Source organism: Trichomycterus rosablanca, chromosome 19 (assembly GCF_030014385.1).
Source record: "Trichomycterus rosablanca isolate fTriRos1 chromosome 19, fTriRos1.hap1, whole genome shotgun sequence".
NCBI lineage: Eukaryota > Metazoa > Chordata > Actinopteri > Siluriformes > Trichomycteridae > Trichomycterus > Trichomycterus rosablanca.
The window spans coordinates 15,859,175-16,127,238 of NC_086006.1; the positions used below are offsets into that span (position 1 = coordinate 15,859,175).

At 41.5% G+C, this 268,064-nt stretch overlaps 3 long non-coding RNA genes across 3 annotated transcripts in view; 2 read left to right on the top strand and 1 right to left on the bottom strand.

Annotated features, from left to right (window-relative positions):
• LOC134333093 (uncharacterized) overlaps positions 1–5,955 on the bottom strand; it is a 10,337-nt gene extending 4,382 nt beyond the window's left edge. The window contains exon 1 of the long non-coding RNA XR_010015337.1: positions 5,903–5,955. This is a non-coding gene — a long non-coding RNA (uncharacterized LOC134333093). The remainder of the gene's footprint in view (positions 1–5,902) is intronic.
• Positions 5,956–17,374: 11,419 nt separating this feature from the next.
• On the top strand, positions 17,375–17,949 carry LOC134333762 (uncharacterized). The gene is made up of 2 exons (XR_010015411.1): positions 17,375–17,506; positions 17,677–17,949. It is a non-coding gene; the product is annotated as an uncharacterized LOC134333762 (long non-coding RNA).
• An 89,135-nt stretch (positions 17,950–107,084) lies between these two features.
• On the top strand, positions 107,085–238,859 carry LOC134333102 (uncharacterized). The gene is made up of 4 exons (XR_010015339.1): positions 107,085–107,171; positions 148,773–148,838; positions 181,716–181,776; positions 238,791–238,859. It is a non-coding gene; the product is annotated as an uncharacterized LOC134333102 (long non-coding RNA).
• The last annotated feature ends 29,205 nt before the right edge of the window (positions 238,860–268,064 follow it).

Sequence of the window (268,064 nt, forward strand, 5' to 3'; positions counted from 1 at the left end):
GTAATGGTTTAGAAGATTTTAAGCTGCATAGGAACTGCTAAAAGATAATTTAAAGTACTATACACAAAAATGCAAGATACACTGGGGAGGATAGTGTTTCCAGCTAACAAGGATTACAATTTTAAAATCATTTTTTGTTACTTCTCTACCTTATGTCTAGGGCTCTACTAGGGTGGCCACATTCATAGTCGCAAAAAGGAGGACACTGCACCTCCAAAAGGAGGACGCCATACCAGGAACAGGGGGACATGAAACTGCAACACACAGAATGAACCCATAACCCATATAACAGAGTTTTTGACCAATTTAAGCAAGAATTCTATAACAAATTACTGTTTTACTCAACAAATGTTGTCTACTTTTGATATATTTGGCATTTTCACAGCGTTCCTGAGCATGAGAGCTGACTAATTGACTCAAGTAGAGGTGTATGCAGAACAGAGCGAGCGGGCGAAATTCAACCACCCAATCACAGACTAGCATTTAAAGGGCGGACCTTCTAAATGCTAGTCTGTGATTGGGTGGTTGAATTTCACCTGCTCACGATAGGTAGCACTATAAGCAGTCAAATGAGACTGTTAAACCAATGAAATACAAAGCATTTGTTTTGACATGTACCTGAGCCAATGACCGATAATATTGATCAAAAATTTAACCAGTTCACTCCAAAAGGAGGATTTTTAAGTGTCTGTCCTAGCATTGCATGGGCGGAGGACTGGCAGCTGAAAAACCGGACTGTCGGACCTAAAGCCGGACGGCTGGCCAGCCTAGGCTCTACCTAATTCATGGCTGTAAAAATTGCATCACAGACTGTTAAATGAGCCGTGTAATTTGTGACTTGTAGTGAAACTCAAAATTTGAGGTTTGTGTTTTAGTAATTTAACGATTTTCATTCAAGTAGCATATGAAATATGAGGCGCAATACGAGGCAGTCTTCTGTGGTGTAGTGTGCAGACAATGTTTGATGTATGTATTTACGTATTGAGTGCATTTTGTCCCTTTGGGGATTATGTAATCAAAAAAAGTGTGCTTCTCTACACGTATGATCATCTCTCTGTAGTCTGTGCTGTGCCTCAAAAGAACAAGCAAGTAAAGTATTATGCTCCCCACCAATTTCAATTCCATCATGGGTCACAGACAGTGCTCCCACAGCTGGAGACGTAATCAGGCAGGGCCTTTCTGTGACGGCAATCTAGCCGCTTGCTACAATATGATAACAATTATTAATGATCTCGGAAGATTTTTGGCCCCATCCACCAACCCCGACAGCTGCTACTTTGATTTTCGTACAGTATTATGTTGAACATGATAAAGCTCTGATAATTTGATGACAAAAAAGTCACTTCACTGCCAGTTAAGTTCCACACAAGGCACAGAAATAGTGAAGAGACTCTGTAGGTGTTCCTGCTACAGTCGGGCAGTTTTGAACTATTTATACACTGATGAGCCAGGACATTCAGACCAGCCTCCACAAATGTGCATGGCAAAGGCAGATTATAAAAGGTCTGTAAAGGCTAAGCCAGTCTCGTTTAAAATGAATCCCGTGATATAGCAAGTTACTACGACGGCGTATTAGGGCCACTGTAAAAATATTAAAAATTTTTGATTTTGAGAATAAAGTCATATAAGTTTCGATTTCGAGATTAAAGTCAAAATATTATGAGAATAAAGTCAGCCGTCCTAGGCTTGTCAGTTCAGAGAAGCACGGGTCTCAGTACCTGGATCAGCATGCACGCAACGAGTAATGAGTGTTATTGTGGTTATCCAGTAACCCGTCATTATTTCTGGGTGGCTGTTTGTATTGTACACTTCCATCCACATGACATAACGACTAAACCTATCAATGCAATTATTTATTAGTTATTTATTTAGTTTATCGTACGAGTCCATAAGGCTCAGTGGAAGTACTGGCAACGACGCAGATACCGAGCGCACCGGTGGCGCACGTTCTTCTAAGTAAACCCAGTTTATTGCAAAGCCATTTCACCGATACTAATAACACACTGGTGCTGATGTGCAGGAGATTGGGGATTTCGATGCCATACGGCTTTAGTTTATCGTACGACTAACTTCTACGACTTTGGCCCTAATACTCCGTCGTAAGTTACAAATGTAGTATGTGCAAAAAAAGTACTATAAAGCAATATGTACTATTACAATTACACAAAGTCAAAACCTCTATACCGCTATACACAGGTTTTATCATACACTCCAACTTGTGAACCACCATCTAGACCTGTTTAGTTTCTTAATGTTTATTTTAATGACAGACACCCAGCCCTTTTATTTTCTGCTTATTCTCTTGTACATTTCATCAGTCTTGTCCATCACAGTGTTAATTTGCTTCTCACTCCAGCGCAAAGAATTTAATTTATATTCATAACACCGGGCTTCCGCAAAAATACCTGCAATACAATGCTTCTGGAAAAATATTAATAAAAAGAGCAAGGACCTAATCCAATTTTGAAAGGACAGAACCCAGAAGGGGCTGTAGTGTAAACAGTGATGTGATGGTGTTTATAGGTTATTTTCCAGGGTAGGTAAAGGTTATGCACTGCTATTTTTTATCTGCATTGAGAGCTTGGCATTTCTTCCCAGTCCATACCACCTGTCTACTAATTGCAGTGACATTTTGGACATGGCCAGCCGACTGAGGGAATCACTGACCCTTCTGGCGAATGAAAACATGTTTATTGATTGTTATAATGTCTGTCTCTTTATGTAGACACGGCCAGACAATCCCTGGCCGAATAGATTGATGGGCGTTATTGATCATCCATATTGAATAAGCAAGGTTTCTCATCCTAACTATGTTTGTGTACTGAAACTAGCAAAGGTTACAGTATGTCTTAAGCTAAACAAAACAATTCTATATACAGTTTCAGCTTTTATTTTGTCTCATTATTCCTGCAAACACGTCTTAAGATGTGCAACAGTATGGGGTCATCGTTGTCATATTTTTCATTTCAAAATTCTTCACACATTCTCTATTGGGGACAGGTCAGGACTGCAGGCAGGCTAGTCCAGTACCCGTACCCATTTCTTTTGCAGCCATGCCTTTGTAATGTGTGCAGCATGTGGTTTTGCATTGTCTTGTTGAAAAATGCATGGACGTCCCTGGAAAACATGACATTTTGAAGGCAGCATATGTTGCTCTAAGATCTCAATGTACTTTCCTGCATTAATGCTGCCATCACAGAAGTGTAAATGACCCAAAGGCACTGACACAGACCCATACCATGACAGATCTGGCTTGCTGATAACAGTCTGGATGGTCCTTTTCATCTTTGGTTCAGAGCACACAGCGTCCATTTTTTCCAAAAAAAGACCTGGAATGCTGATTCATCTGACCACAATACACGTTTCCACTGTGTGATGGTCCATCCTAGATACCTCCGAGCCCAGAGAAGTCAACGCTGCTTCTGGACATCTATCTATCTATCTATCTATCTATCTATCTATCTATCTATCTATCTATCTATCTATCTATCTATCTATCTAAATTTGTGTACTTTAATAGTTTGTACTTTAATACTTGTGTACTAATCTACAGTGGCGGCTCCTGCCAAATCTCTCAGGGGGGGCAATTGTTGCGATGATGGCCAAGGTGACCCGTTCAATGGGTAAATTAAAGCTTAAATAATTAACATCCTAAGTCATCTGTCAGTTTGCCCTCACACACAACTTTGAACATGGAGAGAGACCAGCTTTACCATTAATCATAAAATTAAGTAAAGCCTTCACACTAACAATTCATCAGATAGCATTTTATTTTAGGTGCAGCAGATCCAGAATAAAGATTGGTATCGGGACTGATGTGCAATGAATAAAGAAGTACAATTGGGGAGATACAATAAGTGCAATCACAATTTAAAAATGACATTACGTACTTGTCATTTACTTAACTTATATGATTTTCCCCCCTTTGTAGATGCTTGATGTTTAAATTTGGTCTGGGTGGCCCTAATTCTTTAGTTGCTTATTTATCCTGATTACTACGACGACTGAATGGCATTTCCCTTAATGACCTGATGGAGTTGCTCCGAACTGAGGTAATGGTAGTCATGGTGATGAGATCGCGACACCAGGTTACGTGTGACGCAAGCATGTAAGTGCGAGCCCTCCTGGAACTCATTCAGAATGTTTTGCAGTGCCTACAGTTTGAAAAAAAGTGCCTTAACATGAGTCTATGAGAGCAATCAGGGGCGATTTGGTCTCTCTCCATGTCCAAAAGGGGCGGTATTGTACGGAACACAACTCGATGCTGATTGGACTACGATATTCAAGGCAAGACAGACTGTAAAGAACAGTCATAGCTGTGATAGAAACATTTCTATCTGTCTGTCTGTCCGTCCGTCCGCCCGCCCGTCCATCCATCCATCCATCCATCCATCTATCTATCTATATATCTATCTAATCTACTTACTTACTTTAATCCTGTCGTACTAAATTTCACTAAGCAACTCAATGCTGTTTTCCTATAAGCATGTCTATAACTACAATGTCTATAAATGTCTTTCTCCTCCCGTTCATTTGGTGTTGATTCTATTCCCTTGGGTCAGACTGTGTGTTCATGTGGTATATTCTCGTATTTCATACTTAAGTAGGATATTAATTCTCACACACAGCCATAATTTCAGTTTATCGCTGTGATTAGTCCAGGCATGACAGGAGGAATGTGTGTGAAACCGCCAAGTGCAATTGACAAATGGGGTTGGGCACAGATGAATAAAGTTAAATGGAGATGAATGGAGCTGGTTATGACTTCGGTCTCATGAGACTCTGGTTTTAAGGAAATGTTAATGCGTGGAGCTCTGGGTAACTGGGGTTCTGTGGTTACGGATGCTTCGAGATCTAATTAGGAATGCAGAAAGGACATTTTTTATCGGGTTTGCAGTTTATACTTTACAATGAAGCTTTTCATGCACTGTGCACGCAGAAGACGTTCTGTCTGTACGGTTACAATTACACACCCTCTTTCTTATGTCACCATTTGAATCAGTGGAATTAGTTCTGGATGTTTTTTAGTCTTATTTAATCTGTCATTATATGTTTACTCCCTTATTTGCTTTTAGATATTATATAACACTGTTTAAAGCATTAACAAAAAAGGCTGTAGGTCAAATGTCATTTATTTAATACGGTATTCCAAGATCAAGCATCTCCACAATTAAGAAGCATAAGAAAACAATAAAGAAGTAATGGTAAAGTGCAGGTTTTATTTAACTGTTTTCAATTGTATTTCAGTGTTTTTTAGATTATATTTGTGTTATTTTCAAGGTATAAGTTAAAAAACAACCCCATTATTTTACATTAGCCTAAAATATATGCAGTTCTGCGGGACCATAGAACACATTAACAGATTTCCCATACATCCTTATGGGGAAAAATACCTTGAAACTCAACGCCGCTCCCAGAACCAATTGACTGAGTTTCAAGATACCTCGCATTATATTTTTAAATCGTTTATATTATGCACATGCAGCAATAATGCTATCATTTAAAAGTAAGGATGTAACGATGCACCCAGAGGCGATTCAACCTGCCTGTGGGCCCAGGGGCTATGGCTGCTTGTGTGCCCCCACATATAGTTTTCATAATCAGTACACAACACAAGACAACAGAGTTCAGTGCCGTAACTAGGAGCTCATGGGCCCCAGTGCAAAAAAAAAAAATTATATATATATATAGAGGTCTAGTAATGTTAAGCAAGTTACAAAGATTCCCAAAATCCCTTGCTGTGCACTCACTGTGTATTGTGATTACATGTATTTTGATATTTCATTGTCTTTTAGTTATTTTTATATTTTACTTTACAAAAATATTGTCGTGTTTTTACTTTCACTATCGCAGCACTTTACCGCTAGCATTAGCCAGATGCTACTGTAGAGGGTCGGCTCACCTAGCCGCTGTCCGGCGGGGATGCTACAGGTCTTTTGCTGTGCGGTGGTGGAGGTGTGGGAATAAAGGCACACGACAGGGTAGAGTCACTTTAACTGTTTAGTCAGGACTTCAATGAGCGTTACAACACTTTATACCGCCTAGTTCCAGAACCCGAACTTCATGCCGGGACCAAGGCGAGTCTAACTAAACTAACTGCAGGACGTCCGAACGTACATATCAGAGCGGTAGAGAGAACAGAGTGGCGACACTCCCATAGGGAACCGTTGGAAAGGGGGCGGGACATATTTTCTGTGCAGATTCCGGGTTGTGGAGCTCTGTATAGTTCCAAACAACCCATAGAGCCCCATTCATTTTCACTACTTATCAAGCATTTTTAGCTGTATGTTGCTTTGTTTTTAAAAAATAATGAATTTGATGTCATTAATATACTTAATACTGTTATTGTTTAGCATTTGCTCAGCACTAAATGTTACATGTTTATCTTAATTAATAGGTATAACTGAATTTAGCTTCGTCAGCTAAGCTAAATTATTGACACTAGAGTCTTTTCACCTAAAATTGATTAATTAAAAGTTGATTAATCAAGAGTCTTGTTACAGAAATGATAATAAAACATCAGAGCCATAATAAATCATGCTACTTTTACTTTCATTCTTAAGTACATTTGAAGGTAAATTTAGTTTAGTACTTTAGTGGAGGTAAAGAGTATTTTACTTTTATTACTACTTTTACTGGAGTAATATTTCACCTTGGATATTTCTACTTTAACTCAGCTACATGGTTTGTGTACCTTGTCCACCACTTACATTAGACAAAATGAACTAGTGCATATTAATTATGAATTAATTCATGTATTACATGTAGGAATAAATTATTACTTACTCATGAAATAAGACATGAATTAATGCTACTTCATGTACCTGCACTATAATGTTAAAGGTACGGTAGTGTGTTTATGAATCTGTTCATTCAGTGCAGGTAAACCTTATGAATCCAGCCACATGGCTTAGTGTTTAACCAAAATGATTATTATTATAAATCCTCGGGAAAGTGAAGGGAGATTAGTTTATGTAAAAAACAAAACATAAAAAACTGTCTAATCTCTGTACTGTATATTGTCTCTACTACTTAATGATATCACATTATGTAATGTATGCTAATATAATGTACTGTGTGTTAACAAGAACGACCTATTAAGTCATTATAAACATCAATCTTCCACTTCATATACCAAATTGATATTAAAGCAGATGCAGTAAATGTAAAGGCAGTTGAAAATACCCAGAAATTGTACAAATGTTTATTATTTGCCGTTTAATATTTCACTCACTGCTGCCTGTCCCATATGAGAACATGACAGCGCCGGGTTTGTTTGGAACTATTGGAGGGTTACATGAACCACGTGACCGCGTGGCGGCGAGATCAAGGAGTGTCGCAACTCTCTCTCTACGGCTCTGGTACATACAACCCCTGGCAAAAATTATGGAATCACCACTCTTGGAAGATGTTCTTTCAATTGTTTAATTTTGTAGAAAAAAAAGAAATCACAGACATGCCACAAAACTATCATTTCTCAAACTGTCAACCCTCTGGCATTAAGAAACAATAAAAAAAGAAACAAATATAATAGTTGTGGTCAGTCACAATTGCTTTTTTTTTAGATCGAGTAGAGGAAAAAAATATGGAATCACTCAAATTATAATGGTTTAAACTCTATGAGGCATGGAGTTAACTAATGAGAAACAGTATTCTTCATCAATCTGCCTTCAACTGTCTCTTGCTGTTGCCAGATCAGCTTTGCAGGTTGGAACCTTGTCATTGACCATTTTCTTCAATTTCCACCAGAGATTTTCAAATGGATTGAGATCCGGACTATTTGCAGGCCATGCCATTGACATTATATGTTTTCTTGAAGGAAAGTTTTCACGTCCTTTGCCCTATGGCAAGATGCATTATCATCTTGAAGAATGAAGTCATCATCACCAAACATCCTTTCAACTGATGGAATAAGAAAAGCGTCCAAAATTTCAATGTGGACTTTGGCATTTATTGAAGACCATCTCCCCTGTGCCTTTACCCGACATGCAGGCCCATATCATCAACAACTGTGGAAATTAACATGTTTTCTTTAGGCAGTTATCTTCATAAATTTCATTGGACAGACACCAAACAAAAGTTCCAGCATCATCACCTTGCCCAATGCAGATTCGCGATTCATCACTGAAGATCACTTTTATCCAGTCACCCACAGTCCACGATTGCTTTTCTTTAGCCTACTTTAACCTTGTTCTTTTCTTTTTAGGTGTTAATGGTGGCTTTTGTTTGGCTTTTCTGTATGTAAATCCCATTTCTTTTAGGTGATTTCTTACAGTTCAGTCACAGACATTGACTCCACTTTCCGGCCACTTGCTTCTCATTTGTTTTGTTGTGCATTTCCTGTTTTCAAGACATATTGCTTTGTTTTCTATCTTGATGCTTTGATGTCTTACTTGGTCTACCAGTATGCTTCCCTTTTACAACCTTCCCATTTTGTTTGTACTTGGTCCAGATTTTAAACACAGCTTACTGGGAACAACCAACATCTTTTGCGACATTCCACAATGATTTATCTTCTTGAAGGAGTTTTATAATCCTCTCATTTGTTTCAACTGACATATCTTGTGTTGGAACCATGATTCATGACAATCTGCTTTGTGCAACAGCTCTCCGAGGTGTGAGCACTCTTTTTAAACTGAAGAATAATTAGCAAATCTAATCTGCTGCAGATGTTTTGTTTTTAAACTGCAAATTACAGAGTGATTCCATAATTTTTTCCTCAGATTTGAGTGATTCCATATTTTTTTCCTCTACTTGATCTAAAAAAAGCAATTGTGACTGACCACAACTATTATATTTGTTTCTTTTTTTTATTGTTTCTTAATGCCAGAAGGTTGACATTTTGAAAAATGATAGTTTTGTGGCATGTCTGTGATTTTTTTTTTTTCTACAAAATTTAACAATTGACAGAACATCTTCCAAGAGTGGTGATTCCATAATTTTTGCCAGGGGTTGTATATAAACCTGGTGCTGCATTCTGATTGGCTGAGCGGAATGTCACTCACATACTAGCTCTAACGTTCACGTCGCTTGACTGAAACCACCAATCAAGATTCCCCATTCTTATTAACCAAAATAACAAAATAAATAAAAAATAAAACAGCCAATCGGGGCCCTCAATTATTCGGGGCCCCTGGGCTGAAGCCCAGGTAAGCCCGTGCGTTAAATCGCCTCTGGATGCACCACAAGACAGTAAAAATCGATGCACATGTGCCACGATTCGAATCGGTTATTCATTTAAGATGAATCGATATTCACTTTAAACAGCAGAGGGCACTGGCACTATTCACCCTGCCTGGTTGACGATACTTCACAAAGTTGCCAGGTAGGGGAGTTGTCAGCCAAATTTATTTATGTGAGGATACTTTCTTTATTTGTATTATTCATTTATTTATATTATGTTGGATTTGTTTTAAAAAATGGCATCGTGGGTAGAGTGCATCGTTACATCCCTATTTAAAAGTCATCTGAAATAAAGTATGTCTTTGCCCCCATATACTCCCCATCATTTGGCTCGTCTCAACATGAAGACCTGACTCTTTCAGCTTCAAAATGCCTCTTTGTTCAGGACCACTGACCATTTGTTTGTTTACAAATTGCTTAACTGATTGCATTTCAACCAAAGATATTTGCAAGTTATTTACAGTGTACTGAGCAACCTCAGGCAATGCATGTGTATAAAAAAAGCCGTCTTTTTAGTGCGAGTCACCTTCCAATGCCCCCATAAAAAACAGCTTAAAGCACCAACTTATTCACAAATAAAATTTAGCATAATTCAGTGTGGAAAAATCTGTCAGTTAGTGAAGTAGCTTCTTATACTAAAAAGGATTCTCTCTCTTCTTGCTCTATCTCTGTATAAAATAATTAAAGCAATGCAAACATACTGCAGCGCTTGTTCAATTCTCTACATTTAAATACACACAGAAGCTCAACTGAATTAATGGAATTTCCAAGACGCAGCCAAAAAGCTAACAAAAGTGATACATTCAAATACATTTCACTTTGATTTATGCTCAATAAACCCCAAATCAGAAAAAGTTGGAACAGTATGGAAATGCAAATAATATAAAAATATTACATTTACTTTGACTTTTATTTGATTTTAGTTTTTTTTTGTTGCTCAACTTCATTTCATTTATTAATAAACATCCATTCCTGCATTTAAGTAGGGACAGTAAAGCATTTACCACTTTGTAATGTTTCTATTCCTTTTCACCACACTTATAAGATGTTTTGGCACCGAGGAGACCAAGTGATTTAGTGTTTCAGCTTTTATCTTGTCTCATTCTTCCTGCAAACACGTCTTAAGATGTGCAACAGTACGTGGTCGTCGTTGTCGCATTTTTCATTTCAAAATTGAATGCTGATTCTTCTGAACACACTACATATTTTCACTGTGTGATGGTCCATCCTAGATACCTCTGAGCCCAGAGAAGTCGACACCGCTTCTGGACATGGTTAACATAAGGATTTTTTTTTTTTTGCACAGTAAATTTTTAAGTGCCATTTGTGCTTGTAACTCTGTATTGTAATGCTTGACAAATGTTTGCCAAAGTAATTCCTCACCCATGTGGTTATATCAGCTATTGTTGAGTGACGGTTCTTGATGCAGTGCCGCCTGAGGGATCGAAGATCACAGGCGTTCAGCTTAAGCTTGTGCCCTTGGCCTTTAGACATTGAGATTCCTCCTGATTCCTTGAATTTTTAATGATATTATGCATAGTAGAGGGAGAAATATGCAAATCCCTTCCAATCGTTCTTTGAGGTACATTGTTTTTGAACATTTCAATCATTTTCTCACACATTTGTTGACAACCTGGAGATCCTCTGATCATCTTTGCTCATCAAAGACTCAGCCTTTCTTGGATGCTGCTTTTGTACCAAACCATGATTACAATCACCTGTTTGGAATCACATCATTATTTTGTTTTTTCACTTCATTACCAGCATTAGTAGGAGGAGAGGAGAGGAGATAGAACTTTATTAATCCAGAGGGAAATTGTTTCATTACAGCAGCAAAACACAGAACTCTACACATGTGTCACAACCATACTATATAAAAAAAGATAGGGATATACAGGAGGGATATACAGGGGCACCGCTAGACACAAATATGGAGTAAAAGACAGTATACTGTATTAATAAATATTAATATACACATTTATTTTTACCATTATAATTACCACTACCATTATCACCACTATTATCAACATTACCATTACTTATCACTAGATTATTAATAACAGTAATAATAATAATATAACAACAATAATAATGCAATAACAAAAGCACTATATTGGAACGACCATGCTGTTTTATTGGATCTTTTATTGGTTTTTGAAAGACTTGGTATTTCTTTGTTTTATCTGCTTGGATATTTTGTGTGTAATGTGGTGAATGCAATTTTTAAACTGGGCAAAGCATTTTTTTTAATAGCAATTTGTACAATTACTTTGGTCCATGAAAAAGAATGTAAGAATTAACTAACCTTCATGATCTATTAAGATAATTCTTATTCTTCATTTTAATGCATTTTTTAATAAAAAGGACAGAACCCAGATGGGCTTTTGTGGCACTCTTCAACGTTTAATTTAGCATTTAATTTCCTCCCTCAGTTTTATCTCACTTTCACTATCTGCCTCTCTTGCTCCATTCTCAGACCCTTTTCAGCAATCTGTTCGTGTCCGCGCTGTATTGTGTTTCGTCGAGTCTTGTTAAAACACTCATAACCCTGCCTGCACATTTCCCCTTTTAGCTCCTCTGATAATACGATGATTAGCATCTCCACCAGTAACAAAAGAGGCTTTTAAGCAAGCCGGTCACATCCACACGCACACTCGCTGGCCAACAGGGAGAGAATTAGATAAGTGTATGCGAAACGAAAGCCTTTGACCTGCAGCCCCTGCATTTTATTAAGATTAAGCAGAGGAGTTAAAAAGAGTCCTACGTAAATGAAATAATTATAGGAATAGAAGCAAGGACAAAGCAAGGCTGATAAATTCAAGAGCACGGTCTGGCCTTCGTTGCTGGATATTAACTTTTACTTAATAACAGTTATTTATAAAGTTGGAAAAAATTATATTCAGCTTATACAGTTCTATACAGTAAATAGCCCTATTCATACTGTTCTAATACAAACTATGGCAAAAACCAGTCAACTAACTTACTTTAAGACATGAAGGTCAGTCAGTCTGGACATTTCAAGAACTTTGAATGTATCCTCAAGTGCAGTCACGAAAACCATTAAATGCTATGATCGAACTGGCTCTCATGAGGATTGCCCCAGGAAAGGAAGATCAAGAGTTACCTGTGCTGCAGAGGATACGTTTATTAAGGCTACCATTCAAAAGCACCTCAAATTAGAGCCCACAGAAATGCTTCACATCTTAACATTAACTGTTCAGAGGAGACTGCATGAATCAGGCCTTTATGACTGACCTCTAGAAGAACAAAAAAAACACGAGTCGAAATGAGAGATTTCTGGTTCAACATGCCATGTCTTTGTGAGTCACAGAAAAGGTAAATGGATAGTTTCAACGTGTGTGGTTCCCACCATCTGGTTTGTGCTTAGTGGGACCATCATATTTTTTCAAACAGGACAATGACCCCAAACACACCTCCAGTATTACCAATAAGTATTATGGTAATATACACCGATTAGCCATAACATTAAAACCACCTCCTTGTTTCTACTTTTACTGTCCATTTTTATCAGCTCCACTTACCATATAGAAGCCCTTTGTAGTTCTACAATTACTGACTGTAGTCCATCTATTTCTCTGCATATTTTTTTAGCCCATTTTCATCCTGTTCTTCAATGGTCAGGATTCCCCCCAGGTCCACCACAGAGCAGGTATTATTTAGGTGCTGGATCATTCTCAGCACTGCAGTGACACTGACATGGTAGTGGGGTGTTAGTGTGTGCTGTGCTGGTATGAGTGGATCAGACACAGCAGAGCTGCTGGAGGTTTTAGACTCACTGTCTACTCTATTAGACACTCCTACCTAGTTGGTCCACCTTGTAGATGTAAAGTCAGAGATGATCGCTCATCTATTGCTGCTGTTCGAGTTGGTAATTTTCTAGACCTTTATCAGTGGTCACAGGACGCTGCCCATGGAGCGCTGTTGGCTGGATATTTGTGGTTGGTGGACTATTCTCAGTCCAGCAGTGACAGTGAGGTGTTTAAAAACTCCATCAGCGCTGCTGTGTCTTATCCACTCATACCAGCACAACACACACTAACACACCACTACCATGTCATTGTCACTGCAGTGCTGAGAATGATCCACCACCCAAATAATACCTACTCTGTAGTGGTCCTGTAGGGGTGCTGACCATTGAAGAACAGCATGAAAGGGGGCTAACAAAGCATGCAGAGAAACAGATGGACTACAGTCAGTAATTGTAAAACTACAAAGTGCTTCTATATGGTAAGTGGAGCTGATAAAATGGACAGTGTGTGTAGAAACAAGGAGGTGGTTTTAATGTTATGGCTTAAAGTAAGCATTTAGTGCATGTACCCGGTTGGTATACCTAATATATTTAAGTGTACAAATATCCAAAAGCAAGAAAAACAAAACATCTAAAATTCATGGGGGGTCCTAATACGTTTACAATGCACATTAATCCTAAAAGTGCTCACATTGTGGGCCTAATCGGATTTGGATATTCTTATTCAGCTGTGAAAAGTGAATAAAAACATGAAAGTATGAGAGGATATTAATGGTTAAGGATTAGAGGACAGAGAAAATAATCGACTCAGCTGTATAGACAGGCCACGGAGGAATAGCAAAATTGCAAATTACTTTAAATACTTACGTAGTAATAATGGACTGGCATTTTTCTTTACTTAGTTGAGGGGTTTTTGCCATAGTATGTATTACAACCCCAAATCAGAAAAAGTTGGGACAGTATGGATAATGCAAATAAAATAAAAATGCAGTGTTCCTTACATTTACTTTGACTTTTATTTGATAGCAGACAGTTTAATATATTTTATGTTTTATCTGGTCAACTTCATTTCATTTGTTAATACCCCTCCATTCCTGCATTTCAGGCCGACAACACATTCCAAAAGTTGACGGGGCAACTTAGGGCTAGTAATGAGGTGAAAAAACAAAATAATTAAGTGATTTCTAACAATATGATGATGTCAACAGGTGATTGTAATCATGGACTGGTACAAAAGAACCGCCACTCAACAGCAGCTGATATAACCACATGGGTGAGGGATTACTTTGGCAAACATTTACATGCACAAATGCTACTTAAAACTTTACCGTGCAAAAAGAAGCCTTATGTTAACCATGTCCAGAAGCGGCATCGACTTCTCTGGGCTTGGAGGCATCTCATCACACAGGAAATGTGTATTGTGGTCAGATGAATAAGCATTCCAGGTATTTTTTGGAAGAAATGGACGCCGTGTACGCCGGACCAAAGACATAAAGGACCATCCAGACAATGCACATCTTAAGACGTTTTTGCAGGAAGAATGGGACAAAATAAAACCTGAAACACTAAATCACTTGGTATCCTCGGTGCCAAAACATCTTTAAAGTGTGGTGAAAAGGAATGGCATTATTACAAAGTGGTAAATGCTTTACTGTCCCAACCTTTTTTGGAATGCAGGAATGGTTGTTTATTAATAAATGAAATGAAGATGAGCAGATAAAACATGAAATATCTCGGGTTCAAACTGTCTGCAATCAAATAAAAGTGAAAGTAAATGTAAGAAACTCTGTGTTTTTTTTTAAATATTATTTGCATTTTCCATGCTGTCCCAACTTTTTTCTGATTTGGAGTTGTAGAACAAATTGACATGGTAGTATAATGGATAGTATTCCTCTTATAGTATTCATAAACCTCACCATGCGCCAGACAAGCCGCTGATCCATATGGCCAGACAGTTCCAGTTTTGCTTTGTGACTGTTCATATTCACTCTGGCGTATTCCAGTTGACCCGTTCTATGCTTTTTGGTTAAGAGTCCAGACATAAACTCATTGGTTGTTAAGTGATCATCTTATGGTTGCTACTGACACATTTACCATTCATCAGGGCATCCTAAGTCTTTTGCATTAACGTTGTTTTTATGGTCCTGATGAGATTACTAAGGCCTCTGGACAAAATGTTTGGCTCGCTCCCACGGCCAGGCAGATCTGTAAGTGTCGTAAGATTGGAATTTCCGGACGGTACTCCCAATGGTGTCTTCAGGAATGTTTAAGGTCTTGGAAATCTTCTTGTACCCATTTCCATTCGGTGCATTGACATGATCCTCTCTCTGGGTGGTGTTTATTTAAGACATCACAGCTGAAGCAAATAGGGTTTGAACCTTTAATTGGAAGCCAATGTTTATGTTATTATGTTGTAACCCAACTTTAGGTCAGACAGTCTATTAGTACATTGTAAGGTCAGTAATATTGTGTAGGGGTTGAATGATTGTGACAGATGCACCCTGGTACTCTACTACATAAATACTACATCATTTTTTTTCTATTTTATTTATGCATTTTTCTCCCAATTTGTCTTCCACTGCTGGGGGATCCCTGATTGCAGTCGAGGTGGGTATATTGCTGCTCACGCCTCCTCCGACCCAAGTGCATCCCTTAGAGGAACCCTTTTTCACATATGCATTCTGCACATACAGGGTCCTTACACAGCGTTTGAAGACCCCACCCACATAGTCCTATGAGAGGCCGTGTAGGCCATAATTCTAAGTTGAATTCTCTCACACACACCATCATACTCTCACACACACACCATCATACTCTCTCACACACACCATCATACTCTCACACACACACCATCATACTCTCTCACACACACCATCATACTCTCACACACACACCATCATACTCTCTCACACACACCATCATACTCTCACACACACACCATCATACTCTCACACACACACCATCATACTCTCTCACACACACCATCATACTCTCACACACACACACCATCATACTCTCATACATGGTTTACTATACTCTTTCACATATACTACTATACCCTCTTACAACTATAATCACACTTTCTTTTATTTACTATTATACTCTCATACACACAGCACTATTCTCTCTTGCACATATAACTATAGCTACTTAAACATGCATTATGTGCTTTCATGATAATCTGTGTAAAAGAGAATATTAGTATATGTATGTAAGTTTGGTAGTCTGTGTAAGGGACGTTAACACTGTATGTAAAACAAAGATCTACTGTATGTGTAAGAGAATATTATTATATGTAAGCGTAATAAATAGTGTATGTGAATGCAAATAATCATGTTTATGGAACAGAATGATAGTGAATGTAAGACAGAATGATAGTGCATGTGAATAAGAATAGTTGTATGTGTGAGAGAGTTTGATGGTGTGTGTGTGAGAGTATGATAGTGTGTGTGAGAGAGTTTGATTGATACGGAAACGAGTTTGATTGAAACGGAAGTAATATTAAATTCTCAGTACCTGATTGGTGGAAGACGCGGGATTTCACAGACATGTCCCGCCTTCCTCATTATTACTGATAGGAGAGGATAGTGGACCGAGAGAGAATCAATGGAGCATCGGCCTGTTAACATTTTAAACTTTTCCACCGCTGCCACATCCATGTCAGAAATGTGGATTTAAACCCGACAGCCCGACAGGAGTCTAAACGCGGCCGCGGAGGAAGAGATGCGGTGAAGCTTTATATCCGAACCATCAGCCGAGTGCTGCGAGCTCCATATCAGCCTCAACCACAGAGAACAGAGGCTCCAGAGTCAGGGAACAGGTGAGTTCACTACATCATTCACCTCTTCATTTAGCTTCTGATAGAGTCGGGTTTAGATTGGGATATTTAATAAATATTCGTCTTTGTAAGGGACCGTCTGCAAATTACACGTTTTAAACGTTTTAGTAATGCCAAACTAAGTAAGTGAGTTCTCATAAAGCAAATTTATAAGAAACTTTGTTTTGGAAGCTTTCTTAAAGAACAATAAATAAAATTACTTTATCGTTTTAATGGCTATAGTTGCTCCACATTAATGTGTCACTACATTCGAGTCGAATTACATGGAACTTTTGGACTCTTCCCTATGTAGGTCTTAATAAGTAAAATAAAATATAGATTCATTTTGTATACACAATCATAAACAAGCTGCTGCACATGGAAAGCTACAGACTTACAGTCTAACATTTCAAAATCTGTCTCAGTGCTCATTCTAACTTAGTCACTTGTACTATTAAAGTTTGTTATCTTTCTTTTATTACAGAAAATGTAATTCATTATAGATTGAGACCAAGCTCTCTTGAGTAACTGTTCTCTAAATATTTGATTGGGTGAATTGCTATAGACTGGTTTTGAAACTAAATTAAATTTTTGTGATTTCAGTATTGAACTTTTGATGGCATGAGGAAACAAACTGGTTTCACCAAAGTTGCACGAGGGCCAGAAACTAAATGGCTTCATGATTGACAATACATTTACATCAAAGGCAGTGTACATTAGACAATGACACATTTACGGTAAGTTATTTAAAAATAATGTAAGCAGTATGTTTATATTGCATATTATTAATAATAATAAGTAATTTGTAGCATTTAGATTTCATGGTTTGGCAATAGGCTAACCCCCAACATTTTCTAAATGCATTGTGTGTGTGTGTTTGTTTTGTTTGTTTTGTTTGTCACCACAGATTTAGAGGACAGTGGTGTGGAGGTTGACACGACAACAGCATCTAGTGACCACAGAAGTACCACACCAGTCATTGTATGACTACAAGGACTAAGGATACCTTAATCCACCTGAGTGACAGATTATTTGCTGTTGAGACTGTTCTGAAATATTTGGTTTCTGCATGCAACAATAAATAAGAAACATTTGTTTGCTTGGGACAAGATCTTTGTTAACCAGTATAATAGTGATTTCCTTACCTGTCCATAACTTGATAATAAATATCTAAATATTATATGGGGTGTCCTCGTTTTTTTTTTTTTTTTTTTTTTTTTTTTTTTTTTTTTTTTTTTTTTTTTTTTTTTTTTTTTACATTACTGCATTGTTTCATTTATCAGAAATACATTATGACGTTTTAATTACTACCACAAATAACTCTAATAACCATAGCTAATTTGGAATTTGAACATTGTAAATTCTTTGGCCAGTTGCACACCCGTGATGGAAGGCATGTCCATTTGGGTCCAGCACCTGCAGCGCATGCCAGCGCTGTTTTCTGATGTTGCAAGACTGTTGTCCTCCTAGCACGTACCTTTCATCTGCATTTGGGGTGATTTGAAGAATCTTATTAACAATGTCAGCCAAAGTCGCAGACATTGCTGTATGCTCTCTCTCTCACACACACACACACGTCAGTTAACCAATTTGAAGTTGCTATTTGTGCCTGTATAATTTCCTCCTGATGATTCCAAAGCATACAGCTATTCTTTAGCAACGAATTTCAAGAGACAAACCGAAGGTAATTTGTTTATGTAGGATGACCAGTTCTGATTGTTGGAGGTACTCTTGGAGAAAATATATCCCTATGTCTAATTTCTACTGATCTTGAGTTTTCCTATAAATTTTTTAGGGAACAAAAACATGCATAATGTGCCTCCAGTGCACCCAAACTTCATTGACTGTCACCTCCTTCTAACTGCGGGCTAATTAAAAGAAAGTAAAAAGTTGTCAGTGTTTATCCATTAAGCTCACAAAATAATATTTCCAGAATCATGCTGGTATGTCCCATGCTGTCAGTTTTCCTTTCAATGTTCTAAATGCATCTCATTGTGATGGACAAAAATAGTAAAACATGTCCTCCTCATTACCATGTATTTCCACAAACCAAAGTGACCTTGTAAAAAATTTAGAAAGTAGAAATATCATGGCTAGTTCAACAAAGCTCAACAAAAGTGTAGTCATTGTTAAAAGGTCTGCTGCCAGATTTAAATGTTTTTTGTAGATCAATTTATGTGCAGGCTCTGTTCTTACAGCTGTAAGCCAATCTGACTTCCTGTCCTCCTTCCTGGCCTCCTTTTAACACCTTGATGGTGTGTGAGAGAGTATGATGGTGTGTGTGAGAGAGTATGATGGTGTGTGTGAGAGAGTATGATGGTGTGTGTGAGAGAGTATGATAGTGTGTGTGTGAGAGAGTATGATAGTGTGTGTGAGAGATTATGATGGTGTGTGTGAGAGAGTATGATGGTGTGTGTGAGAGAGTATGATGGTGTGTGTGAGAGAGTATGATGGTGTGTGTGAGAGAGTATGATAGTGTGTGTGAGAGAGTATGATGGTGTGTGTGAGAGAGTATGATAGTGTGTGTGAGAGAGTATGATGGTGTGTGTGAGAGAGTATGATAGTGTGTGTGAGAGAGTATGATGGTGTGTGAGAGAGTATGATGGTGTGTGTGAGAGAGTATGATGGTGTGTGTGAGAGAGTATGATAGTGTGTGTGAGAGAGTATGATAGTGTGTGTGAGAGATTTCATCTCAGAATTATGGCCTACACGGCCTCTCATATAGTCCGGTCATCCTGCCCTAGCAGAGACGTGTCTGCTGCAGGCACTGCCAATTATGCCCGCTAGATGTCGAGCTGCCGACCAGTGGCAATGCCGAGTTTTACTGCTGGGGGATCCCTGATTGCAGTTGAGGTGGGTATATTGCTGCTCACGCCTCCTCCGACCCACGTGCATCCCTTAGCAGGAACAGTTTTTCACCTATGCATTCTGCACAGGCGTCTATCTATCTGCCACTCGGGGTCCTTACACAGCGTTTGAAGACCCCACCCACGTAGTCTGGACATCCCGCCCTAGCAGAGAAGTGACTGCTGCAGGTACTGCCAATTATGCCCGCTAGACGGGTGGCAACGCCGAGTTTCGAGCCGAGGTGTTCAAAATCTCGGTGCTGGTGTGACAGCGGAATATTCCGCTGTGCCACCTGGGTGCCCTAGCTGCTTTAAATTAAAAGTTTAGGTTATACATCCTTATTTTCATTGAGTGGTTGGATATTTGCAGTTGTAAGTGTAGTGATGAGTATTTTACTTATGCAATGGTATAGGTTTGTACTAAACTGTGCATTATTAATTTTAATCTATGAATTTAATAGAAAAAATTATGGCATGGCTCTTGTCATTCTGGTTTGTCTTGTACTTCCTAGTGGTAGACTTTGATGCCACCTGCTTTTGTGCTGCTATAAAACAATAATACATTAATGCTGTTGTACTTAGCATCTGTAAAGACCTTTCTTAACTTAATAATGTTTATTGTTCAGCTTGGTTAATTAACTTATTAGAAAATGCTTCATAAACACATTTTAATTCATGAGACTTTGGTGTGGTTTCTATTCATGGGGGTCCTAATACCCTCACAATACACATTAATCCAACTAAAAGTGCTCACATTGTGGGCCTAATTGGATTTGGATATTCTCATTCAGCTGTGAAAAGTGAATAGAAAACATGACAGTAGGAGGGAATTAGAGGACAGAGAAAAGAATCGACTCAGCTGTATAGCCAGGCCACGGAGGAATTCTGGAAAAAGTGCTGGAAATAAGTTTCCACTTTGTCATTATGGTTAAATAAGTTTTGTATACTGGCTTAAAATGTCATTTATATACATCGATCAGGCATAACATTATGACCACCTTCCTAATATTGTGTTGCTCCCTCTTTTGCTTTCAAAACATCCCTGACCCATCGAGGCATGGACCAACATCTGGCACCAAGATGTTACCAGCAGATCCTTTTACTCCTGTAAGTTGTGAGGTGGGGCCTCCATGGATCGGACTTGTTTGTCCAGCACATCCCACAGATGCTCGAATGGATTGAGATCTGGGGAATTTAGAGGCCAAGTCAACACCTCAAACTCATTGTTGTGCTCCTCAAACCATTCCTGAACCATTTTTGTTTTGTGGCATGGCGCATTATCCTGCTGAAAGAGGCCACAGCCATCAGGGAATACCGCTTCCATGAAAGGGTGTACATGGTCTGCAACAATGCTTAGGTAGGTTGTACGTGTCAAAGTAACATCCACATGGATGGCAGGACCCAAGGTTTCCCAGCAGAACATTGCCCAAAGCATTACACTGCCTCTGCCGGCTTGTCTTCTTCCCATAGTACACCCTGGTGACATGTGTTCTCCAGGTAAGCGACGCACACGCACCCGGCCATCCATGTGTTGTAAAAGAAAACGTGATTCATTAGACCAGGCCACCTTCTTCCATTGCTCCGTGATCCAGTTCCAATGCTCACGTTCCAACTGTTGGCGCTTTCGAAGGTGGACAAGGGTCAGCATGGGCACCCTGACTTGTCTGCGGCTATGCAGCTCCACACCCTTTTGGGGCTGCAGGTAGCAATTTGAGCTACAGTAGCTCGTCTGTTGGATCGGACCACACGGGCCAGGCTTTGTTCCCCACGTGCATCAACGAGCCTTGGCCGCCCATGACCCTGTCGCAGGTTTACCCCTGTTCCATCCTTGGACCACTTTTGATAGATACTGACCACTGCAGACCAAGAACACCCCACAAGAGCTGCAGTTTTGGAGATGCTCTGACCCAGTCGTCTAGCCTTCCCAATTTGGCCCTTGTCAAACTCGCTCAAATCCTCACGCTTGTCCATTTTTCCTGCTTCTAACACATCAACTTTGAGGATAAAATGTTCTCTTGCTGCTTAATATATCTCACCCACTAACTAGTGCCGTGATGAAGAGATAATCAGTGTTACAGTGGGGCCAAAAAGTATTTAGTTAGCCACTGATTGTGCAAGTTCTCCTACTTAGAAAGATGAGAGAGGTCTGTAATTTTCATCATAGGTACACTTCAACTATGAGAGACAAAATGAGAAAAGAAATCCAGGAAATCACACTGTAGGATTTTTAACGAATTTATTTGTAAATTATGGTGGAAAATAAGTATTTGGTCACCCACAAACAAGCAAGATTTCTGGCTCTCACAGACCTGTAACTTCTTCTTTAAGAAGCTCTTCTGTCCTCTACTCATTACCTGTATTAATGGCACCTGTTTGACCTCGTTATCTGTATAAAAGACACCTGTCCACAGCCTCAGTCAGTCAGACTCCAAACTCAACCATGGCCAAGACCAAAGAGCTGTCGAAGGACACCAGGAAGAAAATTATAGACCTGCACCAGGCTGGGAAGAGTGAATCTACAATAGGCAAGCAGGTTGGTGTGAATAAATCAACTGTGGGAGCAATTGTAAGAAAATGGAAGACATACAAGACTATTGATAATCTCCCTCGATCTGGGGCCCCACGCAAGATCTCATCCCGTGGGGTCAAAATGATCATGAGAACGGTGAGCAAAAATCCCAGAACTACACGGAGGGACCTGATGAATGACCTGCAAAGAGCTGGGACCAAAGTAACAAAGGCTACCATCAGTAACACACTACGCCGAGAGGGACTCAAATCCTGCAGTGCCAGGCGTGTCCCCCTGCTTAAGCCAGTACATGTCCAGGCCCATCTGAAGTTTGCCAGAGAGCATATGGATGATCCAGAAGAGGATTGGGAGAATATCATGTGGTCAGATGAAACCAAAATGGAACTTTTTGGTAAAAACTCAACTCGTCGTGTTTGGAGGAAAAAGAATGCTGAGTTGCATCCCAAGAACACCAAACCTACTGTGAAGCATGGGGTTGGAAGCATCATGCTTTGGGGCTGTTTTTCTGCAAAGGGGACAGGACGACTGATCCGTGTTAAAGGAAAAATTTACGGGACCATGTATCGTGAGATTTTAAGCCAAAACCTCCTTCCATCAGTGAGAGCATTGAAGATGGAACGTGGCTGGGTCTTCCAGCATGACAATGATCCCAAACCCACCGCTCTGGCAACGAAGGAGTGGCTCCGTAAAAAGCATTTCAAAGTCCTGGAGTGGCCTAGCCAGTCTCCAGACCTCAACCCCATAGAAAATTTGTAGAGGGAGTTGAAAGTCCGTGTTGCCCAGCGACAGCCCCAAAGCATCACTGCTCTAGAGGAGATCTGCATGGAGGAATGGGCCAAAATACCAGCCACAGTGTGTGCAAACCTGGTGAAGACTTACAGGAAACGTTTTACCTCTGTCATTGCCAACAAAGGTTATGTTACAAAGTATTGAGTTGAAATTTTGTTATTGACCAAATACTTATTTTCCACCATAATTTACAAATAAATTCTTTAAAAATCCTACAATGTGATTTCCTGGTTTTTTCTTTCTTTCTCATTTTGTCTCTCATAGTGGAAGTGTACCTATGATGAAAATTACAGACCTCTCTCATCTTTCTAAGTAGGAGAACTTGCACAATCAGTGGCTGACTAAATACTTTTTGGCCCCACTGTATTTACTTCACCTGTCAGTGGTCATAATGTTATGTCTGGTCGGTGTACATTTAAAGTCAAACCACGACACAATGTCAAAGGGTCTGAATATTTTCTAAACCCACCAGTAGTGTGAATATGGTGTCTCATTTTTGTAGTGAGGTTTCTATCTATAAAGTCAAGTGTACGGTATAATTAAACTTTTTTAATATTACAGATCTATATTTACTGACTACATTATTAAAAACAATATACTAATACCAGTGAGAAGCCTCCTACTCTCTTTCTTACTCTTACATTAGCCTAATTTCTTTCTGGCATGGACTCCACAAGATATTAAAAACGTTCCTTTGAGGTTTTGCATAATTGCGTCACATGATTGCAGATTTGTCGGCTGTCAGCAGCAAATCCATTGCCTGTTTTTCCATATTCTAAAAGTGCTCTACTAAATTCAGATTTGTTCACTAGGTAGGTCACTGGGTAACAGTGAGTCTATTGTCATATTTTAAATGACGTTTGTTCTATCATTAAATGATTCAAGGAATCTGGAGGAATTTCACTGTGTAAAGGGCAAGAGTGCAAGCCAAAGCTGAATACCCATGATCTCCAATCCCTCGGACGATATTGCATCAAGAACCGCCATTCATCAATAGCCGACTTAAACCACAAGGGCAAGGGATTACTGTAGCAAACCTTTGTCAAGCATGATACAATACTATATGAAGTTACATTCACATATACCACAGAAAATGTAGTGTGCAAAAAAGAGCCTTATGTTAACCATGTCCAGAAGCAGCGTTGACTTCTCTGGGCTTAGAGGTGAATCAGATGGACCATCACAAAGTGGAAACGTGTATTGTGGTCAGATGAATCAGCATTCCAGGTCTCTTTTGGAAGAAATGGACCAAATATGAAAAAGGACAATCCAGACTGTTATCAGCAACAAGTCCAAAAGCCAGGGTCTGTCATGGTATGTGTTTGTGTCAGTGTCCTTGACAAAGATAATTTACACTTTTGTGATGGCAGCATTAATGCAGAAAAGTACATTGAGATCTTAGAGCAACATATGCTGCCTTCAAGACGTCATCTTTTCCAGGGACATCCATGCATTTTTCAACAAGACGATGCAAAACCACATGCTGCACACATTACAAAGGCATGGCTGCAGATGAGTATGGGTACTGGATTGGCCTGGCTGTGTGTGAAGAATTTTAAAACAAAATGTGACAACCAGACCCCAGTCCTGTTGCACACTTTAAAACGTGTTTGTTTCAATTAATTTGAATTGAAAAGTTACTTTTAAACCACCACCATATCATTAATACAGTTTATAATGATCCACCTTGCAATGTACAGAAGTCAAAGACCTGCTAGTAATTTCCTGGTTCTAGATTTCAGATGTCTTGTGGAGTCCTGCCTTAGTAGCTGTTTAGGCAGCATATTAGCTGGTAATGATGTGAGGAATCTATGTTTCATTCTTTATGAAGTGCACCATGCCTCTTCATTGGCTTGTCTTCTTGTTCACTTGTGCCTCACTTATGCTAGTTTGTGTTAGTTTGACAAAATACTATATGCATAGATCACACACGTTAGTAAATGTGGGGAGTTTTATTTAGTTTATTCAATAATATAGAATATAGATTCAGTATATATATTTACAGGCTGGACAGCTTCAAAACATCTACACAAGGTTATTTCTATAGACTTCATACAACAAGGCATTCAAATAACAACCTAAGGTATGCGTACACCTGACCATGAGCTTGTTAATCATTCCATTGCAAAACCATTTTTATACAGTAGATTAACATTAATACAGTATATAGCTATAATACCCTTCTTTTTAGGACAGCTTATCATAAGCTTGGCAAAAGAGCATGTGAGAGGTCAGACACTTATATTGGTTGAAAAGGCCTGACTTAAAATTGATCCAATTTATCCCAAAGGTAAACAGTAGGGGGTTAAGGTCAGGACTTAGTTCAGGCCACCAGAGTTTCTCCAAAGCAAACTACTCAAACTAATCCTTCATGTTTGTAGTATGAGTGTCTCGGGTGTAGCAGTGATGGAATTTTTAAACACCTCAGTGTCAATGCTGAGATAGAAATAGAGATCCAATGGATGATTAATATACACTGTGCAAAAAAATGAAATAGCCATAGTATCTAACTCTATACCTACAACAAGTGCTAATAAATAGGGCAGTAATTGCGTCATGATTCCTCTCCACTAATGCTGATCCCCGCTCTGATTGAGGATTGAGGAAAATGAAGTTAACCCACACCCCCTCTGACTTGTGGGCAGCAACCGTATGCATTTTGTCACTTACACTTTGACGATTGCAATGCGGATCAGCACTATGTACAGAGAGACACACCCTGACAGCACTCTTTTTCCCTTCTCTTGTGCAAGCGCCATCAATCAGCCAGCAGATGTCGTAATTGCATTAGTTATGAGAGAGTCCCTATCCGGCCCCTATCTGAACAACAGGCCAATCATTGTTCATGTGGCTGCTCAGCCCAGCCAGCAGGCAGTAAAATGCATCTCAGGCAGAGCTGAGATTCGATACGATGTATTCGAGATCCCAGCTCTGGTGTTTCACCGCTGCGCCACCTGAGCGGCAAATAGGGCAGTAATTTAAAGTAGTATTTAAAAATCCCAACAACACTCCTGTACCTGATACACATAGCAGAAGGATTTATATAAGTCTGGTGGTCTTAATGTTTTGCCGTAATGATGTATTTGTTACGAGAGTCTGAGTCATTAGGTAAGTAAATGAGTAAAAGACTAGGTAAGATGTTGGGTTGGTGAATACTTTATTTTTATTGAGCAAGTAAGTGAATGTGTAAGTGAATAAAATAATACATGAGTGGGTAAAGGATTAAGTTATAAGGGTATTACTCACTCACTCACTTTCTTAACCATTGATCCAATCAGGGTTATGGTGGTGGGGGTGCTGGAGCCTATCCCAGCTTTTCGATGGGCGCAAGGCACACAGTAACACCCTGGATGGGGTGCCAGTCCATCGCAGGGCAGATACACATACACATACCCATACCTATTCAGTGTCTCCAGTTAACCTGACTGCATGTTTTTGGACTGTGGGAAGAAACCGGAGCTCCCAGAGCAAACCCACGCAGACACAGGGAGAACATGCAAACTCCGCACAGAAAGAAACTTGGCCACCGTGCCACCCTAAGGGTATTAGTAAGTAAGTTAATTAACAAGTGAGGAAATGAGCAGTAGGTTAAGTTAGTAAACTAGAGAGTGAGTAGGTGAATGAGTCAAATAAGTGAATAGGATAATAGAGACAAAGGGTGAGTGTATGAACAACTGAATTAACTATTGTATTTGTGTATGGGTGAATGAATAAGTAAATGAATAAATGAATTACAGTGGGTATGATTCAGTAAGTCATTTGGTTAAGTAAGTGAACTAGCGAGTGAGTCACGGAATGATTACAAAGTAAGGACATGAGTCTTTAAATGGGTGAATCAGTTCATTAATAAGTAGACTACTGAGTCAATTAGTAAATAAACTAAGGAGTGAGTGGGTAAGATACCTGAGTAAGTGTTAAAGGGATAAATCATATTACATGAGTTTACTAGTTAGTGAATTGGTAAATTTAGGAAATTAGTGAATGAGGTAGCATGTGACTCAGTGGGTTAAGTGAGTAAATAATGCCTAGTTCACACTACATGATTTTTGCCCTGATTTTCACTCGCCGACAGGTCGCCGCTAGATGTGACAGCTCGGAAGCAACTCAGCATTTGCTCTGGGCTCGAAAATCGGCTCTCGATCGCTTTGTGCGCACTGTTCAACAACTCGATTCAAGAGATTGCCGATCACTTGCTGATCGCTCGCAGACACAAGAAAAATATCTAGCATGCTAAATATCTGGACCTGTCACCGACTCAAAATCATGTAGTGTGAAAGGTGTTGTGATCAGGCTGTAATTGTTATAAGTGCAACATAAAGAAGGGAAACCCTGGGGGAGGAGTTGTAAATATGTGGAACAGGGACTTAATAAAGTTTATATCAAAATACATCAGCACACACAAGCTTTACAGTACTTGTGGCTTCCACGACAAACCATGATACCAACGTTGCATTGCAAACTTGACTTCCAACTCTCTCTGTAAAACAGAACAACTTAAAAGACTCCCGATTACAAGATATCCAGATGTGTAGTGTGAACTGTACAGCGATCTGAACAACTTGAAAGTCGTATAGTTTGAACTTGACATTAGTAAGCAAGCAAGTGAGGGACTGGCTTAGTTATTAGAGGAGTGATTGTGTAAGTATGTAAGTTGGAATATTAGTGGATGTGTTGGTGATTGGGTGAATTAATTATCCCAAACAAGTGAATAGGTGCTTATGCAAATTAGTAGGCAAGTAAATGAGTGACCCAAAATCGAGTACCCAAGTGGGTGGGTAAGTAAAAGAGAAAATACACTGATCAGCCATAACATTAAAACCACCTCCTTGTTTCTACACTCACTGTCCATTTTATCAGCTCCACTTAACATATAGAAGCACTTTGTAGTTCTACAATTACTGACTATAATCCATCTTTTTCTCTGCATGCCTTGTTAGCCCCCTTTCATGCTGTTCTTCAATGGTCAGGACCCCCACAGGACCACCACAGAGCAGGTGTTATTTAGGTGGTGGATTATTCTCAGCACTGCAGTGACACTGACATGGTGGTGGTGTGTTAGTGTGTGTTGTGCTGGTATGAGTGGATCAGACACAGCAGCACTGATGGAGTTTTTAAACACCTCACTGACACTGCTGGACTGAGAATAGTCCACCAACCAAAAATATCCAGCCAACAGCATCCTGTGGGCAGCATCCTGTGACCACTGATGAAGGTCTAGAAGATGACCAACTCAAACAGCAGCAATAGATGAGAGATCGTCTCTGAACTAGGTAGGAGTGTCTAATAGAGTGGACAGTGAGTGGACACAATATTTAAAACTCCTGTAGTGTCTGATCCACTCATACCAGCTAGCACACCAGCGCCGAGATTCCGAACTCCTCGGTTTGAAACTCGGCATTGCCTCCATCTAGCGGGCATAATTGGCAGTGCCTGCAGCAGACACGGTTCTGCTAGGGCGGGATGACCGGACTATGTGGGTGGGGTCTTGAAACTCTGTGTAAGGACTTTGATTAGCAGATAGACAGGCGACTGTGCAGACTGCATAGGTGAAAAAGGGTTCCGCGCGAGCAGCGAGCAGCGAGCAGCGAGCAGCGAGCAGCGAGCAGCGAGCAGCAATATACCCACCTCAACTGCAATCAGGTATCCCCCAGCAGTGGAAGACAAATTGACTATGCTAAAATTGGGAGAAAATGCATCAATAAAACAGAATAAAAATAAGATAGTTACAGAGTTATTGATGCATTTGTCAAATATTTGAACCACTACTTTATAAACATTATCATGGTCTGCCAACCCGACCCCCCCAAGAATCAAACCTTCCACCCAGTGCAGGTGTTTATCTGGCCCATGCTGCCATCCTGCCAAGTGTCCTCTTTTTCTGAAGACCAAAATATAGTCACCCTAGCTGAAAGAGAACAATAGAAGTGAGAACAGTACAGTGGAGAAGTTCAGACTCTCAGGTCTGCCCGAGAGGTCTGTCAGGTTGTCTCGGCTTTCATATCTATTTTAATGAAGTGAATAAAGTTTATGTGGAAAGTGTCTCTATATGTGGAATGTGTGAAATTCACAGCATAGAAGAATTTCATACCTAACCACACAGAATCTCTTCCAATCTGCTCAAGCTAATATGTACAACAAAGCTAAACTTTATTTTTAGATCATAGTCTATATTTGTAGAGCCTGTTCACCTTGGTTCATTGTGTGTTTAAACCTACAGTAAACACTAATCAGCCATAACATTAAAACCACCTCCTTGTTTCTACACTCACTGTCCATTTTATCAGCTCCACTTACCATATAGAAGCACTTTGTAGTTCTACAATTACTGACTGAAGTCCATCTGTTTCTCTACATACCTTTTTAGCCTGCTTTCACCCTGTTCTTCAATGGTCAGGACCCCCACAGAGCAGGTATTATTTGGGTGATGGATCATTCTCAGCACTGCAGTGACAATGACATGGTGGTGTGTTAGTGTGTGTTGTGCTGGTATGAGTGGATCAGACACAGCAGCGCTGCTGGAGTTTTTAAATACCGTGTCCACTCACTGTCCACTGTATTAGACACCTCTTCCTAGTTGGTCCACCTTGTAGATGTAAAGTCAAAGACAATCGCTCATCTATTGCTGCTGTTTGAGTTGGTCATCTTCTTGGTCACGGGGCGCTGTTGGCTGGATATTTTTTGTTACCTGTCAGTGGTCATAATGTAATGCCTCGTTGGTGTATACTTTGGATTCTTTGGAAGCTGGGGTCAGAGTGCAGGGTCAGCCATTGTACGGTGCCCCTGGAGCCAAGAGGGTTAAGACCTTGTTTAAGGACCCAACAGTGGCTGCATGGCAGAGCTAACATTAAAACCTACAACCTTCCAGCTGGTAACCCAAAACTCTGCCCACTAGGCCAGTGGTTCTCAACCGTTTATGTGAGAGAAATAAAAGAGTAGAAAAAAAAATCCATCTGCTAGGACAGGAAAATAAATAAGCTATTGGCTTATGGGAGATTTATTTTGATGTCATATAGATCTATTTCAAACTGCCTATAGCTTATGTTGGGTCTTTGAGAATGGACACAAAAGTGCAAAGGTCAGCAAACGTCGATTACAAAAGATTCCGATTCAGTTGTTGATGCAGATCCAAGTAGACAAAGATGAGGAAGCTCCCACCACATGTTTACCAGAAGTAAAGCCACATCATCAACCAAAATCAGAAAATAAAAAGATAATATACCTTCATCGTGGATCCATCAAATTTCCCATGAGCAGGAATACAATACCTTTTGGGAACCGCTGCACTAGGCAACCACTGTCTTATGTATTTGCCATCAATTTTACCAAAATACCGGTTGCTGTCAGTAGTTAATTGTTTAGACCTATATACTTAGATTACACACACTAGTAAATGTGCAGAGATATATTCAATTTATTCAATAATAAAACAATTTAGATTCAGAGCTTCAAAACGTCTACACAAGGTTTTCTATATAGACCTCATAAAACAAAGCATTCAAATAATTGGTAACAATTAAGGTTTTCTACATATTTGTATTTAAAAATACACTTATAGAGCCTAAGCTATGTAAACACCTGACCGTAAGCTTGTTAATTATTCCACTGCAATACCATTTATACAGAATAAACTAATATATAGCTGTAATAGCCTCTTCTTTTTTAAGGTAAGCTTTTCACAAGCTTGGCAAAGGAGCATTTCAGAGGTCAGGCACTGATATTGAATGCAAGGTTCTGACTTAAAATTGATGTTTCATTTATCCCAAAGGTAAACACTGGGGGTTAGGGTCAGGGCTCTGTTCAGGCCACTAGAGTTCCTTTAAACCAAACTACTCAAACTATACCTTCATGTATTTAGTATGAGTGTCCCAGCAGCATGCATTCATGCAATGGATGCAGCAGTGATGTTGGGATTTTTAAACACCTCAGTGTCAATGCTGAGAGAAAATAGAGCTCCAATCACAAGTATAAAGCCAACAGTGTGAAATAAAAGACTAATGTATGATTAACATGGTGTATTCTCTAACTGTATACCTACAGCAAAGGCTAAAATGGCATTTGTTCCTAACCCAACAACACTGCTGTACCTGATGCACTCATACTAGAAGAACACTCACTGTCATGTATTTACCATGTTGGTGTCACTGATGATTTGTTGACTGATATACTGAGTGCAGGGGAGTGACATTGTACAGAAATGTTATTAATTGTATACCCACCAACCTAATTGGTTTGGTAGGTGATGATTATAAAACAGTAAATGAATGTAAGTGCCAAAAGGTGTACCAATTACAAGAAAGTGATGGGTAATTGTATTTAAGTGTAAAGATAATGCTACACAATGATGCTTAGGAGCTTGACAATGACTTCTTAATAGAACAAGCAATCAGCAAACTATTTACACTAGTCTTAGTAATCAAATTAATATTAAGGTGCATATACACTGAATGGCCCAAATACCATTCATTAGAACCATTCATTTATTGTATGAATGACAGCAATGACAGATGCTAGCTTTGTGTTGACTGTCCTTTGGTCTTAAGAATATACACCGACTAGTCATAACATTATGACCATTGACAGGTGAAGTGAATAACACTGATAATCTCTCTGTTAGTGGGTGGGATATATTAGGCAGCAAGTGAACATTTTATCCTCGAAGTTGATGTGTTAGAAGCAGGAAAAATTGGCAAGTGTAAGGATTTGAGCGAGTTTGACAAGGGCCAAATTGTGATGGCTAGACGACTGGGTCAGAGCATCTCCAAAACTGCAGCTCTTGTGGGGTGTTCCCAGTCTGCAGTGGGTAGTATCTATCAAAAGTGGTCCAAGGAAGGAACAGTGGTAAACCTGCGACAGGGTCATGGGCTGCCAAGGCTCATTGATGCACGTGGGGAGCGAAGGCTGGCCCGTGTGGTCCGATCCAACAGACGAGCTACTGTAGCTCAAATTGCTGAAGAAGTTAATGCTGGTTCTGATAGAAAGGTGTCAGAATACACAGTGCATCACAGTTTGTTGTGTATGGGGCTGCATAGCCGCAGATCAGTCAGGGTGCCCATGCGAACCACTGTCCACCGCCAAAAGCGCCAACAATGGGCATTTGAGCATCAGAACTGGACGGGTTTAGTAAAAGAGTGCAGATGGTAGACTGGCCGGCTTCCAGAACAGATTTGTCTCCCATTCTATGCTGTAGTTTATGCTATTTGTGACAGATGTGACAGAGGAGAGAGGACACCTGGCTTACATGAATAAACGTCCAATAAAAGTCATTTATTACATCCATCGTTATGATAATGGTCAAATTGTCATCAATTTAATTAATACATATGTTAGCTTTCCTTTTGAATAAACTTGTTTATATATAATTCCTTATTTTATAAAGTTCCCAAACTCTTTCTTTTGATGTTTCCGTGTACAGAGTTTTCATTAGCATGCTGTTTAAATTGATACCACTTCATTTGCTTGCAGAGCTAATTAACCAACTTCAGCCATGCAGTACTTTTGCATAAAGGATGCATAAGCGTTTTTCAGTGAAAGCTGTGCAAAATTTAATTAGCTGGTTTAAAGGACAGGGCTTGCTGAAGTGTGAATGAGTACACCCTTCATTTCTAATCAATGTTAAACTTACTTGCCAGAGGAGGAACTTCAGTTTCTTCTCTCTTCAGTTTGTGTGCGTACACTGGTGCACAGGGCTGCTTTAGGAGTTGTGCATCAAAAAAGCTTAGTTTCTATGCAGATAAAAGTACTGCTGATGCAACAACAGTAACTTTTGGCACCTATATACATGGATGATTTATAGATATAGATGTAGATAAAAATTGATAGCTAGATAGACAGACAGATAAATAGACAGACAGATAGATGGATAGACAGACAGATAGATATAAAGAGATATAAAGGTAGATAGACAGATAGACAGACAGACAGAGATAGATGTATAGATAGGTATAGATAGACAGGCAGACAGATATAGATAGATAGATAGAGAGATAGACAGACAGACAGAAAGGAATAGGTAGATAAATAGGCAGACAAAGATAGATAGATGTATAGATAGGTAAATAGATAGACAGGCAGACAGATATAGATAGATAGATAGATAGAGAGATAGACAGACAGACAGACAGACAGACAAAAATAGATAGATGTATACATAGGTATAGAGATAGATAGACAGACAGACAGACAGACAGACAGACAGACATACACACAGACATAAACACAGACAGAAATAGATAGATGTATAGATAAGTATAGAGATAGATAGATAGACACAGACAGACAGACAGGGATAGGTAGATAAATAGACAGACAAAGATAGATAGATGTATAGATAGGTAAATAGATAGATAGATAGACAGGCAGACAGATATAGATAGATAGACAGACAGACAGACAGACAGACATACAGAAATAGATAGATAGATAGATGTATATATAGGTATAGAGATAGATAGACAGATAGACAGATAGATAGATAGATAGATAAATAGATAGATAGATAGATAGATAGATAGATAGATAGATAGATAGATAGATAGATAGATAGATAGATAGATAGATAGACACACAGACATACACACAGACATACACACAGACAGAAATATATAGATGTATAGATAAGTATAGAGATAGATAGACAGACAGACAGACAGACAGACAGGGATAGGTAGATAAATAGACAGACAAAGATAGATAGATAGATGTATAGATAGATGTATAGATAGATAGATAGATAGATAGATAGATAGATAGATAGATAGATAGATAGATAGATAGATAGATAGATAGATAGATAGATAGACAGACACACAGACATACACACAGACAGAAATAGATAGATGTATAGATAAGTATAGAGATAGATAGACAGACAGACAGACAGACAGGGATAGGTAGATAAATAGACAGACAAAGATAGATAGATAGATGTATAGATAGGTAGATAGATAGACAGGCAGACAGATATACAGTAGATAGATAGATAGATAGATATATAGATAGATTAGATAGATAGATAGATAGATAGATAGATAGATAGATAGATAGATAGATAGATAGATAGATAGATAGGTATAGATATAGATAGGCAGACAGACAGAAAGGGATAGGTAGATAAATAGACAGACAAAGATAGATGTATAGATAGGTAAATAAATAGATAGATAGATAGACAGGCAGACAGATATAGATAGATAGATAGATAGACAGACAGACAGACAGACAGACAGACAGACAGACAGACAGAAATAGATAGATGTATAGATAAGTATAGAGATAGATAGATAGATAGACACAGACAGACAGACAGGGATAGGTAGATAAATAGACAGATAAAGATAGATAGGTAAATAGACAGACAGACAGACAGACAGACAGAAATAGATAGATGTATATATAGGTATAGAGATAGGTAGATAGACAGACAGAAAGGGATAGGTAGATAAATAGACAGACAAAGATAGATGTATAGATAGGTAAATAGATAGATAGACAGGCAGACAGATATAGATAGATAGATAGACAGACAGACAGACAGACAGACAGACAGACAGACAGACATAGATAGATGTATAGATAAGTATAGAGATAGATAGATAGACACAGACAGACAGACAGGGATAGGTAGATAAATAGACAGATAAAGATAGATAGATGTATAGATAGGTAAATAGACAGACAGACAGACAGACAGAAATAGATAGATGTATATATAGGTATAGAGATAGGTAGATAGACAGACAGAAAGGGATAGGTAGATAAATAGACAGACAAAGATAGATGTATAGATAGACAGACAGACAGAGATGAATAGATAGGTGTAGAGATAGATAGACAGACCAACAGACATAGATAGATGTATGAATAGCTAGATAGATAGATAGATAGATAGACAGACAGACAGACAGACAGACAGACAGACAGACAGACAGACAGAGATAGATGTATACATAGGTATAGATATAGATAGGCAGACAGACAGAAAGGGATAGGTAGATAAATAGACAAAGATAGATGTATAGATAGGTAGATAGATAGATAGATAGATAGATAGATAGATAGATAGATAGATAGATAGATAGATAGATAGATAGATAGATAGATAGACAGACACAGACAGACAGACAGACAGACACAGACAGAAATAGATAGATGTATACATAGGTATAGAGATAGATAGATAGATAGATAGATAGATAGATAGATAGATAGATAGATAGATAGATAGATAGATAGATAGATAGATAGATAGATAGATAGATAGATAGATAGATAGAACAACAAAATACTGTATGGTACTTCTAAACATGAATCTTAAAAGAAAACAACACACAGACAGACGCAAACCATGTGGTCAATAACAGCAGCAAACAGTCAGTAATAACAGCAAAAGATAAGGTGCAGAAATGTGTGAGGGGCTGGGTTGGGGGTGTGCAGAGGGCAGAGGGGGTGATGGAGGTCACAGCTCTGGGGAAGAAGCTGTTCCTGAGACTCATAGTCCAAGTTTTCATTAGCATAATAATAGCAAAGCATATCTATATAATATGCTTTATAAGCTATCTAAGATCAGCACAGGTCAGTTTTGTGGCTCGTGTTTAGTGTTCCAGGTTTGTGAATTCATTCAGATTACAGTTCAGATTACTGGCCACAACATACTGGTACTATTTGACTGACATTTATGTACTAGTTGCATTGTGGTACTTGAGAACACCTTCATTAAAATGGATTATTCCGATGTGATAGAACAGTGAAGCAATATGCATTATGCTCACAGTTAAAGCATAATGGTAAACCGGTTAGAAAAAGAATGGGCAGCTATTTACAGCTTTAAATTACCAGTTTAGCACAGTAGTTTGTAGTACTGCTTTTGAAGCACTGGTAATATATTTATGAAGACAGTCTTTGTTAGTTATGTTTGCCTGACACATATTAAGGTGGTACTATACACTGATCAGCCATGCCATTAAAACCACCTCCCTGTTTCTACACTCACTGTCCATTTTCTCAGCTCCACTTACCATATATGGTAAGCATGCATGCTTTTTTAACCTCCTTTTATTCTGTTCTTCAATGGTCACGACCCCCACAGGACCACCACAGAGCAGGTATTATTTAGGTAGTGGACATGGTGGTGGTGTGATAGTGTGCGTTGTGCTGGTATGAGTGGATCAGACACAGCAGCACTGCTGAGGTTTTTAAATACCGTGTCCACTCACTGTCCACTCTCTAAGACAATCCTACCTAGTTGGTCCACCTTGTAGATGTAAAGTCAGAGACGATCGCTCATCTATTGCTGCTGTTTGAGTTGGTCATCTTCTAGACCTTCATCAGTGGTCACAGGACGCTGCCCACAGGGCGCTGTTGGCTGGATATTTTTGGTTGGTGGATTATTCTCAGTCCAGCAGTGACAGTGAAGTATTTAAAAACTCCAGCAGCGCTGCTGTGTCTTAACCACTCATACCAGCACAACACACACTAACACACCACCACCATGTCAGTGTCACTGCAGTGCTGAGAATGATCCACCACCTAAATAATACCTGCTCTGTAGTGGTCCTGGGAGACTCCTGACCATTGAAGAACAGCATGAAAGGGGGCTAACGATCATGCAGAGAAACAGATGGACTACAGTCAGTAATTGTAGAACTACAAAGTGCTTCTATATGGTAAGTGGAGCTGATAAAATGGACAGTTAGTGTAGAAACAAGGAGGTGGTTTTAATGTTATGGCTGATCGGTGTATATTAGGGTGTCTCATGATTTAAATTTGTGGTTGCATGAAATCAACTGTCTGGGCAGAAAAGCCATCAAATAATAATACAAAAATCAGCAATTTTATGTACATGTGCCCTCATTTCTGGCTGCAACTGTTTTGACTGACAGAATGCAAAAAAAGGAGAAAAATGTAAAATTACAATGAACATTTTTATAATGATGGTTTTATTTAGACGTTTGGCATGGATGATCTCCAGCGGTCTGCCCTGAGTGTTGACCTTAGCCTTATTAGACACCTTTGGGATGAATTTCTGTGCTCACTGCAAGCAAGGCCTAACCTCACAAATGTTTTTTGACTAAATTGGCACAAATTTGGAATGAAATGCTTAACAAGTTCAAGATCAGGTTTCCACATCATTTTGGCCATACGGTATACACTGATCAGCCATAACATTAAAACCACCTCCTTGTTTCTACACTCACTGTCCATTTTATCTGCTCCACTTACCATAAAGAAGCACTTTGTAGTTCTGACTGTAGTCAATCTGTTTCTCTGCATGCTTTGTTAGCCCCCTTTTATGCACATGGTGGTGGTGTGTTAGTGTGTGTTGTGCTGGTATGAGTGTATCAGACACAGCAGTGCTGCTGGAGTTTTAAACACCTCACTGTCACTGCTCGACTGAGAATAGTCCACCAGCCAAATATATTTAGCCAACAGCGCCCCGTGGGCAGCATCCTGTGACCACTGATGAAGGTCTAGAAGATGACCAACTCAAACAGCAGCAATAGATGAGCGATCGTCTCTGACTTTACATTTTCAAGGTGGACCAACTAGGTAGGAGTTTCTAATAGAGTGGACAGTGAGTGGACACACACTAACACACCACCACCATGTCATTGTCACTGCAGTGCTGAGAATGATCCACCACCTAAATAATACCTGCTCTGTAGTTGTCCTCGGAGAGTCCTGACCATTGAAGAACAGGGTAAAAGGTGGATAAAAAGGTATGCAGAGAAACAGATGGACTACAGTCAGTAATTGTAGAACTACAAAGTGCTTCTATATGATAAGTGGAGCTGATAAAATGGACAGTGAGTGTAGCAAAAAAGGAGGTGGTTATAATGTTATAGCTGATCAGTGTATACACTGTGTCAGACAAGCTGGTACACCAGTCTAATACTTGATAGGTCCCCCACTGGAGCGTAGAACTGCAGAAATAAGGGGCATGGACTCCACAAGCTTGTGGAAATATTTTGTAGGCAATGAACACCAAGAACAAGCAAGACTATGACTTGATCTGATGGCATTAAACCAATAAATTAACAAACAATAAACACCATACTTCCTGTAGAACGGTCCAAAATTCTATTGTATGCTGAGGTGTAGGAATTGCATGGCATCCCACCCCACGGAGATGGGAATGGCAAAACCACAAACTCAGATGAGTGTTCCTCTAGCCACAATTTGGCGTCTAGACATGTGGCGACGTGTGGAAGAGGCCAAACCCATCAGAATGAATGTAGGACATGAACGGGTGTAACTCGTCAGAAAGGAGGCACACAACATTTACCTGTCAGATACATTTGTAGACAAACCAAGGGTCACATGGAATGCCAGCTAAATGAACCCCATACCATTATGGAGCCACCAGCAGTGGCTATAGTCCCCTGTTGTACCAGTTTTTCTGGCACTTTAGTGTCAATTTCAGCCAGCAGTATATGGACATTTAATTATTAACCAGTACAGTGGTACCTTGAAAGTCAATGTCAATTGATTCTGGGAGTGGTGTTGAGTACTTGTTTCCATAATGATGTATGGGAAATCTGTTAATGTGTTCCATGGTCCTGTGGAACTGCATATAGTTTAGGCTAATGTAAAATAATAGGATTGTTTTTGACACTTATACACTGAAAACAACACAAATATAATATAAAAACACTGATATACAGTTGAAAACAGTTAAAAAATCTATAAAAATACAATAAAATCTGCATGTTTTCATTACTTCTTTATTGTTTCCTTATGCTTCTTAATCGTAGAGATGCTTGATCTTGGAATACCGTATTCCGTTCAGTAAAGGCGCATTCACATGAGAAGCGGCACAACAGCTTTCACGCTGGCTGTGCTGTTATTTCATATGGAGTGTGCTGGTGACTTATTGTACTAAAACAATGAGTGAGAAATTTCATTAGTGGAGAGAACTTATGAGCAGTAATAATTAAGACAGGTTTAATGTTTGTGTCGTTCTTTTAATACATTAAGTCACATTAAGCTTTTTTTTTTTTTTTTTAAAGATTAGCGTTTTAGACTCCCTTGGAAAAGCTGACTCACAATTTCTCAGCAGCCTGAGCTATAACACAAGTTTAAAAGTGAAACAGAAGAAAAATCCAGCTAAACACAGATACATGTGGGAGCTTTCAGAGTGGATTTGATGGTTATACCACACAAATGCAGATTCGTCTCATATACGCACTTTGATACCGTTTTACCACACCACAGTCGCACACACGTTGAATTAAAGCTAAACGTCAAGTTTAAGGGTATACATTTCTCAACGATGAGCATTGAGTTTCAAAGATTTTGAGTTTACGAGGTACCACTGTACTGTATATTGGTCACACCCTAATTCAATAGAACCCATAAATTTGTCATATATACATATACACATGTACAGTACAACAAAAGTCTTTCTTCACATGTCCCAGCTTGTTTGGAAGCTTCGGTCAGAAAGCAGGGTCAGCTATTGTATGGCGCCCCTCGAGCAGAGAGGGTTAAGGGCCTTGCTCAAGGGCCCAACAGTGGCTGTATAGCAGAGCTGGGAATCGAACTTTCAACCTTTCAGTTGATAGCCCAAAGACCTACCCATTAGGCTACCACTGTCCCAATAGTACCAATTCTTTCTTCCACACACAAACACTTACTGATACAGAAAAGACTGTTTAAGTGTCTGTTTATACTCGTACCAGCACCAGAAAGGTTATTAAGTCAAATGCTTTTCTCATTGTGAAGTTTAGTCAATGGTTTATATGAAAGCTGACCTTTTAGTCTGTAGCTGGACTCACCTGAGGATTCATGCTGATGTGCTGTGCTCTTTATCTCCAGCACTGCTTTATAAGCTGTGAAGGAATGTAAAGCAGATGTTCCACACACACAGGCACACACTCGACTCTTTAATTAAAGTGAATTGTTTCCATGTAACCAGTCTCACCTCCTCCTTAGCCTCCTCACACCCGCCTCTCATTATCGTGTACATGTCCACCGTCTTCCAACAACACTGACCGGAGCTTTAATAAGCCTGCCTGACGTGCTGTGAACTCCACACAGGGCGCTTATTTAATTACCTTATTTATTTAGTAATGCAGGCTTTTATTATTACGGGTATGACACAATAAATTGGGTTTTTTTGCTTAGAAAGCATTTCAAATACTAGACAATCAGCCCATCATGGCTGTGATCCGAGTTAGAATCTCAGCTGTGCTATCGATTGAATGGGCGACCACAAACAGGCATGATTGGCTATGCCTGTATGGAAAGGAAAAGGTCGTTCAACTGTGGCCTTGGATGTCTGATAGATGTTCCTGAACTAGTAATAGATCATCTGGAAAGCTAATGTGTCTCTCTGAACGCAATGTAGCTCTTTGTTGCAGGTGAATGCATGTAATGGTGGGGTTGTGTGAAAGATTTAGCCATCCTAGTGGCATGATTTCAATGGAAGGGATTTGGACATGACTAGATTGGGATACTGGATAAATACACTGATTAGCCATAACATTAAAACCACCTCCTTGTTTCTATCAATTTTGTTACTGTCCATTTTATCAGCTCCACTTACCATATAGAAGCACTTTGTAGATTTACAATTACTGACTGTAGTCCATCTGTTTCTCTGCATGCTTTGTTAGCCCCCTTTCATTCTGTTCTTCAGTGGTCAGGACTCTCCCAGGTCCACTACAGAGCCGGTATTATTTAGGTGGTGGATCATTCTCAGCACTGCAATGACACTGACCTGGTGGTGGTGTGTTAGTGTGTGTTGTGCTGGTATGAGTGGTTAAGACACAGCAGCGCTGCTGCAGTTTTTAAACACCTCATTGTCACTGCTGGACTGAGAATAGTCCACCAACCGAAAATATCCAGCCAATACCGCCAAGTGAGCAGCATCCTGTGACCACTGATGAAGGTCTGGAAGATGACCGACTCAAACAGCAGCAATAGATGAGCGATCGTCACTGACTTTACATCTACAAGGTGGACCAACTAGGTAGGAGTGTCTAATAGTATGGACAGTGAGTGGACAAGGTATTTTAAAAACTCCAGCAGTGCTGCTGTGTCTGATCCACTCATACCAGCACAACACACACTAACACACCACCACCATGTCAGTGTCACTGCAGTGCTGAGAATCATCCACCACCTAAATAATACCTGCTCTGTGGTGGTCCTCTGAGGGTCCTGACCATTAAAGAACAGGGTGAAAGCAGGCTTAAAAGGTAGAAAAAAAGGTAGAAAAATGTAGAAAAATAGATGGACTACAATCAGTAATTGTAGAGCTACAAAGTGCTTCTATATGGTAAGTGGAGCTGATAAAATGGACAGTGAGTGTAGAAACAAGGAGGTGGTTTTAATGTTATGTCTGATCGGTGTATAAAGTCATTTATTTAATTGCATGTTTCTAGACCCTGGAATTGCCAGATGTAAACACATTTTTTAAATATAAATACAAACACACATCCAAAAATATACTCTGGTAAAAGTGTTACGCATAGTTTACTCACGCCACCCCAATGTTTACCAAAATATGGGCGTTATGCTAAGTTCTGCTTTCCTGTTGTGCACTGCAACTGCTCTATAAAGAAAATGTTACAGATTTTTACAGGGAGACCCTACACCAACAAAAAAATATAAAATATACATATTCAATGTTTGGCTGATGGTAGTTACTTGCCCACTCTGTTGAATGCAGCAGATATCCTATGCTCACTTTTGTCTGCCATTGAAAACACCTACAATAAGCAGGCAGGCATCAAAACTGAACATCAGAGCAATAATAGACGGTCAGCTTGTCAGATAAATCCTGTTTTCCTTAAGACCATTTGGACAGCTTGGCATGTTTGTATTGATTTGTGCATCCGAAGCAATGGCACCAGGATGCAGTATAGGATGATTCACTTCGCAATGTACAGAAGTTAAAGGACCTGCTGGTAATGTCCTTTTGGTGGCAACAGGACTATTTTGTGGGTCAGAGCTGTTTAAAGCATATAGGCAGTTAGTCCTAATGTTCTGTGTTTGGTTGACTTGGAAGTGTGCTTACAATCATAGTGTTGCTTAGAATTCCTCCTCCTCAAAATGCCACATTATTACTGACCCACTTCCATGTTTGTCAGTGGGGATAGTATTCTTCTGGTCATTAGCCTTGCCTGTCTTGAACCAGACAAACCACTGATCTATATGACCAAACAGTTCCAGACCTGGGTACTAGAACTCTGCAGGTCCTTCTGGCATATTCCAATTGACCCTTCCTGTGGTTTTTGGTTAGGAGTGACATGCATTGTGCATTCTGGCCATGAAGTCCTTGGTTGTCCTATGGTTGCCACTGACACATTTTTCCCAGCCTTCATCAGGTCATCTTGTAAGTCTTTTGCAGTAACACCTCCAATGAAATTGGCTTCCAATGGCCAGACAGATTTGCTCTTGGACCATAAGTTTGGAACTTATGGATAATATTCCCAATGGTGTCTTTAGGACACCAAGGTCTTAAAATCTTCTTATACTCATTGCCCTTTTGGTGCAATGAAATAATCACCTTTCTCAGCTTTTGTGTCAACACACCTTGAACAGTTGAATAACTGGTTGGTGTTTTATACACCAATAAAACATCACAGCTGAAACAAATTAAGGGTTGTTTTTGAGTTTCTAACGGTTTAATCACATTGTAACCCAACTTTAGGTCATACAGACTAGCAGTAGGTTTTAAGATCAGCAATGTTATGTAGGGGTTGAATAATTGTGACATGTCAGTAGTAACAAAGTATCCTGCTACTATAAAATTCTACATAATTTATTTGCTTGGTCCATTTGCTATATCAATGAATGGACAAAGCCTTCATTTAAAGCAACATTTATAACTTAGTTTTAGAATGTAGTTTTTAGAGAACCTTAATGTACAGAAGAACACACTATACTTTCTTTATTTCTTCACCATTTGTGCTTGAATCAGGCAGTAGGAGTCCTTAAACATGACCATTTGTGACTTCTGAGTACCAGATAAGGTTTGTGGCACTGGAGTCTGCCCAAAAGGAGTGGTCAACCTTATATTAATGCCAACAGTTTTAAAATGGGATGTCCAGTCCAAACACACATTCACACACATTCTCACACATTCATGTCCTGTCACGAATGTAACCAAAGTGTGTTAAAATGTCGTTAAAATCCTAATAAATAAATACTAATAGGCCTGACTGCATGTCTTTGGACTGGAGCACCAGGAGGAGACCCACACGGACAAATAAAGAACATGCAATCTCCACCGAGAAAGGACTCTGGATGCGTAGCTAGGGAATCAAACCTGGGCCCTTCATGCTGTGAGGCAATAGCGCTACATATAATTGTTAAATCATCTCAATAACTGTAACATAATAACAGTAGTCCATGTAGTGCTAATGATTATGTAATAGTTGACATATAATCATTTTTGACTTGAAGTTGGTTTGTGGATCGGACATTAATGTCTATTTTTAGAATGTAGGAAAAGGTTTTGTGGGAAAAACTGTCACTCTTTGTATCTTGTAAAGCTTGGTGGTCTCCCAGTTTTAATAAACACATTCTGTTTTAAGCACAGGAGTTAAAACTAGTGGAACGGCACCCAGCACCCATTCGAATGAAGTGCCTCGACACTCCTTCACTTTCTTTTGTGTCCGTGTGAGTTTTCCAGTGCGTGAAATCACACACTCCAAACCATTATTCCATGCAATGTATGTGATTAACAGAGAGAATAGCAGTCCAATTTCACCCGCCCCTCCCTGCTCAGGTATTTCCTTTTCTCACAAGCCAGCAAAAGCAGAAACTGCAAACTTTTACCAAGCTTACTGGCCCTGCCCTGTCGAATATTCATCTTGTGAATTTGTTATTGCTGTTGTGTACTGACTGTGCCAAAAAAGCAGCCTGTGGGCATGCACGCATTTCCCTGTACACATTTATCCACATGCATGCACATGCTGACACGAACAAAGCAGGTGTATTCATCACAAAGCATGAATATCAATATTAGTTAGCATCAAGGGAGAAAAACATGGGTGTGCCCACATACACACAGATTAATAAGTAAATGATATAAAACGCTGGGAACAAGAAATAGACAATAGATAAAAAAGCAAGAATCTGTACTTTGTCCATTTCCTTGAATCTTTATTTAACTAACAAAAGCACAAACTGATGCCTTTATTGTTTTGGCTGACCGACTTGATTGTATTTTTTGAATATAATTGCTTTTTTATTTAAATTGCAAAGACCCCATTTTTGACCCACAAATTAACAATAATTTAGATGTTTTGCCATCTATCATACATGCCTTCATCCAGTACCTGTGGGTCCTATTCATTGGCAAAAGGTAGGAGACACCCTGTACTGGTCCCTCACAGAGAACATGCAAACTCCACACCAAACTTAGTCCCTTTTTGCTGTTAGGCAACTGCGCTTCCCACTGCGCCACCATCTACCATGCATAATATTATAATAAGATTCTGTGAAATCTCATATTGATAGAGATGTCAATTGGAATTCACTGTTGAATATGCTTGACCTTTAAGTTCCCATTCAGCATTACATGAGAAACTGTCATGCTATGGTGCTTGGGGGGGGGGGGGGGGGGGGGGGGGGTTGCAGTGGTGGTTAGAGCTTTGGGCTATCAGTCAGAAGATTGTTGGTTCAAATCCAGGCTCTGCTATGCAGCCACTGTTTGGCCCATGAGCAAGACTCTTAACCCTGTCTGCTTTTGGGGTGCCGTACAATGGCTGACCCAGTGCTCTGACCCCAGCTTCTAAACAAGCTGGCATATGTATATATGACAAATAAAAGCATTTTTCCTCTAAACATAGCCACTTGGGCTTGGGAGTACTTAGGAAAACTGTTGCCTAACAGTCTACAGTTACATACAGAATGGGTGTTTGAGCCCGGCCCCGTCTGAGACAGTAGGAAAGTGTGTTTTGGTCAGATTTGTCTACAGATTGGATTGTTATGGGGGGAAAATGGTTAACAACTTCTCTGTACCAAAGATATACGGAACCATGCAAAAGGTGCAAAAGCCAACATCTGTCATGGTTAAGGCCCTACCTAATTCATGGCCATGAAAATCACGTCCCGAACCGTAAAATGAGCTGGTTCCCGTGTAATATGCAATTTGCTGTGAAATTCAAAATTTAAGGTTTGTGTTTTGCGATCCTAGCAATCCTACGGCAATTCAGTTAGCTAGTCTAAATGCACCTTAAAACACTACTCGGGTAACTGAGTTTGGAAAACTCCCAACCAATTCTGTGGATGCAGGGAGGGTGTGTCAAAACACAGAAAAGTATTTTTGTATTTGAGACGGAGCCTCACACCGTTGCTGGATTTTCTTGGTTTACATTCAACCATTAAGGTAAATTATGTTGTGTATTGTAGCTTCTATGTATTTATCCTAGCATTAAATTTATGAGTGTAATTTAGTAGGGCCCTAGTCATATTATATGGGGCATCAGTGCATGGATGAATTGCATATGTAAAAGTAATTTTAGCAAGACAATGCCAGGTCTCATTCTGCATGTGTTACAACAGCTTGGCTTTCTATACAAAGAGAGTGCATTCTTGTCTGGCCTGCCTGCAGTCCAGATCTGTCTCCTATTAAAAATGTAGGGTGTATTATGAAGAGGAGACTTAAACAATGACCACAGACTGTTGAGTAGCTGTCTGTTTAAGCAATACGTTTACTTGCAAAAATGCACCAATTAGTATTCATAGTTCCCAAACTATTAAAAAGTATAGTTTGAACCCAAGATATTTCATGTTTTATCTACTCAACTTCAGTTCATTTGTTAATATACTTCCATTCCTGTATTTGAGGCCTGCAACACATTCCAAGAAAAGTTGGGACAGGGGCAATTTAGGGCTAGTAATGAGTAATGAACTAAACAATGATGTGATTTCAAACAGGTGATGTCAACAGGTGATTGTAATCATGGTTTGGTACAAAAGCAGCATCCAGGAAAGGCTGAGATGGATCAGATGCGTGAAAAAATGATTGAAATGTTTAAAAACAATGTACCTCAAAGAAAGATTGGAAGGGATTTGCATATTTCTCCCTCTACAGTGCATAATATCATTAAACTATTCAAGGAATCAGGAGGAATTTCAGTATGTAAAGGCCAAGAGCGCAAGCTTAAGCTGAATGCTTGTGATCTTTGATCCCACAGACGGCACTGCATCAAGAGCCGCCACTCAACAATAGCTGATATAACCACATGGGTGAGGGATTACTTTGGCAAACCTTTGACAAGCACTACAATACATGCGTACATGAGTTAACCATGTCCAGAAGCGGCATCGACTTCTCTGGGCTCGGAAGCATCTAGGATGGACCATCACACAGTGGAAACGTGTATTGTGGTTAGATGAATCACCATTCCAGGTCTAAATCACTTGGTATCCTCAGTGCCAAAACGTCTTTTAAGTGTGGTGAAAAGAAATGGCAACATTACAAGTGGTAAATGCTTTACTGTCCCAACGTGTAGGTAGTAGGACTGAAATGCAGGAATGGATGTTTATTAATAAATGAAATGAAGTTGAGCAGATAAAACATGAAATATCTCAGGTTCATCCTGTCTGCAATTAAATAAAAGTTTTTTTTTTTTTTTTTTTTTTTTTTTTGCATTTTTCATGTTGTCCCAACAGTGCAAGCTTTCTCTTCCGGACAAAAGTAAAGGACTTTATTTAGAAAGACCGTGTTGAGTCACATATGTGATGTGAAAATGCCATAAGAGCACTCTTCACCACTTTAGGGATGAATGTACTAAGCCATTAATACCAGTTAAGGTGCAGCTTAGCCATATTCTGTATAAAAAAGCATGCATTTATTCATGAAATTGAGGGAAGAGCAGCTTAAATACCTGGTTACAGCTTCAATGTGCTTCTTTTCTTTCCTTTAAACCACCTCTTTGTTTCTACACTCACTGTCCATTTTATCAGCTCCACTTACCATATAGAAGCACTCTGTAGTTATACAATTACTGACTGTAGTCCATCTGTTTCTCTGCATGCTTTGTTAGCCTGCTTTCACCCTGTTCTTCAGTGGTCAGGACCCCCCACAGGACCACCACAGAGTAGGTATTATTTAGGTGGTGGATCATTCTCAGCACTGCAGTGACACTGACATGGTGGTGGTGTGTTAGTGTGTGTTGTGCTGGTATTAGTGGATCAGACACAGCAATGCTGATGGAGTTTTTAAATACCTCACTGTCACTGCTGGACTGAGAATAGTCCACCAACCAAAAATATCCAGCCAACAGCGCCCTATGGGCAGCGTCTTGTGAGCACTGATGAAGGTCTAGAAGATGACCAACTCAAACAGCAGCAATAGATGAGCGATCGTCTCTGACTTTACATCTACAAGGTGGACCAACTAGGTAGGAGTGTCTAATAGAGTGGACGGTGAGTGGACACAGTAATTAAAAAACTCCAGCAGCGCTGCTGTGTCTGATCCACTCATACCAGCACAACACACACTAACACACCACCACCATGTCAGTGTCACTGCTGTGCTGAAAGTGATCCACCACCTAAATAATACCTGCTCTGTGGTGGTCCTGTCCATTAAGGAATAGGGTGAAAGCAGGCTAAAAAAGCATGCAGAGAAACCTATGGACTACAGTCAGTAACTACAAAGTGCTTCTATATGGTAAGTGGAGCTGATAAAATTGACAGTGAGTGTAGAAACAAGTACTTTCTCCAGTTTACTGAGGTCTGGGAAACTAGTTGTGTGCTTAATTTTTTCCTCCTCCCAAATAAATGTGTGAATCATCTGCATTTGTGAAGCTGGAAGTGGTTGCCAGGTTTCATTTGATCCTGTGGAACTGGAATACTTTTTAATTACTTTGGCTATGATGATTTTGATGTGGGTGCAGTGCAGTCCCACCTGTGCAGTAGCCGACAGCATCTTTCCATCTGCGCAAGAGTCACGCACTGATCTCCATTATCCCCATCTCTGATGCAAGTGCCATCGATCAGCCAGCAGAGGATGTAATAGCATCAGTTATGAAGAATTCCCTACGGCATTCAACCCTGCGTATGAGCCAATCATTGTTCAAGTAGGTGCCCAGCCTGAAGGTAGACGAGCTGAGTTTCGAACTCATGAGCTTGGGATGTCAGCTCTGGTGTGATAGTGTGTTTTATTGCTTTGGCATCTTATCAGCAGCTTATTACTTCTCTGCTTTTAACTTATAACACAGATGCTACTTGTATCTTGTTAAAAAGCACTGCATTTAGAAAACGTGTATGCTAATTAGTGATTAATAAAACACACTATAGTTGTGTTTTTATTTATTTATTTTGAATGCATTTTGTATCCGCAATTGCATTATGCTTCCTCTCCTCTGATGCTGACCCCCACCCCGATTGAGGAGAGTGACACGTGCGCAGTAGCCGACTTTTCACCTTCACGGAGAGCCACACCCTGATCAGCAGTATTCCTTCAACTCTGTGCAGACGCCATCAGTCAGCCAGCAGAGGTTGTAATTTGCTCAGTTTTGTCCCTATTCGGCTTAAACCCTGATGGACGAGCCAATCACTGACCAGAGCCGAGATTTAAACTCATGAGTTTGGGGTGTCAGCTCTGGTGTGCTAGTGTGTTTTACCGCTTTGGCATCTTATCAGCAGCTTATTACTTCTCTGATTTTAACTTATTTTCCCTTGCATTATGCTTCTTCTCTACTGATGCTGACCCACACCCTTCACCGTCACGTGTGCAGTAGCCAACTGCATCTTTTCACCTGCACGAGGCGAGTTCATATGTGGATCAGCTTTGTGTACGGAGAGCTACACCCTGTGCAGACGCCATCAGTCAGTCAGCAAAGGTCGTAATTCGCTCAGTTATGAGGAGTCCCTATTCGGCTTCCACCCTGAACAACAGTTAATCGTTGTTCATATAGGCGCCAAGCCCAGCCGGATGAGTTTCGGGTTTTTTTTTTAATCAATACTTTCATTATTTCTTTACATAATTATTCTGTAATTATTAGTTAATAAGTTACAGTGATTACACAGCCATAGTCAATGTTATATTCTTTTCTTCTGTTTAATTTTTATGTGATATTTTTACATTTTAATTATGTCTATTTTGCTCAGTAGGAATAGAACAGAACAGGTCGTGTTATTTGCTGTAGATGCTAATGAAATACAGTTAATTCAGGTTCAAGATTCATTGTACAAATTATCTGAAGCAATCAGAGAGCATGCAGGTCTATACCACCATTGCACTAAATATATAAGAAATTTACATTCTTGGGCTATTTTATTTAAAAAATATTAAGCAATGCAATTGGTTTGATATGATCACTTTATTAGTGCTAATTAGCACACACTTTTCTTAAAGCAGTGGTTGTTATTGGGAAACGAGAATTACAAAAACACTTACAGGCTGCTAATAAGATGTGCATGCTTATTAGCTAGACATACAGTTTAAAGTGTTATACTTTATCTTGTTTTTCCAATTACTATTATATAGAATAAGTAGTAAGCAGGGTTATTGTGGACAGAGCATCAATCCTTCTTTGCATACAAATAGCCACTTCACTGCAGCAACAATCAATGATGAGCAAATGTTCCAGGAGCTAAGAAAGTACCCAATGATCACTAAAAAAGCTCCAAATATGCTGTGCAGAAAACTGACGAACTGTTGTACTGACAGCCTATCTATCCATCCATCCATCCACAAACCCACCCATCCATCCATCCATCCATCCATCCATCAACCAAACCATCCATCCAACCACTCACCCATCCATCCATCCATCCATCCATCCATCCACAAACCCACTCACCCATCCATCCATCCACAAACCCACTCATCCATCCATCCACAAACCCACCCATCCATCCATCCATCCACAAACCCACCCATCCATCCATCCATCCATCCACAAACCCACCCATCCATCCATCCATCCATCCACAAACCCACCCATCCATCCATCCATTCATCTCATATCTATTATCTATCTAACATATTGGGCACAGATGTTGGACCATAAGGCCTGCAGTGCCACTTTCAAAAAGTCACAGAGCTTTTTTTAGTACTACCTATTCCAGGTCCTGAGTTTGATTCTTAGGTGGACTGTTCTTGGTCCTTTCTGTGTGGAGTTTGCATGTTCTTCCTGTGTCTGTAAGGGTTTCCTTTGGGAGCTCCAGTTTCATTCCACAGTCCAAAGACATGCAAGTGAGGTGAATTAGAGATTCATAATTGACTGTGATGGTGTTTGACATTGAACTTGAATTGATGAATCATGTGTCATGAGTAACTACCTGTCCTGTCATGAATGTAACAAATGTTTAAAACATCACGTTAAAATCCTAATAGGAACTCATAATGGTTTGAGAGCTGAAGACACTAATTGTTGGAATTTTACAGGTAGAATTTTTCTGCATTCTTGCTTCAGCTGCTCAACAGTCTGTGGATACTACTGTCTGATTCTTCTCTTCATGATGCAACATACATTTTCAATAGGAGACAGATGTGGACTGCAGCCAGGTCAGTCAAGTACACACACTCTGTATGCATACATTGTGAGACATGACATTGTCCTGTTAAAATAACCACACGACGTCTCATAGATAGCAGTATGTCTTTTTAAAATTCGAAATATACACATTTGCATCAGTGGTACCTACACACTTATGCATGTCACCCTGATGTACCCACATACACATGACTCATCAGACCACAGAACTTGTTTCCATTGTCTTTTAATCCATTTGAGATGAGCTTAGACCCAGTGAACTCTGTGTCTCAGTGTTTCTGCATAGAATGAATACAGTTATTCAGTGGTGGACTGTGTTAAGTAACAATGGTTTTCTGAAGTATTTTAGAGTTCATGTGGCTATACACCGACTAGGCATAACATTATGACCACTGACAGGTGAAGTGAATAACACTGATTATCTCTTAATCACGGCACCTGTTAGTGGGTGGGATATATTAGGCAGCAAGTGAACATTTTACCCTTAAAGTTGATGTGTTAGAAGCAGGAAAAATGGGCAAACGTAAGGATTTGAGCGAGTTTGACAAGGGCCAAATTGTGATGGCTAGACGACTGGGTCAGAGCATCTCCAAAACTGCAGCTCTTGTGGGGTGTTCCCGGGCTGCAGTGGTCAGTATCTATCAAAAGTGGTCCAAGGAAGGGACAGTGGTAAACCGATTCCTTCACCTGCTTATTTGTTATTCTATCAATTTTTACTTTTATTTGTCCCAGGCATCAAATACAGGCATCAAATTCTAATCTAACGTCAATGGGCCAGTATAAAAGCCTGTTTTGAAAAACTACAGCTGCACTGTAGTGTACTGGCCAACTAAATAAACCAAAAGTTAATTCTTCTGTAATTTAGCAGAACAAATTGCTATGCTGGGTTGTGATTTCAGCTTTGTGATAGAATCTAGATTTTGAAATAAAACACTTCATTATAAAATCACTGGTGTATACAATAGCCCTGTTACATGTAGTGCTGAGAACAGTCTTGTTTACTGTAGATGACAGTTTCTGGCACTCATTAGGGCAGCCTTTAGCGCTGTCAGAGAACAATGTTTCTAAGGAACAGTAGGCACGTCTCTGAAAATGTCTCACACCAATACTGAAAGCTTTGTGCCTGCTCTAGTTACTTGCTGCACTGTAGTTTTTAATCGTGTCTATAGTCAGAGTGCAGAGCTTTAAATTAGAACCTCATTTTATCAGAAGTAATTGTTAAATATTAAGTTTAACTTGCTGATTTTACAATGTAATATTCATTTAGGCCTTATCTAATTCACTGCCTTGAAAATGAGCCGTTTCTTGTGTAATATGTCATTTGCTGTGAAATTCAAAATTTTAGGTTTGTGTCTAGCGATTTAAAGTTTTTTATTTGCGTAGCGTATAAAATATGAGGCGGTCCTTCAGCAATTAAGGTAGTGTAACAGACTTTTCAGTGGTGTAGTGTGCTGACAATGTTTGATGCATTTTGTCCCTTTGGCGATTCCATAATCAATGGAAAAGTGTGCTTCTCTACACATGTGATCATCTCTCTGTAGTCTGTGCTGGTCAAATTAAACAAAATGCATTGGCAGCACTATAATGATGATACACCACCGAGGCATAACATTGTGACCACTGACAGGTGAAGTGAATAACACTGATTATCTCTTCATCACGGCACCTGTTAGTGGGTGGGATATATTAGGCAGCAAGTGAACATTTTACCCTCAAAGTTGATGTGTTAGAAGCAGGAAAAATGGGCAAGTGTAAGAATTTGAGCGAGTTTGACAAGGGCCAAATTGTGATGGCTTAGACGACTGGGTCAGAGCATCTCCGAAACTGCAGCTCTTGTGGGGTGTTCCCGATCTGCAGTGGTCAGTATCTATCAAAAGTGGTCCAAGGAAGGAACAGTGGTAAACCAGCAACAGGGTCATGGGAGGCTAAGTCTCATTGCTGCATGTGGGGAGCGAAGGCTGGCCTGTGTGGTCCGATCCAACAGACAAGCTACTGTAGCTCAAACTGCTGAAGAAGTTAATGCTGGTATTAGAAAGGTGTCAGAATACACAGTGCATTGCAGTTTGTAAACACCTCACTGTCACTGCTGGACTGAGAATAGTCCACCAACCAAAAATATACATGCCCTGTGGGCAGCATCCTGTGATCACTGATGAAGGTCTAGAAGATGACCAACTCAAACAGCAGCAATTGATGAGCGATCGTCTCTGGCTTTACATCTAAAAGGTGGACCAACTAGGTAGGAGTGTCTAATAGTATGGACAGTCAGTGGACACGGTATTTAAAAACTCCAGCAGTGCTGCTGTGTCTGATCCACTCATACAGGCACAACACACACTAACACACCACCACCATGTCAGTTTCACTGCAGTGCTGAGAATGATCCACCACCCAAATAATACCTGCTCTGTGGTGGTCTGTGGTGGCTAAAAAGTATGTAGAGAAACAGATGGACTACAGTCAGTAATTGTAGAACTACAAAGTGCTTCTATATGGTAAGTGGAGCTGATAAAATGGACAGTGAGTGTAGAAACAAGGAGAGAATTACTGGCATATATAAATGTCTGAATACACATCTGATATGATGTTCTAATTTATTCACTTACAGTAAAAGAGGCTGTTTTTGGACCCCTGGCTGTTAGTGGAAAGAATAGATTTGCAGAACGGTTTTGAGACTTGCTGTCTGGTTGCGGTCGTGTGGCCCGACCTTTTGTTCCGTCTGAACGCTGTGATGGAGCAGATCCTCTCCAGTTCAGCTGTGATGTAACCTCACAACAAAACAAATATGCATTATTTATACCCCTGCTAACATGAATATTTGCGCTTTACCAATTTAGTCATCTGTTTTGCTGTGGCTGTGCATTTTTAGGTAACCGGGTTGAGAGCGATGAACTAAAAACACCTACACAACCACACGAGCACAAACACCGTACGTGAACTCAGGTATTTCAAAACATGAAAGTTCCCCTTTTTCATTTAGAAAGGTTTTAGTAGAAAAGCCTTCAGTATACTTTAAGGTTTCTTGGTTTTCGCACACACCCATACACGATATACATTTCCCCATTAGTGGCTCCAGTGAGTCACGTAGGTGTTGAGGTTAAACTGGTGAACATGCTCAGATGTTCCAGTGTGTGTTATAATGAGAATCTCTGATTTCCCGTAAAAAGCTTGGCTCCAGTAAAAGGGCAGTAACAGGATCTGACTCACACATCAAGTAATTCAGACCAGGCATGTGTGATTACATCTGAAACGGTTTCAGGATGTGTACTAGTTCACAGTCAGATGTTCTAAATGAATGCATTATTAATGGAGCCTACAAACAAACAAAAAAACCCAAGCGTATAAAATACAGCTTTATATGACTGAAGTGGAAAGATTTCAATATGCAAACTGTTCCAAAAGCTCCACTTACCATATAGAAAGCACTTTGTAGTTCTACAATTACTGACTGTAGTCCATATGTTTCTCTGCATCCTGTGTTAGCCCCTTTCATGCTGTTCTTTAATGGTCAGTACCACCACAGAGCAGGTATTATTTAGGTGGTGGATCATTCTCAGCACTGCAGTGACACTGACATGGTGGTGGTGTGTTAGTGTGTGTTGTGCTGGTGTAAGTGGATGCGACACAGCAGTGCTGATGATGGAATGCAACACATTCCAAAAAAGTTGGGTTAGTAAAGCATTTACCACTTTGTAATGTTGCCATTCCTTTTCACCACACTTAAAAGACGTTTTGGCACCGAGGATACCAAGTGATTTAGTGTTTCAGGTTTTATTTTGTCCCATTCTTCCTGAAAACACGTCTTAAGATGTGCAACAGTACGGGGTCGTCGTTGTTGCAGTTTCAAAATTCTCTATTGGGGACAGGTCAGGACTGCAGGCAGGCCAGTCCAGTACCCGTACCCTCTTCTTCCACAGCCATGCCTTTGTAATGTGTGCAGCATGTGGTTTTGCATTGTCTTGTTGAAAAGTGCATGGACGTCCCTGGAAAAGATGACATCTTGAAGGCAGCACATGTTGCTCTAAGATCTCAATGTACTTTTCTGCATTAATGCTGCCATCACAGAAGTGTAAATGACCTTTGCCAAGGGCACTGATACAGCCCCATACCATGACACACCCTGGCTTTTAGACTTGTTGCTGATAAAAGTCTGGATGATCCTTTTCGTTTTTGGTCCAGAGCAGACGGCGTCCATTTTTTCCAAAAAAAAGACCTGGAATGCTGATTCATCTGACCACAATACACGTTTCCACTGTGTGATCCATCCTAGATGCCTCCGAGCCCAGAGAAGTTGACGCTGCTTCTGGACATGGTTAACATAAGGCTTCTTTTTTGCACAGTAAAGTTTTAAGTGGCATTTGTGCATGTAACTCTGTATTGTAGTGCTTGACAAATGTTTGCCAAAGTAATCCCTCACCCATGTGGTTATATCAGCTATTGTTGAGTGGTGGTTCTTGATGCAAGCGATGGAAGATCACAAGTGTTCAGCTTAAGCTTGTGCCTTTGGCCTTTATGCACTGAAATTCATCCCGATTCCTTGAATGGTTTAATGATATTATGCACTGTAGAGGGAGAAATATGCAAATCCCTTCCAATATTTCTTTGAGGTACATTGTTTTTAAACATTTCAATAATGTTCTTATACATTTGTTGAAAGACTGGAGATCCTCTGATCATCTTTGCTTATCAAAGACTCAGCCTTTCCTGGATGCTGCTTTTGTACCAAACCATGATTACAATCACCTCTCAACATCATATAATTATTTAGTTTTTTCACCTCATTACTAGCCCTAAATTGCCCCTGTCCCAACTTTTTTTGGAATTTGTTGCAGACCTGAAATGCAGGAATGGAGGTTTATCAACAAATGAAATGAAGTTGAGCAGATAAAACGTGAAATATCTTGGGTTCAAACTATCTGCAATCAAATAAAAGTAAATGTAAGGAACCAACTTTTTCTTATTTGGGGTTGTATTTTTCTTTTACTTGTAATGCTTTATGATTATCTATAAATATATTTTAGTGGGTGATTCAGCTACCTTCAACATCTTTGTTCAGGTGTCAATAAATATGAAGGTGTCTTGATAGATACAGAAAAAAAAAAGGAAAGGTGGATGCCTAGAAACAGGTATAAATTAAAGCATTAAACAATAAGGCTTTAGGGTTAATGTAGCCTTATAATAGGCTTAATACACTTACACACTACTATATTAGGAACACCAGTACACCTGCTCATTTAGTAATTGACTATAAAATTGGTCAGTCTTGTAGCAGCTGTATAATATATAAAAATTGTACAGACAGCACGGCAACGGTGTCAGATTGTGTTTCCATCAAACATCATAATTGGGAATAGCTGTGATCTGAGTGACTTTGACTGTGGTATGATGGTTGGTGCCAGGCAAGCTGGTCTGCATGTTTTTTTTTCTTTTTCCATGAACACATTTCCCCCAGTGTTTTAAAAATGTTCACATATACAGACTTTCTTTCTTTTTTGTACTGTCTATGCTACTTATGTGCTCTTTGGGAAGTTTTGCAGGGTACACACAGCCAGGGAGAGAAGCAATATCATTACATTTCCTCCATCTGTAGACTAGTTATGTTATTGTACAACCCCAAATCAGAAAAAAAGTTGGGACAGTATGGAAAATGCAAATAAAATAAAAACACAGTGTTCCTTACATTTACCTTGACTTTTATTTGATTACAGACAGGATGAACCTGAGAAATTTCATGTTGTGTCTGGTCAACTTCATTTTATTTATTAATAAACATCCATTCCTGCATTTCAGGCCTGCAACACATTCCAAAAAATGTTGGGACAGGGGAAATTTAGGGCTAGTGATGAGGTGAAAAAAGTAAATAATGATGTGATTTCAAACAGGTGATGTCAACAGATGATTGTAATCATGGTTTGGTACAAAAGCAGCATCCAGGAAAGGCTGAGTCTTTGATGAGCAAAGATGATCAGAGGATCTCCAGTTTGTCAATAAATGAACCTCAAAGAAAGATTGGAAGGGATTTGCATATTTCTCCCTTGACAGTGCATAATATTATTAAAAGATTCAAGAAATTAGGAAGAATTTCAGTGCGTAAAGGCCAAGGATGCAAGCTTAAGCTGAACGCCTGTGATCTTCGATCCCTCAGACGACACTGCATCAAGAACCGCCACTCAGCAATAGCTGATATAACCACATGGGCAACAAGTCCAAAAGCCAGGGTCTGCTATGGTATGGGGCTGTGTCAGTGCCCTTGACAAAGGTCATTTACACTTCTGTGATGGCAGCATTAATGCAGAAAAGTACAGTGAGAGCTTAGAGCAACATGTGCTGCCTTTAAGACGTCATCTTTTCCAGGGACGTCCATGTATTTTTCAACAAGACAATGCAAAACCACATGCTGCACACATTACAAAGGCATGGCTGTGGAGGAAGAGGGTACGGGTACTGGACTGGCCTGCCTGCAGTCCTGACCTGTCCCCAACAGAGAATTTTGAAAGGAAAAATGCGACAACGACCAAAAGGAATGGAATGGCAACATTACAAAGTGGTAAATGCTTTATTGTGCCAACTTTTTTTGGAATGTGTTGCGGGCCTGAAATGCAGGAATGGATGTTTATTAATAAATGAAATGAAGTTGAGCAGATAAAACATGAAATATCTCAGGTTCATCCTGTCTGCAATCAAATAAAAGTCAAAGTAAATGTAAGAAACTTTTTTCATTATTTGCATTTTCCATGTCGTCCAAACTTTTTATGATTTGGGGTTGTAGTTTGATGTTTAGATATTAAGCAGTGCCTTTGTTGTCTTTTTCAGTTTCATAAATGTTTACATTTATATCTAAAAGAATAACCAAATACACAGATAAAATAAAATTTAATTTTAATGGCTTCTTTATTAAAACCCCAAATCAGAAAAAGTTGTGACAGCATGGAAAATGCAAAAAATAAAAAACACAGTTTCTTACATTTACTTTGACTTTTATTTTATTGCAAAAAGGATGAACCTGAGATATTTAATTTATTAATAAACATCCATCCCTGCATTTCAGACCCGCAACACATTCCAAAAAAAGTTGGGACAGTAAAGCATTTACCACTTTGTAATGTTCCCATTCCTTTTCACCACACTTAAGACATTTTGGCACCGAGGATACCAAGTGATTTAGTGTTTCAGGTTTTATTTTGTCCCATTCTTCCTGCAAACACTTCTGAAGATGTGCAACAGTACGGGGTCGTCGTTGTCGCATTTTTCATTTCAAAATTCTCTATTGGGGACAGGTCAGGACTGCAGGTGGGCCAGTCCAGTACCCATACCCTCTTCTTCCGCAGCCATGCCTTTGTAATGTGTGCAGCATGTGGTTTTGCATTGTCTTGTTGAAAAATGCATGGATGTCCCTGGAAAAGATGACGTCTTGAAGGCAGCATATGTTGCTCTAAGCTCTCAATGTACTTTTCTGCATTAATGCTGCCATCACAGAAGTGTAAATGACCTTTGCCAAGGGCACTGATACAGCCCCATACCATGACAGACCCTGGCTTTTGGACTTGTTGCTAATAACAGTCTGGATGGTCCTTTTCGTCTTTGGTCCGGAGCACACGACGTCCATTTTTTCCAAAAAGACCTGGTATGCTGATTCATCTGACCACAATATCCTAGATGCCTCCGAACCCAGAAAAGTCGATGCCACTTCTGGACATGGTTAACATAAGGCTTTTTTTTTTTTTTGCACAGTAAAGTTTTAAGTGGCATTTGTGCATGTAACTCTGTATTGTTGTGCTTGACAAAGGTTTGCCAAAGTCATCCCGCACCCATGTGGTTATATCAGCTATTGTTGAGTGGTGGTTCTTGATGCTGTGCGGTCTGAGGAATTGAAGATCACGGGTGTTCAGCTGCACCTTTGGCCTTTACGTACTGAAATTCCTCCCGATTCCTTGTATAATTTAATGAAATTATGCACTGTAGAGGGAGAGATATGCAAATCCCTTGAGGAAGACCTTTAAACCTCAATTGTTTAGTCAGTGTCACAGTACTGTAAGTCGCTCTGGAAACAAGTGTCCACTAAAATGCCAAAATTGTAAATGTTTTAGATAGATTCACCTGATCAAGTGATTAGTAAGTGTACATGAACAAACTTCTATCCTAAATGTGGTTTGTATTTAAATACCTGTGCTGTAAATATGTAGCAGTGCAAAGAAAACTCTCACAAAAGGAGCAAGCTGCAGTCCAAACCTCACTAAACGGCATGACAGCAAACACCCTCATTAATTAGTCAACGGCTTAGACACTCGACGCACGCACATTCAGCCGGAGAGCGACTCATTAGGACGACTGGGTCCGGGTCGAGTGAATGACCTTGTCGGGGTTGATCTCCATGGAGACAAAGCCACCCAAACTGTCATGCCCTTCTTTTTAGCACGGTGGGAAAGCATGTTTAGCCCACGACCCCCGTCAACCTCGGCGTCTTAGAACTACGATCCCAGAGCGTTCGGCATGGCAGTCAGGTTCACACTAGCCGCCACCAGTCAGGGTGAAAGAGTAGCTGGGCACAAACGTGAATGGAGAGTCCTGGAGATTAATGGGAGTTTCTTTCTTTCACATCTTTCTTTCTTCTCATGAACATTGAGGTTGAATGACAGAAATCTCTCAGCCTCTTTGCTGCCTCCGGCTCCAGTAATGGATTTATCTTTAGTGCAGTACTGTCTTTAGTCGCGTCGGTCTTGACATGGCCTATTTTGCTACAACAAGGCTCTTCCATTAGCATAGTCCGTAAATAAATAAATACCTAACAAAGCTAGTCTTTCAGAGAGGAAACACTTGAGATGTTCTTACCTTGTTTTAAAGTCCCTTGGACTAAAATTAGAAAAAGGAAAAAAGAAGAATAATTTAGGGCGATTTTAGTCACTAGGATGCACTTATTTTACAACCCCAAATCAGAAAAAATGCAGTGTTCCTTACATTTACTTTGACTTTTATTTGATTGCAGACGGGATGTCTGCTTAACTTCATTTCATTTATTAATAAACATCCATTCCTGCATTTCAGGCCTGCAACACATTCCAAAAAGAGTTGGGATGGGGCAATTTAGGGCTAGTAATAAGGTGAAAACACTAAATAATGATGTGATTCCAAACAGGTGATGTCAACAGGTGATTGGTACAAAAGCAGCATCCAGGAAAGTCTTTGATGAGCAAAGATGATCAGAGGATCTCCAGTTTGTCAACAAATGTGTGAGAAAATTATTGAAATGTTTAAAAACAATGAACCCCAAAGAAAGATTGGAAGGGATTTGCATATTTCTCCCTCTACAGTGCATAATATCATTAAACCATTCAAGGAATTGGGAGGAATTTCAGTGCGTAAAGGCCAAAAGTGCAAGCTTACGCTGAACGCTCGTGATCTTCGATCCCTCAGACGACATTGCATCAAGAACCACCACTCAACAATAGCTGATATAACCACATGGGTGAGGGATTACTTTGGCAAACCTTTGTAAAGCACTACAATACAGAGTTACATGCACAAATGCCACTTAAAACTTTACTGTGCAAAAAAGAAGCCTTATGTTAACCATGTCCAGAAGCAGCGTTGACTTTTCTGGGCTTGGAATGCTAATTCATCTGACCACAATACACGTTTCCACTGTGTGATAGTCCATCCTAGATGCCTCCGAGCCCAAAGAATTCAATGCCACTTCTGGACATGGTTAACATAAGGCTTCTTTTTTGCATAGTAAAGTTTTAAGTGGCATTTGTGGAATACCTGTCTTATTCTCAGCTGGTGTTGATACAAGACTGACAGTTGTGGACATTGTCTTCCAGGACTCCTTATTTTCCAAAACCACGTTTACTGTGGTGGTCTCTGGAATCTGCCACTTCTTTTTGGCCTGGCTGGTCTTTCTGTAAATAAAATAAATACATACATTATATGATACACATTTTACTGTGCAGATGCAGAAATGTAAGACGGAAATGACATTTCTGTGAGCACTGTGCATATCTATAGAAACCATAAAATTATGGTATACTGTACTCATGTAGCAAGGACTGTAGAACTACTCCAGTGGTTACTTACCTACGATCCTCTTTAAAGACTTGGATAACTGTGGCTACTGTAAAGTGGCTCAAATTTGGCTTGACTTACTTTAACTTAACTAGCTTCAGTGCATGGTTAGACATTTACATTTTCTTTTTTTAATATATATTTTGTTTATGCATTTTCTCCCCTTTTTCTCCCTTTTAAGTGTGTCCAATTGCCCGATTGCGTCATGCTCCACCAATGTGATCCCTGCTCTGATAGAGGAGAACGAAGCTAACCCACGCCCCCTCCAACACGTGGGCAGCATGCCGTATGCATCTTATCACCTACACTTTGACGAGTGCAGTGCAGCTCAGCGTTGTGTATAGAGAGACACACCCTGACACTCTTTTCTCATCTCTGTGCAGGCGCCATCAATCAGCCAGCAGAGGTCGTAATTGCACCAGTCATGAGAGAGAGACCCCATCCAGCTTAGTCCTGCCCATATCTGAACAACAGGCCAATCGTTGTTCATGTGGCCGCTCAGCCTTAGCCGGCAGGCAGAGCTGACATTCGATATGATGTATTCGAGATCCCAGCTCTGGTTCCAGCGTGTGTTTTTACCGCTGCGCCACCTGGGTGGCCAGACATTTACATTTTCGGCATTTAGCAGATGCTCTTATTCAGAGCGACTTACAGAAGTGCTTTCATAGTGAACATTGCCTTACTCTAGTTTAAGTAGACAACAGTCCAAGAATATAGATCTGCTGAAACCCTGTTAGAACAGGATTTTAACGTCATGTTTTACACTTTGACAGGAACATGACAGGAACGGTAGTTACTCGTTACACAAGGTTCATCAGTTCACAAGGTTATATTGAGAACAGTCATGGACAATTTAGTATTTCCAATTTACCTCACTTGCATGTCTTTGGACTGTGGGAGAAAACAGGAGCACCCACAGTAAACCCACGCAGACACGGGGAGAACATGCAGACTCCACATAGAAAGGACCCGAACCGTCTCACCTGGGGATCGAACCCAGGACCTTCTTGCTGTGAGGCGACAGTGCTACCCACCGTGTGTCAGCTTAAGATGTTGGGATAGGCAAGGGAAGCTCGTTCCACCACTTGGGTGCAAGTACAAAGAAGATCCTTGATGCTTGTCTTCCTTGAGTTCTGGGTGGCTGATCAAGGCAAGAGACTAGTGGCTTGGAGGTTGCGTTGTACAGAGCAGGGTTTTACAGTATTAGTTCTCTAAGATAGCTTGGCGCTGGTCCATTTTTGGCTTTGTAGGGGAGCACCAGTGTTTTAAACTGAATGCGTGCAGCTACAGGAAGCCAGTGAAAAGAACGCAGCAGTGGGGTGATGTGCCAGCGTTTAGGTTGGTTAAAAACCAGGTGAGCAGCTGCATCTTGGATGAGTTGTGAGGGTTTAATAGTGGACATGGGAACACCTGCCAGGAGGGAGTTGCAGTAGTCCAACTGTGAGATTACAAGTGACTGGAGAGAACCACGACTGATTACATGGTCCACCAAAGTTGGACATATATCATTATAAATATTACATTGACATTTTTGGCATTTGGTAGACGCTTTTATCCAAAGTGACTTACAGTACTGTGACAGTATATTGTCTAAGCAATTGAGGATTATGGGCCTTGCTCAAGAGCCCAACAGTGACAACCTGGAAGCAGTGGAGCTTGAACCAGCGACCTTTTAATTACTAGTCCAGTACCTTAACCGCTAGACTACAACTGCCCAATCATAACAATATTGGCTCGCCTTTGCCTTCCTCTTCCTCCCTCTCGTCCACGATGGCCTCAGTGACTGTGTTCCTGCTGCTCCATCTTCTTGCCTAACACCTGTATAAATCACCTGAGGTTTCATTTATACTCCGACAAATAATTGAAGTGTTCTTCCAATTAAGTTTGCAAAGTGCAACGAGTGAGACTAATTGTTAATCAGTGTTGCATTTTGAATGCCGGTGTTTCTAGGTCACCAAAGTGTGTTAAATGATGCAATGTGTGCTGAGATTTGCAAAACTGTGATTTAGAATGATATTTAAGTAAGAACAGATGGAATTGCACTTTGGAGTTTGGAGTCACGCTTTTGATAGATGAGTATCAGGTTTTGAGAATTGTGTGTATAAAATGGGAAAAACTGCAATGACGGGGTAAAATGTAGAGATGCTGCTAGGACAGTTTCAGTAATTACAGTGGTACCTTGAAACTTGACGTCAATTGGTTCTGGTAGTGGCGTAGAGTTTAAAAGGCGTTCAGTTTCAACATATTTTTTCCCCCCATAATGATGTATGGGAAACCTGTTAATACGTTCCATTGCCCTGTAGAACTGCATATATTTTAAGCTAATGTAAACTAATGGGGTTGTTTTAGACACTTACACACTGAAAATAACACAAATATAATATAAAAACACTGAAATACAAATAAAAACAGTTAAAAATCAATAAACAAATACAATAAAACCTGCACTTTACCTTTACTTCTTTATTGTTCCCTTATGCTTCTTAATCGTGAAAATGCTAGATCTTGGAATACTGTATTCCTTAGCGAGTTCTGTAAGTGCGCATTTACATGCGAAGTGACAAAACCGCATTTGCACCGGCGGTGCACAAAACTTAACGTGACTTATTGTACTAAAACAACGAACGAGGAATTTCACTAGTGGAGAGAACTTATGAGCCGTAATAATTAAGAGAGGTTCAGTGTTTCTTTGTCATTCTTTTAATACATTAAATCACATTAAGCTTTTTTAACAACAAGCGTGTTAGACTCTCTCTGGCTCTCAGCACCCCGAGCTATAACACAAATTTAAAAGTGCAACAAGAGGCAAATCCAGCTGAACACAGATATATGCGGATGCTTTCAGAGTGACGGTTATTCAACACAAAAGCAGATTCGGCTCATATTCGCATTTTGATGACGTTTTACCGCACTGCTCAAGCCAAGCGCTGAACAAAGCGGCGGTCGCACACACATCGAGTTTAAAGGTACAAATTTCGAGTTTAAGGGACGTAGAGTTACAAGGAACCACTGTACTTAGCTTTAAAACACTGAATTATTGAGTTTTAAAAGGAAACCGAAGCTCTCTTTGGCATGTAGCCCTGAAAAATGAGCAAATATTGTCTACAAAGTTGATCAAAACCACTCTGCATCGTTTTAAAAGATTTATTTTTACAGTGGACACAGTGATAATAGTTGAGTGAAATGATGTTAATCTTATTCACATTAAGTGCTGACATCAGTTCCTCTGTGCCCTAAGGAATTAGATGCTGAATAGTCTAAGTATTCTTTAGACTCCTGCTGTTATATTTACCTTTCTTTGAGCAGTAACATGTGGGATGTGACTGGGGATATGGGGGTGGAGAAGGCTGACATAACTAGTCAATAGCCCTATACCCTCTTGTTGCTATTTTATTCGCCTTTGAATTTGACGTCCTGTTAACAGTGTTTTATAAATGCGCTTGTGTAACCACTGTGAACAAGCTGGTGCTGGTAGGGTCTGTGAACCCATCCTTCTAAAAAAAAAAAGAAAAAGCTTAGAATTAAAGCAGCTTAAGCTAAAGTAGAAATGTATTGTGTCACCAGCAAGTCATTTTATTAGGAACATCATACTCATACAAGGTTTGAGCAACCAACACATACAACTACAACCCCAAATCAGAAAACGTTGGGACAGTAAAGAAAATGCAAATAATTACATTTACTTTGATTTTTATTTGATTGCAGACAGGATGAACCTGAGATATTTCATGTTTTATCTTTATTTCATTTATTAATAAACATCCATTCCTGCATTTCAGGCCTGCAACACATTCCAAAAAAAGCTGGGACAGTAAAGCATTTACCACTTTGTAATGTTGCCATTCTTTTTCACCACACTTAAAAGACGTTTTGGCACCGAGAATACCAAGTGATTTAGTGTTGCAGGTTTTATTTTGTCCCATTCTTCCTGCAAACACGTCTTAAGATGTGCAACAGTACGGGGTCGTCGTTGTCGCATTTTTCGTTTCAAAATTCTCCAAACATTCTCTATTGGGGACAGATCAGGACTGCAGGCAGGCCACTCCAGTACCCGTACCCTCTTCTTCCACAGCCATGTCTTTGTAATGTTTGCAGCATGTGGTTTTGCATTGTATTGTTGAAAAATACATGGATGTCCCTGGAAAAGACGACGTCTTGAAGGCAGCATATGTTGCTCTAAGATCTCAATGTACTTTTCTGCATTAATGCTGCCATCACAGAAGTGTAAATGACCTTTGCCAAGGGCACTGACACAGCCCCTTACCATGACACACCCTGGCTTTTGGACTTGTTGCTGATAACAGTCTGGATGGTCCTTTTCGTCTTTGGTCCGAAGCACACGGCGTCCATTTTTTCCAAAAAAGACCTGGAATGCTGATTCATCTGACCACAATACACTTTCCACTGTGTGATGGTCCATCCTAGATGCCTCCGAGCCCAGAGAAGTTGATGCCACTTCTGAACATGATTAACGTAAGGCTTCGTTTTTAAGTGGCATTTGTGCATGTAACTCTGTATTGTAGTGCTTGACAAAGGTTTGCCAAAGTAATCCCTCACCGATGTGGTTATATCAGCTATTGTTGAGTGGTGGTTCCTGATGCAGTGCCATCTGAGGGATCGAAGAAGTGACAAAACATGAAATATCTTGGGTTCAAACTGTCTGCAATCAAATAAAAGTAAATGTAAGTAACACTGCATTTTTATTTTATTTGCATTTTCCATACCGTCCCAACTTTTTCTGATTTGGGGTTGTACAACAACATGACCTGAAAATCATAAAAAAGAGTTCTGGTCATGTTTTCTATTTTCCTTCAGTAAACTCATCCTTGCATCTATAAGACAACAGCTTGAGCAGTTAAAATGTGATTTCAGAGACAAAAAAGGGCTCTTTGTCTAGCTGGCTATCTGAATCCCTCTCTATAATCCTCAGTTCTATCATTCACACAAAAAGCTCTTTATGATGTAGGACAGATGGACACTTCAGGATAGCCAACAGTCTGGTGACACCAAGTCTGGGCCAATAAAGCAATTAAAGGATTGTTTGACATTCAAAGTATGTACATCATGTTTAAGAAGCTGATCCTCAGCGTTTCTCAGCACTCTGAGCTGCATAACAACAGTTTAAAAGTAAAACCGTGAGGCGCCCAGGTAGCACACCAGTGCTGAGATTCTAAACACCCTGGTTTGAAGATTGGCTCTGCAACCGGTTGGCTGGGCACCATCTAGAGGGCTCCATTTGCTAGTCTCTGCAGCAGACAAAATTGGCCATAAAGTCTGTTGGTGGGAAAAGACATGACTAATAAAGTGGATGGGGTCTTCAAACGCTGTGCCCTGGTTATGCCTAGTTCACACTACCCGATTTTTGCCCTGATTTTCGCTCACCCATTGTTTGGCACTAGATTTTTCAGCTCGGAGGCAACTCGGCGTTTGCTCGGCGATCGAAACTCGGCTCTCAATCGATGTGTGTGAACTGAAACTGAACCAGTACAAGAACCAGAGTTCCTTTGGTTGAAACACGATATCATTTACAAGAGCATTAGGTAGGAGGGTACTTATTTTGGCCAAAATGGCTCCAGGTTATTGTTTAGATTTATCCCCAAGAGCAGTGCTTATTAGACAATTACCCAATTGCATTACGCTTCCTCTCTACTGATGCTGATCTCCACTTCTGATTGAGGAGAGCGAGACTGACAAACGCCCCCTCCGACACATGTGCAGTAGCCTACTGCATATTTTCACCTACGCAAGTTGAGTTCATATGCGGATCAGCTTTGTGTACAAAGAGACACACCCTGATCAACTCATCATTTCCTGACAGCAGAGGTCGTAATTGCATCAGTTATGAGGTCCCTATTCGGCTCCCCACCCTGTATGAACAACAGCCAATCGTTGTTCATGTAGCCGCCTATCCTGCTGGATGACAGAGTTGAGTTTCGAATTGACAAGTTCGAAATGTCAGCTCTGGTGTGCTAGCGTGTTTTACTGCTGCGTCACCTGAGCGGCATATTGATTTTGAAGTAAACTGCTGTCACAAGGTAGGCTGTAACCTTAGGATTTCTCTTCACCGCACTTTATCAAATATAACAATGTATATTACAGTAGGCAAGATTCTATTGACACCTGCCAAAGCCAGATTAGGTTGCCAGATAGTAAAGCATGATTCATCACTCTGAAGAATTATAGCGTCCAATAGTGATGCGCCAACACTTAGCATTTGAACCTAACAAACACCGCACTTACAGTAAGCTTGGGGAGAAAACATTAACCCTGTAATAACAGTATATACACTGATCAGCCATAGCATTAAAACCACCTCCTTGTTTCTACACTCACTGTCCATTTTATCAGCTCCACTTACCATATAGAAGCACTTTGTAGTTCTACAATTACTGACTGTATTCCATTTATTTATCTACATACTTTTTTAGCCTGCTTTCACCCTGTTCTTCAATGGTCAGGACCCCCACAGTAGCACTACAGAGCAGGTTTTATTTGGGTGGTGGATCATTCTCAGCACTGCAGTGACAATGACATGGTGGTGGTGTTTTAGTGTGTGTTGTGCTGGTATGAGGATCAGACACAGCAGTGATGCTGGAGTTTTTAAACACTGTGTCCACTCACTGTCCACTCTATTAGACACTCCTACCTAGTTGGTCCACCTTGTAGATGTAAAGTCAGAGACGATCGCTCATCTATTGCTGCTGTTTGAGTTGGTCATCCCCTAGACCTTCATCAGTGATCACAGGACGCTGCCCACAGGGTGCTGCTGGCTGGATATTTTTGGTTGGTGGACTATTCTCAGTCCAGCAGTGACAGTGACCACAACACACACTAACACACCACCACCATGTCAGTGTCACTGCAGTGCTGAGAATGATCCACCACCTAAATAATACCTGCTCTGTAGTGGTCCTGGGAGAGTCCTGACCATTGAAGAACAGCATGAAAGGGGGCAAAACAAAGCATGCAGAGAAACTGGACTACAGTCAGTAATTGTAGAACTACAAAGTGCTTTAGTGTTTTAATGTTTCATTAACTATCTTTGTGTAATGTTAGGATCTGTCAATGTTCCCATCAGTTGTTGATATGGCAGGTACATCAGGACCCCCCACCCTCCAATTTATGCCGGTGTTAAGAGGGGTTTGGAATTGGAACCACGATGCGAACACAACCACAGAGACAGGAGCAGGGTTTAAGTGATTTATTAAGAATAATAGTCCAGAAAGAGAACCAGGGAACGAGGGTGAAGGCGAGGGTACGAGTGGCTACGCTTGGGGGTAGGAGGCTGACAGGAACCGCAGGTGGCAGGTGGATGAGAGATCCAGGGACCAGGCAGGGAAGGCAGGAACACAGGAACAGAGAGCCGGTGAGGGATCCAGGAACCAGGCAGAGAAGGCAGGAACACAGGAACTGAGAGTCGGCGAGGGATCCAGGTACCTAGGCAGAGAAGTCAGGAACACAGGAACAGAGAGCCGGCGAGGGATCCAGGTACCAGGCAGAGAAGGCAGGAACACAGGAACAGAGAGCCGGCGAGGGATCCAGGTACCAGGCAGAGAAGGCAGGAACACAGGAACAGAGAGCCGGCGAGGGATCCAGGAACCAGGCAGAGAAGTCAGGAACACAGGAACAGATTGCAGGCGCAAGGGAAACCAGACAGTGTGCATAGCAAACAACAACTGACAATCTGGTCCTGACTGAGAGGAAGGCATGGGCTTATAACCAGGAGGCTGATGAGAAGGTAATTAGGGCCAGGTGAGTCAAATTAGGCAGGGGAGAGATCTATTGGCTGGAATGGGAGGAGAAGTACCTTCAGCCACCGCTAGATGTCACCAAAACCACCAGAGGAGCGGCCACAGAGAACAGCAGCTCAGGAGGAGCTCTTAACAGTACCCTCCCCTTTAACGGCGCCTCTAGGCGACCTACCAGGCTTGTCGGGGTTGTCCCGGTGAAATTCCCGAATAAGGTGAGGGTCCAAAATGGCAGAGCGGGGAATCCAGGAGCGTTCCTCTGGACCATAGCCTTCCCAGTCCACCAGATATTGGAGGCCCCGGCCGCGGCGTCTGGAATCCAGGAGGCGGCGGACTGTGTAGGCCGGGTGCCCATCAATAAGTCGGGCGGGTGGAGGGGGTTTGGACGGAGGGCACAGATTGGACTGTTTGACCGGTTTCAACTGCGAGACGTGGAAAGTAGGATGAATCCGCATATGTTTGGGCAACTTGAGCCGGACAGCAGTGGGGTTAATGATCCTTTGGATGGTATAAGGTCCAATAAAACGAGGCGCCAGCTTCCTGGACTCAGAGTGTAGGGGTATGTTTCTGGAGGACAACCAAACAGACTGGCCCGGGAGATACTGCGGACTGGGTCTTCTGTGGCGGTTGGCCGAACGCTGGGTGACGGTCTGGGACTTAAGCAGGGTAGCTCGTACGGACCTCCAGATCTTCCTGCAGCGCCGTAAGTGGTGCTCAACTGAGGGAACTGCCACCTCTGCCTCTTGTTCAGAGAATAGTGGTGGCTGGTAGCCAAGGGAGGCCTCAAACGGGGATCGGCCGGTGGCAGAGCAGATGAGGGTATTATGGGCATATTCGGCCCAGGCGAGGTGGGTGCTCCAGAGAGAGGGGCTGTTGGCCGACATACAACGCAGGGCGGCTTCCACCTCCTGGTTAGCTCTTTCCGCTTGCCCGTTGGATTGGGGGTGGAAACCGGACGAGAGGCTGACTGTGGCTCCCAGGGCTTTACAAAAAGCACGCCAGACCTGGGACACGAATTGGGGACCCCGGTCGGATACAATGTCCAGGGGAATACCGTGGATCTTGAAGACCTGGTCAAATAAGAGCTGAGCCATTTCAAGGGCTGAAGGGAGCTTGGGTAAGGCTACCAGCCGAACCGCCTTGGAGAAACGGTCCACTACCGTCAAAATGGTCGTCATTCCCTGAGACTCCGGAAGGCCAGTGACGAAATCCAGGGCGATGTGAGACCAGGGACGTCCAGGGACAGAAAGAGGCTGGAGCAGACCCGCAGGGGGTGTGTGGGAGGACTTACTGCGGGCGCAGGTGGCGCAGGCAGCCACAAACTGCCTGGTGTCTGCTTCCAGGGAAGGCCACCAGAAATGGCACTTAAGGAGGGACTCAGTGCGATTAGCTCCAGGATGGCTGGCGAAATTGGAGCAGTGGCCCCATCTGAGGACAGCCGGTCGTACAGCAGTCGGGACAAACAGGCGGTTGGAAGGCCCATCTCCAGGGTCGGGTTCCTGTTCTAGGGCCTCTTTAATAGCTTCCTGGATATCCCAGGTGACACCGGCTAGGACGCAATTGGGAGGCAAGATGGAGTCGTCGGAGGGTGGAGTGTCCTCGGAAATGAACTGGCGCGAGAGCGCGTCAGGTTTGGTGTTGCGGGAGCCTGGGCGGTAAGTCAGGGTAAAGTCGAAACGACTAAAGAATAGAGCCCATCTGGCTTGGCGGGAGTTCAGCCGTTTTGCTGTCTGGACATAAGAAAGATTCTTATGATCCGTGCAGACCACAAAAGGCTGTCTTGCTCCCTCCAGCAAGTGCCTCCACTCTTCCAGGGCGAGTTTGACTGCCAGGAGCTCGCGATTACCCACATCGTAATTGACCTCCGAGGGGGTGAGCCGTTTGGAGAAGAATGCACAGGGATGAAACTTGTTGTCCGGGCTAGAGCGTTGGGAAAGGACCGCTCCAACTCCACAAGAAGATGCGTCAACCTCCACAAGGAATTGCTTCGAGGGATCTGGTTGAGAAAGAACGGGAGCAGAGGTGAACAGAACCTTGAGACGGTCAAAGGCGGCCTGAGCTTCCAGGGGCCAGGAGAAGGGGACTTTGGTGGAGGTCAAGCGAGTTAGGGGGGCCGCTACCCTGCTGTAGTCGCGGATGAACCTCCTATAAAAGTTTGCGAATCCTAGGAAGCGTTGCAAGGCCTTACGGCAGGAAGGAACAGGCCACTCAGTAACGGCACGGATCTTTTCGGGGTCAGCCCTAATTCGTCCTGGCTGGATGACAAAGCCGAGGAAGGCGATGGAATTCGTGTGGAACTCGCATTTCTCAGCCTTGATGAATAACCTGTTCTCCAACAGGCGAGACAGGACCCGCCGGACGTGAATGATGTGCTCCTCAGGGGACCGGGAAAAAATCAATATGTCGTCCAAATAAACAAACACGAACCGGTACAGGAAATCGCGTAGGACGTCATTTACCAGGGCCTGGAAGACCGCGGGGGCGTTGGTCAGTCCAAAGGGCATCACCAAGTATTCGAAATGGCCGAGGGGGGTGTTAAAGGCCGTCTTCCACTCATCACCTTCCCGAATACGCACCAGGTGGTAGGCGTTCCGGAGGTCAAGTTTACTAAAAATGACAGCACCCTGCAGAGATTCGAAAACAGAGGATGAAAGTGGAAGGGGATACTTGTTCCTGACCGTGATCTGGTTCAGCGCCCGATAGTCTATGCAAGGCCTCAATGACTTATCCTTCTTCTCCACAAAGAAGAACCCTGCACCGAGGGGAGAGGAGGAAGGACGGATGAGACCAGTTTCGAGACACTCAGAGATGTAATTCTCCATGGCTTCACGCTCCGGATGAGTGGTGAGACCCTCAGCCAGGGACGGGGCTGGGGAACCAAACTCGGAAACAGGTACGTGTGGCGCGGTGCTGGGGTTCAGGGACGAGATAGGTTGGGCGGAGGTAAGGGCTTCAACCTGCCGGGAGACCTGCCCTAATTGCTGCACAAGCTGGCAGTTGCTCTCAATGAGAGACCTGAGCAATTGGTCGTGCTGAACCAGCTGAGTGGCCTGGTGGCTCAGCAGGGACTCCAGGGTTCCCTGTCCATCTGTGGAAGGGTTCGCGGGTTCCATAGTGATGACCAGATTGTACTGTTAAGAGGGGTTTGGAATTGGAACCACGATGCGAACACAACCACAGAGACAGGAGCAGGGTTTAAGTGATTTATTAAGAATAATAGTCCAGAAAGAGAACCAGGGAACGAGGGTGAAGGCGAGGGTACGAGTGGCTACGCTTGGGGGTAGGAGGCTGACAGGAACCGCAGGTGGCAGGTGGATGAGAGATCCAGGGACCAGGCAGGGAAGGCAGGAACACAGGAACAGAGAGCCGGTGAGGGATCCAGGAACCAGGCAGAGAAGGCAGGAACACAGGAACTGAGAGTCGGCGAGGGATCCAGGTACCTAGGCAGAGAAGTCAGGAACACAGGAACAGAGAGCCGGCGAGGGATCCAGGTACCAGGCAGAGAAGGCAGGAACACAGGAACAGAGAGCCGGCGAGGGATCCAGGTACCAGGCAGAGAAGGCAGGAACACAGGAACAGAGAGCCGGCGAGGGATCCAGGAACCAGGCAGAGAAGTCAGGAACACAGGAACAGATTGCAGGCGCAAGGGAAACCAGACAGTGTGCATAGCAAACAACAACTGACAATCTGGTCCTGACTGAGAGGAAGGCATGGGCTTATAACCAGGAGGCTGATGAGAAGGTAATTAGGGCCAGGTGAGTCAAATTAGGCAGGGGAGAGATCTATTGGCTGGAATGGGAGGAGAAGTACCTTCAGCCACCGCTAGATGTCACCAAAACCACCAGAGGAGCGGCCACAGAGAACAGCAGCTCAGGAGGAGCTCTTAACAGCCGGTAGATTTGGTGTTGTCACTGCATGGACACAACTATTCTGCATGATCCTGCAGTACTTTGATAACAATCTGTTCATAGGAATTAGAGATAACAAGCCTCTACAGCACTTCAGGGCAGATCCTGCTTATTAATTTTCGGTTCAGTTCCCCAGCAGATATTTATTCTGTAGTGCTGTGACTCTACACTGTCTAGTTCTTCCTTTCTGTAATTCATTAAATCACTCATTGCTCATGTATACAATTAAATCCATAATATTATTCAGAGGAAGAATTGAAAGATATTTAATCTTTTAATTGATCTTAGAGAACATAATTAATAATTCTACTTTCGTCATGTCTTTACACAACCGTAATTTGACATAAAACTGGAAACTCTTTGTTTTTCTGAGTAAATGACTAAATGATTCTCTGCAGATGAGTCTTTTGGTCAGAAGAATCAATGATTTTGAGTTATTTGGTTTCAGAAGGCTTGGAAGAGAAGAGGTGAACAATTAAAACCAAACAACACTGTACAGTAGTTTCATAAATAATATAAAGGTATTAGAACTATACTCCGAGGCTGTAGAAGTGGTGCTTTGCAGAAAATATACAAAAAAATGATGCTTATTATTATATTAAAATTATTCAGCACAATCCATCAGCCATGAGGTTTTATTTCTAAAATGAAATAATGACTCAAACATGTCAAAACATTTAAAAAAGGTACACCGATCAGTCATAACATTAAAACCACCTCCTTGTTTCTACTCTCACTGCCCAGCACTTTGAGAGCACTTTGTAGTTCTACAATTACTGACTGTAGTTAATCTGTTTCTCTGCATGCTTTCTTAGCCCTTTTCATGCTGTTCTTTAATGGTCAGGACCCCCACAGGACCACTAGGTATTATTTTGGTGGCAGTGACACTGACATGGTGGTGGTGTGTTAGTGTGTGTTGTGCTGGTATGAGTGGATCAGACACAGCAACACCGCTGGAGTTTGTAAATACCGTGTCCACTCACTGTCCACTCTATTAGACACTCCTACCTAGTTGGTCTACCTTGTAGATGTAAAGTCAGAGACGATCGCTCATCTATTGCTGCTGTTTGAGTTGGTCATCTTCTAGACCTTCATCAGTGGTCACAGGACGCTGCGAAAGGATGTTTTGGTTTGTGGACTATTCTCAGTCCAGCAGTGACAGTGAGGTGCTGTGTCTGATCCACTCACACCAGCACAACACACACTAACACAAACACCATATCAGTGTCACTGCAGTGCTGAGAATGATCCACCACCTAAATAATATCTACTTTGTAGTGGTCCTTTGGGGGTCCTGACCATTGAAGAACAGCATGAAAAAGGCTAACAAAGCATGCAGAGAAACATATGGACTACAGTCAGTAATTGTAGAACTACAAAGTGCTCCTATATGGTAAGTGGAGCTGATGAAATGGACAGTGAGTGTAGAAACAAGGTGGTTTTGATGTTATGGCTGATCAGTGTAATATTAGATAACGATCTAATAACATAGATAAAGATGAGTTGCGTACAGCGTACTGTATTAAACATGCTTTTCCAGCAGAATATCCTTTTGCTAGCTTTTCCACTTTCGAATATAATACCCACAAATTAATAGATTAGTAGTGGAATATTGGTTCTTTAATATAATTTGCATGAAATCCAACTGAAATCCTCTTGTGCATTGTATTTTACTCACATATCATTACATTAAGGGTGAAGGATCTGGTCTACATACAGTGGGCTGTTTCTTTTGTTCAATAAGCATGGATTGGTAATAATAGTGCTGGAGTGTTTTACTATTCCAGTAAAAGGGTTTTAAGAGACACTATAATATTTCTAAGATGAACTTTTGTACCTTCTCTTACACTAAGTACTGTACATTCACAGAATAATCAGATCTCTACAAGAAATTAACTTATGGCAAATATCATACCCTTGATTACCAGGGTCACATGTGCTTCAGTAATCTGATTAAATACAACCTGGGTCTACATGAGTCAGTCTGTAATCCGGTTTCTCAGTGTAATGACCTGTAGTAAGGGTGTTTACTTTGTAGTAATTCACATACTAGCAGTAATGATACACTATATTGCCAAAAGCACGCATACGAACTTGAGTGACGTCCCATTCTTAATCCATAGGGTTTAATATGATGTCGGCCCACCCTTTGCAGCTATAACAGCTTCAACTCCTCTGGGAAGCCTTTCCACAAGGTTTAGGAGTGTGTTTATAGGAATTTTGGACCATTCTTTCAGAAGCGCGTTTGTGAGGTCAGACACTGCTGTTGGACGAGAAGGCCTGACTCACAGTCTCCGCTCTAATTCATCCCAAAAGTGTTCTATCAGGTTGAGGTCAGGACTCTGTGCAGGCCAGTCAAATTCTTCCACACCAAACTTGCTCATCCATGCCTTTATGGACCTTGCTTTGTGCACTGGTGCGCAGTCATGTTGGAACAGGAAGGGGCCATCCCCAACCTGTTCTCACAAAGTTGGGAGCATGAAATTGTCCAAAATCTCTTGGTATGCTGAAGCATTAAGACTTCCTTTCACTGGAACTAAGGGGCCGAGCCCAACTCCTGAAAAATAACCCCACACCATAATCCCCCCTCCACCAAACTTTACACTTGGCACAATGCAGTCAGACAAGTACCGTTCTCCTGAAAACCGCCAAACCCAGACTCATCCATCAGATTGCCAGACGCAGAAGCGTGATTCGTCACTTCAGAGAACACGTCTTTCCTTCTCCAGAGTCCAGTGGCGGCGTGATTTACACCACTGCATCCAACGCTTTGCATTGCGCTTGGTGATGTTACCCATTCCATGAAGCTCTCTATACACTGTTCTTGAGCTAATCTGAAGGCCACATGAAGTTTGGAGGTCTGTAGCGATTGACACTGCAGAAAGTTGACGACCTCTGCGCACTATGCGCCTCAGCATCCGCTGACCCCGCTCTGTCATTTTACGTTGCTTTCATTCCCAATCGCTTCCACTTATATGTTATAATACCACTGACAGTTGACTGTGGAATATTTAGTAAGAAGGAAATTTCACGACTGGACTTGTTGCACAGGTGGCATCCTATCACAGTACCACGCTGGAATTCACTGAGCTCCTGAGAGTGCATTCACAAATGTTTGTAGAAGTAGTCTGCATGCCTGGGTGCTTGGTTTTATACACCTGTGGCCATGGAAGTGATTGGAACACCTGAATTCAATTATTTGGATGGGTGAGTGAATATTTTTGTATAGTGTACAAATAAAGCAAAATTTTAGGGACCATCCAGATTTGTCAGATGAACACGAATGGTCCTTTTTGATATGTTTCGTACAGTAAACTTTCTACTTTAACTGAATATTGACAAATACATTCAAATAGAAAAAGCAGAAAGTCACATTTCAGAAGAAATAGTTTAACTTTTTTGTATTTGGTGGATTAAAGAGCGTAAGGAAGATTTTCTCTTTGTCATAGAGTTTTTCAAGCTTTGAAAATCCTCAAAGCCATTAATAAGCTGAGAAATATATTTCTTGTCCTTTTTAGAAATCCACATTTAAATGAATCAAAGAACGTCATGCCTTTATGGGAGGCTAAAACAAAGAAATGCTAGATGAAAACCTTTATTAAAGGTTCTTAAAAAGGAAGACGTTATTTTGAAGTTTCCTTAACGATAGGCTTTCTGAAAGATTCTTGGCTGAGCTAGAAAATGAAGACAGAACTCATGACACATTCAGTTAATTTAAAACACCTCCCACACTGCAACAGTGTGAACTGGATGCAGTAAAAGTGGCATGTGACCAGAGACAGGCAGATACATTAAATGAGCATAATTGAGCCTTGATTTTGTTTGGTGTTTAGGATATGGGTGGCTACACAGGCTGTGTAGACCCTGTTGTCTATTAGATTACATGATTGTATAGTAATGAAATATAAGAACATTCTGATTGTACAATATTATAGTTAATGCCTTTATAATGTGTGCAGCATGTGGTTGTACATTGTCTTGTTGAAAAATGCATGGATGTCCCTGGAAAAGACGACATCTTGAAGGCAGCACATGTTGCTCTAAGATCTCAATGTATTTTTCTGCATTAATGCTGCCATCACAGAAGTGTAAATTACTTTTACCAAGGGCACTGACACAGCCCCATACCATGACAGACCCTGGCTTTTGGATTTGTTGCTGATAACAGTCTGGATGGTCCATTTTGTCTTTTGGTCCGGAGCACACGGCATCCATTTCTTCCAAAAAAGACCTGGAAGGCTGATTCATCTGACCACAATACACGTTTCCACTGTGTGATGGTCCATCCTAGTTGCCTCCGAGCCCAGAGAAGTCGACGCCGGCTCTGGACATGGTTAACATAAGGCTTCTTTTTTGCACAGTAAAGTTTGAAGTGGCATTTGTGCATGTAACTCTGTATTGTAGTGCTTGACAAAGGTTTGCCAAAGTAATCCCTCACCCATGTGGTTATATCAGTTATTGTTGAGTGGCGGTTCTTGATGCAGTGCCGTCTGAGGGACTGAAGCTTAAGCTTGTGCCCTTGGCCTTTACACACTGAAATTCCTCCTGATTCCTTGAATGGTTTAATGATATTATGCACTGTAGAGGGAGAAATATGTAAATCCCTTCCAATCTTTCTTTGAGGTTCATTTGTTGACAAACTGGAGATCCTCTGATCATCTTTGCTCATCAGAGACTTTGCCTTTCCTGGATGCTGCTTTTGTACCAAACCATGATTACAATCACCTGTTTGGAATCACATCATTATTTAGTTTTTTCACCTCATTACTAGCCCTAAATTGCTCCTGTCCCAACTTTTTTTGAAATGTGTTGCAGGCCTGAATGCAGTAATGGATGTTTATTTACAAATGAAATTAAGTTATGCAGACAAAACATGAAATATCTTGGGTTCAGACTGTCTGCAATCAAGTAAAAGTCAAAGTAAATGTAAAGAACACTGTATTTTTATTTGATTTGCATTTTCCATGCTGTCTTAACTTTTTCCTGATTTGGGGTTGTATATAATTAATCCATGTCTGGTGTGTCTGGAATGTTGTTGAAATGTTGTCTTAAATTTCTTATGCATTGTAAGTTTTTCTTGGTTTTTTTTGGGTTCTCATGAGTAAATAAAAAATCTAATTTCTTGAGGTATTGAACAAATTGCCTGATGTTATTGAAAAACATAGAAAAACATTTGTACAAAGCAATCAATAATTAATTTAATGTTTTAATTACAATTTATGACACTGGCAGCGCTAGAGGATTTTACACTGTGTATGTGTGTGTGTTTAAAAGTAAGTTGGTAGATCACTGATGGAACAGAACGTCTGAGAAATTCAATTGGACTTTTAATAGGCCCTCTTATTCAGTTAGCTGCCTGTCACATGTTGTTTACAGACTTTCATTTGTTCGAGGAAACATTAAAGTGCTTTAAGGCTATTTGGGGAAAATGGGTCAATATTACTTTTGGAATTGACTAGTCGGACAATAAAAAATAATCAATGTGTCGTGAATGTGTGTGTGTATGTGGTGAAAAAGCATTTACTGCAGGAGAATATTTTGTTTAAATGCTTAGCCACAGCTCTACCCATTAATATCAAACACAATTACAGTGTTTGTACAATAATTCATTCAATACTTTAATTTTAAATAATGGTAAAGCACTTTTACATATACACTGATCAGCCATAACATTAAAACCACCTCTACACTCACTGTCTATTTTATCAGCTCCACTTACCATATAGAAGCACTTTGTAGTTCTACAATTACTGACTGTAGTCCATCTGTTTCTCTGCATGCTGTGTTAGCCCCCTTTCGTGCTGTTCTTCAATGGTCAGGACCCCCACAGGACCACTACAGAGCAGGTATTATTTAGGTGCTGGATAAGTATGCAGACAAACAGATGGACTACAGTCAGTAATTGTAGAACTACAAAGTGCTTCTTTATGGTAAGTGGAGCTGATAAAATGGACAGCAAGTGTAGAAACAAGGAGGTGGTTTTAATGTTATGGCTGATCACTATATTTTTTGGCATTTAGCAGAGGCCTTATCTAAAGCGACTTACATTACAGTTACAATATACAGTCTGAGCAATTAAGGGTTAAGGGCCTTGCTCAAGGGCCCAACAGCAGCAACCTGGCAGTAGTGGGGCTTTAACCAGCAACCTTCTGATTACTAGTCCTGTACCTTAACCACTAGGCTATGGCTAGTGAAGATGAATACAAATCTTGTCTTTATCATTTGTGATGGACTGGTGACCTGTCCTGCTTGTTTTTTTACCCTTCGCCCAGTGAATTGTACCCATCACAACCCAGAATCAGTAAAAGTGCTGGTAAAACACTCACTTACCCGCTTATCCAATCAGGGTCACGGGAAGTGGGTGGTGGTGCTGGAGCCTATTTCAGCTTTTCAATGGGCGCAAGGCACACAGTAACACCCTGGACGAGGCTCCAGTCCATCGCAGGGCAAACACACATACACACACATAGTGTTTGTGAACAATCAATCAAGGTGCCTTTGGTGTACCACTGTTGTATGATGCAGTATATGTGATGTTTTAGGGTTGCATTGGTGTCAGGGGTCTTTAAGGGTGAAGTTCACAAGCCAGGGGGACCAAATATTATTCTCTATTGTGTATTCATCTCAGATTTCCTTCTCTGGATTCTCCAGGCTTATTAAGCATTAGGCCACACAGGGTACTAAGTACAAGGGGTGGCATCCACAGTCAGAGAAGAGACAGGTTTAAGCAAGTAGGAGGTCCAGAGATTCACCTTCACAAAACAGGCAACAATAATCTGTCAGATTATTAATGGAGAAATGGGTGATCTCTCCAGACTTTAAAAGAGTTTGTCCTGTCTCCTGTTTGTCCTTTCAAGTCTCCAGCTCTGTCCCACAACCCTCTTTCTTCAAGTTTAGCATTCTACTGTAGAGGAAACGTGTTTAAATAGGCATTCCAGTTACACCAAGGTATACCATTATTAAGCCTTACCTGCTCATTTTTCCGTCCCCTTACCCATCCTTGGTGTTGACGTCATTGGTGGCCACCTCAGGCCAAGAGGCCATCCAGTCTGCAACCAACTCCCCCACAATGGTCTGTGGATTACCTCTATATTACAGGGCTGTAACCCAGGGTACCACCGAGTGATCAACACCTTGGTCTAGTTCATGAAGTGGAGCCACTATAGCAGGGCATTGACTTGGCAGAGTTCCTTTTTAACATTAGCATTCCTTTTTAACATTAGTCAAAATGTATCAATGAGGGAGACAAGGACCCTCATCTAGAACGTTCGACTAATGTACAGCACCAAGTATTCCTCTCATTACTGCAATTTCAGCTCCACAGATGTTAAGTGTGTCATGATTAGTGTTTACTATAGATGATGATGTTGTCCAGATACGCAGAGGCATATGCCACATGCAGGTGCAGGACTTGGCCCATCAACTGCTGAAATGTTGCCTGTGCCCCAAACATTTACATTTAACACCCCCAGTTATTCCGAAGACATCCTGGAAAAAAGGTCCACTATCAGAAACGTGTTTGCACCATAAGGTGCACCCAATCCTGTATGACTGCCTCATATTTGTAAATTGTTGTTCGTCCTTTTACTTGTAACCACTTTCCATTTGCTGCTTTCTGCTTTTTCTTTAAAAATACCACACTTACTCCATTTAAACCATGTTTCTGTTGATGAAGAAATAGTTCCTACTAAAAGAATGCACTTTGGGAAGTTTTGACTTTGTGGAATTAGGAGATATTACAGCACAGCCCCCACACCCACCCAATCCCACCCTCCCTCTGTCCATCCCTCATTCATTAGCATTGTGTAGCGATTATCATTATCTCCCTTCTCCTCTTAACAGTTGCCATGGCCACTTAGTGTCTGTGCATGAGGGTGGTCCGATGGGCGCCGACTTGCTCTTTCAACAACATGACACAAGCACAAAAAGCAATATCCTGAAAGAGGTGCAGAAAAGATGTAAAAAAGATTGATGGAGGGTAATAGATAGGAAAGGGGGCAGGAACGGGTGGGGGTTGTGGGATTCTAATTGGGGTCACTAAATTTCACCGTGCTTTTGTGTACGACAGTTAGTTGAGGGAGAGCTATTTGTCTGTCGGGCCTCTTACTGGGTGTCGGGGACGTTCATGGATGATTTAGGATTCATAACAATGCTATTATTGAACAGCAGGACAGAGAAGTGTGCAAGGAGAGGAAAGATGTTGTGTTGAAGGCCTCCGCTGTGCACAGTTAGTCCTGCAGAGGTACTGAGTTATATTTAGTTGTCATTGTTTATTTTACAACCCCAAATCAAAAAAAGTTGGGACAGCATGGAAAATGCAAATAATGAAAAAAAAGTTTCGTACATTGACTCTTATTTGATTGCAGACAGGATGAACCTGAGATATTTCATGTTTTGTCTCCTCAACTTTATTTCATTTATTAATAAACACCATTCCTGCATTTCAGGTCTGCAACACATTCCAAAATAAGTTGGGACAGTAAAGCATTTACCACTTTGTAATGTTGCCATTCCTTTTCACCACACTTAAAAGACGTTTTGGCACCTTGGCATCTTAAGATGTGCAACAGTACGGGGTTGTCGCATTATTGGGGAAGGGTCAGGACTGCAGGCAGGCCAGTCCAGTACCCGTACCCTCTTCTTCCGCAGCCATGCCTTTGTAATGTGTGCAGCATGTGGTTTTGCATTGTCTTTTTGAAAAATGCATGGACGTCACTGGAAAAGATGACATCTTGTAGGCAACATATGTTGCTCTAGGATCTCAATGCTGCCATCACAGAAGTGTAAATGACCTTTGCCAAGGGCACAGACACAGCCCCATACCATGACACACCCTGGCTTTTGGACTTGTTGCTGATAACAGTCTGGATGGTCCTTTTCCTCTTTTTTGCACAGTAAAGTTTGAAGTGGCATTTGTGCATGTAACTCTGTATTGTAGTGCTTGACAAAGTTTTGCCAAAGTAATTCCTCACCCATGTGGTTATATCAGCTATTGTTGAGTGGAGGTTCTTGATGCAGTGCCGTCTGAGGGATTGAGGGTCACGGGCGTTCAGCTTAAGGTTGCACCCTTGGCCTTTACGCACTGAAATTCCTCTCGATTCCTTGAATGGTTTAATGATATTATGTACGGTAGAGGGAGAAATATGCAAATCCTTTCCAGTCTTTGTTTGAGGTATATTGTTTTTAAACGTTTCCTGGATGCTGCTTTTGTACTAAACCATGATTACAATCACCTGTTATTTAGTTTTAGTTTTTTTCACCTCATTACTAGCCCTAAACTGCCCCCGTCCTAGGGTTGGGCGGTATTGCCGATTTTCATACCGTCATACCGTCTTCAGGAAATACCGCGGTATACGGTATTACCGCGGGGGGGACAAACTGTACAGTGTACACACGAGTGTAATTACAATATTTCAATGTTTTATTATAAAAAGATTTAACAATCGGAACGTCAAACATTGCTTTTCTTATCTGATCTACTGTATAATAAATACGCATACGTATAAATGCATGTGTATCAATCACACTTTAACACAAACATCAACACATAACATTTTGTCATTGTAATCTCTCACTGCCCACACAAAACGGAATAATAGCAGGCTAAACACTTCAATATATTTCAAAAGTTAACTGCTTAGTTTATAGTTACAGCTATTTCTTAAAAGTGTATGAACGTGTACGATTAGTTATGCCTGTAATCCAGAATTAAATTCTATACCGTAACAAAAAATATGAATGTAAATGTTCATGTTGCGATAACTGTGATGTAAAATAATGTTAAAATAATTCAAAGTCCAAACATTTGAGTGGTTAATGAGAACGCTACTTTAAATGTCACACAAGCTCAGTGCAAAACACGAACACGGAAACGGTACAAATCGACCTCTTCCCTACACACTCGCTCCCTACGCCCTACAGTGCACTTAACTTTCTTAAAGGGCCAGACTATATATTTTATAATTCACATTACACGACAGGTGAGACGTTCTTTTTTCTTAATATAGCGCTTTTATTTAGGAAAAAATAGTTCTTACATAGGCAGGAAAATCTATGGCAGACAAGAGTCAGAACAGCGGATTGGGCGTAACGTTATTATTACTGTTTGCTCCTTTTTCTCAACACTTGTGCTCGATTTACACTGAAGATATATTTAGTAAATAAGTACATGTCCGCGCATGCACGCGTTTGTGTTCATTTCCGGTTGAACTGATAAATAATGTTGATTTTGAAAAATTAAAAGACGAGCCGTTATTCAGTTTCTGCTAACGCTAGCCAGCGTGGCTCTTCACTCGTCTCTCTGTGTTATCACCTTACACACCTTACAGCCAATCAGCAAACTCCAACCGCCTACCCCTCCCACCCCTCCCTTACTGTGGATGCGCGCATGTCCTAAAGTCTCAGTTTTCAAGGTAAACCTGAAGCAGAAATTTGGCGCTTCACATTTCAAAAATACCGTCACCATTTTTGAATACCATCATAATTTTTAAATACCGCGGTATACCGTCATACCGCCCAACCCTACCCCGTCCCAACTTTTTTTTGGAATGTGTTGCAGGTCTGAAATGCAGGAATGAAGGTTTATTAATAAATAACATAATTTGTATCCATTATCTATTACTGCTCCATGTTTTATCCTTTGGTCTTAGCTTAGTGGGAAGCCTTTGTACAAAACTAAAAGCTTACTATGACATTACATTTATTCACTGTCTGTTTTACCACCGCTTCATCCTACCCAGGATTGTGGTGGGTCTGCCTCACTGGGCGAAAGGCAGAAAACACCCAAACAGACACACAGGTAGTGCTTTTCCACCAAAAGAACCCTGGTTCTTGAACCGGTTCTGTTCAGGTTTCTTCGAACCTTTTTGTAGTGTTTTGTAGAAAACCGACCCGGGTTTCCACCAGTTTTTGGGAACCAAGCCTGCGTCATCAACGGTGGGCGTTACATAAAGAAAGTCGGTCCGGCTCCTTTCTGTGTGGAGTTTGCATGTTCTCCCCGTGTCCGCGTGGGTTTCCTCCGGGTGCTCCGGTTTCCTCCCACAGTCCAAAGACATGCAAGTGAGGTGAATTGGAGTCACTAAATTGTCCAAGACTGTGATCGATATAACCTTGTGTAATGAGTGACTACCGTTTCTGTCATGAATGTAACCAGAGTGTAAAACATGACGTTAAAATCCTAATAAACAAACAAACAAACATAAAGAAAGTAAAGAGTAGTATCATGATGGCAGAGCGTGTAGATTATGTGCGAGCATTTGTGCTGTTGTTACAGATGTTCGTTTTTCAGTGGAAACAATCAAGTTCGCGAACCGGAACGGAGCCGGATCCGCGTCGGTGACAGCACCTTCTTGCTGTTAGTTGACTCACCGAGTCACCCTGCCTTCCCCTACAATGAACAAAACTACAGTAGTTACATGATTGTTAACTCATTAGAAACATTTGTGCTGTGCAACTTAAAATCCACAGACTTAGTTCTGTGCTTTAAAAAGGATCATTGGTTCGCGTCTGGGAATCGCGGAGGGCTTTGGTCTTCTTTGGGTCTTGGGGTGTGGGTTTAAACTGATGTAGATGGTTACACATTTAAAATTCAAATCTGATTTTCAAGCTCTTTGCTCTTGCCTGAAACTAGGACTGACCTTAAACTGATTGGTTTTGCCTTAAACTGGGTTTTGACCTTCTCTCTTAATTACCATAACCTGAAATAAATCTTAACTTGTACGAGTTCCTGAAAATAATAGGAGCAAAATTACACGAATCTAAGACTTACTGGAAGTGCCTTACAGTGCAATTCAAGTGCATTTACATCTATGAATAATACATCGGGTCAGTCGTGCAGTCAGTGTTTGTTTGGATTACACGGTGAGAACTACATATGTCTGAGAGACGCATCTTTTATTATAGATTAGCAAAACAGTACTCACGGCCGTCATTAGCGCTCAAGAGTAATGTTTCATTAGCAATATTGGGGTGATTTTTACTCCCGTCAGTCATCAACAGAGGAAGCTCAACACCTCAACATCAATTTATTTGTATAGCTTTTTACAACAGACATTGTCTCAAAGCAACTTTACAGAATTCAGGAGGCAAGGAAAAACTCCCCTTAAATTACAGAATGGAACCTTGAAAGGAACCAGACTCAGCAGGGACCCCCCATCCTCCTTGGGTGGCCTGGAGAGCAATTTAAATGAATAGGGAAAGTGTACAAGTTCTGGGGTGGAGGTGAAGTGTTTATCTCTCAGCAACTCAAGTTGAAAGTCCCAAATACTTTTACACCCCTGCACCCCAAGGTGCTTTGGAGAAGGAGCTCAAGGGGTTCTTGTTTCCTGAGTTTAATTTGCCAGTAAAATGAGCAGTGGAGCATGACTTTGTGTATTAGGGGATGCACTTGGACATTGCTGAAACTGGCAGGTTCTTATAGTTCCTTGTCTGTTCTGTTTCTGAGGGTCATATTGCTACATCCAGTTCTTTTCTGCACTATCCCTTTTCTATCCACTCTCTCCATTGCAGGTTGCAGATGTTACTGTGCAGCAGACAGGGTTAAGGGCCTTGCTCATGTACCCAACAGTGGCTGCATAGCAAAGCCTGGATTTGAACTGACAACTGTCCGATTGACAGCTATCTACCCACTAGGCTACCACTGTCTTAAATATCTGCAGATGGGTTCCATTCTGAATCTTGAAGGTGTGTGGGGATCTCGACTCGTCTCTACTTTGGCGAGGCGAGGCGTGTCCAGCTCCGTAACAAAAAGGAGCTGCCCATTATAAGCAACCAGCAGTGTTTGATCAAGAAGGGCGGGCTTCTTGCTTTCCATTTCGAAACAGATATCGCCCATGCGAGCATCTTCTTTTTTTCCACAAACAACAACAAATGGGCATTTGACCCCTTGCTCTCCCTCTCCACTTGTCTGAGTTGCCCCCCTCACCCTCTCACATCTTATATAGGTTTGTTTTTGGCTCCTCAAATTTTTTTAATAAACATCTGTCTTTAATTTTGCACTTAATTTACCGTACCACATCATACTTTAAGGTTCTACTATGCTTAGTTTTACACTGATCAGCCATAACATTAAAACCACTTCCTTGTTTCTACACTCACTGTCCATTTTATCAGCTGACTGTAGTCCATCTGTTTCTCTGCATACTTTTTTAGCCTGCTTTCACCCTGTTCTTCAATGGTCAGGACCCCCACAAGACCACCACAGAGCAGGTATTATTTAGGTGGTGGATCATTCTCAGCACTGCAGTGACAATGACATGGTGGTGGTGTGTTAGTGTGTGTTGTGCTGGTATGAGTGGATCAGACACAGCAGCGCTGCTGGAGTTTTTGAATACCGTGTCCACTCACTGTCCACTCTATTAGACACTCCTACCTAGTTGGTTCACCTTGTAGACGATCGCTCATCTATTGCTGCTGTTTCGGTTGGTTGTCTTCTAGACCTTCATCAGTGGTCACAGGACGCTGCCTACGGGGCGCTGTTGGCTGGATATTTTTGGTTGGTGAACTATTCTCAATCCAGCAGTGACAGTGAGGTGTTTAAAAACTCCATCAGCGCTACTGTGTCTGATCCACTCATACCAGCACAACACACACTAACACACCACCACCATGTCAGTGTCACTGCAGTGCTGAGAATGATCCAACACCCAAATAATAATGCTCTGTAGTGGTCCTGTGGGGTTGCTGACCATCAAAGAACAGCATGAAAGGGGGCTAACAAAGCATGCAGAGAAACAGATGGACTACAGTCAGTAATTGTAGAACTACAGTGCTCCTATATGGTAAGTGGAGCTGATAAAATGGACAGTGAGTGTAGAAACAAAAAGGTGGTTTTAATGTTATGTCTGATCGATGTAGGTTTTTTTGGTATTTGTCCATCTCTAAATATGACATTGACACATAAAAAGGCATACATACTGTACTTGGTCCACAGTATTTATAACATTCCCAGCAGTGTTATTACTAAGTAAAAGAGAATGTATTTGTTGCATTACTAGACATTTGTCTTGCTGAGAGCCAGTACTTAAGAAAGCAACTTTGCTTTGTTTACATGTCATTTAAATTCTTATAAGGTCAAAACTTGCTCAACACTGGTGTGGATAATTGAAAGCACATGTATGGAGATGATTCAGGAACTCGTTGTTAGGAAGTTATACTTTGACAGCATGTAACTGGCAGCTCAGGTATGTGGGAACCAAAAGTTTACAAGTAAGTAAGTATATTAAGATTAATAGAATGAATGTGAATGCCTTTATTTGTCATATACACCGATAAGGCATAACATTATGACCACCTTCCTAATATTGTGTTGGTCCCCCTTTTGCTGCCAAAACAGCTCTGTAACTGTGATACACTGTGTGTTCTGACACCTTTCTATCAGAACCATTAACTTCTTCAGCAATTTGAGCTACAGTAGCTCGTCTGTTGGATCGGACCACACGGGCCAGCCTTCGCTCCCCACGTGCATCAATGAGCCTTGGTCACCCATGACCCTGTTGCTGGTTTACCATTGTTCCTTCCTTTGGACCACTTTTGATAGATACTGACCACTGCAGACCAGGAACACCCCACAAGAGCTGCAGTTTTGGAGATGCTCTGACCCAGTCGTCTAGCCATCACAATTTGGCCCTTGTCAAACTCGCTCAAATCCTTATGCTTGCCCATTTTTCCTACTTCTAACACATCAACTTTGAGGATAAAATGTTCACTTGCTGCCTAATATATCCCACCCACTAACAGGTGCCGTGATGAAGAGATAATATAAAAATGGGGACATTTGTACGGCACACTTGCATATATACTACCTTTGGGGATGTGGCTTTTTGAAGGACCCTCCCTTGGGGACATGTTCAGTACAAAGTGAATACAGAATAGTTATATTTATAATAGTACATATACTGTATATAGTATATATACACTATATATACAGTATATATACAGTATATACAGTATATATATATATATATATATATATATGGTCGGGACTCTCCCAAGACTCAAGAACTCAAGAGCAGGTATTATTTGGGTGGTGGATCATTCTCAGCACTGCAGTGACACTGGCATGGTGGTGGTGTGTTAGTGTGTGTTGTGCTGGTATGAGTGGATCAAACACAGCAGCACTGATGGAGTTTTTTAACACCTCACTGTCACTGCTGGACCGAGAATAGTCCACCAACCAAAAACATCCAGCCAACAGCACCCCATGGGCATCCTATGACCACTGATGAAGGTCTGGAAGATGACCGACTCAAACAGCAGCAATAGATGAGCGATCGTCTCTGACTTTACATCTACAAGGTGGACCAACTAGTTAGGAGTGTCTAATAGAGTGGACAGTGAGTGGACACGGTATTTAAAAACTCCAGCAGCGCTGCTGTGTCTGATCCACTCATACCAGCACAACACACACTAACATGCCTCTACCATGTCAGTGTCACTGCAGTGCTGGGAATGATCCACCACCTAAATTTTTCCTGCTCGTGATGATACTGTGGTGGTTCTGACCATTAAAGGACAGAGTAAAAACAGGTTAAAAAGTATCCAGAGAAACAGATGGACTACTGTCAGTAATTGTAGAACTACAAAGTGCTTCTATGTAGTAATAGTATAGCATTTTTGGTGTTATGCTACTGTTCAGTTTGTTGCTGTTATTCAGTTTTTCACTTATAATTTAACAGCAGTCCATGTTCTGTTTTGAAGGGCATGGGATTCAGCTTGCAGCCACAGACAGACAGACAAGTACTTTGCCAATCCTTAAAAATTTCATGAGGTGCTTTTTGAACGCTTTGCCTCACCTGCATCCCATCTCTCATATCTGCACTGCTGAAGGGTAAACAAAAAGATTTTACAACAGATCCCCATGAAAACAAAGCAGTAAATAATAGAAAGAGTAAATGTGCAGGGCAACTATGCAGTAACAGAAATATACACTGATCATTCATAAAATTATGACCACCTTCCTAATATTGTGTTGGTTCCCCTTTTGCTGTCAAAACAGCCCTGACCCGTCGAGGCATGGATTCCACTAGACCCCTGAAGGTGTGCTGTGGTATCTGGGGTACCAAGATGTTAGCAGCAGATCCTTTAACTCCTGTAAGTTGTGAGGTGGGACCTCCATGGATCGCACTTGTTTGTCCAGCACATCCCACAGATGCTTGATTGGATTGAGATCTGGGGAATTTGGAGGTCGAATCATCACCTCAAACTCATTGTTGTGCTCCTCAAACCATTCCTGAAGCATTTTTGTGCTGTGGCAGGGTGCATTATCCTGCTGAAAGAGGCCACAGCCATCAGGGAATACCGTTTCCATGAAAAGGTGTACATGGTCTGCAGCAATGCTTAGGTAGGTGGTACGTGTCAAAGTAAAGGACCCAAGGTTTCTTAATGAGCCTTGGCCTTGTGCAGACAAGTTGATTTGGTTACCTTTTTTTATTGTTGTTGTTGTTGTTTTAAAGGTGTTAATGATAAGATGATATTGGCATGGCATTCTCAGTATCAGGTGTCTTGCCCAAAACGTCTTTCCTCCTCTTATTGGATGATATGTCAGTTGCTATATTTAGCTTTTCTAATAATTAAACACCACATTAATAACATCCCATCTCTTTCATACATATGATTATAGATATAGTAATGCGTAGATATAATGTGTGTGTGTGTGTATATATATATATATATATATATATATACAGTGTATCACAAAAGTGAGTACACCCCTCACATTTCTGCAAATATTTCATTATATCTTTTCATGGGACAACACTATAGACATGAAACTTGGATATAACTTAGAGTAGTCAGTGTACAGCTTGTATAGCAGTGTAGATTTACTGTCTTCTGAAAATAACTCAACACACAGCCATTAATGTCTAAATGGCTGGCAACATAAGTGAGTACACCCTACAGTGAACATGTCCAAATTGTGCCCAAAGTGTCAATTTTGTGTGACCACCATTATTATCCAGCACTGCCTTAACCCTCCTGGGCATGGAATTCACCAGAGCTGCACAGGTTGCTACTGGAATCCTCTTCCACTCCTCCATGATGACATCACGGAGCTGGTGGATGTTAGACACCTTGAACTCCTCCACCTTCCACTTGAGGATGCGCCACAGGTGCTCAATTGGGTTTAGTCCATCACCTTTACCTTCAGCTTCCTCAGCAAGGCAGTTGTCATCTTGGAGGTTGTGTGTGGGGTCGTTATCCTGTTGGAAAACTGCCATGAGGCCCAGTTTTCGAAGGGAGGGGATCATGCTCTGTTTCAGAATGTCACAGTACATGTTGGAATTCATGTTTCCCTCAATGAACTGCAGCTCCCCAGTGCCAGCAACACTCATGCAGCCCAAGACCATGATGCTACCACCACCATGCTTGACTGTAGGCAAGATACAGTTGTCTTAGTACTTCTCACCAGGGCGCCGCCACACATGCTGGACACCATCTGAGCCAAACAAGTTTATCTTGGTCTCGTCAGACCACAGGGCATTCCAGTAATCCATGTTCTTGGACTGCTTGTCTTCAGCAAACTGTTTGCGGGCTTTCTTGTGCGTCAGCTTCCTTCTTGGATGACGACCATGCAGACCGAGTTGATGCAGTGTGCGGCGTATGGTCTGAGCACTGACAGGCTGACCTCCCACGTCTTCAACCTCTGCAGCAATGCTGGCAGCACTCATGTGTCTATTTTTTAAAGCCAACCTCTGGATATGACGCCAAACACGTGGACTCAACTTCTTTGGTCGACCCTGGCGAAGCCTGTTCCGAGTGGAACCTGTCCTGGAAAACCGCTGTATGACCTTGGCCACCATGCTGTAGCTCAGTTTCAGGGTGTTAGCAATCTTCTTATAGCCCAGGCCATCTTTGTGGAGAGCAACAATTCTATTTCTCACATCCTCAGAGAGTTATTTGCCATGAGGTGCCATGTTGAATATCCAGTGGCCAGTATGAGAGAATTGTACCCAAAACACCAAATTTAACAGCCCTGCTCCCCATTTACACCTGGGACCTTGACACATGACACCAGGGAGGGACAACGACACATTTGGGCACAATTTGGACATGTTCACTGTGGGGTGTACTCACTTATGTTGCCAGCTATTTAGACATTAATGGCTGTGTGTTGAGTTATTTTCAGAAGACAGTAAATCTACACTGCTATACAAGCTGTACACTGACTACTCTAAGTTATATCCAAGTTTCATGTCTATAGGGTTGTCCCATGAAAAGATATAATGAAATATTTGCAGAAATGTGAGGGGTGTACTTACTTTTGTGATACACTGTATATATATATATACAGTGTATCACGAAAGTGAGTACACCCCTCACATTTCTGCAAATATTTCATTATATCTTTTCATGGGACAACACTATAGACATGAAACTTGGATATAACTTAGAGTAGTCAGTGGACAGCTTGTATAGCAGTGTAGATTTACTGTCTTCTGAAAATAACTCAACACACAGCCATTAATGTCTAAATAGCTGGCAACATAAGTGAGTACACCCCACAGTGAACATGTCCAAATTGTGCCCAAATGTGTCGTTGTCCCTCCCTGGTGCCATGTGTCAAGGTCCCAGGTGTAAATGGGGAGCAGGGCTGTTAAATTTGGTGTTTTGGGTACAATTCTCTCATACTGGCCACTGGATATTCAACATGGCACCTCATGGCAAAGAACTCTCTGAGGATGTGAGAAATATAATTGTTGCTCTCCACAAAGATGGCCTGGGCTATAAGAAGATTGCTAACACCCTGAAACTGAGCTACAGCATGGTGGCCAAGGTCATACAGCGGTTTTCCAGGACAGGTTCCACTCGGAACAGGCTTCGCAAGGGTCGACCAAAGAAGTTGAGTCCACGTGTTCGGCGTCATATCCAGAGGTTGGCTTTAAAAAATAGACACATGAGTGCTGCCAGCATTGCTGCAGAGGTTGAAGACGTGGGAGGTCAGCCTGTCAGTGCTCAGACCATACGCCGCACACTGCATCAACTCGGTCTGCATGGTCGTCATCCCAGAAGGAAGCTGACGCACAAGAAAGCCAGCAAACAGTTTGCTGAAGACAAGCAGTCCAAGAACATGGATTACTGGAATGCCCTGTGGTCTGACGAGACCAAGATAAACTTGTTTGGCTCAGATGGTGTCCAGCATGTGGGCGGCGCCCTGGTGAGAAGTACCAAGACAACTGTATCTTGCCTACAGTCAAGCATGGTGGTGGTAGCATCATGGTCTTGGGCTGCATGAGTGTTGCTGGCACTGGGGAGCTGCAGTTCATTGAGGGAAACATGAATTCCAACATGTACTGTGACATTCTGAAACAGAGCATGATCCCCTCCCTTCGAAAACTGGGCCTCATGGCAGTTTTCCAACAGGATAACGACCCCAAACACAACCTCCAAGATGACAACTGCCTTGCTGAGGAAGCTGAAGGTAAAGGTGATGGACTAAACCCAATTGAGCACCTGTGGCGCATCCTCAAGTGGAAGGTGGAGGAGTTTAAGGTGTCTAACATCCACCAGCTCCGTGATGTCATCACGGAGGAGTGGAAGAGGATTCCAGTAGCAACCTGTGCAGCTCTGGTGAATTCCATGCCCAGGAGAGTTAAGGCAGTGATAATAATGGTGGTCACACAAAATATTGACACTTTAGGCACAATTTGGACATGTTCACTGTGGGGTGTACTCACTTATGTTGCCAGCTATTTAGACATTAATGGCTGTGTGTTGAGTTATTTTCAGAAGACAGTAAATCTACACTGCTATACAAGTTGTACACTGACTACTCTTAGTTATATCCAAGTTTCATGTCTATAGTGTTGTCCCATGAAAAGATATAATGAAATATTTGCAGAAATGTGAGGGGTGTACTCACTTTTGTGATACACTGTATATGTATATATACTGTATTAAACCACCTCCTTGTTTTTACACACAATGTCCATTTTATCAGCTCCACTTACCATATAGCAGCACTTTGTAGTTCAACAATTACTGACTGTAGTCCATCTGTTTCTATGCATGCTTTGTTAGCCCCCTTTCATGCTGTTCATCAATGGTCAGGACCCCCCACAGCACCTCTACAGAGCAGGTATTATTTACGTTGTGGATCATTCTCTGCACTGCAGTGACACAGACATGGTGGTGGTGTGCTAGTGTGTGTTGTGCTGGTATGAGTGGATAAGACACACTGTCTCACTGTCACTGCTGGACTGAGAATATGAGAAGATGAGCGATCACCTCTGACTTTACATCTACAAGGTGGACCAACTAGGTAGGAGTGTCTAATTGAGTGGACACGGTATTTAAAAACTCCAGCAGCGCTGCTGTGTCTGATCCACTCATATCAGCACAACACACACTAACACACCGCCACCATCAACACCTAAATAATACCTGCTCTGTGGTGGCCCTGTAGGGTCCTGACCATTGAAGAACAGGGTGAAAGCAGACTAAAAATTTTTGTAGAGAAACAGATGGACTACAGTCAGTAATTGTAGAACTACAAAGTGCTTCTATATGGTAAGTGGAGCTGATAAAATGGACAGTGAGTGTAGAAACAAGGAGGTGGTTTTATTGTTATGGCTGATCAGTGTATATGATTATAGGCACTATATAGAAGTTTTTGTCTCTTTGGAATCTTTATTCATTTTAGCAAGCTGAAGTGTTCCCTTGGCAGCCTTTAATATTCTTTCTGAACACATACAGTATGTAATGCCCTAAGAAATTTGCCAACTGGCCTGCTTTATTTTCTTTCAGATTTAATACTTTAAACATGATGGCAATATATTTTTTCAGTCTTGTTGAGGAAATGGTCTGGGGACACTTGGCGCCACATTACAGTAAAAATATATACAGTAAATGGCATCTCTCCCTTAATGCAGACAATGTCCCTGTACGGGCAAAAAGAAATGGATTGTCGTGTAGAACTCCAATTCTTAGAACTGGATTTAAAAAGACTGGAGAGTAACACTGGTTTTAAAAAGAGCTTTTTTCTTTTAACTATCAAAAGACATATGGCTATACATCTAGATGTACATGTAGCTACATATTTGGTGTCTGGTCTCTTGATGCAGTTGTAATACTGTATTTAATTATAATAATAATAATTTACACTATCATTATGGTACTAATATACTATGTAACCACAAATCACATTTTATTACTGTATTATGTAACCACATAGTGTGAAACCATGAATCATTACCAGTGGTAAAGATAAGAGAGGGGCTAGCAGTCACTCAAATGTTTTTCAAGACAACCCTAAAACCCTTTGTTTCAAGCAAATTACAACAATGGACTGATAAAACTACAGATCAGTAAATTATAGTACACATACTGACCAGGCATAACATTATGACCACTGACAGGTGATGTGAATAACACCGATCATCATCATGGCACCTGTTAGTGTGTGGGATATATTAGGCAGCAAGTGAACATTTTATCATCAAAGTTGATGTGTTAGAAGCAGGAAAAATGGGTGTCAGAGCGCAGGGTCCGCCATTGTATGACCCCCCTGGAGCAGACAGGGTTAAGGGCCTTGCTCAATGGTCCAACAGTGGCTGAATGGCAGAAATAGGATTCCAACTCTCAACCTTTCAATTGATAGTTCAAAGCTCTACCCACTAGGCTACCACTGTCCCTAATATTATTAGACATGAGTAGCTTTCTATTGTATTTATGTGAACTATGACCATTGTTCAGAGTATGTTCCCACCTTGTGAGCTCTCGTTTGATCTGTCAACCTCTCTTGATTGACAGACACCCTTATATACGGTATAACTGCTTCTTACTGTCATCTTTACCTCTTGTGGGGTGTTCCCGGTCTGCAGTGGTCAGTATCTATCAAAAGTGGTCCAAGAAAGGAACAGTGGTAAACCAGCGACAGGGTCATGGGCAGCCAAGGCTCATTGATGCACGTGGGGAGTGAAGGCTGGCCCGTGTGGTCCACACGGGCCAGCCTTCACTCCCCACGTGCATCAATGAGCCTTGGCTGCCCATGACCCTGTCGCTGGTTTACCACTGTTCCAGAGTTGGAATCCAACAGACAAGCTACTGTAGCTCAAATTGCTGAAGAAGTTAATGCTGGTTCTGATAGAAAGGTGTCAGAATACACAGTGCATCACAGTTTGTTGTGTACGAGGCCGCAAAAGGGGGACCAAAACAATATTAAGAAGGTGGTCATAATGTTATGCCTGATCGGTGTATATCTGTGGCTTGGTGCAATTTATCCAAACCTTGAGTCACTACTGTTAGGATCTGGAAGTCAGTCAGTGCGTATATGTGAGCAGACAGTAGAAGCTGTCACATTACTCTTGAACACATCTCTGTTTTCACCCTATGCCTCTTCCTGTCATTATTTCTGTATTTGCATTTCTCACTCTGCCTTCCTCCAACACCCCACATTTCATTTCGTCTCTGTATCTGTTTCTCCTCGCCTTTATCTCTGCATTTGATGTGGTTGTGAAAACCTCCTGTGTGTCAGATTTGAGACGATGATGAGTATAGAAAGCTATTAGTCACCGTTTTTTTTGTTAGACCTCTTTAGCGTTCAGTAGTCTGAAAGGAGGCCGTGCTACAGTTCTGCGGCTTCTTTTTCTTGTTAAAGCAGACGACTGAAGCTTTTCAGTTTCGTACAGCGAGTCGCTTTATTTTCATCCGTTTTACATTAAATTGACGCTTGCTTGCCTTACAGCCTTTTATGCCATTACTGTGACTTTCAGTAACGTTTAGCAATGAGAGCACAGATTTGGTGCATATGATATGAGCAGACTACATATGCTATATGGCCAAAAATATGTGGACACTTGACCTTTAGCTTATTGTACATTCATGTAAAAAAAAATGTCCCATATGATTTGTGAAAATGTATGAGTCCAGGCACTAATGTTGAACAGGAAGCATTGACTCACAGTCATTGTACACCTTTGAGATATACTTGGTCTGTCTGAAAACCTAGTAAGCTGCCTTGCTGCCTGCTGCCTACTGCCTACTTGGGCAGCTGCCTAAGTAGAGAGGATTCTAACTGACATTGAACTTTAAAAGGCATTATCGGACGGCACGGTTGCTCGGTGGGTAGCACTGTTGCCTCGCAGCAAGAAGGTCCCGGGTTTGATTCCCAGGTGGAGTGGTCTGGGTCCTTTCTGTGTGGAGTTGTGTGTGCATGTTCTCCCCGTGTCTGTGTGGGTTTCCTCTCACAGTCCAAAGACATGCAAGTGAGGTGAATTGGAGATACTAAATTGTTCATGACTCTGTTTGACATTAAACTTGAACTGATGAATGTTGTGTAACCAGTAACTACTTGTGCTGTCATGAATGTAACCAAAGTGTGTAAAACATGACTAAGTTGTTCTGCACTGAATGTTGGGATTGCCCTCACAACTAGGAAAGCACACAGAGCTTCCCGGTCATTCAGTAAGAATATCAATCAGAATAAGGCATCTCAGTAGGCAGCTTTTTAAGGCAATGCTTAAAACGCGGTCTTTGTATAGAACTTACTAGGTTTTCAGACAGACCCATTGTAATAAACACTTAAGCTGATTAAAAAGCACTAACATGTTCCCTTTTGCTTACAGTTCACTGATCCTAAGCGCTCTGGTATGCAGTGCACAACTTTTGTGTTTTGCCATTTGGTTCTATTATGTATTTGTCCCATTTCCAGTATTATAATTTCAGGTTTGTGTGCTGTACTGTGTAGCCTAAAGTCTGCACAGAGTGCTTCAGAATTCAAGTAACTATACCACTGATCATTGTCAAGCTTGATGTGCCAAAATACAACCTCACCAAACACTGACCATTAAACACTGGTGTTAACATTAGCCAGCCTGACTATTATTCTTATAGCACAGTAGCCAGATCTTATTTTGTTCATGAGGCATGATGATTTATAAGGTATGATGACTGCATGGCATCCCACAAACTAACCAGTTTGACCAGACAGCTCAAAAGAGCAAGTTTTCTGGTAGTGCTTTTCCACTAAAAGAACTCTGGTTCTTGAACCGGTTCTGTACAGGTTTCTTCAAACCTTGGTGTTTCTTATAGAACTGGCCCATGTTATCATCAGTTTTGAGAGCCAGGCATGCATCATCAACGGTGGGCGTTGCACAACAAAAGTAAAGAGTGCCCAGGTGGCGCAGCGGGATATTCCGCTAGCACACCAGCACAGAGTTTCTGAACTCCTCGGTTTGAAACTTGGTGTTGCCTCCGGTCGGCTGGGTGACATCTAGTGGGCGTGATTGGCAGTGCCTGCAGCAGATACTAATTGGCCACCGTATCTGCAGGGTGGGGGCTGGACTATGTGTGCGTGGGTGGGTCTTCTTACACTGTGTAAGGACCCTGTGCAGAAAGCAGGGGCAAGAAGAGGAGGGCTGTGCACATGTCGGATGCAATCTGGTATCTCAGGTAGCAGCAGAAGACAAAGTGAGCTAAATCGGGAGGAAAATGGGGAGAAAATGCATAAAAAAAAACCAAAACAAAAGTAAAGAGTAGAAACATGATGGCGGAGCGTGTAGATTACCTGTGAGCAGTTGTGCTGTTGTTACAGATGTTCATTTATACGGCGACCCCCTTCTTTTTGTTTTTTTGGCTGTCGTTGCTTTATTAAGTGCATGCAAGTGAGAAGCATTTTGCGCTTCGTTCATCGCTACGAATAGAAACAAGTCGGTGGTTGTAATGTTATGGCTGATCGGTGTATATGTAAAGTGCAGCATGGCAGTGTGGTGTGGGGCATAAACAACAGGAGCCAGGAGTGATTATTTATCCTGCCTGGCTCCTGGTTCTTGTTGTGTACAAGTCCTGGGGGGTGGGCAGGGGTTCATTATTATTTTTTCTGCTGTTTCCACAACTCCTTGAAGTCTGTGTCTGTAGATGTGCACAGGACAGATTCAATGACTGCAGTGTAGAATTGCTTCAACAGCTCCTTTGGCAGACCATGTTTCCTTAGTTGCCGCAGAAAGAACATCCTCTGCTGGGCCCTTTTGAGGATGGAGTTGGTGTTGGACTCCCACATTGGAAATTGTAGTTCCCAAGAACCTGAAGGTCTTCACAGTAGGCACAGTGCTGTTGGATATTGTGATGGGAAGCAGTGTTGAGGTTTGTTAGACTGGTTTTCAATGGAACCTATTCAAATTTTAATTAAATTTCAATACATATGCCTGAAGATCTTAAATCTGCTCATCAGATTCATGCTATAGTCATTAAAGCTCCAATGCAGTGATTAAGTGACAGAAAGCCCTAGAGGTAGATGATGGATATGTCAAAAAGTATTTTTGTTATTTCCCTGTGCTTCTCATTTATAGCTGCTGTCCTGAGAGATACCAAATCAATGAATGGATTATTTCACTAATTAGTAGACTGATGGCAAGAAGATGTGTTGAGCCTGTCAGGAATAATGAGCTAATGTCACACGTCACAATGACAATCACTTTCACACTTTTTGTTCATTCTGTTTATTTCTGATTGTTTTCCACTAGATTGTAAAGCATAGCTGTGGAAATTTACTTATTTTTGTCAGTCTGATACAACCCCAAATCAGAAAAAGTTGGGACAGCATGGAAAATGCAAATAATAAAAAACACACAGTTTCTTACATTTGCTTTGACTTTTATTTCATTGCAGACAGGATGAATTTGAGATATTTCATGTTTTGTCTGGTCAACTTCATTTCACTTGTTAATGAACATCCATTCCTGCATTTCAGGCCTGCAACACATTCCAAAAAAAGTTGGGACAGTAAAGCATTTACCACTTTGTAATGTTGTTATTCCTTTTCACCACCAATATGTTTTGGCACCGAGTGATTGAGTGTTTCAGCTTTTTTTTTGTCCCATTCTTCCTGCAAACACGTCTTAAGATGTGAGGTCGTTGTCGCATTTTTTGTTTCAAAATTCTCCACACATTCTCTATTGGCCAGTCCAGTAGTCGTGCCCTTTTCCCGTAAAAAATTACGTCTTGAAGGCAGCATATGTTGCTTTAAGATCTCAATGTACTTTTTTGCATTAATGCTGCCATAACAAAAGTGTAAATGACATTTTGTCAAGGGCACTGACACACCTCCATACCATGACAGACCCTGGCTTTTGGACTTGTTGCTGATAACAGTCTGGATGGTCTTTTTCGTCTTTGGTCCGGAGCACACGGTGTCCTTTTTTTTCCAAAAAAGACCTGGAATGCTGATTCATCTGACCACAATACACGTTTCCACTGTGTGGAAACTTTTGCACAGTAAAGTTTTAAGTGGCATTTGTGCATGTAACTCTGTATTGTAGTGCTTTACAAAGGTTTGCCAAAGTAATCCCTCACCCATGTGGTTATATCAGCTACAAAACTGTGCAAAAAAGAAGCCTTATGTCCAGAAGTGGCATCGACTTGGCTCTGAGGCATCTAGGATGGACCATCACACAGTGGAAACGTGTGTTGTGGTCAGATGAATCAGCATTCCAGGTCTTTTTTTGAAAAAAAAAAAAGGACACCGTGTGCTCCGGACCAAAGGTGAAAAGGACCATCTAGACTGTTTTCAGCAACAAGTCCAAAAGCCAGGGTGTGTCATGGTACGGGGCTGTTTTAGTGCCCTTGGCAAAGGTCGTTTACACTTCTGTGATGGCAGCATTATGCTGCCTTCAAGACGTCATCTTTTCCAGGGACGTTCATGCATTTTTCAACATGACAATGCAAAACCACTTGCTGCACACATTACAAAGTGGTAAATGCTTTACTGTCCCAACTTTTTGTGGAATGTGTTGCAGGCCTGAAATGCAGGAATGGATGTTTATTAACAAATGAAAACATGAAATATCTCAGGTTCATTCTGTCTGATTTGGGGTTGTAATACAATACACCACAATCGCACAGAACAAAAGAACTCTTATATATTAAGCCATTAACCATCATGTATATTTTTTCCAATTGTTGTTAGCATTCCCTGCAATCTACAATTTCTAATGAAAGCACCACCTCCAGCGATGGTTACGCTTGATCTCACACAGCTCTGTAATTTGTTGAGTGATTTTTTTCAGTGTGATTATAATTCTTCATTATGGATGCAGTGGGTTTGGAGAGAGCGTGCTACCGCCTTGGGCTGCCAGGCCTGAGCCTGTATTATGGCTCGGTACCAGAGCCATTTATTATGATTAGGATGCTGTTAGCGCTGCCCTGGCCCGAAAGGAAAAACAAAATGAGAAAGCGGGGAAAAAAAAACAAGGAGTGTAAAACACAAAGAACTACCTATATTTTAAGGACGTAGCTGTGGTTCATTCAACTAGAACCAGTAGGAGTGGCTTTTACCTCCCTTGTATGGGATTTGGGAAGGGAGGGGCACATATAAAAGGGGTGATTTGCCCAACAAACCTAAGTCAAAGCAGAAAAAAGACAATAGACAATATGGCCAAAAGTATGTGGACATGATCATGAGCTTGTTAAACACCCACAAAACGCTGGAATGTATTTACCCATTAAATTATAATAGAATTTTAGATGAGAAGATCTGGCTCTCAATCAGTGTTACTACTGATCCCAAAGGTATTCAGTAGGGAAAAGGTGCTGCTGGTGGAACAAGTGATTGTGAAAAGTAGGTGTAGGGCACAGAACTTTAAAATCTTGCTTTGCAACTTGGTGTTAATGCATTAGTATGTTCTAAAACAAAAATCATAACAGGTCGAGGCCAAATTAGGCTACAATTGAGGTTTTAAATAGGTCCTTTTGAAGAATTAACCTAACTCTATTGAAAATATACCCCGACCAGGCATAATATTATGACCACTGACAGGTGAAGTGAATAACACTGATTATCTCTTCATCACGGCACCTGTTACTGGATAGGATATATTAGGCAGCAAGAAGTTGATGTGTTAGAGGCAGGAAAAATGGGCAAGCGTAAGGATTTGAGTGAGTCTGACAAAGGTCAAATTGTGATGGCTAGACAACTGGGGCAGAGCATCTCCAAAACTGCAGCTCTTGTGGGGTGTTCCCAGTCTGCAGTGGTCAGTATCTATCAAAAGTGGTCCAAGGAAGGAACAGTGGTAAACCGGCGACAGGGTCATGGGGTCTAAGGCTGGCCCGTGTGGTCCGATCCGACAGACGAGCTACTGTAGCTCAAATTGCTGAAGAAGTTTATGCTGGTTCTAATAGAAAGGTGTCAGAATACACAGTGCTTAGCAGTTTGTTGCAGACCAGTCAGGGTGCCCATGCTGACCCCTGTCCAACATCGAAAGCGCCAACAATGGGCACGTGAGCAATGGGTACTGGACCATGGAGCAATGAGAAAAGGTGGCCTGGTCTGATGAATCACGCTTTCTTTAACATCACATGGATGGCCGGGTGCGTGTGCGTTGCTTACCTGGGGAACACATGGTAGATTGGGTAGATTGTGGCCATATAGACATGGTCAGCAGCAAAACTCAGACACACCATGGCATTTAAAGTAGAAGCCAAACCTGTTAACGCAACACTGGTTTTGTTCATATATTCATGCTGTTTTTGCCAAACCTTACCCTATTTCCACCTGCCGAATTGCTATTTACTGGATCTTTTTCCCCCAAAAAGATTCTGTGTAGACCCTAGAGACTGCTGTGCATGTGAAACACAATACATTAGCAATGTCTACAAACCAGCCCGCTGTCACTCAGTCAGCCAGGTTCCACCATTATTATTCTGTTTGATTTGAAGCTCTTGACCTGACCATGATTTTTAGGCATTTGAGTTTCTTACCATTAGACTGATTGGTTTATTACCTCAATGAACAGCTGTACAGGTGTTACTTATAAAGTGTTGGATGTTGGTCTTATTTTATTTATGCATTTTCTCCCTTGTTCTCCCAATTTAGTGTAGCAAATTAGTTTTCCACTGCTAAAGACCCCGATGCCATCAAAGGAGGGTATAACTGCATGACACACACTCCCTTTGATGCATGTGTAATCCACCAACCCCTTCTTATTTGCCCATACATTCGTGGATTCATGCATGAGGCCAGTCTTGCGCTTGGAGAGTCATGCGCTAATGTCCATGTTCCTCCACTTTCGTACAGGCGCTTCAGACTACTAACAAGTGTTTTAGTTCCTTTTGTAGTTCTCTCTTTTCCCATTCACCGGACTAGTGGCCAGTTTTGCCTGCCAATAGGGGGTGTTCACCTCGAAAAGTTACGCACTGATCTTTGCATTCCTTCACTTCTGGACAGGCACCTCAGTCTACTTACCACAGTCCTTACACAGCATCGAAGACCCATTTTTTAGTCCCGTTTTAAGTCCTGTCTTTGTCTTATTCAACAGACTAGTGGCCAATTTTGTCTGCCAGTAGGGGGTGTCCACCCATTCTGTACAGATGCCTGGGGCTACTAACCAGAGTTCTTACACAGCATTGAAGACCCATTTTTTTAGTCCAGTTTTAAGTCCTGTCTTTTCCCAATCACCAGACTAGTGGCCAGTTTTGTCTGCCAATAGGGGGGGTCCACCCATTCTGTACAGACGCCTTGGGCTTTGAACCAGGGTTCTTACACAGCATCGAAGACCCATTTTTTTGTCCCGTTTTAAGTCCTGTCTTTTCCCATTCAACAGACTAGTGGCCAATTTTGTCTGCCAATAGGGGGCGTCCACCCATTCTGTACAGACGCCTGGGGCTATTAACCAGGGTTCTTACACAGCATTTTTTAGTCCTGTTTTAAGTCCTGTCTTTTCCCATTCACCAGACTAGAGGCCAGTTTTGTCTGCCAATGAGGGATGTCCACCCCTTCTGTACAGACGCTTCGTAAAGTCATGCACTGAATGTAATCTTCTTATCACATACTGCCTGCTGAATTAAGAGAGCACCGCCTTTTACCAGTAAATGGTTTTCGCAGAAGCAAAGTGGTTGCTTTGATTGGCTGAGCAGCTCACAGACAGTGATGGATAAGCGCAACCTTTTGTTGATCTCGAATCTATTCTGTACACTGTTTATTGGCACAAATATGTGGTCACCACTTAATTTATCAAACAGCTGTGTGAGATCCGTCACAAAGATGACCCCAGTAGACAAACATTGACAGAATGAAGAGCTAGCATGTCGAAATTCTTGCCTGCTTAAAAGTCTGTGGGCAATTATAAGAGCATAAGCAACAAGAGCTCAGCTGACAACTAATAGAATACATATAATATAATGCATTTACACTGACCAGGCATAACATTTTGACCACTGACCACTGGTGAAGTGAATAACACTGATTATCTCTTCATCACGGCACCTGTTAGTGTGTGGGATATATTACGCAGCAAGTGAATATTTTATCCTCAAAGTTGATGTGTTAGAAGCAGGAGCAAGTTTAAAACCTCCTTGTTTCCACACTCACTGTCCATTTTATCAGCTCCACCTACCATATAGGAGCACTTTGTAGCTCTACAATTACTGACTGTAGTCCATCTGTTTCTCTGCATGCTTTGTTAGCCCCTTTTCATGCTGTTCTTTAATGGTCAGGACTCTCCCAGGACCGCGAACAGAGCAGGTATTATTTAGGTGGATCATTGACATGGTGGTGATGTGTTAGTGTGTGTTGTGCTGGTATGAGTGGATCAGACACAGCAGCGCTGCTGGAGCTGCTGTTCACTCTATTAGACACTCCTACCTAGTTGGTCCACCTTGTAGATGTAAAGTCAGAGACGATCGCTCATCTATTGCTGCTGTTTGAGTTGGTCATCTTCTAGACCTTCATCAGTGGTCACAGGGCGCTGTTGGCTGGATATTTTAGGTTGGTGGACTATTTTCAGTCCAGCTGTGAAAGTGAGGTGTTTAAAAACTCCAGCAGCATTGCTGTGTCTGATCCACTCATACCAGCACAACACACACTAACACACCACCACCATGTCAGTGTCACTGCAGTGCTGAGAATGATCCACCACCCAAATAATACCTGTTCTGTGGTGGTCCTGTGGGGGTCCTGACCATTGAAGAACAGGGTGAAAGGAGGCTAACAAAGTATGCAGAGAAACAGATGCACTTCAGTCAGTAATTGTAGAACTACGAAGTGCTTCTATGTGGTAAGTGGAACTGATGAAATGGTCAAGGAGGTGTTTTTTATGTTATGGCTGATCAGTGTGTATGATATTTAGATGTATGCATACTCTAGGCCAGTGTTTTGCAATGTGTGTGAATGTGAGGTGAATCAGTTTAATGAGTTTAATTACAGTCATGGACAATTTTGTGTCTCCAATTCACCTCACTTGCATGTCTTTGGACTGTGGGAGGAAACCCACACAGACACAAAGAGAACATGCACACTCCACACAGAAAGGACCCAGACCGATCCACCTGGGAAAGGAGCCAGGACCTTCTTGCTGTGAGGCGACAGTGCTACCCACCGAGCCACTGTGTCGATATTGATTAAAAACAGGAAATAATTTTGGCATCTCACTTTGTTTTCATTGTATAATTTTATATGCGACGGAGTTGCATCTTTAAATTGAGAGTATTCGGAAAAAAAAAAAAATAGAGTTCATTTAGTTTGATTGTGCATCATGCTGACACCGAGCTGTCCTTTGCAATCCTTTTCTCGTTCTCATGTGCTTTACGAGAAAAAGCAAAACGCTTCCCGGACTTTTTTTTCACATTTATCTGCATCGTGCCGTAGCCGTAAGCTGTAGCTATCGCTGTCTCTGCCCTTTTCTTTCCCGCTTCTTCCCTGACAACTGAAATCCTTGATGTTTTATTTCTGGCTTAGTTCTGCTCGAAACATAAACCCTTGCAGGCAGTGGATAACCTTAAGGCTTCTTCACATACAGCATGCATCATGCATTCTCTCTCATGCCCTGGATCTTACTTTTATATTATGTTCTCTCTCCCACACATACTTTTTGGAGTTTCTTACCTTACCTTACTTTTTGCCTACTTTCAATGTTTTTTAAAATAATGGCATACACATGTATACACCGACCAGTCATAACGTTATGACCACTGACAGGTGAAGTGAATAACACTGATTATCTCATCACGGCACCTGTTAGTTGGTGGGATATATTAGGCAGCAAGTCAAATCCTCAAAGTTGATGTGTTAGAAGCAGGAAAAATGGACAAGCCGTTAGGATTTGAGCGAGTTTGACAAGGGCCAAATTGTGATGGCTAGACGACTGGGTCAGAGCATCTCCAAAACTGCAGCTCTTGTGGGGTGTTCCCGGTCTGCAGTGATCAGTATCTATTAAAAGTGGTCTAAGGATGGGCCACTCAGGTGGCGCAGCAGTACAAACACACGCTGCAACCGGAGCTGGATCTCGAGTACGTCATATCGAATCCAGCTCTGCCTTACCGGCCGAGGCTGAGTGGCTATATGAACAACGATTGGCCTGTTGTTCAGATGGGCGGGACTAAGGTCGGAAGTGGGTCTCTCTCTGTCAGAATGGTGCAGTTACGACCTCTTTTGGCTGATTAGAGGCTCCTACACAGAGATGAGGAAGGAGTGCTCTTAGGGTGTCTCTCCGCACGCAATGCTAGGTGGCGCAACACATTCGTCAATGTGTGTGTGGCAAGATGCATATGGCTTGCTGCTCACGTGTCGGAGGGGATGTGGGTTAGCATTGATCTCCTCGGTCAGGGCAGGGATCGGGAGAGACAGAGAGGATGCGTGATGCAAATTGGGCAATTGGATGCGCTAAAGGGGGAGAAAAAGGGGAGAAAATGCATATAGAAAAAAAAAGTGGCCTAAGGAAGGAACCAGCAACAATGTTCTGCTGGGAAACCTTGGGTCCTGCCATCCATGTGTATGTTACTTTGACACGTACCACCTACCTAAGCATTGTTGCAAACCATATACACCCTTTCATGGAAACGGTATTCCCTGATACCTGTGGCCTCTTTCAGCAGGATAATGCATCCTGCCACAAAGCAAAAATGGTTCAGGAATGGTTTGAGGAGCACAACAATGAGTTTGAGGTGTTGACTTGGCCCAGATCTCAATCCAATCAAGCATCTGTGGGATGTGCTGCACAAACAAGTCTGATCTATGGAGGCACCACCTCACAACTTACAGGAGTTAAAGGATCTGCTGGTATATCTTGGTGCTAGATACCACAGCACACCTTCAGGGCTGTTTTGGCAGCAAAAGGGGGACCAACACAATATTAGGAAGGTGGTCATAATGTTATGCCTGATCAGTGTATGTGGGACAAATTACAGGAAAAACCACCTACTTCTTACCTAAGCAGCTACTTAAGTAGAGAGGATTCTAATAAGACATCAGACTCAAAGGGCAGATTATTTAGACGCACTACTTAGACAGAGATTACAGCAGTAGTAATTATTTAGACGCACTACTTAGACAGAGATTACAGCAGTAGTAATTAAGGTACTGGACTAGTAATCAAAAGGTTGCTGGTTCAAGCCCCACTACTGCCAGGTTGTCACTGTTGGGCCCTCGAGCAAGGCCCTTAACCCTCAATTGCTTAGACAATATACTGTCCAAGGTTATTTCAGCAAGACCATGACAAGTCTCATTCAGCATGTGCTACCACAGAGAAGTCGACACCACTTCTGGACATGGTTAACATAAGGCTTCTTTTTTGCACAGTAAAGTTTTAAGTGGCATTTGTGCATGTAACTCTGTATTGTAGTGCTTGACAAAGGTTTGCCAAAGTAATCCCTCACCCATGTGGTTATATCAGCTATTGTTGAGTGGAGGTTCTTGATGCAGTGCCGTCTGAGGGATGGAAGATCACGAGCGTTCAGCTTAAGCTTGCACTCTTGGCCTTTACACACTGATTCCTCCCGATTCCTTGAATAGTTTAATGATATTATGCACTGTAGAGGGAGAAATACGCAAATCTCTTTCAATTTTTTTTTGAGGTACATTGTTTTTAAACATTTCAATCATTTTCTCACACATTTGTTGACAAACTGGAGATCCTCTGATCATCTTTGCTTATCAAAGAGTCAACCTTTCCTGGATGCTGCTTTTGTACCAAACCATGATTACAATCATCTGTTTGGAATCACGTCATTATTTTGTTTTCCTCATTACTAGCCCTAAATTGCCCTCGTCCCAACTTTTTTTTGGAATGTGTTGCAGGCCTGAAATGCATGAATGGAGGTATATTAACAAATGAACTGAAGTTGAGCAGACAAAACATGAAATATCTTGGGTTCAAACTGTCTGCAATCAAATAAAAGTTGAAGTAAATGTCTGTCCCAACTTTTAGGGTTTAGGGTTGTATAATCCTTCTTGTTCTCCAGAGAACTATATGATCCATCAGTGCTGTATTGTCTGTCTTGCCATCTGATTCCTTCAGCCATGGCATAATGCTTGATTTCTGCAAGTTGGCAGAAGTAGGAAGGCTTAGAAACAAAGTCATATAACATACATAATATGTGATCTTACTAAAGTACAAGTAGCTGAATATTTTTTATTGAAATATTAATATATTTCTCAGAATAATAGAGATAAAAGACAGATCTTTGTTGGTTGTGGACTGTGTTCGAGTAACTGTTCCCTCAACCCTGCGACAGTTCAGCTGACAGGCCTAGACGCCACAATGAATAGCCGTTAATATTAAATACAAGAGCCAGGCCACTTCCTCTTTATCTCTTTCTCTCTCTCAAACTTACTGGGTCTGCGTCGTCTCTCGAGGCTGGCTCCGCCTATGCTGCTCTGAGAGCGTGTTTTGTATTGAGATTGGGCACTGGCAGGGAGTACAGCCCCCCTTCGCCGCTCAGCCTCTGCGAGTGTGTAAGAAAGGCAAAAAAGAGAGACATGTTTTAACAGATGGCTCATAGTGTCCCAGTTCAGCCAGCACTTTCACTTTGGCACACTTAAACCGTTCCTGTCTGAGGGAAAGTAAGATAACAGGAATGAGAGACGCCGAGACCGAGAGGGAGGGTGTGCGGTTTAGTTTAGAGAACTGAAAGTGCTCAGCTAAAGAACTTCCTAAAACTTTTTCTCCACCCTCTCTGCCATTCACTTCTCTCCTGACAGGCGTCATTCACAGACTTGAAGTAGAGAGGAGAGAGAGCTGGAGACTGCTCTGTGTTGCACAGATTCGAGGACTCCTCTGCAGGACACGAGGGGGGCGAAAACTCCACCTGCTCCCTCTCCAGCAGTTACAATGGACCTGCAGCTTGGTGCATGAGGTAGGCTCATGTGACATGCCCTAGTTTCTCACGGTCTCTCACGCTCTGTCTGTCTCTCCTGCACCTCTCTGCTGACAAAGCATGTAAGTGAAATATTTAGAGAGTTCAGGTTAACACGGTGTGCTTTGCTGATGTTCATGGGTTCTATCTTTCGGCTCTTAAAGGAGAAGCTTGCATTTGAACGGGGAACGTGTCCGTGTGGGTTTATGTGCATGTGGATATTAGTGTTTTGCCTCAACACGTGGCTGCTGGTGAGGTTACTGGCAGGACCTGTTGCTTTGGGAATAGGAGGGTTCGTGTCATACTCAGGCATATCTGAACAACATACTGGTTCTACTTCTTTGTCGAATGTACTATAATAGAGGAAATTAAATCAGCTTCTGGCAGTGCAACCCCAAACCAAGAGCTATTAATCATTTTAATAGCAAATGATTGAACAGAAATGCATGCTTTAATTAAGCAAAAAACCACCTCCTTGTTTCTACACTCACTGTCCATTTACCATATAGAATCACTTTGTAGTTCTACAATTACTGACTGTAGTCCATCTGTTTCTCTACATAAATGTTTAGCCTGCTTTCACCCTGTTCTTCACTAGTCAGGATCCCCACAGGACCACTACAGAGCAGGTATTATTTAGGTGGTGGGTCATTCTCAGCACTGCAGTGACACTGACATGGTGGTGATGTGTTAGTGTGTGTTGTGCTGGTATGAGAGTTTTTAAATACTGTGTCCACTCACTGTCCACTCCTACCTAGTTGGTCCACCTTGTAGATGTCAAGTCAGAGACGATCGCTCATCTATTGCTGCTGTTTGAGTTGGTCATCTTCTAGACCTTCATCAGTGGTCACAGGACGCTGTCCACGGGGCGCTGTCGGCTGGATATTTTTGGGTGGTGGACTACTCTCAGTCCAGCAGGGACAGTGAGGTGTTTAAAAACTCCAGCAGCGCTGCTGTGTCTTATCCACTCAGGATAAATCACAGAGGGTAAAAGAGGGTATCTGTCTGTCTGTCTGTCTGACAGACAATTTGTTTATTCATTTATCTGTCTATCTATCTGTCTGTCTGTCAATGTGTCTATTAATCTGTCTGTCTATCTATTTGTCTGTCTGTCAATTTGTCTGTCTATTTATCTGCCTGTCTGTCAATTTGTCTATCTGTCTGTCTGTCTGTCTATATGTCTGTCTTTCTATCTATCTGTCAATTTGTCTATCTATCTGTCTGTCTATCTGTCAATTTGTCTGTCTGTGTATTTGTCTGTCTGTCTATCTGTCAATTTATCTATCTATATGTCTGTCTATCTGTCAATTAGTCTGTCTGTCTATCTGTCAAATTATCTATCTATATGTCTGTCTGTCTGTCAATTTGTCTATCTATATGTCTGTCTGTCGGTCTTTCAATTTGTCTATCTTTATGTCTGTCTGTGTCAATTTGTTTATCTATATGTCTGTCTGTTGGTCTATCTATCTATCTATCTATCTGTCTGTCTGTCTGTCTGTCTGTCTGTCTGTCTGTCTGTCTGTCTTTCTTTCTGTTTGTCTGTCTGTCTGTCTGTCTATTTAAGTCATAAATGGTCTCTTGTAGACATTCAAAACACTAAAACTCATCGATGCAGTAAGTGTGTAGGTGTATGCTAGGTGTCTGAGAGGTAGACTGAGATGTAAAGTACTCATCTTTACCTTGGCATTGGCAGTTGGAATGGCATGTTTACTTTAAGATGCTGACAGCAGGTTGCTTGCAATGATTTATCTAGTGTTTAACACAATTCCCATGTCTTTCAATTAGGCATTGAATGAAATTGTTATGAGAAGCTGACCATTTGTCAGAAAAGTACCACAACATGAAACACATAAGTAAATACACACCGCCCACATAGCCACTTCAGCAGGTGGAAAGTTACAGGACTGTGTTTTTTCTATATTTTCCAGTTTTTCAGGGTTTGCTTGGGAGGGACATTAACTATTTAAATGCTGCTTTGTTGAAACACTGCAGAAGTGAAAACTTGGCATGTTAGACATGACAGAAAGAGAGTGTGCTGAGTGATAGGGCATGTTCAGCAGTTCAAACTGGAAAGAAAAAAACTCAACTATTGGGTTGCAACACATTCCAAAAAAAGTTGGGACGAGGGCAATTTAGGGCGAGTAATGAGGTGAAAAAACTAAATAATTATGTGATTCCAAACAGGTGATGCCAACAGGTGATTGTAATCATGGTTTGGTACAAAAGCAGCATCCAGGAAAGACTGACTCTTTGATAAGCAAAGATAATCAGAGGATTTTTAAAATGTTTAAAAACAATATACCTGAAAAAAAGATTGGAAGGGATTTGCATATTTCTCCCTCTACAGTGCATAATATCATTAAACCATTCAAGGAATCAGGAGGAATTTCAGTGCGTAAAGGCCAAGGGTGCAAGCTTAAGCTGAATGCCCACGATCCCTCAGGCGGCACTGCATTAAGAACCGTGGCGTCGACTTCTCTGGGCTCGGAGGCATCTAGGATGGACTATCACACAGTGGAAACATGTATTGTGGTCAGATGAATCAGTATTCCAGGTCTTTTTTGGAATAAAATCCATGCTGTGTGCTCCAGACCAAAGACGAAAAGGACCATCCAGACTGTTATATGTAACAAGTCCAAAAGCCAAGGACTTTTATGGTAAGGGGTTGTGTTAGTGCCTTTGGAAAAGGTCATTTACACTTCTGTGCAGCATTAATGCAGAAAAGTTGAGATCTTCGAGCAACATATGCTGCCTTCAAGACGTCATCTTTTTCAGGGATGTCCATGCATTTTTCAATAAGACAATGCAAAACCACATGCTGCACACATTACAAAGGCACGGCTGCGGAAGAAGAGGGTACAGGTACGGGACTGGCCTGTCTGCAGTCCTGACCTGTCCCCAATGTAGAATGTGTGGAGAATTTTGGAACAAAAAATGCGACAACGACAACCCTGTACTGTTGTACATCTTAAGACGTTTTTTTTTCAGGAAGAATGAGACAAAATAAAAGCTGAATGTTTTTGGAATGTGTTACAGGCCTGAAATGCAGGAATGGAAGTACAGTATATTAATAAATGAAATGAAGTAGACCAGACAAAACTAAATTAAACCCAGTTGTGAACCACTGATCTAAGAGTAGAACTACACAGAGCTCCTTCTAAAATAAAGTGAAGAGTTTACATTGGTATGCATGAGATGGAGATTGCAGACGACTCTAATGATACTCTGAAATTAAGGAAATTGTTTATTGAACTTGAGCTTGGAATCACATTAAGAGTCTGGATCATTTAGAGTCAGGAATGCATACCAAGTTGTTAATTTGCCAGGATGATTCACATGATATGCAAACCGCATTTCCGAAAAAGTTGGGACATTGTGTAAAATGCAGTGAAAATATAACAGTATTTTACAATAATTAGGTAACTTGTAACAGGTGAGAGAGTCATTATTGGGTATAAAAGGAAGATCCACCAAAGGATCGGTGTTTACAAGCAGTGATGGGTCGTGTGCCAAAATTGCCAATATCCATGCAATAAATGCAAATTATTTAGTCTCTCACCATCTACTGTTCATAATATTGTGAAAAGATTCAGTAAATCTGGAGAAATCTCAGTCTGTGTATGGACTTTTGAGCTCTCATATGACATTACATGAGAAACCATCATGCTACTGTGATAAATATAGCCACATGTGCTTTTGAGTACTTTAGAAAACCGTTGTCACTCAATACAGTCCACCACTGCATGAAGAAATGCAACCTTAAACTGTTTTAATAAAGAAAAAGCTGTATGTTTATTCCATGCAGAAATGCCTCTTAGTTCTCTGGTCGAGCATGTCTCAGATGGTCCAAAAGACAGTGGAAAGGTGTGCTGTGGTTCAGCCTGTGTTCAAGAGAAATGGATGTTGAATGCTCTGTGCCAACGATTATGAGGATCATACAGACTGTTTTCAATAAAAGGTGCAAAAACTAACATCTGTCTTAGTATGGGGGGGGTGCATCACTGCTCATAGCATATGTGTCAAGGTACCATTGACACGGAGGCAAAACTGCAGCTATTAGTGTCCTCAGTTCCCAAACCATGAGGTGATGGACTACAGTGTGTTGCAGGCATCAAATTCTAAATATGTTCATATTTACCTACAACACAGTATGGAAAATGCAAATAAAATAAAAATACAGTGTTCCTTACGTTTACTTTGACTTTAATTTGATTGCAGACAGGATGAAACTGAGATATTTCATGTTTTGTCCGCTCAACTTCATTTCATTTGTTAAACATCTATTCCTGCATTTCAAGCCTGCAACACATTCCAAAAAAAAGTTGGGACGGGGCCAGAGGTACACAAATGCGGTACTGCATCAAGAACCACCACTCAACAATAGCTGATATAACCACATGGGTGAGGGATTACTCTGGCAAACCTTTGTCAAGCTCTACAATACAGAGTTACATGCACAAATGCCACTTAAAACTTTACTGTGCAATAAAGAAGCCTTATGTTAACCATGTCCAGAAGCAGCATCAACTTCTCTGGGCTCTGAGGCATCTAGGATGGACCGTCACACAGTGAAAACGTATTGTGAATGGGACAAAATGAAACCTGAAACACTAAATCACGGTGCCAAAACGTCTTTTAAGTGTGGTGAAAAGGAATGGCAACATTACTAAGTGGTAAATGCTTTACTGTCCCAACTTTTGCAGGAATGTGTTGCAGGCCTGAAATGCAGGAATGGAAGTTTATTAATAAATGAAATGAAGTTGAGCAGATAAAACATGAAATATCTCAGGTTCATCCTGTCTGCAATCAAATAAAAGTCAAACTAAATGTAAGAAACTCTGTATTTTTTTTTTATTATTTGCATTTTTCATGTTGTCCCAACTTTTTCTGATTTGGGGTTGTAGTTTAATGAAGCTGATCAATGAAAACACTGGAAATCTTTTACTTTTATTAGTTAAGAGATTCTTTTTTACTGCATTTTACAAAATGTTCCAAATCCTCTGGAAATTTGGTTTGTATATGATAATTGTTATATACAGTAGTTTGCCAACCCTTGGAATTTTCTTGGATTTCTATACATTTATTTCCCATAAGCGTTGTTTGATCTTCAATCTTGTAGTTGCCAGTCATACTGTATTTGCACAAGGGTAAGGAGGATCCTATTCTGGGATTTCTTGCGTGATCAGTCAGTCATACCATACAAATTCAGTTGGGTTTGGGTTCTGAATCCAAAGCACAATTTGTTTGTTCTTTGTTTTCTAATAAATGTGGATTGTCTTGGTGTATTCTGGAACTTCTGTTTAGCTTCAGGGGACAGACGACTATATTGATGTCTCCTAAGAAATGTCTTGGTACAATTTTGAATCCACTGTTTCCTCAGTGACTGCCAGCTGTTTAGGCCCAGAGGCAGCAAAGCGACCCCAAATCATGATGCTTCATCTGGCACAGTAGACAGTCAGGATGAGATTTTGCTGTTGTTGTGCAGTATAATTTTTCCCTGTCCAACAGAAAGTAGAAACAAAATCAACTTTTGTCTATCCAAAGAATTTAGATTTTTTGTTTGTGAAAAATACAATCTACTTCTTCTATTAATGCATTTTCTCCTCTTTTCTCCTGATTTTTAGCGCATCCAATTTTTACCCAATTGTGTTATGCTTCCTCTCTACTGGTGCTCACCCCTGCCCCAATTGAAGCGAGCGAACTGACACGCCCCCTCCGACACGTGTGCAGTAGCCGGCTGCATCTTTTCACCTGCATGAGGCGAGTTCATATGCGGATCAGCTTTGTGCACGGAGAGCCACACCGTGATCTCATGATACCTCAGATACCATCAATCAGCCAGCAGAGGTCGTAATTGCACCAGTTATGAGGTCCCTATCTGACTCTTCCCACCCTTGTATAAACAACAGCATATCGTTGTTCATATAGTCACCCAGCCCAGCCAGATGGCAGAGCTGAGTTTCGAACCGACGAGTTCGAAATGTCAGCTCTGGTGTGCTAGCGTGGTTTACCTCTGCGCCACCTGAGCGGGCACAATCTCCTTCTTTATATATACTTATAGAGCACTTTATTAGGTATACCCATTTGGTACATACCTGTACATTTATATGCTACTTTAAAAGCTACTGCTACCATACAGATGTATTTTGTAGTTATGCCATTACTGACCCATCTGTTGCTCTGTACATTTTGTTCACCCCTTTGTTTACCCTCTTTGTAAGACAATTGCCAATCAGTTCAAAAAGAACATTTCTCAGTATAAGATTTAGTCCTTCACCATCTACTGTTCATAATATTGTGAAAAGATTCTGGAAATATGTAGAGATCTCAGTATGTATAGGGCAAAGCTGTAGACCACTGTTAAATGTGTGAGATGTTTGATCTCTCAGATGACATGATCACTTGAATACAGCCACTTGGGCTCTGAAGTACTTCAGAAAACCATTGTCACTTAATACAGTCCACCGCTGTATGAAGAAATGCAACCTGAAATGCAACTTCTTAGTTGTCTGGGCCCAAGCTCATCTCAGATGGTCTGAAAGACGTTGGAAATGTGTGTTGTGGTCAGATAAGTCCATGGTTCAAAATGGACGTCGAGTTTTCTGTGCCAGATTATGCAAAAGCCAACATTTGCAATGGTATGGGGTGCATCAATACCCATGGCATGGGTGATTTGCAAATGTGAAGTTACTATTAATGCGCAGGCGTATATTGGGATTTTAGAGAGACTTCCACTGCCATCATCCCCATCCCAACCCTGTTATTAAGATGGTGGACCATTCTCAGCACTGCAATGACACTAACATAGTATTACAACACATACATCACACAAAAATCTAAAGCCAACAGCTTTGTTTTTTTAGTCATTATCATTTCCAGTGGAAAATCATCCACTCCTGTTAAGCCATGCAACATTTTTAGTCGTGCTAACTGGTTTTTAGGAATGTGTGTGTCTCTGTGTGTCTGTGTGTGTTCGTGCTGGCATATGAATGGAATAAGTAGGTAATTTCTGTTGTATTCAGACTGGATTAGTGTGTCTTGGTTGCTAAATGAGCCTGAGCGCTGTTGGGTTTTTATTAAATCTGTGTTCCTGAGCTGTGCTTTTGTGAGTTGCGTGCGTTAACCCCACGGTTAAAGGTTGAAGTGTTGAAAAAGGAAATCTCAAACACCTGTGTTCAAACGACCTGTCAAATTTGGCTTTTTTCTCCTCAGTCGATTGGGTTTGGTAGTTGTCAATCAGCTCATGGAACAATCTGGTTGCCAGATTTGGTAGAGTTCAACAAAATGCTCTGATTGTGTGAGACAGAGTATAATACATTTGGTGCATTATTAGTATGTTTAAGCCTGATTTAGCCATTTAACAAACAGTTTTGACACCAGTGCCCTGCTGGAACACCCACTGAGTCCAAGATTCAAGATTTTTTAGGTAAGCTTCCTTCTGTATTATTACATCCACTTTCTTTAATGCACCAGTTCCACAAATCCCAGAGCATGTTAACACCACCACCATTATCGCCCACAGTATCTACTGTGCTGTTGGTTTTAAATGTCAAACCTTTTGGTTATTTAGTGTTTTAGTATTTTTTTTTGGTGGTTTTTGGATTATATCTGACTATCCAGTACTTTGTTCTCATTAATAGTTTGTACAGATTATCAGTGGACTTAAAGTTCTATGAAGTACATGATTTGCAAAACTATACAGAGCTTTATAATGTGTGAGGTTCAGACTAATGTGTGAGTTTACCAGTTATAGTCCATTATAATTACTAACAAAGATTTAGAAGCCCATGCCATGAAGTTAAAGAATTCATTTCATTAATTGCTGGTTGAGGTCCTGGAAGGACGCCAGACAGGACACCAATCCATCATGGGGTCCTTTCTGTGTGGAGTTTGCATGTTCTCCCCGTGTCTGCGTGGGTTTCCTCCGGGTGCTCCAGTTTCCTCCCACAGTCCAAAGACATGCAAGTGAGGTGAATCGGAGATACTAAATTGTCCAAGACTGTGTTTGATATAACCTTGTGAACTGATGAATCTTGTGTATTGAGTAACTACCGTTCCAGTCATGAATGTAACCAAAGTGTAAAACATGACGTTAAAATCCTAATAAACAAACAAACCATCGTGGGGTCTCGGCCATTCCCCCACTCAGACATAGCCAGTAATGTATGTATGTGAATGCCCGACTGGCCTATAGCACTGCTGGTGATTCGTACCTTGAATCCCAGCGGTAGTAGGTTATGTGAAGCGGCGTCGACTTCTCTGGGCTCAGAGGTATCTAGGATGGACCATCACACAGTGAAAAAATGTATTGTGGTCATGAATTGGAAAAATAGACACCGTGTGCTCCGGACCAAAGACGCAAAGGACCATCCAGACTGTTATCAGCAACAAGTCCAAAAGCCAGGGTCTGTCATGGTATGGGGTTGTGTCAGTGCCCTTGGCAAAGGTCATTTACACTTCTGTGATGTACATTAAGATCTTAGAGCAACATATGCTGCCTTCAAGACGTCATCTTTTCCAAGGACGTCCATGCATTTTTCAACAAGACAATGCAAAACTACATGCTGCACACATTACAAAGGCATGGCTGCGGAAGAAGAGGGTACAGGTACGGGACTGGCCTGCCTGCGACAATGACGACACCGTACTGTTGCACATCTTAAGACGTGTTTGCAGGTAGAATGAGACAAAATTAAAGCTGAAACACTAAATCACTTGGTATCCTCGGTGCCAAAACGTCTTTTAAGTGTGTTGAAAAGGAATGGCAACATTACAAAATGGTAAATGCTTTACCGTCCCAACTTTTTTTGGAACGTGTTGCAGGTCTGAAATGCAGGAATTAATGTTTATTAATAAATGAAATGAAGTTGAGCAGATAAAACATGAAATATCTCAGGTTCATCCTGTCTGCAATCAAATAAAAGTCAAAGTAAATGTAAGAGTATTTGTATTTTCCATACTGTTCCAACTTTTTCTGATTTGGGGTTGTATTTTACTCTCTGCTAACAGTCTAACTAGATAGAAAAGCTCAGGCTTGATCTTGCATTTTGATTTCTGCATGAAAGATGGCTTTTTAAATTTTGCAGCAAGCGCCTTTTTAACTTTTGACTGATTTAAACAAAGTCCTGCATGAAGTAAAAAGGCTGGTTTCCTGCACCATTGTAGTAGTTTTGAACAGAACAGCAGGGAGCTTGGTCTTCTGATTCAGCACCACTTTACCCCTCCAATGATGTGTTTGCTAATCAGCAGGAGCTGCTGTCTGAGTGTAGAAGGGTGCGTTTCCTGTGAGTGCTTTTCACTTTGGGGTGGTTTTTTTTGTGGTGTTTCATAAGCTGGTGAACATATTCTCTAAACTTTGGTGACTTTTGATGCTTCTTACAGATAAGTGAAGTGAAACGATCAGCTGCAAATCAGAACATTTAAGGTTTACGCAGACATAATTTAAAGAACTGTTACAAGTGGTGAATAACGCTGTTTTTTCTACAACCCCAAATCAGAAAAAGTTGGGATGGCATGGACAATGCAAATAATAAAAAAAGTTTCTTACATTTACTTTGACTTTTATTTCATTGCAGACAGAATGAACCTGAGATATTTCATGGTTTTTTTACATTTACATTTTCAGCATTTAGCAGACGCTTTTATCCAAAGCGACTTACACAGTGAGCGGAACACAATGAGCAATTGAGGGTTAAGGGCCTTGCTCAGGGACCCCAACAGTGGCAACTTGGTGGTGGCGGGGCTTGAACCGGCAACCTTCTGTTTACTAGTCCAGTGCCTTAACCACTGAGCTATCACTGGCCCCCACATGTTTTGTCTGCTCAACTTCATTTCATTTATTACTAAACACCGAGGATACCAAGTGATTTATTGTTTCAGCTTTTATTTTGTCTCATTCTTCCTGCAAACACGTCTTAAGATGTGCAACAGTTACGGGGTCGTCGTTGTTCCATTTTTCATTTCAAAATTCTTCGCACGTTCTTTATTGGGGACAGGTCAGGACTGCAGGAAGGCCAGTCCAGTACCCGTACCCTCTTCTTCCACAGCCATGCCTTTGTAATGTGTGCAGCATGTGGTTTTGCATTGTCTTGTTGAAAAATACATGGACGTCCCTGGAAAAGATGACGTCTTGAAGGCAGCATATGTTGCTCTAAGATCTCAATGTACTTTTCTGCATTAATGCTGCCATCATAGAAGTGTAAATGACCTTTGCCAAGGGCACTGACACAGCCACATACTATGACACACCCTGGCTTTTGGACTTGTTGCTGATAACAGTCTGGATGGTCCTTTTTGTCTTTGGTCTGAAGCACAAGGCATTCATTTTTTCCAAAAAAGACCTGGAAAGCTGATTCTGAATCTGACCACAATACACGTTTCCACTGTGTGATGGTCCATCCTAGATGCCTCCGAGCCCAGAGAAGTCGACGCCGCTTCTGGACATGGTTAACATAAGGCTTTGTTTTTGCACAGAAAAGTATTAAGTGGCATTTTTGCATGTAACTCTGTATTGTAAGGTTGACAAAGGTTTGCCAAAGTAAACCCTCACCCATGTGTTTATATCAGCTATTGTTGAGTGGCGGTTCTTAATGCACTGCCACATTTGTTGACAAACTGGAGATCCTCTGGCTATCTTTGCTCATTAAAGACTCAGCCTTTCCTGGATGCTGCTTTTGTACCAAACCATGATTACAATCACCTGTTGGAGGTGTATTAACAAATTAAATGATTACCATATTGAGCAGACAAAACATAAAATATATTGGGTTCACTGTCTGCAATCAAATACAAGTTAAAGTAAATGTAAGGAACACTGCATTTTATTTTATTTGCAATTTCCGTACTGTCCCAACTTTTTCTGATTTGGGGTTGTATATAAAAGCATTGTCTTTGGAAAAAAATATGTTTAGACATGCATTGTGTAGAACAACATGCTTCCACACACCTTGCTGCACCCTGACTGATTCTAAATAGATTCAGTGAAGGGTAAATAGTGTGTGCCATGGCTTTGAGCATGCATGAAGTGTGTCATGTGCCATGTTAAATGCCTGGTGTTGCATTGTGTAGTACAGATTACACAAGATTATATAGTAATTTACATTCTTGAAGGTAAACTTTTCAAGGTTTTACCATATTTGTGTTATTTTTAAAATCCTACATTGGCACAACTTGGGTCATGGGTTTGAACAGTCATTGAGAAGCAGTTCTTCAGGTTTTACATCACTGCTTACTGCTTTGCATCTACTGTACCATACACAGTGTAAAGTGACCCGGTTTATGCTGTGATGGTCTACAATGCTTCTCACTGGGCAAAAACTACAACCCCACATCAGAAAAAGTTGGGACAATATAGAAAATGCAAATAAAATAAAAATGCAGTGTTCCTTACATTTACTTCGACTTTTATTTGACTGAAGACAGTTTGAACCCAATATATTTCATGTTTTGTCTGCTTAACTTCATTTCATTTGTTAATAAACATTCATTCCTGCATTTCAGACATTCAAGACATTCCAAAAAAAAGCTGGAATGAGGGCAATTTAGGCCTAGTAATGAGGTGAAAAAACTAAATAATTATGTGATTCCAAATAGGTGATGTCAACAAGTGATTGTAATCATGGTTTGGTACAAAAGCAGCATCCAGGAAAGGCTTTGATACAGTAATCCTCAAAGAAAGATTGAAAGGGATTTGCATATTTCTCCCTCTACAGTGCATAATATCATTAAACCATTCAAGCAATCGGGAGGAAGTTTTGCTTGAAAGTTTAGTGCATAAAGGCCAAGGGTGCAAGCTGAAGCTGAACGCCTGTGATCTTTGATCCCTCAGACGGCACTGCATCAAGAACCACCACTCAACAATAGCTGATATAACCACATGGGTGAGGGATTACTCTGGCAAACTTTTTCAAGCACTACAATACAAAGTTACATGCACTTAAAACTTTACTGTGCAAAAAATAAGCCTTATGTTAACCATGTCCAGAAGCGGCGTCGACTTCTCTGGGCTCGGAGGCATCTAGGATGGACCATCGCACAGTGGAAATGTGTATTGTGGTCAGATGAATCAGCTAACATAATAGACTGCTACACAGGTTTTATTACATCTGTCTTCTACAGCGATTCCAGATGTGTTCCAGAGCACTAATTTGCATGTTCAATCTGAAGAAACTTGTGTAGTTAGTAGGATTGTTAGGGATGATTTTATTAGCAGAACTAGACAGAATCGTATACAGGCTGCATTTTTCCTCTGTACTATAGTGTGCTTGTGTGTTTCCCTTTTTTAAAATAACAGTAAATCAGAGTCAGTTCTAATGGAACACCAGTAGGAAGTTTAAGACTTGCAGATTTGCAATGTTTGAATTTGAACTGTATTTATATGTGTGACAGGAATCCCGCTGTGTGAACCCCTGACTTACAGTTCCTCCCTGTCTGTGAGAGGACAGTGCTGTACTTATAAGTAGTCCAACGTAAACACTTTCAGAATGGTTTATTACCCAGGGCTTGGCCTTTAGCTATCACTCACACAGGCACATTCACTTAGAGCTGCGGGAATGCAAGACCCACACACACACACACACACACACACACACACCCGCAGGGGAAAACTTAGGGTCAGCTGATTTCACTTACAGATGGGTGTGCATGTGTCAGTGATGAGGTACTTTGATCTGTGTGCATGTGTGCAAGCACGTTTCCCACATTTCAACAGTATGGGATAATAGGAAAATGGCACATATTCAATTAAACAAAGTACAACCCTAAGTCGGAAAAAGTTGGGACAGCATGGAAAATGCGAGTTCCTTACATTTACTGCAACACAGATCTGCAAAAAAGTTGGCACAGTAAAGCAACATTGTTGGCACTGAGGATACCAATCGATTTAATGTTTCAGGTTTTATTTTGTCTCATTCTTCCTGCAAACACGTCTTAAGATGTGCACAGTACAAGGTCGTTGTTGTCCTATTTTTCATTTGAAAATTCTCCACACATTCTCTATTGGTTACAGGTCAGGACTGCAGGCAGGCCAGTCCAGTACCCGTACCCTCTTCTTCCACAGCCATGCGTTTGTAATGTGTGCAGCATGTGGTTTTGCATTGTCTTGTTGAAAAATGCATGAATATCCCTGGAAAAGATGAGGTCTTGAAGGCAGCATATGTTGCTTTTAGATCTCAATGTACTTTTATGCATTAATGCTTCCATCACAGAAGTGTAAATTTGCCAAGGGCACTGACACAGCCCCTTACCATGACACACCCTGGTTGTCTTTGGTCCGGAGTTCACGGCGTCCATTTTATTTTTATTTTTTCAAAAAACACCTGGAATGCTGATTCATCTGACCATAATACACGTTTCCAATGTGCGATGGTCCATCCTAGATGCCTCCGAGCCCAGAGAAGTCGACGCCGCTTCTGGACATGGTTAACATAAGGCTTCTTTTTTTGGCATTTGTGCATGTAACTTTGTATTGTAGTGCTTGACAAAGGTTTGCCAAAGTAATTCCTCACCCATGTGGTTATATCAGCTATTGTTGAGTGGCGGTTCTTGATGCAGTGCCGTCTGAGGGATCGAAGATCTCAGGTGTTCAGCTTAAGCTTGCGCTCTTGGCCTTTATGCACTGAAATTCCTCCTGATTCCTTGAATGGTTTAATGATATTATGCACTGTAGAGGGAGAAATATGCAAATCTTTTCTAATCTTTTTTTTGAGGTACATTGTTTTTAAACATTTAAATCATTTTCTCACACATTTGATCATCTTTGCTCATCAAATACTCAGCCTTTCCTGGATGCTGCTTTTGTACCAAATCATGATTACAATCACCTGTTGACATCATCTGTTTGGAATCACATCATTATTTTGTTTTTTTCACCTCATTACAAGCCCTAAATTGCCCCCGTCCCAACTTTTTTTTGGAATGTGTTGCAGGCCTGATGCAAGAATGGAGGTATATTAATAAATGAAATGAAGTTAAGCAGATAAAACATGAAATATCTCAGGTTCATCCTGTCTGCAATCAAATAAAAGTCGAAGTAAATGTAAGGAACTCTGCATTTTAAACAGATAATGACATTCATTAGTCATTAGAAAGCGTAACTTTTTTTTTTCTATGTTTCTCATGCTCCATCTGTGATCCCCCCCTTTTCATAACTCATCCCCTTTTAAACCTGCCGGCAGTTCTCCTTATCCAGCATAAGTCTAGGCTTATGGAGAGAAGCTAGACCGAGTAAGCTAGTAAAGGCCATTTGGTCCACTCACATGTGTATGCAGTGAAGGGGTCATGACACATCATTACTGCTCACTCAGGGTTTTAATCCCAGTTTAGAACTGACATTTTAATCCCAGTAGTGCTTTTCTTTGGATGACATGATCTAAATACACTTAGTAGGAATGACATTTGCTCATAAGGGTTCAGTTTGCTGCTTCATTAGCTCAGCAATTTAGTTGTGATTACATGCACAGCAGGCAAAGGCAAAGTGCTAAAATCTGACAGCTTAGCTTAGCAACTGTAAGCGACAGCTTATAACAGTGGCTGAGTGGATGCTGACCTAAGACCTGTGATAATTGTCCGAAAACACTCCTAATAATGATTATTAAAACAGTGGATGGAATTATTAACGTCAAAGCATTTTAGTAAAGTAGTATAAATGACTTCTATTTACATTTTAGTGGTCGTCTTACTGAGTCTAAAGCTTGTGTAGTGGTTGTGTTTTAACAAAGTGTGAACGATTTGCCGGAAATGTGTCAAACCAGCGATTTCCTTACTTATACAAGGTGCTAACACACACACCACGCACACACACACACACACACACACACACACACACACACACACACACACCACACACACACCACACACACACACACACAAATATATATATATATATTGTATATACACTCACTGTCCATTTTATCAGCTCCACTTACCATATAGAAGCACTTTGTAGTTCTACAATTACTAACTGTAGTCTAGCTGTTTCTCTGCATGCCTTGTTAGCCCCCTTTCATGCTGTTCTTCAATGGTCAGGACCCCCACAGGACCACCACAGAGCAGGTATTATTTGGGTGGTGGATCATTCTCAGCACTGCAGTGACACTGACATGGTGGTGCTGTGTTAGTGTGTGTTGTGCTGGTATGAGTGGATCAGACACAGCAGCATTGCTGGAGTTTTTAAACACCTCACTGTCACTGCTGGACTAAGAATAGTCCACTAACCAAAAATATATCCAGCCAACAGCGTGCCGTGGGCAGCATCCTGTGACCACTGATGAAGGTCTAGAAGAAGACCAACTCAAACAGCAGCAATAGATGAGCGATCGTCTCTGACTTTACATCTACAAGGTGGACCAACTAGGTAGGAGTGTCTAATAGAGTGGACAGTGAGTGGACATGATATTTAAAAACTCATACCAGCACAACACACACTAACACACCACCATTATGTCATTGTCACTGCAGTGCTGAAAATGATCCACCACCTACATAATGCCTGCTCTGTGGTGGTTCTGTGGAGGTCCTGTGGAGGTCCTGACCATTGAAGAACAGGGTGAAAGCAGGCTAAAAAAGTATGTAGAGAAATAGATGGACTACAGTCAATAACTGTAGAACTACAAAGTGCTTCTATATAGTAAGTGGAGCTGATAAAATGGACAGTAAGTGTAGAAACAAAGAGGTGGTCATAATGTTATGCCTAATTTTTATATATATATATATATATATATATATATATATATATATATATATATATATATATATATATATATATATAAAAATATACAGAATATATATATATATATATATATATATATACAGTGTATCACAAAAGTGAGTACACCCCTCACATTTCTGCAGATATTTAAGTATATCTTTTCATTGGACAACACTGACAAAATGACACTTTGACACAATGAAAAGTAGTCTGTGTGCAGCTTATATAACAGTGTAAATTTATTCTTCCCTCAAAATAACTCAATATACAGCCATTAATGTCTAAACCACCGGCAACAAAAGTGAGTACACCCCTAAGAGACTACACCCCTAAATGTCCAAATTGAGCACTGCTTGTCATTTTCCCTCCAAAATGTCATGTGATTTGTTAGTGTTACTAGGTCTCAGGTGTGCATAGGGAGCAGGTGTGTTCAATTTAGTAGTACAGCTCTCACACTCTCTCATACTGGTCACTGAAAGTTCCAACATGGCACCTCATGGCAAAGAACTCTCTGAGGATCTTAAAAGACGAATTGTTGCGCTACATGAAGATAGCCAAGGCTACAAGAAGATTGCCAACACCCTGAAACTGAGCTGCAGCACAGTGGCCAAGATCATCCAGCGTTTTAAAAGAGCAGGGTCCACTCAGAACAGACCTTGCGTTGGTCGTCCAAAGAAGCTGAGTGCACGTGCTCAGCATCACATCCAACTGCTGTCTTTGAAAGATAGGCACAGGAGTGCTGTCAGCATTGCTGCAGAGATTGAAAAGGTGGGGGGTCAGCCTGTCAGTGCTCAGACCATACGCCGCACACTACATCAAATTGGTCTGCATGGCTGTCACCCCAGAAGGAAGCCTCTTCTGAGGTCTCTACACAAGAAAGCCCGCAAACAGTTTGCTGAAGACATGTCAACAAAGGACATGGATTACTGGAACCATGTCCTATGGTCTGATGAGACCAAGATTAATTTGTTTGGTTCAGATGGTCTCAAGCATGTGAGGCGGCAATCAGGTAAGGAGTACAAAGATAAGTGTGTCATGCCTACAGTCAAGCACGGTGGTGGGAATGCCATGGTCTGGGGCTGCATGAGTGCAGCAGGTGTTGGGGAGTTACATTTCATTGAGGGACACATGAACTCCAATATGTACTGTGAAATACTGAAGCAGAGCATGATCCCCTCCCTCCGGAAACTGGGTTGCAGGGCAGTGTTCCAGCATGATAATGACCCCAAACACACCTCTAAGATGACCACTGCTTTATTGAAGAGGCTGAGGGTAAAGGTGATGGACTGGCCAAGCATGTCTCCAGACCTAAACCCAATAGAAGATCTTTGGGGCATCCTCAAGCGGAAGGTGGAGGAGCGCAAAGTCTTGAATATCCGCCAGCTCCGTGATGTCGTCATGGAATAGTGGAAAAGCATTCCAGTGGCAACCTGTGAAGCTCTGGTAAACTCCATGCCCAGGAGAGTTAAGGCAGTTCTGGGAAATAATGGTGGCCACACAAAATATTGACACTTCAGGAACTTTCACTAAGGGGTGTACTCACTTTTGTTGCCGGTGGTTTAGACATTAATGGCTGTATATTGAGTTATTTTGAGGGAAGAATAAATTTACACTGTTATATAAACTGCACACAGACTACTTTTCATTGTGTCAAAGTGTCATTTTGTCAGTGTTGTCCCATGAAAAGATATACTTAAATATCTGCAGAAATGTGAGGGGTGTACTGACTTTTGTGATACACTGTATATATATATATATATACAGTCATATACATATCATCCATAACATTAAAACCACCTCCTTGTTTCTACACTCACTGTTACAATCTACAATTACTGACTGTAGTCCAACGGTTTCCCTGAATGCTTTGTTAGCCTGCTTTCGCCTTGTTCTTCTTGGGTCAGGACCACCACAGAGCAGGTATTATTTAGGTGGTGGATCATTCTCAGCACTGCATTGACACTGACATGGTGATGGTGTGTTAGTGTGTGTTGTGCTGGTATGAGTGGATCAGACACAGCAGCTCTGCTGGAGTTTTTAAATACTGTGTCCACTCACTGTCCACTCTATTAGACTCTCCTACCTAGTAGGTCCACCTTGTAGATGTAAAGTCAGAGACGATCGATCATCTATTGCTGCTGTTTGAATTGGACATCTAGATTTTCATCAGTGGTCACAGGACGCTGCCCACGTGGCGCTGTTGGTTGGATATTTTTGATTGGTGGACTATTCTCAGTCCAGCAGTGACAGTGAGGTGTCCATCCACTTATACCAGCACAACATGCACTAACACGCCACCACCATGTCAGTGTTACTACAGTGCTGAGAATGATCCAACACCTATTCTATGGTATGAATAGCATGAAAGGGGGCAAACAAAGCATGCAGAGAAACAGATGGACTACAGTCAGTAATTGTAGAACTACAAAGTGATTGTATATGATAAGTGGAGCTGATAAAATGAACACTGAGTCGGTTTTAATGTTATGGCTGATAAGTGTATGTGCATCAACCAGTAAAGACTGGGGCAGATTGATTATCACCCGGGAGTGTTTGAGCCAGTCTTACTGCTCTCTGTGGTCACATTATTACTCACATCACATAGTGTGAACAAATACAGACATGGATAAATAATGGAATTGATTTTTGCCCTCGGCGTCGGCCGGCATTTTTCTCAGAACTCTTGATAATTGCAGTTCCTGCAAAGCAAAAACAAGTATCTTTTAGTGTTTATAGTATAATAAAATGAGCAATTCTGTATATGCCATTAACTCCTCTTTTGGTGCAGTAGCTTGAAAGGCATACCTAAGTCTCCGCTCTAATTCATCCCAAAAGTTGAGGTCAGGACTCTGTGCAGGCCGGTCAAGTTCTTCCACACCAAACTCGCTCATCCATGTCTTTATGGACCTTGCTTTGTGCACTGGTGCGCAGTCATGTTGGAACAGGAAGGGGCCATCCCCACACTGTTCCCACAAAGTTAGAAGCATGAAATTGTCCAAAATCTCTTGGTATGCTGAAGCATTAAGAGTTCCTTTCACTGGAACTAAGGGGCCGAGCCCAACCCCTGAAAAACACCCCCACACCATAATCCCCCCTCCACCAAACTTTACACTTGGCACAATGCAGTCAGACAAGTACCGTTCTCCTGGCAACCGCCAAACTCAGACCTCTGCGCACTATGCGCCTTAGCATCTGCTGACCCCGCTCTGTCATTTTATGTGGCCTACCACTTCGTGGCTGAGTTGCTGTCGTTCCCAATCGCTTTCACTTTGTTATAATACCACTGACAGTTGACGGTGGAATATTTAGTAGCGAGGAAATTTCACGACTGGACTTGTTGCACAGGTGGCATCCTATCACGGTACCACGCTGGAATTCACTGAGCTCCTGAGAGTGACCCATTCTTTCATTAATGTTTGTAGAAGCAGTCTGCATGCTTAGGTGCTTGGTTTTATACACCTGTGGCCATGGAAGTGATTGGAACACCTGAATTCAATGATTTGGATGGGTGAGTGAATACTTTTAGCAATATAGTGTAATTGCAAATCAGTTATAGAGAATAAATTAAATACTTTTTACTTTCTGGCAACAGTTTGGGGAAGTACTGTGCCCTGTGTCCTTAATAATTTTTTCCAATTTTTTTACCCAATAGCTTTATGCTTCGTCTTTACTGGTGCTGACCCCCGCCCCTATCTGTGGAGAGCGAACTGACACAAACACCCTCCGACACGTGTGCAGTAGCCGACTGCATTTTTTCACCCGCACGGAGAGTCACACCCTGATCAGCATTATTCCTCCACTCTGTGCAGACGGCATCAATCAGCCAGCAGAGGTCGTAATTGCATCAGTTATGAGGTCCCTATCCGGCTCCCTTACCTGGATAAACAACAGCCAAACATTGTTCAAAAAGCCGCCCAGCCCAGCCGGATGGCAGAGCTGAGATTCGATACGATGTATTCGAAATCCCAGCTCTGGTGGGCTATCATGAGTAAACCTTCAATCAATCTGGTGCCACCTGGAAACAATGGGCACATGTTGGAGATAGTTGGACATTCACTCATATCTGGGGCCAGTTTAGAGCAGCTAATCCACCTTCATCCAAGTTTTTGGGAGGTGGGAGGTACCAAGCACCAAGAGGAAACCCACAAAGACCAGAGAGAACATGGTACAATACTCACAGATTGTGACCAAGATAAGGATCAAACTCAGGTCTCCAAAAACCATGCTGCCAACTGGGGGACCCATTGTGCCATTGCACTACTGTATAGCTTTAATGCACCAATTTTAGAGTTTCATGATTAGCTTAAAACAAATTATGTTTACTCCTTCTGAACCCAATTACGTTTTAGGCTGACCAAAGTCATCATGATTACTGTCACGGGCCATGTTTACGTGCCACGCCCCTCTCTCCAGGAGCACATGTTAAAGGTGATTTGTTTAGGTGGTCAAGTCAGTGCCCCCTTATCATGATTTGATTGGTCCACAGCCAATTATCCACAGCTGCACCTTGTTTTAGTGATAATGCTTATAGGATTTAAGGAAGCAGCTGTGGATCAGTCATTGGAGGCTATTTTGACTGACTTGTCATGATTTTGGTTTGGTTTTGTCATGCTCTTGTTTATGTTTTAGCCTCAGCTTAGGGTCTAGTATAGATTAGTCAGGTTTCTTGTGTGTTTAGATTAGTGTTAGCTGTAAGTGTAGCATAGTTTAGTTTTAGCATTGTTCATGTGATTAGATTAGTGTTCGCATTAGTGTGATGTATTTTGTAAGAATTGACCTTTCTGTCATACCGTAGTTGTGGTAATGCACTGAATGCTGGGATATGTTGCTCGCTTCCTCATCAGTGGTTGTAAACTGTGGAAAACGCTAGTAAACATGCACCTGTTGTGCTAACGGTAAATCTTGGTCTCTCTGATTATTTATTGCTTATCCAGTACTAACATACTTACTGCCGATATAACAATTAGCATTTAGCTTAGGTCGTGTGTTTGTGTCTGGTCTTGTCTTGTGTACCCTTGTCTTGTCTTTTGTGATTATTAAATATCTTAAAATCATCTCTGCATGTGTCCCCGCCACTCTTGTCACGCCTTGGCCCATTTATTTCAAAATAGCCTCCAAAGACTGATCCACAGCTGCTTCCTTAAATCCTATGAGCATTATCCCCAAAACAAGGTGCAGGGGCCCAGGTGGCGCAGCAGGATTTTCCACTCCTCGGTTCGAAAACTCGGTGTTGCCACCGGTCGGCTGGGCGCCATCTGGCGGGCATAATTGGCAGTGCCTGCAGCAGATACTAATTGGCCACCGTATCTGCAGGGTGGGGGCCGGACTATGTGTGGGTGGGTGGGTGGTTCTCCATACGCTGTGTAAGGACCCTGATTGGCGGAAGAGAGGCCTGTGCAGAATACAGGGGCGAAAAGAGGAGGGCTGTACATGTGTCAGAAGAGGCGTGTACAGCGACGTGCTCTCCTTGGATGCAATCTGGTATCTCTCAGCAGCAGAAGAGAGAATTGAGTGCGCTAAATCGGGAGGAAAATGGGTCGAACATGCATAAAAAAATAAATAAACAAGGTGCAGCTGTGGATACTTGTCTGTAACCAATCTTGATAAGGGGGCGTTGATAAGGGGGCACGGAAACATGGCTCCAGGAGCACAGAGGCTTGATTTGTGACAGTTACATATTCCAGATTTTATAATGCAGCAATGTTTACAATTTGTAAACCCTTATAATTAGTGGATTTGACTACTTCAGCCACACCCGTTGTTTACAGATGCATACATCAAGAGTACAAGCACTACATTTCTATTTACAAATGCGAGCAGTAGTCAGACCATGACCTTACCTTTTTTGTGTCTCCATCTTTTTTTTATTCAGTGATGTCAGAATGCATCCCATTAGGTCTCCAAGGTCACCTACAGTCAAAGCTTCCACCAGAGCAATGCGTTTGTGCCTTCAAGACTGTGTCCTATATCAGACCTCATACTTATAATGACGAGGCATAACATTATGACCACTGACAGGTGAAGTGAATAACACTGATTATCTCATCACGGCACCTTTTAGTGGGTGGGATATATTAGACAGCAAGTGAACATTTTATCCTCAATGGGTAAGCATAAGGATTTAAAGTAGTTTGACAAGGGCCAAATTGTGATGGCTAGACGACTGGGTCAGAGCATCTCCAAAACTGCAGCGTTTGTGGGGTGTTCCCGGTCTGCAGTGGTCACTATCTATCAAAAGTGGTCCAAGGAAGGAACTGTGGTAACCCGGCAACAGTGTCATGGGCGGTCAAGGCTCACTGATGCACGTGGGGAGCGAAGGCTGGCCATCCAACAGACGAGCTCAAATTTCTGAACTTAATGCTGGTTCTGATAGAAAGGTGTCAGAATACACAGTGCATCGCAGTTTGTTGTGTATGGGGCGGGGACAGTGTGATGCTTTGGGCAATGTTCTGCTGGGAAACCTTGGGTCCTGCCATCCATGTGGATGTTACTTTGACACGTACCACCTACCTTAGCATTGTTGCAGAGCATGTACACCCTTTCATGGAAGCGGTATTCCCTGATGGCTGTGGCCTCTTTCAGCATCATAATGCGCCCTGCCACAAAGCAAAAATGCTTCAGGAATGGTTTGAGGAGCACAACAATGAGTTTGAGGTGTTGACTTGGCCTCCAAATTCCCCAGATCTCAATCCAATCGAGCATCTGTGGGATGTGCTGGACAAACAAGTCCGATCCATGGAGGCCCCACCTCACAACTTACAGGAGTTAAAGGATCTGCTGCTGACATCTTGGTGCCAGATACCACAGCACACCTTCAGGTGTCTAGTGGAGTCCATGTCTCGACGGGCTGTTTTGGCAGCAAACGGGGGCCAACACAATATTAGGAAGGTGGTCATAATGTTATGTCTGATCAGTGTATGTGAGATGGTTGAAGTAGACGATGCTGACAGTTACTGGGTGTTGAACAGAAAACATTTGAATGACCAGTTGTGTTAGCTAAAGCTTTACTAACCACACTGTGTTTATTTGGTTGTTTGTTAAACTCGTAGTCATTTTCTACTTTGTACAACAATGCTATAACAATGATTTGAATAAATTTAACCCACCTTTCTTTGTAGAACTCCTTTTAATTAGACACACGTGATAGATTTTCTAAAAGAAACTGATTGTTTCAGGTCTCACATCAGCACCTTTAATTGGTTTATTCAGGAAGGTGAGCAAGTTACACCAAAACAAACATTTCTTTTTAGCTATTTAGATGTGAGTTTTCTTTTGTATTTTTGACATCCAACTTAGTTTAGGATAAAATCATCTTGCAACCCTAAATCAGAAAAAGTTGGGACAGTATGGAAAATGCAAATAAAATAAAAACGCAGTGTTCCTTAAATTTACTTTCACTTTTAACCCAAGATATTTCATGTTTTGTCTGCTCAACTTCATTTCATTTGTTAATATACCTCCATTCCTGCATTTCAGGCCTGCAACGCATTCCAAAAAAAGTTGGTACGGGGGGCAATTTAGGGCTAGTAATGAGGTGAAAAACTAAATAATGATGTGATTCTGAACAGTTGATTGTAATCTTGGTTTGGTACAAAAGCAGCATCCAGGAAAGGCTGAGTCTTTAATGAGTAAAGATGATCAGAGGATCTCCAGTTTGTCAACAAATGTGTGAGAAAATGACTGAAATGTTTAAAAACAATGTACCTCAAAGAAAGATTGGAAGGGATTTGCATATTTCTCCCTCTACAGTGCATAATATCATTAAACCATTCAAGGAATCAGGAGGAATTTCAGTGCGTAAAGGCCAAGGGTGCAAAATTAAGCAGAACGCCCATGATCTTTGATCCCTCAGACGGCACTGCATCAAGAACCGCCACTCAACAATAGCTGATATAACCACATGGGTGAGGAATTACTTTGGCAAACCTTTGTCAAGCACTACAATACAGAGTTACATGCACAAATGCCACTTAAAACTTGGCAGTGTATTTTTTTTTTTTTTTTTTTTTTTTTTTTTTTTAATGGACACCGTGTGCTCCGGACCAAAGACAAAAAGGACCATCCAGACCATCCATTCTTATCAGCAACAAGTCCAAAAGCCAGGGTCTGTCATGGTATGGGGCTGTGTCAGTGCAAGGTCATTTACACTTCTGTGATGGCAGCATTAATGCAGAAAAGTACATTGAGATCTTAGAGCAACATATGCTGCCTTCAAGATGTCATCTTTTCCAGGGACGTCCATGCATTTTTTAACAAGACAGTGCAAAACCACATGGCTGCAGAAGAAGAGGGTATGGGTACTGGACTGGCCTGCCTGCCTGCAGTCCTGACCTGTCCCCAATAGAGAATGTGTGGAGAATAAAAGCTGAAACACTAAATCACTTGGTATCCTCGGTGCCAAAACGTCTTTTAAGTGTGGTGAAAAGGAATGGACACATTACAAAGTGGTAAATGCTTTACTGTCCCAACTTTTTTTGGAATGTGTTGCAGGCTTGAAGTGCAGGAATGGATGTTTATTAATAAATGAAATGAAGTTGAGCAGATAAAACATGAAATATCTCAGGTTCATCCTGTCTGCAATCAAATAAAAGTCAAAGTAAATGTAAGAAACTCATGCATTTTCCATGCTGTACTAACTTTTTCAGATTTGGGGTTATAAGTAATACAGTGTATCACAAAAGTGAGTACATCCCTCACATTTCTGCAAATATTTCATTATATCTTTTCATGGGACAACACTAGAAATAAAACTTGGATATAACTTAGAGTAGTCAGTGTACAACTTGTATAGCAGTGTCTTCTGAAAATAACTCAACACACAGCCATTAATGTCTAAATAGCTGGCAACATAAGTGAGTACACCCCACAGTGAACATGTCCAAATTGTGCCCAAAGTGTCAATATTTTGTGTGACCACCATTATTATCCAGCACTGCCTTAACCCTCCTGGGCATGGAATTCACCAGAGCTGCACAGGTTGCTACTGGAATCCTCTTCCACTCCTCCATGATGACATCACGGAGCTGGTGGATGTTAGACACCTTGAACTCCTCCACCTTCCACTTGAGGATGCGCCACAGGTGCTCAATTGGGTTTAGTCCATCACCTTTACCTTCAGCTTCCTCAGCAAGGCAGTTGTCATCTTGGAGGTTGGGTTTGGGGTCGTTATCCTGTTGAAAAACTGCCATGAGGCCCAGTTTTCGAAGGGAGGGGATCATGCTCTGTTTCAGAATGTCACAGTACATGTTGAAATTCATGTTTCCCTCAATGAACTGCAGCTCCCCATTGCCGGCAACACTCATGCAGCCCAAGACCATGATGCTACCACCACCATGCTTGACTGTAGGCAAGATACAGTTGTCTTGGTACTTCTCACCAGGGCGCCGCCACACATGCTGGACACCATCTGAGCCAAACAAGTTTATCTTGGTCTCGTCAGACCACAGGGCATTCCAGTAATCCATGTTCTTGGACTGCTTGTCTTCAGCAAACTGTTTGCTGGCTTTCTTGTGCTTCTGCTTCCTTCTGGGATGACGACCATGCAGACTGAGTTGATGCAGTGTGCGGCATATGGTCTGAGCACTGACAGGCTGACCTTCCACGTCTTCAACCTCTGCAGCAATGCTGGCAGCACTCATGTGTCTATTTTTTAAAGCCAACCTCTGGATATGACGCCGAACACGTGGACTCGACTTCTTTGGTCGACCCTGGCGAAGCCTGTTCCGAGTGGAACCTGTCCTGGAAAACCGCTGTATGACCTTGGCCACCATGCTGTAGCTTAGTTTCAGGGTGTTAGCAATCTTCTTATAGCCCAGGCCATCTTTGTGGAGAGCAACAATTCTATTTCTCACATCCTCAGAGAGTTCTTTGCCATGAGGTGCCATGTTGAATATCCAGTGGCCAGTATGAGAGAATTGTACCCAAAACACCAAATTTAACAGCCCTGCTCCCCATTCACACCTGGGACCTTGACACATGACACCAGGGAGGGACAACGACACATTTGGGCACAATTTGGACATGTTCACTGTGGGGTGTACTCACTTATGTTGCCAGCTATTTAGACATTAATGGCTGTGTGTTGAGTTATTTTCAGAAGACAGTAAATCTACACTGCTATACAAGCTGTGTACACTGACTACTCTAAGTTATATCCAAGTTTCATGTCTATAGTGTTGTCCCATGAAAAGATATAATGAAATATTTGCAGAAATGTGAGGGGTGTACTCACTTTTGTGATACACTGTAGGTAATAGGAATAAAGTTATTTGTTTTAAATGCTGTGTTAGCTCTTTGCCAGTTGTAATAATGCCTTGTTTGACTGTGCATTGAACTTTACTCCAAAAGCTTTTGGATCATCCAGGTCCTTTTTGCAATTAGCAGTAAGTCTTTTTTTTCTTTAGTAGTAGTCTGTGCCAGAGACAGCTGCAATTCTTTACATGTCTTTAAAATCCTTTTACTATGAGTGCAGAGCTAGTCTACAACATGATCAAACCATTAGGGACTCAATAACGACCCTTAATTTGCTTCAGCTGTGATGTGTTATATAAACACCACCCAGAGATTCGATGTGTTGCAACCATTATGAAAACTAAGGAGCCGTCACAAAAGCTGAGAGAGAAGATCATTTAATTTCATTGCAGCAAAAGGGCAAGAGGTACCAGAAGACTTTTAAGACCTTGAAAATTCTTAGACACAACAGTAGTAGGGAGTATTGTCTGGAAGTTGCTGTCTGGTCATGGGAGAACGCCAAAATTTAGTCTAAAGGATTGAGCAATCTTATCAGGGCTAGATAGGGAATATTTACTTATCATGGGTGTTATTCCCAACATGTCTTGTTTAATAAGCTGAAATCAAAGCACCTCCGACCAAACATGTTATATACAATACATTGCCAAAAGTATTCGCTCGTCTGCCTTCACACGCATATGAACTTGAGTGAAGTCCCATTCTTAATCCATAGGGTTTAATATGATGTCGGCCCACACTTTGCAGCTATAACGGCTTCAACTCTTCTGTGAAGGCTTTCCACAAGGTTTAGGAGTGTGTTTATGGGAATTTTGGACCATTCTTCCAGAAGCGCATTTGTGAGGTCAGACACTGATGTTGGACGAGAAGGCCTGGCTCACAGTCTCCACTCTAATTCATCCCAAAGGTGTTCTATCGGGTTGAGGTCAGGACTCGGTTGTGCGGGCCAGTCAAGTTCTTCCACACCAAACTCGCTCATCCATGTCTTTATGGACCTTGCTTTGTGCACTGGTGCACAGTCATGTTGGAACAGGATGGGCCATCCCCAAATTGTTCCCACAAAGTTGGGGCATGAATTTGTCCAAAATCTCTTGGTATGCTGAAGCATGAACTAAGGGGCCGAGCCCAACTTCTGAAAAACAACCCCACACCATAATCCCCCCTCCACCAAACTTTACACTCGGCACAATGCTGTCAGGCAAGTACCGTTCTCCTGGCAACCGCCAAACCCAGAATCCATCAGATTGCCAGACAGAGAAGCGTGATTTGCTAATCTGAAGGCCACATGAAGTTTGGAGGTCTGTAGCGATTGACTCTGCAGAAAGTTGGCGACCTCTGCGCACTATGCGCCTCAGCATCCGCTGACCCCGCTCTGTCATTTTACGTGGCCTACCCCTTCGTGGCTGAGTTGCTGTCGTTCTCAATCGCTTCCACTTTGTTATAATACCACTGACAGTTGACTCTGGAATGTTTAGTAGCGAGGAAATTTCACGACTGGACTTGTTGCACAGGTGGCATCCTATCACTGTTTCACGCTGGAATTCACTGAGCTCCTGAGAGTGACCCATTCTTTCACTAATGTTTGTAGAAGCAGTCTGCATGCCTAGGTGCTTGGTTTTATACACCTGTGGCCATGGGAGTGATTGGAACACCTGAATTCAATGATTTTGATGGGTGAGTGAATATTTTTGGCAATATAGTGTATATATTGTAGGTTGGGGAAAATATTTGTCTTTGCTAGACCTTTACCTGCTTTCTCTCTTTACTGACTTTATTCGATGTCTTTTGTTTATTTAAAAGACGATCTTGGCCGTGGCTCATTTGTTTTCTGACTAAAGCCCTCAGGTAACTGATTAGTCCTTTTCTTCGTCTCATTACCAACTGATTTATGTCCTTGATTTGTGTGTGTGTGTGTGTGGGTTGTGTATTTAAGGAGATATTAATAAGTAAAATTCTCTTTAAATAGGACTAAAGGAAGAACAAAAAGCCTTAAAATAAATATTCGTGACTCTCTAACCCTATAACAGATTCCAAATGGCCCTTTTAAGTTTAGTAAATAAGCTGGCAGTCAGTTGTGTGTGGTGCACCTACATATTATTTGTGTCATAATTTATTCAGCTTCCCAAGTATACCTGCTTGTGCCACCCTTGGCAGTAACAACTGCATTCAAACGTTTGCATTAACTTGTGATGAGTCTTTTATATCATTGTGGAACAATTTTAGCCAGTGGATGCTTTGGCTACATGCTTAGAGTTTTTAAGCTTGAACTTCCCAGTTTACGGTCTCGCCAGAGCATCTCAATGCCGCTCAAGTCGGGACTTTGACTTAGCCACTTCATGAGCTTAATTTTATTCCTTGGAGACATTCAGAGATGAATCAATGTTTCGAATCGTGGTCCTATTGCATAACCCACCTAGGCTTGAGCTTTAGGTCTTGACCTAAAGAGTGGTCGTTCTTCTTTAGGATTTTGGGATAGAGAGCAGATTTCATCCATAACATTAAAACCACCTCCTTGTTTCTACACTGTCCACTTTATCAGCTCCACTTACCATATAGAAGCACTCTGTAGTTCTACAATTACTGACTGTAGTCCATCTGTTTCTCTGCTTGCTTTGTTAGCCCCCTTTCATGCTGTTCTTCAATGGTCCACTACAGAACAGGTATTATTTGGGTGGTGGATCATTCTCAGCACTGCAGTGACACTGACATGGTGATAATGTATTAGTGTGTGTTGTGCTGGTATGAGTGGATCAGACACAGCAGTGCTGCTGGAGTTTTTAAATACCGTGTCCACTCACCGTCCACTCTATTAGACACTCCTACCTAGTTGGGTTACCTTGTAGATGTAAAGTCAGAGACGATCGCTCATCTATTGATATTTATTGATATTGATAGAACTACAAAGTGCTTGTATATTGTAAGTGGAGCAGACAAAATGTAGAAACAAGGAGGTGGTTTTAATGTTATGGCTGATCGGTTTAGATTCAACATGTCTGGAAAGGATCATGCCTGGATTTAGCTAGGGAGGTTAAACCCAACTGTCAATTGAACTTTAAGAAGACTTTAATAAGGTTTTATGTTGGTTATATACTTCAAAATCACAGTGGCATGTCTGCATAAGCTTCGAGATGCATGGGAATACTACTGTGTGAATATCTCTTGTCTCAAGCTTGGTGGTCTTCTGGGTCTTCAGGCTCTGGCTTCACTCAGTGTCGGCTTAAGAAAAGGAAGAAAAAAAACCTAATTGTCTACAATCTTCTCAAGAACCCATTTAACCGTATTGCTGTGAAGATATTGGAATGCCTTTGAGCTTTTCAGCTTGCTTGTAGCCTCTTTGTCACTTGCTAATGCTAATGACCCCACAAAGTAGGTAAAAATGCTCCCGTATGTGTGACTCTTGGCCATTTCTTTATATAAATTTTCCCAGCCTTCTGTTAGACTGTCAAAACTGTATTTCTGAGCTGTGCTCAATGTTTCAATTTTCAATTTTTAAATGTATTTGGGAAGAGAACTGAAATACCCAAGGGAACCTGGGGAAGAACATGTAGCACAATTCATTCACCAGGGATTAAGCCCATGGAACATCACCAAACTGTCCTTTTAAGTGAAAGCAATGAACAAGTGCAGTATTCCTTACATTTACTTTGACTTTTATTTGATTGCAGACAGTTTGAACCCAAGATATTTTATGTTTTATCTGCTCAACTTCATTTTGTTTGTTAATATACCTCCATTCTTGCATTTCAGGCCTGCAACACATTCCAAAAAAGTTGGGACAGGGGCAATTTAGAGCTAGTAATGAGGTGAAAAAACTAAATAATTATGTGATTTCAACAACAGGTGATTGTAATCATGGTTTGGTACAAAAGCAGCATCCAGGAAAGGCTGAGTCTTTGATAAGCAAAGATGACCAGTTTGTCAACAAATGTGTGAGAAAATGATTGAAATGTTTAAAACAATGTACCTCAAAGAAAGATTGGAAGAGATTTGCATATTTCTCCCTCTACAGTGCATAATATCATTAAACCATTCAATAAATCGGGAGTAATTTCAGTGCTTAAAGGCCAAGGGCGCAAGCTTAAGCTGAACGCCTGTATTCTTCGATCCCTAAGACGGCACTGCATCAAGAACCGCCACTCAACAATAGCTGATATAACCACATGGGTGAGGGATTACTTTGGCAAACCTTTGTCAAGCACTACAATACAGAGTTACATGCACAAATGCCACTTAAAACTTGACTGTGCAAAACAGAAGCCCTATGTTAACTATGTCCAGAAGCGGCGTCGACTTCTCTTGGCTCGGAGGCATCTAGGATGGACCATCACACTGTGGAAACGTGTATTGTGGTCAAATGAATCAGCATTCCAGATCTTTTTTGGAAAAAATGGATGCTGTGTGCTCCGGACCAAAGACGAAAAGGACCATACAGACTGTTATCAGCAACAAATCCAAAAGCCAGGGTTTGCCATGGTATGGGCTGGCTGTGTCAGTGCCCTTGGCAAAGGTCATTTACACTTTTGTGATACATTGTACATTGAGATCTCAGAGCAACATATGCTGCCTTCAAGATGTCAACTTTCTCAGGGACGTCCATGTATTTTTCAGCAAGACAATGCAAAACCACATGCTGCACACATTACAAAGGCATGGCTGCGGAGAAACAGGGTACGGGTACTGGACTGGCCTGCCTGCAGTCCTGACCTGTCCCTAATAGAGAATGTGTGGTGAATTTTGGAACGAAAAATGTGACGACGACCCCGTACTGTTGCACATCTTAAGACGTGATGCAGGAAGAATGAGACAAAATAAAACCTGCAACACTAAATCACTTGGCATCCTCGGTGCCAAAACGCCAAAAACTGTGGTGAAAAGGAATTTCAACATTACAAAGTGCTAAATGCTTTACTGTCCCAATTTTTTTTTGGAATGTTTGAAATGCAGGAATAAATTAAATGAAGTTGATCAGACAAACATGAAATATCTCAGGTTCATCCGGTCAAGAACTTACAGTTTACACATACCAAAATAATGACAGACCCTAAATCACCAGAGACGGGAGTGCATATTTGAGTATATTTAGTGAAAGCAAAGACACCACAGGCTGTAAGTTAACTCTACATGTGATTTTAGTGGAATTTAAAGCACGAGGATGTTTGCTGAACTGGGATCTACATACTGTATATTCGGAATTAATTAAGGTGCAAAAATCTCGCAACATTTGGTACAAAACCAGATTTGGTGTAAAATCAAACCATTAGCACTTCCCAGAATACTCTCACACCAGTAAAAACACATGAACTAAATACATTAATCTTAATTTGTATGTCAATAATATGGGCAATATCTTGGGAAAATACATTTTAAAATGCTGATAGGTGGCATATTTCATATGTTCTTGTACACTTTTTAAAATTTGACCAGTAGTGTCCAAGCTTTTGTATAAGAATGCATATTAATACAATGTTTAGTCGTAAAAGCCAAGAGAGCAGGGTTTTTTTTTTTATCTTCTTGGGTAATTTGTGTAGAAATAAACATTGCTATTCACCACAGTTATCAGTCTAAGCACTTATCTGGCACAAATAAATAACTATATATTTTAAATAAATAACTTGTAGCCCAGACACAAAATCTGCTTGTCCTGGGTGCCAGGGCTTGTGATTTGTCCTCTTGAATATAAAATTTAATTGCAGCCACCAGCCTTTTTCAATTCACTTCAGTATGATACATATATAGCTCTTAAACTTCACAGAACAATGGCAGGTCTTAACTTTTTATGGCAGAATATTTTGAGAACCTCCTCCTTGTCTCTACACTCACTGTCCATTTTATCAGCTCCACTTACCATATAGAAGCACTTTGTAGTTCTACAATTACTGACTGTAGTCCATCTGTTTCTCTACTTACTTTTTTAGCCCCCTTTTCACCCTGTTCTTCAATGGTCAGGACCCCCATAGGACCACCACAGAGCAGGTATTTTTTATTTGGTGGATCATTCTCAGCACTGCAGTGACAATGTCATGGTGGTGGTGTGTTAGTGTGTGTTGTGCTGTTATGAGTGGATCAGACACAGCAGCCCTGATGGAGTTTTTAAACACCGTGTCCACTCACTGTCCACTCTATTAGACACTCCTACCTAGTTGGTCCACCTTGTAGATGTAAAGTCAGAGACGATCGCTGATCTATTCCTGCTGTTTGAGTTGGTCATCTTCTAGACCTTTATCAGTGGTCACAGGACGCTGCCCACAGGGTGCTGTTGGCTGGATATTTTTGGTTGGTGGACGATTCTCAGTCCAGCAGTGACAGTGAGGTGTTTAAAAATTCCATCAGCATTGCTGTGTCTGATCCACTCATACCAGCACAACCATGTCATTGTCACTGCAGTGCTGAGAATGACCCACCACCTAAATAATACCTGATCTGTGGTGGTCCTGGGAGAGACCTGACCATTGAAGAACAGCATGAAAGGGGGCTAACAAAGCATGCAGAGAAACAGATGGACTACAGTCAGTAATTGTAGAATTACAAAGTGCTCCTATATGGTAAGTGGAGCTGATAAAATGGACAATGTGTGTAGAAACAAGGAGGTGGTTTTAATGTTATGGCTGATCGGTGTATTTAAAAGGACAAACACTTTATGATATTGCTGTACATTCATAAGTGTTCCCAAATTGTTTAAGTGGTCAAGGTCAAAATGTTTCCACTGCCGCTCAGAAACACTGACTGCAAGGCTGGAACACTACCTGAACAAAAAGCTAATTTAGTGCAGGTCTTACATTTTATTTATTCGTTCACTTACTTTCACACCTAGGGGGAATCAATTGAAACTGTCAATTGGACTTATTCATGCCATCAAAAGGTTGGACCTGGTTTATCTGGAGGCAAACCACAAAGACACAGAGATGTGTAAAACTCCACATTGTGTAAAACAGCTTATATGGAACTATAGGTTTCATATATTTTCATTTTTAATAAGCCATAGTTTGGTCAATGTGTAAATATACAGCAAATGCATCAGCTGACTATTAGAATATGTTTAAATTCATTTATATATAGTCATTTACATTTACAGCATTTAATAGATTATTTTTATCCAAAGCGACTTACAACTGTGACTCCACAGGCAATTGAGGGTTAAGGTCCTTGCTCAAGGTCCCAACAGTAGCAACTTGGCACTGATGGGGGTTGAACCAGTGATCTTCTGATCACTAGTGTGGTACCTGAACCACTAAGCTACCACTTATTCATTACATTCTACAATAAAGTATTCATAAACTACACGTTATGTAAACAAACATCTAGAGCTGTTTTTTTTTTAATTATTATTATTTCTATATTATTTCTACATAAAATATTACTGCTCCTCCGACCTGTGTGCAGCCCTTAGTGGAACCCTTTTTCACCCATGCATTCTGCACAGGCGCAACCGGTGGCAATGCCGAGTTTCAAACCGAGGAGTTTAGAATCTCGGTGCTGGTGTGCTAGCGGAATATCCCACCTTATATTTTATATAAAAGTAGTGATTTATACTGATTCATTAAACTTTTCCCCAAAATATTATATTAAATTAGTATTACATTATACTGCTGATTATCTTTACATTTGAAGGCTGTTTAACAGAAAATGTTAGGAACAAAATAACTAATAAGCTAAAGGTTTACAATGTATCAGTACGGTCTGTACACCAATCAGATGCAGAGAAATTTAACATTTAAGTCTGGGAAAATTTGTCAACAAACAAATTGCTGAAAAATGGCATGTTTAGGTTGTAAAGGTTTCTTGTAATCTTTACATGAAAAAAACAACAAAATTGTGGTATTTGACCAGGGGTCCAAGCTTTTGTACAAGAATGCATATTAAAACAATGTTTAGTAAGAAAAGCCAGTAAAGAGCAGAGTGTTATCTTCCTGGGTAATTGGTGGGATGAATAAGCATTGTTATTCACCATATTTATCAGTCTAGGAACTTATCTGGCATACAAGAATGTGCTAGTGATTTGTTCTTACTGGAATATAACGTTTTATTGGAGCCACCAGACACTGTCATATTACCTCAGTATAATAATTAAGGCTACTTGTTAAGCTTTGCAGAACAGTGGCAAAAATTAAATCTAATTTTGTCAACAAATAAATAGCTTTTAAGCAAAAAAAGACGTTTAGAGAGTAAAGCTCTTTGATAGGATTAAGAATGAGAAAATTGAAAATGGAATTGATCATACAATGTTACATTCTGCAGATCATACAGAGATTAGTTTTTGGATGATGGCGGAGACATGTCAGATTAGCTTCAACAATTTTAATTAGGTACAGGAATTAACGCTTAACAATTTTTGAAAGGTGAAGAAACTAACTATACTCACTTCAATTCAAATTTTATATATATATATATAGTATATATACAGTATATATATATATATATATATATACAGTATATACACTTTGTAGTTCTACAATTACTGACTGTAGTCTCTACATACCTTTTTAGCCTGCTTTCACTCTGTTCCTCAACGGTCAGGACTCTCACAGGACCATTACAGAGCAGGTATTATTTAGGTAGTGAATCATTCTCAGCACTGCAGTGACACTGACCTGGTGGTGGTGTGTTAGTGTGTGTTGTGCTGGTATGAGTGGATCAGACACAGCAGCGCTGCTGGAGTTTTTAAATATCATGTCCACTTACTGTCCACACTATTAGACACTCCTACCTACTTGGTTCACCTTGTAGATGTAAGATCAGAGACAATTGCTCATCTATTGCTGCTGTTTGAGTTGGTCATCTTCTAGACCTTCATCAGTGGCTGTTGGCTGGATGTTTTTGGTTGGTGGACTACTGTCAGTCCAGCAGTGACAGTGAGGTGTTTAAAAACTCCATCAGCATTGCTGTGTCTGATTCACTCATACCAGTGAAACACACACTAACACACCACCACCATGTCAGTGTCACTGCAGTGCTGAGAATGACCCAGCACCCAAGTGATACCTACTCTGTGAGGGTCTTGGGAGAACCCTGACCACTGAAGAATAGAATGAAAGTGGGCTAACAAAGCATGCAGAGCACTTTAAAACCTTGAAGGTTGTAGGCGTTTTTTGGTTAATGCTTTTGTCTTAGCTCAGAATATCAAGCCAATGGTTCTGACGTTTAAGAAATCACTAAGAATAATTTCATAATTTTTACTTTTAATGTTAGCACACATGTGACCTGTCAAGGGTAAACAAATGATTTTCTCAATATGTTTTCTTCACCCCCGCACCTTATTATAGTCCTTGTTTCCCATGTGTATTTTTCTCTTCCTTCTATCCATTTCTCATCTCTTTATTGTGACCCTTCTCTGTTTCGAGTGTCGATAGGGCTCCGTCTGCATGTAAATACGCTCGGCCAGTGGCGCTACGTGATAGGAATACTGAATTTTTCACAAGTCAATTCCAATTCTGTCACACTTGCTATCTCTTGCGTAATCTGACTAGCTTATTTGGCTTCGTCTCATATGCAGCTGTGAGATTGATTAAGGCATTCTCATATATGCCGTGGAATGATTTGTCAGAGCTTCCCAGTGGGAGATTGAAGAAAATAGGGATGAAGGTGGGGAATAAAGTAAGATTATCATTGAGCACGGTGTATACCAGCGTTCATTAAAATCCGGTCCCCTGGAACAGTCCAGCACGGCCTAATTGGGCGTCTGAAAGGGTTCTGGAATGAATTGACAGCTAGAGAAATATAGCAAGAAAGGCCAGAGAGTGTAAGAGATGAAAGAAAGCAAATGGTATAAGAATTTAGGCTGCCTCAAGGTTGCTCCTGGAAGCCATTTCGGCACTTTAAGGCAGAGACAGCATAGCAATCTTCCTTAGTCGGAGTTCCTGAAGCTGTTTACACCCAGGAGGTCTGCACATTCTGCAGTGAGTGCTCTTCTGGAATATCTGCCCCTCGATCCATTTATTTAATGGAAAACAGACCGTATGCCAAGTGTTAAATTTTATGAAAACAGAACACAGCACTCTAGTAATGCAATGACTTGGCTATATCACCTGGTTTATTGGCCAAGGTGATTTCATTTCTTAAAATATGCACTGGACTCGGGTATTCTTGCAAAATCCATGATTGAAGCTTTAGAACACGCTAATGGTTTGCGGTTTCCTTTTATAACCTACCACCAAGACCAGCGGCGCTACGGGGCGGCCAGGAGACATCAGCTCATCTTACCAGGCATCAAAAGCAGCTTAGGTATTCATCTGAGACTCACAAGGTACAGGCAGTCCACAGACAGACGTGTCTACCAGGAAAGAAAAAAATTAGAAAGGGAAAGGGAGAAATCATCTAGTTACTACTGTGATTGAGTTGCATTAACAATATTGATGTGCACTGATCAGCCATAACATTAAAACCACCTTCTTGTTTCTACACTCACTGTCCATTTTATCAGCTCCACTTACCATATAGAAGCACTTTGTATTTCATCTATTTCTCTACATACCTTTTTACCCTGCTTTCACCATGTTCTTCAATAGTCAGGACCCCCACAGAGCAGGTATTATTTAGGTGGTGGAGCATTCTCCACACTGCAGTGACACTGACATGGTAGTGGTGTGTTAGTGTGTGTTGTGTTTTTTAAATACTGTGTCCACTCACTGTCCACTCTATTAGACACTCCTACCTAGTTGGTCCACCTTGTAGATGTAAAGTCAGAGACGATCTCTCATCTACAGTATTGGTGCCGTTTGAGTTGGTCATCTTCCCGACCTTCATCAATGCTCACAGGACGCTTCCTACGAGGCGCTGTTGGCTGGATATTTTTGGTTGGTGAACTATTCTCAGTCCAGCAGTGACAGTGAGGTGTTTAAAAATTCCAGTAGCGCTGCTGTGTCTGATCCACTCATACCAGCACAACACACTCTAACACACCACCACTATGTCAGTGTCACTGCAGTGCTGAGAATGATCCACCACCAAAATAATACCTGCTCTGTGGTGGTCCAGGGAGAGTCCTGACAACTGAAGAACAACATGAAAGCAGGCTAAAAAAGTTTGCAGAGAAACAGATGGACTACAGTCAGTAATTGTAGAAAAGTTATACCATGTATGACCTGTATGTGACAAATAAATACAAATTTAATATGATTTTTTTTTTAACAAACAAGTTATTGTGTCTAAATAATACTCCTGTTAATTTCCAGTTAATTCTATTGGTGTTATCTTAGATAACCGCTTCCATCTATTCTCAACAGCTTTTTAGCCAGTAACATAATATAACAGTAACTTAATATAATGTTTATTAATACCACTGGTAACCAAAGCAGCATGATGATAGTCCCCACTATTAGAGTCTTTTGTTACTTGTTTCTACCTAGCACTAATACCTGCTTGACTGCTTCTTTGCTAGATGCACTATTTGCTACCTACAGAAAATTTAAGTCCTTGTTGTCTTTTAGCATGTTTATGTAGCATGTTCATTTAATATGATGTGTAGGGAGGGGGCAACTGTTTGCCTGTTACTATGTTCTCCATCATCTACCATCTTATGCTAAGACAAAATTGGTCCAGATAGTCAAATGTAATTTAAAAACCACCAAAACACAGATCTGTCATAAATGACAAGCTTTCCATGGCCATAGGCTTAAAGGCTGCTCTGGAGAAAAGAGACATATCTATATTCTTAAGGTTTTTTTTACTTGTTTCTACCTAGCACTAATACCTGCTTGACTGCTTCTTTGCTAAATGTGCTATTTGCTACCTACATGAAATTACAGTGATTGTTGTCTGAGTGGGGCAATGTGGACAAGTTCGTTCATTCATTGTCTGTTTTACTACAGCATTATCCGATTCAGGGTCGTGGTGGGTATGATTCACCGGGCGAAAGGGTAGGAATCACCCTGGACAGGTCACCAGTCCATCAGGGGCAAACACACATGCACACATTCACACCTACGGCAATTTAGTATCTCCAGTTGGCTCTATTGCATGTCTTTGGACTGTGTGAGGAAACCAGAGCTTTTGGTGGAAACCCAAATGGTTACTAGGAGAACATGCAAACTCAACACAGAAAGGACCCAAGGAGGATGGGTCCCCGCTGAGTCTGGTTCTCCTCAGTGCTTCTTCCCTTGGCTTGCTCAACAGGGGTTTTTTGGTCTGTTGGTCCTGGATTTTGTAATGTTGCTGTGTGGTGACAGTTCTACCCACTGAGTAATCCCAAAATTAATTTTTAAATCATTTTAACACTAACTGACTGTGTGAAAAAGCAATCACATTCTTAATTATTCAATTAACCAACTAGACAGATTTTATTGATAGAGGGGATGAGAACCCGACTCACTGTGTCACCACCCCTGATGATCCTACGCTAGACCTGCTCGCTGTCACTGAAGAGGAACAGCCATCTTAGCTCATCGATTTACATTAATCAAGCAGCTCACACCCACATTCTCCTGTGGGTGCCAGGCTTTTAATATTGCATTGTGAGAGAGGTGTCTGCTTTCTGCTTGATGGGATTTAATTTAATCCATGGTGACTTAACTACTTCTGTGAGGAGAAAATTCTAATGAGAGAGGAACGGAGGGTGAATGCCGAATAAAATCAACATCATGGTAAACAAAGTAAGAAAGGGACTGAAAATGATTACAGTGAGAGTGAAAGAGTGAGAGAGTGATGCAGGGGGAGAAAAATGGGGGACTGGAGGCTGAATGCTGGCTGGGGAGAAATGTTTGAGCATGTGTCTCATATCAATGTCACTGCAATGTCTTTTACTGTCGCAGTACATGGAAAGAGAGAAAGAAACGGATAGAAAGAGAAATGACAGGTGTCATTATGTCCATTCACACTTCAATTCCTTCAAAACTTACTTGTCACTTGTGAATTCTTAATGTATTACCTGCTTTGGTGTTGTTCCTGATATGCATCTGACATTTATTTCAGTTTACTGTGTGGTACCATTTATAGATTGGATTAAATAGATAATTACAGAATGGTGCCCACCTGCCATGCCATTATAGCCAGCAGGGAGCATGGAGGCACAGTTGACTGACAGTGGTAATTCCTTAAGTCTGGTAGTCTCTATTTTTTGTGTGATATGATTTATAAATTGGATTAAATTGGTAATTACAGAATCATGCCCACCTGCCATGCCATTATGGCCAGCAGGAAGCATGGAGGCACAGATAATTAACAATGGCAGTTCCTTAAGTCTGGCAGTCTCTATTTTCTGTGATACAATTTATACATTGTATTAAATTGGTAATTACAGAATCATGCCCACTTGCCATGCCATTATGGCCAGCAGGGAGCATGGATGTGCAGTTTGACTGTCAGTGGCAGTTCCTTAAGTCTGACAGTCTCTATTTTCTGTGTGGTACCATTTATAGATTGGATTAAATTGGTAATTACAGAATCATGCCCATCTGCAATGCCATTATGGCTAGCAGGGAGCATAGAGGCGCAGAGAACCGACAAAGGCAGTTCCTTTAGTCTGGCAGTCTCTATTTTCTGTGTGATACCATTTATAGATTAGATTAAATTGAAAATTACAGAATCATGTCTACCTGCTATGCCATTATGGCCAGCAGGGAGCATAGAGCCACAGATGACTGACAGTGGTAGTTCCTTAAGTCTGACAGTCTCTATTTTCTGTGTGGTATCATTTATACATTAAATTAATTTGATAATTACAGAACCATGCCCACTTGCTGGCAGTCTGGCAGTCTCTACACCTTTATGAGCAGCCCCCATAGTTGGATTCACACTAGATTTGGGCTGCTCCGCTCCTTTCATGGCTGGTCTTGGTTTTTACTGCCTTTCTCTGTCTTTACACTTTTTTCCCAAGAAATCAGGTTGTCACACTAAGGTGGACTGAGTAGCTGTTATGTTGGTAACACACTAGATTTGGGCTGTGTCAGTTGACTGAGTTGCTGCTCCACTCCTTTTATGGCCGATTCAAGTTTTTACTGAGCTCCTCTCTCTTTATTTGCTTTTCCAAGAAATCAGGTTGTCACACACTGGTGGACCGAGTAGCTGTTGTGGTGGTAACACACTGGATTTGGGCTGCATCAGCTGATGGAGTGGCCTTTTATGGCTGGTCTTGGTTTTTACTGTGTTCCTCTCTCTATATAAATTTTTTTCTAAGAAATCAGGTTATCACACACTGGTGGACTGAGTAGCTGTTGTGGTTGTAACTCAGTTGTCACCTTTTATCTTTTATCTATCACTTTATACTTTCCTGTGTGGTTGTGCTTCTCGCTGAGGGCTTAAGGCTGATGGCACTATGGGAAACGATCCTGGCCACCTATGCTCGGCCAGCGTGTGCTTATGTAGCTATGGGATGAGTGCATGGGGTGTTATACCCTTAATACACTTGTCTATTTATTCGTTTATTTTATGTTGTTTCTAGTTTCTGTTATTTTTGCCACTGGTTAGATTAGTTAGTATATGTTCTGTTTGGGGTTTGCATGGTCTCCCAGTGTCTGTGTACGTTTCCTTAGGGTGCGCCGGTTTCCCCCCTACAGTCCAAAGACATACATTCAGGTTAATTGGAGATACAACTTAGTTGTGAATGTGTGAGTGTTTGCCATGTGTCGACCTGTCCAGGGTGTTTCTTACCTTTCGCCAGCATGAATTATACCCACCGCAATGCTAAATCAAATGAAGTGGTGGTAAAATAGACAATGAATGAATATTGTCTCCTTCTTCTTTGTGGCTGTTAGTGTCTACCTTCATTCGGGTGCCCCAGCAGCAAATAGATGCAGCTTTTGGCTGTAAAACAACTAGTTTTGGTTCCTGGGGTTAATCAAGGCACATCCTGTGCTAATTCCATTTAGAAGCTTTAACCTGACCTAGCGGTAATGTAATCCACCTCAACCCAAAGAGGCAAATGCATATGTATGAGCTTGCTCATCTTAATCACTATGATTGGCAGCACAACTGTTTTGAGTGATTCCATCTCTCTCTCTCCGGTTCTCTCACAAGTGGTCTTTCCCACACTGTCATTTGCTGCTGTGCAAAGGGACAGAAATTCAAAGCTTAAAATCTCTCTTAGCTCTTTTTTTTTCCATTACTGATCCTTTACTGGTTTTTGCCCTGTGGCTCTCAATGAACTTGTCACTCCCCAGCTGTGTGTACATGTGTACTTGTGTGTACGTCTAAGCGCGAGTGTGTGTTTGTTTGTGGCATGGTTGTCTGGCCCCTGCTAAGCCCCTTGCTCTGCTAATTGGCCCTGTTTTTTTCTCAGCACAGTGGGAACTGGAATGCTTCTGAAAGAAGGGAGATAGAAAACGCGAGCGAGCCGAGGGCCAGAAAGTCATTCTGTGTGCCCAAATAAAGCCTACGAATCCATGACATCAGTATGCCGGTCAGACTTCTGGTTCAGACCTGGGGGATGGGGGAATGGAGGGGGATACGCGAGAGTTCGGGCACGAAAGAGAGAGTGTGAACAGAGGTCTTTTGATTGGGAATTGTAAATGCATCTCCCTCTAGCACTCTCTTTTTCTCATCATGGCTTTGGATGCGAGAGCTGACCGATGCCTGAAATCAATCACTGGCTGTCACAGCCCACAGCTTAAAGCCACACTAAAAGAGCATCACATGAAAGACCTAAACACATCACTTTTCACTTATTCTGACCGCCTATGCTTCGTGGACTAATGTTAAACCGTGTGCTTGTTCCACAGGTCCAGGGACTCATCGGTGCGAAGGAATTCCCATCAGTCTTCAAGGGGCGAGCCGTGGCTTGACAGGTGAGTGAATGAAGGAATTACATGAACAACTGACTAAGGAGGGTTAGATCAAGCTACTTGATCAGCAATTGGCTTCTTTAACAATGAATCAACTGTTCTGCAATGTGAAGTACCACTCATTCATTGGTCAACATGGTAAAGCAGCTGTAAAATTGGTCCATTATGTACAACCCCACATCGGACAAAGTTGGGACAGTATGGAAAAAGCTAATAATAAAAAACACAGTTTCTCACATGACTTTTATTTGATTGCAGACAGGATGAACCTGAGATATTTCATGTTTTATCTGCTCAACTTCATTTCATTTATGAATAAACATCCACACATTGCAGAAAAGTTGGGATAGTAAAGCATTTACCACTTTGTAACATTGCCATTCCTTTTCACCACACTTAAAAGACGTTTTGGCACCCAGGATACCAAGTGATTTAATGTTTCAGGTTTTATTTTGTCCAATTATTTCTGCAAACACGTCTTAAGATGTGCAACAGTACGGGGTCGTCGTTGTCACATTTTTGTTTCAAAATTCTCCACACATCCTCTATTGGGGACAGGTCAGGACTGCAGGCAGGCCAGTCCAGTACCCGTACCCTGTTCTTCCACAGCCATGCCTTTGTTATGTGTGCAGCATGTGGTTTTGCATTGTCTTGTTGAAAAATGGATGGACTTTCTGAAAAACGATACGTCTTGAAGGCAGCATATGTTGCTCTAAGATCTCAATGTACTTTTCTGCATTAATGCTGCCATCACAGAAGTGTAAATGACCTTTGCCAAGGGCACTGACACAGCCCCATACCATGACACACCCTGGCTTTTGGATTTGTTGCTGATAACAGTCTGGATGGTCTTTTTTGTCTTTGGTACAGAGCACACGGTGTCCATTTTTTTCAATAAAGACCTGGAATGCTTATTTGTCTGACCACAATACACGTTTTCACTGTGTGATGGTCCATCCTAGATGCCTCCGAGCCATTGAAGTTGACGCCGCTTCTGGACATGGTTAACATAAGGCTTCTTTTTTGCACAGTAAAGTTTTAAGTGGCATTTGTGCATGTAACTCTGTATTGTAGTGCTTGACAAAGGTTTGCCAGAGTAATCCCTCACCCATGTGGTTATATCAGCTATTGTTGAGTGGAGGTTCTTGATGCAGTGCCGTCTGAGGGATCGAAGATCACGGGCGTTCAGATTAAGCTTGTACCCTTGGCCTTTACACACTGAAATTCCTCCCAATTCCTAGAATGGTTTAATGATATTATGCACTGTAGAGAAAGAAATATGCAAATCCCTTCCAATCTTTCTTTGAGGTACATTGTTTTTAAACATTTCAATAATTTTTTTGTACTAGTTATACTGCTAGTAATTCTAGTCATGTTCCTAGTATCTTTTATTACTAACACATGACAAAAAGAAACCAGAGGACAGAATAACAAAGGAAATAAAAGAAGGCAAATGAAATATGGTGGTGGAGCAATGCGAGTGAGAATCGGTGAACAGAACAAGCAAAAACGGGACATGAGGTCAGGGAGGGGACTCTCTGAGGTGATTTGTCTATGTCTCCCTCTCCCTCCTCGCATAGACACTCAGACCTGACCCTTTTGTATCACGGGTCAAATTCCTGATTATTTCTGCCTCGCGGACACCAACAATCGGAGACGAATGACATCACGGAGACATAATATACACACACACAAACATGGCCTCTACCCTACCTGCACTGTATCTTCCACTAGACTCCCCAGCACTTCCTTTTGAACCACAGGTCGATGATCTCTGACCTGTCGGGATAATCGTTGGCATTCTTTAGACTTGTTTAGTTAAATGCTTGTAGATTTTTGACCTCATTTCTTTATCGTTTTCTCCTTCTGCATAAAACAAGAACCCACCAGATTTATCTGATAAAGATCTTACAATTCCCTCATGCACTTACACACATGGTTTCAATCTCCACAGTTATGCCCTGGCTGCAGTCAAGGGAGGTAAACCTTAAATTGTACAGTGTTAGTGTTAACAGCGTGCATGTGTGTGTGCTAGAAAAGAAGATCTCTCAAAAGATAGAAACTATTGCAAAGTAAACATAAAAGATAGACGGAGGGGAATTGTATAAGGCCCTAGCTCTACATCCCGTACCTCTTTTTCATCATTTACGTGAAGCAGTGTGCTCCAGAAAGCAGGCATTCTGATTTCCCAGAAGGCATTCCTAATGGAACATCAAGTTCAATTTGCCTGTCGCTCTGTTTTGTTTCATTTTTTTCCCTCTGTCTCACTAAGATGGCCTGTTTTATTCTGTTTTTGGGCTTGTCCTATATCATCAGGGACACTGTGATTCATAGTTAACATAATACAAGCCCTATTTCCAGAAAAGTTGAGATGTTTTGTAAAACGCAGTAAGAAGAAGAATCACTCATTTGTTTTATTTGAATAATGAAATTAGAAAGGAAAGATTTCAAGATACTGATAAAGCAGCACGGTGGCTAGGTGGGTAGCACTGTCAGCTTACAGCAAGAAGGTCCTGGGTTCGATTCCTGTGTGGGTTTCCTTTGTGAGCTCCGGTTTCTTCGCACAGTCCAAAAACATGCAGTCAGGTTAATTGGAGACACTGAATCGCACTATAGGCGAATGGGTGTGTGTCTGTTTGTTTGCCTTGTGATGGACTGGTGCCCCGTCCAGGGTGTTACCGTGTGCCTTGCACCTATTGAAAAGCTGGGATAGGCTTCAGAACCCCCCCGCAACCCTAATTGGAAAAGCGGTTAAGAAAGAGTGAGTGAGTATGATTTCACCGGTCTACTTTATTGTATTTTATAAATATAAACATTATGAATTTGATGTCTTTAACACACTCCAAAAAAGTTGGGACAGAGGCGGGTTTACTCTTGTGTTCCATCACCTCTTTGTGAGCTGAGGACACTAATTGTTACAATTTTGTTGGTTGACATTTTGTCCATTCTTGCTTGATACAAGATCAGCTGCTTAACAGTCTGTGGTGTCACAGTCATCTGATTCTCGTCTTCATGCCACACCATGCATTTTCAATAGAAGACACATCTGGACTGCAGACAGGCCAGTCAGTTGAAAGTCATGTTCTGTGACACCCACTTTACCAGCTGCACCACCATGGTCTCTTACCCAGTCACAGCTCTATTCCTGACTCCAGTTTACTGTTGGCAGGTCAGTTTCATGATGACCACCTAGCTAGTGCATGGCGTCTTTTTAATATGCATGACATTGCTTCTTCTGTGGTAACATGCATGCAGTACATTCTGCAACTCTCTGCAACAGCACATGTACCATCATTTATATTAAACAACATACTATCTTACTACACAGTATGCTAAAATAGTAATACATAACAAGTGCATGTATGAGCTTCTGTGTTATGATAGTCAAAGCCCAGGGTTCCAGGAGGTTCCAATCACAGGCTGGGCTCACAAATACAGAAGGCACATGACATAAAGTATATTGTGGGGGTAACATCTCTGCCAAATCATACTGTATATGCAGTTTCTGTGTTACCAACTTTGTTTATTGTACCTTGCCACTGGTCGAGCTTCCTTTTGCTGACAATGTGATTGAAAATGAATAACTCCAGACATGTAGAAACCTTCCTTTTATATTTGCTTTCTGTGCTTACTTGACTACTGGACCTTGCTGCCACTCTGCCAAGTGAGAGTCTCTAGTTTTGTTTGGCTTGTTTGTTGGCTTTGAGATATGAAAGCTAAATTAAAGCTAAGTTTAGCCACTTTTTCTGTTTTAATGTACACACAGGTTTCCTTGAGGCATACTTATAGACTGGCTTCTCTAAAATCCAACTTTACTCCAACTTTCAAAGACCTAGTAAATGGATGTAAGTTTGATGCACTGTAATTGACTGATACCTTATTCAATGTGCTTTTTTGTCTTGTACCCAGTGTCCTTCAGAAGACGCATTTCTGAAACTAAATCTATAAATAAATAACATAAATGAAATCAACATTCTGTATTGATGTTACTGCTTAGTAATGAAGTAAACCAGACTTTTATGAGACAAAGAAATTAGATTCAAGCTGACTGTAAAAGGAAAGTAATACCTGGCTGTTTGCGAAGTAAACTGCAGATATGAATTTCATTATAATCCATTAGCATCAGAAACATTCCAAGCTCAGGGATGTTCTGATCTGAAAGGGGAGAAACAAAAAAATGCATTTATTATTTAGCCTAATGCATTTTCAGACATACTCCAACATTATTTCCACCGTTTTATGAACTTCAGATTAAAGCCTTGTTTTAAAGTTGTGTAAATGTCTCGTATAATAGATGGCTAATAGAGATTGATGGTTTCATCTTCTGGAATATGCCTTTCACTAAAATAGATGTTTTTATCCACGCTCTGTCCTCTGTACCAGATGGTTGATGCACATTTAATAGCCCAGAGACTTTCAAAGTTAACTAAACAATAGCTTTTTAGTTCAGGCCATTAATTCATTCATTTATCAGTTTTATGTCATGGTTGGCTCAAAGCTTATCATGGAAGCAGGCAACACCAGCCAAGAATATAACATAGACCTATTGAAGTCCATTGTAGGTAATCAACCATTTAAATATGGACCACTTCACAAAATGTCCATGACAATGGCTGTTTCATAGCAATTGTGCATATAACAGTCAACCATACAGCCATACAGTATATTAAATGTTGCATTGATGGTTGTTACTCTTAATACACCTATTGAAAGTAGCAGATATGGGCCAGTATAAAGACCAAAGTTGCTTTAATACTCACCAAAATATTATGCCTAGACAACTGGGTTAAAATCTCCGAAACTGCAAGGGTTGCTCACAGGCATTCATAGTGAGTCACGATATGCCAACAGCTGTTTGGTGGACACCCTATAGATCAACATACGATAAACGTTGGCTCAATTTTTAGATGTACAGAAGTTGAAGGACCTGCTGGTAATGCCCTGTTACAAGATACCAAAGCACTACTTTAGATGTCTTGTGGAGTCCATGTCTCAGCAAGTCAGAGCATTACTGCAATATAGCATATTAGGTGGGTGGTCCCAATGTTTTGTCTCATTAGTATATGTCTCTTTGTACTTCAGTCAGCTGCTTTTGATAGCCATCATCAAGCTTTTGGCAAAACTCTGGTTGAATCTTTGACCACCCTACTAAGTTCAACACTAAATATGGCAAGTCTGGCACCAACCTGACTTTTCCTTACAGTCCACAAAACTCATTAAAGCTAGAGGACATGAAGGCTATGGTGTCTGCTTTGGATCAACAACTGTGTCTCAAATTTTAGATGTACAGAAGTTAAAGGACCTGCTGATAATGCCCTGTAACAATACATCTATGCACTCCCATAGATGTCTTGTGAAGTCCATGTCTCAGCAGGTCAGAGCATTACTGATAGCATATCAGGTGGGTGGTCCTTAGCTCTTTGTACCTCAGCCAGCTGCTTTTAATAGCCATTGTCAAGCTTTTGGCACAACTCTGGTTGAATCTTTGACCACCATACTAAGTTCAACACTTAATATGGCAAGTCTGGCACCAACTTTTCTTACAGATTAAATATACTGAATTTAACAATGGAAATACTAAGATCTGTGAATATGCATGAATTTGCTATCATAACACACTATGAAAGCATCTTTCTGCCATCCCATAATATTAAGTGTGATTGCATTTGTCACAGGTAAACAGAGTGAGATTTCAGTAACAGATTCTTAATGTATATGTTAAATTACATTAACACTCTGGGACGGACACATGGTTCTCCAAAGATATCCTTGGCTGCACCGCTGCATAGCCGCAGACCTGTCAGGGTGCCCATGCTGACCCCTGTCCACCGCCGACAGCGCCAACAATGGGCACGTGAGCATTGGAACTGGACCACAGAGCAATGGAAGAAGGTGGCCTGGTCTGATGAATCACGTTTTCTTTTATATCACATGGGTGGCCGGGTGTGTGTGCGTTGCTTACCTGGGGAACACATGGAACCAGGATGCACTATAGGAAGATGGCAAGCCGGCGGAGGCAGTGTAATGCTTTGGGCAATGTTCTGCTGGGAAACCTTGGGTACTGCCATCCATGTGGATGTTACTTTGACACCTACCATCTACCTAAGCATTGTTGCAGACGGTATTCTCTGATGGCTGTGGCCTCTTGTCAGCAGAATTATGCGCCCCGCCACAAAGCAAAAATAGTTCAGGAATGGTTTGAGGAGCACAACAACGAGTTTAAGGTGTTGAAGTTCCCCAGATCCCAATTTAATCAAGCATCTGTGGGATGTGCTGGACAAACAAGTCCGATCCATGGAGGCGCCACCTCGCAACTTACAGGAGTTAAAGGATCTGCTGCTGACATCTTGGTGCCAGATACCGCAGCACACCTTCAGGGGTATGGAGGAGTCCATGCCTTGACGGGTCAGGGCTGTTTTGCCAGAAAAAGGGGGACCAAGACAATATTAGGAAGGTGGTCATAATGTTATGCCTGATCTGTGTACATTGCAAGCAATTGAGGGTTAAGGGTCAATGACAATGACCAGTACTGAAGAATGAATACACCTGTCTGTCTTAGAGCTTATAGAATACTTGAATCAGAGCCATCAGTTAAACAATGATTGGCAGACTAACTTGTGTTCTTTCGATAAAGTCATCTGTGCTTGGTTGCCAGGTGTGTGCATTTGTAGGTTCCGTTGTCAAAGAAAAATGAATGTTCTTCTAATCCCTTTAATCCCTGGATGCAACCATCGCTAATCCATCATTCTAGTGCTAGGGTTATTTTAAGAAGAAACTTTATTAACAGACTTCTAAGAGGAAGCTTGTGTGTGTGAGTAAGAAAGAGAGAGAGAGAGAGAATATGACATAATGTGGCACATATAACAATGGATGCCCAGTAATGTGTAGGAATAGGAAAAGCAAGGAATAGATTTGGATGGAAGAACTGCTTTTATTTGCATGTTAGTTCAATTCCCAGCTGGCATTTGTAACTTTTGAGGGACCATTAAGTTTCTTTCAGTATCTTTATGTTTTGGGTCATGTGGGTGTACAGCCATTTAGAAACACTGAGTGTAAAGGGGGAAATACACTCTTGATAGGATTCAATCAGTTACTCCCTTACTTACTGGCACATTGGGGCATTTAGTACAGCCAATCCAGTCCAAGACAGAGAATCTCTGAAAGACTCTCTTATACACTGATCAGCCATAACAGTAAAACCACCTCCTTGTTTCTACACTTACTGTCCATTTTATCAGCTCCACTTACCATATAGAAGCACTGTGTAGTTCTACAATTACTGACTGTAGTCCATCTGTTTGTCTGCATGCTTTGTTAGCCCCCTTTCATGCTGTTCTTCAATGGTCAGGACTCTCCCAAAACCACTGCAGAGCAGGTATTATTTGGGTGGTGGATCATTCTCAGCACTGCAGTGACACTGACATGGTGGTGGTGTGTTAGTGTGTGTTGTGCTGGTATGAGTGGATAAGAGTTTTTAAATACAGTGTCCACTCATTGTCCACTCTAGTAGACACTCCTACCTAGTTGGTCCACCTTGTAGATGTAAAGTCAGAGACGGTCGCTCATCTATTGCTGCTGTTTGAGTTGGTCATCTTCTAGACCTTCATCAGTGGTCACAGGACGCTGCCTACAGGGCGCTGTTGGCTGGATATTTTTGGTTGTCGGACTATTCTCAGTCCAGCAGTGATAGTGAGGTGTTTAAAAACTCCATCAGCATTGCTGTGTCTGATCCACTCATACCAGCACAACACACACTAACACACCACCACCATGTCAGTGTCACTGCAGTGCAGAGAATGATCCACCACCCAAATATTACCTGCTCTGTAGTGGTTCTGTGGGGGACCTGACCATTGAAGAACAGGGTGAAAGCAGGCTAAAAGGCATGTAGAGAAACAGATGGACTACAGTCAGTAATTGTAGAACTACAAAGTGCTTCTAAATGGTAAGTGGAGCTGATAAAATAAGAATGACAATGAGTTGAGAAACAAGGAGGTGGTTTTAATGTTATGGCTGATCAGTGTATATGTGTGTGTGTGTACGCCTAAGGGATATGTTTTTTGCAGTACATTTATATTGCATGCGTGTGTGTGTATATGAGAAAGGTCTTAACCCTCCACTTCTTTGCTCTTCACAGAGGGGTTCTGTAATAAAAGGGGGGTCGTTACCCAGTCCTGCACTGCAGTTCGCGTGTTGTTGTGCTCTGCTGCCGTAGGGACAAGTGGAGATTTGTTACCGTAGGTGTCATTTGTCATCGTAACGGCATTGCGCATGGACACCGTGGAAGGAAACCAGCCATCCATCACACACACGGCCTGTCGCCTCAGCAACGGCAGTGGCCATGACATGAAGAACGGGAGGGGTTAGAACCGCTTTCATCCACTCGGGCTTTAAGAGTGTAATCCTTCAACTGCTTGTATGCTTGTACGTGTCCGATTTTTTTTTTTTTTTAATCATTTTTTTCAATTGTAATTCACACAAATCCACAATGATTTATGTGAAGCAGAGTAAGATCCAAGCACCTGTCATATACTATTATCTTTGTGTAGATTTTCACTTACTTGTGTATCAAAGTAAGTAATGCTGGCTGCAAAACATAACGCCATTTGTTTTTCTTGTTCTAGAGGGGCCTACCCTTCATATGCAACTGCCAAGCAAAGCTTAGTTTACAGACACATTGAATTAAAAGATATTTAGCACCTGGGCAACAAATCAATGAGAGTAGGAGGAGGCACAATTTCATTTTTAAATGTAAGCAATGCTAACACAAAGCATTCATTTAGATTAGTTTGCCTTAAATGTTGGAGCATGTTAAGCTATAAAGTGTTAAAGTGACACTTTTTCATACACAATAGTAAGAGGTGTGAGCACAAAATATCAAGACAACAACATAAAAAAGGAATATGCACTGATCAGCCATAACATTAAAACCACCTTCTTGTTTCTACACTCACTGTCCATTTGATCAGCTCCACTTACCATATAGAAGCAGACATACTTTTTTAGCCTGCTTTCACCCTGTTCTTCATTGGTCAGGACCCCCACAGGACCACTACAGAGCAGGTATTATTTAGGTGGTGGATCATTCTCAGCACTGCAGTGACACTGACATGGTGGTGGTGTGTTAGTGTGTGTTGTGCTGGTATGAGTGGATCAGACACAGCAGTACTGCTGGAGGTTTTAAATAACGTGTCCACTCACTGTCCACTCTATTAGACACTCCTACCTAGTTGGTCCACCTTGTAGATGTAAAGTCAGAGACTATCGCTCATCTATTGCTGCTGTTTGAGTTGGTCATCTTCTAGACCTTCATCAGTGATCACAGGACGGTGCCCATGGGGCACTGTTGGCTGGATATTTTTGGTTGTTGGACTATTCTCAGTCCAGCAATGACAGTAAGGCATGGCTGTGTCTTGTCTACTAATACCAGCACAACACACACTAACACACCACCATCATCACTGCAGTGCTGAGAATGATCCACCATCTAAATAATACCTGCTCTGTGGTGGTCCTGTGGGGGTCCTGACCATTGAAGAACAGCATGACAGGGGGCTAACAAAGCATGCAGAGAAACAGATGGACTACAGTCAGTAATTGTAGAACTACAAAGTGCTTCTATATGGTAAGTTGAGCTGATAAAATGGACAGTGAGTGTAGCAGCACACCAGCACAACACACACTAACACACCACCACCATGCCATTGTCACTGCAGTGCTGAATATCATCCAAGACCTAAATAACACCTTCTCTGTGGTGGTCCTGACCTTTACAGAACAAAGTGAAAGCAGGCTAAAAAAAAGTGTGTAGAGAAACAGATGTACTACTACTTCTACAGTATATGGTAAGTGGAGCTGATACAGGTGTAGGACAGTGTGTGTAGAAACATGGAGGTGGTTTTAATGTTATGGCTGATCACTGTATGTTACAAATGTGATTCCTCTATAATTGGCAGACAGAAAGTTCTTCCTCAGAACCCAGTTATGTACTCATTTTTCATTTCTGCTCATTTGCTCTGAGATCTTGGAGTCTTTCCACAACAACTGTCACATGCACCATTCTGCTATAAAATAAATGTAGTCATGTGATGCCTGTATGGTGCCACAGCTTGTCACCTTTGAGAAAGAGTTTACAGTTGAGCAATCGTTCACCGTTACTCCTTCAATTTCCCCAAGTTAATTAAAGACTTCCATGACAGTGCTTCTGAGTGAGACAAATATGCATACACAGTGTGCATACACAAGGAAAAAGTTTACTTTTGTGGACATGCTGTCATTGTTTGAGTCAGTAAGTGAAGCACACGGTTCTGCATAATCGTATCCAAGCTGTGAGTGTGAAATTGAAAAAGTTGACAAAGCACAGGCGAGAAATGATCAATGCGAATAAGTGACGTCTGTTTGATGCATGATATTGATCGAAGCAGGAGTGTTTCTTCTTATTCTTTGTTCTTCTGAGGCTCAGGTGCAGATGATCCACGTAGTTTAGAGCTTTTATCGATCTGTGAGTCGCCTCAGGGGCTTCTTTAGTTCTCTCAAATAGTGGAGGACCGTTTGATCCAAGTTTGAGATTTATCGCAAAGCAAGGGTTAGATGTGCCTGGCAAGAGGATTACGCAATGGGTAAAATGTTGATTCTGTGTTTGTATAGCACAGCTGCTACCTTTCATCTTCTCCACATTTTATTACAACCCCAAATCAGAAAAAGTTGGGACAGCATTGAAAATGCAAATATTAAAAAAAACCCATAAAGTTTCTTACATTTACTTGACTTTTATTTGATTGCAGACAGGATGAACCTGAGATATTTCAAGTTTTATCTGCTCAACTTCATTTCATTTATTAATAAACATCCATTCCTGCCTTTCAGGCCTGCAACACATTCCAAAAAAAGTTGGGACATTAAAGCATTTACCACTTTGTAATGTTGCCATTCCTTTTCACCACACTAAAAAGACGTTTTGGCACCGAGGAGACCAGGTGATTTATTGTTTCAGCTTTTATTTTGTCCCATTCTTTATGCAAACACGTCTTAAGATGTGCAACAGTACGGGGTCGTCGTTGTTGCATTTTACACTTCAGAATTCTCTACTGGGGACAGGTCAGGACTGCAGGCAGGCCAGTCCAGTACCCGTATCCTCTTCTTCCACAGCCATGGCTTTGTAATGTGTGCAGCATGTGGACGTCCCTGGAAAAGATAACTTCTTGAAGGCAGCATATGTTGCTCTAAGATCTCAATGTACTTTTTGGCATTAATGCTGCCATCACAGAAGTGTAAATGACCTTTGCCAAGGGCACTGACACAGCCCCATACCATGACAGACCCTGGCTTTTGGACTTGTTGCTGATAACAGTCTGGATGGTCCTTTTTGTCTTTTGTCTGGAGCACACAGTGTCCATTTTTTCCAAAAAAAGACCTGGAATGCTGATTCATCTGACCACAACACACGTTTCCACTGTGTGATGGTCCATCCTAGATGCCTCAGAGCCCAGAGAAGTCGACACCACTTCTGGATATGGTTAACATAAGGCCTTTTTTTTGCACAGTAAAGTTTGAAGTGGCATTTGTGCATCTGTATTGTAGTGCTTGACAAAGGTTTGCCAAAGTAATCCCTCACCCATGTGGTTATATCAGCTATTGTTGAGTGGCGGTTCGGCTTAAGCTTGCGCCCTTGTCCTTTACGCACTGAAATTCCTCTTGATTTCTTGAATATTTTAATGATATTATGCACTGTAGACAGAGAAATATGCTAAATTTAGCCCTAAACTGCCCCTGTTCCAATTTTTTTTGGAATGTGTTGCAGGCCTGAAATGCAGGAATGGATGTTTATTAATAAATGTTGAGCAGATAAAACATGAAATATATTGGGTTCAAAATGTCTGCAATCAAATGAAAGGCAAAGTAAATATAAAGAACTTCTGTGTTGTTTTTTTTTTTTTTTTTTTTTTTTTTTTTTGCGTTTTCCATACTGTCTCAACTTTTTCTGATTTGGGGTTGTACATTATAGACTCATTCTATAATAGATTGAGTTCTTTTTTTGCCAAACATCTACACACAATCTCCAATAATTACGAAGTGAAAACATAGAAAATATTCAATTTTATTTTACTGACAAATGGTTTATTTAGGGGTTACATATCTGTACACATCCTTAGCCTAATACTTGATTGATGCACCTTTGGCAGCAATTACAGCTTCAAGCCATCTTGGTAAGGAAGCTACGAGCTTGGCAAACTTGTTTCTGAACACTTTTGCTCATTCCTCTTGGCATATCCTTGCAAGCTCTGTCAGGTTGGATGGGGAGTGTCAGTACACAGCCATTTTCAGCTCTTTCCACAGATGTTCTTCACCCCAGTCTGAGGTCCAGAGTGCTCTGGAGCAGGTTTTCTTCAAGGATCTCAGTGTACTTAGCTGCATTTATCTTAGTCGCCCCAGTCCCGCTGCTGGGAAACATCCCCACATCATGATGCTACCACCGCTATGCTTCACTGTAGGGATGGCATTAGCCAGGTGATGAGCGGTGCCTGGTTTCCTCCAGATGTGACGCTTGGTATTCAGGCCAAAAAGTTCAATTTTGATTTCATCAGACCAGAGAATCTTGTTTCTCATGGTTTGAGAGTCCTCTAGGTGCCTGCTGGAAAACTCCAAGCGGGCTGTCATGTGCCTTTTACTAAGGAGTGGCTTCTATCTGGCCACTCTACCATAAAGGCATGATTTGTGGAGTGCTGCCTGGATGGTTGATCTTCTGAGAGGTTCTCCCATCTCCACAAGAATACTCTGGAGCTCTGTCAGAGTGGCCCTCAGGTTCCTGCTCACCTTCCTTATTATAGAATGAGTCTGTAAAGTAATAAAACATGGAGAAGGTGAAAGGGGTGTGCAGACTTTCCAGCTTGACTGTATCTTCTTGTAAAAATATACAAACAAAAATAGATGCACACTTAAGGGTGAGTGTATAATTCCCTGCAATGTATTTGGACCTTTTCCAGAATCTATACCTGCTTAAAGGTTTACATTTGCGGCATCTATCAGATGCTTATATCCTAAGCAATTTACAATTCTGACTAAATACAGTTTGAGCAAGTGAGGGGACCCAACAGTGGCATCTTATGCCTAGTTCACACTACACATTTATGACGTAAGCATGGGGAACATCCCTTGCCTTTCTATGACGGTGAAAGGCCGCTCGCCAAAATACAGTGGTACCTTGAAACTCAACATCAATTGGTTCTGAGAGTGGTGTTTAGTTTGAATGGCATTGAGTTTTAAGGTATGTATGGGAAACCTGTTAATGCGTTCCATGGACCTGTGGGACTGCATTTATTTTAGGCTTATGTAAAATAATGGGGTTGTTTTTAAAACTTATACACTGAAAATAACATAAATATAATATAAAAACACTGAAATACAATTAAAAACAGCTAAAAATCAATAAAACATGAACTTTATATTTACTTCTTTATTGTTTCCTTATGCTTTTTAATAATAAAGATGCTTGACGTTGGAATACTGTATTCCATTCAGTAAAGGCGTGTTCACATGAGAAGCTTAATGTGACTTATTTCATTAATAGAGAGAATTTATGAGCAGTAATAATTAAAAAAGGTTTAGTGTTTCTATGTCGTTCTTTTAATACATTAAACTACATTAAGCTTTTAAGGTAACATTAAGGTAAACGTTGAGTTTAGGGGTACAAATTCCTCATTGAAGGGCGTTGAGTTTCAAAGATTTTGAGTTTAGGGGTCATTGAGTTACAAGGTACCACTGTATGTTATTTTACCTGAAGCTTAGCATCATAATGTTTTGTAACCCAATGAATGAAATGACATAACCTGCAATGAAATGTAATAATCTAAAAGGTGTCATGACAGTTTCTGGTAACTTTACACTGTTGTAATACCTGTATTGCCAACGTGTCCATATACGTTACACAATGTCCACTTAATTACTCAATCTTTTTTTTATACTGTGCTGGTCACAAGACTATCAAACCTAAATATGCATTTTTTGCATCATGATTATAAAAACAGTGGATGTCAGCTCATCATCCAAAACTCAATCCCAGCAAGACAGAGCTGTTACTCATTCCTGGAGATCAATCTCCAACCCATGACCTAGTAATCTCTATTGATGAGTCCCACTGACACTTGCCTACAAAGCCTAAAATAAACCAGCCCCAAGCTACCTTCATGGTCTAATCAAACCCCGCTCTGTACCGAGCAACCTCCGAGCCACTAGTCTTGCTCTACTTGATCCTCCACCCAGGACTAGAGGAACACAAGTATCAAGGCTCTTCTCTGTACTGGCACCCAAGTGGTGGAATGAACTTCCTCTGTCCGTCCGAACATCTGAGTCTCTTGCTGTCTTTAAAAAACAGTTAAAAACTCACCTTTTTACTAAGCACTTAAGCTGACTTGTAATTACATACTAACACTTTTTTTTTTCATAAAAAAAAAAACTTGGTTCTAACAGGGTTTCAGCAGATTTGTGTTCTTGGACTGTTGTTTACTTAGACTAGAGTAATGAAATGTTTACTATGAAAGCACTTCTGTAAGTCGCTCTGGATAAGAGCGTCTGCTAAATACCAAAAAATGTAAATGTAAAACAGATACATCAGTGCATTAATCAACCAATTACTGTGTAAAAAGTAGACTATTGTCCTCTACACTTTTAATATGTGTTGTGTCCCTGTAAGTGAAGAATATGCGTCTACAGTAAATATTCATTTACAGGATGAATGCAATGGACTCTCTGGATTAAACTGTCACTGTGAGAAATGGTGGTAGAGTTACTCTAGCTACCAATGTTATAAACAAGCCTTGCACAGTGACTTTAAGACTATAAGAGCTTTATAATATCTCCAGCAGTACTTATGCTCTGAAAGGTTCTTAAACCAAGAAAAACTTAGCACCTGTGTATTTCTTGATGCATGCTCAATAATCCAGGTACACCAATCCACAAAGTTGAATCAGTTCATCTGGACACAGTTCATTCTTCAGTCTGAGATGGTGGTGAATACCCCAACCTTATATGCAGATGATTTGCATAATGCCCATAACAATGGAAATCAGGTCCATATGCAGATCATAATTACAATGGCCATGTGTGCCTTTCACATATGATTGGGGTATAGCTGCAATCACGGCGTTGTAAGCTGGTGAGAGATGTACTCAAAGCCCCCCCCTGTACTCAAAGGCTCTGGGATGGTTGTTCCCTCTTCACATAGATGGCAAACCAGCGTTCTTCCTTGTCAAGCATCTGCACATCTTCATCCTTGGCACCTGGAACTGGAACATTGAGCTTTGTGTCTTATGTGCTTAGACTTTAATCATTCAGCTTTATGCCTTTGCATATATGGACCCAAATTGTCTTACATTCCAAATAAATAGCAGAAATTTGCTTGTGCAACCTAATGATGCGTATGTAGTATGTGAGCAAAATGACATTAATTTCCATGGAATTCACAATGCTACCTTTAGCTCAATATATTTCACACAGCATTGAAATTTGTTGAACTTTTATACTGTATAAATAATTACTGTATGTTAGCAACCAGTCTAGGACTAAATTGTTACACACACTGTATAAGAATGTAATACTGTGGTGGCAGGATGGAGTGCTAAAAATAAATTCTGCTCATACTACTAAGTGCCCTCCTTAAGGGCCTACAACTGTGGCAAAGCGTAGAGAGGCAAGAATATAAAACAATACCTACGGCTTTAAGAACCCAGTGGTCACAATTAAAAGTTCAAGTTTTGTGCCGAGATGGAAGAACCTGATAGACTTCCAACCGTCTCTGCAGCGCTTCATTAACCAGGCGGTTATCGCAGAAGTACAAAACAGAGGCCACTGTTGATTGTGGATTTTGTTACATGAGGAAAAGGATTATCTGATCTGATGCAATGAAAAATGAACACTTTGAGCAGAACAACACAGAGTCCGAGTCGCACGTAAGTCGCACACACAGCAACTTCAGACTCGACTCTGACTCATTTCAAATGACTCGGACTCGACTCATGAGCAGCATGTGTTAACATTAGTTACCTGTGACAATTAATTATATATTATATTCTGATCGTGTCATTTTCTGCTCTCTAATAACGATCCAGCCATTTTAACCCGCAACACACGCAATGGGTAAATGTTCCAGCCAGCTTCCGGGGTAGTGATGAAGCGTCGCTCCCTACCTTTGGAATCTCACTTAAAATGGTGGAATACCCTACGTAGTGCACTTCATTGGAACAGCTAGTGTGAATGAAACACTCCTACAGAATTGGCGCTAATGATTGAAAGACCGCTTTCTGAACCAATCAGACCTTCTGATTGTAATTGTTAGTAAGAAATGCTGTTATTTGTATTTATTTAGTTTCCAGCGTCACACAGATGATGTCAGTGAAACGCTTGATTGGCTTTCTAACGAGTTCGTGTTTCACTTCACAACCAGGAAAAGTCTGGAGGTTTTTAATTAAAAGCACATTTACAAAATAACGGATTATATTCCTAATGAGACACACGGTTATAAATTTAATAGCATCTGGAAGAACATAAGCTAAGGTAAGCAGTGGTTATGGATTTTTTTGCTGTGTTTTGGATTTTGGCCGCTGTGCTGTGATTTATCGCGCGCTTTTGTTTTGCAGTGAAAACAAAACGTATCAGTTTAAGCTTTTAACTGGTACGTTATTGTTATGGAAATTACATTCATTTGCACGGTGACTAGGAAAGTAAAAGCACTAAGTAAAATGGCAAAATACAGTTGCTAATCTCGTGACTTGACTCAGACTCTAGCCTAAAGACTCGTGACTTGACTAGGACTCGTATTTTGTGACTTGGAAACATCTCTGGTACAACAAGCATTATGTATGACAAATCATGCTATGGGGTGCCTTTCGCTGGCATAGAGAAGACGACTAGTAGAACATTTACATTTTCTGCATTTAGCAGACGCTTTTATCCAAAGCAACTTACAGTAATGTGACTGTTTATTGTCTAAGCAACATTTAAGGGCCCAACAGTGGTCCAGAAACCTTTCCATTACTAGTCCAGTACCTTAACCACTAGACTACAACTGTCTTAGTAGAACTTGAATAAAATTAAATGTAGCCAAAAACAGCAACAACCTTGAAGACAATCTCTTTCAAAGTGCAAACAAACTAAGACCTACAATCTGACTGACCCAATGTTTACAGTCAAAACAACACTAGAATATCTTCAGAGAAAGTCTCTGAATGTCCTTGAGTGGTTCAGCTAAAGCCCAGACTTAAATCCCATGTAATATCTGTTGAGAGCTGAAGATATCAGTTTACAGATGCTCACCAAGGTGATGAAGACTGAGATTTGCCATGAATGGGATAAACTGCCCAAATCCAGGTTTATAAAGCTTGTAGAGAGATATTCAAGAAGACTTGAAGCTGTAACTGCTGACAAAAAGGCTTCTACTTTTGTGAATGGGATGACCCCCCCCCCCCCCCCCCCCCCCAAAAAGCACTTTGAAGTTTTACAATTACTGACTGTAGTTCATCTACTTCTCTACATACATTTTAGCCTGCTTTCACCCTGTTTTTCAAGGACCACCACAGAGCAGGTATTATTTAGGTGGTGGATCATTCTCAGCACTGCAGTGACAATGACATGGTGGTGGTGTGTTAGTGTGTGTTGTGCTGGTATGAGTGGATTAGACACAGCAGTGCTGCTGGAGTTTTTTTAAATACTGTGTCCACTCACTGTCCACTTTATTAGACACTTCTACCTAGTTGGCCCACCTTGTAGATGTAAAGTCAGAGACGATCGCTTTTGTTGGTGGACTATTTTCAGTCCAGCAGTGACAGTGAGGTGTTTAAAAACTCCATTAGCACTGCTGTGTCTGGTCCACTCACTACACACACACTAACACGCCACCATCTTATGGCAAGCCAAACAGGAAATATATAGCAAACCCTGATATATATATTAAAAATATATTACCAAATGTTTTCTACTCATTAATAAATATAAATATCTAAAAGTGTTGGCTAAAGTAATCAAGCCAGAAGGAATGAACTCACACCTGTTAAGAATGAGGGGGATTTTATGTGACACATGTTACTATAAAACGTCTTACAGGTGGTATTTGAATGTTTTGATTGGAAGAAAGATGACACTTGGTCTTAAAGGTTTGGGACACACACTGGTATTGAAAAAAAATACCAGTGTGTGTCCAAAAGAAGCACATTAGTGGGCATTGGTCAATCAAAGAAAAAATCTTTCAACAAGTATAAGAACCGGTGCCAATAACACAGAGTATTTTTTACACAGCTGTTCAAGGTCTTCTCCTTATGAGATGCTGAGAAAGACTAATTCAGACCTTACATTTGGCAGTAGAGCACATTTTCTTCCCTGAGGCCATCAAAGAAAGATGTCAGCGATCCCACAACTCTATTACCATACGCTCTTGAGGCTACACGTCACCAGGAAAAATGAGGAGTTTGTCATTCTTTTTCATTTATTAATCACCACTGTCAGATTGTTCTGACTTCCCACTGTAGCTTCGGGGTTAATTTCATCACAGGGTATTTTTCCTGAAACATGAGGCCTGGTATGGCCAGAAACCACCATGGGGAAATATGTTAGCACACTAAGGTACAGCTCGACCACGCATAACATTATAACCACTGACAGGAAGTGAATAATATTGATTATCTCTTCATCATGGCACCTGTTAGTGGGTGAGATATATTAGACAGCAAGTGAATATTTTATCCTCAAAGCTGATGTGTTAGAAACAGGAAAAATGAGCGACAAGGGCCAAATTCTGATGGATAAACGACTGGGTCAGAGCATCTCCAAAACTGCAGCTCTTGTGGGGTGTTCCCGGTCTGCAGTGGTCAGTATCTATCGAAAGTGGTCCAAGGAAAAAACAGTGGTAAACCGGCGACAGGGTCATGGGAGGCCAAGGCTCACTGACGCACTTGGGAGGCGAAGGCTGGCCCGTGTGGTCCTATCCAACAGACGAGCTACTGTAGCTCAAATTGCTGAAGAAGTTACTGCTGGTTCTGATGGAAAGGTGTCAAAATACACAATACATCGCAGTTGGTTGTGTATGGGGCTGCATAGACGCAGACCAGTCAGGATGCCCATGTTGACCCCTGTCCACTGTGGAAAGCGCCAACAATGGGCACATGAGAATCGGAATCTGAATGAATTGACTCCCTTTCTACTTATTTGGGAAAGCTTTCCACAAGATTTTAAAGTATTTATGGGAAATTGTGCTCATTCAGTCAGAAAAACAGCATTTGTGAGGTCAGACAGTGATGTTAGGCTTTTTTTGACTAATCTGGTTTAAGTTAATTTATTTTTACCTAAGTAAAAGAAAAGCAGCCAAACAAGTGCTCAGCAGATGTGAAAAATGTGATTACTGAATTTAATCATTTGAGAAACCCAGATGTAAAGATAAAGATTTGCAAATATGTTATAAAATCTTTAATGAAAACTGAAATATGAAATGTTGTGCATTTTGACTGCATAATTTTAAACAATTAATAAATTTTCCTCTCTTATTCTTATTCTGAAAGGCAGAAAATACTGAAGTAAGCAATTAGTGTTTTTAGCTGCTTTAGGCTTCATCCTGGACATTTTGTCTAATCGATTGCTAGTGTAACTGCGCTGCATTACAGTTTTCAAGTTTATAAAGTAAAAATAAACTGTACATAGACAAACTGTCAGAAGCATAATACTTTACTGGCTTGTTCTTTTAAGGCACAGCACAGAATACAGAGAGATGATCACATGTGTACATACATCATAAGACACATACATATTTTATATGCTACATGAATGAAAACCTGAACTTACATATTATTGTACCTGAGCTCAAGTCTTTAGACTAGAGACCGAGTCAAGTCACAAGTCTTTAGACTAGAATCAGAGTCAAGTCACAAGTCAATATAATATACACAAAACATATATTGGAAATGTAGCGTAGAAATAAATAAATAATATGTAAGTTCAGATAAAAAAACAACAACAGATTAGCGACTGTATTTTGCCGTTTTACTTAGTGCCTTTACTTTCCTAGTCATTGTGCAAATAAATGTAATTTCCGTAACAAGAAGGTACCAGTTAAAAGCTTAAACTGATACGTTTTGTTTTTATTGCAAAACAAAAGCGCGCAATAAATTACGGCACAGCGGCCAAAATCCAAAACACAGCAAAAAAAATCATAACCACTGCTTACCTTAGCTTATGTTCTTTTCTTCCAGATGCTTTTAAATTTATAACCGTGTGTCCCATTGGAATATAATCCGTTATTTTGTAAATGTGCTTATAATTTAAAACCTCCAAACGTTTCCTGGTTGTGAAGTAAAACACGAACTCGTTAGAAAGCCAATCAAGCGTTTCATTGACAATCATCTGTGTGACACAAACTGAATAAATGCAAATAACAGCATTTCTTACTAAAAATTACAATCAGAAGGTGATTGGTTCAAAAGTGGTTCTTCCAACCATTAGCGCCAATTCTGTAGGAGAACACAATACTTAAAAACTCCAGCAGCGCTGCTGTGTCTGATCCACTCATACCAGCACAACACACACTAACACACCACCACCATGTCAGTGTCACTGCAGTGCTGAGAATTATCCACCACCTAAATAATACCTGCTCTGTAGTGGTCCTGTGGGGGTCCTGACTATTGAATAACAGGGCAAAAGCAGGCTAAAAAAAAAGCATGCAGAGAAATAGATGGACTACAGTCAGTAATTGTAGAATTTCAAGTGTATAGAAGTGTTTCTATATGGTAAGTGGAGCTGATAGGCTAGAGGTGGTTTCAATGTTATGGCTGATCAGTGTATTTGCATTGCAAAACTCAATTTCTGTGGCCCTTGGTGTTAAATTGGAGCAGTGTTTCTGTTTGTTTGTTTGTTTGTTTTCCCTTTAATACTCTTCTCTTAATATTAAGATTAGCACCTTACTTACAGCCAACATGACCAATCGTTCTTTACTTTCTGTCCTTAATGAAGTGATTATATCTGAGCTAGCCTCGCAGGCAGCAAATCTGACTCAGCAGAAACCCAAGCCTTCTTTCCCCTTCAAGTAATTACCACCCTGCTAGTATTTAAAAAGTGATGACTGAATCTCAGCTTCTTATGATGAATGTGTGTTATTAAATATGCTGAAGTCTCACAGGCAATTTCCAGCGTATTAGAAGAACGTTTTTTTAATTACTGCTGTGGCAGGTGTTTTGTAAATTGATAGTCACAACAAGAATGTGATTATTTTTACAGCATGCACTCTGCAGACATGGTCACGAGGTCATGCCCTACAGAACGGTTGCATTGAAGAATGTGAGGTGAAAGCCAGCCCTGGTCAGGGTTTTTAATCACTTAGTGTTGACTATTAGTGTGTTATGGTGAAGTCTTTAGTCAACAGCTGGTAAATCTAATTTAAGTCTCAAATCTCACCCTCACGAGCCGTTAAGCTGTTATTCAATGCAATTTCTAAATAGGGTCTCGTCGGCTTAAGTCGGCTAAACGTCACTAGCACTTTAAGACCATTTCAACAACAGGTGGTAGAAGGGTTGAGGGTACTCATACTGATTATATTAGATCTCTTTATTTCTGAATTTCCCAAATTTCCCAGACATCCCATCATCTTCATCTGACTGGCTGATGAGGCAGGACACATAACATGTAATATTGTCAATGACTTAATGAGTAATTACAGGTAAACCCATTGTTAGAAACCAATAAAAACCAGGAGCAGGAAAAATGGGCAAGCGTAAGGATTTGAGCCAGTTTGACAAGGGCCAAATTGTGATGGCTAGACGACCGGGTCAGAGCATCTCCAAAACTGCAGCTCTTGTGGGGTGTTCCTGGTCTGCAGTGGTCAGTATCTATCAAAAGTGGTCCAAGGAAGGACAGGGTCATGGTCGGCCAAGGCTCATTGATGCATGTGGGGAGCGAAGGCTGACGAGCTACTGACGAGCTACTGTAGCTCAAATTGCTGAAGAAGTTACTGCTGGTGCCGGAAGCGCCAACAATGGGCACGTGAGTATTTCCCCTTATTGTAAGTGTAAGTAAGTGTGTGTGGTGTACTGTGTATTTCAATCCAAGAGCCAGTATGCCTGGGATTGGTTGTACATCTAAATAACCCTAACCCGGCACGGTGGCTCAGTGGGTAGCACTGTTGCCTCACAGCAGGAAGGTTCGATCCCCAGGTGGGGCGGTCCGGGTTCTTTCTGTGTGGGGTTGAATTTTCTTATTTTTCCCACATTTTTCCCTAAATTTTCTCCCCTAATCTAGTCGTGTCCAATTACCCTGATTGCGTCCTCTATACTGATTCGACCCTTCACCGCTGACTGAGGACGCCTCTCAACTGACATACACCCCCTCCGGCACGTACAGTCAGTACAGACTGCATTTTTCACCTGCACTGTGCACGGAGGCCCACACCCCCATCAGCATTATTCCTCAGCCAGCCGGCAGGGGCCGCAGTTGCACCAGTTATGAGGACCTATGATCCGAATTTTTACCCCTAACCCTACGAACAACAGCCAATCGTTGTTCATGCAGCCGCCCAGCGCAGTCGGAAGGCAGAGCTGAGATTCGATACGATGCATTCGAAACCCCAACTCTGGTGCTCTGGTACTTTTTACCACTGTGCCACCTGAGCGACCTTACTGTGTGGAGTTTGCATGTTCTCCCCGTGTCCTGTGTCTGTAGTCCAAAGACATGCACGTGAGGTGAAGTGGAGATACAAAATTGTCCATGTCTGTGTTTGACATTAAACTTGTGAACTGATGAACCTTGTGTAACGAGTAACTACATGTTCTGTCATGAATGTAACCAAAGTGTGTAAAACATGACGTTATAGTCCTAATAAATAAATAAATAAATAAATAACCCTGACCAGAGGTTCCAAACTCCCGACCAAGTTTCTTTCGTAATCTCGGTGTCCCCATCATGCAGTTCTTTCCAGTAGTACTAGCTATCTGTTTGGACATTTTTGCACTTGTGTTTGTAATTATGAGTCATTTAATGTGAGCAGTGAATCAGCTTTAGTGAATCAGAGGCCTGGGTGTGGAGTAACATGTCGTTATTAGATTTTATAGATGGTAACATGAATACTTATGAGAGAGATGTTTGTTGTGATTATGATAGAGAGGGAAAATTGCACAAGTTGCTTCCCTCTACTCTTTGTTTTCTATTTCTATATCGCTCTAGGTCATTTTCCATTGCAAAGTACAAGATTATTGCATACTAGAACTGTATTTTCATTATTCCACATGATACTACAGTTCTTACACAGTGACACTGTGAATTATCTTGTCTATTGTTGCTTTGTTTCTATTGGCAAAAGCAATACTGTGTGTTTTAAATCGACAAAATGTTCAAGAGGCGGGAAACACCCCAGACAGGTCTCCAGTCCATCACTGTGCAAACACACACACACACACCCAGGGCAATTTAGTATTAGCACTGTATTTTTTTCCCCATTTTCCTCCCAATCTAGTTGTATCCAATTACCCGATTGCATTACGCTTCCTCTCTACTGATACTGACCTCCACTCCTGGTTGAGGAGAGCGAGACTGACACACGCCCCCTCCGTCACGTGCGCAATAGCCGACTGCATCTTTTCACCCGCACGAGGCGAGTTCATATGCGGATCAGCTTTGTGTACGGAGCGCCACACCCTGATGCATTATCCACTGACTCTGTGCAGACGCCATCATTTAGCCAGCGGAGGTCATAATTGCATCAGTTAGGTCCCATCCGACTTTTCCCACCCTGTATATACAACAGCCAATTGACCAGATAGCATGTCTTTGGACTGTGGGAAGAAACCGGAGTTCCTGGAGGAAGCCCACACAGAAACTGGGAGAACATGCAAACTCCACATAGAAAGGACTCGGACTGCTCGACCAAAATGTGAATTGTCGATTATTAGTAAGACTGTTTTGCTAGAAGGTTGGGTGTTCATGTTGCAACATGTATGCTACACTAATCAGCCATAACATTAAAACCACCTCCTTGTTTCTACACTCACTGTCCATTACATTAGCTCCACTTACCATATAGAAGCACTTCTACAATTACTGACTAGCCCATCTGTTTCTCTGCATGCTTTGTTAGCCCCCTTTCATGCTGTTCTTCAATGGTCAGGACCCCCACAGGACCACCACAGAGTAGGTATAATTTGGGTGGTGGATGATTCTCAGCACTGCAGTGACACTGACATGGTGGTGGTGTATTAGTGTGTGTTGTGCTGGTATGAGTGGATCAGACACAGCAGAGCTGATCGATTTTTTAAACACCTCACTGTCACTGCTGGACTGAGAATAGTCCACCAACCAAATATATCCAGCCAACGGCGCCCCGTGAGCACTGATGAAGGTCTAGAAGATGACCAACTCAAACAGCAGCAATAGATGAGCGATCGTCTCTGACTTTACATCTACAAGGTGGACCAACTAGGTAGGAGTGTCTAATAGAGTGGACATGGTATTTAAAAACTCCAGCAGCGCTGCTGTGTCTTATCCACTCATACCACCACAACACACTAACACACCACCACCATGTCAGTGTCACTGCAGTGCTGAGAATGATCCACCACCCAAATAATACCTGCTCTGTGGAGGTCCGATGGGGGTCCTGACCATTGATGAACAGGGTGAAAGCAGGCTAAATTAGCAACACGGCTCACAGTCTGTTAGGTGACTAGAATAGGTAATTTATTTGTCTTTTACAGCTGTGCTTTTTACCTTTTATTAGTGGCAGGTAATGCTACTTTCTTTCCTCTATTAGAGACTTCTCTGCCTCCTGAAAAAATGTTCTCATTGCTCTAATATTTCAGTGCACTGTTGGTGCAGGACCTTGGCTTGAACATTTGCAGTGCATTTTGTGGCTGTAAGGCATAGACCATATACAATATCTTATATATGATCTGGAATTTTAAGTGAGCTACACAGACTCATTTTTTACAGGCCAATCTAATTATGATAAATAAAAGTCCTGCCTTCCATTATTCTTACCCCTAGATGCTGCTTTACTCCAAAATATGTCACATATGACATTTTTCGCATTCTTTTTAACAATAGTGGGGCTGGGCTATATAATGATGATGAAGTTTTATGATGGTGGTAGCTGGGCTATGTACTGATGATATATCAATGTGTCATCATGGTGACTATTTCGATTCTTTAAGTAACTGAGGACTAAACAATGTATTAAAACTAGAACCCTGTGTTCTACTGGTTTATAATTAAGCTGTATATACAGTTTTAAAAAACTACTTTTATTTCCCTTCCCATGTATAGTTGTTCCTTGCTTTTTCTCCTTTCAGTCTACAATACCAAATCAGAATGAGTTTCTTACATTTACTTTGACTTTTATTTGATTGCAGACAGGATGAACCTGAGATTATTAATATTTATTTATTAATAAACATCCATTCCTGCATTTCAGGCCTGCAACACATTCCAAATAAAGTTGGGACAGTAAAGCATTTACCACTTTGTAATGTTCCCATTCCTTTTCACCACACTTAAAAGACGTTTTGGCACCGAGGATACCAAGTGATTTAGTGTTTCAGCTTTTATTTTGTCTCATTCTTCCTGCAAACACGTCTTAAGATGTGCAACAGTACGGGGTCGTCGTTGTCACATTTATCGTTTCAAAATTCTCCACACATTCTCTATTGGGGACAAATCAGGACTGCAGACAGGCCAGTCCAGTACCCGTACCCTCTCCTTACGCAGCCATGCCTTTGTAATGTGTGCAGCATGTGGTTTTGCATTGTCTTGTTGATTGTCTCTAAGATCTTAATGTTCTTTTCTCCATTAATGCTGCCATCACAGAAGTGTAAATTACCTTTGCCAAGGGCACTGACACAGCCCCATACCATGACGGACCCTGGCTTTTGGACTTGTTCCTGATAACAGTCTGGATTTTATCATCTTCCACCACAATACACATTTCCACTGTGTGATGATCCATCCTAGATGCCTCCAAGCCCAGAGAGGTCAACTTCGCTTCTGGACAAGTTAACATAAGGCTTCTTTTATTGCACAGTAAAGTTTTAAGTGGCATTTGTGCATGTAACTCTGTATTGTAGTGCTTGACAAAGGTTTGCCAAAGTAATCCCTCACCCATGTGGTTATATCAGGAGTGGCGGTTCTTGATGCAGTGCCGTCTGAGGGATCAAAGATCACGGTCGTTCCTCTCGACTCCTTGAATGGTTTAATGATATTATGCACGGTAGAGGGAGAAATATGCAAATCCCTTCCAATCTTTCTTTGAGGTTCCTTGTTTTTAAACATTTCAATCATTTTCTCACACATTTATTGACAAACTGGAGATCCTCTGATCATCTCTGCTCATTAAAGACTCACCTCATTACTACCTCGAAATTGCCCCCGTCCCAACTTTTTTTTGGAATGTGTTGCAGGCCTGAAATGCAGGAATGGAGGTATATTAACAAATAAAATGAAGTAGAGCAGACAATACATTAAATATCATTGGTTCAAACTGTCTGCAATCAAATAGTTGTTTTTTTCTTTCACCCTGCTTTCTTTCTTTCAACACGTGCTGATTTCTCTTTCATTCTTTCACTTCATTTTTACATAAATAAATGCAGGCTATATGACTCATTCTTCCAATCTCCACCTTCCCATCCATCTTTTCATTTGGATAAATCAAGACCAGCAGAAATTATTTACACATACTGTATAAAAAAAGAAAGGACATTAGGAGGGAAGAAAAGACCGGGAGATATAATTCTGCATTCTCAACATTCACTCCATCAACTTGTTTACTTATTTATTCATTTGGTTAATTTAATGTGAAATTTCACATGGCACTGTGTTATCCTGAGGGGAAACAAACATGTACAGGGTGAAAAAGTAGAAGAAAGATACATAATTGCTTTGTATGTGTGTGTGTGTGTGTTTGTATGTGGTTGTGTGTAGAGTAGATGTCCTTTTGGGCTGCTTCTTTAACATTACTGCTGCTAAAGTCTGTATGGAAACACACACACACACAGACACACACTTGCACACACTAATTTCAAGTCTAATGAGCCACAGATCTAATCACACTTCTACTTCTGGCTCAAGTTGTCACCTCTACAGTGTTACCGTACTGCTATTAGCACCAAGCAAACAATTCTTTATTGGCTCGATTTAATAGCTTCGACTGTTCTTATTTTTCCTTCACATAATTAAACATGAATCAATTAACAAATGTTATTAATGTATTGCCCTGGCAGATTTTTAAAGCCAGCTTTTAAAGTTTGCAATCTTTATTCAATTATTATTACACACAACAAGCCTGTGTGACCATTAGATCACCTTTGCTTTACATATTTCACATACAGCATGTGGCCCTTGGGACAGTATGGAAAGTGCAAATACAATAAAAATGCAGTGTTCCTTACATTTACTTTGACTTTTTTTGATTGCAGACAGTTTGAACCCAAGATATTTCATGTTTTGTCTGCTCAACTTCATTTCATTTGTTAATAAATCTCCATTCCTGCATTTCAGGCCTGCAACACATTCCAAAACAAGTTGGGACGGGACAATTTAGGGCTAGTAATGAAGTGAAAAACTAAATAATGATGTGATTCCAAACAGGTGATGTCAAAAGGTGATTGTAATCATGGTTTGGTACAAAAGCAGCATCCAGTCTTTGATGAGCAAAGATGATCAGAGGATCTCCAGTTTGTCAACAAATGCGTAAGAAAATTATTAAAATGTTTAAAAACAATGTACCTCAAAGAAAGATTGGAAGGGATTTGCATATTTCTCCCTCTACAGTGCATAATATCATTAAACCATTTGAGGAATTGGGAGGAATTTTAGTGCATAAAGGCCAAGGGCGCTGAACGCTCGTGATCTTCTATCCCTCAGACGGCACTGCATCAAGAACCTCCACTCAACAATAGCTGATATAACGACATGGGTGAGGAATTACTTTGGCAAACCTTTGTCAAGCACTACAATACAGAGTTACATGCACAAATGCCACTTAAAACGTTCCTATGCAAAAAGAAGCCTTATGTTTACCATATCCGAAAGCGGCAGCAACTTGTCTGATCTCAGAGGCATCTAGGATGGACCATCACACAGTGGAAACGTGTATTGTGGTCAGATAAATCAGTATTCCAGGTCTTTTTTGGAAAAAATGGACGCTGTGTGCTCCAGACCAAAGACGAAAAGGACCATCCAGACTGTTATCAGGAACAAGTCCAAAAGCCAGGGTGTGTCATGGTATGGGGCTGTGTCAGTGCTTTTAGCAAAGGTCATTTACACTTCTGTGATGGCAGCATTAATACAGAAAAGGACATTGAGATCAACATATCCTGCCTTCAAGAAATCATCTTTTCTAGGGACGTCCATGCATTTTTCACATGCTGCACACATTACAAAGGCATGGCTGCGGATGAAGAGGGTACGGGTACTGGACTGGCCTGCCTGCAGCCCTGACCTGTTATGGTTGGTTTAAGTTAGAGGACACATGATAGAGAATACAACAATGCTTTAGGATGCCAAAAAGCAGGAAGGAAAGGAAAAATATTCACTGAATAGTCACTTAAGCCCCTTGACAATCCAAACTTGTGAACACCAGGTTACTTGTAATGATTGTCATTCACACTGGGTTAAACTCTTTCCCACATTAACGACCCAGAACAAATATTGTGACGCATTACAATCCCAGATTCAGTGGGTCTTTGGGAATCTAAGTTTACAATATATTAGTTATCAGTTGCATATTTCAGCTTATCTACTCTTTATTAAAGTGATTTACTTGTGACTCACTTGCAAATGAATCTACCTTGTAAGGTTTTTACTGGACTGCCAACAGCATTTTATTTCACAATCATACACATACACATCGTGCTGGGCTCAGTTTCACAAGAAAACATTAGGAGCAAGGCAAGCATATCCTTGATAGGGTGCCAGTCCACTGCAGTGCTTCATATTGTTTGTGTTGGTGTGTATGAGCGCATGTGTGTAATTGATAGTGACTTGTGGTTAAGTGGTGTAGCAGACAGTGTTCCACACACAAACACCAAACCCACAAAGAAAGCAATACACAATATCTGTAGTCAAATGCAATATATTTGGTCACTAGTTTTTCTCTCACCACTGTAAACACCATATGTCCAAAAGTATGTAAACACCTCACTGTGAGTTTGTTGGACCATTTTAAAACTATTGGCATTAATACGGAGATGACAAATGTTCTAAATGTCTTCAGGAATATTAACATGCATGAAGCATGAAGGTCTGGCTTTATGGATCTTGCTTTGTGTACCTTTGTGTACAGAGGCATGCTGGAACATATATAGTATATACACACTGCATTATCAGCCATAACATTAAAACCACCTCCTTGTTTCTACACTCACTGTCTATTTTATCAGCTCCACTTACCATATAGAAGTACTTTGTAGTTCTACAATTACTGAGTGTAGTCCATCTGTTTCTGTGCATGCTTTGTTAGCCCCCTTTCATGCTGTTCTTCAATGGTCAGGACCCCCACAGCACCACCACAGAGCAGGTATTATTTGGCTGGTGAATTATTCTTAGCACTGCAGTGACACTGACATGGTGGTGGTGTGTTAGTGTGTGTTGTGCTGGTGTGAGTGGATCAGACACAGCAGCGCTGCTGGAGTTTTTAAATACCGTGTCCATTCACTGTCCATGCTATTAGACACTCCTACCTAGTTGGTCCACCTTGTAGATGTAAAGTCAGAAACGATCGCTCATCTATTGCAGCTGTTTGAGTTGGTCATCTTCTAGATCTTCATCAGTGGTCACAGGATGCTGCCCATGGGACGCTGTTGGCTGGATATTTTTGGTTGGTGGACTATTCTCAGTCCAGCAGTGACAGTGAGGTGTTTAAAAACTCCAGCAGCGCTGCTGTGTCTGATCCACTCATACCAGCACAACACACACTAACACACCACCACCATGTCAGTGTCACTGCCGTGCTGAGAATGATTCACCACCCAAATAATACCTGCTCTGTAGTGGTCCTGGGAGAGTCCTGACCACTGAAGAACAGCATGAAAGGGGGCTAACAAAGCATGCAGAGAAACAGATTGACTACAGTCAGTAAGTGTAGAACTACAAAGTGCTTCTATATGGTAAGTGGAGCTGATAAAATGGACAATGTGTGTAGAAACAAGAAGGTGGTTTTAATGTTGATCGGTGTATATAGGCATATATAGGGTCTGTTTGAAAACCTTGTTAGCTGTCCACTGCCTACCTAGGCAGCTGCCTAAGTAGAGAGGATTCTAACAAGACATCAAACGTATAAGGCAGATTTTTTAGACGCACTGCTTAGGCAACGATTATGCCACCGCAGCTTTCGCTTACTAAGCTTACACAGTTAGCCTCAGGCCATTCAAACCAAAGGGCTAAAGCGGCACATGATTTTATACATTATATGCTTGCAGTTTTGTGGCAAGGAATTAAAAAAGACCCATTCATACAAATTAAAAACTCTTGTAAAAAGTTGTGCCGCACTGAATGCTAGGATTGCCTTCAGCACTAACAAAGCATTGGATGCTCCCTCATTATTCAGTCAGTTTAAAGCTTAGAAATAAGTCACCTTAATAATAGGCAGCATTTTAAGGTATCTAAGAATTTAGACAGGCTTCTTCTCGGGAGTGTGTAGTATGACGCAAAATGCTGTCTATGTAGAGAGCTCACTAGGTTTTCAGACAGACCCATAGAGTATATTAGCTTTCGCATACACATGAACCACTGTCTCTAAAGTGCATTTACACACAACCACTACTTGCTTGATTCGCTACTACATAGTCATACATGCATAAGTGGACAGTGTCATCAGCTTTACAGCAATATTTTTGTACTGGACCAGGTCGCTCGTACATGCTACATTATTCATGCCATGCAGTTGCACAAAAATAATGCCATGCAGTAGAGGTGAGAAAGGTGCATTAAATAAGCAGTGGGGGTGCATCAGTATATAGGGACTAGGCATCGATATAAATGTCAGAACTCCTGTAACTCATTGTTTCTGTTTTCGATTTGCTGAGCAGGTAATTACTTCTGCTCGATGTTGTTCTCAGGTAATGTTGATCCAATTTCACAGCAGATCTTTTTTTTTTCTCCTGTGCTGGTGAAGGTGTAAAACGAGTCGGCCCCTGTGCAATAGTTACAAGCTACATGTATCTTTTACACATATTGTGTATGTGCCATGTTGTAGTGGGTAATAAATGGTATAAGAAATGTATAAATATTTTATTCTGCAGAAGCCTTATGTGATAGTAAACACATTGCAGTGATCGAGAAAGTGCTGTAAAAATACATACAGTGGTGTAGCAGATAGTTTTTTATGAGTTGAAATCATAAACAGCTCTTTCTACAAAAACAGCATTATGCAATAACTACAGTCAAATGAAATAATGTTGTTTTAAGTCTAATAAAAGGTGGCGATGTGGTAAAACACACTAGCACACCAGAGCTGAGATTTCGAACACATCCTTTCGAATCTCATCTCTGCCATCCTACATGGCGACTACATGAACAACGATTGGCTGTTGTTCACACAGGGTTTCTCATTACTGATTCAGCTACGAGCTCTGCTGGCTGAGTCGAGGAATAATGCGCTGACCAGGGTGTGGCTCTCCATACACAAAGATGATCCACACATGAACTCGCCTCGTGCAGGTGAAAAGATGCAGTCGGTACTGCACACGTGTCGGAGGGGGCGTGTGTCAGTGGCGCCGCTCCTCAGTCGGCAGTGGAGGGTTGTATTGGTAGAGGGGAAGCATAATGCAATCAGGGTAATTGGATACGACTAAATTGGGGAAAAAAGTTACAAGTAATGAAAACATCTAGGTTTTAAAAAAGTATTTTATAATAAATAAAATATACACTAAAACTATGTAATACTAAAATAATAAAACTATAAAATACACTGATCAGCCATAACATTAAAACCACCTCCTTGTTTCTACACTCACTGTCTCTTATCAGCTCCACTTACCATATAGAAGCACTTTGTAGTTCTACAACTACTGAATGTAGTCCATCTGTTTCTCGACATATCTTTTTAACCTGCTTTCACCCTGTTCTTCAATGGTCAGGACCACCACAGAGCAGGTATTATTTAGGTGGTTGATCATTCTCAGCACTGCAGTGACACTGACATGGTGGTGGTGTGTGTTGTGCTTGTATGAGTGGATCAGACACAGCAGCACTGCTGGAGTTTTTAAATACCGTGTCCACTCACTGTCCACTCTATTAGACACCCTACCTAGTTGGTCCACCTTGTAGATGTAAAGTCAGAGACGATCGCTCATCTATTGCTGCTGTTTGAGTTGGTCATCTTCTAGACCTTCATCAGTGGTCACAGGATGCTGCCCACGGGGGGATATTTTTGGTTGGTGGATTATTCTCAGTCCAGCAGTGACCAGCACAACACACACTGACACACCACCACCATGTCAGTTTCACTGCAGTGCTGAGTAAGATCCACAACCCAAATAATACCTGCTCTGTTGTGGTCCTGGGAGAGTCCTGACCATTGAAGAACAGGGTGAAAGCAGGCTGAAAATGTATGTAAAAAAATAGATGGACTACAGTCAGTAATTGTAGAACTACAAAGTGCTCCTATATGGTACGTGGAGCTGATAAAACGGACAGTGAGTGTAGAAACAAGGAGGTGGTTTTAATGTTATGGCTGATCAGTGTATATACTTTATTTAATACACCTGTTAGTAACTGGTAAGGCTGAACTTATGTCTTAGTGCTTTAATCCATCCAATTTGTGATTCACACAGAAATAGAAATGTGTTATCTATAGTGAAATAACCTTCACTTGCCCAGCACAGCCCTTCAATACATATTCATAGTGTCTGTTAATTATGTGTGCAGAACTTTGTCACCTTGCTGCAGGAAAGGATAAAGACAAAGAGACACCGTGGATCTGATTGAAGTAAGTGGACTTTGTCATCTTCTTCATGCATTTTTAACCAAGACCTACTCCAGGTCTTCTTTCTTACTTCTCTCTCTATTCTTTTACCATTTATGTGACCTCTAAGGAGAATTCAGGACTAAAAGTGTGTGTGTGTTATCTTGGTTCTGAGTGTGCACTGGTTTGTCCTTTGTTTCTTGCTGCCTGTCCTGTGTGATTTATCCTTATCCGTGGTGCTTTGATGACTCCCCTCTGATCAATTCTGTTGAGGAAAATTAAGTGGAATGAACGGAGGACAGGATATGATAAGCCATACACATTTTATGTTGGGGGTGGGTTGAGTGGGAGAAGGTCACTCGCTGATGGATGTAGCATCCGTAATGACCGAGCCGAGCTTTACATCATTGACTCCAGTAGCATTTATATGAGGCACATGGACAGATGACACCTCTATTTCATTGCTTCCACTGATCAGCCATAACATTAAAGCCACCTCATTGTTTCTACACTCACTGTCCATTTTATCAGCTCCACTTACCACGTAGATGCACTTTGTAGTTCTACAATTACTGACTGTAGTCTATCTATTTCTCTACATGCTTCAATGGTCAAGACTCTCCACAGAGCAGGTATTATTTAGGTGGTGGGTCATTTTCAGCACTGCAGTGACACTGACATGGTGGTGGTGTGTTAGTTTGTGTTGTGCTGGTATGAGTGGATAAGACTAAACACCTCACTGTCACTGCTGGACTGAGGATAGTCCACCAACCAAAAATATCCAGCCAACAGCGTCCCGTGGGCAGCGTCCTGTGACCACTGATGAAGGTCTAGAAGATGACCAACTCAAACAGCAGCAATAGATGAGCGATTGTCTCTGACTTTACATCTACAAGGTGGACCAACTAGGTAGGAGTGTCTAATAGAGTGGACAGTGAGTGGACACGGTATTTAAAAACTCCAGCAGCGCTGCTGTGTCTGATCCACACTAACACACCACCACTATGTCAGTGTCACTGCAGTGCTGATAATCATCCACCACATAAATAATACCTGCTCTGTGGTGGTCCTGTGTGGGTCCTGACCATTGAAGAACAGGGTGAAAGCAGGTTAAAAAAGTATGTAGAGAAATAGATGACCTACAGTCAGTAATTGTAAAACTACAAAGTGCTTCTATATGGTAAGTGGAGCTGATTAAATGGACAGTGAGTGTAGAAACAGGGAGGTGGTTTTAATGTTATGGCTGATCAGTGTATGTGATACCAATATTTCCAAAGTCTTATGGTTGGTATTTAATTTTAGTAGGTATCCAAATGAGGGGTATAAAGTTGAATCTGAACCTGTAATAAATTGTGAACTGAATGTGGTATAATAGGTAGTGTGGGTGCTGCATATGCATATCACCAGTGTCCTGGGGAGCACAATGTCTATGCCTAGTCTGTAAGGAGCTTCATGTTTATGATGCTTAACCAAGGCAGTAAAATAATGTGGCTAAACCAAATCATGTCAAACCAAACCAAAAAGGGCCCACAGCTTAAACCAGAGTGTGGACAAGAAAGGGAAAGAGTTTGTCACAAATAGGTCAGCTACTCAGTCCACCAGTGTTTGACAACCTTGTTCTTAAAACAAGAAAAGGAGAGAGAGGAACTTAGTAAAGGGACTGGTGACTATAAAAGGAGGGTGTCTGTATGTGGTACAACTGGCGGGGGATAAGAAGCCTCTTGAGACTGCATGTGTGTTGGAAGGAGCATAATAGTCTTTGACTCTCCTTTAACAGGACAGTGCAAGGCAAGGCAATATTTATTTATATAGCACCTTAAACACAACCAGTATGAACCTCAGATATTTGCAGTTCAGGTTTTATTTTGTCCCATTCTTCCTGCAAGCACGTCTTAAGATGTGAAACAGTACGGGGTCGTCGTTGTCACATTTTTTGCTTCAAAATTTTACACACATTCTATATTGGGGACAGGTCAGGACTGCAGGCAGGCCAGTCCAGTACCCATACCCTCTTCCTCCAAAGCCATGCCTTTGTAATGTGTGCAGTTGTGCATCGTCTTGTTGAAAAATGCATGGACGTCCCTGGAAAAGATGACGTCTTGAAGGCAGCATATGTTGCTCTAAGATCTCAATGTACTTTTCTGCATTAATGCTGCCATCATAGAAGTGTAAATGACCTTTGCCAAGGGCACTAACACAGCCCCATACCATGACAGACCCTGGCTTTTGGACTTGTTACTGATAACAGTCTGGATGGTCCTTTTCGTTTTTGCCACAATACACGTTTCTTCTGTGTGATGGTCCATCCTAGATGCCTCTAAACCCAGAGAAGTCGACGCCGCTTCTGAACATGGTTAAGATAAGGCTTCTTTTTTGCACAGTAAAGTTTTAAGTGGCATTTGTGCATGTAACTCTGTATTGTAGTGCTTGACAAAGGTTTGCCAAAGTAATCCCTCACCCATGTGGTTATATCAGCTATTGTTGAGTGGTGGTTCTTGATGCAGTGCCGTCTGAGGGATCAAAGATCACGGGCGTTCAGCTTAAGCTTGCACCCTTGGCCTTTATGCACTGAAATTCCTCCCAATTCCTTGAATGATTTAATGATGTTATGCACTATAGAGGGAGAAATATGCAAATCCTCTCCAATCTTTCTTTAAGGTACATTGTTTTTAATCATTTCAATAGTTTTCTTAAGCGTTTGATGACAAACTGGAGATCCTCTGATCATCTTTGCTCATCAAAGTCTCAGCCTTTCCTGGATGCTGCTTTTGTACCAAACAATGATTACAATCACCTGTTGACATCACCTGTTCGAAATCACATCATTAATACATTAAAATCAATCCTAAGATTCACTGGGAGCCAATGAAGGGAAGCCAGGGCTGGCGTAGTGGTGACAAAAGTGGTGACAAGGATATGATAAAATTAAATGAATAAAAATTACATTAAAGCATCACAATGATTCAGTAGGTAGTGTGGGTGCAACACAGCACCAGGGTCATGGGTAACTGGTCTCAACCCTCATCTCATATCACTGTCTAAAAAGAATCTGGCATGTTCAGAGTTGATTTACATTTTTGCTTTGGTTTTTGGTTTTGAATCCAGACCTCAGTGGGTTGATCACCCCCCCCCCCCTCCCCCCCTTCCCCAACTTTGTCCCCAAAACATCCCACCTTCGCTGTCCCTCTAATACACTCATTCCTAATCTTGTCCATCCTTGTCACAACCGATGAGAATCGCAGCATCCTTATCTCTGCTGCCTCCAACTACCTCTCCTGTTGTTTAGTCAGTGCCACTGCCTCCAAGCTATATTATATAACAGTCCTTACTGCTGTCTTATAAACGTTCCCTTCCACTCTGGCATATACCCTTCTATTACAAATCACTTCTGCCACTATGCCATCCACTCCACTCTGTCTGCACTTTCTTCTTCATCTCTTTACCACATTCTGCATTACCTTGTACACTCAACCCGGGTATTCAAACGTATCCACTTCGATCACCTCAACCCCTTGCAACTTAACCTTTCTGTCGCCCTTCCTCTCATTCATGCACATGGTAACTTCCATTACCCTTCTCTTCAGCGCATACCTCAATCTCTCGAGGCTTTCCTCAATTTGCTCCCTGCTCTTGCTACAATTCAGGGTCATCTGCGAACATCGTATTCCATGGGGACTCTTGCCTAACCTCGTCCATCAGCCTTATACTGTCCTTATACATACACTGATCGGCCATAACATTAAAACCACCTCCTTGTTTCTACACTCACTGTCCATTTTTTCAGCTCCACTTACCATATACTGTAGAAGCACTTTGTAGTTTTGCAATTACTGACTATAGTTCATCTATTTCTCTACATACCTTTTTAGCCTGCTTTCACCCTGTTCTTCAATGGTCAGGACCCCCACAGGACCACCACAGAGCAAGTATTATTTAGTTGGTGGATTGCTCATCTATTGCTGCTGTTTGAGTCGGTCATCTTCTAGACCTTCATCAGTGGTCACAGGACGCTGCCCACGGAGCGCTGTTGGCTAAATATATTTTTGGTTGGTGGACTATTCTCAGTCCAACAGTGACAGTGAGGTGTTTAAAAACTCCATCAGCGCTGCTGTGTCTTATTCACTCATACCAGCACAACACACACTAACACCACCACCATGTCAGTGTCACTGCAGTGCTGAGAATGATCCACCGCCTAAATAATACCTGCTCTGTAGTGGTCCTGGGAGAGTCCTGACCATTGAAGAACAGCATGAAAGGAGGCTAACAAAGCATGCAAAGAAACAGATGGATTACAGTCAGTAATTGTAGAACTACAAAGTGCTTCTATATGGTAAGTGGAGCTGATAAAATGCACAGTGAGTGTAGAAACAAGGAGGTGGTTTTAATGTTATGGCTGATCGGTGTATCTACATACTTCTCTGTCATTCCTGATATCCTCATAGAATACGGCAGTTACTCTCATGGCACCCTATCATAAGTTTGCTCTAGATCTACAAACACACAATGCAACTCCTTCTGGCCTTTCTATATTTCTCCATCAACATTCTCAAAGCAAACATTTGCTGGAATGAAACTATTTTGCTGCTCACAAATCCTTACCTCCTTTCTCAAGCTAGTTCCTACCGTTCCTTATGATGTGGCTTTGAGTCTCTATAGTTGCTGCTGCTGCATCACCCTTATTCTTAAAAATGTGAACTATCACACTTCTTCTCCTCTGCTCAGGCATCTCCTCACATTCCAAATAACATTATGACCACCTTCGTAATATTGTGTTGGTCCCCATTTTGCTGCCAAAACAGCCCTGACCCGTCGAGGCATGGACTCCACTGGCTCTGAAGGTGTGCTGTGTTATCTGACACCAAGATGTTAGCAGCAGATCCTTTAACTCCTGTAAGTTGCAAGGTGGGGCCTCCATGGATCGGACTTGTTTGTCCAGCACATCCCACAGATGCTCGATTGGATTGAGATCTGGGGAATTTGAAGGCCAAGTCAACACCTCAAACTCATTGTTGTGCTCCTCAAACCATTCCTAAAGCATTTTTGCTTTGTGGCAAGATGCATTATCTTGCTGAAAGAGGCCACAGCCATCAGGGAATACCGTTTTCATGAAAGGGTGTACATGGTCTGCAACAATGCTTAAGTAGGTGGTACATGTCAAAGTAATATCCACATGGATGGCAGGACCCAAGGTTTCCCAGCAGAACATTGCCCAAAGCATCATACTGCCTCCACCGGCTTGCCTTCTTCTCATAGTGCATCCTGGTGACATGTTCTCCAGGTAAGCAACACACACGCACCTGGCCATCTACGTGATGTAAAAGAAAACGTGATTCATGTTGGCGCTTTCGGCGGTGGACAGTGGTCAGCATGGGCACCCTGACTGGTCTGCGGCTATGCAGCCCCATACTCAACAAACTGGGATGCACTGTGTATTCTGACACCTTTCTATCAGAACCAGCATTAACTTCTTCAGCAATTTGAGCTACAGTAGCTCGTCTGTTGGATCAGACCACATGGGCCAGCCTTCGCTTGGCCGCCCACCACAATTTGGCCCTTGTCAAACTTGCTTAAATCCTTAAGCTTGCCCATTTTTCCTGCTTCTAACACATCAACTTTGAGGATAAAATGTTTACCTGCTGCCTAATATATCCCACCCACTAACAGGTGCTGTGATGAAGAGATAATCAGTGTTATTCACTTCACCTGTCAGTGGTCATAATGTTATTCCTGGTCAGTGTATGTCATCTGGGCCATCCAACCTTCTCTTTTTATTTTTTTCATTCATTGCTCCTCAAAATACACTTTCTTGTTTCTCAGTATACTCTTCTGAGTTGTCAGCACATTCCAATCTGCATTTGCTATCAATCGTACCTGCTGTATATCCTCCCCAGGACAGTCAGCCACAAGTCTTTTTTATCTTCATTAGTGTCAAACTTCTCATACAGCTTACCACACACCTTTTCCTTAGCATGTGTCACTTCTCTCTTTGCATTACACTGCATTTCCTTTGACTCCTGTCTTCTCTTTTCATCTCTCTTTCTTAAACTTTCTTCTTACTTCCTCCCTCACCACTTTTGTGGTCTTTGCTCAGTTGTCTAGCTTCTCTTCTCCACCACACAGTGCCTGCTTAACCACCTTTCTCTATCTGATCCTTGGTTTCACCATCACTCTTGTCCTTTTCTTCACCTCCAAAAACATCCTACAGTCCACCATCTAATGCTAACTACACTCTCCCCTGCCATAATCTTACAGTCTTCAATCTCTTTTAGTTTGCGTATCCTGCATAGCATATATTCCACCTGTGTGCACCTTCCCCCACTCTTCTATCTGCCTTCTTCTTAAAATACTTTTTGCAAAATCTACTACAGGTATCATCCAGAAATGGGGAATCGAGTCTGAGTTGCACGTAAGTCGCACACACAGCGACTTCAGACTCGACTCAGACTTGTTTCAAATGACAGAAAAATGACTCATGAACAACAAGGGTCGCTCGCGTCAGCATGCGTTAACATTAGTGACGTGTGACAATTATATATACAGTGGGGCCAAAAAGTATTTAGTCAGCCACTGATTGTGCAAGTTCTCCTACTTAGAAAGATGAGAGAGGTCTGTAATTTTAATCATAGGTACACTTCAACTATGAGAGACAAAATGAGAAAAAAAAAATCCAGGAAATCACATTGTAGGATTTTTTAAGAATTTATTTGTAAATTATGGTGGAAAATACAGGGGTTGGACAATGAAACTGAAACACCTGGTTTTAGACCACAATAATTTATTAGTATGGTGTAGGGCCTCCTTTTGCGGCCAATACAGCGTCAATTGGTCTTGGAAATGACATATACAAGTCCTGCACAGTGGTCAGAGGGATTTTAAGCCATTCTTCTTGCAGGATAGTGGCCAGGTCACTACGTGATGCTGGTGGAGGAAAACGTTTCCTGACTCGCTTCTCCAAAACACCCCAAAGTGGCTCAATAATATTTAGATCTGGTGACTGTGCAGGCCATGGGAGATGTTCAACTTCACTTTCATGTTCATCAAACCAATCTTTCACCAGTCTTGCTGTGTGTATTGGTGCATTGTCATCCTGATACACGGCACCGCCTTCAGGATACAATGTTTGAACCATTGGATGCACATGGTCCTCCAGAATGGTTCGGTAGTCCTTGGCAGTGACGTGCCCATCTAGCACAAGTATTGGGCCAAGGGAATGCCATGATATGGCAGCCCAAACCATCACTGATCCACCCCCATGCTTCACTCTGGGCATGCAACAGTCTGGGTGGTACGCTTCTTTGGGGCTTCTCCACACCGTAACTCTCCCGGATGTGGGGAAAACAGTAAAGGTGGACTCATCAGAGAACAATACATGTTTCACATTGTCCACAGCCCAAGATTTGCGCTCCTTGCACAATTGAAACCGACGTTTGGCATTGGCACGAGTGTCCAGACCACAGAGTCCAGACCTGAACCCCACTGAGAATCTTTCGGATGTGCTGGAGAAGACTTTGTGCAGTGGTCCAAATCTCCCATCATCAATACAAGATCTTGGGGAAAAATTAATGCAACTCTGGACAGAAATAAATGTTGTGACGTTGCAGAAGCTTGTGGAAATGATGCCAGAGCGAATGCGTGCCGTAATCAAAGCTAAAGGTGGTCCAACCAAATGTTAGAGTGTGTGACCTTTTTTTTGGCCAGGCAGTGTATGTGCATATATAGACTTGACTCGGACTCTAGCCTAAAGACTTGTAACTTGACTCTGACTCTAGCCTAAAGACTCGTGACTTGACTCTGACTCTAGCCTAAAGACTCATGACTTGACTCTGACTCTAGCCTAAAGACTCGTGACTTGACTCGGACTCTAGCCTAAAGACTCGTGACTTGACTCGGACTCTAGCCTAAAGACTCGTGACTTGACTCCGACTCTAGCCTAAAGACTCATGACATGACTCTGACTCTAGCCTAACGAATCGTGACTTGACTTGGACTCTAGCCTAAAGACTGATGACTTGACTTGGACTCGTATTTTGTGAACATCTCTGCTATCATCTGCCTTTCTGTATTCCTGTCATTAACACCATATCTACCCAACACCTCCTCATTATCTCTATTACCTTCATCAACATGCCCATTCAAGTCTGCTCCAATTACAACTCTCTTTTCTTTGGGTACCCTCTGCACCACTTCATCTAAATCACTCCAGAATTCTTCTCTATTCCACAACCCACTTAAAGGGCATACGCACTGATGACATTCATCAGCACTCCATCAATTTCGAGCTTCACACTCACTACTCTATCAGACATTCTTTACACTCCCACTACATTCTTTATGTACTATTTTTCAAGATTACCCCTAACCCATTTCTCCTCCCATCTACACCATGGTAGAAGAGTTCCTACTCTTACCGCCACCATTCTACCCTTCCTCATACACTGATCAGCCATAACATTAAAACCACCTCCTTGTCCATTTCATCAGCACCACTTACCATATAGGAGCACTTTGTAGTTCTACAATTACTTACTGTAGTCCATCTGTTTCTCTGCATACCTTTTTACCCTGCTTTCACCCTGTTCTTCAATAGTCAGGACCCCCACAGGACCACCACAGAGCAGGTATTATTTGGGTGGTGGGTCATTTTCAGCACTGCAGGAACAATAACATGGTGGTGGTGGTGTGTTAGTGTGTGTTGTGCTGGTATGAGTGGATCAGACACAGCAGCGGTGCTGGAGTTTTTAAATACCATGTCCACTCACTGTTCACTCTATTAGACACTCCTACCTAGTTGGTCCACCTTGTAGATGTAAAGTCAGAGACGATCGCTCATCTATTGCTGCTGTTTGAGTCGGTCATCTTGGAGATCTTCATCAGTGGTCACAGGACGCTGCCCACGGAGCGCTGTTGGCTAAATATATTTTTGGTTGGTGGACTATTCTCAATCTAGCAGTGACAGTGAAATGTTTAAAACTACATCAGTGCTGCTGTGTCTTATCCACTCATACCAGCACAACACACACTAACACACCACCACCATGTTAGTGTCACTGCAGTGCTGAGAATGATTCACCACCCAAATAATACCTGCTCTGTAGTGGTCCTGTGGGGGTCCTGACCATTGAGAAACAGCATGAAAGGGGGTTAACAAAGCATGCAGAGAAACAGATGGACTACAGTCAGCAATTGTGGAACTACAAAGTGCTTCTATATGGTATGTGGAGCTGATGATGCTTTAATGTTATGGCTGATCGGTGTAGAACATTCTTTCCATTGTCCTTCTCCTTGGCCCAACAGTAACATAGAACCCTGCTGACCAACAGCACTGGAGGCAGACATTATTAATCTGGGAATTGACCAATTAGGCATGCTTATATGACTTTTGATCTGCATATTTGATTTGGCACAGTTTATACACCAACTACCTTTTCTTTTGTATCTACCTTCCTTATTTACCCAGTATTGGGACCAGCACTAAGGGTGCACTAATAAATGTTGGGATGTTTTGCAAAATGCTATAAAAAGCTTAATCTGTAATTCTAGACAGTATTACATTTATACAATCTCTCTCCATTCACCTGCACGGTTATTTAGCTGTAATTGGAGGCTCAGTCTCTTGGCTGTTGGTGTGTCTTCCAGCAGTTGCCTGGTAACGCTAGCCATAGCGGCACTGCTGGCAGGGCCAGTTGTGGCCAGAGCTAATACAGCTGTAAACAAAATTCCCATAAGCCCTGAAAAAAAGCCCCAAGGAACCGTGTATTATATATGAGGTAATGTGTAAGCTTTAGATTAACAGCTTAGTCATGGTAGCAGGCTCTAGAGGTCACACATATCGAATAAAGCTGTGGTCAGATTATTACTATCATCAGGAGATATTTAGGACCCAGACATTATGCATCCACAAATGCTGCACCAGATCTCTATTTTCCCAAAGATGGCTCTTTTAAGACAATGGGTAGTGTTATTGAAATATTGTTAGTATGCATTTTAATATTTGCTTGCTACGCCATATGGCCAAAGTATGTGGAACCATTTCATAATACTGAGTTCAGGTACTACACCCATTGCTAACAGGTGTATATGGATAAAATACTGTATTGATTCAAATTAATGATATACTACTAAATTTATACCAGTGGCAAATGTGTGCACAAAGTGAGACATGGTTTGATGAGTTTGATTTGGAGACACTACACAGAGCCATGATCTCAACCTTATTAAACACCTTTGGAATGAATTGGAAGGCTGGAATGACCACAATTTTCCTTTGACTAAATGGGCACTGGGCAGCATGGTGGCTCGGTGGGTAGCACTGTCGCCTCACAGCAAGAAAGCCCTGGGTTCGATCCCCAGGTGGGGCGGTCCAGGTCCTTTCTGTGCGGAGTTTGCATGTTCTCCCCATGTCTGCGTGGGTTTCCTCCGGGAGCTCCGGTTTCCTCCCACAGTCCAAAAACATGCAATCAGGTTAGGTGGAGATACTGAATTGCCCTATAGGTGAATGTGTGTGTGTGTGTGTGTGTAAGTGTGTCTGCCCTGCGATGGACTGGCGCCCCGTCCACGGTGTTACTGTGTGCCTTGAAAAACCTAGGATAGGCTCCAGCACACCCCTGCGGCCCTAATTGGATAAGCGGTTAAGAAAGTGAGTGAGTAAATGGGCACTAATTCCCACAGACACCCTAGAAGAGTGGAGGCTATTACTGCTGCAAAAGGGGAGCCAACTAAATCATAATGCCCATGGTGCGGCCTAAAAAGGTCATAGTTAGCTGTCCACATATGCCTTGCAATCCCCCCCCCATTCTAATCCAGTTGTATCCAATTACCCGATTTGTATTTCCGCCTCTGTACTGCAGACCTCCACTCCTGACCAAGGAGTGCCATTACTTACACACGCCCCCTCCGACACATGTGCAGTAGCACACCACTTCTTTTCACCAATCTCCAACTATCCATCTCATTGTGTAGACGTCATCAATCAGCCAGCAGAGGTTGTACTTGCAGCAGGTATGCGGAATCCCTACAGCCTCCCTCCCTCAGACATGCCAATCATTGTCCATTTAGGCGCCCGTCAGGATAAATCGGATGGCTCTAATGGGCACTAATTCCCACAGACACCCCAAAAGAGTGGAGGCTGTTACTGCTGCAAAAGGGAAGCCAACTAAATCAAAATACCCATGGTGCGGCCCAACAAGGTCATAGTGAGCTGTCCACATATGTATATTTATAATAATAATAATAATAATACATTTTATTTATATAGCGCTTTTCAAGATACTCAAAGACGCTTTACATAAGACAAATAATCAAAACAAATACGTACATACACCATACAAATCATAGTACAAAATCAAAATAGTACATCAACATCAAGAATAATTAAGATAAAAACAAAGAGAGCAGCATAAGACAGTTCATTAAAAATTAGCTAAATTATGAGAGAGAACAACAAATATAGAACAATTTCTTAAAATTAGACAGAAGCAGGACAGATTTACATGCAATCAGGAAACTGAAAACTTTACAAGTTTTAGGATCTAGGACTTCACATTTCTGTCGTGATCTAAGTATAAAAACTATTAAAAAGAATAGCAAAAATAAAAGCATTTATTTTGTGTTGTTACAAGTTAAATGCCACTCTGAATAGATGAGTTTTGAGAAGTGACTTGAATTTGGACAGGTCAGGACAATCTCGTAGGTGTTTGGGGAGAGCATTCCATAAAGATGGAGCAGCTATGGAAAAGGCCCTGTCACCCCAGGTCCGGTGCTTGGTCCTAGAGGGTATGGACAGTAGGTTAGCCTCAGAAGAGCGAAGGCTACGGGAGGGAATGTGATGATGGAGCAGGTCGGTGAGGTAGGATGGGGCCTGATTATGGAGAGCTTTGTGAGTGAATAGAAGAATTTTGAATTGAATGCGTTGAGCAACGGGAAGCCAATGAAGTTTTTGTAGAACAGGTGTAATATGATCACGGGAGCGAGTATGAGTAAGGAGGCGAGCAGCTGAATTCTGGATATACTGAAGTTTTTTTAGGATTTTGTTAGATGTACCATAAAGGATGCTATTGCAATAATCAATTCTGGATGTAATAAAAGCATGAATCAAGGTTTCGGCGGCAGAAAAGGAGAGTGATGGACGTAGACGTGCTATGTTTTTTAGATGAAAGAAAGCAGTTTTGGTGATGTGATTTACATGGCGGTCAAAAGAGAGGTTGCTATCAAAAATTACACCAAGATTTCGGATGTTAGAAGACGGAGACAAAGTGTCATTATCAATGGTAATTTGAAAATTTTTTGTGGTTTTTGCCAGGGTTGTAGGACCTACGATGATCATATCTGATTTTTCACAGTTTAATTTGAGGAAATTAGCTTTCATCCACAATTTCATTTCAGTGATGCAATTTGTCAGAGTGGAGTGAAGTTCAGTATTAATGGATTTGGAGGAGATGTAAAGCTGAATATCATCAGCATAGCAGTGGAAATGTAAACCATGCCGACGTATGATGTCACCAAGGGGGAGCATATAAAGAATAAACAAAAGGGGACCTAACACTGAGCCTTGGGGAACGCCTTGGGACAGTGGAGCAATGGCAGAACTACAATTGTTGATATTAACAAACTGTTGTCTGTTTACGAGATATGACCTTAACCACAAAAGGGCAGTACCAGTGATGTTGACAGAGGATTCAAGGCGGGACAGAAGAATGGAGTGATTAATGGTGTCAAAAGCTGCAGTAAGATCAAGGAGGACGAGAATATTAATTTGTCCAGAGTCTGAGGAAAGAAGAAGGTCATTTGTGACTTTGAGGAGGGCTGACTCAGTGCTGTGCTGGGGGCGGAAACCAGACTGAAATGATTCAAATAGATTATTGGAATTTAGGTGATCTTTGAGCTGTGAGGCAACAACACGTTCCAGTATTTTCGACAGAAATGGAAGATTGGAAATGGGCCGAAAGTTACTCATAATGTTAGAGTCAAGTCCAGGTTTTTTAAGTATGGGAGTAACAGCAGCCAATTTGAGTGATTGAGGGACTGAGCCAGAACTAAGAGAGGAATTGATTATCTCTGTGATAAGTGATGAGATAACTGGAAAACAACCCTTAACAAGTTTTGATGGAGCAGGATCCAAAACACAAGTGGAGCTTCGCATCCCTGTTAAGATCTCAGATAGGTCCAAAAGAGACACAGGTGAGAACTGAGACAGAGGCTGGGTAATAAATTGAGATGAGATAGGCGGAGAAACAGAGATGACAGGGGAAACTGTCAGAAAATTGTGGATATTCTCAACTTTTGTTTGAAAAAATGAGAGGTAAGAGTTACACTTGTCAACTGTAAAGGAATTGGTAGTATTGTCAACTGGTTTGAGAAGTTTATTTATTGTGGAAAAGAGAGTCTTAGGATTTGTTGATCCAGCATGTATGAGTTCGGAATAGTAAGTGGATCGGGCTGCCGTAAGAGCGTCTTTGTAATGTTGAAGATAATCAGAATAAATCTGATAATGTACTGTTAGACCGGTTTTCTTATAAAGTCTTTCAAGCTGGCGTTTACGGGATTTCATTTGGTGAAGCTCAATTGTGTACCATGGTGCGGAATGACTAAAAGAAACAAATTTGGTTCTCAAAGGAGCCAGCTCATCAAGACATGAGGCGAGTATGTCATTATAGTAATCGACAAGGTCAGATGAATTACTAGACAGTACAGGACAGACAGACATCTTTTTAACAAGAGAATCTGAGAAAGCAGAGGGAGAGATATATTGAAGATTCCTGAAGGATATTTTACGTTTAGCTCTAGTGATGGGCCTAGTGACCTCAATGTCCATGATGATTGTCAAATGATCAGAGACAGTAAGGTCATGGCTGGACGGCTGATGAACTAGGACACCAGTAGAGCAGACAAGGTCAAGAGTATGACCTTTTTTATGAGTTGGAAAATGTATATGTTGTGTGAAATTAAAACACTGTAACAATTCCAAAAATTCCCTGGCAAATTTACAGTTGTTGTCATCAATATGGATGTTAAAATCACCCATAAGCAGTACAGAGGATGAGAGGGCACTAAGCTGGGTTAAAAAATCTGAAAAATCAGAGAGAAAGGAAGCGTTTGGCTTTGGCGGACGATAAACTACAGCAGTGACCAGAGGAGTAGGCCCTGACAACTTGAAAGCCAGGTGTTCAAAAGAAAGAGCAGCAGGAAAAGACAAAGTGGTTATTTTAATATCATCCCTATAGACTGCAGCAACACCACCACCTCGCCCTTCCATACGAGGTTCATCAATATACGAGTATCCCATTGGCGTGGTCTGATTTAACGTAAAATAATCCAAGGGTTTATGCCAAGTTTCAGTGAGACAGAAAAAGTCTAGTTCACTGTCAGATATAAATTCACTAAGTACAGTACTTTTTGTGTTGAGTGAACGAACATTAAGCAATGCCATTTTCAAGTGGTATTGTTGTGTAGTTGGCTGTGAGGAACGAGGAAGAGAACGGAGATTTGCTAAGTCCACTCCGCGTTTCCCATCCCACTCCGTGGACAGCGTTGTCATGGAGACTACACCGCTACTGGTGTGCAAGGCAGCAGCGCTCTGATGACGTGTTTGCGGAGCGACAGTGCGCACGGCTGACCAGAAGGATGGAATAGCGTTACCATTTCGAAGATAAACAAGCTTTCTCCGGGAGCCCCTGTGAATATAACGAGGCCGGCGAAGGAGTCCAAGCTGTTTGATGACTGAAATACACGATGGAGTAGTGCAGTTGTTGAACTTCCTCAGCTGGTCAACGGAATAGTTCAACATCGTGCCGATCCCAGGAAAACTCATCCACCGTTCACCACCGGCCGCAGACGCGATGTACAGTAGAAAGAACAAAAAGTATCAAAAGCACAAATAAAAGTATCAAAAGTAACATAAAAGAAATAGATCCACAAGGTGTGTAAAAAGATGAAAACGAAAAACGATAAAAATACAATAAAATACGGTAAAATACGGTAAAATACGGTAACGGTAGCGGCAGCCAAATGCGCCAGCGTCCACCATCACCATGGCAATATAAAAAACACATCTGTTTTGTTTAATCAATAGTAAATAGAGTGTATAATAGCCTGAAATAGTGGTTGTAACCCAGCGGTTAAGGTAATGAACTAGTAAGCAGAAGGTTGCTGGTTCAAACCCCACCACTGCCAGGTTGCCACTATTAGGCCCTTGAGCAAGGCACTTAACCCTCAATTGCTTGCGAAAATGTCAGTGTAAATGGTTGGCACCCTGCACTACCCCCCCCCCCCCCCCCCATTTTCACCCCAATCTAGTTGTATCCAATTACCCGATTTGTATTTTCGCCTCTATGCTACAAACTACTCCTGACTTAGAGCCATTACTTATGCATGCCCTCTCTGACATGTGCAGTAGCCAAACCACTTCTTTTTACCTGCACAAGCCATGTTCATATGGGGATTCATAAAGCATACAAAGACACACGCACCAATCTCCATTATCCCCCGTCTCATTGTGTAGGCGCAATCAGTCAGCCAGCAGAGGTCGTAATTGGAGCAGTTATAAGGAATCCCTACGGCCTCCTTCCCTCAGACGTGCCAATCATTGTCCATGTACAACCCCAAATCAGAAAATGCTAATAAAATAAGTCTTTGATGAGCAAAGATGATCAGAGGATCTCCAGTTTGTCAACAAATGTGTGAGAAAATGATTGAAATGTTTAAAAACAATGTACCTCAAAGAAAGATTGGAAGGGATTTGCATATTTCTCCCTCTACAGTGTATAATATCATTAAACCATTCAAAGAATAGAGAAATTTCAGTGCGTAAGGGCCAAGGGCGCAAGCTTAAGCTGAACGCCTGTGATCTTCGATCCCTTAGACGACACTGCATCAAGAACCGCCACTCAACAATAGCTGATATAACCACATGGGCAAGGGATTACGTTGGCAAACCTTTGTCAAGCACTAGAATTACATGCACAGATGGCACTTAAAACTTTACTGTGCAAAAAAGAAGCCTTATGTTAACCATGTACAGAAGCGGCGTCGACTTCTCTGGGCTTGGAGGCATCCAGGATGGACCATCATACAGTGGAAACTCCTGTCTCTATTGCAAACAGTGGTACATCATGTTTATTCTTGCTTGAATGCACTGCAGTGGGCACAGTTCAGAGTACACAATGCGGAAAGTAGTCTCTAGCATAAAAAACAAACTCTGCTGAATTGTTTCTGCTTATTTTACCTACACATGGGCAGGTAGATGTCCTGGCTGGCGTGTAAAGCTTTTTAGGAGCAGACGATGTACAATGTGCTTTGTATATTAATACTAAACAGCTCACGTCTCTCACTCAGTCCATCAGATTTACCACTGTGTGTGTCTGATGGATTCAAGATCTAATGCAGACTGCAGTAGAACTGCTACACTCGGTTACTGATTTGATCCATCACGGCCCCTCCCACCACAGGCACGCGCACTCATTGCACCGCTGATCCATCATGGCTTCCTCGTTCAGACAACTGGACTAGTGGGGACAGGAAAGTGATTAATCCTTCCAGACAGTTTTTATCATTTTTGTGTGAGTTTTGCTCACATCAACACTTCTCTCTCTCTCTCTGTCTGTCTCTAACTGTCTCTCTCTCTCTCTCACACACACACACACTCAAACTCAAACTCAAACTCAAACTCAAACTCAAAAGAAGCTTTATTGGCATGACAAATAAGGACATTCGTATTGCAAGTTACAGAGAAATATTAACAATAAAAATAAGAAAGAACAAAAATATACAGAATAGTTACATGTGCAAAAAATATAGAATAGAATAAAATATTAATAAAAACAGTGCAAAATAATAACAATAAAAAGTATAATATTTACAATAATGAGGTAGTAAAACAATCAGTTTGTGCGTGTGTGTGCGTGTGTGTGTGTGTGTATGTGTGTATGAGACATGGTCACCCACTGTCCCTCACCTGGTGACAGGTGTGTGTATAGAGTGCTGCTAGTGTGCAGCTCTCTCTGTAGGTGGGGCAGTTTGTCGGGGTCTGGGAGGGAGGTAAAGTTGGGGATGATGTTGTTGAATTTAGGGAAGAATTGGGAGCGGATGTGGTGGTACTTGGTACACCGGGTGAGGAAGTGCAGCTCCGTCTCTACTGTACTGAGAGTGCAGTGCTGACACAACCTCTCCTCCCGGGGCAGCCAGGACCGGGTGTGTCGCCCCGTCTCCACGGCCAGGTCGTGTGTGCTCAGTCTGTACCTCGTCAGGGTGTTTCTTAATTTAGGGTCGGATACTGTGCTCAGATAATCTGCTGCACTGTAGTGTCTGTTTAGGGTCAAATAACACTGCATTTTACTTTGAGTTTTAGTTTCAGTTTCCCAATAATTCAGATATTTCGTTCTGAGTTTTTGTGTAATTTGGTTTATTCTAATTGGGTTTGCAGATTTCTCTTGTTCCTGAGTCTTTATTGTGTTAGTGTGTGTTAGTGGTGTGTCGGCGTGTGTTAGTAATGTGTTTGTGTGTGTTATTAGGGTGTCTGTGTGTGTTAGTGCTGTATCTGTGTGTGTTAGAGTGTCTGTGTGTGTTATTAGTGTGTTAGTGGTGTATGGGTGCAGTGACTCAGGACCAGTTGGATGAGGGGACTGGTATGTTTGCTCAGCTCTTGGTGTTTCAGGGCTTTATAATGATAAGATTGGGGGTCGCTCTCATTTAGATGGTTCCAGAAGTTGATTGCTCTTCTCTGTATGTTTATAATTAGAGGAAATCTGCCTAATTCTGCCCTGCACGCATTGTTCGTGGTGTGTCTGTGCACCTTTAGGATGCTTTTACAGAACTCTGTGTGCAGGGTCTCTAATGGATGTTTGTCCCAATTACGGAATTGATGGTGTGTAAGCGAACCCCAAACTTCACTGCCATATAGAGCAATCGGTTCAATTATTGATTCAAAAATTTTAAGCCAGATTCGAACTGGAATTTCCACGAATGTTTGACGTTTTATGGCGTAGAAGGCCCTGCGAGCTTTTTCTCTCAGTTCATTTACTGCCGGGTTAAAGTTTCCTGTGGAACTGATGTTTAGTCCGAGGTAAGTATAATCTTTAGTGTGCTCAATTTCATGGTGTCCTAATTTATATGTGTGTTTGGTTCCCTGAGATCTGGCTCTTTTCTGGAAGGTCAAAATTTTGGTCTTTTTGAGGTTGACTGTCAGGGCCCAGGTCTGACAGTATTGCTGCAGCAGGTCCAGTTTGTGCTGGAGACCCTGGGCGCTGGGGGACAGCAGGACCAGATCATCTGCATATAGCAGGAGTTTAATCTCTGAGTCGTGTAGAGTGAGACCGGGCGTGGCTGAGTGCTCTAACATGGAGGCCAATTCATTAATATAGATGTTAAATAGAGTTGGACTTAAACAGCAGCCCTGTCTCACTCCACGCTCCTGAGAGATGAGATGTGTTCTCTTACTGCCAATTCTTATTCCACACTGGTTTTCTGTGTACATGGATTTCATAAGATCATATGTTTTACCCCCTACACCACTCTCCAACATTTTATAAAACAATCCTTCATGCCAAATGGAATCAAAAGCTTTTTTTAAATCAATAAAACATGCAAATATTTTAGAGTTATTTTGAACTACATATTTTCGATCAGGGTGTGTAGGGTGTAAATATGATCGGTGGTGCGGTAATTTGGTAGAAAACCAATCTGACTTTTACTCAGTACGTTGTGTTGGGTAAGGAAGTGTAATAATCGTGAGTTAATTATACTACAGAATAACTTCCCCAGGTTACTGTTCACACAGATGCCCCGGTAATTATTAGGGTCGAATTTATCTCCACTTTTGTAGACTTTTAACATTGCCAGGTGAAATTTGGAGCTGCTGTGTTTGATCATTTCATTCAGGATCCCGTCAGGTCCTGATGATTTCTTTGTTTTTAGTTTTTTAATGTTGTCTTTAAGTTCCTGCTCAGTAATGAGAGAGTCTAGAGGATTCTGGTGGTCTTTAACAGCCCGTTCCAGTTCCTCTAATTTACTAATAATTTGATTTTGTTCAGGATTTGAATCTAATTCTACATTTTTAAAGAGTGATTGGAAATGGGTTGTCCAGATATCCCCATCCTGAATGGCCAATTCTTCCTGTTCTCTATGTTTTAATTTGTTCCAATTGTCCCAGAATTGATGTGTGTTGATTGATTGTTCAATAATTGTTAGTTGTTTTTGGGTGTACTGAGCTTTTTTGGTTCTGGGTGTACGTTTATATTGTTTGAGGGTTTCACAGTAAAGAAGTCGTGTGTTACTGTTGTTTGGGTCTCTGTGTTTTTGGTTTGATATTTTACGGAGTTCTGTTCTTAACATTTGACAGTCTTTGTCGAACCAGCTGTCATCTTTTGTAGATTTAGGTTTTGATTTAGATTACATTTTTAATTGAGCTTTATTTGCTGTATCTTTAAAGATCTGATTAATATTTTTAACTGCCTGATTTACTCCTTCTTTACTGTGAATGTACGCAGTGTCCAGAAAGTTATCTAAGCTAATTTGGATTTCTGTGCTGCTAATTGCTTTCTGGAACTCTTCTGCGCTGTTCTCAGCCCATCTGTAGGATTTGGAGATGTTGTACAGCTTACTGGGCCATGTGTGTGTGGTGGGGTTAGTTTCTGTCTTTTTGATGAACACAGTAATTTGGCTGTGATCAGACAGAGGGGTTAGAGGTTTAACAGTAAATGCACTGAGAGAGAAAGGGTCTAAATCTGTTATTGCATAATCTACTGTACTATTACCAAGAGGTGAGCAGAACGTGTACCTTCCTAATGAGTCCCCTCGAGTTCTACCGTTGACGATGTACAGACCTAAAGTTCGACAGAGCTGCAGGAGGTCTTTACCATTTTTGTTAATAACATGATCATAATTGTTTCTGTGGTTTAGGTTCGAATTGGTATTAAGAATTTGGTTGTTATTGATGAATCTGTTTCCCTGTTCATTTATAATATCAGGTTGGGTTCCTGTTCTGGCGTTCAGGTCTCCACAGACGAGCACGTTTCCCTGGGCTTGGAAATGGCAGGTCTCTCTCTTCAGCTCTGAGAACATGTCTTCAGAGTAGTATGGAGATTCTGACGGAGGAATATAAATGGCACAGAGAAACAGATCCTTCTGTTATGTGGTATTTTCCAATTTTCATAATGTTTATTAGCGTGTGTAGGTGTGATTTGTACCAGATTATGAGACCTCCTGAGTCTCTGCCTTGGCGCACTGTGCTAAGTTTTTGGGATGGTAGTATAATTTCTCTGTAGTCACGGGGACAGTGAGTGACCGTGTCGGCCTTGCACCATGTTTCCTGTAGGATGATGATGTCAAGGTTTTTAATGTGTGTGTGGAAGTCAGTGTGTAAGCTTTTTAATCCAAAGGCTGAGGAGCTCAGACCTTGGATGTTTCAATTAGCAACAGTAAGTGATATTATGCAGTTGCAGTGTATAGTGTTTAAAATGAGATAAACTTTGTAAAAAGATATCAGATTTTTTGTGTTTATGTATATATATGTATATACTTATGTTTATCTTTATATATAAATATTTATATAACTGTGTATATGTGCATATACATTTTGTTAAATTTTTTTCAAAGTGGTTATTATTCTGTCCAGTGTTTTATTTTAGTTAAGTCTATTACAGATGTACTGTAATAATTGTCTGATCTCACCCATGTCGTTGTGTTGCGCTGGTCCTCTGACAGCCTCAGCGTAGCTGTGCTGCGTTTCTGAGGTGTGGGTGAGGCGTTGCAGGGTTGCTGCTGGAGTTCTCTGTGGTTGGTGGTTCGTTGGTATTGGCAGAACTGGAGGGCATCTAGGTGCTGATCTGGTTGGTCCTGGTCTGGTTGGGTGGTTCGTTGGTATTGGCGGAACTGGAGGGCATCTAGGTGCTGATCTGGTTGGTCCTTGTCTGGTTGGGTGGTTCGGTGGGGTTGGAAGGATTGGAGGGCGTCGAGGTGCTGGTCTGGAGTGCTGTGCAGGTCCAGTTGAAAGCGGGTGTGTCGGTGGTCTTCTGATGGGTGTGCTGTGTATCTGATGTGGTCGCTGTCCTGGTGTGTGTGTGGCTCCGTTCATTCCCCGTGCTGCATTTTTCAGAGTTCTTGCGAATTCTCCGATGCTGTACTTATTCAGGTGTACGTGGTCGTACAGGTGATGGAGCGAGATGTTGGTGTGGTGGGCAATGTGAATATTTGGGATGTGGGCACATCCTCTGGTAATGTCCGTGTTTACTCTCTGTATGGTGTCGGGGTGAAAGTCTCGTCGTGGTAGGAGAGTAGATATTATAATTTTAGCATTTGGGAAAGTCTCAGCAGTCCTCTCTGCAGCTCTGCACACCATCGCTCCGACTCTCTCTTGTTCTGCCCTTAGGTCGTTTGTGCCCGTATGGATTATTATACACCTGGGCTCACCCAGGGTATTATCTTGGAGAAGTTTGTGAACATTACTTGTCCTTGGACACCAGATTTTGGATGTTTTTTGTCCCGGAAATAGTTTCTCCAGGTTTAAAAATTTGCCATTGGAGTCTATGAGAATGGCGATCTCAGTGTCTGTGTGGGACACAGCTGGTTGGTCACTTTGCTGTGGTTGATCATCCAGCTGTGTGGTGCAGGGTGTTTCCTGTGTGGTGCCGTCCGGTGTGGATTGTGCAGAGGGCCCAGGTGTGGGTTGTTCTGAGGAGGTGGGTGATGGTGGTCCAGGGGTAAGCTGGGTGGCGCATGTTGTTGTGTGCACATCGTTTCCAGAAGTAATGTCCAAAGGTGCTGGAGATGTTTGGATCTTTGATGTTAATGTTTCCATGATCTTGTCACGTTTGTGCATCTCCTGTATCAGTTTTGTTAGTTCTGTTTTGAGGATCAAATGTTCTTTCTCCATGTTCTCCCTGTAATATTCCAGTTCATCCTGTAGTGTTTGTCTCTCCTTTATTAAATTTTGGGTGTCCCTTCTCAGTTCCTTTAATGTCCTTTCCAGTTGTCCAATTTGTTCTCTGAGAGGTTCTGATGTGTTATTGCTGATTGTGTGGATGAGGAACTGTTCTTTCAGCTCTGTTATCTCCACTTCTAACAAAGCCACCGAGTCTTTGATCTGGATGACAGTGGTTTGGAGGTGTGGGTTTGGTGGTGTACAGGACTTCACACCTAGCTCTGTTCCTCTGTCTGTGGTGTGATTCCCACTGTTAGATGTGGAGGGGAGCTTCACACCTGGCTTTATACTGGTCCTATTGTTTTGTATTTTGGCAGAGGGGGAAGGTACCGGGGTGTCCATATGCCACAGACTTTTAAAAGTTGGAAAAACCTCTTCAAATTTCTTCAGAGCCCCCTCACTGCCTTTTATTACCACAGATCCAGTATGGTAAATGTTTATAGTTAAAAGTTCCTCACCATTTTCATAAATGTGAATCTGCTGTCCTTTACCAAAGCCATTTTTGGTGATGTTTTTAAAGTAGGAGCAGATCGTTGGGTGCCAGGTTTTCTTGTTCTCAGTGAAGAAAGTTGGATTTGTGATCTTTTCTCCATTAATTATCTCACAGTCTTTAAACAGGGTTTCTGGATTTTCTTTCATAATATTAAGTTTGTATTCCTGTTTGTCCATCTTGGTGGTAAACTTTTTAGGGTAATATTCTTTGTTGAATAATGATCTTCCTCTTGTAGTTCACTTTGTCTTTTGTGTTGTTCCTCTTGTTCTTCTGTTTCCTTCCTTTTTAACTTTTTATATTTTGTTGTTGTTTAAAGTTCCTAATTGTTATAACTTAAAATTTTCAAAAGTTTATCTCATTTTAAACACAAAAAACTGAAATAGTTCAGGAGCTCATCTTAAGCATGACCTCTCTCTCTCACTCACACACAAAGCAAGGCTAAAGTCAAAAGAGTATAGCTATTAAGGCAGGTTTATAGGTCACTATAAAACACTAATGACTTTTGTACACCACACTCACTCGGTTTGTCCCACTTTAAGGACACCTGTTTTACTATCTGCACCATTCTGTGCCTGATGCCTCACTGTACAGCATTTTAATTAAAAATGAACCTTGACTGAGTTGTCATATCTGGCAGTCAGTTACACTCATAATGGCGATGTCTGTTACACTCTTTATGTAGTGATGGGTATAATGGAAATGGTTGTTAAATTCATGATGGGGATGGTTGCAATAGTTATTATAGGGATTGATCTTACACTTATAATGGGGATTATGTCACAGCATGATGTAAATGGTTGTTATAGGGATGGCTGGTTCACTAGGATACACTGGTTCCTAACATTTTAGTGATTTATACATATCAACACAATGGAAGCCAATTTAATGATTTAAGATGTGTGCCATAGGTGCGTTATAAGGAAGGCTGTTACAATCAAAATAGGAATGGTTATCACACTCATGATGTGGATGGTTATCATATGGATAATTAGGATGGTTGTTACAGTGAGTTTCTTACATTTACTTTGACTTTTATTTCATTGCAGACAGGATGAACCTGAGATATTTCATGTTTTATCTGCTCAACTTCATTTCATTTAATAATAAACATCCATTCCTGCATTTCAGGCCTGCAACACATTCCAAAAAAAGTTGGGACTGCTGGGATGTGCAGCAGTACGGGGTCGTCGTTGTCACATTTTTCATTTCAAATTTCTCCACACATCCTCTATTGGGGACAGTTCAGGACTGCAGGCAGGCCAGTCCAGTACCCGTACCCTCTTCTTCCGCAGCCATGCCTTTGTAAGGTGCAGCATGTGGTTTTGCATTGTCTTGTTGAAAAATGCATGGACGTCCCTGGAAAAGATGACATCTTGAAGGCAGCAAGAGCTCAATGTACTTTTCTGCATTAATGCTGCCATCACGGAAGTGTAAATGACCTTTACCAAGGGCACTGACACAGCCCCATACCATGACACACCCTGGCTTTTGGACTTGTTGCTAATAATGGTCTGGATGGTCCTTTTTGTCTTTGGTCCGGAGCACACGGTGTACATTTTTTCCAAAAAAGACCTGGAATGCTGATTCATCTGACCACAATACACATTTCTACTGTGTGATGGTCCATAGATAGATACCACAGCACACCTTCAGGGGTCTAGTGGAGTCCGTGCCTTGACGGGTCAGGGCTGTTTTAGCGGCAAAAGGGGGACCAACACATGCCTGATCGGTGTGTATATAGGTCCTTCTCAAAAAATTAGCATATTGTGATAAAGTTCATTATTTTCCATAATGTAATGATAAAAATTAAACTTTCATATATTTTAGATTCATTGCACACCAACTGAAATATTTCGGGTCTTTTATTGTTTTAATACTGATGATTTTGGCATACAGCTCATGAAAACCCAAAATTCCTATCTCAAAAAATTAGCATATCATGAAAAGGTTCTCTAAACGAGCTATTAACCTAATCATCTGAATCAACGAATTAACTCTAAACACCTGCAAAAGATTCCTGAGGCTTTTAAAAACTCCCAGCCTGGTTCATTACTCAAAACTGCAATCATGGGTAAGACTGCCAACCTGACTGCTGTCCAGAAGGCCATCATTGACACCCTCAAGCAAGAGGGTAAGACACAGAAAGAAATTTCTGAACGAATAGGCTGTTCCCAGAGTGCTGTATCAAGGCACCTCAGTGGGAAGTCTGTGGGAAGGAAAAAGTGTGGCAGAAAACGCTGCACAACGAGAAGAGGTGACCGGACCCTGAGGAAGATTGTGGAGAAGGGCCGATTCCAGACCTTGGGGGACCTGCGGAAGCAGTGGACTGAGTCTGGAGTAGAAACATCCAGAGCCACCGTGCACAGGCGTGTGCAGGAAATGGGCTACAGGTGCCGCATTCCCCAGGTCAAGCCACTTTTGAACCAGAAACAGCGGCAGAAGCGCCTGACCTGGGCTACAGAGAAGCAGCACTGGACTGTTGCTCAGTGGTCCAAAGTACTGTTTTCGGAAATCAAGGTGCCAGAGTCTGGAGGAAGACTGGGGAGAAGGAAATGCCAAAATGCCTGAAGTCCAGTGTCAAGTACCCACAGTCAGTGATGGTCTGGGGTGCCATGTCAGCTGCTGGTGTTGGTCCACTGTGTTTTATCAAGGGCAGGGTCAATGCAGCTAGCTATCAGGAGATTTTGGAGCACTTCATGCTTCCATCTGCTGAAAAGCTTTATGGAGATGAAGATTTCATTTTTCAGCACGACCTGGCACCTGCTCACAGTGCCAAAACCACTGGTGAATGGTTTACTGACCATGGTATTACTGTGCTCAATTGGCCTGCCAACTCTCCTGACCTGAACCCCATAGAGAATCTGTGGGATATTGTGAAGAGAAAGTTGAGAGACACAAGACCCAACACTCTGGATGAGCTTAAGGCCGCTATCGAAGCATCCTGGGCCTCCATAACACCTCAGCAGTGCCACAGGCTGATTGCCTCCATGCCACGCCGCATTGAAGCAGTCATTTCTGCAAAAGGATTCCCGACCAAGTATTGAGTGCATAACTGAACATAATTATTTGAAGGTTGACTTTTTTTGTATTAAAAACACTTTTCTTTTATTGGTCGGATGAAATATGCTAATTTTTTGAGATAGGAATTTTGGGTTTTCATGAGCTGTATGCCAAAATCATCAGTATTAAAACAATAAAAGACCTGAAATATTTCAGTTGGTGTGCAATGAATCTAAAATATATGAAAGTTTAATTTTTATCATTACATTATGGAAAATAATGAACTTTATCACAATATGCTAATTTTTTGAGAAGGACCTGTATATATACAGTGTATCACAAAAGTGAGTACACCTCTCACATTTCTGCAAATATTTCATTATATCTTTTCATGGGACAACACTATAGACATGAAACTTGGATATAACTTAAAGTAGTCAGTGTACAGCTTGTATAGCAGTGTAGATTTACTGTCTTCTGAAAATAACTTAACACACAGCCATTAATGTCTAAATAGCTGGCAACATAAGTGAGTACACCCCACAGTGAACATGTCCAAATTGTGCCCAAATGTGTCGTTGTCCCTCCCTGGTGTCATGTGTCAAGGTCCCAGGTGTAAATGGGGAGCAGGGCTGTTAAATTTGGTGTTTTGGGTACAATTCTCTAATACTGGCCACTGGATATTCAACATGGCACCTCATGGCAAAGAACTCTCTGAGGATGTGAGAAATAGAATTGTTGCTCTCCACAAAGATGGCCTGGGCTATAAGAAGATTGCTAACACCCTGAAACTGAGCTACAGCATGGTGGCCAAGGTCATACAGCGGTTTTCCAGGACAGGTTCCACTCGGAACAGGCTTCGCCAGGGTCGACCAAAGAAGTTGAGTCCACGTGTTCGGCGTCATATCCAGAGGTCGGCTTTAAAAAATAGACACATGAGTGCTGCCAGCATTGCTGCAGAGGTTGAAGACGTGGGAGGTCAGCCTGTCAGTGCTCAGACCATACGCCGCACACTGCATCAACTCGGTCTGCATGGTCGTCATCCCAGAAGGAAGCTGACGCACAAGAAAGCCAGCAAACAGTTTGCTGAAGACAAGTAGTCCAAGAACATGGATTACTGGAATGCCCTGTGGTCTGACCAGACCAAGATAAACTTGTTTGGTTCAGATGGTGTCCAGCATGTGTGGCGGCGCCCTGGTGAGAAGTACCAAGACAACTGTATCTTGCCTACAGTCAAGCCTGGTGGTGGTAGCATCATGGTCTTGGGCTGCATGAGTGTTGCTGGCACTGGGGAACTGCAGTTCATTGAGGGAAACATGAATTCCAACATGTACTGTGACATTCTGAAACAGAGCATGATCCCCTCCCTTCGAAAACCGGGCCTCATGGCAGTTTTCCAACAGGATAATGACCCCAAACACAACCTCCAAGATGACAACTGCCTTGCTGAGGAAGCTGAAGGTAAAGGTGATGGACTAAACCCAATTGAGCACCTGTGGCGCATCCTCAAGTGGAAGGTGGAGGAGTTCAAGGTGTCTAACATCCACCAGCTCCTTGATGTCATCATGGAGGAGTGGAAGAGGATTCCAGTAGCAACCTGTGCAGCTCTGGTGAGTTCCATGCCCAGGAGGGTTAAGGCAGTGATAATAATGGTGGTCACACAAAATATTGACACTTTGGGCACAATTTGGACATGTTCACTGTGGGGTGTACTCACTTATGTTGCCAGCCATTTAGACATTAATGGCTGTGTGTTGAGTTATTTTCAGAAGACAGTAAATCTACACTGCTATACAAGTTGTACACTGACTACTCTAAGTTATATCCAAGTTTCATGTCTATAGTGTCGTCCCATGAAAAGATATAATAAAATATTTGCAGAAATGTGAGGGGTGTACTCACTTTTGTGATACACTGTATATATATATATATATGTATATATAGATATAGATATAGAGATAGATAGATAGATATAGATATAGATATACAAGTAATGAAATAAGATAGAACAGTACTAAAATATTGTCCATTAAATCTAACCAGATTTTTAGACCTGATGTCAGTGCGATTCAGTTCTCTGACAGTTGGTTCTATTTAGGAGCAACGTAGAAGCTAAATGCTGCTTCTCAGTGCTTAGTGTGATTAGACTGACTGATTAACTGATTAGGCGTTATTAACTGACAAGCTCCTAATAATCTCAGATTCCTGCTTGGTTTGCTTGAACATATCAGATACTGTAGATACACTGGTTCCAAACCATTTAGTGATTTATAGATAACATAATGGAGGCCAATTTAAGGAGTTAAGATATGGGCCATGTACAGCAGCTGTATTTTAAATCAGCTTAATACCAATAAATAAAGACAATAACCTACTAGAAATTAACGAACTGATAATTATATCACACACTTGATTTTTTAATATGCAATGTAACTGTAAAATGTAATTAAACAGCTACTGTAAGTCCTATGCACCAGTACTTGCATTTGACTCATATAGACACAGCTAGGCTTGCAGAAATTATCCAGAAGTTGGAAACAGATGTGCATTTGTGTGTACAGCTGCCTTACTACCCTAATTACTCCTGTAACCGCAGTTCAACTGTACAATAACGAGTGTAAATGAGCAGGAACATGACGGCTGCCTTTTTAATTCTTCGCTGGTAATGCTGTGTACTTTGCCACCCCTGTAACAGTAATTACATGCAAGTGTGAGTGTCTTTTTGGATACATTTATCTTATTAGATAGATTTTAGCATTTTAAGCTCCTCAATAAATACAGCAGGCTTTGGATATTTGCAAACCTATCCACTTATATTGTGATGCATCCATGCCTGGTTCAAATTAGGGGTGGATAGGGGGTCTGACCCTTTCAATTAATACTTGGACCCACAAAAAAGAGGTAAATTCAACAGTAGCATTCATTAATATGTAGTTCACAACAATGAAGAGTACTTACATTAACAGACAGTGCAGCCATACACTGATCAGGCATAGCATTATGACCTCCTTCCTAATATTGTGTTGGTCCCCTTTTTCTGCCAAAACAGCCCTGACCCATCAAGGCATAGACTCTACTAGACCCCTGAAGGTGTGCTGTGGTATCTGGCACCAAGATGTTAGCAGCAGATCCTTTAACTCCTGTAAGTTGTGAGGTGGGACCTCCATGGATTGGACTTGTTTGTCCAGCACATCCCACAGATGCTCGATTAAATTGAGATCTGGGGAATTTGGAGACCAAGACAACACCTCAAACTCGTTGTTGTGCTCCTCAAACCATTCCTGAAGTATTTCTGCTTTGTGGCAGGGCGCATTATCCTGCTGAAAGAGGTCACAGCCATCAGGGAACATTGTTTCCATGAAAGGGTGTACATGGTCTGAAACAATGCTTAGGTAGGTGGTACGTGTCAAAGTAACATCCACATGGATGGCCCAAGGTTTTCCAGCAGAACATTGGCCATAGCATCACACTGCCGGCTTGCCTGCTTCCCATAGTACACCCTGGTGACATGTGTTACCCAGGTAAGCGACGTACATGCACCCGGCCATCCACGTGATGTAAAAGAAAACATGATTCATCAGACCAGGCCACCTTCTTCCATTGCTCTGTGGTCCAGTTCCAATGCTCAGGTGCCCATTGTTAGCGCTTACGGCGGTGGTCAGGGATCAAACCACACGGGCCAGCCTTCGCTCCCTATATGCATAAATGAGCGTTGGCCGCCCATGACCCTGTCGCCGATTTACTACTGTTCCTTCCTTGGACCATTTTTGATAGATAGTGACCACTGCAGTCTGGGAACACCCCACAGGAGCTGCAGTTTTGGAGATGCTCTGCCCCAGTCGTCTAGTCATCACGATTTGGCGCTTGTCAAACTAGGTCAAATCCTTACACTTGTTCATTTTTCCTGCTTCTAACACATCAACTTTGAGGATAAAATGTTCAGTTGCTGTCTAATATATCCCACCTACTAACAGGTACCGTGATGAAGAGATAATCAGTGTTATTCAGATCACCTGTCAGTGGTCATAATGTTATGCCTGGTCGGTGTATAACTATATATACTGTATATAAATATACAGTATAAACCCACATTATTTCTCCATGCTTAAAAACAATGCTTGTTTTGATCTTTTTGTTCTTAGTCATGAACTGTTTGGAGGACAATCAAGCATACCTCTCTTTCTCACTGCCTCTATAATTGATATAGAAGAAGACTTTAAACAACAGACTGGATTCTTCTTCATGAAATCCTGTGCCCTGCCCTCCAAAATGTGTTAATCCCTATAAGCTGGGCTCTCTATGGGCATTATATAAATGTCCCATCTACTTTATATAAATCTCTTTTCTACTTTATGAAAGCTGAAGTTGGTCCTGATGTCCCTGTGAGCCTTTCAGACAGGTTATAAAATACAAGTGACAGCTGGGAATTTCAGAGACAAACAAAAAGACCTGGCTAAAGAGTGTCACGTCCTGTATTTACTGTGTAGAAAATGAGGTACAAAAGTTTTAGACTTTATAGGGTTTCTAAGCTGTTTCTACTCACTTCCATTACTGTTTAAATAGGTATTGATGTCCAGGGCCTTGAGATAGTGACTGATTAAGGCAGGGAGTAAGAGGAAGGTGTCTGAATGACAGGATGTTGGCCTGGCCAGCACTGCTCTCCCTCACGGGGGAGCCGAAATATTAATCAAAATTGAGCAATTGTTCCTTGTACTTTGCTGCTATTGTTTTCTTTTTCACATTGATCAAAAAAAGACGCTTGCAACCTTGTCGTTTTGCCAAAGGGAGACGCGTAATCTCGCAGGTGGCTTGCTTCAACTAGAAAAACAACAATGATGTTTTCAAGTTGCTCCCTAATCATTAACATTTCATTTTTTAATAGAATGTTGTTCTTTAAAATCTACAACCCCAAATCAGAAAAGGTTGGGACAGTATGGAAAGCAAAAAAACAATGTACCTCAAAGAAAGATTGGAAATTGGAATCAGGAGGAATTTTAGTGCATAAAGGTCAGGGGCGCAAACTTTGATCCCTCAGACGGCACTGCATCAAGAACCACCACTCAATAATAGCTGATATAACCACATGGGTGAGGGATTACTTTTGCAAACCTGTGTGAAGCACTACAATACAGAGTTACATGCACAAATGCCACTTAAAACTTTAATGTGCAAAAAAGAAGCCTTATCTTAACCATGTCCAGAAGCGGCGTCGACCTCTCTGGGCTCTGAGGCACCTAGGATGGACCATCACACAGTAGAAACGTGCATTGTGGTCAGATGAATCAGCATTCCAGGTCTTTTTTGGTGCTCTGGATTAAGAACGAAAACAACCATCCAGACTGTTACCAGCAACAAGTCCAAAAGCCAGGGTGTGTCATGGTATGGGGCTGTGTCAGTGCCCTTGGTAAAGGTCATTTACACTTCTGTGATGGCAGCATTAATGTAGAAAAGTACATTGAGATCTTAGAGCAACATATGCTGCCTTCAAGACGTCATCTTTTCCAGGGACGTCCATGCATTTTTCAACAAGACAATGCAAAACCACATGCTGCACACATTACAAAGGCATGGCTACGGAAGAAGTGGGTACGGGTACTGGACTGGCCTGCCTGCAGTCCTGACCTGTCCCCAATAGAAAATGTGTTGAGAAAAATTCAACAATGACGACCCCGTACTGTTGCACATCTTAAGACGTGTTTGCAGGAAGAATGGGACAAAATAAAAGCTGAAACACTAAATCACTTGGTATCCTCGGTGCCAAAACGTCTTTTAAGTGTGGTGAAAAGGAATAGCAACATTACAAAGTAGTAAATGCTTTACTGTCCTGAAATGCAGGAATGGATGTTTATTAATAAATTAAATGAAGTTGAGCAGACAAAACATGAAATATCTCAGGTTCATCCCGTCTACAATGAAATAAAAGTCAAAGTAAATGTAATGTTTTTTTATTGTTATTAATTGCATTTTCCATGCTGTCCAAACTTGTTGTACAATAAATATATGTAATGAACTACATACAGCCAAGCAAACCCCTCAGACAATCTCAGAGCTGTTTAGTGGTTGGACTGTCATATAATTCTACCCTTTCAACAAGTCATTTTTGTAATATTTGCTGTGCTAGTACTGTCCAGCTGTTATTAATTTAAAGTAGAAGTGTCTAGCAATAACTGCTCAGTAGGCAACATAAGAGCTTTTCATTTCCAACTTCATGGATTGGTTTTTACACAAGCCTAATATTTTATGTACAATGGCACAAAAAAGTGACTCAAAGTGTCAGCTGGAGTGATGATTGCAGCTCATCAATGGTAGAGTATGTGGAAGGTCGAACAGTTTGGGTGAGAGATGTGAGTGTTGAATGTATTTATGGGGGGTGGTGTGAATACTTTTGCTCAGACAGTTGATTGTGTGCTGGGATGTACACCGATTGACCACCTTTTTGTTTCTACACTCACTGTCCATTTTATCAGCTCCACTTACCATATAGAAACACTTTGTAGTTCTACAATTACTGATGTAGTCCATCTGTTTCTCTACATACTTTTTTAATGTACTTGTTTTTCTTTATATAGTTGCAGGTTTGCCTGACAAGTGCATGCTTCAGTGCTAGTGCTCCTCGTGTACATCTGTTTTCTTTCTTTCCTCTCTACCCCTGTGTTGTTGCCCAACTGTCTCTTCTTCTAGTGTGTGAGCATAAACAGGGCACCTCCGTCTAGGTGGTGATCCAGTTCCATGCATGCTGAAATCCAGAATCAGCAGCCGTGCATATGCAATAACAGTGTATTTATCATACAAAGTGTCAGGCTGTGCTTGTCTCCCTTGGTAATACACCGATACATACACCAAGAGAGAGAATCCAAAGAGAATAGAGGTGTCCAATTAGCATGTGTCGTCTACCCCCATTGTTGTCAGTTTGTAGCCCTTTGTGTCTGTATGCACATACTTTTGGACCCAGTACATTTTTATGTCAGTGTATTTAGCAATTAGTGGGCCGGGAGGTGATGCTGGGGCTTTGGACCATATGGCCAGACTGCCAGCGTTGTGTGTGCGCATGCATGGCTGCATGTGTGTATTACTAAGTAGTGTCAGGGCTTGTCGGTGCAGGGCTAATTAAGTGCTGGCTATTCATTTATATGGTTCAGCCATTGCTGTTCCAATCAAATGGCTTCACACTGACACAATAGCACTTCTGAGAGAAAGAGAGAGAGAGAGAAATAGAACAAAATTAAGCGTTAAGCCCTGGTCATAACAAAAGCTATTTGCCTTGTCAGTGGTTGTGCTACAACTGTGAGATTTTAGCTGGGGATGTGCTATTGTGGTTTAGATATTAGTTACCAAATCAACACACACTGACAGTCCCATAATGTTTATCAAAATGGTCAATGTCACTTATACACCGATCAGCCATAACATTAAAACCACCTCCTTGTTTCTACACTCACTGTCCATTTTATCAGCTTCACTTGCCATATAGAAGCACATTGTAAGTCTACAATTACTAACTGTAGTCTATCTGTTTCTCTGCATGCTTTGTTAGCCCCCTTTCATGCTGTTCTTCAATGGTCAGGACTCTCCCAGGACCACCACAGAGCAGGTATTATTTAGGTGGTGGATCATTCTCAGCACTGCAGTGACACTGACATGGTGGTGGTGTTAGTGTGTGTTGTGCTGGTATGAGTGGATAAGACACAGCAGCGCTGCTGGAGTTTTTAAACACCTCACTGCCACTGCTGGACTGAGAATAGTCCACCAACCAAAAATATATCCAGCCAACAGCGCCCTGTGGGCAGTGTCCTGTGACCACTGATGAAGGTCTAGAAGATGACCAATTCAAACAGCAGCAATAGATGAGCGATCGTCTCTGACTTTACATCTACAAGGTGAACAAACTAGGTAGGAATGTCTAATAGAGTGGACAGTGAGTGGACACTGTATTTAAAAACTCCATCAGCGCTGCTGTGTCTGATCCACTCATACCAGCACAACACACACTAACACACCACCACCATGTCAGTGTCACTGCAGTGCTGAGAATGATCCACCACCTAAATAATACCTGCTCTGTAGTGGTCCTGGGAGAGTCCTAACCATTGAACAACAACATGAAAGGGGGCTAACAAAGCATGTAGAGAAACAGATGGACTACACTCAGTAATTGTAGAACTACAAAGTGCTTCTATATGGTAAGTGGAGCTGATAAAATGGACAGTGAGTGTAGAAACAAAGGTGGTTTTAATGTTATGGCTGATCGGTGTATAACACAAAAATCCAGCTAAACAGATACATGTGGATGCTATTAGAGTGAATTTGACAGTTTTTCAACACAAATGCAGATTCATCTCATATTCACACTTTGATTATGTTTTACTGCACCGCTCAAGCCAAGCGCTAAACAAAGGGGCGGGTTTAAGGGGTACAAATTTCTCTTTGAAGGGCATTTTGAGTTTAGGGGACATTGAGTTACAAGGTACCACTGTATTCATACCCAAATCTACACCTGTGTTTTTGGTTTAGTCAGAATTGGCTTTACCAATAGCATTGATGCATAATGTAATATCTGGACAGTTGTTTACACAGCTGTATACAGAGACAGTACACTCTCCCCATATTTCTATCGCTCACACTGTCCTGCTGATAGCCTAATTGTGGTAATAGATTACATTAGCGAGAAAAACCTTCCACTGTTCCAGTGTAGGGTAATGAAGTAGCTGTGCACAGTGGTTAAGTGTCTGTAATTTGCCATGTCTAACACGGCTACCACTAACAGATCAAGAGTACAGATTGGCTTGCCTGTGCCCATTCTTTGTGGGCTGGAGTTAAGTCTGTATTGCCCTTTGTAAGGTTCCCGGTATTGGCTTTTTCAGGTATAAGATTGTGTATTGTGTATTCCTTATACACCGATGAGGCATAACATTATGACCACCTTCCTAATACTGTATTTTCTTGGTCCCCCTTTTGCTGCCAAAACAGCCCTGACCCGTCGAGGCATAGACTCCACTAGACCCATGAAGGTGTGCTGTGGTATCTGGCACCAAGGTGTTAGCAGCAGATCCTTTAACTCCTGTAAGGAGTAATACCTGCTCTGTGGTGGTCCTGACTATTGAAGAACAGGGTGAAAGCAGGCTAACAAAGCATGTAGAGAAACAGATGGACTACAGTCAGTAATTGTAGAACTACAGAGTGCTTCTATATGGTAAGTGGAGCTGATAAAATGGACAGTGCGTGTAAAAACAAGGAGGTGGTTTTAATGTTATGGCTGATCAGTGTATATTATCTGAGTAATGGTACTGGACTAATGATCAGACGTTTTTTGGTTCAATCCCTTCCACAAGCTGTTGTTCCGCTAAGCAAGGTCCTTAATCCTTAATTGCTTGCATTGTATTCAGTCATAGTTGCTTTGGATGAAAATGACATAGCTGTTATTAATTACATATTATAACTTATAAATAAGGGTCCTTTTGTATTAGAGCAGATGTAACTGCATAGTAAGGGCAGTGGTGCATAACGGTGTGGCAGACATAAAATCAGGACATAAGGGGCATTCCAATTTGCATGTCTTGCATATTCATAGTTCTTGGCATTCCTCACAATTCCCAAAGCAAAATTCACAAGAGACATGAATGTCACTGCCATAGTTGCAGTCTCTGCCCTTGGTGTTGCAGTTCCCATAACACTGTCATACACGTCTATTATGGGGTTTTTTCCTCACCCAATTTACTGCATTGGCTTATTCCCTAATGTGTTCAGCCCATTTACAGTAACTAATGTCTTAGGCTGCCAATAATAGTGACTAAAAATTCTTCTTTTATTTTGTCTGTCCATTACCACAGGCTTCAGTACGTTCCATGAACCATCTGATAAATCTTACTCTAATGGCTTGAACTGCTTAGAAATAGCATGTCAGCAACAGTATTTTTCTCCACTGTCTCCACTGATTCATTCTCTTGTATAATTATTTAAACAAGGTAAAAGCAAATATGAAAATAGAGATAATATAATAATAATAAGTTTTATTTATATAGCGCGTTTCTTATACCCAAGGTCACTTGCATGCATATCGTATTACAAATTAAATTAAAGGAGGAAGGAAAAAACAACACTTAGGACAGAAGGGGAGAGAGGAAGTACTGAGAGAAAAGGTAGGTTTTTAGCTGAGTTCTAAATGAAGAAAATGAAGAGCAGAGGCGAAGAGTTTGTGGTAAGGTGTTCCGAAGTTTTGACATTGAATGATCTATCACCAACAGTAACTAATCTAAATTTTGTAGCTGACTGTAGTTCATCTGTTTCTCTGCATGCTTTGTTAGCCCCCTTTCATGCTGTTCTTCAACGGTCAGGACTCTCCCAGGACCACTACAGAGCAGGTATTATTTAGGTGGTGGATTATTCTCAGCACTGCAATGACAATGACATGGTGGTGATATGTTAGTGTGTGTTGTGCTGGTATGAGTGGATCACCCACTCACTGTCCACTCTGAGACACTCCTACCTAGTTGGTCCACCTTGTAGATGTAAAGTCAGAGACGATCGCTCATCTATTACTGCTGTTTGAGTTGGTCATCTTCTAGACCTTCATCAGTGGGCACAGGACGCTGCCCACGGGGAGCTGTTGGCTGGATATATTTCGATTGGTGGTCTATTCTCAGTCCAGCAGGGACAGTGAGGTGTTTAAAAACTCCAGCAGCGCTGCTGTGTCTTACCCACTCATACCAGCACAACACACACTAACACACCACCACCATGTCAGTGTCACTGCAGTGCTGAGAATGATCCACCACCCAAGTAATTCCACCCATGCACACTGCACAGGCGCCTCTATCCACCAATTAGGGTCCTTACACAGCGTTTGAAGACCCCGCCCACATATTCCGGTCACCCCTCCCTGCAGGCACTGCCAATTATGCCCGAACTTTTTTTTTTTTTTCGAACTGAGGAGTTCAGAATCTCGGTGCTGGTGTGCTAGCGGAATATCCCTAAATTTCCTATTTCATGTTTGCACGTAACAGATCAAACCCTTAATTATAGCCATGTCCTTTCCTGATGTTGATTTTTCCTGATGTTGATTTTTCCTGATGTTGGTGACTCCAATGGAAACTCTGCATTATTAGACCATTTATGAGCCACCAAGCTCGCATTTGAGAACGTTCATGAATGAGGTGCATTGTGAGTTGGCAGAATGGTTTCTTATTCTACTATGATTTCATCCCATTTAAATATAGAAAAAAAGTAAAAGACAAAGCCCGTAGTGTCTCTCTCCATTATGTACCCTGCTCTTTTCAAACTATAAATCTCGGGACTATAAATCTGCCAACTTTACAGCCACACCTGCCACTACTCAGCAAGCTCAGTACATTTGAGTCAAGGCTCCAAACTAATGATAGCAGTTCATACTGTTTCTGCCTATTTTATCCAATACTGACTCATCTTGCAGTGTTTTTCTCAGAAAGAGCCACAATTACTGTCAGTTCAGGTCTGACACATGATGTGGGCTCACTTCTTAAACATTTTATGTCACTCGGTGAGTAGTTTAACACATTTGAGCTTAATTTTTTGACCCCATTGTGTGAAAGCACTGCTACAGTATGCTTGTGCCTCTATTAACTGTCTCTACTTATTGACTAAAAGAATTAAAGATGATGGGTAACAGTATGGGGGTTATACTGCTTAAAGATCAGACTTTTTTGTACTTTTAGTACAACCCCAAATCAGAAAAAGTTGGGACAGCATGGAAAATGCAAATAATAAAAAATGCAGAGTTTCTTACATTTACTTTACCCTGCAACACATTCCAAAAAAAGTTGGGACATTAAAGCATTTACCACTTTGTAACATTGCCATTCCTTAAGATGTGCAACAGTATGGGGTCGCTGTTGTCGCGTCTCTATTGGGGACATGTCAGGACTGCAGGCAGACCAGTCCGATACCTGTACCCTCTTCTACCACAGCCATGCCTTTGTAATGTGTGCAGCATGTGGTTTTCATTGTCTTGCTGAAAAATACATGGACGTCTCGGGAAAAGATGACGTCTTGAAGGCAGCATACTGTATGTTGCTCTAAGATCTCAATGTACTTTTCTGCATTAATGCTGCCATCACAGAAGTGTAAATGACGTTTGCCAAGGGCACTGACACACCTCCATACCATGACAGACCCTGGCTTTGGGACTTGTTACTGATAACGGTCTGGATGGTCCTTTTTGTCTTTGGTCCGGACCAAAAACGACCTGGAATGCTGATTCATCTGACCACAATAGACGTTTCTACTGTGTGATGGTCCATCCTAGCTACCTTCGAGCCCAGAGAAGTTGACGCCGCTTCTGGACATGGTTAACATAAGGCTTCTTTTTTTGCACACTAAAGTTTTAAGTGGCATTTGTGCATGTAACTCTGTATTGTGGTGCTCAACAAAGGTTTGCCAAAGTAATCCCTCACCCATGTGGTTATATCAGCTATTGTTGAGTGGCGGTTCTTGATGCAGTGCCATCTGAGGAATCGGAGAGCTTGCGCCCTTGGCCTTTACGCACTGAAATTCCTCCTGATTCCTTGAATGGTTTAATGATATTATGCACTGTAGCGGAAGAAATATGCTAATCCTTTCCAATCTGTTTTTGAGGTCATTTCAATCATTTTCTCATGTCTGCAATCAAATAAAAGTCAAAGTAAATGTAAGGAACACTGCATTTTGGGGTTGTATTAAAATAATTTGGAATTAAAAGCTTATTTCCTCAGTCTCCTATGTTAAATGTATTGAATTATTTTTGAATAATTCATTCCCATTTAAAAGAGTTTTTAAGATATTCTGGCTCTTCCCTGGAAATATATGAAAAGTCATTTGAGTCCTTTCTACTCAAAGTATATTTAGTCAAACATTCAAGTTACATTTCTTATACTTTAGTAACATCTAATAAGCATTGAGTCATGTTGATCTATTTATAATAATATTCTAGTATATATTCAGATTATTCTTATGGTAAGCTGTTCCTCTTCTGAGTACATACATTTTTTGCATTTATTACCCTGTGGAATCCTCACTGACATAAAACACTGTGTCAGGCATTTATTGGCAGCAAAAGCTGAATCATCATGCCTCTGAGTAAGCACTGCATTATGAAAATGGACCCTGGTGTAGAATTTCTGCTACAAACTGTTACTCGGTGAACTACATGAATTCTTTATATAACATCCTGAATCCCAAACACTTCATGTTTTTCTGTGCTTGTTTTAATGTTGGAAACTTTCTCTAGGCGGTGGGTAGCACTGTCGCCTAACAGTAAGAAGGTCCTGGGCTCGATTCCCAGGTGGGGTGGTCCGGGTCCTTTCTGTGTGGATTTTGCATGTTCCCCCCGTGTCTGGGTGGGAGCTTCGGTTTCCTCCCACAGTCCAAAGACATGCAGGTGAGGTGAATTAGAGATAAAAAATTGTCTGTGACTGTTATACATTAAAATACTTGAACTGATGAATCTTGTGTAATCAGTAACTATGTGTCCTGTCATGAATGTAACCAAAGTGTAAAACATGACATTAAAATCCTAATAAATAAATAAATACTATGTCTAAAACTGACAAGGCTGACTAAATATGAGCTTTGGGACCAATCAGAGGTGGCTCTTGAGCTCTTGTTATCTGAATGATTGTATAGCATGATTTACTGGTTTCTCAATGTTGCTGCTGGTGGAGTGGGTACCAAACAGTAATGTGGGTTTAATCTGTGATCCTCAGTCAATGTGTATTAATTTAATCTAGAATATTAATTCTATAATGGATATATAGTGGTTGCTCGAAATGTTTTTGTGTGGGGCCATGTGATCGGTTGTCAGTGTATTTCTGTAATTCTGGGTGGCACCAGACCCACCATGATTCTGACCAGAACAAACTCACTCACTCACTTTCTTAACCGCTTATCCAATTAGGGTCGATGTGCTCGAGCCTATCCCAGCTTTTCAATGGGCGCAAGGCACACAGTAACACCCTGGACAGGGTGCCAGTCCATCGCAGGGCAGACACACACCCATACACACACCCATTCACCTATAGGGCAGTTCAATGTCTCCAATTAACCTGACTACATGTTTTTGGACTGTGGGAGGAAACCAGAGCTCCTGGATGAAACCCACGCAGACATGGGGAGAACATGCAAACTCCACACAGAAAGGACCCGGACAGACCCGCATGGGGATCGAACCCAGGGCCTTCTTGCTGTGAGGTGACAGTGCTACCCACCATGAAACCCCAGAACACACTGGTTAGTGAAAATAAATAAATGAACAATATGCTCACAAATAATATTAACAAAAATAAGTAGTAATTTAAGTGGTTGGGGTACTGGACTGCCCAAGTTGTCACTGCTGGGCTCCTAAACAAGGACCTTAACCCTCAATAAGTCACATTGGGTTAAGGATTCTGCTATATGTACAAAACACTGAAAAAGTGGGATTTACTGATGAGTTGCATTCTGAATGTTCACTCTCTCCTTCTACAATCTTAATCAGAAGTGTCAGTTCTATTATTACTCTGTCTTCTGTGTGTTCTTCCTTCCGCGCTCTCTCTTCTTGACTCTGTGCCTTTTACCTCTGTTTTCTTGACAGCTGTGTAATTACAGCGTCCACTCCATCAGAGCGAGGCATTATTTTTCAGGTAATGTGCTGCTACCTGATCCACGAGAGAGTATGGGGTATCTGGGTATTTGTGTGTATCTGTGTCAGTATGTAAAAGACTCCAGAAAGAAGACCTGTTCTATATTTGCACAATGTGGACTTAAATAGACAGCCTGGAGGGAGTACTACTGCACAAGATGATTTTTTAAAAATACAACCCCTCCAAAATTATTGACACGCCTGGAAAAAGGAGTAAAAGGATTATCATTGTAGCTTAACAAAACCACATGTGCCACAATGTTAAGCATCCTGCTTTGAACATTGTGTACAACCTCTCTTTGTCAATAAAACAGCACTTAGTCTTTTTCTATAACATTTTACAAGGTTGAAGAATACCAGCAGGGAATGTAAGACCATTGATCTTTTCGGAATCTCTCCAGATTGACCAGTGTCTTAGTTCCAATCTTATGCACCCTTCTCTTTAGCTTGTCCCACGGGTTTTATACACATCAAAGATACCAAGTGATGTCTTAAGATGTGCTACAGTACAGGGTCGTCGTTGTCGCATTTTTCTTTTTAAAATTCTCCACACATTCTCTATTGGGGACAGGTCAGGACTGCAGCCAGGCCAGTCCCCAGTACCCGTACCCTCTTCTTCCGCAGCCATGCCTTTGTAATGTGTGCAGCAGGTGGTTTTGCATCGTCTTGTTAAAAAATGCATGGACGTCCCTGGAAGACAGCATATGTTGCTCTAAGATCTCAATGTACTTTTCTGCATTAATGCTGCCATCACAGAAGTGTAAATGACCTTTGCCACAGCCCCATACCATGACACACCCTGACATTTGGACTTGTTGCTGATAACAGTCTGGATGGTCATTTTCGTCTTTGGTCCGGAGCATACTGTTTCCAAAAATAGACCTGGAATGCTGATTCATCTGACCACAATACACGTTTTCACTGTATCACACGATGGTCCATCCTAGATGCCTCCGAGCCCAGAGAAGTTGACGCCGCTTTTGGACATGGTTAACATAAGGCTTCTTTTTTTGCACAGTAAAGTTTTAAGTAGCATTTGTGCATGTAACTCTGTTTTGTAGTGCTTGACAAAAGTTTGTCAATGTAATCCCTCTCCCATGTGGTTAAATCAGCTATTATTGAGTGGCGGTTCTTGATGCAGTGCCGTCTGAGGGATGGAAGATCACGGGCGTTCAGCTTAAGCTAGCGCCCTTGGCCTTTACGCACTGAAATTCCTCCAGATTCCTTGAGTCATTTAATGATATTATGCACTGTAGAGGGAGAAATATGCAAACACTTTCCAAACTTCAATTGACATTTGAAGGAACAACAGCCTCACAACATAACAGACCACTATTAAGTGGGCATCTAGTGCTTTCCACTGTGCTCATTCTTGTGTTTACACTAAAACCACCTTTAGTTTCATTTGCCGAAAAGCTCAATTATACCATTAAGCATAGTTCCAGTTCCAGCAGAATTAAGCAAAATCGATACAATTATGGTTGTGGTTAGATGACAGAAAAGGCTTTTTCATAGATAGATAGATAGATTAGATAGATAGATAGATAGATAGATAGATAGATAGATAGATAGATAGATAGATAGATAGATAGATAGATAGATAGATAGATAGATAGATAGATAGATAGATAGATAGATAGATAGATAGAGAAGGTGATGATTAAAGAACATATGGATGGATGGCATTGGTAGCTCAGTGGTCAGTGTTAGCTTCTGGTAAAGTGGTCAAAAGGTTGCTGCTTTAAACCACACCATATTCAAATTGTCACCCTTGGGCAGGGCCCCAAACTCTTAATTATTTAGATTGTGCTGGGTCACAGTTGTCGCTTTGGATGTCTGCTAAATACTCTATGTGTATCCAGTAACAGCACATCACAGAACTCTAACCATATGTAATCTCATGCTTGAGTGTGAGATATAATATGTTGATAACTAATAAGGCAGATAAATTGGTATGCGGTTCAGTTCATGCTGTTCAGAAATAAAATCTCTGCATGTGTGCGTAAGTGTGTCTGACAGCTCTTATTGCATTGATGATTAAATCAGGAGATGTTTGGCCGCATCTGCTTTTACCCATATTCCCTCTCTGGCTTTGTTTTCTCTTTTCCTCATGTTATCTTTCCATCCTCTCATATGACAAGATAAGCCACAGCTACTGGTCAGAATTCTATTTAATGCATAACACTACTCAACCCACATTGGTCCATATCAGCTGCACATTCTAGAAGCCTGGTAAAGAAAAATGAACACTAGCTTCTTTTAGATTTGAAACACAAGCTCAGTGGATCTCTGACTGCATGTCAACAAAATCAGACTTGTACATAGAGTTTCAGTTTCAGTGACACTGATATTCTGTGCTTACATTTTTTTCCATTATGTATTTCCTTTCTCTAACACACCCACACTCACATACACATGAATATTTGTGCAAAAGCTGCAAATTCAGCGTGTTCTATAAGATGTTTCATTCATCTTCTAAAGCATGGATGGATGGATGGATAGATGGATAGTAAGGGAGAGAATGAGAGAGAGTGAGAGAGAAAGTGATGAATAAAGGACATATGGACGGACGGATGGACGGACGGAAGGAAGGAAGCAAGGAAAGTGATGGATAAAGGACATTTAGATGGATGGATGGATGGATGGATGGAAAGTAAGTGATGGATAAAGGACATTTAGATGGATGGATGAATGAAAAGTGATGGATAAAGGACATTTGGATGGATAGATGGATGGATGAATGGAAAGTGATGGATAAAGGACATTTAGATGGATGGATGAATGGAAAGTGATGGATAAAGGACATTTAGATGGATGGATAGATGGATGGATGAATGGAAAGTGATGGATAAAGGACATTTAGATGGAAGGAAGGAAGGCAGGAAAAAGGGAAGGAAGGAAGAAAGGGGGATGGATGGAAAGTGATGGATAAAGGACATTTGGATGGATGGATGGATGGATGGATGGATGGATAGGAAGGAAGGAGGGAAGGAAGGAAGGAGGGAAGGAAGGAAGGAGGGAGGGAGGGAGGGAGGAAGGAAGGAAGGAAGGAAGGTAAAAGACATTTGGATGGATGGATGGATGGATGGATAGAGAAGGCGATGAACAAAGGGCATTTGGATGGATGAACAGACGGATGGATGGATGGATAGAGAAGGCGATGGATAAAGGGCATTTGGATGGATGAACAGACTGATGGTAGGATGGAAGGAAGGAAAGTAATGGATGAAGGACATTTAGATGGATGGAAGTGTGGGTGGGTGGATGTTTGGATGGATGGAAGGGTGGGTGGGTGGATGGATGGATGGATAGAAAGTGATGGATAAAGGACATTTTGATGGATGAACAGACAGACCGACGGACGGACGGACGGACTGACCGACCGACAGATAGATAGAGCAGGTGATGGATAAAGGGAATTTTGATGGATGGATGGATGGATGGATGCATAAATGTGTGGGTTGACCAATGAGTGGGTTAACCCACATGATCAGTAACTAATAGGTTGGTGGATGAAGGGATGAATAGATGTATTAAACAATAAACTTCTGGATGGATGAATAACTGTTATGATTAATTAGAAGAAGAGAAGCATATACATATGGATAGATGAACAGTGTTCATAGGAAAATCGTAAAGGAAAAAAATCAGCAGATCATTTGGAGAACTTGGACAAACTTCTCTCAGTCCAGATTTACCTTTTCATCTTCTCTCAGAACAGTCCAACTACCCAGCTTTGCTTTTGTGCCAGGGAAGAGTGAGAGAGAAAAAATGAAATAATGGAATGACAGGCAGAAAAAAGGAAAAAAAAGACCAGAAAAGCACTTCAAAGAAAGTCCACAGTCCATTATTGTGTGTGTGTGTGTGTGTGTGTGTGTGTGTGTGTGTGTGTGTGTGTGAGAGTGTGTGTGTGGGTGTGTTTACTCATGCCATCATGGCTGATTTCATGGATGTGACCTAAAACATCCTCCTCAATCACAACAAAGGTACAATAGTTGAAGTGTGATACCATATTCTGTACATCCAAAAGTATGTAGACACCCCTCCTTGTGTTTTTTTTTTTTCTTTTCTCCATTGTTAAAGGTATATATAATCAATTTTATAAGAATTAACATTAGTCTGTGTCTCAGCTTATTCAGAAATGGGGTTTATACTAAGGATATGACTTATTGACATTTTTAAAAAGCTTATTATATAGTATCCTGAGGGAGATGAATATGGCTTGCTTAAGAAGATCACAGCTGGTGGAAGAGCAGTTTCTTACAAAGCTCCACAACTTTGGAATAATCTCCCCGACTCTGTTTGGGATTCGGACACAGTCTCAATGTTCAAGTCTATTTATTTACTCAGACTTTTGATTAGTGTTTCCAAACTAGGGGTGTGTGGCTCCGGTCCTGAAGGTCTGGGGTCGGGGCAGTCTGGTGCTCTCATGTTTGTCAGATTTGGCTTCTGGCTGTGCCTGATCTCTGGCCCCTGGACCGGAGCTGCCTGCCCCAGAGCTTGGGGGTTCTACGTCATAGAAACTTGTGGTGATCAGGGATGTTGGGTTGATGTCGTTCTGCCCCTCTTGTCCGATCACTCAGGTCTGTTGACGGTGGCCTCTGATGTCCTGTGAAAGCCTTCATGACTGTTACCTGCTCGCTCTCCCTTTTAGTTATGCTATAATAATTAGGGGTGCCGGAGTCTAATGCTACTCTCTGCAGAACTGACATTTTACTCTTTATGATATTATACTTCAACTACATTTTATGTTGATTTACTCTGAGGTGGTTCTGACAGAAACCTGTTTATCCACATGAGGTTGTCGAGACTGCCGTGCTAACAATGCTGCTCCTGCTAGATTTGATGGAAACAAAAAAATGTCAAGAACTGACTGTGGACTTACAAACTGGACTGAATAATGAAGAACTCAAATTATTATTATTATTTTTTATTATTTTCTTTTTTGCTAGTTATAACTTTTCATTTAACGATGAGTCTGGTTCCTCTCAAGGTTTCTTCCTGTATTTTTAAGGGAGTTTTTCCTTGCCACTGTCGCCCTCGGCTTGCTCAACAGGGGTTTGTCTGTTGGTCCTGGAGTCTGTAAAGTTGCTTTGAGACAATGTCTATTATAAAAAGCGCTATACAAATAGAATTGACTTGACTTAAGAGAACCACAACTGCACCAGATTTGAACGACTTCAAAATCAAGGCACCGCTCCCAGAAAGGCAAAGATTCTGACTAGTACACAGGATTCGCGGGTTTAGTTTGATTCATATCCTTCTTGGTGTTAAGCAGTTGGAGTTTGCGTTTGTTGCGTTTGACCTTTAATTAATTTGAGAGTTAATGACCAATGGTTTTATGAGCCCCTATTTCAGTCGGTTGACTAATATTGATTACAATAATAAAGTAGAGCAGAAAGCATGCAGAGGAACTTGGAACATGCTTTTCAGAGGCTGAGTGCCAGCAGTGACTGCATGCTGGCTTTTCTGAGAACCGCATTTTCTCGCAATGTGGTAAAAATATGTAGCAAAATGTGGAGGGAGAAAATAGACACATACGTTCTCAGTTCTTGTTCTTTTTGCAAATATCCATTCATTATTTATTAACCATTTTTGGCAGGTTCATTATTTCCATTATTATTTTTATTATTTAAATAGTAATTTTGTTAAAATATTTTGTATTAAATTCAAGAAAAATGCTAAATATAAACCGTTTTACTCTTATATTTACTCTTAAAACCCCTTTTTCTCCCTTTTACCGCATCCAATTGCCCAATTGGGTCATGCTTCCTCTCCACCAATGCCAATCTCTGCTCTGATTGAGGAGAACAAAGCTAACCCACGCCCCCACGCTGTATGCATTTTATCACCTACACTTTGACGAGTGCAGTGCAGCTCAGCACTGTGTACGGAGAGACACACCCTGACAGCACTCTTTCCTCGTCTCTGTGCAGGCGCCCCAATCAGCCAGCAGCGGTCGTAATTGCATTAGTTATGAGAGAGTCCCTATCCGGTTTAATATCCCACCCCTGTATGAACAACAGGCCAATCGTTGTTCATGTGGCCGCTCAGCTTAGCCGGCAGGCAGCCTGTGGTCTTAGACTTCTGGCCCCCATTGTTCATTTAATTGCTATTTGATAAGCTACAACTCCTACATAGATATTCAATTACTGACACTAGCCCATTTGTTGCTCTGTACATTTTGTCACCCCCATTCCACAGCATTTATTAGTACAAAAGACCCCCCACATATGACCCCATAAGCAATAAATGTCCGTACGTTTATAGTGTCACAGTGGATCTGTTTAAACCGGGATCTGTTTTTACCAGGAATACCCTTGAACCAGCAACTTTTCGATTACTGGTTCAGTACCTTAACCATTAGGCTACAACTGCCATAGTACATTACACAGAATTTTAATAATCAGAACAATTACTTCAATTGTTTTATAAATAGCAAAGGGACAAACTTTACTGCACTGGAACCTGATTTAACGAAACTCCATTTGACGGATTTTGGATTTAACAGACAAAATCTGCTAAATCAAATGTCCTGCGCAATTGTTTAAAAGTAATTGTCCGCTAGCCGGTGTGCGTCTCACTGTTTACATGAGTGACAGGCATTATTTTGTCGGGAGGCTCGCTTTGTTCTCGCCTTTTTCTCAGTGTTTAGTCTAGTGCTTAGTTATGCACCAGCACTGCTCCAGTAGCCACCAGCAGTGCTTCAGACTTAGAATAATAGATAATAGAGTCCTTACTATACGATCACGGCAAAAAAAATCTCTGCCACCACACTTGGTAAATGAAATTTCTCCCCAGTAGTACAGTACACCAGTTGTAATATTTATTTAGGTTGTTCATTTTACTGTTGATCATACACCGATCAGTCATAACATTAAAACCACCTCCTTGTTTCTACACTCACTGTCCATTTTATCAGCTCCACTTACCATATAGAAGCACTTTGTAGTTCTACAATTACTGACTGTAGTCCATCTGTTTCTCTGCATGCTTGGCTAGCCCTTTTTCATGCTGTTCTTCAATGGTCAGGACTCTTCCAGGACCACTACAGAGCAGGTATTATTTGGGTGTTGAATCATTCTCAGCACTGCAGTGACACTGACATGGTGGTGGTGTGTTAGTGTGTGTTGTGCTGCTATGAGTGGATAAGACACAGCAGCGCTGCTGGATATTTAAACACCTCACTGTCACTGCTGGACTGAGAATAATCCACCAACCAAAAATATCCAGCCAACAGCTCCCCGTGGGCAGCGTCCTGTGACCAGTGATGAAGGTCTAGAAGATGATTGATTTAAACAGCAGCAGTAAATGAGCGATCTATTAGATGGCTTGTTAACATTCTTCATGCTAGTTTTTGACACCTTAAACAGTCCTTTAACCCAATCTAATCTGCTCACAGAAAACATGGTAAACTCCTGTACCAAATTGCCGTTGCTACCTTGTTAACACCATGGCTATAATTCTACCCCATGCACCTTTCAATGACAGTTTACATGTAAGTGTGTGTACGTGCATGTTTGTTCACCTGCTGCGACCGCTTTTTAGGTAGGGGGCAATGACTGACTATGTTCCTGTGACAAGAGCTTGAGCCATAAGCTTCCCCGAGCGGCCTGCACTAGCTGTGATTTAGCACCTTCCCTCCCCTCTGAATGCCACATCTTTCATTTTACTGTCACCTCCTGCCTCATCAGCAAATCCTGTGTGTGTGTGTGTGTGTGTGTGTGTGTGTGTGTGTGTGTGTGTGTGTGTGTGTGTGTGTGTGCGTTCAGAAACCAGTATTAGCAAGCAGTGGCGGTGAGCCTAGTGTCTCTGTTGTTGTATATTGTGCTTCATAATGCTTCATATGTTTTTAATAGGAGAACGGTCTGGACTGCAGACAGGCCAGTGTAGCACTTGCACTCTGCTAATATGAAGCCACACTGTTGTAACACTGTTTAAGGTGCAGAATGTTGCTTGGCATTGTCTTGTTGAGACAAGCAAGAATGTTCCTGGGAAAGTGTCTTAAATGTTCACATATCCATGCTCATTTGGAAGCTGGGGTCAGACCACAGCCATTGTATGGCGTCCCTAAAGCAGAGAGGTTTAAGGTCCTTGCTTATAGGCCCAATAGTGGCTGAATGGCAGAGCTGGGATTTCAACTCTCAACCTTTCGCTTGCTAGCCCAAAGCTCAACCCGCTAGGCTACCACAGCTAGGTATAACACTACATCTACATACTATTAAAAATATCGTCTTTTATGTGGACGCATATGTTGGTCTCAAATGTTACTCTTAGCATTAATGATGCTAATGATTTCTTATTGTTGCTAGGTATAACACTCCATTTGCTTAACAGTCTGGGGTCTCTGTTGTCTTTTATTGTATTTCATATGTTTTTAATTGGAGAAAGGTCTGGACTGCAGACAGGCCAGTCCAGCGCTTGCACTCTCCTTATACAAAGCCACACTGTTGTAACACTGTTTTAAGGGACAGAATGTGGCTTGGCATTGTCTTGCTGAGACAAACAAGGATGTTCCTGAAAAGGCGTCTTGAACAACGATTGGCCTGTTGTTCAGATGGGCGGGACTAAGGTCGGAAGTGGGTCTCTCTCTGTCAGAATGGTGCAGTTACGAACTCTGCTGGCTGATTAGAGGCACCTACACGGAGATGAGGAAGCAGTGCTCTTAGGGTGTGTCTCTCCGCACGCAACGCTAGGTGGCGCCACACTCGTCAATGTGTGGGTGGCAAGATGCATACGGCTTGCTGCTCACGTGTCGGAGGGGATGTCAAGTCAAGTCAAGTCAACTTTATTTTTAAAGCACATTTAAAGATGCAAATTGGGCAATTCGACGCGCTAAAGGGGGAGAAAAAGGGGAAAAAATGCATTAAAAAAAGAATAATAATATATAAAATATATATATATATGGGCGTTAATGATGCTAATAATTTCCCATTCTTGCTAGGTATAACACTTCATTTGCTTAAAAGTCTGTGGTCTTTTTTTGTGGTATATTGCACTTTATAGTACTTCATATATTTATACTAGGAGAACGATCTAGACTGCAGACAGGCCAGTGTAGCACTTGCACTCTCCTAATATGAAGCCACACTATTACAACATTATTTTAAGGTGCAGAATGTGGCTTGGCATTGTCTTGCTGAGAGAAGCAAGGATGTTCCTGAAAAGGCGTCTTTTATATGGACGCATATGTTGGTCTCAAATGTTTCTCTTAGAAGATAATAGGAGAAAAGGTCTGGACTGCAGACAGGCCAGTCTAGCACTTGCTCTCTTAATATAAAGCCACACTGTTGTAACAGGTGCAGAATGTCTTGGCATTACAAATTTTTAACATACCCATGCCATTGGCACATGGTGGAACTTTGCATTGGTAACAATTGGGATAGTCTTCCAGCTCACAGTAGTTCAAATGAGCTTGAGTCTAGAACAGTTTGAATATTGTTGATGTATAGTTTTAGATAATTGAGTTTTAACTTGCATTTAGATTCAGCTACATACTGTTCACCGACAATGGAATTCTTGTATACCCAAGACCATGTGGGTCATGGTTTTTAGAGACTGCATTTTCTCGCAATGTGGTAAAAATATGTAGCAAAATGTGGAGGGGAAACTTCTCCTGTTTAGGGTTGCTTAGCACCAGAAAGAAATACCCTTCACAGGGCGACGGTTCATCACAGGGCATTGGCCATTCCCATTTACATTTTTGGCATTTAGCAGACTCTTTTATCCAAAGCAACTTACAGTTGTGACAGTATACAGTCTAAGCAATTGAGTGTTAAGGGCCTTGCTCAAGGGCCCAAACAGTGGCAACCTGGCAGAGGTGGGGCTTGAACCGGCAACCATTCCCCACAAAAAAAATCATCAATCATTTCTGTGTAAATGTCCAGCTGACCGACAGCACTGCTGGGATTCGAACACACATCTTAGCAGTGATAGTCTTCCCTTAATGACCACTGTGACACCCAAGCATTCGAATTTGTCAGTTACTCAATCCATTAAACTGTGCATGTGCAGGAACGTAAGCAAAGGAGGAAGAAGGTTGACTGTGTGTAGATTTTAAGGGATTGTTACAGGAGAGCTAAATTAGATATACCCAAAACAAACTACAGCACCACCATTAACCTCTCTTTTTCCCCACATTGGCTAAAGTCTGCTCCCTAAATACTCTGTGGTATTGGACAAAACCAACTATAGGTAACTCAGCACTTCCACAAGTTCACCATCATCAAAAATACATTGGTCTAGGATAAACCCCAATACATTACATCACTACATTAATACATAATTTCATATTAATTACCATAACACAGCATCACTTACACAAATATATAAGAACACCATACAAAGGATAATTAACACCCCCCACATGCAATAAAAATAGCACATTTCCAAAATGGTGCAGTCCAAGGACTTCAGATACCATCAAGCATCAGTGCTCGGGTCCTTTGACTCCCAGCACAGCTGCCTGCATGCCTGATGAAAACCTGTAAGTACAATTACTTAAACCAAACAGTTTGAATTGTTTACCAAGCTAATGCTTCTGGTGTTTGTACATTGCAGCAGTCAAACAATAGTGTAGGGGCTGTCTGTTTTCCTCTCAACTTTTACATGGTTATACCATGAAACAAACATTAGCTCTGTTACAGGGATGCATGTGGTATCTATGTAAATCTATTATACAACCCCAAATCAAACAAAGTTGGGACAGTATGGACAATGCAAATAAAATAAAAATGCAGTGTTTCTTATAAATGTATATTAACTTTGACTTATTTGATTGCAGACAGTTTGAACCCAAAATATTTCATGTTTTATCTGCTCAACTTCATTTCATTTGTTAATAAGCATCCAGTCCTGCATTTCAGGCCTGCAACACATTCCAAAGCAAATTGGGGCAATTTCGTGCTAGTAATGAGGTGAAAAAACTAAATAATGGTGTGATTCCAAACAGGTGATGTCAACAGGTGATTGTAATCATGATTTGTGTGAGAAAATGATTGAAATGTTTAAAAACAATGTACCTCAAAGAAAGATTGGAAGGGATTTGCATATTTCTCCCTCTACAGTGCATAATATCATTAAACAATTCAAGGAATCAGGAAGAATTTCAGTTCGTAAAGGCCAAGCGTGCAAGCTTAAGCTGAACGCCTGTGATCTTTGATCCCTCAGACGGCACTGCATCAAGAACCGCCACTCAACAATAGCTGATATAACCACATGGGTGAGGGATTACTTCGGAAAAAAAAAGAAGCCTTATGTTAACCATGTCCAGAAGCGGTGTCGACTTTTCTCGGCTCTGAGGGATGGACCATCACACAGTAGAAACGTGTATTGTGGTCAGACGATTTTTTTGGAAAAAATGGATGCCTTGTGCTCCGGACCAAAGACGAAAAGGACCATCCAGACTGTTATCAGCAACAAATCCAAAAGCCAGGGTCTGTCATGGTATGGGGCTGTGTCAGTGTCCTTGGCAAAGGTCATTTACACTTCTGTGATGGCAGCATTAATGCAGAAAAGTACATTGAGATCTTAGAGCAACATATGCTGCCTTCAAGACGTCATCTTTTCCATGGACATCCATGCATTTTTCAACAAGACAATGCAAAACCACATGCTCCTGACCTGTCCCCAATAGAGAATGTGTGGAGAATTCTGGAACAAAAAATACAACAACGACGACCCCCGTACTGTTGCACATCTTAAGACGTGTTTGCAGGAAGAATGAGACAAAATAAAAGTTGAAACACTAAATCACTTGGTATCCTCGGTGCCAAAACGTCTTAAGTGTGGTGAAAAGGAATGGCAACATTACAAAGTGGTAAATGTTTTACTGTCCCAACTTTTTGGAATGTGTTGCAGGCCTGAAATGCAGGAATGGAGGTTTATTAATAAATGAAATGAAGTTGAGCAGATAAAACATGAAATATCTCAGGTTCATCCTGTCTGCAATCAAATAAAAGTCAAAGTCAATGTAAGAAACTCTGTGTTTTTTATTATTTGCATTTTCCATGCTGTCCCAACTTTTTCTGATTTGGGGTTGTATGTAATGTCATATTTTGCTTTGTTTTTAAGCTGTGCCGTTTAGTGCTTTAGGACCCCCTGTTTTAGCATCATGGCCAGGTCTATTAAAATTCTTTGACAAGTTAGATAGGGTGGAACTCCAGTGGGTTGCCCAGAGCCCTGACTTTAACCCAAGTGAGACAGACATTCTCGTCCAACATCTACGCCAGACTTCACAAATGCATACTTTACTGAATGGGCACAAATTCCCAAAGCTTTACCAGGACAGTGATGCTATTATAACATTACAGAGGAATAGAATTCAGGGTGCTGGATGTGATGCTGTATATTCTTTATGATTTAATTAATGGAATGTAATGCTTTTGAGTGTTTTGCCACCTTCAGAGACAGGAGGTGTTGGTATGATATATGCGAACACAAATATACATGTTCAAATATAGGTTCATTTCTTCACCTTCAGATCACATGTCTCATTATATGCTTTCATTTGCATATCTTGGAGCATTCTGACTGCATGTAGTAAAGGCATATTTAGACAGAATTCATTTTATGAGTAGGGAATTGGTAAAGTTGTAATTATAAGGTGTTTTGCCTTGATTTTAGTCCTGTTAGAATAGGTCATGTCAAGAATTATGGCAGCCTGCACATTGCCAATGACATATATTAAAACCATCTCCTTGTTTCTACATTCACTATCCATTTTGACAGCTCCACTTACCATATAGAAGCACTTTGTAGTTCTACAATTACTGACTGTAGTCCATCTGTTTCTCTGCATGCTTTGTTAGCCCACTTTCATGCTGTTCTTCAATGGTCAGGACTCTCCCAGGACCACTACACAGTGTGTTGTGCTGGTATGAGTGGATAAGACACAGCAGCGCTGCTGGAGTTTTTAAATACCGTGTCCACTCACTGTCCACTCTATTAGACACTCCTACCTAGTTGGTCCACCTTGTAGATATAAAGTCAGAGACGATCGCTCATCTATTGCTGCTGTTTGAGTTGGTCATCTTCTAGACCTTCATCAGTGGTCACAGGACGCTGCCCAAGGGGCGCTGTTGGCTGGATATTTTTGGTTGTTGTATTCTCAGTCCATTAGTGACAGTGAGGTGTTTAAAAAATGCTGAGAATGATCCATTACCCAAATAATACCTACTCTGTGGTGGTCCTTGGAGAGTCCTGACCATTGTAGAACAGCATGAAAGGGGGCTAAAAAGCATGCAGAGAAACAGATGGACTGCAGTCAGTAATTGTAGAACTACAAAGTGCTTCTATTTGATAAGTGGAGCTGATAAAATGGACAGTGAGTGTAGAAACAAGGAGGTGGTATCAGTGTATATTCTAGCTCATATTAAACCACTATTTTCGTGTAATGTCAATTGCGTGAATGATTTATGTTTAAAGTATAATGGCAAAGTATACTAAGGCATTATTTAATTTAAATACTGTACTTAACATTTTACTTCGTCTCAAAAATTATTAATGTATTCCGTCCCCGTTTTGCTTTCCATTTCTTGATTTCTTGTTCTGTGTGTAAGTCAGTGAAGGGCATGTTAAATGAATATAGGACATGGGGAAAAAAACGTAGAGCGGAAAAGGCCAGGGTGGCGGGCGATCAGACAGAGCAGCAGGTGCTTTCAGACGTCTCATTTGTCCTCGCGCAGAATGCTTCCTCGTGCTCTCAATCTTTCATGAGGTCAACACACAGCTTTCCCTGTCGAAAAATGTAACCCTTTGCGATATGTCACCCTCGGATTTGTGTGTGCGCGTGTGCGTGTTATGGTAGATGGTGCACTAATGTATTTAGTGTACGTTGCTTGGATATGCAGACTCTCCCTGCAGGGCGGTCGGTATGAAAAAGTCAGGCTTGTCTGACCCCCCACTTGGTGTGTGTGTGTGTAAGAGGGAGAGAAGTGTATCTTGTTTCCGTGGCGCCTGAGTGGCTCAGTGTCTGACTCCTCTGATGCTTCTGCTTTATCCAATACTGCTTACACATGGGCTGTTCAATTAACTAGAGGCCAGATGGCAAAATAATTAGAGAATTTTCCGGATTCTAAAAATTTATATTGGATGTCGGTGCCTTTGAAAGGCCTCCACAATTTGCCCTTTTTCACAGTAAATTCTATTTGTGCTGTAAACACACAGGTCTTATGGTAATGGCAACAAACAAGTGCTTTTTTCTGGCCATTCACTGTCAAAAAAGCATTTTTAGTGCCATCCTGTAGAATGTAAACAGGGACATGTATTTAAGTGCACTAGATTTAGAAGGAACTCCAGTGGCCTGCATGAAACCTGGATCTGAACCCTATTGAACACATTTGGAATGTACTGGAATGTCAATGTTAATATAGTCCATCTGTTTCTCTACATACTTTTTTTAGCCTGCTTTCACCCTGTTCTTTAATGGTCAGGACCCCCACAGGACCACCCCAGAGCAGGTATTATTTAGGTGGTGGATCATTCTCAGCACTGCAGTGACATGGTGGTGGTGTGTTAGTGTGTGTTGTGCTGGTATGAGTGGATCAGACACAGCAGCGCTACTGGAGTTTTTACATACCGTGTCCACTCACTGTCCACTATATTAGACACTCCTACCTAGTTGGCCCACCTTGTAGATGTAAAGTCAGAGACGATCGTTCATCTATTGCTGCTGTTTGAATTGGTCATCTTCTAGACCTTCATCAGTGATCACAGGACGCAGCCCACAGGGCGCTGTTGGCTGGATGTTTTTGGTTGGTGGACTATTCTCATTCCAGCAGTGACCGTGAGGTGTTTAAAAACTCCATCAGTATTGCTGTGTCTTATCCACTTGTACCAGCACAACACACACTAACACACCACCACCATGTCAGTGTCACTGCAGTGCTGAGAATGACCCACCACCTAAATATTACCTGCTCTGTAGTGGTCCTGGGAGAGTCCTGACCATTGAAGAACAGCATGAAAGGGGGCTAACAAAGCATGTAGAGAAACAGATGGACTACAGTCAGTAATTGTAGAACTACAAAGAGATACTACATTTACATTTTCAGCATTTAGCAGACCCTTTTATCCAAAGTGACTTACAGTACAGTGACAGTATACAGTCTAAGCAATTAAGGGTTAAGGGCCTTGCTCAAGGACCCAACAGTCAACCTGGCAGTGGTGGGGCTTGAACCAGCAACCTTTTGATTATTAGTCCAGTCCGCTAGGCTACAACATCCCTAAAATTGAATGTAACCAAATTGTGTAAAGCATGACATTAAAATCCTAATAAATAACATATAAATCTGTTCTCCTGTTAACCTGTGGGAAATACAATGTTATATTAATATGTATTTTAATCAAGTTCCAAAATTGTTGCTATTGGGTTTGTAAATAGAATCGGTTATTATTAGCTTTGCCAAGTGATTGAATGATTCGTGTCTGAAGATGCTCAGTAAAGAGAGAGAGAGAGAGAAGTCTCCATTAGACGTTACAACATTGTTTTATAGCAATTAATGTGTGTGTGCACATGTGCGCGTGTTTAAATTCATTACACAACAGCAATACACCCCATCAGTGTGTAATCTGTATTCTTGTGTCCTCTCCGAAGCCGTCCATCCCATTGTGTGTTAGCTAATAGTGAACTGTAGCTGTCTCGGTAGGTATAGATTACATTTTAAGTCCTCTCTCTGCTGGGAGCTGGAAATCAGGGCAATTAGGCATATCCGATGGGGGCTTCTATATGCATTATTAATCAGAGAGGTCATTAGCATGCTGCTAGCGCTCTGAAAAGCAGATCTTATGTCAATGAGCCCCTGTTGTGCCAGCGCTAGTTGATTTTTTTTATCAGTGCCAGCGGCAGACTTAGAAGCCAGCCTGAAACAAAACAGTCCGGGGCTTGGTAGTTAGTGGTGTTTTCTGATTTTACCTGGTTATGGTGTGCTGTTTTTACCACAAATACATATCAAAACCCAATTTTTTAGGATTGTTTAGTATTTAAGGAGATAATTGTGTGTGTGTGTGTGTGTGTATATGTATGTGTGTGTATATATATATATACTGATCACTGATCATCCATAACATTAAAACCACCTTCTTGTTGCTGCACTCGCTGTCCATTTTATCAGCTCTACTTACCATTAGGAAGCACTTTGTAGTTCTACAATTACTGACCGTAGTCCAGCTGTTTCTCTGCATGCTTTGTTAGCCCCCTTTCACCCTGTTCTTCAATGGTCAGGACCCCCACAGTACCACCACAGAGCAGGTGATGGATGATTCTCAGCACTGCAGTGACACTGACATGGTGGTGGTGTGTTACTGTGTGTTGTGCTGGTATGAGTGGATCAGACACAGCAGCGCTGCTGGAGTTTTTAAATACCGTGTCCACTCACTGTCCACTCTATTAGACACTCCTACCTACTTGGTCCACCTTGTAGATGTAAAGTCAGAGACGATTGCTCATCTGTTGCTGCTGTTTGAGTTGGTCATCTTCTAGACCTTCATCAGTGGTCACAGGACGTTGCCTACAGGGCGCTGTTGGCTGGGTATATTTTTGGTTGGTGGACTATTCTCAGTCCAGCAGTGACAGTGAGGTGTTTAAAAACTCCATCAGCATTGCTGTGTCTTATCCACTCATTCTCAGTGCTGATAATGATCCACCACCTAAATAATACTCTGTGGGGTCCTGTGGGGGTCCTGACCATTGAAGAACAGCATGAAAGGGGCTAACAAAGCATGCAGAGAAACAGATGGACTACAGTCAGTAACTGTAGAACTACAAAGTGTGTCTATATGGTAAGTGGAGCTGATAAAATGGACAGTGAGTGTAGAAACAAGGAGGTGGTTTTAATGTTATGGCTGATCGGTGTATGTGTGTGTGTGTGTGTGTGTGTGTGTGTGTGTTTTATATCTAATCTCAGTCCACCACACCTGTAGGGACTCTACAGTCTTGTCTATGTAATAATAAAGGACAATAAAGGTTTAAAGGTTGAGATAAACACGATATAATGTCTTTCTTGCAGGAAGGAATATTGTTAACCCATCTGGAATTACCTGGAATTCTGATCAGTTTCATCTACCGTCAAGACAGGAAAAGGTATGTGAACCCTTGTGTTTAGCCTTTTACACTCTTTGCACGATTGTAACATTTAATGCCTATTGCAAGTCTTAAAACATTTGAGTCAAGAAATTAAATCAGGCATAACATTATGACTAATATTGTGTTGGTCCCCTTTTTGCTGCCAAAACAGCCCTGACCCATCGAGGCATACAATCCACTAGACCCCTGAAGGTGTGCTGTGGTATCTGGCACCAAGATGTTAGCAGCAGATCCTTTAACTCCTGTAAGTTGTGAGGTGGGGCCTCCATGGATTGGACTTGTTTGTCCAGCACATCCCACCATTATTGCTTTGTGGCAGGGCGCATTATCCTGCTGAAAGAGGCCACAGCCATCAGGGAATACTGTTTCCTTGAAAGAGTGTACATGGTCTGCAACAATGCTTAGGTAGGTGGTACATGTCAGAGTAACATCCACATGGATGGCAGGACCCAAGGTGAAAACGTGATTCATCAGACCATGCCACATTCTGCTATGTGGTCCAGTTCCGATGCTCACATGCCTATTGTTGCCGCTTTCGACAGTGGACAGGGGTCAGCATGGGCACCCTGACTGGTCTGTGGCTATGCAGCCCCATACGCATCAAACTGTGATGCACTGTGTATTCTGACACCCTTCTATCAGAACCAGCATTAACTTCTTCAGCAATTTGAGCTACAGTAGCTCGTCTGTTGGGTTGGATCACACGGGCCAGCCTTCGCTCCTTGGCTGCCCATGACCCTGTCGCCGGTTTACCACTGTTCCTTCCTTGGACCACTTTTGATAGATACTGACCACTGCAGACTGGAAACACCCCACAAGAGCTGCAGTTTTGGAGATTCTCTTACCCAGTTGTCTAGCCATCACAATTTGCCCATTTTTCCTGCATGTTCACTTGCTGCCTAATATATCCCACCCACTAACAGGTGCCGTGATGAAGAGATAATCAGTGTTATTCACTTCACCTGTCAGTGCTCATAATGTTATGCCTGGTCAGTGACGAGAAAAGCACAGACATGGGTAATACTTAAAAAAAATGCTTGAAAACCCGGACATATACACACTTCTGTTAAAAACAAGACTCATAAGACTTAAGAATAAGGTAAGTAGAAGTACTTTAGTAGTAAGAGCTCTACGTTTACTATGCAAAATCTGAAGCTAATATCAGCATAGTTCTCATATTTAATAGTTTCAGATCCTCAGACAACCTACAATTTGTGAATGATCATTTCATTTAAAGAAAAAATACATATCCAACACCAACTGGTACTGTGTAAAATGTGTAAAACAGTAAACTAGGTTCATGTTTTTGTTTTGAGAAGGAAATGATACTAAGATTTGGGTCACTGGTTGTTGTCGAAGTGCTACAGATGCTGTGGATAGAGGTTAGTTTGCAAAACACTGATGATTTGGCTGGTTGTTTAAAGCTTATTAAGTGGAATATGAATGGTGGCTTTATGCCACTGCAATCTGTACCCGAGTCTAGCGCAGTCTTTAATTTACTAAGGCTGTAGCTCATTGGGCAAACTGCCTATTGTGCACTTGTAGATGTACAGAGTTGAAAAGCCACTGTAAACTACGCTACTACTAGCTTTAATTCTTTTCAGACTTCACACTTATAGATTGTTAGATATTGTGTATAGAAGTGTCCATATACTTACGGTGCTGGACTTGTTGGCAGTCAAGCTGAGCATACCATTTTGCAACATATACACTTCTGTTCCTGCAGATAACGCTAACCACAGAGCTGTTCTTATCCGGTTCTGTTCCTGTTTTTAACTCCCTGTTCTATCTCACTGCTTCTAACTAAACGTTAAGCCTATTCGAGAGATACAGTGGTATCTTGAAGCTCGACGTCAATTGGTTCTGGCAGTGGCGTTGAGTTTAAAAGGCGTTGAGTTTCAAGGCGTTTTTCCCATAAGGATGTTTGGGAAACCTGTTAATGCGTTCCATGGTCCCGTGGAACTGCGTATGTTTTAGGCTAATGTAAAATAATGGGGTTGTTTTTACACTTATACACTTATAATATAAAAACACTAATACAATTAAAAAAACAGTTAGGGGGGCACAGTGGCTAAGTGGGTAGCACTGTCACCTCACAGCAAGAAGGTCCTGGGTTTGATCCCCAGGTGGGTCTGTCCGGGTCCTTTCTGTGTGGAGTTTGCATGTTCTCCCCATGTCCACGTGGGTTTCCTCCGGGTGCTCTGGTTTCCTCCTACAGTCCAAAGACATGCAAGTGAGGTGAATCGGAGACACTAAATTGTCCATGACTGTGTTTGATATAACCTTGTGAACTGATGAACCTTGTGTAATGAATAACTACCATTCCTGTCATGAATGTAACCAAAGTGTAAAAACATGATGTTAAAATTCTAATAAACAAACAAACAAACACTTTATAGATTGTTAGATATTGTGTATAGAAGTGTCTATATACTTATGGTGCTGCATGGACTTGACGTCCTGTTCTATTTCACTTCCTCTAACTAAACATTAAGCCTATTGTAAAGATACAGTGGTACCTTGAATGTCAGTTTGGTTCTGGGACTTATGTTGAGTTTAAAAGGTGTTGAGTTTCAAGCTTATACTTATATACTTATAATATAAAAACACTGTAATACAATTGAAAAACAGGTAAAAATCTATATAAAAATACGACACCACCTGCACTTTACCTTTACTTCTTTATTGTTTCCTTATGCTTCTTAATTGTGGAGTTGCTTGATGTTGGAATACAGTATTCCGTTCAGTCTATATATGCTCTTGTAGTACTCCAATTGATTGTCTGTGTGCTTTCCCCAGATGGGATTTACAAAGTTCTTCCTCTCCTGATCTATGTCTATAGAAGGGACGTCTGTGTAGTGACTTTACGCTTCACCTAACATAGATGATCATTAATTATGTGCATATGCATCAGAAAAACAGTGCAGTTCCAATACCAAAGCCATTACCAATTCCTGATTGTGAATCTGCTGCCACTAGCACAACCCCCTGTCTGATCACCACACAGCCCTTCTGACTCTTGTCTAATCAGCAGGCGCCTCTTATCACCTGCCAGTGTTGGGTTCCCACACAAAGAGCCACGCTACGCTCTATTACCCCTTTTCCACCAGCACGGAACAGGCTTCGTTCCGGTTCACGAATTTGATTTTGAACCGGTTCTGCGTGTTTCCACCAAAAAAAGAGGTTCCAAACAGCGAAATAGCATTCGCAGAATATTAGGTTTTTCAGGGCAAACTGTGACATCATCTGTGGGCATGTCAAGTTGATTTGATGGTTATTTCACATGAGACGCTGCAAAACCACTTTTGCGCTGCTGTGCTGTACTTTCATCTTTTAACGTTCACCTGATTCACAAGCCAGTTTGACGCTGATATTTTCTGTTTGATATGATGTGGTACAAGCGACCCAGACAGTACGAAAAATAAAGCTTAACGTTGCTTGCTGTGCTAAAACAACGACTGATGCATTTCAACAGTACAGAGCATTTATAACCAATAATAATGGAGAGAAATTTAGTGTTCCTATGTCATACTTTTAGTACATTAAGCCATGTTACGCTTTTTTTTATGTTAAGCTTTTTTAACTCTCCCGAGAGACTGATTTTCAGCACCCTGAGCTGCATAACACAAGTTTAAAAGTAAAACCACCACACAGCTAAACATACACTATATTGCCAAAAGTATTCACTCGTCTGCCTTCACACGCATATGAACTTGAGTGACGTCCCATTCTTAATCCATAGGGTTTAATATGATGTCGACCCAGCCTTTGCAACTATAACAGCTTCAACTCTTCTGGGAAGGCTTTCCACAAGGTTTAGGAGTGTGTTTATAGGAATTTTTGACCATTCTTCCAGAAGCGCGTTTGTGAGGTCAGACGCATTGCATTGCATTGCACTTGGTGATGTAAGGCTTGGCCATGGAAACCTGCTCGGCCATGGAAACCCATTCCATGAAGCTTTCTACACTGTTCTTGAGCTCATCTGAAGGCCACATGAAGTTTGGAGGTCTGTAGCGATTGACTCTGCAGAAAGTTGGCGACCTCTGCGCACTATGCCCCTCAGCATCCGCTGAACCCGCTCTGTCATTTTGTGTGGCTACCACTTCGTGGCTGAGTTGCTGTCATTCCCAATCACTTCTACTTTGTTATAATACCACTGACCGTTGACTGTGGAATATTTAGTAGCGAGGAAATTTCACGACTGGACTTGTTGTACAGGTGGCATCACGGTACCACGCTGGAATTCACTGAGCTCCTGTGAGCGACTCATTCTTTCAGTAATGTTTGTAGAAGCAGTCTGCATGCTTAGGTGCTTGGTTTTATACACCTGTGGCCATGGAAGTGATTGGAACACCTGAATTCAATTATTTAGATGGGTGAGTGAATACTTTTGGCAATATAGTGTAGATATATGTGGAAGCTTTTAGAGTGGATTTGATGGTTATTTCACACAAGTGGATGTTCGTGTCATGGAACACTTTAGTGATGTTTTACCGCTTGGCTATTTGTGCCAAGGGTCACGATGAGAGCGACATGAACACACTAAAGAAAGCAACGATGACGACAAACACGAGGAATGAAGTCGCCGTCTACATCTTAGCACTAATAGTTGAGCGATGCTTTTTGCATCTGTAACAACAGCACAAATGCTCACAGGTCATTTACACACTTCACCATCATGTTACTTCTCTTTACCTTCGTTGCGCAATGCCCACCGTTGGTGACGCATGCCTGGTTCCCAAACAGAACCAGTTCAAAGACCAGAGTTCTTTTGGTGGAAAAGCGCTATATGTGGCCAACCACACCCAATGTGCACAAGCACCTGTACCATTCCCTGCTGTCACTTATCGCAGCAGGAATAGACCACATACTGCGTCCCAACTCTCCACAGTGGTGTGCTGGCTGGTGCACCACTTTCATACATGCCGGGAAGGAAGTGAGTCTGCAAACAGGCTCATAAAAGCTTTTGTATATCCAGCTCTGAGTGTCTGATTTTAATTTAGGCAGCCAAAAAGCTTTTCATCTGGTTGGCATGAAGCAACTATAAGCACTTAGAAAGTAATGACAAATACACAGGTCAGGGCAGAGAAGTCTGCATGACTGTCTTGTAACATAATGAGCTACAAACCAGGTGACTGACCTCAGGTGAGTCACTCAGGTGGATGAATCACTGAGCAGACAGCATGAGAGCTGAACTGGTGATGCCATGGCATCTCTGGGCCCATTTGTTACCCATTGCTTCATTCTATTACAGTTGCTTTAGGGGCAAATGAGGTCCAATGATGAAATCTTATAACCATGAGTAAATCTGAGTAATACACTGTATGGCAAAAGTATGTGGACAACTGATTTTGAGCTTGTTAGACATCCCAGTTTAAAGCCTTTGGGCATTACAATTACTTATACGATTCAGACATGAATATTGAATTAAAGGTGTGGCTTGCAATCAGTATTCCAATTCATTCCAAAGATGCTCACTGGGGTTCAGATCAGGGCTTTGTACAGGACAGTGGAGTTCCTCCAAAGACCAAACCTGCCAAACCCTGTCTTTATGGGTCACTTACCATATAGAAGCACTTTGTAGTTCTACAATTACTGACTGTTGTCCATCTGTTTCTCTGCATACTTTCTCTGCTTTCACTCTGTTCTTTAATAGTCAGGACCCCCACAGAGCAGGTATTATTTAGGTGGTGGTTCATTCTTAGCACTGCAGTGACACTGTCTTGTGCTGGTATGAGTGGATCAGACACAGCAGCGCTGCTGGAGTTTTTAAATACCGTGTCCACTTACTTTCCACTCTATTAGACACTCCTACCTAGTTGGTCCACCTTGTAGATGTAAAGTCAGAGACGGTTGAGATGGTTTGAGTTGGTCATCTTCTAGACCTTCATCAGTGGTCACAGGACGCTGCCCACAGGGTGCTGTTGGCTAGATGTTTTTGGTTGGTGGACTATTCTCAGTCCAGCAGTGACAGTGAGGTGTTTAAAAACTCCATCAGCATTGATGAGTCTTATCCACTCATACCAGCACAACACACTCTAACACACCACCACCATGTCAGTGTCACTGCAGTGGCACTCTGTGGGGGTCCTGTCCATTAAAGAACAGCATGAAAGGGGGCTAACAAAGCATGCAGAGAAACAGATGGACTACAGTCAGAAATTGTAGAACTACAAAGTGCTTCTATATGGTAAGTGGAGCTGATAACATGGACAGGTGGTTTTAATGTTATGGCTGATCGGTGTATGTATAATATCATGAGCCACCTTGACGATGAACGTTCTTCTTTACCAGACTTTACAGATGGCCTGGCATAGTCCATCAGACAGATGATAAAATGTGATTCATCACTTCAGAGAAAGCATTTTAACTTCAATTGCTCAGAACTATAATGGCAAATGCTTGGCACTGCACATGACAAATGTAGATGTTTGAGCATCTGTTTGGTTATGGAACCCAAATCATTAAGCTTCTCATGTTCTCATTGTGCTGAACAGCTTCTGGAGGCAGTTTAGAACTCGAATTGCTGTGATAAATAACATTACATTAGTGCTTTACAACCGGATTTAGCCTGAATTTTTAGCCTAAATCCCAAATATTTGTTTCAAAGTGTGTGAAGAGTGAAGATTTTAAGGGTGCAGTCAGTAGTAGTGCAGTAGTAGTCAGGAGTCTGGCATCCCCTGATGTCTTGTGGCTGATGAATTTTAAGGGTTAAAATAAGTTTAATGGTTAGACTAGTGTGTTAAGTTTATGTAAGTTACCATTCTGAAGTGTTACTTTGCGTTTGATGTAGTGAACCTATTCTGTGCATGTTTCGATATAGCAGGAGTGGTCTGTTCTAGCCTCTTCTTTCTCCTTGTTTTTACACTTACTGTCTATTTTATCAGCTCCATTTACCATATAGAAGCACTTTGTAGTTCTACAATTACTGACAGTAGTCCATCTGTTTCTCTGCATGCTTTATTAGCCCCCTTTCATGCTGTTCTTCAATGGTCAGGACTCTCCCAGGACCACCACAGAGCAGGTATTATTTGGGTGGTGGATCATTCTCAGCACTGCAGTGACACTGACATATGGTGGTGGTGTGCTAGTGTGCGTTGTGCTGGTATGAGTGGATCAGAAACAGCAGCGCTGATGGAGTTTTTAAACACCTCACTGTCACTGCTGGACTGAGAATAGTCCACAAACCAAAAACATTCAGCCAACAGCACCCTGTGGGCAGCGTCCTGTGACCACTGATGAAGGTCTAGAAGATGACCAACTCAACAGCAGCAATAGATGAGCGATCGTCTCTGACTTTACATCTACAAGGTGGACCAACTAGGTAGGAGTGTCTAATAGAGTGGACAGTGAATAGACACGATATTCTCCAGATATACTCCAGCAGCGCTGCTGTGTCTGATCCACTCATACAAGCACAACACACACTAACACACCACCACCATGTCAGTGTCACTGCAGTACTGAGAATGATCCACCACCTAAATAATACCTGCTCTGTGGTGGTCCTGTAGGGGTCCTGGTAATTGAAGAACAGGGTGAAAGGGGGCTAACAAAGCATGCAGAGAAACAGATGGACTACAGTCAGTAATTGTAGAACTACAAAGTGCTTCTATTTGGTAAATGGAGCTGATAAAATGGACAGTGAGTGTAGTCCTTGATAGCACTTGTTAGTCCTGTTCTGTAAGCTTTTGTGGCTAAGCTGTTGTTGCTCCTAGCTCTAACTGGTACAATCCCACTCTGGAGCCATGTTTGTCTATGGAGATTGCATAACTCTATGTTATATCTTATTTATCCAGTCATTAATGGTTGTGAATTTGTATGTACATTTGGTCATGCTACACTATCCTGATGAAACTAATCTAGCAGTCAGGTGTACAGTAGTTGATAACTATAGCTAATATGCAGACCCAGGATGCAGGTGTGGTGGAGCAGTACATGCTCAGTAGGAGATTCTGCTGAGTTTGTATATAGTGAAGGAAATTAGAGCATCTTTGTAATTAAAGTGATGATTAATACACTGGTAAGCACAACTGGCAGACGTGTCCGTATCATCAGTGCTGTGGTGTCTCAGACAGGCCGGTTTAATATCTGCACATCATTATCTTGGGTATTGCTTAATAATGAAAACCTTATACAACAGTTGTGGTGCAAGGACGGGGCCAGTAATGCTTTTAAATCATAGTTTGATTTAGTCCTGTATGTTTGTAATGTAGAAACATGGTTCATTTGATCTAATCATATGGGATAAACCCCTCTAAAAAAATGTAATGTAATTCTGTGACTACAAAGATTACTTTATATACAACCCAAATCAGAAAAAGTTGGGACATCATGGAAAATGCAAATAATAAACAACACAGCGTTTCTTACATTTACTTTGACTTTTATTTCATTGCAGACAGAATGAACCTGAGATATTTCATGTTTCAAGTTGGGACAGTAAAGCATTTACCACTTTGTAATGTTGCAATTCCTTTTCACCACATTTAAAATAAATTTTGTCCCATTCTTCCTGCAAACACGTTTTAAGTCGTCGTTGTCGCTTTTTTTGTTTTAAAATTCTCCACACATTCTCTATTGGGGACAGGTCAGGACTGCAGGCAGGTCAGTCCAGTACCTGTACCCTCTTCTTAAGCAGCCATGCCTTTGTAATGTGTGCAGCATGTGGTTTTGCATTGTCTTGTTGAAAAATGCATGGACGTCCCTGGAAAAGATGACGTCTTGAAGGCAGCATATGTTGCTCTAAGATCTCAATGTACTTTTCTGCATTAATGCTGCCATCACAGAAGTGTAAATGACCTTTGCCAAGGGCACTGACGCAGCCCCATACCATGACAGACCCTGGTGTTTGGACTCGTTGCTGATAACAGTCTGGATGGTCCTTTCCGTCTTTGGTCCGGAGCACACAGCGTCCATTTTTTTCAAAAAAGACCTGGAATGCTGATTCATCTGACCACAATAGACGTTTTCACTGTGTGATGGTCCATCCTGGTTATATCAGCTATTGTTGAGTGGCGGTTCTTGATGCAGTGTCATCTGAGGGATCAAAGATCACGAGCGTTCAGTTTTAGCTTGCGCCTTTGGCTTTTACGCACTGAAATTCCTCCCGATTCTTTGAATCGTTTAATGATATTATGCACTGTAGAGGGAGAAATATGCAAATCCCTTTGAGGTACATTGTTTTTAAACATTTCAATCATTTTCTCACACATTTGTTGACAAATTGGAGAACCTCTGTTCATCATTGCTCATCAAAGACTCAACCTTTCCTGGATGCTGTAAGTCGATTTGGATAAAAGTGTCCACTAAATGCTATAAGTGTTAATATTTTTATATTATAGAGATCATTGCGAATACAAAACAGACCATAGATTAGAGACTAACAGGATTTTGACCATGTTTGACCAGCAAAATTAAAAATCCTTTCCTGCTAGGGTTTAATTATCCAGCCTCCCACTGCCTAATCAGCCATTCTGGTGTTTCCCCTCAGCTCAGCACTATGTACACTATTTGTACCCATATCATGTCCTTGCTGACATTCTTTTCCTCTCCATGTATCATAATCATGTTTGTCACTCGCTGACATTTACCCTGGACCCCAGTGGCCAGCTTGTCTCACCAAGAGTACCGTAGTTAAACGAGCATTCTCAGCCTGCATCTCAGCATGTTTGGCAGATATCTCAATATGGATGTCAGTTCATTACCTAAAACTTAATCCCAGCAAGACAGAGCTGAGATCGGTCTCCACCCCAAGACCTAGTCATCTCTCTTAATAACTCCCCAATCAAACAATCTGATATTATTTAGCTGATAGTTCTTCTCTACTCATGTAGCTAACATGACCAGATTATGCCAGTTCCTCCTCTACAAAATCAATTTCGCTCTATCGAAGCCACTTAGATTCTTGTCCAATCACTTGTCATCTCAAGGCTGGACTACTGCAACTCCCCTTTGGCAGGTACTTCCATGTACACTGTTAAACCCCTGCTACTGATTCAAAATGCAGCTGCCTGAAACACTGCCACATAACCCCACTACTGTGTTCTCTTTACTGGCTTCCTGTATCTGCTCTCATTTAGCTTGAAACAATGATGCATGCCTACAACTGCAAAAATGGACCAACCCCAAGCTTCTTCATAGCCCTTTTTGACCGGCGTGGAACAGGCTCTGTTCCAGTTCTCGAACTTGATATGGAACCGGGTTTGAACCTAGAATACTGTCGGGTCATGTGAAGTTGTAGAGGTTAGGGCGCATTCACATGAGAAGCGGCAAAACACTTTTTTTTCTATTTTATTTATGCATTTTCTCCCATTTTCTCCCAATTTAGAGTAGTCAATTTGTCTTCCGCTGCTGTGGGATCCCTGATTGCAGTCAAGGTGGGTATCCATGTTTGACATTAAAAGACCTGAACTGATAAATCTTGTGTAACCAGTAACTACCTGTCCTGTCATGAATGTATACGTGTAAAACATGACAAATCAATTATTTACACGTTCCTTGACCCTGTTACTACTTTTATTGTGTACTGACCACCGTTGATAATGCATCCTTGGCTCCCAAAAACTGATGGAGACGTGGGCCAGTTCAAGGTTTGAAGACGCTTGAATGGGACATTTCAAGAATCAGAGTTAATTTGGTTGAAAAGAGCCATTAGAGAACTCATCAAACCCTGCAATATACCATGCAGCCTACAAGCCACTAGTCTTGCTAGTCTTGATCCTCCACCCAGAACTTGAGGAAGACAGGCATTAAGACTATTCTCTGTACTAGCACTCAAGTGGTGGAAGGAACTTCCCTTGTCTGTTTGAACATCTGAGTCTATGACCATCTTCATAAAGACCCACATCTTTACTAAACACTTAAGCTGAGTCTTCTATAACATCTTAATAAAAATCTTCTACCTTTTTCTTTATTCTAACAGGGTTTCAATAGCTTTGCAACCTTGGACTGTTGTCTACTGGAATTAGAGTAGGGTAATGTTCACTATGGAAGCACTTCTGTAAGTTGCTCTGGATGAGAGCGTCTGCTAAATGCTGAAACTGTAAATGTAAGCATTCCCTCACTCACAAACCCAACTTCTGCATTCACGTGTACACTGTAGCTGTCTATGACTAATTAAAGATGATAAATCGTGGGGGTGAGAGTTGTTAGTGTGAGAAGCTCTAACATTCATACCCTTAAGTATTATTAATGACTGCATCAGTTCCGCAGTGTCTGTGCAAAGGTGGTGTTTTCCATTATTGTTTATCCAAATGCAATTAACACGGAAGTACGATGCATGGGAGTAGTCAAAATACGGACTACCAATATTACTCACCAGACACTGTTGAAAGTGCACGTCGCTGGGGATCTGGGTTCGATCCTCGCCTACGGTTCCTGTCTGTTTTTCTTAAGTAGGTGGGAAAATTAGTCAAACAAGTCACTAAGGATTTGTCTTACTCATTCTCTTTCTTGCCATATAGATCTCCTCCCTGTTCCTAATCACAGCTTGGAGGAGATGGAGAAATCATAATAACGTAATGAACTGTCTTATTCACCATGATGGGTGTGTTTGTACGTTTGGGGTGAGGCAACTTCATGTTCGCAGAGGCAAAAGTACACAGGTATTCAGACTTTTGGTGTACTAAACAAAATAAATACAACTCCAAATCAAAAAGATTGGGACAGTATGGAAAATGCAAATAAAATAAAAATGCAGTGTTCCTTACATTTACTTTGACTTTTATTTGGTTGCTGACAGTTTGAACCCAAGATATTTAATGTTTTTCGTTTGTTAAAATACCTCCATTCCTGCATTTCAGGCCTGCAACACATTCCAAAAAAAGTTGAGGACAAGGGCAATTTAGGGCTCGTAATGAGGTGAAAAAACTAAATAATTATGTGATTCCAAACAGGTGATTGTAATCATGGTTTGGTACAAAAGCAGCATCCAGGAAAGGCTGAGTCTTTGATGAGCAAAGATGATCAGAGGGTCTCCAGTTTGTCAACAAAATGTGTAAGAAAATGATGGAAATGTGTACAAACAATGTACCTTGTAGATTGTAAGGAATTTGCATATTTCTCCCTCTACAGTGCATAATATCATTAAACCATTCAAGGAATCGGGAGGAATTTCAGTGCTTAAAGGCCAAGGGTGCAAGCTTAAGCTGAACGCTCGTGATCTTTGATCCCCCAGACGGCACTGCATCAAGAACCGCCACTCAACAATAGCTGATATAACCACATGGGTGAGGGATTACTTTGGCAAGGCACTACAATACAGAGTTACATGCACAAATGCCAGTTAAAACTTAACTGTGCAAAAAAGAAGTGTTATGGTAACCATGTCCAGAAGCGGCATCGACTTTTCTGGGCTCAGAGGCATCTAGGATGGACCATCACAGAGTGAAAATGTGTATTGTGGTCAGATGAATCAGCATTCCAGGTCTTTTTTGGAAAAAATGAATACCATTTGCTCCGGACCAAAGACGAAAAGGACCATCCAGACTGTCATGGTATGGGGCTGTGTCAGTGCCCTTGGCAAAGGTCATTTACACTTCTGTGATGGCAGCATTAATGCAGAAAAGTACATTGAGATCTTAGAGCAACATATGCTGCCTTCAAGATGTCATCTTTTCCAGGGACGTCCATGCATTTTTCAACAAGACAATGCAAAACCACATGCTGCACACATTACAAAGGCATGGCTACGGAAGAAGAGGGTACGGGTACTGGACTGGCCTGCCTGCAGTCTTGACCTGTCCCCAATAGAGGATGTGTGGAGAATTCTGGAACAAAAAATGCGACAACGACGACCCCGTACTGTTGCACATCTTAAGACGTGTTTGCAGGAAGAATGAGACAAAATAAAAGCTGAAACACTAAATCGCTTGGTACCCTCGGTGCCAAAACGTCTTTTAAGTGTGGTGAAAAGGAATGGCAACATTACAAAGTGGTAAATGCTTTGCTGTTTATTAATAAATGAAATTAAGTTAATAGCAGATAAAACATGAAATATCTCAGGTTCATCCTGTCTGCAATCAAATAAATGTAATGTAAATGTAAGAAACTGTGTTTTTATTTTTATTATTTGCATTTTCCATGCTGTCCCAACTTTTTCTGATTTGGGGTTGTAGATAAAAATTAGTTTTGATATTGATGAGATTTCTTGTGAGCATGTTCGTTCAATTTCAATGCTTACTCAAGAGATTAAATTATGAAATATAGAAAAATTATAACAAAGTATTACAGAGTATTGTCTTTCTGGAGCTGAATTAATATTTTACACTTTAATTAGAACACTGGAGCAATAATAATTACCTCAGTGTGGTGGAGAGAATAGGATCGAAAATTCATTAAAAACATGCACACACACACACACACACCTAAAAATAATACGAGGAGAGGGTGACATGATGGTGTTTAACAGTAAGGAGATGAGAGAAGTGCTGCTTAAGCAGTCGGTCAGTAATGAAATGTGCTAGCCAGAAAGAGAAAGAAATGCAATGCAGAGAAGATCCACAGACATCTACCTGAACCCCAATCAAAACCCCGATCTACAGCGTATCCATTACGCTGTTGGGGACCCCAACGGTGTCCAAGGAGGGTGTGTCTTGACTAACACACACTCCCTCTGATGTGTGTGTGCAGTCCTACCAATCCCTTCTTATTCTCCCATACTTCGATTTGCACGGGTGAGGTCGGCTTCGCGTATGGAGAGCCACGCCCCAAGTACAGGTTCTCTGGGCAACCAAGGTCCGCATTGATACACAGCATTGATAACCATAACCCCACCTTAGTCTGGTCTTGGTCTGGTCATTCACACCCAGTAGACTGAAAGCCAGTTTTGTACACAACAGCGCTGAGATTCTGAGCTCCCGGGTTCAAATCCCAGCTCTGCTACCGGTCGGCTTGGCGCCCTCTGCGCCACTTGAGCACCCAGAGCCATATGCTTTTTAAACAGCACTGACCCAATGATACATGGATGCCACATTTGAAGGACTTTTGTTCTTTCTGGTACCACTAATCCTGTAACCACTAATTAAGGTCTAGAAGATGACCAACTCAAACAGCAGCAATAGATGAGCGATCGTCTCTGACTTTACATCTGCAAGGTGGACCAACTAGGTAGGAGTGTCAAATAGAGCGGACAGTGAGTGGAAACAGTATTTAAAAACTCCAGCAGTGCTGCTGTGTCTGATCCACTCATACCAGCACAACACACACTAACACACCACCACCATGTCATTGTCACTGCAGTGCTGAGAATCATCCACCACCTAAATAATACCTGCTTTGTGGTGGTCCTGTGGGGGTCCTGACCATTGAAGAACAGGGTGAAAGCAGGCTAACAAAGTATGTAGAGAAACAGATGGACTACAGTCAGTAATTGTAGAACTACAAAATGCTTCTAAATGGTAAATGGAGCTGATAAAATGAACAGTGAGAGTAGAAACAAGGAGGTGGTTTTAATGTTATGGCTGAGCAGTGTATGCAGTTGATTTGCATAAAGACTGACACCGGCACATTGCATAACAATGGAACCAGTGATCAGGTCTATATGCAAATCACAATGGCCATGTGTGCCTTTTACGTATGATTGGGGTATAGCTGCAATCACGGCGTTGTAAGATGGTCCTCCCCCCTCGCCCTTTCGATTCAGGAATGGTCATTCCCTCTTCACATAGATGGCCTCTTTGACTCCTAATTCAAACCAGCATTCTTCCTTGTCAAGGATCTGCACATCTTCATCATTAAATGAGTGACCACTGGCTTGCAGATGAGTGTAAACCACCAGAGTCCTGGCCAGAGGAGGTCGATCTTCTATGTTGTGCCATCCACTTTGCCAGTGGCTGTTTAATTTCCCCGATGTACAGTTCCCGGCATAGTTCCCGGCACATAACAGCATACACTACGTTACTCTGTTTGTGTTGGGGAATCCAATCCTTATGGTGAATTAGTCTCTAGTGTTTTGGGATTTTACAGCAACTGATATGCGTTGCAGCTGTTCTGCTACTCCAGTCACATATGGAATCACCAATGGGACCGCAGTTGTCCTTCTCCCTTTGTTCCCCTGGAGCAGTGTTTGACGAATGCCCAGTTGGGATAACTGCATTCACCCAGGACCTTCTTAATATGAGGTTTCTCTCTGTCCTTGGCCATAGTGTCAGTGGGAATGCTGTTTGCTCGATGTTGCAGCGTCCTGATGACTCCTAGTTTGTGCTTCAGTGGAGAATGGGAGTTAAATGTCGGTTTGCGATAGACATCTACTTTCAAATGTACTCCATCTCAATCCAAGAAGGCTAACCGTTGTTACTAGCATCCTCTTTTGTGAACTTGATGTTTTTGTCCACCGAGTTGATGTGGTTTGTGAAATATGGTACTTCCTCGGATTCTATCTTAACCCAGGTGCCGTCCACATATCTGAACCAATGACTAGGTGATGTCCCTGGGTAGGTCCTTAGTGTCTTCTTTTCCATCTGCAAGCCAGCGGCCACTCATTCAATAATGATGTGCAGATCCCTGACAAGGAAGAATACTGGTTTGAATGAGGACGTTATGCAAATCAACTGCATATAAGGTAGGGGTATTCAACACCAGCTCAGACTGAAGAAGTCACTTGGATGAGTGATGAAACTTATCTCAACCAAACTTGTGTCCAGATGAACTGATTCAACTTTGTGGGTTTGTGTACTTGGATTATTAAGCATGCATTAAGAGAAAAACATACAATGCGCTTTGGGATACAGCCCTTAAAATCCATGGGAATGACAAAGGGACAGTGGTAAGGCACTGGACTAGTGATTGCAAGGTTGCAGGTTCAGGCCCCACATCTGGTCATTGTTGGGCTCCTGAGCAAGGCCCATAACCCTGTACTGCTTAGATTGTATATTGTCCCAATTGTAAGTCGCTTTGGACAAAAGCGCCTGCTAAATGCCGTTAATGTTAATGTTAAAATGCACCTGTCCACCTTTAATACTCATAATGTATGATGACATAGCTGAAGTAACACCAGATAGGATGTTTTTAGTCTGTCACAGCACCATTCCTGTAAGCAACCCCAGCGAGACCACCTTAAACTTTTTCCGCAACTACAAATCACAGGCAGTGCTATTGACCTGGCTGGGCATCCAAACAAAGCACAGTTGGCTTTGCCTGAGGTAAGGAAAGTCAACTGGGCTTTGTTGCAGCTTACTCATTTCTGGTCAAGACATTTGCAACCAGTGGTGGGTTGATGATGATTAAATTTGGAGGAATATGGGGAACATTCATCACACCCCCAACCCTAAACCAAACCTTAACCTCAACCCTAACCCCTAATTTTCCAGCAACCCTGTGACCACTAGCTTGGTTTATCTTAGCCATTTATAAAAGTGCTTTTGCTCTAAAAGTAACCCTTTCTTTTTGTCTTGCCCCATCCAAGGCACGTGCAATAGGTGCTGGTGGTTCAGTAAAATGCACCCAGCCTGAACAAACCATAAAAGTGCTATTAATCCCCATCGCACTCTGTGTTCCGTTTTGGATCAGGCGGTATGCGAAAGGTCACAGTTCCATGGCCTCGGTCAAGGCTGTTTAGGAATCCCTCTAGGAAATAAATAAAAGAGGAATCGATTCGAAGCAGCTATAATTGGAATGGCACGTTCGAGAGGATAGAAATGGAGGTGTGAGCTTTTTCACAGATGGATGTACGTTGAAGTGAAACAGCCATCAAATGTATCTAAGTTAGTATAGAGAGAGTCAGTGAGGTCTGAAAGAAATGACAGAGGTATAGTGTGAATGTGTGTGTGGACTCCTACTCATGTGGAAGCATGTATCTTGGGTAGCCCTCAAAAAAGGGCATCTGTCATGTTCTATCACTAAAAGAAGCAGGAAAAAGCGTAATCTATTGAGAAGCTGTCGGAGAGAAGTGTGTGTTGGTGAGAGGCGTAGCTGCAAAGAAGAATTGTTTAATATGTGGAGGTGGGTTTTATTTATTTATTTTTTTATAGCCTGTGGCATTTAGAAGGATTTGTAGTGTCTCTTAGGCTACACAGTGTAGCCCTCTTTAAAATGAATGGGCAGAGGAAGAGTCCGCTCTAAGAGAGAGGGAGGAAAATAATATACCGCTCACATACATACGGCAAGCAAATTATTCTTGATCTGTTGATATATTAGGTGTGAAAATCGCAGATTTCAGCAAGAAAGCTCTTCCTTCGACTGTTTGTCTGTATAATTGACCACCATTATCCGTATTATCTATTATCTTTGCTACAATTTGCCTCTCGACACTCTATATATTCTCCTTTGCTGACGTTTTATGATCTCATGCCAGCATGGTTCAGCACGGTTGGAATAAAATGCTTATTTTGCCTTGTTCCTGACCTCATTTTTTATTTAACGTTTATCTTAGCATTATATTCACTCCCTACATTTCTGGCAGTTTTCTAAACTTTCTGGCTGTGTTTACGTGCCAACTCTTGTCATATTTGGGGCACTCCCATGGATTAATGATGAGAAGAAAAGACTAAACACTTCCAATTTTTAAAATAGTATATGACTCAGTTGAGTCAATTGAGTTCAAGTCTTTGCTTGAAAAAGGTGCATACACAGATCAGGCATAACATCATGACCACCTTCCTAATATTGTGTTGGTCCCCATTTGCTGCCAAAACAGTCCTGGCCCGTTGAGGCATGGACTCCACTAGACCCCCGAAGGTATGCTGTGTTATCTGACACCAAGATGTCAGCAGCAGATCCTTTAACTCCTGTAAGTTGCGAGGTGGGGCCTCCATGGATCGGACTTGTTTGTCCAGCACATTCGACAGATGCTCGATTGGATTGAGATCTGGGGAATTTGGAGGCCAAGTCAACACCTAAAACTGGTTGTTGTGCTTCTCAAACCCTTCCTGAACCATATTTGCTTTGTGGCAGGGTGCATTATCCTGCTGAAAGAGGCCACAGCCATCAGGGAATACCGTTTCCATGAAAGGGTGTACATGGTCTGCAACAATGCTTAGGTAGGTGGTACATGTTAAAGTAACATCCACATGGATAGCAGGACCCAAGGTTTTCCAGCAGAACATTTCCCAAAGCATCACACTGCCCCTGCCTTCTTCCCATAGTGCATCCTGGTGCCATGTGTTCCCCAGGAGAGTGACGCATTCGACGTGATTCATCAGACCAGGTCACCTTCTTCCATTGCTCCGTGGTCCAGTTCCGATGCTCACGTGCCCATTGTTGACGTTTTTGGCAGTGGACAGGGGTCAGCATGGGCACCCTGACTGGTCTGCGACTATGCAGCCCCATACGCAACAAACTGCGATGCACTGTGTATTCTGACACCTTTCTATCTTCTTCAGCAATCTGAGCTACAGTAGCTCGTCTGTTGGATCGGACCACACGGGCCAGCCTTCGTTCCCCAAGTGCATCAATGAGCCTTGGCCACCCATGACCCTGTCGCTGGTTTACCACTTTTGATAGATACTGACCATTGCAGACTGGGAACACCCCACAAGAGCTGCAGTTTTGGAGATGCCCTGACCCAGTCGTCTAGCCATCACAATTTGGCCTTTGTCAAACTCGCTCAAATCCTTACGCTTGCCCATTTTTCCTGCTTCTAACACATCAACTTTGAGGATAAAATGTTCACTTGCTGCCTAATATATCCCACCCACTAACAGGTGCCATGATGAAGAGATAATCAGTGTTATTCACTTCACCTGTCAGTGCTCATAATGTTATGCCTGGTCAGTGTACTAAGATATTTATTACCAAGCACAACTGGACTAATAAACCCTTTTCTACCAGAAGACATTCAAACAGAATACTAGTCTGCACTTCATTGGGCAAACTCTAGTATTGTATTACTGTATGAACATAAGAACCCTTACTGAAACTACTGAGATTCGCCTTAATTCCGCCTAATAATTGGTAAAAAGGCCTGGCCTGCAATAAGCATCCTAGTTTCTTCTAAAAATGTTAGATGGAGTGGATGTCAGAACATTGTTCAGAGCTATCAAGTTCCTCCACTTCAAATGCAGTACAATTTTTAACTCAGTAGAGAGCGTTGCAATCAGACAGATAATTGCTGCACACTTAAGCTGTCAGTGGTCTTGTTCTACAAGCTCGTGTGGCCTACTGATTTGTTGCTGGATTGTTATTGCTGTTCTTTTTACAATAACAGCACTTAAAGTTGACCTGGGAAGCTTTACCTGGGCTGAGATTTGATAAACTGACTTGTTTGTGAAAAAAATGTGTGATTTTTTTTATATTTGGTATCATGTTGCTGCTTATTTTGATTTACAGTGGTTTTATATCCATTTGCTTATTTTAATAAATTTGTTTGCAATCACTGTGGGTAGCACTGTTGCCTTACAGCACAAAGGTCCTGGGTTTGATTCCTAGGTAGAGCAGTGTGGGTACTTTCTGTGTGGAATTCCTCCTTTATCAGCATTTTGCGGACACTTTTATTCAAAGCGACTTACATACTGTGACAGTATACATACACCGATTAGGCATAACATTATGACCACCTCCTTGTTTCTACACTCACTGTCCATTTTATCAGCTCCACTTACCACATAGAAGCACTTTGTAGTTCTACAATTACTGACTGTAGTCCATCTGTTTCTCTACATACATTTTTAGCCTGCTTTCACTCTGTTCTTCAATGGTCAGGACCCCCACAGGACCACCACAGAGCAGGTATTATTTAGGCGGTGGATCATTCTCATCACTGTAGTGACACTGACATGGTGGTGGTGTGTTAGTGTGTGTTGTGCTGGTATGAGTGGATCAGACACAGCAGCGCTGCTGGAGTTTTTAAACACCTCACTGTCACAGCTGGACTGAGAATATTCCCCAACCAAAAATATCCAGCCAACAGCACCCTGTGACCACTGATAAAGGTCTAGAAGATGACCAACTCAAACAGCAGCAATAGATGAGCGATCGTCTCTGACTTTACATCTACAAGGTGGACTAACTAGGTAGGAGTGTTTAATAGAGTGGACAGTGAGTGGACACCGTATTTAAAAACTCCAGCAGTGCTGCTGTGTCTGATCCACTCATACCAGAACAACATACACTAACACACCACCACCATGTCAGTGTCACTGCAGTGATGAGAATGATCCACCGCCTAAATAATACCTGCTCTGTGAGTGTAGAAACAAGGAGGTGGTTTTTAATGTTATGGTTGATTAGTGTATATTGTCTAAGCAATTGAGGGTTAATTAGGAGCCTTGTTTAAGGACCCAACGGTGGCAACCTGGAAGTGGCGGGGCTTGAACCTGCAACCTTCCGATTACTGTATTAATATTTACATTTTTGGCATTTAACGGACGCTTTTATACAAAGTGACTTACAGTACTGTGACAGTATATATATATGTGGGAAAAACAGTAAAGGTGGACTCATCAGAGAACAATACATGTTTCACATTGTCCACAGCCCAAGATTTGTGCTCCTTGCACCATTGAAACCGACGTTTGGCATTGGCACGAGTGACCAAAGGTTTGGCTATAGCAGCCCGGCCGTGTATATTGACCCTGTGGAGCTCCCGACGGACAGTTCTGGTGGAAACAGGAGAGTCGAGGTGCACATTTAATTCTGCCGTGATTTGGGCAGCCGTGGTTTTATGTTTTTTGGATACAATCCGGGTTAGCACCCGAACATCCCTTTCAGACAGCTTCCTCTTGCGTCCACAGTTAATTATGTTGGATGTGGTTTGTCCTTCTTGGTGGTATGCTGACATTACCCTGGATACCGTGGCTCTTGATACATCACAAAGACTTGCTGTCTTGGTCACAGATGCGCCAGCAAGACGTGCACCAACAATTTGTCCTCTTTTGAACTCTGGTATGTCACCCATAATGTTGTGTGCATTGCAATATTTTGAGCAAAACTGTGCTCTTACCCTGCTAATTGAACCTTCACACTCTGCTCTTACTGGTGCAATGTGCAATTAATGAAGATTGGCCACCAGACTGGTCCAATTTAGCCATGAAACCTCCCACACTAAAATTACAGGTGTTTCAGTTTCATTGTCCAACCCCTGTATATACAGTGTATCACAAAAGTGAGTACACCCCTCACATTTCTGCAAATATTTTATTATATCTTTTCATGGGACAACACTATAGACGTGAAACTTGGATATAACTTAGAGTAGTCAGTGTACAACTTGTATAGCAGTGTAGATTTACTGTCTTCTGAAAATAACTCAACACACAGCCATTAATGTCTAAATAGCTGGCAACATAAGTGAGTACACCCCACAGTGAACATGTCCAAATTGTGCCCAAATGTGTCGTTGTCCTTCCCTGGTGTCATGTGTCAAGGTCCCAGGTGTAAATGGGGAGCAGGGCTGTTAAATTTGGTGTTTTGGGTACAATTCTGTTATACTTGCCACTGGATATTCAACATGGCACCTCATGGCAAAGAACTCTCTGAGGATGTGAGAAATAGAATTGTTGCTCTCCACAAAGATGGCCTGGGCTATAAGAAGATTGCTAACACCCTGAAACTGAGCTACAGCATGGTGGCCAAGGTCATACAGCGGTTTTCCAGGACAGGTTCCACTCGGAACAGGCTTCGCCAGGGTCGACCAAAGAAGTTGAGTCCACGTGTTCGGCGTCATATCCAGAGGTTGGCTTTAAAAAATAGACACATGAGTGCTGCCAGCATTGCTGCAGAGGTTGAAGACGTGGGAGGTCAGCCTGTCAGTGCTCAGACCATACGCCGCACACTGCATCAACTCGGTCTGCATGGTCGTCATCCCAGAAGGAAGCTGACGCACAAGAAAGCCGGCAAACAGTTTGCTGAAGACAAGCAGTCCAAGAACATGGATTACTGGAATGCCCTGTGGTCTGACGAGACCAAGATAAACTTGTTTGGCTCAGATGGTGTCCAGCATGTGTGGCGGCGTCCTGGTGAGAAGTACCAAGACAACTGTATCTTGCCTACAGTCAAGCATGGTGGTGGTAGCATCATGGTTTTGGGCTGCATGAGTGTTGCTGGCACTGGGGAGCTGCAGTTCATTGAGGGAAACATGAATTCCAACATGTACTGTGACATTCTGAAACAGAGCATGATCCCCTCCCTTCGAAAACTGGGCCTCATGGCAGTTTTCCAACAGGATAACGACCCCAAACACAACCTCCAAGATGACAACTGCCTTGCTGAGGAAGCTGAAGGTAAAGGTGATGGACTAAACCCAATTGAGCACCTGTGGCGCATCCTCAAGTGGAAGGTGGAGGAGTTCAAGGTGTCTAACATCCACCAGCTCCGTGATGTCATCATGGAGGAGTGGAAGAGGATTCCAGTAGCAACCTGTGCAGCTCTGGTGAATTCCATGCCCAGGAGGGTTAAGGCAGTGCTGGATAATAATGGTGGTCACACAAAATATTGACACTTTGGGCACAATTTGGACATGTTCACTGTGGGGTGTACTCACTTATGTTGCCAGCCATTTAGACATTAATGGCTGTGTGTTGAGTTATTTTCAGAAGACAGTAAATCTACACTGCTATACAAGTTGTACACTGACTACTCTAACTTATATCCGAGTTTCATGTCTATAGTGTTGTCCCATGAAAAGATATCATAAAATACTTGCAGAAATGTGAGGGGTGTACTCACTTTTGTGATACACTGTATATATATATATATATATATATATATACAGTGTATCACAAAAGTGAGTACACCCCTCACATTTCTGCAAATATTTTATTATATCTTTTCATGGGACAACACTATAGAAATAAAACTTGGATATAACTTAGAGTAGTCAGTGTACAACTTGTATAGCAGTGTAGATTTACTGTCTTCTGAAAATAACTCAACACACAGCCATTAATGTCTAAATGGCTGGCAACATAAGTGAGTACACCTCAGAGTGAACATGTCCAAATTGTGCCCAAAGTGTCAATATTTTGTGTGACCACCATTATTATCCAGCACTGCCTTAACCCTCCTGGGCATGGAATTCACCAGAGCTGCACAGGTTGCTACTGGAATCCTCTTCCACTCCTCCATGATGACATCACGGAGCTGGTGGATGTTAGACACCTTGAACTCCTCCACCTTCCACTTGAGGATGCGCCACAGGTGCTCAATTGGGTTTAGTCCATCACCTTTACCTTCAGCTTCCTCAGCAAGGCAGTTGTCATCTTGGAGGTTGTGTTTGGGGTCGTTATCCTGTTGGAAAACTGCCATGAGGCCCAGTTTTCGAAGGGAGGGGATCATGCTCTGTTTCAGAATGTCACAGTACATGTTGGAATTCATGTTTCCCTCAATGAACTGCAGCTCCTCAGTGCCAGCAACACTCATGCAGCCCAAGACCATGATGCTACCACCACCATGCTTGACTGTAGGCAAGATACAGTTGTCTTGGTACTTCTCACCAGGGCGCCGCCACACATGCTGGACACCATCTGAGCCAAACAAGTTTATCTTGGTCTCGTCAGACCACAGGGCATTCCAGTAATCCATGTTCTTGGACTGCTTGTCTTCAGCAAACTGTTTGCGGGCTTTCTTGTGCGTCAGCTTCCTTCTGGGATGACGACCATGCAGACCGAGTTGATGCAGTGTGCGGCGTATGGTCTGAGCACTGACAGGCTGACCTCCCACGTCTTCAAACTCTGCAGCAATGCTGGCAGCACTCATGTGTCTATTTTTTAAAGCCAACCTCTGGATATGACGCCGAACACGTGGACTCAACTTCTTTGGTCGACCCTGGCGAAGCCTGTTCCGAGTGGAACCTGTCCTGGAAAACCGCTGTATGACCTTGGCCACCATGCTGTAGCTCAGTTTCAGGGTGTTAGCAATCTTCTTATAGCCCAGGCCATCTTTGTGGAGAGCAACAATTCTATTTCTCACATCCTCAGAGAGTTCTTTGCCATGAGGTGCCATGTTGAATATCCAGTGGCCAGTATGAGAGAATTGTACCCAAAACACCAAATTTAACAGCCCTGCTCCCCATTTACACCTGGGACCTTGACACATGACACCAGGGAGGGACAACGACACATTTGGGCACAATTTGGACATGTTCACTGTGGGATGTACTCACTTATGTTGCCAGCTATTTAGACATTATTGGCTGTGTGTTGAGTTATTTTCAGAAGACAGTAAATCTACACTGCTATACAAGCTGTACACTGACTACTCTAAGTTATATCCAAGTTTCATGTCTATAGTGTTGTCCCATGAAAAGATATAATAAAATATTTGCAAAAATGTGAGGGGTGTACTCACTTTTGTGATACACTGTATATATATATATATATATATATATAGAGAGAGAGAGAGAGAGAGAGAGAGAGAGAGAGAGAGAGAGAGAGATGTGGGTCTTGAACCAGCAACATTCCGATTACTACATTTACATTTTCGGCATTTTAGCAGACATATTTATACAAAGCGACTTACAGCACTGTGATAGTGTCAGTATAGTGTCTAAGCAATCCACCACTGGCAGGTGAAAAGAAGCGGCAACAGCAGACGTGTTGGGCCACAAGTGCTAGTTTGTGGCACTTCTAGGTCAATGTGTAAGTAGTGCAAGTGGCAGAGGAATTACAGTCATGTATTTGAGACAACTAGACTGGAAGATAGAGGGAAAAATGCCAAATATAAATATGTTTATTAAAGAATTTAGTAAGTAGGACTAAACCAAACAGGAGGGAGAACTATACAGGATTAATTACAAAGCTAAATCTAATAAAAAGTAGATAACAGACAAAGAAAACTAGAGCACAGAAATACTTTTGGAAGCATAAATATAGAAATGTAGGAGCATAGTTAGAATTTATTTATTAAAGACTAGGAACAATTTGATTACCATTCAACAGACTGCTAGTATTTTCACCTTGTTGCCGTTCTAAACTGGCTGTGACAGCAAATGGGCCCTGTGCTGCTGTGAACTGCCTGCAACATTGCTCATTACTTTAAAATTCACAGCGAATTACTGCCTCTGCGGTTCCAGGCCAATTACGGGGTCATTTGTGCACTATTACAAGATCTCTTACTGGGCCTCTAACTAGCACCGTTTCACTATTTCATAGCAAATCACTGCAGCTCAGTCAATATAGTGGATTGCACGATAAATAAGCTAAATAAGTCTAATGGTCTCTAATAGCACATTGGAAGAAGCATTTCAAAGAGGGATGTTTGATGGTTTATGGGATTTTTTGTAGGCAGAGGTAGTGCTACTAAGGTTCAGATTGCTTTGATGTATAAAGACAATTTTAATACTTCAGTCTACAGAAGAAGGTTTCAAAGCTTGGTTTTATATTACAACCCCAAATCAGAAAAAGTTGGGACAGCATGGGAAATGCAAACAAAAAAAAACCCACAGAGTTTCTTACAATTACTTTGATTTTTATTTCATTACAGACAAGGTGAACCTGAGATATTTCATGTTATGTCTGGTCAACTTTGTTTCATTTATTAATAAACATCCATTCCTGCATTTCAGACCTGCAACACATTCCAAAAAAAGGCACAGAGGATACCAAGTGATTTAGTGTTTCAGCTTTTATTTTGTCCCATTCTTCATGCAAACACGTCTTAAGATGTACAACAGTACGGGGTCGTCGTCGTCACATTTTTCGTTTCAAGATCCTCCACACATTCTCTATCGGGGACAGGCCTCTTCTTTCGCAGCCATGCCTTTGTAATGTGTGCAGCATGTGGTTTTGCATTGTCTTGTTAAAAATGCATGGACGTCCCTGGAAAAGATGACGTCTTGAAGGCAGCATATGTTGCTCTAAGATCTCAATGTACTTTTGTGCATTAATGCTGCCATCACAGAAGTGTAAATGACCTTTGCCAAGGGCACTGACACAGCCCCATACCATGACAGACTCTGGCTTTTGGACTTGTTGCTGTTAAGATTCTGAATGGTCCTTTTTGTCTTTGGTTTGTCCATTTTTTTCCAAAAAGACCTGGAATGCTGGTTCATCTGACCACAATACACGTTTCCACTGTGCGATGGTCCATCCTAGATGCCTCCGAGCCCAGAGAAGTCGACGCCACTTCTGGACATGGTTAACATACTGCTTTTTTTTTTGCACAGTAAAGGTTTATGTGGCATTTGTGCATGTAACTCTGTATTGTAGTGCTTGACAAAGGTTTGTCAAAGTAATCCTTCACCCATGTGGTTATATCAGCTATTGTTGAGTGGTGGTTCTTGATGCAGTGTCGTCTGAGGGATTGAAGATCACGGGCGTTCAGCTTAAGCTTGCGTCCTTGGCCTTTACGTACTGAAATTCCTCATGATTCCTTGAATTATTTAGTGATATTATGCACTGTAGAGGGAGAAATATACAAATCCCTTCCAATCTTTCTTTGAGGTACATTGTTTTTAAACATTTCAATCATTTTCCATTGGCCATGTTTGCTCATCAAAGACTCAGCCTTTCCTGGATGCTGCTTTTGTACCAAACTATGATTACAATCACCTGTTGACATCACCTGTTTGAAATCACATTATTATTTAGTTTTTTACCTCATTACTAGCCCTAAATTGCCCCTATCACAACTTTATTTGGAATGTGTTGCAGGCCTGAAATGCAGGAATGGAGATTTATTAACAAATGATATGAAGTAGAGCAGACACATTAGCTGTCAATAGTTTACGACCTATATATTCTCAGCTATTCTGTCATAAAAAAGAATAACTATTTAGGATTTACATGAAGTTCTGTAGGTTGTAGGAGGTAAAGTATCAAGACGAGATTATTGCTGAGGCATTTTCCAGGAAGGATCAGACTGACTGTTTGAGCTCTCTCTATTTAGATGAATGTCTGTGGACAGAGTGTATACACAGCCTGGTTTATATCTATAATGTATAGACTTCATAACCTGAGTCACTGCACTCTCTCTATTTAAGCCAATTTTGATCTGTATATATTAAATATATGAATAAATCATCTTTGTCATTTCTCATTGTGCTGGTATGAGAAGGAACGATGACTCTGAGTATAAACAAGGTTACACAAGGTTCACATGATGACAGAGATAGCAGAAATGAGATCTGACTCTCTGCGGGAATTGTGATGATAGTGATGATGACAGTGTGTGTTTATGTGAGTGTGTCTGCTGCATACCGACTCATTAGATTTTATGTTCGCTTAGACCCCTACCGGCATCCATGATGAGACCACAATGAGGCAGCTCATCAGTGCAACTCAATAACACCCAAAAGGCCTTCGGTCCTCGTCACTGTAGGAGGGATCTCTTGTACACACAGTTACAGCAGTAATATTGCCCTGCATACAGGAAAGAAATTGCTCCAATATGGAGATGGTGCAGAAAATAGGACCTTTGCAAGTCACACAACAATAAAAGAAAAACATTCAGCTTTCTTGGGCTGGCTTCCAAGTACAGGAACAATGGAAAAACTCTTCAAGCACAACCTACCTGGTATGTACACCGATCAGGCATAACATTATGACATAACATTATTATGTATTGTTTCTACACTCACTATCCATTTTATCAGCTCCACTTACCATATAGGAGCACTTTGTAGTTCTACAATTACTGACTGTAGTCCATCTTTCTCTACATACTTTTTAGCCTGCTTTCACCCTTTTTTTCAATGGTCAGGACCCCCACAGTACCACCACAGAGCAGGTATTATTTAGGTGGATATGTGGATATGACACAGCAGCACTGCTGGAGTTTTTAAATACCGTATCCACTCACTGTCCACTCTATTAGACACTCCTACCTAGTTGGTCCACCTTGTAGATGTAAAGTCAGAGACGATCGCTCATCTATTGCTGCTGTTTGAGTTAGTCCTCTTCTAGACCTTCATCAGTGGTCACAGGACGCGGCCCACGGGGCACTGTTGGCTGGATATTTTTGGTTGGTGGACTATTCTCAGTCCAGCAGTGACAGTGAGGTGTTTAAAAACTCCATCAGCGCTGCTGTGTCTTATACACTCATACCAGCACAACACACACTAACACACCACCACCATGTCAGTGTCACTGCAGTGCTGAGAATGATCCACCATCCAAATAATACCTGCTCTGTAGTGGTCCTGGGAGAGTCATGACCGTTGAAGAACAGCATGAAACGGGGCTAACAAAGCATGTAGAGAAATAGATAGACTACAGTCAGTAATTGTAGAACTACAAAGTGCTTCTATATGGTAAGTGGAGCTGATAAAATAAAGCAATAAGCCACGAGAGGCCGTGCATTATTGTGATTTTAGCACGGGGATGACGTGAAAAAAAAACTTCTTTCCCCGTGCTAAAATCATAACAGTAATGCACGGTCTCGAGTGGCTTATTGCTTTTATAAAACGGCGGTCAACATAAAATATAATAAATACAACATTTAATTCATAAATGTATTTATTGTGTATAAACTTACAATAAAGCATTCTTCCGCGACGCAAAATAGTTCGATTAACAGTGTTGCTAGGCAACATGAGGGCGAAAATAACATTAACTTTTTCTTTTCAGTGGCGTATTAATATGGAATGATGTGAGGTGGTCCTAGGTGTGCGTTTATCGGGGATTTTACAACGGCTTCGAACGCGGCTCAGCCAATCAGATTTTAGGACCGGAACTATCCGTTTTATAATGGACAGTGAGTGTAGAAACAAGGAGGTGGTTTTAATGTTATGGCTGATTTATTTATAAGTTAGATTAACTTATGGGTGTACAAACACTAACCATAGCCCATATGTTGCTTTGTACACTTTGTCACCCCTGTGGTCCAGTTGTCACACATTCCACCCCACCCCCCAAAATGTATAGCATTTATAATAGTGTATTTGCTTTTAAGATTAGGAGCTAAACTGTATGCTTTAGTAAGCATTTCTTACTAGTGATTTCATTAATTATTTATACACTATGTATTTTAAAGCCAGATTAACTTATGGGTATACAATCACTAACCATAGCCCATATGTTGCTTTGTACACTTTGGCACCCCTGTTACTCATAAATAAATCAAAAAAGATCACAATAGAACCCCCAAACAGGTGATGTTAGCTCAGTAGTTGGGGCTCTGGGTTATCAGTTGGAAGGTTGATGGTTTGAATCCTGGTCCTATCAAGCAGCCACTGTTGGACCATTGAGCAAAGTCTCGAACAATCTGAGGGGAGTTGTAGCCTAGCAGCTAAGGCACTGGGCTAGTAATCAAAATGTTGCTGGTTCAAGTGGTGTGTTAGTGTGTGTTGTGCTGGTATGAGTGGATAAGACACAGCAATGCTGCT